Genomic DNA, 235,980 nt, shown 5'->3' with positions numbered 1-235,980 from the left:
GTACTTCCTTTTATGCAGTTCCTAAAAAGTGATGTTTGTCAGTGGTGGCAACATGTCGGAAGCAGGATATAAAGAGTTAACACCTGATGTATTATCCTGTAGAAACTGAGCACACATCTACCTTTCCATTACAATTAGCTCCCTTGATTTTAACAGGCTGATGCATGCTGTGGCAAGGTGCTTATACATTTGTATGATTGAGAACTTTGCTTCTATGCTTTTCAGGCCTGTTAATGTCTTCATTTCTACAGGGTGGGTTTGGGGTTTTTTGCATAAGAAATTAAACACTGTTAAGTGGAATGGCTCAGAATTTATTTTTCTGATAGAGTTAATTTTCTCCAGCTTTGCCTTTTCATTGTTTTCTGAAGCAGCTCACTGCAAATCCCTATTTAAATTGTCAAGTTTTATGAGTAGTATTCTCATACTTGGAAGTATTTTACCACACTGAGCCACTAGAATGCAATGTGTCTCTTTGTCCCATTTCAGTGATGTGATGCACTCACTGCATACACTTGTAAATCTGAGTCATGTAAATAAGAGCCTAGCTTATTTGCTTCTAGCAATAAACAGACAGAATGGCTGAATTCAGTCACACATGCAACTTTTCTGGGGATATCTTCGCATAAATGTGAATATAGATCAAAGCATTCCTTCATCAGGAAGAACAAAGAAAATACTTAATCAAAATGAAAATTTCTTTCAGAAGAGATACATTTTTGCATTATTTACTCCCAAGAAATTTAGAATTAAAAGATACTCCTGAACAATCTGGTCTGTCTTTGAGGTTAGTGCATCTCAGAGCAGGAACTGAACTTGGCTCTGCAGTTCAGCAGGCTACATAACTTCCCTTTCCAATTTTGAGTATTTTATGATCTTGTTATTACAAAGGCTGGTAACATCACTTTCTGCCCCTGATTATAGTTTAGAATTCTTCCATGGAAACTGCAGTTCCAGTTCCATTGTTAATCTCCTGCTTATTTCGTATGTTACATTGGTGAGAAGATCGAAGGTCCTAAGTAGTTTTTCCTCAAACTAGTTTTACAGTAGAAGTTTGGGGGTTTTAACTTAAGCCTGATTTGTGATGAAAACTTCTGCTGAACATGGGCCTTTTCCATTGGCTATCACTTCCAGTTTTAAAATTAAATCTGCTCAAAACTATGCTTAATGCACTGAAGACCCAGCCTCCAAATCACATACTCCTCAAACAGCCAAGTTCAGTAAGAAAGGAAACAGATATTTTGGTTGAGATTTTATAGTATTTGTTTTCTGAGAAGTTGTGCCTATATATGGTAAAACCCTAAAAAGTAAAAACTAGAACAGAGCCAAGAATGGTCATCACAAATTGAAACAGTTCTTTATCCTCTTGCTGTTGCACCTGCCTCATGAAAAGTAGGCATTTTGTATTTCCACTGATTATCAAGGTTGTCTGCTGCCTCCAAGGATGAAGGTGACAATAAGGAAAATTTGCATTGTGTTTCAAGAATATGCCTACAAAATAATTCACCTCTCACATTTAAAAGTGATTATTATGAAAAGAGCAAAATATAACAATAAAACCTGCCAGACTGCAAACTTACAGGCTGTTTTCTTTGATGATGACAAACTCCCCTGGAATTCTTTTCAGTAGATTTACAGCCATGAAAATGACAGCATTAGATATGTATCACCATGCATAGTCATACCTACGCTAGGAGAAAACAAAGTGGGCATGATTTTAACAAATGCAATAGTCCTACACAACAGCTGCTTGCACGCTCCTTTCTTGTCTCAGGAGCATATTTGAAGAGTGAGATAGATGCTTCTTGCTTGTTGAAATAGAGAGCACATGTGAATCTCTTCAGCTGGGAGTCACTTCATCAACAGGGAGGTGTAAGACAACAAGAAATTTTACTTATCTCTTTAAATGATGCAGGGGTGAGGGTCTAAAATCCATGATTTATATATGTCATGTGGGCTGGAAGCAGTCACTGGAAGTGGTCCATAAACTGAGAAATGGATTGCACCCTGTCATTTGTGCTGTTTTTAGCTAGTTGAAAAAGAACCTTAAAATAAAGGCTAAAATAAACCTTAAAATAAGTGCAAGGACATAAATTTGAAGAAAAAAGAAATTGAACACAAAGAAAGAGAACTGGCAAAGATGTTCCTCAGCCAGATCACAGAACTGGGATGCTAGTATTTTTTTAGCCCCTGTTAGTATCTCTTCCCACAGCAGTGGTGGGCACAGGGGTGCTTGCATGGATAACTGCTCTGAGAAGAGGTCTTCAAAAAGGACAGATGAATAACAGGGAGTATTGGTTTATTCACTGTTCATGCATTTTGGAAAAGACTGAGCTCTTTGTGGCTGCCTTCCAACCTACCTCAGAGAGCAAAACCATCCTGATTTCTCTTTTAGGGCAATCAGCAGAATCTTAAAGCTCGGGAAGCAGTAAAGGGTGAGATAAGGGGTAGAGGAGCATCCCCTTGTTCCCTTGAGTTTCCCTAGAGCAGCATCAAGCATTTGTGTGATGTCAACAATACTATCTTCAGTTAGTTTTTAATACCATCTTGGGACAAAAGTGAAAGAGATTGAAAGAAGATTTTGTTTTGTGGACAGAAGAGGCCAAAAGAAGAAATGTCAAGAATATAATAATTTTATAATTTTGAAACATTTCTCTCTCATCTTTTCCTACTGTAAGGGATGATTTTGGCATCCTTTATCTGAGTTAGCTTCTCATTTCTCAACCTTTCTGTTGTGTCCTCCTTTGTCTTGCTAAGTGTCTCCTTAAGTGACTTGTTCTTTGATTCACTCCTCCTTTCAACTACTACATTAATGCCTAATGTTTACTTCAGCTTCTGGACATTATCAAGGTTTTAATTTCAGCAAATCTGCAAAATGTGTTTCAGTGTTGTCTCTGTGTTAGAGCAATATGAGATGCCAGCCCACAGGAATTGCAGACAAGTCAAATTCCTTTTCACCCCAGTTTGAGAAAGGCAAAATATCACCTGCCTATAGTCAGATAGGGAACTGAGAAATCAGAAAATTTGTATAACAGGATAAAAACAACAATAATGAGTCTATAAGAAACAAAAGTATTATAAATATGGAGAAAACCACAACACTGTAGTAAATTAGGAACTCAGAGTGAAAAATGCTTTCTGGTTCTGATCCAGAATTGCCAGGGTGGCAGGTTTTTTGTTTACTTCAATGAGTTTTGGAACAGGATCTATATGACCCCAGTATCTAAATCATACATAAGTCAGGGTAGATTTGTACTTCTTCGTTTTGGGTAGGCAAAAGATCATATCTTTCTCTGGAGTAATAGGACAGGAAGGGCACTGATGGTTTTCTGTGAGATAAGAGAGAGTGCTTGTGTCATCCGTTCTCTTAAAATCATTCATCTTGGGAAGTCTGCATCCTGGAACTCTGTATTTGTCTTTGTAAAATATTCAACTTCCTTTTTGTCCCCTGTATTTTCCACCCACGCTTTCACCATCAGCAGTGGAAGTCTTCATTTCTCACGTCTAAGTGGGCTAAGAGGTCAGGGAGGTGACAGTGGAGGCCTTCTCAGGTAGACAGGGTATTTCTCAGATAGTGTTAATCTCGTGTACTCTGATTTCTGTGTCCAGCAGAGAAATATTTGGAAAGCTGATTATGTATTAAACATCTACAATGAGACACAAAGTCGACAAAATGTCTAAACTACAGAGAACATGACTATTGGTTAAATACTGACCTATTTGATACTTAGTATTTATATGCTTTACATTTTAAGTCACTGTGTGCATTTAACTAATTAATACCTTCAAATATCCCTGCAACATACGTAAGTCTTTTCCAAAATTTAAAGAAGAGGATATTCAGACATAGAGGTTTGAGGATTGAAATTTTAAATGCAGATTTGGGTCTTTGGCCTCCACAAGATCTGTGTCACTCCTACATACAAATTCATGCACTTAGAATTAGCTACACTTGTTGAGAAGATTTGCCCTAAATGACTTATCCAAGGTCACAGAAATCAGTGGCAGAACTGGGAAAGGATCTGAAGAGTGCATCTTTAAAAGTAAAAAGAAACTGAGGTATAAAACTATTTCTATTTTTTAGTGCATTATGCTTTGTGAATTTTATAATTACAACAATGATTTTTTTTTCACGCTATTCTTGAAAAATTCGATATAGAACATAAGAGATGCAAAACGCTGCAGCTGCACTGGATCAGCCCTGTAGTGTATACAGACTAGCACACTCTGTGACTGTGGCCAAGAGCTTATATTTGTACTATTGCAAACTACTTAGAGTGGACTTGTCACTGTGCGTTAATTATCTGTTGATCCATACACTTTGGTAAAAGCAAAAGGGTATTGGTACTTCATCAGTCATCTTTCACTGGGTATAAGAGCAAACTACAATACTCCAAGCATAAGAAATACTCTAGGAAGATTGAAAAGGGTGAGAATCAGCTCAGAGGCCCTGGATCTCCCTCATCTAACTTTGAGGCTTGCCGTGCTTTGAGCAGTTTGGACTATGACTTCTAAATGTCACTTCCAAGCTGAACCACACTGCAAAGTTTCCCTTTGATGAAATCATCATGTGGGAAGGGGAAGAGACTTTCTAATGGATACCACTGTAAGATACCTCTCTGGGTGAGTAGTGAAGATCTGGGAATTAGTTTTGGACAATGGCTAAAAAAGACCTTATCCAGTGAAATTATCTTAGCGGCCATTGCTTTCAGTGGGAGGGAGCAGCACACTATGTTTCCCAAACAGTTCTCAGATCCCTGAAAATGATATTCAGGTATGCCTTAAATTACTTGATGAAATGCTGAAGTACCACCAGATGCTTCTTAATTTTCTGTTTTCCACCCACTCATCTAGTCAGTGTTTTCTGGGCTTGATGCCTTTGTATGAATGCCTATAAGACAAAACCAGCCCCCTTGTGCTGCCCACTGCTGCCACAGTGTCCTTTCTTTTCTGGTGATGATATGAAAATTTCCCTCAGTAACTTTTTGAGATGTGAGTAATGCCACTCCATGCAACCACCAGATGGTAATGAAGAGCAGACTGGTTGTGTGTCTTCTGTAGACTAAGTGTATTATAATAATAGCAAATTTTTTTTTTTTGCAATCAGAGCTTACAGTTCTAAACACCAATTTGTTTGGCTGTTTACAGACCTCTGGGCCAGTCTGCTTGGAAGCTCTATTTGCATAAACCCCCCAATCATTCTGTTTGCTTTTATACTAAAATATGTTAAAGGGAATATTCTCTACCTCATGGACAAATGCTGTAATTCTTATTTAGAATAAAAATACGATCATTATAAGGAGGGTTTTGACTACATTTGGTGTACCACTAAACAAGCTATCTCTTGTAAGAAGGTAGATGCAGAACACCTTTAAGTGACTGTGCGCCTTGCTCCTTCTGCAGCCATAATATTTCTCCAAATGTCATAAAATATGTACCTCTTCCAACGTAGAAAGGAAGGTCTCTGTTACTGTGTGTACTTGACAACAGCAAAGAGAGCAGCGTTGAGAATTGAACCAAACCAAAGCCAACTGTCTCTTCTTGAACATCATTGTCAATGAAGAGGTGGTGTTGAACATGGCTCACCAACCCCCCCGCATAACAACATGAGGGAAGAGCAGCATAAACAGAGCTTATTAAGTACTGCTAGCCCCAGACTTTTGAGAATCAGAAGAAAGCCCCACAGGGCTCACGAGATTCAGAAGTCTCAGTTTTACTTACCTGCCTGCAGGATTTGGGGTTCTTTATGCAGTACCTTGTAAAACGCCTAAGTCAAATTTTCAGGGTTTTTTTCCCCCATTGTACAATCCAAAGACTTTGCAACTCTTTCCTCTCCCTCTTTTAAAGAAAACTAAGGTTCCTCCTGCCTTTGAGAGACCTGGGCAAGCCAAGCACCAGGAAGGCTGGGAGAAAATCACTAGAGCTGTTGCCAGTGGCTTCAGTGTGAGTCAGAGGCCAGACTTATGGCTTCCATGGCATATTTAACTTATTCCTCAGGCATCTGCCTCATATACTTCTGGGATTAATAGACATGTAATGACTGGGAACGTGAAGCTTTCCAGGGAGGCAGCTTGTTGGTTCTTCTGCTCTATTGTTCCCTCTGAGAGCAGTTGTTAGCAACAGGATGCAGTGGTCTTAAAAGCATGTGGCAGAGCAGGAGGCTCTACCTGAAAGCAGAAAACTGAAGGAGACTGCAAATGGGAGCACCCAGCCTTCCTCCTCTCTCCTTCTGAGTCATAGCAGCCCCCACAAGCTCGCCCTGCCTCAGCCCCCTGCCCCTCTCTGCCCTGCCTATCACTTCTGAATGCTGCAGAAGGTTTGCAACTGTTGCTCGGGGCAACCAAAAATTTTGACACATTTTGCAATACACGTGGCAGCCCTGACAGGGGAAGGCAGAGTACAGGGCAGTGGCTTCCCAGATTCCTCCTCATAACCTTGGCTGCCTTCGCCTCAATGAAACAAAGACAGCCTTGTACTGCTTTTAGAAAAATCTGTATTTCCTCCCTGCATGAAGAGGTCTTCTTATCTTATTTTTCTGGGGATGGCCATTTTAGAGACAGAAGTCAGGAGACCTCCTTGATTCCCCACTTTGTCACTGCGGATGTGACTGTGACTTGACCTGAGGGCTCCTGCATCTCTGGGCTCCTGCTGCAGATGGGCATGGGTCAGTGATATGAGTGTGTGTGCTGGGGAAGTGTTAGGGTCAGATGAGAAAGAAAAGATGGAGGCATACGAATCCTCCAGTGCTTTCTTGTTGACAACACCTTTTTGCCCCACATTGCAGTTCCTGCAGTGAGTGCTTCCACAAACACATTTCCATTGCAGTGTAAAGGTCTTAAATATGAAGCTCACAGTTTACCTCCTTAAAGATCAATGTGTCAATCACTAGAATCCACATAAATCCTCTTACAATCAGTAATAGCAATATATACATGTGTCTGTGTGTATATAAATATATATATATATTTGGTACTCAAAGGATTTTCTAGTCTTATTCCAAGCAATCAAGGACATGTGTGTTAAAATAACCATGGTTCTGTAGAACAGTCTTGTAAATACCATATGTCAGAGGAAAAAATACACAGCTAAATGCATGTCAGCATCAGTTTCTGCAGTTTCGTAGGAGTTCTGGCCATGGAAGTGAAGCAAAGCTGGGCCAGCTGAAGATTCAGTTTTACACAGAGCTTATGCTGTGCTTTGAAAAGACAGATCAGGTGGTGATTGGAGAACTGACCTGGGTCACAGCAGATTGGAATTAAGCTCCTGTTCTGCTGCAAATTTTTTATATGGGAAGCATTCCATTTCATACGTGGTGTTGCATTGCCACTTAAGTTTTTTACATCTCTGTTCCCAGCAAAACAGAAAAATAGTACTTTATTGTGTCCAGTTCCTACTTTGTCTTATCTATCGAGACTAAGTTCTTGAGAGAAGGAAGTACGTAGGTGAAAACTTTACAATCAGATACTGAAGTAAGAACCTGGAAACAAAACTACTATAACTACAGCAGAAAGCGAAACCTGGCCTGGAAGAAGAGCCAGAAAGAACTTAAGCATCTGTCTTACTGTTTCCAGAGCAGAACTTAAGTTGCAACTGATATGCCCAAAATCCACACTCCTTAAATATAAACGCATTATTAGAGGTGCAATCAAGGTCCACAGTGTCCTGGTATCCCCACTGATGGAAAACTCTTCCCTGAACAGGTAGTAGAGGCTACCCTGAACTCCAGATCAAAGTCTTGATAAACCCAAGGACAGGTGGTTTTTCTGTAGACTTCCATGATCTCTTTAATCAGTGGGGATGCAGGAGTGGAGGAGAGTGAAAGACCCTTTAGTTAGCTGTACAGAAAAGGTATCCACACCTTTTCTTGGTCATCTAGCAAACATGGGATTGGGGTATGCATTTTCCAAAGAATGGAAACTTAACCCCTGATTTTAAAAAAGGATGTATGGGAAGACAAGTTGTTTGATCAAGACCATAAGAAATTCTATTGATATGGGTAGAAACTGTAAAAAATCCAAGAAATCAATGACTTAGCTATTTAGGTAAAGAAACATTGAGACGCTTGGCAGTGATTCCAGTTTTATCTTCTCTTTTCTAAAAGTTAGAGGCTTTTAAATATGCAACATATAGCTGGGCATTAGAGATTTTCACAGTCTTTTTCATATAGGCTTTCAAATCTTTAGAGATTTGATGCCAGAACTAAATCATATCAAAATCAGCTGAATAATGAAATCTGCTGGGGAAAAGAATGTAACCTAAAATTTACCCATATAACCTGCAGTGTTGATAGAGCCTATAGTTTACAAAAGGGAAAAAAAATCCAAATGAAAAAAATCCAAACCTGGAAAGGTTAGATAATGTCTTCCACAAGAAAAGAACAAACTTCCTTTCTATTTCCACTTAATCTGATGGTAAAATAGAAATGGGAATAGTGAGTAAAAAATTTCTGCTTCTCAGTATGTTGTGACAAATAAGAAATGATTAAGCTATACTTGAAGATCCATAACTCTGGATAAAACTGCTTTTGAGGCTTGGCCAGATTGTCTGTTTCATCAAAAATCATTAGTAGGATACATCAGCATAGGGACAGTAACAAAAAAAATAAAAATCTATTTAAGAAATTCAAGTGCTTTCTGAGCATATGGAGCCTGGCAAAAATAGTCTCTTCTTACAATAGTCCCCGATGGGTGAGATTTCTTCAGAGAAATCTTGGAATAATTGTGGTAAAAGCTGGAGAAGCTGGGAAAATGCTGAATTCAGCAAACACTTTCAGAGACCATCAATCCAGCCTGTGACCACTATATCCTTCTTGGAGTCACCAAGTTCTTTTAGAGAGATGGTATAACCCAGATATTCTGTGAAGAGATCAAAGACCATTTGAAGCAGTATTTTTCAAATCAGCACACATCTGCTGGAGACAAGCACCTCAGGAGTTTGTGTGTCTATGCTACAAATACATTGCAAAAAAAAATCTAGAATAGCTCTTAAGTTATAATTCAAAAAATATTGAAATTAACCAGAGCAATGCATATATCAGAAATAACAAACAAATATTCAGAGGTGACATACCTGGCTTACAAGACTGTTTACTGTTCTTTTTAACTGGTTTATCTTTCCTTCAAGCCTAGTTTTGTAAAAGCTTCAGCAATCTACAAATGGCACAGTTTTTCAGATATCAAGGACAATGATCTCTGGTTTTAGTATTAGTCTTATGGAGTTCTTGATAGTTATTGCTGGATTTAAGGGAGATGTTAACCACTGATAAATTTGAGAAATGTTAGAATTAATTTTCTAGATTTAGAGAAAGTGATTTTTTATTTAGTTTTAGCACTTCTAGGGACTAATATGGCACCTGGATCCTACACCAATACAACCTGAGGCAGGCTGGGTGTGACAAAAGGGCGCTATGTTTACATTTTCTTAGAAAAAGCAACATGAACATCTTCTTGAAAGCCTTGAGTACTTCTTGCCCTGGCATGGCATGTCCACAAATCTTGTAACCTGATGTTACCTTTACTGTATGTTACTTTGGTTACTTTTCTGAAGTGTCTGTACTGAAGAGGCAAAAGGTATTAATAATATCATTCTTTGTTCTAAAGAATTTAGAAATCATTCAAAGACCAGCTCAGCTCCTAGATTTGATGAAAGGAGGTAATGGAGTGAGTTTCTTTGATTTCTGCCTGTAGCAGAGCTATTGACTCCAGGTATGGATTTGAGAGGGGGTTGTGTGATAGCATTTCTCGTGACATTCATGTGGTGAGATCATTACTAGTGAATACCGCTTGACTTTTCCATTTTAGTTTGCACAGGTGTCTATACATATGTGGAAGGTAATAAAACAGTCTAAACACAAGGGGGCCTGTGGCTCTGCCAGGGTCTTGTTTGCTTTCTTCCTCAGCAGCTGCTAGCAGTGACAGTGTTTTAGAGCCATGTTTTGCTCCGTGTCTGTGACTAGCCACCAGGATTCTGCCCAGTTCTCCATTACCATCTATTACTCTTGCTTTAATTTTTGAGTTTGGCTTCTGCCAGCAAAATTTTACTGAGATGTCTCTAGATGAGATAACCTCACTTAGAAATACTTCCAGTATTCTGGAACAAGGGATTACTTTTTGTTGCGAGGGAGAAAACTAGAGACTTTCTTTCCTGGAGGCCAGTTCTAAGTATCCTCTTGGCATAGGTCATGCTAGAGCGGAAGATTGGTCCAGGAAAACAAGTCACAACACTTTATAGAAAATCAAAAGTGGCTGATTAACCCAGACAAATTTATCTGACTCCAGTGAAATCAGACTCCTGAAGAGCTGTGCATCCATCCTTCTGTTGTTCCTGACCAGTTTGCTAATGAAGCCAGGGCAGTGGACTCTGGCTGTCATGCTGTTTTTCACCTGTATGTGGAGTTAAATGGGTTGCTCCCAGAGCCTCATTACAGGAGCTGAAGTGACCTTGGTGTAATCTCCTACCGTCTGCATTGTCCAGGCTTGTAAATACTGCACAGAATGTGCATGTTGTCCATAGCCAGGCTGCCCCACTCTGGGAGGTTTTAGCAGAGCATTTGCCATGCCAGTAAGGCAGTCAGAACAGGATCCTGTAAGGCAGTGAGGAGATGAAGATACTGTCAGAATCTCAGGAAGCAGACTAGTAATCTGCAGAGGCCTAAATAGGGCTTTTAAAATTGGAAGCAGAACCGACTGCCTAGACAGAGTTTTTTGAAAGATAAACAGCGTCAGCAAGCTAAATGGATTTCAAGCACAGCTTTAATTGTTTTTTTCAAACGAATCAGCAAAGGGCACCCTAGCTGGAACAAGCTCTGAAGTACAATCAGGAAGATTTCAAGTGTACAGTAGTTTTGAAGATAGTCAGGCATTTCAGTACTGGAAGATACTGTAGCAAGTAACGAATAAAACCTTTTTATGTCAGTACTGTAGTCTTTGAGTCAATTACAATACCTGCCCCAACATGCCCCTGCACGGTGAACTTCACCATCCTCATTAAAATTGACATGTACACTGATTTCCAAACCTAAATAATTGTCTCTGCAGCACACTTGATCAGAAAAACAAGCTTTTTATTGCCAATACCTATTGTGTGGAGAACATCCCCCATTTTCCTCCTTTCCCCCTTTCTTCCCCACTCCACCCAACCATCTCAATAGCCTGTGACAGGCTACCAACACTTCTGAGTGGATTTTACTATAATTCTTGCAGAATCCCTTAGACCTTGCATAATGGAAATTTTTTGGGTCACCAAATCTTGTTTCCTAATTATAGGAATGATAAGAAAAGAAAAAAGAAAAAACCCCAGATATAATATAAAAACACTCACTTATTCTGGCATTTTTTGCTTTTAGAAACCTGGGATAACCCACTCGCTCCCATTTGGTTTGCAAAGGTGTGCTCTGTTTTAACCTTGAAGTCAGAGCTCCTTTTCCCCTCCTGTTCTCCTTCCCCGGCTCCTCTCCCATCTGCTCCTACATCCCCCTCGCCGGGGAATTAATCACCCCCTCTCGCCCCCGCTCTCAGTTTTGTTCCCCCCTCCGGGAGCAGAGGCGATCGGGACGAACGAAGACTTCGCCACCGTGATCACCCCCGCGATCACCCCCGCGACGCCCCCATCCACCCTCCCCTCTCCGCCCCGCACGGCAGCGGGCGGGCTGCGGGCCCCGGCCGGGAGGGGAGCGCGGGGCGGAGCGCGGGGCCGCGGGCGGGGCGGGAGTGGGCGCGGCGGGAGCGGTGCCTGTTGCCCCGAGAGAGTTAACGGTGCGGGGAAAGTCGCTCCTCCGCCCGTGCCGGGCGCCTGGCAACCGGGGCGCCGCGCATGTGGGACCGCCGGGGGCCGCCGCCCCCCCGCCGGGCCCCGCGCCCCCATCCCCGCCCCGGACGAGGCGCTTAACGTGCCCAGGCGTGAAGTATGGCATGCAAAGATGGTTTCTGCCAAGGAGCCAGCCATCGCCATGTCCTCGGGTCTCTCCATCGCCCTCCTGCACTGCCTGTGCCTGGCGACGTGGTGAGTACCCCGGCGGCGGCGCCGGGGGGCCCCGGGCGGCCGGTCCCGGTGCCGCTGTCCCCCGCGGGCTCCCGGCGGCTCCGCTCACCCGCTCCCTCTTTGCCTCGCAGTCTCACCGGGCCGCCCGGGCAGAGCAAAAAAGAGGAGAAATTGTGGCCGGAGAATTTCACCAGTATCCTGAACAGCCTCCTGGATGGCTATGACAACCGGCTGCGACCGGGATTCGGGGGTACGGTGGCGGCGCGGTGACGGCGGCGGGCAGGGGGTCGCTGGGCAGGGGCGGGGGACGCAGCGGTCACCGCTCGTCCGACCCGTTACTGACCGAAAACGTGGGGGTGTGTCCCCACTCCCCGCCCCGGGGTTTGAGCTCTCCGGGAAGGGCCGGCAGCGAGGCAGCTCCTGGCCCCGAAAGCGCCGGGGGTGCTGCGCAGTCCCGGCTGTGGGGGCCCCGCTGGGGCGGTCCCGGGCTCATCCCCCGCTTCGCTGCTCTGCCCACATCCCGGGCTCGGGCTGCTGCGCTGGAGGAAAAATAAACCCTGAAGGCAGTGTGCGTTGGCTTCATGGGGATGGAGGGTCCTGTCTAACATCCAGATTCTTCTTCTTCTTGACAATTTTTGACCTGTAAATGCCGCGGTCGGGTCCTAGTAGAAACAAGTGTACTTTTAACCAGCTTAAGACGTTAGGTCTTTGATGGGTTCTGTTCCAGTAGTTAGGGAAAACCAGAGCTCAGGTGCCTGTGCACACCAGTTTTTTACCACGGTTGCTGAAATTCCAGCTTTGGTTTAGAAGTGGTAGACTTAATTGCTGTATAGGAATTAGATGTGGAGGAGTTTCAAATTTGCCTTCACCTATGCTCTGCATGTGGGGGTTTGGGGCCTCTGATACCCTAGGCTGTTAAGATGCAGTTTTGTGATGCTGAAGAGGCAGCCAGACTTGCTGTTCTTTATTGATTTTAATGTTTCTCTGTAGGGACTTGGAACCAAAAATCATTAAAATCCAGGCAAAATGAAAAAATATTTTGTAATCTGAAATGAAGATATTAAAAACGTAAATTTAAAAGTAGGAAAAAAAAAGATTTATAAAGAAATGCTACAGCCCTTCTTATAATGCACAAATCTATAACAAGGGTATTATAGGCTGCTTCCTATGCAAGATTGAATGAGATCCTTGCGTAGGTTTATGTTGCGAAATACTTTCTTCCTCCTCTGAAAGTACCTTCTTCATACACGTGATCCATCTACACTGACATGTATACCAACACGTTCCCCACATACAGTGCTCACATGCATGATCGTGGTTGTTAAAGGACAACACCTAGCACCGTTGATCACTCTTTTATTATTTTGAGTGTATTGAATAAGCGAGGCCTTCCGAAGTTAGCTTACACATTAAGTGAGAAGGAAGCTAAATTTGTTAACACCCAGAGAAATCATTGGGAACTGATAGCCTTTTGCAGTTTAGTCTTTGCGGAGAGGTTACAGACACTTCTGCACGTGTACAAGAGATGTGCTATGTTTGGCATCATTTTAGGTTGAATGCCAACTAATTAGTCATCTAGCAAAGATGCTTTATGGGCATTATCAGATTTCCAAAATTAAACAACTACTAAATATGTAATATATGTTGATTTTCATTTTAATACAGTTGTCCTTTGCAGAATATTTTGCAAGAGTAGAACTTCTTCCCCTGTAAGCGTTGGAGACTTTCAGCAAAATGCAATCAAGGAGAAAAAGTTCATTGTGTCTTCTTGAGCTTTCATATTGGTAGTATTAAAATAAATGTGAGAGGGACGAAAAAAACTCTCAGATTTCAGCTTGGGGAAAACACTTCTGGGTGAATATTTCAGAAAATGGATATCGTACTGCTTCTTTCTTCTTCCTTCTTTATAACCATTTGTATGATTTAAACAACTCATCTTTGAGTTTTGAACTTTTAAGTAAAACATGGGTGAAAAATATTTTGTTTTTGAAAATGATGCTTGCCTCCGTAGCTCCTTACAGTGCAAGTTATCTTCACCTGATTTGAGGAACAACTTTGGAAAAAACCCCCCAACAAAACCAAGGAAAGAAAGAAATTTCTGCAATTGATCAAATTCTACTTTTTGACATTACTCAGAGTAATAACTATGGCTTAGTTATTGAAATATAGAATATCAAAATCAACTTTTCCCTATATTTTGGGGGTTTTATGCTGATAAATCTTTATGACAAATGGGATTTACATCTTAAAAGTGGGTCACTCGCTAGTTTATAGCATAGGTAGCAAACAAAATGTCATAGGGGATGGGAATATTTAGAGATGGAAAGTATAGTAGAATACTTACTTTTGTTTTCTTCTTGAAGCTGATTTACTGTCTAGTTTTCACATGGCCTGAAACGAAACGGAGGTTTTATTTTAAGAACAAAAGGCGTCACAGAGGTCTGACTGATGCTGATTTTAAACTTCAAATTAATGAAAATATTTCTAATTCTGGTGCAAATTATCTTTAAAATCAGACTTGGGGAAGTAGCCATATTCTGAATTTTGCTGGTATATTCCAGAGTTATCACAAATAACAATGCATTAAGATTCTTCGCGTGCAGAGTGAAGTAGAATATGTTTGATTTTGGAGATTTCCAAAAACTGGATCAAAATTCTCCGTGGTAGTTATGGAGGAGAAGTTAAATTTCTTGAGCATGCTTACAAATGTGGAAGTTGTCTCCCAGAAGAGTGGGGAATCTCAGTGGAGTATATGGAAGCCTGTCTTGGTGGTGCTTATATGGGAGCATGGCATATGTTGAGGGTTAATATAAGAATGAAGTTCTCCATGTCATTGAATTAACACCTTTCATTAAAAATTCACTTTATGAATGTCATAAACCTAAAAAGTTGTTGTCACTTACTACCAAACCTCACAGTGCTTAGTGTAATAGACACTAAGGGTTTATGAGAAAGCTTATTAAAGATCATTTAAGTGAAAGTTCCCATTAAGTTGGGGAGGGAGGGAATCTAAAGATGCAAGACAGAAGCAAAGAAATGTCACCTAGAAATTTAATGAAACAAAGCAGAATAGGCAGTTTTGTGTAGGAAAGAAAAAAACCTCAGAGCTGCTGTCAGGAAGACTTTAAATGCATAAGAGTTTTGAATTTTAGTAGAGGGAAGGTATTTAGGGACTAATGAATAAAGTAATGCTGTTGGCTGTTTGAAAATAGTGTGATGGAAATGAAGTCAGTTCATTCCCTGACCTGCATGCTTGGTTATATCATTATCTGGAATTGCAGCGTTCAATTTGTAATCTAAGTGGGTCTCCTGGTCAAAACCACTCTATAAAAACAGGGATTTTACAGAAGCCGCTTGTAGTGTCCTCAATTAAAAGCATTATCTGCTGGAAAACTTCAAGAGTACTAGCACAGTACTATTTTGATTCAGCTGTAAAAGTTTGAAGTAAAAGCATTTCCAGTTAAACCCTGTCTCCAGTTTTCATCTGCTTTTAAAAATTTTGTGTATGACATGAAGGAAAACTATAGAAAGTTAAAAAGTTGGATTTGCTCTGAAAATCACCTTGCTACTTTTTTGGTGATTAGTTTCAAAGTGACAGTAGAATTCCAAAGTCTTTGAAAGGAGCGTTATTCACTTGAAGTAAAAGGCCTGAGTCTGATTTGCTATTTTAAACTCATGCCTGGTTTCAGACTGTACTTGAGCAACTCTTGACATAAGCAAGAGCCTGCAAGAGCCCATTCAAACCTGTATTGAATTGTAACTTTAAAAAATGTAATGGTGTCTTTGAAACTTTCATGATACAGTATCTCATCACACTTAAGCCAGGATTTAGGGAAGTAGGAAGGAAAAGAGAGACTGAAGCTGATGAGGGCAGCATCACTGCATGCTGCCATGTTTCTGCTCATTTTAATGAACTGTGCCTTTTAGAGAACATCTCATCTCTGATGTCTTGCCTTTAATGGCCAAGTGTGTGGCCAGACCAAAGAAGGATGGTGATGTGTGACTTGCCTCCTGCCCAAGAGTCTTAGACTGACTGTGAAACCTGCTAACCACAAGCTGCTGGTGTTGCCCACAGTGTGTTACTGGCTCATTGTGGTGTGATTACCCATCAGTCAATGAAAGCTGAAGCCCTTTCCCTTCCTGAGTTCTGTTTGGTTGTGTGAGGTAGAGTCTGGCATGAGCTTTGAGTCTCACTATGAGCTACTGAAATGGTGTTAGCTCTGGGGCTTTCTCTTTGAAAACTGCCACATAGACTGACTCATGAGTAGAAGGAACAGGACTGTGTGCATTCGTTTCCCTTTTTATTTTCTTTCTCTTTTCATATTCTTTCTCATGATCTCATACCTGTGAAAATGCACCTGAGTACTTGGTGGAATTAAATATATTGACTATTGTCTCCCATAGGAAGGGTAGGAGAGGGCTTCTCAGCCCTGTCTAGGCTGTGTGATGTTCAGCTGATGAACAGCATTTCTGAAGAGTTTCATTTCCTGTCAATGCAGGACTTTAATCAGAAAATAAACACAGAATACACTTGAAGAGCAAAGACAATTTTCTGGTTTTAGAGAAAATAAAAATATCTACATGATTATCTGCCCTTACTAGGAGCTCACGTGTTCCTTCAAGGTTCCATTGCTCAGCATAATAGATATTGTAATTTATTTTTATTTTTTAGATTGCAAATGGACTTGAAGTGAGCATTGTAAAGTGAAGCTGGTCATTTTTTTTTCCAGGCAGTTGTCCAGTCTTCCTCAGCTGGTGAGAGTAGATGACTCAAAGCTTAACAGGATATGGTGTTAGATACCTGTAGGTGATGGATTTGAATTTGGCCCAGGTTAGTAATCCTTGAAGTCATTACCATCTGTCTGTTGTTCAGTGATCTGTATAAAATTAGCTGATATTCATAGTCCAGTTCTTAGTAGACAGGTGTACACATCATGAAAACTGGCACCAGTATCAAGCTTATTGGCTGGCTCAGCAGAGATGATCTGCTGATAAACAGGCAAAAAATCAGTAATCTCCTAATTTCTGGAGGTATTTTTTCCCCTTTTCAGGTTCAGACATGCTGATGGATAAACATACATAGAGACAAGGGTTATTGTGTGCTCCCGTGTTTTTTGTGTTGTCTTTTGGTAGAGAATGTAGCCCAGGTTTTTGAATTCTACTTTAATTTTTTAAAAATGCCCTACCTACTTGTTCTGGCTTCTGAATAGAATTCTTACTTATAGGAGGTGTCCTCAACTGTTCTCTGATAAAATGAAACAAGAGAACATACTTCATATGATGGTTTTTTCTTTTCTTTTTTTTCTTTTTTTTTTTTTCACTTCATTTAAAAAATGTCAACCCTATTCAGGAAGCAAGAATTTGGAAAGAGAAAGCACCAAATCTTTCACATGTAGTTATATTTAAAAAAAATCTGTAGCAACTACTTTTTTTTTAATGTAGCTGTAGGAACTGATGTAATACAATTTTATGTGGTTTATGTATCCTGGGACTGATCTCATAATAGGAGCAATAACTGCACTTAGCATTTAAATTGTACTTTGCATGCTGAAACCTTTGTACAGACTTGTTTGTTAACGTTCCCATTTAGTTGTGTGATTTTTGATGGCAAAATTTGCAATACACAGAAAGCCTGTGCAGGATTTGACTGTTTACATACAGTGGAGATCTCTGCAGTGACAGTTGCCTATGGAGACGCGGCACTAATGGAGCCCAAAGTCTTTCCTTGGGAGCTGTGCTGCAGTTCAACCCATATGTTGACATAAAATGCATGGGAGAGCTGTCTTATGTTCATCTTCACAGGGCTAGGGCCCGGCATCGCTTCTTCAGCCCACATCTAACATCTATACCACTGAACTATTCTGGCTTTTTGCAGGGGTTGCTTTTAATCCTGCTTGAGCTTCTTTAAAGTGTATTATCTTGCAAGCAGTGATTCAGACTTAACTGTTCCCACTGCAGTGTGTAGGACTCTCCTCCTATTTCATTGACATAAAAATACACAACGGTATGTTATAAATAGTTCTTCAGCATTCCTAAAGATTTATGGTGGATAGATACTTAACATCCATTGAGGGATAAGCCCAAATGGTCACATTCAAAGTTAATTGGCCTTCTTACAACTCACTGCATTTTATTGCCAGTAATAGGGTGTTAGGGATTCTGATAGGATCTTCTGCTTGCAGAACCTGAGCTGATTTAGTGGTGCAACACATTTATTTTGGAGGACTGTTTAAATCACCAGTAAAAGTAGGTTAGGTGACTACAGATCACCTCCTCGTTGACAGGAATTCCCACTATTAATAATAGTTTGAAAAAGAAGCAGCAGCATGACTCACTATTTATACCCCCACTATTGTTACCAACTGGAGTTATGTTTTCTTCTAGAACAAGAAGAATAAGAGAGAGTTAGTGGTGTCGCCATAGATACTCCTGGGTTGGCATTAAGTACTGGGACATGCTAGAAAATCCAAGATTTGTCATTTTATTACTGTTAAGGCCAATGTAGGTGGAAGATGTGGAGCATGAAACGGCTGCAATTGGAGGGAAAGCATTAGGGAGATAATCAGCTTCACTGTCTCTTGCTGCTGTATTTGCTCCTACCAGACATTGAAATGTTTGGCAAAGGTTTTGGCTACAAAGCAAGGATTTGTATGTCAGTACTAGCTGGATAACTGTTAGGATGCCTAAAATATTTCTAGATACTCATTCATCTGCCATTTTCTAGTGGACTATAATGTGATTTTAACATTTGTTTTGTCACTCTTCTACCATCATGTTGGGCAAGCAACCAAAAGTAAACATTATTTTGTGGCCTTGTTATTGTCTGAGGGTTCCTGATTCCTTCTTTCTCATGGGTCATAATAATAAATGTTTGAGAACAGAATAACAGTTACTGAAGAGTGAACTCAAGCATAGTTTTAGTCCTGTGCTGCTGCTATAGTATTTCTAATAGCATTAAGTCATAGGCTTGAAGATTTGGAGGTTAGCTTCTTGGTCTTAACTTTCCCCTTCTTTCTGAGAAACTCCAAAAAACAAATCTGCAAAAAGGCTCCAAACACTTATTCCTGAGAAGCTGTAATCGTTTAATGAAACAGAAGAAATCAGTGTCTGAGGAGAAGCAGCTTGTGCCTCTGGGAAAAATCTGTCCCTTTGCTCAAGTTGGTATGGCTAGAAAATTACAGTGTTCTATGAGCTAAAGAAAAGAAGTTAAAGCAGTTAAAGCAGAAGAAAAGCAGTTAAAGATTGGGGTTTGTTTCAGGTCTATTCCCATTTAGTTTCTTAGAACTAACAAGTAAAGCAGTTCCTGAAAGGAATTCAGGGACTAGTCTCTGTTACTCAATAATAAAAGAATACTGAATATTGCACTCAGTTCCTGAAAGGGATTCTTGCAGGAACTGCACTCAATATTCATCAGTCTCTTATTACTGAGCAACAAAGAGTAATTCCTGCATTTTCTTATTAAAGCTGTGTGAGAAAATGACTTTTTTTTCATTTCTATAGAACTGATTTCTGAAATATTTCAAGTTCAAGTGAAATAAATATTTATATATTTAAAACAATCCTAGATAAATTACAGTGGTAGTGTGATTACGGGAGGTCAGTTGCAGTTAAATCTCTTCTATTTTCTCTCCTATTTTCTAACACTGTAGATGAATGTCTTCACTTCTAATCTCTTGGAGCTCTTCTGCTCTCCAGAAATAATTATATTCAGGAAATGTCATTGGACTGCGTTGTCAGTAAAATGAATGATCCAAACACTCCTGGATTTCCCTGACCTAATAAACACTTTTTTATTTGTAGAAAGGGGAGCAGCATCCATTTGACGTGTCCAGAGAGCAACCTACTGCAAAACAAATGGTGTGGTATGAAAGTGTGTTATCTGGAACCTGGGAGTTGCTTCTTAAAACCTCTTCGATACAGACATGCCAAACTATCCTACTTTCCAAGGACCACTGAGCTACCAACTCTTGTACAGTGGATTTTCCTTACATTATGTCTTGAAAAAATGTCTGTGAAACTTAGCTTCCAGCAGTCATTTTTTTGACATTTAGTTGAAAAATTCTTAGCTGTTCTTCTCTACATAATTTGCAAATTCTTTAGTAAAATTATTTTACATGGTTTTATTTTATTTTTTGTTCACCACTTGGGACTCATTCTAGGTGCAAGAAGTATAGTTTCCCTGTTTTCCCACTGCATATTTGTTTTTTTCCTTCTACCCTTTGATTTAAAGTGACATCTGTAAAGAGTGACTTTTTTTTTCTTTTCAAGAGGGACATATTATTCTGCTGCTAACCCTGTTGAGTCTTTCCTCCTTTCATTTTTAGATTGCAAATACTATGTTAAAGCCTGAATTAACAGACGTGAGCCACTTATCCTCTTTAGAAATTTGAGTTGTAGGGGTTTAGAAACTGGTTGTGAATTTGTAGATCATATCTGTTTTTTCAAACAGATACTGTTTGGTAAGACTGTCAGTAGATTTTTTTTTTTAATTTTTTAATTTATGCTGTGAGTTAATTACCTGAATTAAACTGTTAGCTAATGCTTTGATCACAGAATCATCTTAGCAGCTGGTAATGATTAGCAGCTTTCTAGCCTTTTACATTGGGAACAGACCTAAATCCCAGTGATATTAGTGTGTGTGTTCTTTGGTTTAAGGGGAACTGTAGAGTGAATGCCCCTCTGAAATTTCAAGGTAGTAAAGGAAATGATAATTAAAGTGAAACTGCTTTCTCTGATGGTTGATTTGCCGTATGCAGCTGTGAGAGTGCAAGACCTCTACTCAGTGCCCTCTATTTAACAATGTCCTAAATAACTCTAGCTCTTTCAAGATGGGCTTTGTAGCAGGATGTGGACATAGGTTCAGATTCTCAGAAATGCTTGGACATCCAACTTTTCTTTTGAATGTTAGTATTAAAGCACTTAAATACATCATGGGATATGGATGCAGTTCTTGATCCTGCAATACTAAATTGCCCAGTGCATGGCATGCTAATGTTTGTAGTCCAGTTATTACCAGTAGGACCAAATATTAGTAATGAATGCCATGAGGAAAGTGGATTTCCTGAATGCAGTGCTTTTTGTTAATTAGTGTGGTGTTTTCAGTGAGCCTTTTAATTTTTTGGCATCAGTTTTCTTAGTCACTGGGTCAAAGTTAGTTTACTGAATGGGGATTTGCATGGAAATGCTGCTTTTGATTTACTTATGTGGTAAAGGTAATTGAGCAGTGCTTCTTATTCTAGACTTATCTTGAATTGACCTTTGTTTGCATTTTGCTCTTGCTCGTCCACAGAACCCTGAAAGCGGTAACTGTTCACACGCCAGGATCATTTATGGGAATTGTTGACCTGCAAAATTCAAATTTTCTTGCTCACTTCCTTTTCATACATTAGGTCCTGTTACTGAAGTCAAAACAGATATATATGTCACCAGTTTTGGACCTGTTTCTGATGTAGAAATGGTATGTATTTCTGAGATTAAAATGCCATTTCCTGGCTCTGAGAAACCATTAACTGCAGTAGGAGTGGATGCTTCATCTGTACTGTTCTGTCAATCATGCAAATTAGGCAAGATTAGTAACAGCTTAATTTACAAGTTATAATTAGATCCATCAGGCCTGATTCTGGTCACACTTTCAGTGAGTTTTGGCTGGCTTAAGAAATTCACTTCATAGGATTTAAAACAGATTTTCATGGTGTAGAGGCAGAATCAGGCCTTCCAGGGAGTGTCTAAGTCAGTCTACTTGTGGGGAAAATGTGTAATATCTTTGAAATTGCTTTTCATTTCTGAAACTTGTGTTGTTCTCAGGTGAATAATAATGACATCACAAATACTTGTTGACATTTTCATTTCAGACGAATACCCTTTGCTGATCTTTATGCTCCTTTTTGCATCGCTTTCAGCAAATGTTTGACTGATAAGAGTTTTCATAGGTATCTGCAGAAATTGAACGTCCAAGTGACATGCATGAAATAGTAAGAGAGGAGAAATGTTACATTTACATGTTGTGTTATTTGGGCCTGAATGCCTTTTGCTTTCAAGGTCAAATCCAGCAGAACTCTCATCAACTTCTAAAATACAGTAGTATACCCTTAAATCATACAGTAGTTTCTCTTTTTTATAAATTATTCAATAAATCCTATGGAAGTAACACAGCCATATGTGTGCTGAACTGAACTTCTTTATGGAAAAGGTAGTTTCAGGGTAGTAATTTTCTTCCCATATAGTGTTGTCATTCACTTTGTGGTGTACCTGATTTGCTTCTATCATGTGGAAAGGTATGCGGTAGCAAAATATTTTTTCAAGGGCTACATCTGTGACAGCAGTCTGATGTTGAAATGCCTCTTACCCCTTCATTGGTTGTCATGTACAGTATGATGCTTATCAATGTGACAAGGGGTACAAGAATCTGGAAATACTAAGGAAATCTAGTAAAAAGTGCCTAAAAACTACAATGAGGGCTGCATGACATCTCTCAGGTTTCATTGAAGCATTTGACATGGTGGCATATGGGAAGTTACTAGTTATATTGGAGAAGACAGAAGTGATAACATGGACTGAAGGTAGGTAAGGAACTTGCAAAAGGAGACTTTACAGCAGATATTTGCCCTTTCACCATTAGGGATTAGTTAGGAGGCTATATTAGTCAGGAAGGATCCGGGGGTTGTTTTTGGAATACTTTTTAGTTAATGTGTCCATAAGTGACCCAATGTAATGTGGCTGCACTCAGAAAATTCACTGCAACGGTGAGGTGTGATACGGTCTCAGTACAGGGGATGATCAGAATATCTTTTTAGTTTCTTTGGTACCCAGTGTAATGAAAGCAGTTGAAATCTTACATTACAAAATCTGTCACGTAGAAGCTAATAACAGAAACTACTACTTGTGAGCTATGAAGTCACCAGCAAGACATGACACTAGAAAAGACACTTTTCATGGATTAACTATAAATCACAGTGAAGGATACAGTCATGGAAAAGAAGACAGATATAATCCTAAAATGCATTACACCAGTAGATGTGCCTCATTGCGAATGCAAATAGATATGGCCTGACAAGTAGTTTCAATGGTGACATTATACAGAAGAGTTTGAAACAAAGTCAGAAAACATTGTTTGCTTAACAAAATCACAACTGTGAGTTAAAAAGGACTCAAAGCTTTCCATGTTACCTTTTTGAATGCCACATGATGGGGTTTTTTTTATGTGAAATGCTTTAGCTTCCTGAGATGAGAAATGCATTCCTTCATCCATTCATTCACATATTATTTCTCATGATGTACCTGTGTTATTCTGCAGTTGTTTTCATGTTTTTGTTGGAGCATCTGTATGGCTTTTCTGAGGGTTAATGGGATAGTTACATTGTTTAAAAAAATGTGTATGTATGCAAGTCTACATATAATTTATTATCCATGTTTTGTGGGCATGGCAAAGAACTTATTTAGCTTTCCTCAGCTAAAAGCTTACTTTCCATGAGATGAAATTAAGTTTTCTTTCCTAACTTTAAAGTGGAAGTAATTGTTTGTCCTGCTATTTTTAATTTAGACAGCAGCAGCAAATTGATGGATATATTTTCTTTAAAAATCTGTTGACACTTCTTGTCAGAGATCATTTTGTTTCCAGTTATATACTTGATTACAAATTCAATTGCCTGCTTCCTGCAACCTAATTAGATTAATTATTCCTTAACGATTAAATGTGTAGTAATTTATTGATATGACTAATGTAAGAAATTAAGCTATTAAGAAGTACACAAGACACTTACTTTAATTGGTGGAAATATGTTTATATAGTAGACTTGGTATTTTCTTTACTAATGGTTTCTTTGCTCCTGAGGGATTTCTGCTTTTACAGGAAACACACATGCAAACGTGATCTTTGTTTTTCTGCAATTTAATACAGGAATATACAATGGATGTCTTCTTTCGTCAGACATGGGTAGATAAAAGATTAAAATACGATGGCCCTATTGAAATTTTAAGACTTAACAACCTGATGGTCTCGAAGGTGTGGACTCCTGACACTTTCTTCAGGAATGGAAAAAAGTCTGTTGCACATAATATGACAGCCCCAAATAAACTCTTCAGAATAATGAGAAATGGCACCATCCTGTACACAATGAGGTATCTAATATGTTTGTTTGACTTCTAACAATTACTGTATGCAAAAGTTATGCTGCCCAGACAAAATGGCAACCAGAGACTATTTAATTTGTTCCATTATAGGCTTACAATAAGTGCAGAGTGTCCCATGAGATTAGTGGATTTTCCCATGGATGGTCATGCTTGTCCTCTCAAATTTGGGAGTTGTAAGTTGCAATTATGAAATTTCTTGTAAATACAGCATTTAAATAGTAGAAGTAAATTTTGAGCAATTACTAGACTTTCTGAATATATACAGATATGTCTTGATACGCAATCCCTATGCAGACAAAACTCCTGTTAGGTTCCTTGGGAATTTTATTTAGGACCTTAAAAATTAAACCCAGAGAACTGAAAAGCAGTCAGTGATTCAGCTATTATGTTAAACCTGACTATTCTGATTACACATTTGCTTGAAATATATAGTTTTTCTTGGTTCTCAGTAAGGAATTGGATACCTAGTGAAGTGATTATCTGGAGAAGACAAATTCAATTTATAACATTCAGGTAAAAGGCATCTAAGGAAGCAGGTTATTTACCTTTCTGTACAGGTAGTGGAGGTACATTGGCATCCCAAGGTAGATGTGGAGGTTATGTGCAGAGATTTGATTCTTAGTTGTAATTGTCTGCATGACAAGTTTAGATGAGATAAATAGTTTTTAAACTAGTGAGAAGAATCTTAGTGCAGATGACTTTTCTGCTTTGAGATCAGATGTAGATTTTTGCAAAACATCTAAACTTTGACTAAAAGGAACATTTTGGAACATGCTGCAGAAGAACCAAGGGAGGTAGTTATGGTTCCCTGATATGAATCCAAAGCAGAGACTTCTGAGACCCCCTGGGGATGGTTGGTGCAGTCCATTAACTATCTTGTCACTCTTACAAGACTTCTTGGTTGCTAACTTCTCTGCTTTAGACTCTCTGATGTAGTCAGCAGCTGGACATTATTCTATTTTCCTTGACACCAGAGCTCTGAAGTCACAAATGGCTGTAGAACCCTAGTAGTTTTTCCTTAGCATAAATTATCTTATACAGCTGGGTAGTCAACCTAAAGGGGGGTATTAAAGACACTGCTCTGATACAATTTTTAATGCCTGTTACAGTGAGACTGGAGACCAGGTGCTGCAAGATTTGACTGTGGTATCAGCTGTATGATAGGGGTACTTCGATAGTGGGGGCTCCTCCACAGGCATCATATTTCTTCAGGCAGGATCACCAGCCGGCAGAAATTTTGCTGAACACTAATCTGATATTTCCTGCAGTGAAACTTGAAATAACATGTAGCCATTTCAAATGTGAGACTGATTTGATTTAATTTTAACAGGAGTTTGGACTGTGTAGGGATTGAATGCTAGCCCTAAGTTATGTCTTCTGCCTTATATGTAGAATGTTTCTTTGTGTTCTTGTGAATTTTTTACTGACCTATGATTTCCATCAAATATTTTAAACGGAAGTTTAAAATATTGTAGTTTTTAGTGTAATCATTCTTTTCTGTAAAGAAATGTACACCCAATCTTCAAAATGTATCCTCTTTGTACATGCTCTTTTTTATAGATTAGTGTATTTTAACAATAAAATTTTAGATAGCAATTGCTAAAATAAAGATAAACTTTGCATGCCCAGTAGGGGCTGTTCCAGAAAGACCTTGCATTTAGTCTTCACATTCATATGTGAAGTGAATTTATGTGTAACACTTGACATACAGTCTTAGTTGTTGTTTATTCTCCTCTGAGGGTGGCTTTCGGGAATAACTTAGCATGAAGGGTATCTTCTAAAGTTGTTTATGTGAGTTTTACTGTTTGGTTTCAGTAGATTTGGATTGGGCTCTTAGTAAGGTATGAGAAAAAGTTTCCTGTTTATGCAAACTGATGCTGTGTTGTAGATGCTTATCCAAAGAGTGAAATGATTTATACCTGGACAAAAGGACCTGAGAAGTCAGTGGAAGTTCCTGAGGAGTCTTCCAGTTTAGTTCAGTATGACCTGCTTGGGCATACGGTATCCTCTGAAACTATTAAATCTATTACAGGTAGGAATCTTGTCAGTAAAAATCAACTTGAGGTAAAACTAACCTGTAACATTGCCCAAAGCTTTTTTCCTTTTCTTTCTGTAAGTTATTCTACTGAATGTCATAGGGTATGTACTGAGGGCTGAGAGCGTAAATCTGAATTAGGTTTCTGTCCTTGAGATTTACATTTGCAGATTCATTACAGTAAATTGTGACAGTCTTTCAGAAAGCTAGAATGAGATCATTACTCCAAGGGACAAAATGAGCATTTAATCACTGCTTAAAATGCAGTTTGAAGAGTCAAGAGGATGCCTGGGTGAGGAAGTAATTTCTCAGCACTGTATCCACATTATGTGCAAAAGACTTCCTTTGTTTGGCGGTGCAAACAGCTTGGGATAGAAGTACAGCATACAGAATGGGTTATTAAAGCCATAAAAACCCTCTAGTTGGATAAGGATAGGCACAAATGCAATAGTCACAATAGATACTTCTGATTTTTGCTGTAAGAAATAAGGCAAATGGTAACTACAGGCATCCGAAATGAGTGAAGTATCGCTGATGAGCAGTGTGTTGATAAGCAAGCATATTCATTGCCAAAATATTTTTAAAATTTTGAATAATTTTCTAAGCATCAGCAGGTTTAGGTGGTGTGAGATGGTAAAAATAAAACAAATAATGCAAATATATTTGATGTATTGCTCTACAGGTATTGTACTCAAAGATAAAATGGCATTTTGCAATACACTAGAAATTTACTTCTCAGCATATTGATTATTATGAGTTAACAACAAGATTTCCTTGCTGTCCCCAAAAGACTCATTCTATAGTGCTTTATTTAGACAGTTTATTCAGTTCATGGTAAAACTGCTTTTTTGTCTCTTTGCTTAATATGATGATGACATTTTAGATAAATAGTGTTTTTAATTCTTCTCAATGATTTTTGTATTTGTTTCATTATCATAGTGATGCTGACTTATAAGTCTAGTAAAAAGCTGAGATGCTTGCATAACATTCAATGTGTATCATTGTTCTTATTGTTTTATTTGGCAGGTAGGTACTATGATGTTATAGATACTATGGTAGGTAGGTAACTTGTCTCTTGGGTCTCTCTTCTTCAATAGCTGCCAGAAGGATTTTTAAAATCATGCTTATACTGTAAAATTAAACCCAGTATTAGCTGTACATTACAGTATTTTTGACATCGGCTTTTGAATGGCACTGTAATGACCTATCATTTCTAGGATTTTTTGTTTAAAAGTTTCATTCATTCTTTTTCTAAAGAACATATCTTTCTGAGCATGTTAAGTAATATGAATAGCATCGTCTTAAACAATCCTAGTTGAGAGTCTGAAACAGTTATTCTGCAACACAAATTTTATACACATTCAGAAAAATATTTTTCTTTTTCTTTCTTTTAGGTGAATATATTGTTATGACAGTTTATTTCCACCTCAGACGGAAAATGGGTTATTTCATGATTCAGACCTATATCCCATGCATTATGACCGTGATCCTCTCTCAAGTTTCGTTTTGGATAAATAAGGAATCTGTTCCAGCTAGAACTGTTTTTGGTAAGTATTTCTTTTTTTTTTAACTTTTTCTCGTAATTGTTCTTTTAATGACTTCCACTAGAATAGGCCTTTTTGTTGCCTTGGGGTATATGACCTCCATACTAGCACAGAAACAAGGGAATAATGTAAATTCAGAAGAATTTTTGGTATCGTTGTATGAAGAATGTTGTTATGTGAATCCTTGGAACCTGAAGAGAAACTTGGAATATATAACCTGAAGGGTGTCATGATTGTCTGTGGCAAATGGCTGTACAACTCTAGGGATTTTTCCTGCTTAGGGGAAAAATCTGGCAAGACCTGACCCTGAGTAATAGTCTGGCCCTTAGTCTATATCCAGAGCAGGTTTATCCTCCAGTGGGCAATAGTGTAAGTCCTGAACTCACATTTTATAGAATACTTGTAAAATAAATTGGAGTGTGAAAGATGTACAGGTGTCTTGTTATGAGGTATCTGTGTCATCAGTGGAAGCTTGCTATGAGTAAGGCTTAGATCCTGTTACTGTAATTTCATGTTTAGTGCTCTTCTTTCCTTTCTGCCATTGCCATTATGAAAATGAATTACAAAAGCAAAATGATCACAAGATATTAAAATTGCCCTCATCAAAATACAGCTTGAATGAGATGCTATAGTGAACTATGAGAATAAAAAACAGAAAAGCTTCTGTGGAAGAGAAAGCATAAGAAATTAAATGGAAGTATGATTCCGAACAAAGAAATAGGATAAAAACATTTTAAAATCAGCCTTTATAGAGCAATGTCTTGGCTTCATAAAGTACTGTAGACTAAAGCAGGAAGAGAATGTTCTGCAAAAAGCCTTTCTATAGATAGATACATGCTGGAAAGAGCCATAGGAATTAATGTTTTTATGTGGTGACCCATTCAAACATGTACGTGGAGTTGGAACATTGTTTGTATTACAAATGAGAAAAGGTTAATGATTAGTTTTAGGAGAAACAACTTGTAAACTTAATAAGAATCCCACTAGCTTTCAACTCAAGCATTACTTTAGGCAAACTCATATATTGCTTCATATATCTTCACAGTGATGTTGAATTGGAAATATAGAATCTGTTTTTACAGACCAAATGAGATAATTAAAAATGTACAGACTATAGAGCAATATATGTAATGTGTGTAACTGTATCCATATATGAAACTGAAAAATACTAATAAAGTTTGGATGTCTACTAAGTTAGAGATAAGTCACTAAAATGCCTTTGAAAGCAAGTAACTTAGAGTATGGCAGCAAGTATCTTTCTACTTTTGAGACAAATTCCAACAGGGACCCTGTTTTCTAAAGCTTTTTTTTCAAAGAGATAAAGAGATAGGGAAAAGACAGGAATGAAGCCATGCTATGGTACCTGCTTTCTAGAGGAACTGTCAGAAGAGGCTAACCAAATGACCATTGCATTGGACACTGAATGATTAGGAAGAATTTATCAAAGATAACAGATGAAGGATATGCAAGGAACTAAGGTACACTGATTCATGATTCCTGCAGTCAGAGCTTCAGACACCTGAAATCTGGTGATTGGGGTAATTGGAAAAACAGCAGTAATTTTAGAACAGGTTTTAACCATGTAAAAATTTATTAATAGTATTTAATTTTAACATTAATTTTTATATTTATGTTAAAAATTAATACTTATGTGCATTTCTGAGCAGGAGCTTTTAAGTATTTAGCTTTGGATAATTACAGTTTATGTAATTACGTAAACAAAATATTTTTACCAGGACTTAGTTCCCTACCCTGTAAATCACTATGACACATATCTAGGAGCAATTGCAGTGGCAGCTACAAGTCTCCTGAAGAATGATTTAATAGGGAAAAATCCAATAAAGATATAATACTGTCATGGCCTCCCCTCTCCTCCTTGTTTTGGTGAATGTTTGGCCACTCAATTCACTTCAGCCTACTTTTACATCTATTAAACAAATGTCTTTAGAAACAATTTAGGCAAACTTTTTGCTCTAAGTGGACAAAGGTCCACTCGGGTCCTCAGGAAGGATAGGGCTAAGCAGGGATGGAAAAAAAAAACTGTGGTGGGGAAAAAAAACCCTTTCCATAATTTATTTTTTTCCTCAGACCTAAACGTTTTCAATGCTGTGTTTTTCAATACCTTCCAACTGAAGAAGGTTTTGTGAGCTTGCATCTGTGTTTTTTATCTTCCTGAGTTTGCTCTGATATATTCCTTGTACTTTCATGAACTGGCTATTACTCTTTTTTCTTTTTTGTCTTCTTTAGTATGAAGGACTGGTTTTATTGTACGGCAGTGTCTAGGTGAAGCTTTTTTGTGTCAGATTACCTCTATGGAATACCACTATTTAGCAAATGGGGGATGTGAGGGATCTGTTGAAAAACATGTTCTTAAATAGTTTGAATTCTTCTGAGTATACGAATTATATCTTGAATTAGAATGGTTACAGTGTTCTTTTCATAAGAGTAAAGATATCTCCATTTGTAGTTAGTCTTCCTTGAGATTATCGTGCTAGGACTTGTATAGTGTTCACTATATACTCAGTTTTTTACATTTGGATGATATGGGATATTTTGGATGAAAAAGGAAGAAAGGACCCCGTACCTGGTTTTGTGCCGCATGTATTTGAATTTGAAGTACTGCCATGAAGTGGTTGTGTTTTGAGTTCAGTGTTCATGCTTGTATATTTAATTAAAAAGTTGTTCTTTCAGAAGATGAAATTCTGAGTAAATGTTATTGGTTGACTAGTAGCAGAAGGCTTTAAAAAAAAGGGTTGATGGTTTCTTAACTAACAGAGTTGCTAATATAATATTCTTCCTTAGCACCAAAATAATTTGTCATGACTTAATGACACTTGCATTACAAGTGGGATCAGAGGAACAGATGCAGAATAATAGGTGGTATTCAAAACCCTTTACAGGAAAAATCATGTTTTTGTTGCAGTCTGAGGAGCACGCCTCAATTTAATAACCTAGATTATGTTCAAATATTTAGAAAATAACTTGTAAAAACTTCTACTGAACTTGACATGAAAAAAAAATGAAATAAAGGCTTCCATGTTTTCTTTATGTGAACTGTAGATGATCTGCTGAAGTGATGGTTTTCCATGCCTCCTTTAAAAACTAGTTAACCGTTTTGTGTGCATAGCTGCTTGTGGATATGGTGGTTGCCATATCCACAACTTAAATGTAATGGCAGTATTCACAAGCAGTAGAGAAAGGCTCACAAGTGATTTAAAATTCTTTGTTTTAAGCTACTTGCTTTGTTTTACTTTGATTCAACAGTGCTTTTGCTTTATTTCTTTGAAGGAATAACCACAGTGTTGACAATGACGACACTGAGCATCAGTGCAAGACATTCACTGCCAAAAGTATCCTATGCTACTGCCATGGACTGGTTCATAGCGGTTTGCTTTGCCTTTGTGTTCTCTGCTCTTATTGAGTTTGCTGCTGTCAATTATTTTACTAACATTCAAATGGAAAAAGCCAAAAGGAAGACAGTAAAGTCCCTTCTTGAATTTCCAGTTGCTCCAGTACAAAGAAAAAGAAGTACAGAAGAGACACTCACGGTATGTTTTCAACTTTAACAAACATTTTCTGTCTTTTTGGTAGTGTTTCCCAGAAAAAAAAAGGCCTTTAACTTCCTCTCAGGTTCCCTCTGAGCTTATGATGCTATGTAAGTCAGCCTAATGGAAGGCTAATGCTACATTATATTCAATTATAAAACCCTGTAAAACATGATTTAATTCTTCCTTGCTTTGTTGAATAAACTCAGGGGAGAGGAGGAGGTTATGTCCCTGCAGTCTCTTCTATGTTTGTCTTTAGGTAAAGGTCAGTTATGATGGGTATCTTGAGGAAACTGTTGCCTTTTGCACATTGATTCTGAATGGACTGATTATACAGACCAAGATATTACAGATTATAAGGGCAGTGTGTTATCCAATGTCTTTAATGAATTAAAATAAGCTACAGCATTGCAGTTGTACCTTGGAGCACTTTCTTAGACATCACAGTTCTCCTTGCATTGCATGTGTTGCTTACCTAGAATTTGCTTTCTTTATCAGTTACAATTTCAGGAATAATTGAGGAATGCTGGATGGAACTTTTGTGTCTACCATAGATATAATTTTTATGTAATTTGTATATATTTGCACAGGAGTTCACCTCAATCCCTGAAAAGTTTTTGAGGCTCTTATTAACAAAATGCTTTCCTGCTTTCATAGTGCTTTGGATTAAGTGTGATTTGTGTGGTATCTCTCTTAGTCTGTGGACCAGCTAATAAAAGCTCAATCTCATTTCCAGTTGAGCTCACCAGTGGTACCCTTTCCTTCCTTTTTGCATTCCCGTATGCTTACTCTCTGCTGCATCTATTCATTGCACACATAGCTAACAAAGTCATTATGGCACCTGTACCAGACATGTGGTATGACAGTAATTCCCAGCCATGACTGACTCTTGGTAACACCACTCAAGAAGTGAAGACGGTGACAGTTGTAATTTACTCTTCCTGTCAGGGTGACTTTGTAATTTCCTTTGGCTGAACCATGATTTAAGAAGTGCTGTTTTAGACTAACTCTTGTTAATTTTGTCTTCTGTCTCTTTTCACATCTCGTTTGTCTCCTTCCCTATTCATCTTCTCATTTCTGCCTTCCCACCCCTTCCGTTTTCTATCACTGCTCAATTGCTGTACAACCACTTCCATTTTTGTTCCTCTTCTTTGCTGTCCTACTGTAGATACTGTTTTCAGTCTCCTCGTTGTGTTTTGTTAGCTCTCATTTCTGCTTAAAAGGAGATGTGCTCCTGAAGAGTTTATTTATCTCTCCATTCGTTACTAGTAAGGAAGAGGAACAAAAATATGTTTATAGTAGTATGAGTTCACCTTGTATGTTGACGTATTAGTGCTATTAGCTTATACTAAGCTTCTTGATTGTGCAGCATGAGGGTTACCCTAGTATCTTGGCCGCTCCTGAGGAGTGTTAATAAACGCTGCTTTTGGTGATAGGTTTTATTTACGTTCATAGGAAAATAAATTACATAAGAGCAGTTTAATCCTAGGTTTATTTATAAGATTTGATTTAAAACAAAGGGAAAAATAGTAATTTTTGCAGGTAGCTTAATGAAACTTTGATTCATGGGCAGAATTGCTCCAAGTCAGTGGTGTATCATGCTTAACCATTTATACACATTTTGGCAAACCTGCTTTTTCTCTTTTTTTTTTTTTTTTCTCTGTTATGGTTTTTGTGGGTTTTTGTTTTATTATTAACAACAGCAGCAACAGAACACACAACTCGAAGGCTAGATTAAATGAGATTTGAACACTTCTGTTCCACTGCTTCATTAATACCAGTGTGATAAATATGGTAGTGTGCTTATAGGTTTGGGGACTTTGAAACCACTCAAGGGAGCACTCTTCTTTTTCAAAGGGTTTTACATTAACGTTATGAGTATGTGAGTGAGTAATGTTGATTGTACCTTGAGCTGTTAGTTTTTTCATTGCTTTTTCCCTAGTTGTGCCTATACTAGGACTTGAGGCTTTGCTCTTGTAGGACAAGGTGACTGTTATAAAGATTGTGCAGTTCTTTCTATGTCTAGAGGATGACTTCTGATCTCCTGTTGGGCAGAACAGAAGCTAATATTGCTGTTCTGATTCTCTAGAAGCTAACATGGCTGTTATACTTTGCTTTCCAACCTGACATGTAATACCGTTCTTGCTTTATTTTGCTTACTAATATAGAATTTTCCTTATCATTATTATATTTTTACTTCTTTATTCCTTATAATTTTTTTTCTGCATGTATACTGTCTAGTCAGTGCTCATGTACTAGAGATAATGGAATCTTGGCTTCCTTGTGAATTTGTGGTGCACAAAGAATGCCAGACAATTGCCTGACTGTAGTATGTAATCTGTAAGCATTGTTTCTTTACATAAAGACTACACATTTTTTTTCTCCATAGCTAAATGATAGGCTTTGATTTCTTAACCCAGTTAATGTTTAAAAAAAGTCTGTACTACGTTGCCACCATTGTACTAGAAATTCTGTTGATAGTAGTACAATTGCCAGAGCTCAAGGAAAAGTTATATTTTAAACTTCTTTTCAAACAGAGTTTGCCTGTACTAGGAAATTTGCCAGTCTCCCAAAATTAAAAATTTTCACTTAGCCCAGGGAGGAAGTGTCTGTTAATTGGAAAAGAAGATGCCTGAATACCTAAACCTCACAGTCTGACGCGTATCTCACCATTTGCAACCTTTGGTTGCTTTGGATCTTCTACTAGTTGAAGAGGGAGATCCCTCTCTTATGCCTGTTAGCCCTTTACTTTTGCCAGCCTTGAAGTGGCGTACAGGTGTCTGTGCTGGCTTTTTGCAGTTGAGGTCCCATCTGCATAGGTCCTCTGAAAACAAGAAAATTACAGAGCAGTTGAGGCTGTTAAGGAAAACAAGGCACTATTATACTTGTAAATAAGGGTTTCGTTTTATGGGCTGTTGTTTCTGCATTATTCACTGGGTGGTTTTATTCATTTAACTTTATTTTATTTTTTAATTTACTTTTTTTTTTCCTCAAATAACATGATGGGATTGTCCTAGAGGGGTTCTAGGAGGGAACAAGGCTATGAAACTGGATTAGCTATAGAACATGGAGATTCTTCTATCTGATGGTATTAGAAATTAGGCACGTTAATAGTAAAATTTGGTAAAATAAATTGCACATAATTAGAAGTCCTTTTTTTGAGAGGTACGTCTTTTAGCAGTTCCTGACCATAGAATTAAAATGGGGTTCCTATATTGAATCAGTTCATCTATTACTCATGCTAATTAGAATTCTTGGTGGTGGGTTGTTTTTTTTCTTTTCAATCAAAATCACTTTTCTAGTTGTCTTGAATCAAAGGCAACTCCTATCATTATGATCAAATGATTCAGATATGTTCATTCATATTATATATTTCTTCACCACGACCAATACATCTGTACTGTACCAAATGTGGACTATATGCTTTTCGAAGTTATTTTCTTATGTAATTATATTTACTGTTTTGGAGCCACATGATGGGTGTGACTGAATATACTGATTGCAGTAAGCATTAAATGCATTTCGAAGGCTAACTAAGTAATCTAAACTGTATTAATTCCAACCAAAAAATCCTGGCATAAAGCTAATTTACTGGGCTGGAGCAAACCTATAGTGCCTGCAGATGCAGTGTGTGTTCCTTTATCACTTAATTTGGTTTTAGCCATAGTATTCTTCAACCTTTTTTTACACTCCCTCCCTACTCCATTTCAACTCTTTCTTCTTGCTGATTTTTGACTTTTTTTTTGCGATCTGCCTTAAGTTCACAAGGAACTTGGACAGCTTCACTCATCCTTTGTCAGGTACAGCAAGATAGCATTGCAATCTGTCTAAGCCAAAAGAGATGACTTACACCATGGTCTTCTGCGATTCCTTGTTTTGGGAGGAAGTTAAAATGCTTTCAGGTTAGAGGAATGAACCTGTCCCTAAATGTTCTGAACCCTTTTAATATAAGCAGAAATGTTGCTGCAAGTAAATCTGTGATGGAAATGAATGATTTATAGTTTGTTATTGGAATCCTGAGTCTATTTCTGTGCTTCTGCACTATTTCCTCTTCACTATATTCTTATGAAGTTTATTTTTAAAGATCTACCCAATTTTGGAGATGAAGAATGCTACTGAAAAATAGTCTTCAAAAAACAAAGTCCTGAACACTGGTAACATGAGCTTCAACCTCAGCTGTTTGTTAAAAGAGTGTGAAACTTGGGGAAAAATCAGGTCAGACTCAAAAAAACCCTTTTGAATGGAATTATTTTATCAAACTCGGTCACAAGTAGGTTGCAACTCTCAAACTTTCTTCCTCTTTCCTGAAGATGATTAAATGCCATCTCGTCTTCAGTAAGCCCTGTAGCATGGAGGAGCTTAAGGGTCAAGCTCTTCACTGCCATGTAGGCACACACTCCTCTCCTTAATAGGAGCATCCATGCTTGGGTGGTATGTGACTTCACAAGTTTACAAGAAATGTTGTCATGTGGACAAGCTGCATATGTGATTTCATTTCAAGATGTATTTTCTGTGCTATGAAGTACTTGTCTTTAGTCACATATGGGCATATGGACAGCTCAAGTAATACCATTCACTTTCTTTGCTCCTGCTTTGGAGTAGTAAAATAATAGCTTCCTCTGTCCTTTCAAATAGGGAAATGGAGCTAAACCCACTTGCCTCACAAGTGAGGGGGATTATCTGAAGAGCAGCTAGGTCTTGATGGAAGTACTTGGACCACAGGTCTGGATATTGGACTCCTTATGGGGATGCATGGCCTACCTCCTCTGTGTTCCTTAAATAATCCTACAGTTGGAACACCGTTTCAGTTTTTAAATATAATAACCCCTTTTTTCTGCTTCACTGGTTATCCACTGCCTGGGGTGTTATAATTTGGGTTTTTTTGGGCAGTGGCATTTAAAACTTAGATTTTAATGAAGGACTTCAGGCTCAAGAAATGTGTAGAGTTTAACTATAAGGACAGGGCTATACGAGCGGAGGCTGCTGTGCCATGTGAATAATTTCTTTGACATGCCAACAGTTTTCTGCTGCTCTAGTTCCATTAGTCAACATTTTTGCTGTTAATGATTTACAGTTTTGGTATGCTAGCATCAGGTTTAAGTAGGATGAGAGTAGATGGAGATCATAAACAACTGGCACATTTTGTACTAAATTCTATTTGAAAGATAGGAGAGAATAATCACTTGGGGTAAGGCTGCAGTGACTTAGTGGGAAATTTGAATGTTTGAATACCTGAAGATAGAATAGATCCAAAATGGTTTGTAAAATATTTTGTTAGCTGTGATACTCAGGTACAATGTTTTGTGGTTTTTTGTTTTTTTTTCTTTTGCCTCCTTGATTTTATTTGTCTTTGTGTTGGTTTTTTTTTTTGGGGGGGTGTGGTTTGTTTGTTTGTTTTGGGTTTTTTGTTGTTGTTTTGTTTTTGTTTTTAACTTGGTTCACTAGACTTAGATAGTCCTACCCAGCAACTGGCACTATTCGTAATGTATAAAGCTAAATATGTGTTCAAACAATATTATTTGGGCATAAATGTGGAGTGTACAATTTAAAATAATTTTCTTAGTATTTCACAGAGTATGTCTTTTTAAATAGCACGAATTAAAGTGCTATATTAAAGAAATGTTTCTCTTTTCAACAATCTGATATTACTTTGCCTTTAACATGGTTGGGTGGAATGAATTTACAATGGAAGTAGAAAAATTTCTCTACTGCAAAGTGAGCAGTGATTGCTGAAGTCTGCAATATAGTATGAGGTTTGTGCTTAGATTCTGACCCAGCTTAACTGTGATGTGAACTCCACTGAATTCCAGAATTCAGTTATAATGAAGTTAAAAATGGCTGGGTGTTTGATCAAAAGTATTGGAATTCAAAGCTGGGCACTGAGTTTTTTTCTTCTTGATAGTGGAAATGTTTTTTGTGGGGCTTTTTTTTTTTTGTGGGTTTGGGTTTGTTGTTTTGTTTTGTTTGGGTTCCCCCCCCCCAACCTTTTTTTTTTTTATGTTCACCAAAAAAAGCAGGAGTTTAGTTGCAACACCTGATTGATAACTAAACAAAAAATCGTGCTGGAGTGCTATCTCCTCCAGTCCTTACTAGGAAATGAGGTAATAGATCATTCCTTGATTTTTCTATATGTATTAGAATGAACTGCCACGAAGTAGGCAAGGAAATATGAGGAATATACTCAGCTTAAATACCTGACAGTGTAGTTACTGGAATACTTAATTTAAATGGTATTAGGATAAGGCTTCTATTTTGGAAACCAAAGCATAACTCATCTGTTTTAGAAAATACTATACCTCATTGTTTTTAATTCAAAAAAATATACGTAAATGCCTTTCTCTGTAATTTTGCTGATCTACTGGAAAAAGAAAAAGACCACTATGCTTCAAAAAAATATATTCCTTATGTTTTTTTTTTATTAGAATAAACAATACGTGTTTCTGTTAATAATAAAAAGTTATTTTCCTACTAATACCAATTGTAGGCATTAAGATAGGTCTGATAGTGATATAATGGCAAGTTCTTTCCTTTTTTTTTTTTTTGTCTTTTTTTTGTAGAGGGAAACATTAAGTAGTCAAAAAATGTGGTAGCATTTCAGAAACACCAAGTGAGGACTAACCTTTATGGAGACAGGGGTAAGATTGTTCAGCAACCCTTATAAAGCCAATTGGCAGGGAGTTCGTAGTTTTCCCTATGATGATTAGTATGAAATGATGTCTTTGAACACAAGGTTCTTCATATTTTCTGCTTAAACCTTTTCACGTATTTGTATTTAAATTTTAGTTTTGTTTCCCCTCCACAAAGAGTTTTCAATACTGGTGAGCCCAATGACACCAAATTGCATTTGAGTCTCACAGCTGTGTGTGAAATTTCTAGCTGACTTCATTTTTACACTGCAAAAATTGGAGTCAGAAGAAATAAACATTGACAGGCTTGGGAAAATTTACAAGGCAATGAGTGTTCAAAGCATTTTCAGCAAACTACTGAAGCAAATTTAACTACAGCTTTAAGGTCAATGAAAATTGAAAGATACAGAAAATAATGAATGAAGGTCTTTGGTCCCTAATCAGCCATCCTTTTTCCTTTCATAGATGTTACACAAAGCATCTCCACAGTTCATTAGCACATGACTTAGTTTAATAGATTTATTCCCCACCATAGTTATGTTTTCAGTTCTTTTGGTTTTTTCACAATATAAATAAAATCTTCAAGAATTGTGCATACCAGTGCTTAAGAACCATATACAGGCTTACTTACGTATACATGCATACATATATGCGTGCATAAGGCTTTTAAAGCAGCATAAAGGTGGATGAGTTTATTTGGCATAAATTTGCCATCCAGTTTTTAAAAAAGGATTCTTCTAACTTATATTTCTTTAATAACCTTGAATTAACTTTTCTTCCACTTTGTGCACTTTTAGGCGTGTCCAATTGGCAGAACATAGGATGGAGTGCACTTCTTACCTTTTCTCCCATCACATGATTCAGATTGCAAAATGAGCAGAGTGGATAGTGGACTTGCTCTTATAGCTTATTTCCCCTCAATTTTTTCTCTCCGAATAGTTTGCACTGCTCTTTGCCCTGCTAGAGCTGTGGGCTAGAATTCATTGTGTTTTGTGGCAGGTGGAGCTTTTACTTGGTCATGTTCCAGGGCTCTGTAAGGCAAAACAAAATTTCTAGTATTATTCCAGTAAAATTCTGATTGACTGGCTCTACAACATAGTAGTAAAACAGGGTAGATTTCTCCTCCAAGTTGTGCATTTGCTCACAGCATGACAATATGGTAACTCAGTGGGATTTGGGACAAGCAGCATTATTTACACTGATGACAACATGCTGCTTCCCTGATAAATGTCAAATAGTGTGAATTTGGCAGGCTATACAATGTCCTTCCAGAAGAACAGACTGTTTTCTTAGGAAGGATGGGTAAGGATAAAACTGACTATGGTCGAGTTTAATAGGAAAATATTACTAAATTACCATACCAACAATTTTGATTTTGCAGCTAAATTGTAAGTAATGCCAGAATTTTGGTAGCTTTAAGCTTTCCAATTTTTGCAAGACTTTTTGCTTTGATTAATTGGGATCTCCCAGGTTGGGAAACGTGTGTTCTCATATAGCACATCACTGACTTTCCTATGTATTAATTAACGTGTGTCTCATTGAAGGTTTAGTAGTGCTGTCATGTAAGACTCTAATCGTATTCTTGCAAAATTAGCAGCAAAGCTATTGACTGTTCACTTTTAATTTAGTTCTACTAACACCTCTTTGTTACATGCTTGATTATTTTAATAAACAATTAAAATTCTTTACAATTGTAGGACTGCTTTGATTATGGTGCCCTTTTCAGGGCTTGAGATTTTTGGTCAGTTTTTGTTTGTTTTTGTTCCGGGTTTTGTATTTTGGGAGGAGGGTGTGTTTGTTTGGGTGTTGGGTTTTTTGGAGGGGCGTGGTTTGTTTTTTTTTTGTTTGTTTGTTTTGTTTTGTTTTGTTTTTGTTTTGTTTTTATTTTGTGGTTTTGTTTTTGATTGGTTGGTTTTGTGTTTGGGGGTTTGGTTTTTTTACTTCAGAAGATGAAATGTGTAAAATGGTGATTAGGCACCTGAAAGGCTTAAGTACTAAATCTCCCTGGGTAGGCGCGTACAGAACTGACTTGCTGCTTCTTGCATGTTTACCATGAATCTTAGGTGGAAAAATACCTACTCCATTTTATCTCGGTGGCTAGCATGCTTATTAGATACAGCGTCCCACAAATCCAACATGGGAGTCTGAGCAGACTTGAGTCGTGCCTTTTTGATTGTGCAGAATTGTATCAGTAACCAGACTGCTAAGTAGTCCTTGGTATGTTAAGTTCCTATTGAAGCTACTCTTGTTATGTTAAATAATTTATACAGGCCCAGGGAGAAGGAGAGGCATTGATTGTGGAGCCAACTTGTCTGTGCATGCACTGCAATGGGAGGACAAGATTGAAGTGTGAAGAATGCAACATCTATAACAAGGAAGGATGATCACTTTTCCTAGAATGCCCAGTGGCCTGGTAGGAAAACACTTGAGATGTTAAAAGCCTGGGTTGATATCCCTGTGACAGTCAGGACAGATTTGAGGTCTCCTGTCACCAAACCTATGTTCCTGTCCTGGTTACAATAGGGGAAGATGGAGTCTTTTTGTGTCTCTTTACAGTGTGACTTAGCTATCTAGCCTCAGGAAGGAACTCAGAGCTGAAAGCGCTGGGTACAGTTGGGTGGCTCCTTCTGCAAAGGCATGTAATTTAGGCTGTGATCCTACCCAGGGCATTTCTCTACAGCTTTGACATCTGCTTGCTGGATGTCGAAGTGTTAGCTCTCTCCCACTAGAAGTGGTACCAGATGGTGGTGGTGTGACTTGTAAATTCTGCTATGCATTTATCGCTGAGAAAATAGAAGCTACTGCTCTAAGTATTGTACTGCCTCTGTCCCAGACACTATCAGGATGTCACTGATAGTGATATCCTATATCAAAGATCTGCTAATGATCTAGAAAATGTACTGTCCTGCAGCAGTGATCTCTTCTTTAAGTAAACAAATGGTGCAAAAGCAGCCCTGGGATCTTGCACCATGTCACTGTGAAGGTCTGTCATAGGGTGAGGCTGCTGGATATATAGACAGAAATGTCTATATATCCAATCCCATGACTGCTGAGTGATTTTCCAAAGAGTGCCGAGGCAGATTAGAAGAATACATATGAATTACATTGCCACTACATGGCTCTAGTTTTAATGTGCACCTGTTTTTCAGCCGTTGATGATGGCTGTGCTTCCTAGTGATCCAAGGGCCTATGAAGGGGATTTTCCACGTGTAGTGCTATTGATTCTCTGTTAACTCAGACAGTAGGACCTGCTTATTTAAGATTTATGTCTCAACAGGATGTATCCATCATAAAAACTATGAAGAAATTTTAAATTGCAGAGACTGATTTTAAAGCTGTTATGTAGAGCGTTAACAGGCTATAGGAAGATGCTCTTGAGTTGCGTGAAAGAGCTGTACCAACATTTCTCACAGCTTGCAGTGTTCTCACTGCTTTTGTTAAGTATATCCTAAGGATGAAGTTCCCTGATGCCCTGGTAATCACTTTTATTGTTGCTGCTCTCTTCCCAGGACTTGGCATGTGACTTTTAAATAACGTTCTTGTTTGTTTTACAGATTCTAGGTTGGCCTTATCATAGGAAATATGCACTGTGGTTGTTACCAGCTCTCTGTTCTGCAACAAAATGACTAAGTTTGTCAGTTCAGTATTGCATATTGCTGTGCCGATGATCCTCTTCCCTTGAACCTCAGCTCAGCTGCTGCGTGCTACTTCAGTTCATGCTAAATTTGCAATCTTGACTTCATTGAAGTGCAAAATTGCCTTGCTTGTCAAAAACTGGTAATACATACAAAACAATCCAGTACTTTATTTTTTTTTTGTTCAAGTCGAGGCTTATGTAGGCTTAGGAAAAGTTTCAGAATTTCCAGAGTATGTGAGCAGCTGTTTAGGTTGTGCAAACCATGTTAAATATTGAAGACTTTAGATTGACTCATATTGGTGCATCATTTTAGTGCTGTAGTAAACAGCAGTATCCATCAAAGTTGAGCTTAAATGGAAAAGCAAATGATAGTTTAATTAATTCTTGGCAATAGATTTGTTACTGGGTTTTTTTTTGTTTTGTTTTATTCTGTACATTCTACCATAGAAGCTGACCATCAGATTTGCTCCACAAATCTGCCACAGTATTTAACAATAAATTGTATAGATTTATCATGAAGTATGCTAACAGCATCATTCATTGTATTATTCATGGCCAATTGTGTGTGAATCCACTGGTCAAAGGAAGGATACAGCACTAATTATCACACTTTACACATGCCTGTAAGAAGGTTGGTTTAGATATCCTATCTTCGTGCCAAATAAAATGGACATTGTTCTAGGAAAAGGGCATCTTATGTCAGGACTTCGTACATAGGAAGAATTTGTACTCAGTGTATCTTTCCTACTTCAGTTCTTGTAAAGATAAAACCCATGAGAAATAGCATGTGATGCTTAAAATTAAAACAAGATCTCTATGCTTTTTAATACAGTAAATACTTCAAAAGCTTTTTGCATGTTGCATGCTGCATAACAGAATTTGTTTGACTGAATTTGAACCTTCTATCCTATCCTACAGCCTCCTGCTTCCTCAATAAAGTAAGCTTATGCATAGGATAGGAGTTTTCTAAATCTCTCATACTGAGCATTTTTTGGTTTGTTGGTTTTGTTTTTTGTTGTGTGTCTTAATGAAATATTCATTTGGACAGAAGGGAGGAGTGATTATCAATCTCTTCTGAAAAGGACTCTGTGCTACGTTTCTCTGTTTATCAATTCCTTGACTTTGTTACTGCACTCACCTATTACCTCTATCATGATCAAACTTTTGGTGATAAATGTTTGAACTCCCATCAAGGCTGAAATTTAGCTTTCACCATTGCCAATCTTGGTTGGTAAAAATCAAATTGGCATTAATGTATTCCAGCCAACCACAGAGCTTTAACCAATGAAAATGTCTTACAATTACAAAAATATATATATTCTTAGATTGTTATCAGAGCTCTTAAGAACTTTATGTATATACAGGAATTGTGCACTCAGATCACCCAGAATTTTGAAACTCACCCACAGTGTTTCTGCCAGTAGAAGTTCAGAGATTGAATTCTCCTGACAGGACCAATAGCAAGAAGGTTTTCTCTTGAAGAAGAATAGAGCAGAGCAAAGTATTTACAACTTTTGTTTTGGTGGTGGTTTGTGATCATAGTTTCTGGTTTGTTGTGGAGTTGGTTGGACTAAGTCAGACTGATAGGCTCTTTCAAAGGAAGGGTGAGACACTTACATAAGCAGAATTTGTTGTATTTATTTACATTTATCAAATGTATTAAGCCCGGCACTGCATGGTGTAATATACTGGACGTTATGGTGGTTTCCAGGCTCCAATTTTGCATTCCTGAGCTACACCATTTTAAATGTTTCCCAAAAGTCTTACTTCAGTAATGCCTCCAGAAAATCAGATCCTTTCTCAGTCTAGAGTGAGAATGTAAAAAATGTGGACTCAGTATTTCCTGTGGAGCCCCATCTGGACTAGCACAGCAGCTCTCTGTTGGCTCAGGATAATTGAGTGGTTTCCTGATTTACCCTCATAAAGGAGTCTTCACTTGGATAATCCCTTCCTTTCCTGGCTTGCATTTTCATTTGGCTTCTATTTGTTTTTATATTGTATTTCTTGTTTCCATGCCTGTGATGGGTTGACCCTGGCTGGATGCCAGATGCCCACCAAAGCCACCTCAGCCGCACATGAAAGCGAAAATGTAACAAAAGGCTTATTGGTTGAGATGAGGGAGAGATCACTCACCAATTGCCGTCATGGGCAAAACAACCTCGACTTGGGGAAAATTAGTTTGATTTATTACTAGTCAAAGCAGTGTAGGGTAATGAGAAAATAAAAACTGAATCTTAAACATCTTCCCTGCACCGCTTCCTTCTTCCTGTGCTTAGCTTTTCTCCTGAATTCTCTATCTCCTCCCCAACAGTGCCTCAGTGGGGTGGGGAGTGGTGGTTACAGTCAGTTCATCAGGTGTTGTCTCTTTCCTCCTCAGGGAGAGGACTCCTCACACTCTTCTCCTACTCCCTTGTGAGGTCCCTCCTGGGGGAGACAACCCTCCGTGAACTTCTCCAAGGTGAATCCTTCCAGGGGCTGCAGTACTTCATGGACTGCTCCAATGTGGATCCCTTCCATGGGGTGCAGTCCTTCCAGGAAGGCATGGGGTCCTCCATGGGCTGCAGGTGGATCTCTGCTCCATTGTGGACCTCCATGGGCTGCAAGGGGATAACCATGCTTTTCACCACAGGCTGTGTAGGGGAATCTCTGCTCCGGTACCTGGAGCATCTTCTCTCCCTCCTTCTGCACTCACATGGGTGTCTGCAGAGTTGTTTCTCTTATATATTCTCACTCCTCTCTTCAACTGCAATCGAGCAGGTTTTTTTCCCCTTCTTAAATTTGTCATCACCATTACTGATGGGCTCAGCCTCTGTCAGTGGGAGGTCTGTCCTGGAGCTGTCTGGCATTGGCTCTATCAGACACAGGGCTTCCCCTTCTGACAGCTTCTCACAGAAGCCACCCCTGTAGCTCCTCTGCTACCCCAAACCTTGCTATGCAAACCCAGTCAGTGCCTCCAAACTAAAAGCTACTGATGGGCAATATCCCTGTCTTAGGGCTATGCACCATAGCTGTGTGTGGAATATTTTGCTAATACAAACTGAATGTCATATTTTACTGTGTTTTGCAACCTAATTTGATTTGTTAAGGTTTACTATAGAATCAGGCTTCTTCAATATTTTTTTAGTGACCTTGGCAGTAATCTTTAGATGCTGTGGAGTTTTGAAATAGCATCAGTAGAGGAGAAATAGACTAATGTAGGAAGAAATGAATTATCTTTGTAACACTGAATAGAGAAATATATAGGGGTCATATGTATACAACCAATAAAAAGAATTTTTTCTTGAAAATTTTCAACTGGACAACTCGACAAGGAGTGATACCTGAGTGCTTTGAATGAGAATAAGCTATTGTCATGATATAGTCTGAGTAAATAAGTGCAAGAAAAGGATATATGAGGGGAAGTGATGCACAATGTGCTGGTGAGGCCACCCTGGCAACAAGTGTGTATTCTGGTCAGCTTTGACAGGGCATGGAGCTGGTTGCTTCATGGAACATGCTTGTTTCAGTACATTTCAAGGACAAGGTTCAACTCAAGAACACAAATCCAAACTAATACAATGACATTGTGGAAGAACAACCAGTTTCAGTGATATGGTGTTTGTGGAGCACGTTAGAAATACTGTTTCTAATTTCTATGCTCTGAGTGCTTATGAGGTGCTTTCCAAAGAATTAACAAAAAATATACCCATATTTTTGGTGCTTGTTATGCAGTATTATGTTGTGACCTTACAGTGTTATCTGTTTGGACTTGATGTGTATATTCATGTGTATTTTATGAGAAAACTGAGTTTCTCTCTAAACTTAAGGTTTCTGAAGTATTGGAAGTTTTCTGTGTCACTAGTGAGAGTGAATACCCAGTAGGCTTTTACACAGATAGACATTTTGACCATTCAAAATAGTATAGATAATTTTATTCTAAAATAGAGACTGTAATGGGAAATGAGTAGTGAATCAAGTAGCAACAAGTCTGATTTGGTCACTTCGGTGGTAATGGAGATGATTGGAATATGAGGAGCCCAACTGTTACTGAGGTGGTCTTTGAAAACAGATGACAGTACAAGTGAGCAAGAACATTAAGTAGTGCCTCTGTAAATTAATTGCACTTAATTTTTTGTTCTACGCTTTGAACCATTTTATGGTTGCACATGGAGTGACTGAAGATGTGGTAATTCTGTTCTCTAGCAGCAGCACTGAGATATGTCTTACTCCAGTGCAGATCTACTTTGCAACCCCTATCCCAGCCCATGGACTTTTGCTCCCTAGGTGCTGCTTGAGAGCTTTATGATGGGTGAATCATACTTGAGCAAAGCCAGGTTGTCCAGGAATCTGCACAGAGAAGACAAAACTCACCTCCTATCATTGACTCTACTGCCAGCTTCTCCACAGCATAGAGCTGTTGTTTCGGGCAGTGAACACTGATGACTTGCATCTGCTCAGCTTTGCAAGCCTTCAAGTGACATGCAGTAGTCCATCAGGTCCAAGTCTCTGGTAAATGTACTACTGTCCTGACTGTGCTTTATCATTTCAGTTTAGCAGTCTTGAAAGCTTGGTCACTGACAACCCTAGTATGAAAGTATCGAAATTGCACACCTGTGTGTACTTCTGTACTTCCCAAAGAGTGACACGAGCTTCTCTATCAAAGAGTAAAATCAGTGTTTCTTTCAGGAAATACCAGTTTCTTCTGGTGTTTATTCCACTTCTCGGCTTCTTTGGATTGCAGATGCAGAAGAGTAAATAAAAGGGACACACTTGTATGCAGGAAGGAAAACTGAAACTTGAGGGATTCTTTTATATATCAACCATGAGCTGGCAAATACATCAACTGTGAACTGGCAAGTACATCAGCCGTGAATAGGCATATAGCTATGACAGTTTCAGATAAATTCAGGCCAACAGTATTTCCAGTAATAGATTTGTACTGCAATTAACAGGATTAGGGAGCAGCATTCATGACGGGAATACTAGAGATATCAGGTGAATTTTTTTTAATTATTATTATTATATTTTCAGATTTCTTTTCAGCTCCCATTTCTCTGTTTCCTTGAGCAGAACAGCAAAGCACAACTGATGTAGCAGACAGACACAGTTGTTGCTCGTCTCACTACTCAAGGTACTGCTAGCACCTTGAATAACACCTGAGTTGTTTTCTGTTACCGCTCTGTCACTTTTCTGGGGAGAATTGCTGTTGGATGAAGGAGGGAAGAGAGATTGCTGCCTGCTTTCTCTTCCTTTGATTTATGCTGTGAGCTTTGGCAGGGTTCTCTGGGAAGGTTGAAGGGAAGGGAAGCCAAAAGCACAGTAGGTATGGTGCAGGGCAGTGTTTGGGAATGGTATCATCAGAGAAGTGCAAAACATAGGATTTTTATATATATAACAAGTGATTGTTTTGCCTTGTCTGTATTTAGACCTGTATTAACAATGCTGAGTATGTGTACTGTATCTGCCCTTAAGTTGTGTCTTTTGGAAAGCAGTTAGTCTCTGAATAAAAAGTATTCACATATTATATCTGAAGTATAATATGTTTTGTATTATATTTTAGGTGCAGGGCTGAAGGTTCAAAATTCTGTTCTTCAGGTACCCTTCCAGAAGGAAGTTCAGGAGATATTAGTATTCTTCTTAAATGCAGAGAAGAAAGGCAGAGGCCAAGTCGCATTCCCAAAAGTCAGTAAAATATTAAACTGATGGATTTCCCATCTATACTTCCTTATCTGTATTTCAATTTCTCATCCAGCCTAATAAGTATTATTTGGTTGAAGTATATCTTTCAGAAAGACATCCAGACTTACCTGAAGACATAAAGTGATGGAGAATTCACCACTTCTCTTAGTTAATTAATGGAGATGATTAGCTGATGAAAGACGAATTTATGCCCTGGTTCAGTTGTGCCTGGGGAATTTATTGCCGATGGTTGATGTGAAAAAGCATTGGCTATATTTCTGAAAGAGCAGTAATGTGGTAACTGGGTTTGGTAAATACTTGCGTTTTAATAGCCTCAGGTCCAGATGACAGACTAGAATTCCTAGTATATGGTAGTTATATTTCTGGAGATACAAAGCAGAAACCATCATGGCTGGTAAGTTGCACCTAGAATATTTTTATATCATCAGAGAAATAGGTAGACATCAGAGAATCTTGTTTTGAGCATGAGCCTGTAAAAAGCTATGACTCTAACCCAAGAATGCTTAGCCTTATGGTATTAATAGGTACTACATCACATGGAGTGTGATGCATTAGGTGTCTTCTCTGATATTCCAGCCACAGGTAAAGGAACTCTTGTTTATCACTTTATATGCTATTAAATCTATTTTCATGATGACCTTTGTGCTTTAGGATCAAGCTACTGGTTATATGTATGAGTATTACTCTGATAGTTCTTGATTATAGTTTCCATTGCTTTTGTTTGAGTGCTTATTTTAAGAATGACTCTAGTATTTTTTTTAAACTTTGCAGAGTACAGATGCCAATTCAAATGTGAGGAAAAGAACGAATGCCACAGTACAGTCCGAAGCTGACGGTGGGAGTCGAATTGACACAAGGCACAGCTCCATCCAGCCTCCCTCTGTAGTTCAGGGGTCTTCTGACATTACACCCCGCTCCTTTTCTGCATCAAGTCCAAACCCCTTCACACGCATCAATGCATCAGAGACATTATCTTCTGCAAGAGCTACCCCTCCGGCTCCTCCTTCTACCCCAATTTTAACTGGATTTGTATCCCAGCATGCCACAGCTGGTTCCCCTTCCATTCAGCACTTGCTTGGATCTAGACTGGAGCAGATTCAGACCACAACACCTAATACATTAGGAGCATCTGCAAAGCCATCTGCTGTCACACCACCTGCTCCCCCCGCCTCTCACTCTGGCACGAGTAAGATAGACAAATATGCACGCATTTTATTTCCTGTTACCTTTGGAGCATTTAACATGGTCTACTGGGTGGTGTATCTATCCAAGGATACCATGGAAAAATCAGAAAGTCTAATGTAGTTTTGCTGCTATGTAGTAGTTCCTAAATTATACTCACATTTGATGCATAGTTTCTTCTTTTGAAACTATTTAAAAAGGTCAGTAATTCTTATTTATAAAAGCTGTGTGCTACTTTCCCATTGTAAAGGCTGGAACTGTTGGGGATAATTAGTTAACTCTTACCAGAGTAATGGGTAACAGTAATGGGTCTTCCTCCCTTCAGCTAGCAATGACCATCACTCCTTCAGACAAACTACTCTGGATGTACAGAACTTGTCTTTGGGAGGAACGTGCACTGAAAAAATCAGAGGCAGAGGTGCACAGCTGTGCAGTGGAACACATCTGACTGCTAGGTATATGCACGTTGGCTATTACAAATCCCTGAGGCACCCAGCACTGCTGTCTGAACACAGCATTGCATTCTCTGAGTGCGAGGTCCATGTCCTGAATATTTTGACAGTGCTTGCTAGAAAAGGACTGTCCCTGCTAGATTAAAATTGGCAGAACAAGGGGAAGAAAATGAGAAGTGGAAAAAGAAAAGAGAGTCCAGCCTGGGAAAGTGCAACTCTGGGAAAGTTATGCAAAGGAGTTGTAGAGCTCCGTATATTTTTACTAAGCGTTATTTTGCATTGTAACTCACTCCAAAATAATAATTGAACCTTGTAAAATCTGAAATCTGATGTAATTCTCAAAATTGGATTTTCTAGTTTGGTAAGGTGATCTTAACTGTTTGATTCTTCTTTGACCTTGCTGACCAGCCTGAGTGGATTTATTCCTAAATTACATCCATTGTAGTAGATGAGGACCAGATCCGCAATGTTCAACTTTTTATTTGAATTCTTTGTTTTTTCCTTGGATGTTTTGGGGTTTGGTTTTTTTCTTTCCTTCTTTCCCCACCCGCCCCAGATTTTTGAGTTACATTCTTGATTGCCTTTGAACACATGTTCCGCCCCTACTTTATGTAATGTTTGTGTCAAGTTAAATTTTCAACATAGTTTTAAAAGTGTTCAAAATGAAACAAAAAAAAAAAAAAGTCCTGTGCTTTGATGAGTGCAGCTATGGCATGTCACTGTGTGAATGAAAGACACTCTTTTTGTGAAGGACTGCTGTGACATAAATAAGAAAATAAAGTTTCTAGGTAGAGCCCAGGGAAAATTTATGATCCATTTGTTTATTTTAAACGATGGCATTGATCAGCACTTTTCTTAGCATCTCAATATGCAATATGCAAGCTGGTGACTTTATTAAAAAATCAAATAGTTAAATCTGATAGAAGTCTTGATCATAAATGTTGTTTTCACTGGAACGGGTGGAAGATACACTGTTAATACATATAAATATGTTTGTACAGATCCATCTGGCTAGGCAAATGGTTAGTGTTTCTGTGCAGATGACAGGTGAAAATCAGAGGCCAAATTCTCAGTTGTGATCTGGCTGTGTCTTTAAAGGGTCTGGACTAAACCTTAGCTTCGGTTGATTGGGATAGAAAGATTGGTAGCCTGTGGTCAAAATCATATGCTGCAGGGCAGATCAGGTGAGTGTTGAGTGGTTCTGTGCCCAGACAGTGATCAAAGGACTGGTGGAGACCACAAGCAGGTGGGCTAATTGAGAGCATTCTGAGACTGCCCTAAGACTATGCTGGGAGAAGAGTCAGAATAAAAAGAACCCATAGTGCTGAAACTATGGCTGTACCCCTGTCTGTGTATTAAACTGACTGTGATTCTGGCTCTCCAAGCCTTTTAGCCATCTCATGACTGAGAATCTGACCTTTAACTTGTGGGACCTGGGAGGTGGCAAGACTGCTCTTTCATGCATAACATTGGACTGTAGATGATAGAATGCAGAGGATGTGGGAGTGTCTTACATGACTTTAATGTAGTGATGATATAAACAATTGCCTTAGTCTTTTTTTACTTAAGGGATGCTCTCAAAAGGCCAGATATAGTCCTTTTTTTTTTTGTCTTTCACATCTAGAAGATGTCTGAGATTACAGCACTCCTTGAAAATCATTACATGCAACATACCACAGAATTGGAAATGAAGCACCCATGCAAGATGTCTAACTGCAGTAATTTGTATCTTTGGATGTATTGCTAGTTGCTGTAGATGCTTCCTCTCTGATAAGGTCACATTGTTACAGATTGTAAGAATAGATGATAATATGCAAGAGATTGATTATTTATTTTGTTAAATCAGAAGAAACAAAGCTAATCCTCTGGCAATTATTAATTATAATTACACAAATGATAAAATATTTCTAGCATGAAGAACGATGACTTTCTGTGTGGAGAACCCAGTGTGTGCAGCAGAAGTTACCGAAGTTACTCTTGGCTTTCCTCTGTGATGAAAACCAAGAATGTTTTTTCTCAGGCAGAGCTTTAAACAATTCATTAGAAACAGCTCTTTCTTCCTTTCACCCATCCTGATATACTGATTTATAATCAGCTTTTTCTAGTGCATTGTTCAGTGGGATCAGCACTGGTTGAGGCTAAGATTGATGTAAATGTGTTACTTGAATTCACTTGTAGTTTCATTTTAAAGACTAATAAGGAGAAAAAAGGATTGCAAAAATTAATAGATTACAAATATTTATTTCTCTGCTTCTATTTTGGAAGAAATTTTTAAGGATACCGCAAAAAAAATTATCTATTTTAAATCTGACAGTGTGTTTTTGAAGTACCCTACAACACTTCCATGCCTACATCGAAAATGAGACACATTAAAAAAAATCATCGTGAGTATAGGACTCATCTCTTCAACTGTACAACATTTTTATGTTGCAGCATATAAAGAAATTACCATAATTACGTTTCCAAAGTACACGTGGACAATGTAAATAGAAATTTATTGTTAACAGTGGTTCTTCCTTATATTTAATCTTCTTGTAGAGTGATCAGAAACAGTATAGAGCCTGTAGTATACTCACTGATGCTGTAACTCAGAAGCACAAAAAAAAAAAAAGTGGGAATATGCTAAATATAGCGGCCCAAATGTTCAAAACGGCTAACTAAAATCCTAAGGGAAAACATTGCAGGTGTCATTTCAGTGACCAAATGGCTTATTATAGCTGAGTTTGAGTGAGATGAACTCTACAGGAACTATTTTTTGTTGTTGTTATTTTTTTTCCTATTGGCTTTGTTGAACGATCTTTTTTTTGAGAGTACCATAGTGATTTAAACCTAACCAGACACTTGGGGTAAGTTATATCTGTCAACAGGAAAGAAAACTGGATAGAAAACCAAAACCCTTACCAGGGAGTGGGGATGCATTTCCACTGACTGCAGTTTCCTCGGAGACATTGTTACCAGCAGCAAAACTCTCACAGATTGCAGTAGTGCAGCCCTGACCACTAATGCAGTCGTTTGAGAAAAACAGTTAAAAACGTGGTTCATGAAGGTTACCTTCATAGAAACTGAAGTGTGTTTTGTAGTCAACTGTGAGCCCTCTATTAACAGGTTTCACTGCAGTTGTGACAATAATGAAGCTGAGCAAAGTGGTAAACCTAGACCCCTCCGTCTATGGTGACCTGAGCTCTTAGAGCTCACCAGCAGTACTGGAGTCTGTTTTTCCTCCTACAAAGTGGACTCATCTCCACCAAATAGATGTTGGTGATGCATTTCTTCTCCCAGGTGTCTTTTAAGAGGGGAAAAAGTAAACTGTAAACTTTGTAAACAGTTTAGTCATCCACTTTACATTACCCTGTGATCAGACAAGTAGACCATATAATAATTGAATGAAAGAAGTTAATAATAAGGAATGTGAATAGAGCTTTTCTGTTTACAGGGACTAAAAGTTTATTGATTATGGGGTGTTCAAGTATAGCCTTTGGCCTGTCATCATTCAGGATGGACCTTGCAAAAAAACAAGAAAAGCCAAGTAACTGTATTTAATAGGATTTAACCAGTATTTCTACAGAAAATTGAATGAACTCAGCTTTTTGATATGCACAGAATTCCATCTTCTTCCACTGTCTTGTGTACCTCCTATACGTCATTTGGCCACAGTGTACCTTAAGCTGTGGTATATTGTCTGTGTGCCATGTGACAATGTCAGGGGATGCAGTGTATTTATCCAGTTTATCCAAAGCCTAGTGCTCCCATATTCCTTGTGCTATTGGAAGTGGAGAGAAGGCCTGAATGGAAGAAATGACCACACTGCTTTGTAAGAGGCACGTGTTGGCCACCTGGGACATCTTCCCGTGGATACTACGGGAGATTTCCTAGGAGAATCTTTCTCAGCGTACTATAGCACACTGTCCCTCTGAATACCAAAAATTTCCAAGAGGTCTGTTTGGAAAGCAGAGTAGATCATGGACTTTGCACACTGGACTCCAGAACTTTTGCTTGACCCAAAAGATTAAGGAGGAAAGAAATTTGGGTGAGTTTTTTCTTGTCTTCCTGAAACCTGCCAATAGGGCTTGACCACACTGAAATAGAAAGGGGTTTTGTGACTGGAACTGTTATGAATTGCAATAGAGACAGCTGAAAAAAAATTACCCTTGGTTTTATTTAATCCTAATATTGAATAACAGGTTAGGAAAATGGCAGCTGTGTTGAGAAGCCCAGGTGTAATATAATAGCTACTGATGATATTAATAAAGCCAAGGATAATCAAAATTGTAGAAATCTTACAGAACTGCAGAGCTATGTGGCAGTAAGTTTATGGCAGTTCAGTGCTAAGTGGGGAGAATAGGAGGCGCTTCCCTTTGTAGTCTGGCAGGAGTAAAGCAATACAGCTTCTCCATTTATATTTGGAGGAAAAAAACTCTATAAACAAAATTGCATACTCAGTGAAAAGCCACAGGGTAAAAAATTATGGAGGTCAGTATTAACCACCAATCACAAACCCCAGAAAACTAGGAAAAAAAATTCAGGAAAAAATTGAAATTAATTTAAAGTTAAATGACAATAGCATCTTTTTTTTTCCTATTTTTTTTTTCCAAGAGCTTATATTTCTTTCACTGAGGGATTCCAAAGTATGTTTATATTGTTGTAAGGACCTATACTGGTATTCACTGACACCAATATGTGTTTTTCATTTACTTCAATCCACTTTAAACAGGAAGTTTAAAAAGGAAAAATGTACCATTTTGAAAGAGTCTGATATGCATTAATTTGTGCAGTTTTCATTTGTAGAATCAAGATATAGCTACTTTGGAGAATGCTAGTGTGGTTAATAGTTTCACCATGTTCTGAGTAAATCAGACTTCAAAAGTAGGTTTTTGCAACATCCAAGGAAGTGAGAGTAGTGGGAAGTATAGAACACCCTGTAGAGATCTCTCTTTGCTAATATTATGTATTGTTTTCTTGAGGGAATGAAAAATGCAGTTAATGTAAAATTGATAGAATTTGTAAACATACTTTGTTTTCACATGAATTAAATAATGCAGTAGGTTTTTATTTCAGAACTGAATAGCATTGTATTCTAGTCTCTAACTTATTGCATCTACAAGTATCTCTTACATTTTCTTATGCTTTTTGTATTATTCCACTATAAAGGATTTTAAAGCAAGCCATTGCAGCTCGCTACATTTTTTGGTTGTAATTCTATTTTCATTTTCATGGAGAGGAACTGAGAACATGATGGCTTCTTCAAAATAAAAATAACAGCAGCAAAAATAAAAAGCCTTGGAGATTCCCTTTTTTAGAAAACCATCCAAACTCCCATCAATTATTGAATGCTCTTCTTAAATAATAGCATAGTTTTGGCATTAAAAATACTAATGCTGTTGCAGCAGCCTTGATACATATATACATGTATCCATAGAAATAATTCCCTAAATTGTAAGGAGGCAAACTCAAATGCACTTACTAATAGTCTTGTTTTGAAAGAGTATCCTTCTGGATGGAAAACACTATGTCAGGTAGGTGTTTTTTTTTTTTTTTTGTTCATACATCTATTTTCAAGAAAAGTATCTGTAGGAAAAGTATAGTACTATTGAATTAATCTTCAACTAGCACAGAGATCTGGGTTATTTCATGCTGGTGGTCTTTCTGTTGTTGATCTCCTTCAACATTTGCTTAGTGTTTTTTGTGAATGCTGTATCCAAGTTCCTGTTAATTGACATAGTGATCTTTGGATGATCTAATGGCATGAAGATACACTTAAGGAAATAATCATTATTTGTGAATGCATTTTCGTCCTTGGAAGAATGTTAACTGGGTGTTGGTAGAAGAAGCAGGTGACAGTATGAAGCACTCAGCTGGACTTCTGAGCTTGATGCATTGCATAATTTAGTTGATTACTGCTTTGTCTTGCCTCATCATCCTGTGTTGGTGGCTCGTCTCCATGGTGAGTAAAACTGCTATGAGGACAGAAGACTCAGAAGTAAAGAACACGTTTCTTTAAAGTTATTTCAAAATACGAGATAGTTAACCTTTTTACTAACAGTAACTTCACAGTATGCTTTGTATTTGCAAGTTTTAAAATCTGCTTCTCTGTTAGAGTGTACTAGGTTGTCAAATGAATAAGAAGATACTTGTCATAAATACACGATTCTGTATGTATATGTATTTCATTTTTTATTTATTTCTGGCAACATTCTCTATCACCAGAGCAGTGGTGGAGGTTTGAGGCATTTCAGATAAACAGAGTTCTCAAGCAGTTACACAAAAATATTTGTTTCATAGATACATGCCTTTGCAAATCAATACCAGCGGTGCTTTCATGGTGGAAATTAATCCACTTGTGAAAAATCCTGGCCTTGAGTACTTAACCTGTATTTGAAAGGCTGATGAAGTATATTGGGCATGGCAGGACTCAGGGCATGTTTTATTCTAAGAGGCTTCTGGGTTGGAGCCAGATTATGTCCTGCTGTGCTCTGAAGCAGTCTGCACTAGAGAGACTATAAGCAGAATCCATGTTTTTTTGTGGCTCTTTTTTAAGACTCCACTGTAAAACTATATTACTGCTGAATGTACTGCTCTCATCTTCTTCCTTATTGTCTTGCTTGTGTGGGGAGAAGTATTTCAGTGCTTGTGGTGAGCAGGCTGAAATAACTTGTCTAGCTAAAACCCAAGTTTGTCTTGTTGACTTTTGGCTGGTTAATAGCAGTGGAATGTGTATGATCTGGCTCCCTGTCTTAGTGCTGATACAAAGGAGGGGTGAGAAGGCTGGATTGATGCTTTGAGCTGGATTAAAGCTGGTGTGAAACCACAGTCTGAGGATTCTCATCCTACCTCCACTGGCATTAAAACAAAGGCAGTCTCAGGCTTTTTCAAACCTCTGGTACCCCCTGTGGTCATTTTTCCTCCACAAAGGTGATTTTTTGAATTATATCTATGACAAAAAGTGGAGAAAAAAAGTAGAAGCAGGCCAGAGTTTACGAAAGAGCCAAAATCAGTGAAGTTATTTGAAGAGAGAGAAAAGAAAGAGAAGGGAAAACATGAGTATGGATGAAAAATGTTGTTTCTTGCTACCAAGCAGTTATTTTAAGATATGTCCTATTAGAGGTACTAGAACTGCATCTGGCAGGAAACAGGCTAGAAATAATTATTTTTTAATTATAAGTATAATGAGAAAGTAATAAAGAAAAGTGTCTAATGTCTTGTTATAAACATTTGTGTTTCATTGAAGCTGTTTTCAAAAAATGGTATTTTTATTATCAGCCAGGAAGAATTAGGAGACAGAATGGTAGGGGAAAAAGATTGAGTTTTATTAAGTATAACTGTTTCCCTTGTTTTAGAACATTTCTCAACCAAAAATGTAAACAGTAACATTTTTTTAATCTTTCTGGAACTGTATATATTTAATCTTCAGTAATGAAGCACTTTAGAATGTTTAGCATTTAACTTGCCTTATGTTTAAGAGACTAAATATCATTGCTGTCTCTGATTTAATTCAGTTATTAGAGGGGATGGTGGGAAGTAAAAGCTTTCATTACAGTAACAGCCATTTTTTTGAAGTGTCATGCCTTCCTCCTAAATCTGAAGACTTCATTCCTGTACCTGAATTCATGGGAGCTGTTTAGTGCTGAGCATTTCTGATAATCCAGTCAGTGCTACAGCTTGTGGAGTGCAGCTGCATTTAAATTTGGCATGTCTGAAAATGTATGTCCACAACCTTGGCACTTGCACAGTGTGGATCCCATGAAAGGCAAAGATGTGCTTGTAACCCACCATATGGGTCTGTGAGAGCTGTTACGCTGCTCATGTGGGAGAAGATAGAATCTGTGGTCATAAACAAAGGATAAGGACAGTGAGACTGCCTCTTTTAGAGACTGTGCAGATCTTATATTGAATTAAGGCTCTTATGAAAATGCCCCCTAAACTCTTTTCCAAGTAGGCAGCTTAGGAACAAGCTGAGTGCAATGTGGAATTCAACTCCAACTGCCAATCGTGCATAAGGATCAGCACAGTTAATCTGTCCTAAGGTTTCTGATGCTGTGGCTAGAAGACTGGAAAGATGTGAGGTAGCAACTGCTGCCAGCTGGAAGACATTCATGTTGCTGTGCATCCAAGCTGTACTGTATGGCATCAGGGTCTTTGGCATACTGGGGGTGGGATGGAAAATGCTTTTCTGGAGTACAGAATAGGGCAGAATGAAAACTCTTCCTTTGGCTCAGCACTGCTCATATTCACTGTAACAGCACTGAACATTTAAAAGGAGGACTAAGGTGTATTGCAGTCTTCTCTTCTCCTCACATGTCTGTTAAATGTTCTGATGTGGAATGTGGTGGGAGTGACAAGTACATGTCTGGTAATGAAACAGAACATCTTTAGTAGTGCTGCCTGGTAGTACCCACAACCTTATGCCAGCAGCCTGTGGCCCTTCCCAGAAGCAGAACTGCATCACTGATTTTATTTTTTTTTTTTTTTTTGGTGTGTGTGGGCCCCTACCACCTCTCCTGTAGCTTAAACGTTGGAAAAAGGTGTTTTCTCTTTTCTCTTTATTTTTTAAAGAGGCTTTCTCACCTGCACACATGGAAATCACAAGCTCCATTGCAAACTTTAGGAAGGTAGCAAACTCTTCTAAGCCAACTTCAGGAGTCTCTCTATGCTTATATTAAAAAGATAAATTTTGTTTTCAAATTAATTTGGAGAATATTTGGTTAAAACTTTATAAATTTTAAATATAAAAATATTTTCTCTCTACTGAAAGTGTGAATTTTATTTGTAGCCATTTCACTTAGGAAGATAAGGCACAATGAATGTGTGTGGGTTTTCTCTTAAGCTAGTTAATATATATCATGGTGGAAAAGATGCTTAGCTGTGTGATATTCAGTAGCCATTTCATAAGTACATGGGTGGTATTTTTTTTTATTTTGGAGAGTGTGAAGATGATACATAAACAGAAGGTGAGAAAACTCTGTAGAGAGATTTTAAAAGGCTACTTCTCACTTTCTCTCTGGATATCATATGCATAAGTATAGTGAAATCAGGTAAGAAAAAATATGTGAATAAAAGAAAAGACCTTTTTTGATCTTCACACTGTCGGCTAGTCTTACTAAGTATGGAAGTTTACAGCTTCTCTGTATGCTTCCAAGTTTTCTCTCTGCTGTGCCATGGGGGAAGTGCAGAAGGTCATGCCTTTTCAAATAAGATCTAGGAATTTTTAGGTTCAGTTAATCAGTCCAATCAGGAGGACACTCAGTGCTGGCCTTGCTGAGTTGGGAACGTGGTTTTGTAGATCTAAATTTTGTCTTGATGGAGCAATGTGTTCAGCAGGAGAAGGTATCCCAGTTCTGGGTCAGAACAGTTGAGGCATTTTGCTGAGGTAAAATGTGAGAGTTGAATTAGGCTTATGGGCTGCTCATTAGCTATTTAAGACCCCCCAAATTTATAATCTAAACCCACGGTTTGGCATGTTCTGGTACTTTTGCGCTGCTTTGATTTGTTCCAGATCTGTCTCTGACTTTGCTCCCTTGCCTTGTGGCTGAGGTGGGGAGCAGCAGTTTCAAGGATGGCATGGGGTTCACATGCCTTCCCTTCAGCCATGAGCTCTCTCTGCATCACATCTCCATCACCAGGGGGGACGGCAGAGTCTGAGCAGGGAGAGGATGTGCACCCACGCCACTGACAGATAAACTCTGGCAGTCAAGCAACAAGGCACAGAGTGGGTAGAGTTGGAGTCCTGAAGTAGTAGTGTTTAAGGATTGTTTTCTGGATTTCAAGATCCTGTGCTAGTGCAGTGGCATAAACCACTTTGGTTGCTTGAAATACAGATCAGTTGTAGAGCACACAAAGGATTTTCTGGTTTCTAAATTTTCTGACTGAGTGATAGGACTGCCAGCCTGCTCATGCTGTGTGCTGCTGTGGCAAGGACCATCAGACTTGAGTGTTTGTGAAGAGTGTTTCATCACTAGCAAACATACAGAACAGCGACAGTGTACTAAAAGGCTGTCTGCAGACAGTATTTAGTTGCTGGTAATAAGTAAATAAGCCCTGCTAGTGGTCACCTTGGGTTCCTTTTTTCTCCTCCTCACTTTACCTATCATCCTTGCACTCTGCCAGTTCTGATATTCCAAATTGCTGAGGCAACTTTGTGAGCTGTTAAAATTGGTCTATCTAATGAATGATGTGAAGTACCCTTTTGCTCTCAGCTCACAGTTGAGAGACAGGCTGGGAGATATCAACTAATTCAAAATTTTAAGACCTGTACCAACTGAGGAACGAAAAAAAAGAAAAAAGGGGAATTTCTGTGTGAGGTGTAGCAGCTGCTATATCTGTGTGTCATTTTTAAGATGGAAAGAAGTAAAAAAATCAAGAATACAGTATTCACAGATATTTTAATTTACTATAAGCTTTTCCTGAGAAGCCCTGTCCACCGTGACCAAAGCATTTGGGTTTAGGCTTAGACATTGTGAGGAAGACTCCCAGTGAAAAATATGAAGCTTTTGGAAGTATTTTTATTTTCCTGTAAAAGTAGTGGCATGCAGAAAATCTACACTAAAGCAAGCATAGTAGAAATACTTCTTTAACACCCTCTATAGAAAAGTCCTAAATCCCCTAACTTCTCTGTCAATAATGTAACTACTTCTGCAATATGTAACTGTCCTAGATGCATGTTGCAAGAGTTTCTGTGCCATGTCAGATTCTGTTTATCCCTTTGTATTGGCTCATACATGCAGAAAAAGGAAATCAAGGCAAGGGAAGTCTTGAGGTTGAATTCTTTTACACCATTCCTGGTGCACATTTTAGTTGCATGGAAAAAACATGGCTGGAAGGATTGGAAGAATCAGAGGTTAACTAAATTATTTGAATGCATATGTTCAATGCTGGTCACCTGACTATACTAACAAACTTAAAAGGTGGTTTGATAGCTGTCAACTTGTTTTGCTATTGTGCAGCTTAACTGTTACCTTCCTGTATTATGAACATCTATGTATTTGGAAAATAAATCCATCTTGCAAGAAAGATTGTGCAAAAAATTGTTCCTATTATACTCCAATGTATATTGCTAATGTCAAATAAAATACAATTGTGAGAGTTCTTAAACAGTTGTCTTTCTAATTGTGACCTGAAGCAGGAAGAGGAAGGAATATAGTAAACTTCTTTGGCATAGATTCTCCTGTAGTTATTGCTGGAACACTGATGTTCACTAAATGATTCAATCAACCTGATGCTTTATATTTGAACAGATAAAGGGATGGGTTTCATTAGCAATATGATGAATGTTAATCTGTAGTATTATTTATTAAGATGGCACATGAGTCTACTGATGTATCTTTGTCAAGATGTCTCACTATGTTAACAAGCTAAAAGCTAAATTAATTACCTTACGTCTTTCACGGCATCAGAAACAAATAATACACAGATTAGCAGTGCCCACTTTATTATCTAATTTATTTATTTCTAATTCCTTTGAGGTAATCTAAGAGCACTTACTCCTTGCCTTACCTGCCAACAGGCCAGTTGTCAGCTGCTCTAATTCTTTACATGACCTAAAGTGATTTTCTAATATTGTGTGCTTGGGCCTGGTAAAGTTTCTGTGCATTAGAAGACATAGACTTGTAAAAACTGTGTTTCAGCGAGGATGAAATATAACTTGCAACAAATATGCACAGAGAGACATGCGGAGAAATTATTTTAGTATGCACACTGGCCCATGCAAGGCAGGGAGTGGGGCATCCTAATTTTCTTTGCTAAGTGTGGCCAGGACCATCAAATCTTTTTTGCAGGCGAGCTGAAAGCTGTCAGAAATGCTGCAAAGTGCTGTAATTGCTGCTTGCTTCAGGGACAGATGTTGATGCCAAGAAATCTGCTGTGTTTGACAACCACAGCTAGATCTGGGAGACTACAGCCCTTTCTCCTGTCTTCTGTGGCTGTCATTTTTAAGCCAGATGCATGAATTAGTCATACATGCTGCTGCTGCCACTTAATGTTATATGGCATGATGTTAGCTACCCCACATCCTACATTTTACTCATGTCACTTGCATTGACTAGATGGGGAATTCTGCTGTTAGGTTATAACGGAGGCCTGTTGAACATCCAAGGAAAGTTGCTGGGGTCAGGTTTTATGATTTAGAACTATGGCTGCTGGTGGTGTAAGAGGAGGCTTAAAACAATTAGGAACTTTGCTCTGGGCTAGTGCAAAACACCTCCTAAATTCATTTTTCATTCCTCTTCGTATACTGGGTATGATTAGTGCTCCTTGAGAGCACTAAATCTCTTACTGGTAATTAGGACCATGAGACTTCTGTTGTATGTGTATCTTCAGTCTGAGTTTAAGAGAATCGAGCCTGTGTTTTCTGTCCGAATGGTCTCACTGTAGGCTTGTGAAAAATCTGTGATTGAGTTGGGAATAGGTGCCCTCAATTCACATTAAAATGTTCTATTTTTGTGTGTAATGTTTAGTACTTCTAAGAAAAAAACCAGCTGAGGAGGTCTTGTTGGGGAAATCAGGTTCTGGCTTTTTGTCTACCACTGCCTTCTCCCCTTTTCCTCCCTCCTTTCTGCAGGGCTCAGTCTCACATGCATAGAGCTGGGATGCTCTTTTGGAATGGTTCTGGAGAAGACAGAGTTAAGTATGCCTTTATTTGAACAAAAATCTTGGTCACAAATGCTGAATGTCGTTGTTCATCTACTGATCAGCCTTTGACCTGGTATGTATGAAAGTTAAAACCTGCTCAGCCTGTTAGATGGTCTGAGATGGTAAGACCAAAATTGTCTAGGAAACAAACTAGATGACAGCTCCAGGTATAAGTGAAGAAACACCTGGGAAAAGGCTGGATGTAGCCCGTGTGACTTCATAGCTTATGCAATTGTTAGGTCAGGATGGGCAGCCAGCGCAGGCATAGAGAGATGGGAAGTTGTATTGACTTCAGCACAGGTGAGTGAGGCTGGACGAGAAATTCAAAAGACAAGGTGAAGGGTAATCCCAGTGTAAGTGCAGGAAGGAACTGGTCACAACCTGATGCTATTAGGTCAGAGAAAATGAAGGCGTGAGTTGATGTGATTAAGCCAGCAGGACTTAAGAGAAATTATAGATCAAAGGCTTGTTTTTTCAGATTTGTTGGAAAGTGATGCTGGAGGGTAGTTGTTAAGAAGAGTAGAGGACTTACCTGTATTGCTGAACTGGCTTTAATGCTGATGAAAGCCTTTGGATGGGAATTATGTACCAACCTTGAGGGATAGTATTAAAGGAATCTTTCTGGAAACCTAGCAGGTTCTGGCTGTTGGGACAAGTTGCCAAAGACATTCTAGGGTGGATTATGTGTCCAGATGTACTTGCTGGCATTTATTGTAATTTTGGATATGTTTCCTATGTGAATTTTTTTTTGTTGTGTTCTTTGGAGATTTTTACTTCCTCAACTGAGAAAATTTCATTTCAAAGTAGAGGAAATTCATTAAAAATGCATTGAAGTGTTTTCTTTTTCAGATGACAAGAAGCTGAATAAAGAGCTACTCTGAAGTGGTGTTCACAGCATGGGAGAGCCTGCCAAAACAACACAAACAACTTGGGGCTCCCCAGTGTTGTATCTACTCTTTCTGTTTTTTAGATTTTTTTAACTGATCGCAGACTGAGGAATTCTTCTTATTTGCCCATAAAAGACCTTGAAAGACTTCTACCCATTTTACAACACGTTCCCAGTTGACATAACTGTATGTGCAACGTGAAGTCACCATAGCCAGTGGGCCGTTATAGCAAAGGAGAAGCCCTCTGGGGCCCCTCGAAGCATGCTGTAAGGTGTTTTGTTTCAGGAGTCTGTCCAGGATCTGGAGCTGGCAAAAGTGGCTGATTCAGTTGGTGGTTCAGGAGATAATTTCATACATGTTTTTCACAGTGTTTCTGGATCCCTTGTTTGAGGAACCTATACACCCAGGAAGCCTTAGCACCAGGTAATGTATAGACAGGTGTTAGAATGCCTACAAATTTGGCCCTGAAGGGAATAGGACTCAGCTGAAGAGGCCCAAGCATTATGTGGGTTTATGGACACAGATCTAGTGATAGGAGGACTATTTTTCCCCAGGGACACTACATCCTTTGAGCTCCATCCTAGCTTTGTGACTATATCAACACCACTATAACTAGGTGTTATAATGTGTTCATATGGGGCACAAAGAAAGACTTTACAAGGGTAGAGGTGTCCAGTCAGAAGTTAAATGGGCCTGATTATTTACACAAGTCTGAGACTGTCTGAATGATTTTTGCTAGTGGAATATAGCAGCCTCTTTTTTTGCCATGCAATTGACTTTGATTCCTTTATTTATTCTCCTTAATAACAGTCTTTGCTTTTATGGAAATGAATAACATCTGTCAGTTCAGGCTGAAAGCTGTGCTTGTGTTTTTTTTCTGAATTTTCAGCTCCTCCAAACAGCATTGCATCTGTGTTGTGTGATTGATAGTGAGCTATAAAGCACAGCAGTGCTTTGAAGGCAACATATGTAGGCTTGGCCTTGTATGTTGACAGCTGAAGGTCAAGAAGGTGGGATGCCTTAGGAATGCAGAAGCAGCCCCCTACCAGATTCCCTGGCTATCACAGGGAAAGAGATATTGGAGGTGTGTTTTCCATGCTGTCCATGTGGCTCCAAATCTCTCTCAGCAGCAATACTATCTGAGAGTTGGCACAACTGGCATTACCCTAAAGCCCCTTTTTAGTAGCCCCTTTTTACTTCAGCATATAAGATTGCAATAAATACCACTTCTGAAAAGCAAGTATGATAAATTTTATCCCTGAATATGTGAAAAGATTATAACTGTTTGTGATGTAGCAACATAAAGAGAGAAATTGTTAAGTCTACTCCAATTCTCTAAATGGAAGCCTCTCTTTCTATGATATTAAGAGCCTGGGATCTTGTCAGCATATTGGGTTTTGATAATTTTCACATCCACCTAGTTTAGCTAAGAAGTCAAAGTTGATGCTTCTGAATATATTTAGTTATCAAACTTGTGACCACTTATGTATCACAGTATCTGCCAGACCTTTCTCAATCAGTTCTTATATAATACATGTTTTATCTTGCCTTTATTTCTGTAAGTTGTTGTGAATGAGCTGCATTCTAAAATATGAGCAATTAGGCTTCTCTGGGACATAAATAAAATCACATGAACATAAATGGCCATCAGCTTGCTATTGCAAGTGGTGATGGGGAGAAAAGTTGGTTTGGTATATTCTGAAATTTGTTCAAAATACATGTGTTTGTATGCCAAGAAAGGTTTGGAAAGAGCTAGTTTCTAATGGATTGTTTGGTTCTCTGTCCAAGGCATCTGTGGGCAAAGCTTGATAAGTAGGTGCACCTGACAAATAGGTGCATCAAAATCTACATATGAAAACTTTTGTTCATGTGCTGTATGTGCCTTTCAAGTATTTAGCCACTGAACGATCTCTCTATTGGAATGCAAAAACAGTGGATATAAATGCTACCTGTAAGGGAGAAATATGCTGTTGTCAGGGGGAAAAATACAGAAGGTATGCTTGGAAATATGAGACCTGCAGAGTGTGCTGAAAAAAAAATGCATTTAGCAGCAACTTACCCAGAGTTTTTAGTCTGGAGGTAACAAATATCTCACTGTAAACCTGACTGAAGCCCAAAGAAGTGGTTGAGAAAAGATTAGGATATGCTGTCTTCTCAGTGTTTTCCTTTGAGACACCTCTGGATAGTTCCTCTCTAATTCTAATCTCTGAAATCCCTTTCTGAGACACTCTGACTCTCTGATAAAAATAGGATAAGGAGCCAGGAATCCCACAGGAGGAAAATCAAGAACCTCTGCTCTGAAGATCTGGATTGCAAATCCTCGGTGAAGTGCTGGTCATCACAACTTTTTAGGTGCTGGTTCCTCTCACTGAAATCCAACATCCAAATCTGTAGGAGAATGTGAACCTCAACCCAAGCAGATGCTTCATCATGCTGATACCATTGCAAAGGCCTTTTTTCCTACATTTTTTTTCTAGGAGTGGGGAAGAAGAGAGAAGGGCAGGTGACAGGGAAATTTGACAGTGTGGATGGAGGGAAAGACAACTGTATTCTCAGGTAATCTTGGCATATTTTGAACAATATAAACAAATTGTTTGTTTTCTAAGGTACTTTAAGATCTTGGGCTTACTGTTTTTATGTCTTTTTCTTGAACAAATATGCTGTGGAATGCAAGTCTTGCAAAAATGTCTAGATTTGGCCATGTAGAAACTTCTACTGAACTCCAAATTAGATCCTTGGTTAGGTATCCAGCCTCTATCCTCAGACATGCTGTGGTCTGGTTGTTCAATAATAAAAGAAGAAATGATCTGTGGCAGCAGTAGGTTACAGGTGCTTAAAACAAAAGCTGAGGGAATGAACCTGAGCATTCTCTTGTGTCCTGTAAGCTTGATTTATTGTTACTTTGTTCACATGAAAGTCAAATTTGTTGAGTAAATTATATAACGTAAGCATCTCTTACTTCTGTTATTATAGGAGCAGGGTGTGCTAAATTGAGCAAATCAACCAAATCATTACTTAATCATGTGCTTAATTCATTGTCATGGTTTTTCCTCATGAGTATTGGTTATGTCCTCGCAAATGCATTGCTATTGCATTTCCCTGTAACCATTATTTCTTTTTTTCACTATTCAGTTAATACGTACTACATTAATGTCTTTAAAGTTAGATGACCTCACAAGTAGTTAATTCAAGATACAAATAACTTTGTGTTGTGCTACTAACATGTTTATTTAAAGAGTTTTCTAGGGAAACTTATATAGAATAGAGCATTTTGCAAGAGTCATGAAGAGACTCACAAGAGTAGTATAGAAGATATTTTCGACTGTGTTTGTGCTGGAACTACTGAAGAGTGAGGTACAGATTCCTACAATAGCCAAAGTACAGCGGCACCATATTTAATCTCAAATCCTGTTTTATGCCCCTTTTGTTTGTTTGTTTTTGTTTTGATTTTGTTTAGGCTTTGTCCCATATACTGCTTCTGTCCTCAGCTATTCAGTTCCTGCTTTCCTTTGCCCAGTGTTCGTCCCTGATCTCTCTTTGTAACTGATTCCCTCAACTAAACTAATAATTGAATTCAGTGGAACTTGAGGACATTCTCAAGTGCTCTCCTGAAGAAGGATGCTCTAGTTAATCAGACTGGAATTGTTTCTGAAGTAAATAAAATTTATGAAGAGTTTTCTGAGTTATGAGTAAATGCAAGAACAATTTATGTTAATTTTGTCATAAAGTACTTTATTCATAAATTGCTCAGGCAAATAGATAAACCTCTCAGATACCTGCTGTAGAAGAGAAATAACCACACTTACATATCTATTTAGGAGCTTTTGTAGGTATCACCCAGTGCAGTAGCTATACTTTGCAGTCCAGTGCTTGGACAGTGAAACTCTTCACTGGGTGAAAAACTTGCTAGATGGCTGGGCCCAGAGAATAGTGGTGAATGGAGTTACATCCAGCTGGCAGCCGGTCTTTAGTGGTGTTCCCCAAGGCTCAGTACTGGGACAAGTCCTGTTTAATATCTTTACAGATGATTTGGATGACAGGATTGAGTGCAACCTCAGTAAATTTGCAGGCAACACCAAGTTGGATGGGAGTTTTGGTCTGCTGGAGGGCAGGAAGGCTCTGCAGAGGGATCTGGACAGGCTGGATTGAGGGGCTGAGGATAACTGTATGATGTTCAACAAGACCAAGTGCTGTGTCCTGCACTTGGGTCACAACAATCCCCTGCAGCGATATAGGCTGGAGAGCTGCTCAGCAGAAAGGGACTTCGGATGCTGTTTGACAACTGGCTGGATATGAGCCAGCAGTGTGCCCAGGTGGACAAGAAGGCCAATGGCATCCTGGCTTGTATCAGCAGTAGTGTATCCAACAAGACCAGGAAAGTGATTGTTCCCCTGTTCTCAGCATTGGTGAGGTCGCACCTCGAATGCTGTGTTCAGTTTTGGGCCCTTCCCTTCAAAATAGACATTGAGGTGTTGGAGTGAGTCCGAAGAAGGTCAGTAGAGCTGGTGAACAGTCTGTAACACAAGTTCTGTGAGGAGCAGCTGAGGGAGCTGGGGTTGTTTAGCCTGGAGAAGAGGAGGCTCAGGGGGGACCTCATTTATCTCTACAACTACCTGAAAGGACACTGTAGTGAGAAGAGCTCAGTCTTTTATCCCATGTCTCAAATGAAAGGATGAGAGGAAATGACCGTAAGTTGCACTAGGGGTGGTTCAGATTAGATATTAGAAAATTTTTCACTGAAAGAGTGGTTGAGCATTGGCGTAAGTTGCCAGGGATGTGGTGGAGTCACCATAACTGGAAGTGTTCAAGAGGCATCTGAATGTGGCACTTGGGGATATGGTTTAGTGGTGATTATGGTGGTGATAGGTTGATAGTTGGACTAGATGATCTTAAAGGTCTCTTCCAACCTTTATGGTTCTGTGAAATACATAATTTTATTTAATCTTTGTTTGTTTTTTTTTTTTTTTTTTCTTCTTGACTACATCTGTGCTAAGAGTTAAACACCTAAACTAGTCTTTGGGGTGGTTTTGGCTTGCACCAGCTAACCAAGTGGTTTCTGGGCCCAATTTGGGCCCTTGGAGGTCAAGAGAAGTAAATGGCACAACTCTGTTCAGTGCCAGCTGGCCTAAGCAGCAGGCACAGGTCCTAGCAGTTTTAACCTAATAGCATAGGTGCACAAGACTGCAACAGGGCAGAGAAGAGTCCCTGTGTCCCTTGAAGCAAAGTACTGTAGAGGGATGCTGCAAACTGTTTTGTTGGAAGTAGAATTTTTAAAAGTAATTGCAAAGGAATACCCCACAGGGTTATAATAATCCTAGGTGAAGGTCAAATTTGACTGCTGTTATTGGCATTGTATGCCATTAATCCCTGTATTTCAAAACGAAATCACGTGTATTATCACATTTTGGTCCTTTACAAATGTTTTTCATTATCTGGGAAATAACCCTAATGCTCCCTCAGTTTGGGATAAAGCCATTTAAAGTTTCAGATATCACAAGTAAATGATCTTGAACTTAACAGCCTGTGATCACATCCAAGCGGTGGTATATAGATGAGTCACCTGAGACATCACACAGCTTATTCCACCCAGACTAACATATGGTGATAGCTCCTTGAATCATTAACCAATTGCCTGATGTGCACATATTCTAGATAAACTCTGCACTCTTAACAGTCTTTCAGGTCTGCCAGTAAACAGTCCTTCTGGCTTTTGCATGCAGGTGGCTGATTTTGCTGCCTTTTATCAGATCTTCTTTCAGATCACTTGAGTCCATGTAGTCCATGTCAAATTAAACATAATGGAAGTACTGGAGTTCTTTGGAGCTGGAATATTTCATAGAGCTTACTTTGACCAAGAAAGATGTAATAAAAAATGACATTATCACAAATTTTTGTTTTCTTTGGTGTTAAAATTGAGCTTGAAAAACAATGATTGAAAAAGAAATCTTTAAAATGCCTAAGTTTGCAAGTCAGCAAAACCAATATTTTTAAATTTTAAGTGAAAAACCTGGAAATTTTGTCCAGTTCTGATGGAAAAAGATTAATGTAACAGCCAAGCAGAGATTTGAATGCCCCATTTTAATACACTTGTTTAATGAAAGAATTTCAAGTGAGGGGTTGCATCAGCTTGCAGAGTTGCAGGGGATAGAGAGATGACAGAGAAGGTAGCATGCTAAATGTTGGAAAAGGAAGATGATCAAATCAAGGGCAAATCTTATTTTACTCTGCTGACTATCTGCACAGGGCTGTGACCCTGTACTGCAGATGCAATAAGGTTGTGTATCCTGCTTGCCTTCAAGTGCGGAGAGGACAGGAGAGTTCAGGTAAATAAGAAAGATTCCTGACTGAGGTGAAGAGCTTGAGGGTGACTCCGAGTGTTTTCTTGTCCTCTGACAGGCAGCTCTGGGTCTGACTTGCAGTCTTAAGTCAAGCAACAGTACTGTTTCAACCAGTATGATCTCTTTGTTCTTTGCCTCTTGTAATGGACTGCCTAAACCAAAGTTTAGGCATGTAACCAGTGACTTTACAGAAGTATAAGACTCATAGGCCTTGCTGAGTCAAAAGCTCAGGTAAATGTGGGACTAAACCTTTACAAACAATACGTATTTATAGATCAATTGCAGGACTTTTGACCTGCACAAAACTGTTCAATATAATCACAATGATATTTCCAGCAACTCTATAAAAACTAGTTCCAGAGAAGTATCAGACATGAACCACGGGAGAAACTTGATGTTCTGAGGATCTGGCCATATTGCTCGGTCCATAGTAAAGGGTACTGCATGTATCAATACCTGCTATTAATAATAGAAGATAATCGAAGTTAGTAGGAGGCAAGGACTGATAAATGTAGAATGGCATTTTGGCTAAGTCATGGTATACTTAAATGAGACTGTGGAAGAGAATTAATCAGATTTAATAGCAAAGAAATTAGCAATGGAGAAATAGAGTGTCCTGGTAAATCAAACTTGCAGAGAATTTTTTGTATACAAGAAAATATTTAGAACTATGAAAGTAAAAAAATTATGGAATTATCAAGAAACGTGATACAAGATGAAAAAGTTTGACCAAAAGAGTTACCTCAGCTGGAGCAAATGTTTCCTAGTTTGAACTGAATAGCAAGCATATCTATAACATACTATTGCAGCAGACTGAAAAATATGTTAGATGCCATCTGGAAAGTTGCAGTGATTGCACTTTTTAAAAATTTCCTTCTAACAAGAAGCAATTTTGCAATCTCAGCTGTGGCAGAAATTATGAAGATGAAATGCTTCTTTACCTTTACTTAAATGATACATTATGCAAATTGAAAACAGCAATTTAAGGATACAATTACATAAAGAGAACAGCTTTTATGATGCTCAAACAGGAAATGTTAAGGGATAAAAAAAGCAAACCCTAAATGCTGTTGACTTCAAGCTATTACAGGAAAAAAGCTCTATACCTTTCTTCATTTCAGGAATTACAATTGCCAGTAAAGACAGTCTTTGTATAACATCCCTGTTGAAGGCCTTTAAAAAGCTGAGAACAAGTAAATAAAGTTGTACATCTTGTGAAAACTTGAAATGTGAAGGTAGTATTATTGGAAAGGTATGGGGATAGTAAACAATTTACTTCTGGAGCAGAACTGAGAGTAGACTCTTATTGAAAGTAGGTTTTTATACCCTGGCCTAAATTACTGCACCCCTTCACATTTATCAACTTTTATGGGATTCATGTCTCTTTGCTGATAGTGTCGAATAGCCCAGGGCATGATGACCCATGTCCATCAGTGAGTAGTTTTTACTGATAATTTATTTATGTCAGACTTTAAAACTGAGAAGATGGCCAGTGTCTCTATGACTGGGAAAATCAGGGACGTTCATGTGATGACAATACCATGTCCCAGTTCACTAATCCATCCCCAATGTGTATTTCAGTGGTTTTAATTATGTGTTTACATCTTGTTGACTTCATGTACTCTCTTGGTTATCTGTATGTGCAAGATTACCTTTTAGTCTTCTGTATTTTGCTTGGGAACTCAAACTCACAGGTTGACACTTAAGCAATGAGGGACACCTTTGACATGGGGAAAAACCTGCTAGCTGCTATAGTATTGCACCACAGGGCTGTCTAATGATTTTTTGAATCTTTGTCATTGTTTTTCTTCTTAAAAAACTGTATCAGAAATGTTTTAATGTTGTTGGTCCTGTCTTGATTATGTGTCTAGATTAGCTGATCTCTTAAGGTCCATACTTCAGGAAAAATAAGATGTGTTTCCTTTATTCAGGAAAAAATTAATCAAGTGTGCGGTTTGTTAATTATTTTGATCCGTATTTTTGTGAATATAGCTCCTTGTATTTCTTAGGGGTTTGCATCTTTGTTATGAGGACTCTTGCCACTGTCCTTACCACATATTGTGATTTGGCAACTGGCAGTTTATCTGTCTAGCTTTTTTCTAATCCCATTCAAAGTCGTGGTATATATATTCAGGTTTTTAAGGTAAAAACAAAGAGGTTGCATTTGTATGTAAACTGATCAAAATACTAATTTTTAAAAAATCAACGTATAGTTTTTACAAAAGCTTTTGTTAGACTGTGATGTTCTCAATATTGCTTTTAGTTTTTAACCATGTGGCAGCTCAGCTTTACCTTGTTGAATTAGTATGTGTAACATAGGGGCAAGTGGTGAGACAGAAACTGGGTGTCATCTGGGCAATTCCAGTCAAGTTCTCACTTCTCTTCTGATGGTGCTGCTAAAAGGTCCTGCTTTTCTCTTTTTGCCAGCCCTCCACCCGCACACCCTTCTGAATAAGTACTTCAGCCGTAGAGTGATGGAGTGGCTTGTGGTGTAAGGCAGATATGATATCAAAAAAGCAGAAGTTGCAGATGGATTAACTGTTAATTACCTGCTGTTTTTGCTGCTTATGTCAGTGTATATTAGGATAAGGGACAAGAAGAGGTTGGGTGCATTAGTATATTATGTTTAACCGCTGCACAAATGTTATATACTTCTGATTAGGATATATTTATTATTTTAGAATGTTATTCCTTAGGGTTATGTTTGTGTTTTCTTTCTTTAGGGTTAGGTGTAAGTTTTTGATTGTCAATGAAAGTAGAGCTCACTAGATAGATAGTTGTTTACCTGTAGTTACATGTTCTTCTGGCTACCCTCTTTTTCCTAATATTCACTGCATCCCTGGTTGAACATAAATTTATATAGAGATAGTGTAGTAAGCTCTGAAAATGTGAAAAAAGTTCTTGTAACAGAAAACATCTTTAGGTTGAATTGACATATGTCAGTTCTCTTTAAATTTTTTGAGAACAGAAGTAGGTCTATAATTAAGATGTTCAATTTGCTGACTAAACTATGAGATACAGTGAATGAGGCAAACTGAGCTGAAGATGAACAGAAAGAAGAAGCTTAGAAACTGATGTGAAGGTGATGGCTGGGATTTCCTTAAAGAAAGAAAGAAAAGATCAGGAAACTTGGGATTCAAATGCAGAAAAATCACTGTGTCTTTCTAAATTAATGAACCTCTCAAAAAGGATTTTGGGAATTATTTAGGGTGCCTTCGAGGAGTAAAAAGAAAGTGAAGATTTAAGTAAAATGCCTTAGGGGTCAGAAGATGAATGGGTAAAGAAAATTGCAAGCAGTCAACCTCAGACACTAAAAGGGAATTAAAACAAATAAAGGACTCTTTGCTTAGTAAATAAATAGGAGATAATGACACTTTACTTATTGTATAAAAATAGTATTAAGATGGAGAAATATTATATGGAAAAAATATAACAATAATAATAGAAGGTTGTACTGAAATAATATAAAAATACATGAGTAAAGTCAGGAGAATGAAGTATCTACCCATCAGCAGGGATTGAAATAACAGTCTGTTGAATAGAAGAACTTTAATTTCTGAGTCAAAACTTGTGGGTGATGATAATGGAGAAAGTGTGATTAAGGATGCTGTGACATCCTTGTGAAACAAGAAGCTTTGTGCAAAATTGGAGGCAGGTGAAAAATAAATGAGACTTTTGCAAGAATATTAGAGTCACTATTAAAATCATCATAGAAAAGATAAGAGTAATAATGAATTAGTTTGGCTGAAACTAATCAAGTGTTAAAAGGTTTAACTAAGTGGACAATAGTAAGAAGGAAATGAAATGAGGAAAGTAGGCCCATTAATTTTTAAGAAGCTAATAGGCCAGAAAAAAATAGCTGAGAATTCAGAATCTCTTAAAAAGAAAATAAGGATGTTGAACTCCCAACGCCAATGTGTGCTACACAGCTGTAACCCCAGGGACCCTGTATTGGTCATGCTTGGGAAGGTACACATGGAGAGATAGACTTTGGCCCAAAGACCTTACAGTTTTCACTGTTTGTTTTTATGTTGTTTAGTTTTTCTAGGTTCTTCTCTAATCCATTCCTCACCCTTAATTTTCACTACTGTGCAGCAATTTTCCCTTCTGCAGTGCCAGTCCTTCCCGTTTCAGTGTGTGTCTCTAGTGCTCTCATCATTCTGTTTGCTCTGCCTTCCCTGTGCCGTGTCCCCCCCATAGTCTAGTCAGATGTAAGGTGATCACAGAAATCTTTATGTTCCTTTGTTCAAAGCACCTCAGCACAGTTCTTCATTTCTACTTGCTGCCTGACAATTGTGTTCGTGGCTTTGTCATCCCAGTCAGTGGGAGTACAAGAACTAGCAGCATCCTGGTATCCTTTTTGAGCGCACGCACTGGATAGTTTTGTTGAATGCTGTTCTGTCACGATGTTCAAAGCAAACATCTACTGCAATGCAGCTGTTTGAGCTCTGCCTGCACTCGGTACTATTTTTGTTTGCTGTTCAACACATTTTCTTAAACCTCTTTTAGTAAACTCAGATACGTGCTGCAAGCTGATTGCTCTTCAGAGAAAAGCATAATCCCTAGGAGCTGCCTGCCTTGGCAAGCATGTACATGCTTTTTAATATGTCAGCAGTCAGTTATTTAAGCAGTGGTTTTTCTCCTCAGTTTGTGTTAGCCTGGCCCAACACTTAAATATTTTTTTCATTTACCTTCACTTAAGGAGATCAGATGAATGTCCAGAATTGTAAATTTGACAACTGTGGATCCTTGCAGTCCTAGCTCAGATGATTTAGTTATTCTACCTTTTACACTCTATTAGAGATATATTAGAATACTAGTATTTCAGAACCAGGATCATGCAATTGATATTACTCACAAGAGCAGTCCCATATTCTCTAAAACCACATGCTGACTTTCTGGAGAGAGTTTTCATTGGCTAATTTTTCCTTTTTCCCTGCCACAGTGCATTCCTGCCTGAGTAAAACAGTTTACCTCCACAACCTTAGGAGAAAAGTTACTGGTCTGCTGTTTTTCCCAATCAAGATAATTTCATATTAAAGGATATTGTTCTGTGCATACCCAGAGCCTCATCTGTAATCATCCTTCAAATCTGCAGTTTGTTCAATAATTAACTTGTTGCTATAAGGCTCATACAGAGTACAAGTAGTTCAGTTCTTTATGTAAAATCATCTGCTGTTTTGAGAATGGTTTAAAATATTTTTCTTTGGGAATATTATTTTATTTTTTCATTACAATAGTGAAAGAAATGGAAGCTGTTTTCATGTCTAAGCCAAGTTAGAAATATTGGAGATTAGAGTCCTCCACCTCTTTCAAAGAATGAGACCTGCTACAATGGATTTTTTCACGTCATGTCTGGAACTCTTTTTCTGAAGAAAAGTAGCTGTTACAGTGCTTAAAATACCTTGATAGCATGATCACGAATAGGTACTGCTGTCTGCTGCGGAATAATTACATTTTTGAGATCTGGATTTATTCCCTTCAGGTGTTTATTAGTGATAGGGGCTGTCATTTGAATCTTTGACAGCATCGGTAGTAACGTTTATATTGTAATTTAACCAAGTATTGGAATACTAGCATAACCTTCTTGATTTTTGGGGGGCTTTAGGACACTGTGGGTTTCCCCTTCCTCCCCCCTCCTTCCTATTACAGGAGTGTCTCATCTACAACTGGTGAGAAGTTGTGGGAGCTAAGACTTCACCTCAAGATGCAGTACCAAGACCCTGGCACGCTTCATCCTTTTTCTCCATGCTAAGTTATATTTCCTACTACTTATTACAGCTACTTCCTCCACTTAGTCCCCTTTGGGGTCAGCCCACAGTAAAGTAGTTATGGTAAATAGTGAGCTGACTGGAAGGAGTCATGGACAACACATCCCTACTGCCACATCCTCTCTGTCCTTGCTGTTACCAGAGGCAACACAAGTGGCATTCTCCCCTTGCTGGGAAGAAGTGTTTGAGGAAGGAAAGTGGAGGTAAGGACCTGGTCCAGGAGCCTTAGATAATCCAGGCCTGATCACATGGATAGTATCTTTTCCAGAAGTATTTCTGCCTGACAACTTTGAAGTAACAGTACTGTGACAGTAACATGCCACCTCTCTTGAACATGGCTATTTCGATAGATTTGATTGTATTGATAAAGCCCTTGTATCTCGTGTATAAGAGCACAAACATCTAGTTTGTCTCTTTGTTTTTCCCTTAGTATTCACAGTTTGCTCTGGGCACTTGCAGCATTTAGGAAGAATATCAGTCTGATTTGTTGCCTGCAAGAGAGTCTAATTAAAACAAGAGAGCAGGATGGGAATTGATGACACATAGTGCAGCTGAGCTGCTCCAAAAGCTGAACATGGCAGCTGTGGTTTTCGTCATTTGCAAAGCCTCAGCCAACACGTTGGCCCACAGAGTTAAAATAAATGTCTAATTATGTTGTTTAATTATTTTGGTTCCAAATTCCTGCTTGAAAAGTATTGCAAAAGATGTGAGAGAAGCACTGAGAGTGCCATTATCATGATGGTGGCTTGCCAATAAATCAGAAATCACGACGCTTTCTCTTAGTCAGGTTCCTTCCCTCCCTGTGCTGGGTGGTCAGGCTGCAGAGGAAGAGTGCATGTGCTTGAACCAGTCTCCAAGCCCTCTCCCCTCCCCTGTCACTTGGCACTGACTCACAGCACTGTTTTTCAACATGATGCTAATTAGCTGCTGAGCAGCGAGATACTGTGAACGCTAAGAGAAAAGACAGAAAAAGACTTCAAAGATGTTAACCTTTTTTTTTTTTTAATTATATTGTGAAAATAATAAAAGAAATATCTAATCACTGCTTCCTGGATCCAGCTATTTCTTGTATGCAGGGAGACATTGCTCCAGGTTATTCTGGGGCGAGGAGGTTATGACTTTCTTCTTTGCTTTCTATGGACTAGTTATTCAGTGGACCAAAGAGAGGGAGCAAATATGGATTGCTGGGTTAAGTCTGGTGGCTAAACTTGAACAAGATTCTACTAGTTTGCCAAGTTAGAGAAAAATTGATGCAGCAAGAGAAACTGAGATTCCTGCATCAGAGCAGCCTTTTGGGGGGTGAATTGCCTTAGGTCTAAGTCCAGTTTGGGACATGAAGACCTTTTCATACACAGCTTAAGCAAATGCTCTTGATTAAAGTTATGAGAACAATTAGGTGCTTCAGACTCTCTGTTGTTTTAGCCCATAGTCACAAAATTACTTGCCAGTAAAGTGATTAATCCTATCTAGATTAATGAGTTTCCTCTCTTTGTACAAAGGCTGTCTATCAGTTAAGATGTTTGTGAATCAACTGTTCATCTGAATTGTCTTTATCAAGAACCCTGGAAAAAAAGTGACTTTTCACACATAAATGGTTCCCACTGGTTGTGTGTATTTAATTAAGTAGGGGTGCACTACAGCTGTAATGTGTTATTCTTAATTTGCCATTCTTCGAATAGCTTGATAGCAGATGAATGTTGAATACATTGTCAAAAACTAGGGAAAAAACACTTTAAGAAAGACTTCTGTTTTTCATCTGATTCTATTTGTCTTTTCTTTTCCCAGTGTTAAAGTTCTTCCCTTCCCCCATCAGGAAAATTCTGCATGACATGAATGAAGATTACTCATATAGTCAGTGCCCCACTTACTATTAATTTATATGATCAAGGAGACCTCTGAAATGTTCAAGGAATACTTAGAGTCAAACATTTACAGTCATCAAACTCATGATTAATGCAAAAATAAATTGTGACTGTAGGTGATGAACCTGGTGAGCTATCTTGAGATCATTGTTTTGTTCTCCCATAAACTGAATTTCACATTTTTCATAACTATACTGAGACCTTTCTGTTTCTACATGGAATTAATAAGAGGGGAAAATGAGAGCTAGAGCACCAAGAAGCCAGGTCTATTCAGAATCCAATATTTTGACTTATTTTGAATGATGCACTCCAAAGGGATTTACAGTTGTTATTATTGTGAAGAAAAACTGGCTGAAGAGAAAAAAGATTTGTCTGCAGAGTTTATTGTCTGTTTGCTGCTGATCTCTCTGCAGCTAATGGAATATTGGTACTACAAACAATGACTGCACACCGCAGCTGATTGATTTCTTAATACTTCTTTTGGTGCATGTGGTCAGTCAGCTGTATTCTCCTTTTTTCAGTCAAGGCTTTCTGATTTCAATTCTCAGTTTCCTCCCCGAACAGATGCTTTTTGTAATTGAGCATTATGAAAAGACTTTCTGAAAAGTCTACATAGAAGGAAAACTAGGTTTAATTTCTTTTGTTCTAGTCTGATCCTGTGGGGAGTTTTAATGTGATGACTGTAGAGAAATCTTGGTGCCCATCTGAGAGTGGTAAGAATTTAAATGAGATATTTTTATTTCTCTTATCCTGGAGATAGCATAAATTAGAATTTGATAAAATGCACAAATTAGAGTAAAATTAAATTTTTTCTGCTGCCTTTGGGTCTCTTAATCTTGCCAGTCCCTCTCCTTATTTCTCTTTTTGCATGTGCACATCTGTGAGTAGTATTTTATTCTCAAATATATTTCAGGATTTATTCATGTTTATCCACATACCAGCCACAGTGCCTTATCTTTAACATTATTTTCAAATAATCCAAAGTAAATCTAAAATAGTATTTTATTTTCGGCACCTTTTAGCATTACTTTTCTACGAAAGAAGTGAAAACAACTCTTAGATTTGTGGTAAGAGCAGAGTCCATGCAAGGGGACATTAAAATATACCATGATAGTTCCTGCTCACTAAAATCCCTGATCTGATACCAGTTCATAAGCAGTTGAAGGAGACCAAAACTAATGTTAACTTCACCTTTCCAAACGTGAATTTTCTCCCATATATGACTACTTCACGTCTTGGTTGGTGAGAATGCACTTTCTTACTTTCAAAGGCTTACACTTACTCCTGCCCACTGTAAAGTAGGACTTTACATACAACATGAGGCTGGTGTGGTAGGATGTGTTGCTGTGATGCATAACTACTGTTAGAAAGACAAAGTGTGTACCAGGTTGCAGCTCATCTCTCTGCTCTATGAAGATGTCTGGCTTACCAGATGCAACAAGTATGAAGCCACTAGACCTGAGATTTCATTCTACTACAGGGCACAGAAAGGCAACCATGCTTCCTAACAACAGCAATCTGCTTTCACCCTTGACTGTTTATGCGAGAAAAGACCACAACTAATCTCACACAGTGTATGCTTTGAAAAAATACTTAATCAAAACTGTGTCAGCTTTAAATTTTTAAGTTGAATATTACCCTGGATTTTCAAACACCTTGTTAAGCAATGGATATATTCAAGTTCTTGCAATTCTAGAGGAGTGAAAGTTTGACAGCAGGGCAGTGGGGCACCCTGTGAGCATGAAAAGAGTAACAGGTGAGATTTTCGAGGCAAGTATATAATTAAGCTAGCAAAAGGGACATTGAAAGCTCTTATAATAAGGATTGCTTTTCACATCACAATCGATGCTTGAAAACGTTGTGGATAATTTTTTATTTTGAAAAGGCTACAGTAAAATGGAAATGGAGAAAGAAAGAAAAAAAATGAAAATGCAGTATATTCAGACATTTTCTGTCAGACTGTTAATGCCTGGTGTCCTTAATGCAACTTTTCTGCTGTTAAAGTAAAATAAAAAAAATTCCCTCTCTTATTTTTCAGTGAAGAATTTAAAAGACTGATATGGATACATTCTTGCAAGATCTTCTTATCCAGAGCATCTCTGGAAATGTCTGGTACTTCAGTGAAACATTAAGGCATCCCACATTGTTTCCTTCCCAGTTTTCAAAATTCTTCCACATGGGGATACTCACTGGTTACCCTGGCTCATCATACCATCCATTTGCTGTATCTCTTTCAACTTTAAGTGTATGTTTACATAGTTAAGTCATGTGCTCTGCAAATGAAATGCTCAGCTAAAATCCAGGCAGGAGGCTGCCATTGGTGGATGCAGAGTTTTTCCTTGAAATCAGTTGCCCTCTTCAATGAGGAATTGCCAGGATCTCCCCTCTTCTAGGCTCCTTATTCATCCACAGAGGTGGTTGGGCCAGTCTCAACTTTAACTTTCAACTCAAACTCACATGAGAGCAGCTTTGGCTGTTTCTATCTTAGGTTTCTAAACTAGAGGACAAATGAGTGCTAGCATGGCAGCTGCAAGATGTGTGGTGTGTGACTGTGAAGGCTGGGTAACTTCACTGTAGGGACACTCGTACTTGCTTGGGTCTAGATACATAGGGACTTGCCTGGAAATCTGGCTTTGCAGCACTTAACTTGACTCTAGGAATGAGGGAGAACTCTTTAAGAGATCAACCCACTCAGATAAAGAATAATTTGCATATAGCAGCAAGCTTTAGAAATGTCACTACCGTGATTTTTACCTTATTTTAATGGTAGCCAGAATTAGATCCATGAAATTTGATTTGGCTGAAATGCATGACTGAGTGAAATTCTAGCTGATTATTTTATTTTTTTCCCACATAATTAGATGCCTTTTGATATTTTTACTTGGAAATAGTTTTCATTCTTTAATAGGAAGTAAAACCACGACCAAGGTGCACAGTGTATCTTTGAACACTCTATTTAACAAGTTTTCTCTTTCAAGGTTCAAAGAATTAAAATTATGATCTGTGTGAAATTATACATAAGCCTTCTTCAGAATGCTTTCTTTATGATCTCTTAGTTTACATTTCTTTAACATTATTTGTTATTTAAAATATAACTTGTCTTATTTACATAGATGTTTGAATTTCATGTTACAGTAGCAATACCACACTCCAGGTAATTCATTTCCAGTTGAGCTTCCTTCTGCTTGAATGTTTAAAAAAACATTGGGCTTTCTGTATTTTATCTTTTAATGCCTCCCTCAGTCTGCAATAACCATTCAAGAAATACATTGTGTGTCATGGCCTATTGGTTTAATTTAAAAATCTAAATTTGGAGACTCCACATGCTATGCTTTCAGTTTTTCTAGTGTAAAGCTGTCCTATAATGGGAAATTGGAAATACACTTCACCATCACTGAAAAAAAATCAGCATTGATATAGTAGAAACAGAGTAGAAAAATACTTTGTCTGTGTCATACTTGGTGAAAAGTAGTATAGATATAACTGTGAAACCTGCTAAGGCTTCTAAAAAATCCCAGCTGTTTTAAGGCAATTTCTACCTTGGGGGATTGAATGCCCTGAGGTGGCATGTGACATGGCAGCACCAGGCAGAGATACTCACACGAGTCAGGAGGTACTATTGGAGTATCAGCAAATCAGCATGCCTGTGCCAGTGTGGTTACTGCCTGCATTTCTCCCTGTTTGGAGTGTCCAGCTTGTGCTGCATGATAATAATGGCTCTTGGGGACAGCTTTTGTGAAGACATGTCCAATGGCTGTGAGTGTAAACACAGCAATTCAAGAGCATCTCAAGTCACCATTTACCTTCAGGACAGAATTTTAGCTTCAGGACAATTCCCAAATACCTTTTTTGCTTGACTAGACTTGCTCATGTGGTACTTAAAATCCTAGGGATAATGACAGTCAGCAAAGCAAGTTTGCACCCTCAGCAAGTTTTCCAGTGACACCAAGCTGTGTGCTGCCATCACCAAGCTGGAGGGAAGGGATGCCATCCAGAGGAACCTTGACAGGATATGTGAACCTCATGAAGTTCAATAAGGTCAAGTGCAAGGTCCTGCACCTGGGCAGTCCCAAGCACAAGTGTGGGCTAGATGGAGGATGGATTAAGAGCAACTCTATGGAGAAAGACCAGGGGATGTTGGACAAGGAACTTAACATGAGCCAGCAATGTGTGCTTGGATCCCAGAAAGCCAGCCATGTCCCGGGCTGCACCAAAAGAAGCATGGCCAGCAGGTTGAGGGAGGTGATTCTGCTTTTCTACTCCAGTCTCATGAGATCCCCACCTGAAATATTGTATCCATCTCTGGAGCCCCCAGTGTAAGAAGGTCGTGGACCTGCTGGAGCAAGTTCACGCGAGGGCCATGAAGATGATCAGAGGGCTGGAGTACCTCTCCTATGAAGACAGACTGAGAGAGTTGGGGTTGTTCAGCCTGGAGGAGACTCAAGGGAGACTCTATAGCAGCCTTCCAGTACCTGAAGTGACTACAAGAGAGTTGGAGAGGGACCTTTTTGCAAGGCCATATGGTGATGAGACAAGAGGGAATGGCTTCAAACTGAAGGAGGGAAGATTTAGATTAGTGTTAGGAAGAAATTCTTTACCCAGAGAGTAGTGAGTAAGTGGAACAGGTTTCCCAGAGTTGTGAATGAACCACACCAGGAAACATTCAAGGCCAGGCTGGGTGAGGTTTTGAGCAACCTGGTCTTGTGGAAGGTGTCTCTATGGCAGGGGGATTGAAACTAAATTATCTCTAAGATCCCTTCCAAACCAAACTATTCTATTATTCTATGGCAGTGTCCCATCCAGGTGGGTGTTAAAGGTCTCCTTTCTCCTGTATGTCTAAGCCTTTACCTTATCTGGCATTGGAAAGGAATATACTGAAGTCAAGAACCTTGGAATCGCAGAATATTCTGAGTTGGAAGGGACCCCCAAGGATCATCAAGTCCAACTCCTGGTCCTGCACAGGACTATCTCCAAGAGTCAAACCATGTGCCTGAAAGCATTGTTCAAGTGCTTCTTGACCTGACCAAGGTCAGGCTTGGTGCTGTGATCACTTCCCTGGGGAGCCTATTCCAACACTCAACCGCCCTGGGGCTGAAGAACCTTTTCCTAACATCCAACCTAAACCTCCCCTGACACAACTTGAGGCCATCCCCTCAGGTCCTGTCGCTGGTCACCATAGAGGAGAAGACAGTGTCTGTCCCTCCTCTTCCCCTCATGAAGAAGTTGTAACTGCAATGAGGTCTTCCCTCAGGCTCCTCTTCTCCAGGTTGAACAGACCAAGTGACATCAGCCACTCCTCATATAGCTTCCCCTCAAGGCCCTTTACCGTCTTCATTGGCTTCCTTTGGACACTCTCTAACAGCTTAATATCTTTCTTATATGGAGGTGCCCAAAGCTGCACACAATATTCAAGGTGAGGCCATACCAGTTCAGAGCAGAGTAGGACAATCCCCTCCCTGGCCCATCTGGCAATGCTTTGCCTGATGCCCCCCAGGACACAGTTTGGCCCTCCTGGCTGCCAGGGCACTGCTGACTTAATTTCCCATCAACCACGACCCCCAGGTCCCTTTCTGCAGCACTGCTTTCCAGCATTTCATTCACCAGTCTGTGCATCCAGGGTTGCCCCATCCTAGGTGCAGAATCCGGCACTTTCCTGATCTGTACAACAGAGGAAAGCTGATTGGTAAGCAAAGCACACAAAAACCAAAGGTAGACACAGTTGATATCTAAAGTGTGGCAAGCAAGTCTGTAAGAGCTCCTGCCACAACCCCAGCACTGTAAACTGACTCTAGATAGCCCAGATCAGTAAGGTGCTCAGTCTAGATTATTACATGCCTGTAACTGTGTGGTATATCACTGATTAATCTTGGCAGATCAGCTTCTGATCCATTTGAAGGGCAATTTCCCTCACAGCAGCCTGCCAGATACCGCCTAGGCATAAGTTTATGTACAAAACTGAAAATCTGGGCATTTTTAGGGGTCACCTAATGGATAGGATGGGGTTCCTTGTCATAATGTGGTAGGAACCTGTTCTGGGAAAAGAAGTTGGTTTGCATGTAGAGGTTCAGTGACACTATTGGGATGAGGAAAATTCAGGTTAAATGCTTCCAGTAGGTGTGCCCTGCCACAGGGGAATGCCCTCCAATGACACAGAGCATTGGATAAGTTGTCACCTGTGTCATAGCTTTGCCATTGTTCAGGCACAAGTTAAAGTTTTATGGGTACAAAAGAGGAAAGAAGAGTATAGTTTGACTCTTGGTATATCTACTTAATGTTCTGCAAACAGAAGCAAGCTTCAGATGTTAAACTGGCTGAACCTGAGCCAGCTCTCAGCCAAAGCTATGTAGCTCTAGGTATTGCATTGCTGACTCTACACTAATCAGTAATCTGAAAGGCAGAATTTCTTTAGGCTGTGTCCACTACCACTCCAACGCAACTAGAGAATATTGAACCTGCTGATAGAGCAGGCAGGTGCACTGCTTGAAGAACAAGGGCACCTGGCTTTGACGGGCTTGGAGAAGGCCTTGGACTCCAGTCAGCAACCTCCAACTGTTTCTGGGCTTGTAGCTGTTCTCCTTCATCTATGTCACAGAAATCATACCAGGTTTGGATGGATCACAGCATGATCAAAGCCATGCTGTGACAATAAGCAATTTGAGCTTCCTTTTTTACTGTTCCTGGCTAGACCACTACTGAGCTTTTAAGTGTTTATAGCTTTATAACTTAGTTACTTATCTCCAGGTCACATCACATGCTGTGTATTGATTACAAATTGATTTTTTCTAATTTGTAACCTAACTTTTAAAAATAAAGCTATTGCAGAATCATATTCAAAGGCCTTGTTTCTTCAGTTAGTGTTGGCTCAAATGCTATATCACTTTTTTCTCTTTTGTGATCAGTTTAGTACATAGAACTGTTACATATTTAGTAGGCATTTTCATTTGCAGATTTTTTTTTCTTTTTAGACAACACATTTTTGTAAAACAGTGGAAATCTTAATATGTAAAAGATTAATCTGTGCTTTTCTTTGCAGATGATCTGAGTATTAACATTCCATAAATAGCCCAATTTTCCCTCTGAGTTGGTAAGTAGTCAAATACTTCTGCTAAGGACATTTTTACTTTATCATCCAGAATGTGAACAAATTATATTTACTGGTGTAAATGGAAGTAAAATATGTGAGTGTTTTTCTAATTTAGTTTGGTTAATCTCATCTTCAGTGCTACTAAGTAATTGCTTGAGCAACTATCAAGACAAAAACTCTTAACAAGCTCATAGACTCATATATTGCTGTGGTATACCAATTTATGTTGCATCAGCATCATCCACCAAGAAGAGATTCCAGCCTCTGATCTCAGGAACCTTAAAAAGCTTTTTATTTGCATTAAGGAAACACTAAGAAATACAAAAATTCGAATTCAATCTCATTGTGGAATTTCTGTGTTCAGCACAACAAATGCTTGGCTATTCTAGTTCTATTACATTCTAAAATGCATTTAGATATAAGAACATGATCAGACTTCATCCTGGGGAATAATCATCTGATTCTGATCACCTGCATTGAGGAAAGATGAATTTGAAACATAGCTGATTCAGAGTAAGACTACTAGTGCAGTTGGGTGACTAGGAGGCTTCTTACGTGACAGAAGCTATGCTGGTGTGTCCCTGTCAGATTAAAGCTGAAGGATGACAGCTATCTGATAATTTAATTAATATCTAATACATTGCAGATTCAATATCAGGTGAAGAAGAAGGTAACTGACAGATGATTATTTTGGTTCACTTTATCCTGATTTTGATAACTTTTCATTCTTTTTTTATAGTTCCAATTCAATGACTGTTCTTAAGATCACTGTTTTCAAACATCTGTCTTAGAGGGACCATACTTATGCAATTCTGGTACAAACAACCTACAGCATACTGATCCTCGCAGGGTTACTCCAGACAAGAATATGAAAGAACCAAATGCTTTGTGACCAGTGATTTTCCTCTACCTACAAGGAAGCTTATGGACTCCTTTTTTTATATATTCTTAATTTTCCTGGTGTTTAAACACTCATTTAATTCATTTGTCTCCACAAAGCCAAGATCATCATGGGGAAACTTATGATTGAGAATTAATGTCTAATTATTGAATTGTCATAAATAGAAATGAATTAATGTTAGAACTTGAACACCCTAAATTTTATGCCATTTTTTATGTTTTCTAAAAGCATCAAAAAATGCTTCAATCTATATAACTGTTCTTATATAGAGCACGTAATGCTCTATATATATGCTCTCTATATATGATGCTGGCAAGCCCTCAAAAGGGCTTCTGCATATGGTAAACATAAATTCACTTTAAATTCAGGAGTAGAACCAACAGAGGCTAAAAACCACTGTGCAAACAAAGACAAAACTCAAGGGAAGTATTCATTTGATTCAAGTAAAATCAGTGTGTATATTCCCATGCTTACAAACATTGGAGTTCTACTGAAAAGTCTGTTTAATATTATTTGCCAGCAGGACAGCATGGACATTGGAGTTTTAGATCCCATCCAATTTTAAATTTAACTTTGCAGCTCACCTTTAAGGACTATGGGCAGAAACCATTATATCGCTGAGCTTTCTGGTCTTCAGATCCTTTTAAATGAACTACTGAAATCATTATGAAATCTTCATGATCAGCAGGAATCAGCAATGATGTGGGGTGGTATAGAGCGACTTCCATATCCTAGTCATGCCCTCTTCTGGCTACTGCAAAAATTAACCCTGTCCTGGCTGGAACCAAGACATTTGGTTAAAATATTCAGTCATCCTATGTTGCTCAGAAGGATACAGGACTAATCCCGATGGGTAGATGAATATCTACATTCCCAGTTACACTTTTCTCTAAGTTTTGCTCATACACCTCCATTCTGAGCACTTGGCTTTTTTTCTGAGGTTATACCATTCATGGCTTACTGAGAATCTGGATGAAATGAATCAGGATTTTGTCAGGAGGATTAAGATGAGATCTAGTAAGGCATCCACATTAAAAAACAGCAAGGAAGGATATCTCTGCTCGGGCAACCACCTAAGCCAGGAGTGCTTCAAAACTCATGTGTCTGTAATTAGGGCAGAAATTTTTCATTAGTTTGCCTTTACAGGGAAATTAGAGGCTTCTTTGTTTAAACAAAAGCTATCCCACTGATTTGAACTTCACTGTGATCTGCATATGAGGTGGAGCAGAGTTTAATCTCTGCCAGTCACCAGGGGTGACTACGAATTTAATTTAAATCCTTCTACAGATGAAACAATGATTTTCTTACCTAAAGTAATTTCTTGTCTAGAACCACCAAATTTTAAGAAAGACACACAATTGAAAAGTGATGGAATTTCAATCTCAGATACACCCCTTAAGGCACTGAAGGTCATCTCTAAATCCTTTAACCAAGTCTCCTGGTATGTGTAGGTGCAAATGTTATTTGTCTTAACATAAACCACCAGAAAACTCACTTTCAACATTGTGTTTGAATAGTAACAAGGTAAATAAACAGTGTATTGGTCTAAACAGACACTCCAGCTGTGGTCTGACATAAGAAATGATCTGAGGAGGGAGTATCTATGGTTACTTGGACTGACAGTCTGGTAGTGTCCAAGCAATTTCCTTACAGCAGAAGCTACCTTTCCAAAGACTGCTAAGGGTAAAGGAAAATGTCTTTTTATTTACTATGAAGGTGTTAGAACTCTTTAAATTAATAATTAAATTCAAAAGACCGTTTGCAGAGTTGATAGACCTTTGTGCAGAAGATAAGGTTGTTTACTGTTATTTGAAACAGAACTCTAATTGCTATTGAACCCTGATGAAAGTAAAAGGATATTTCACAAAAAGGACCAATGTAGGAAAAAGTGAGCTTTGAAGATGCTATAAAATTTTTCTGCTATAAAAATAAAGCCATTTAGAAAAATACTGCATATGTATGAAGCCAGCTACATATTTACAAGCTGAGGCTACACTAAGAGCATCGTGTGAAGGTGTTGAGTCAATGTAGGAATGACAGTAGTTAATTTCAAGTCCAGCCCAGCATGAAAGAGCTCCATTTTTTTTGTTGGTCTTTTTTCTCTTTTTAGAGCTGTTGAAAAGGTAAATTTACAAAGCCATCTTTATTATACTAGCAGCTCCATACTACACTTGCCTAAGTTTTATAATATTGTGCGTAGCCTCTTGCTACATTCAAAATTGTCAAAAATAAAGGGGATAAGTAGCTACAATATAGCTTAATAGCTGCCCAATTTATCACTGTTTTGCACTATATTGACATCACAGAAACATGACCTTGCAGAACACACAGATGGCTCAAACCCAATAAAATATAGAGTTCTGATAAACTCTATGTTACCATTTCTACTGGCTTTGTATAAAGATGTATATGTCTATGCAAAAAAAATCCAAAACAAACTCAAAACCAAACCCCAAGGCAAACAAAAAACCCCAAACCCAAACAACCTCACAGCAAGTTTTAAATCCAAATTTCTTCTCATGGATTTTTCCTTTTTTTTCCTCCCCCCTCAAGGAAGGGGAAGTTAACCTATATACAATGGAATTTAATGAAATTTTGCTAATATTGATATAGCCTTTTCTAGCAAAAATAGATACTCCAGCAAATATTAGGCAGTGCTGGTGAGGATTTCAGTTATGAATAGAAAACTAAATTCTTTATCTCAGACTTCTCGTTTATCAAATAATGCCTATATTCTATTGTATATTCAGTACCATTCCCATTTTTATAATGTTACCTAGCACACTACAGGAGTGAAGATTTTACTTCTCTCTCACCTTTCCTTTACTGTTATCATCTGTCTAGTTTTGTAAATGGTACTTACACTGGGAGATTAAGAACTCCCACCCCATGCTGCACTTACTCATGCTCATCCCTGTTTGACTTCGGGGTAGGGATTCTGTTACCTTCACGTAAGTGCTTACAACCATTTCAGATGTTTTAAACACCTCCTTGGCTCCTGGTTACCGCTTCTTCAAAATGGTGGTGCTGTATGGTAAATCCTGGACTGCACCTGCCAGTCCTGTGCAGATGTTTACCTGGATTTTAGTAAAGCTTTTGACACCATTTTCCACAGCTTAGATGAATGTAGTCTTCACTGGGTAAAAAACTGGCTAGATGGACAGTCCCAGAGAGTGGTGGTGAACAGAGTTACAACCAGCTGGTGAACAGTCACAAGTGGTCTGCCCCAGGTCTTAGTATTGTGGTCAGTCTTGTTTAATGTCTTTATTGACAATTTGGGACAGTGGATTAAGTGCAGCCTAACCATGATCTCAGACAATGCCAAGTGACTTTAGCGCTTTTCTGTTTCTATCCTTCTGCACCTCAAATGATAAATATCAGTGTCAGGGTCTCAGTTTTTGGTTGCTCTCCATGTTTAAAACCTCTAGTGAAGAACTGATAAATTGAGAAGGGTCATTAGATGTTTGTTTCTGTGCTGGGGTCCACTTGCAATGCAGCTGCTGCTCTGTAGTGCAGTTGCCTTGGTAGGTGCTGACTGGGTTTGCTTACCTCACAGCTCCTGAGACCCGACTCTTCACTGTTTGCAAAGGAAGTGAAGATATCCAGGGGGCATGTTCTAGTTCTAGTCAAATCCACTTTCACTCTGCTTTATTGTTGCATTTTATTACTTACATATTTTAACAATTGAAATTGTTATTTCAATTTCAATAGAAATTTTTTCATTTCAAGAAGTTGATCTCTGTGGATTTTGGCTGAGAAAACTTTCTCCTCTTTTTTGGCATTGCTGAGATTACAGATTTACAAATAGATTGGGTTTATCTGTGCCATATGATTTCCTAATAAACTGTCCTACCTTGAAGCAGGATGTCCCTTCCTCCTAGCCCCTGGGTATGGGAATGAGAAGATTCACTTGATTTTAATGAGGATGGCCCTAACAGGAGCAAAGACCATTCCTGCTAATTTCTGCAGTATGACATGTTTTAGGGTATCTCTTCCCATTTTTCCTAACAAGATGTTTGCAGATGAAAAAGTGTGTCAGGAGAAAGGGGACCTGCAACTTGGTTCACCATTACTTCAAAGCTCACTAATGCCCAGGCTGAGAATTCGCAGATGTGGAAGTTACCTGATTTTTCAAAGGTTGCTAGTCTTATTGTGAGCTAACTGTGATGCTACCAGCCTTTGTTAACTGCCTCACTGTGAAAGTCACCAGCTCAGTGTGTAGGAGACAAGGAGGTCAGCCCATCCCTCAGCATTTCAAACTCTCAACCCACTGGCAGAGGAGTGTGAAGATTGTTGTTTGAGAGGGGTGACCTTAGCTGCGGCAATTAGCTGTGCTCACAGTCCTTTCACCAGGGCACCAGGCAGGAATGAAAAGGATCTGCATGTGCTTCTGATTTGTGTTAATCTGCTAGCCTGTCAGAGGGGCCATTTGAGGTGTGAGCAGTTTTTGCTGTTCCCAGCAGCCTTCAGTGCAGTGCAATTGTCTGTTTGCTATCCCCTGTCATTAAATAGCATAGTTTGATTTAGTAGCATCTAATGCTCATCTTGATAACAAGGCATACAGGACAATAGAGAATTAATTTAAATTATCTGCAAACCCAGTGACCCACTTTCTATTTTAAGTAGAGTAGAAGTGTTTGAAATATACAATTTGTTCATTTGCCTTGCAGAAGGATTGTTGAGAGCAAATGCTTATGCTTTGCATAATACTCTTACAAGGAAAAGTTAATGTGATATGACAAATTATATGTAAACTGCAATGATAAAATAATTGATCTTCTGAAGATTATTTTAATTGTTTCTTTTTGTCTTTCATATGCAAATAGACAATTTCTGGTTTTATAAACTATTTTACAGCGAAGAGTGGAACTTATCAGCTGCCTTGTTAGTAGCATTCAGCAAACTGTCATGTGCCCCATGAAGGGATTATGTATAAGCAGGGTCTAGCAAAGATAACTCTGTTATTGTAGTTTAGACTTCATATCTTACATAATTGAAATTCAGAGAAACAGCTATAATAGCAGGTGCAGTTTCGATCTTGCTGTAGAAACAAAAGTATTTCTAATTTACTAGGTAGAGAATACTTAACCTTACAACAGAATGATACCACCTACTTTATCAACATGTTCACTATCCATGTCAATTTGTACAGCATGTAATTATTATTGTTTTAAGTAGTTGCAGCATCAGTGAGGGCCTTTGCACAAGGGGGAGCCTATTCAAAGACAATAACCTTTTCAGGAGTTAATGGTGCTATAATTTTCTTAAAATTTCTTTTTCTGCTTCTGCAACTGCCTATCACTTTGACTAATATGCATGTATCACATACTGGTCTGAATAACTCTTTTTTTCCTATTTTCTGGATTTACTAAAATAAAAGATCTTAGCTAACAAGGCACAATGATATTTTTAGAAAATATTTCTACAAAGAGCCTTAGTTCTCTCCTGTTTGTACAGTATTTCTTTTTCATCAGCTACTTTCTTGTTTCTTACTCTTGTGTAAGTAAACCATTTACAAATGAAAAAATACTAGGAAAAGAACCTGAATGGTCTAGCAGTAGTGTCTCCTCAACTCAGATCCTATCAGCATTTATGATATCTTTAATGTATGTATCTTGCCAGGTGGACTCCTCAGCAGTTAGACTGCAAGCCTTCAAATTGAACTGAATAAGTTTACCCTCAACAATGTTAATATATATATATATTAATTATGCATGGTGCTGAGATGGTGGGTTTTTTAACAAAGAATGGGGAGATCAAAGGCAGAAAGAAAAGAGAAACTATTTTATCTGTGTCCTGTCCTGGAACTGTTCTGTGATGCTGTTCCCAAAGGATGTAAAAATCCCCTTAGACTGCAGTGACTTTCTGCAATGACAGCTGAGCCATACTTTTGTCAGGTTTTATGGTGGCATTTCTTATATCTAAGAACTAGCATGCTAAATTTAAATTTATTCCTCCAAATAATAAAGCAATTATTGAGAACAGTCAGAAACCTTTGCTAAACTGATAACCATACTTTTCCTGTCTCAAATATAAAATAATAAACCTATTTTATTTTTGTTTGATTTTTAGAATAAAAATGTCAATTAAATGTTGCTCATTGTTGAAACCAATGAAACCCACGTTTTGTGTATTGTATCTAGATTCCCTGGTGCAGATGGATTGAAATCAGAACACAGCCTTTACCTTGGCACTTGCACATCTTTTCTTCTCTCTCTGGTCACCTATATTTACAAAACTTAGTATCTTCATAGAACTATTAAAAATACTAAGGTGTAATTAAGGATATAAAGTTAGGGTATGAAGTAAGGATATAAACTGTTAAAGTGTTAAAGACGTGTCTTAACATCTTTATGGTACAACAGCATGTTCAACTCTGTCATATTTGTCTGATAAATGGTGATGACTTCAAAAGAGAAAGAGCACACAGGGATACAGACAAACATGTAGATATTCACACAGAGATGTGAATCCTCAGTGAATTTAAACCTCATTTCCTCAAGGCAAAGACTAAGTATGAGCAATTTCAGCTTGTCAGTTAAATTGAGAAAAATCTATGCTGAAGCCTAATATAGACCTTTTTCTTCAACATTAAGCCTGTATATAAATTAACCTGAAAAGGCTGAAAGTTGTAATTTACAGTGGTAATAGATGTACATGGTGTTTAGGGGCATTAACCTGCATTTATCTTTACTAGTTATTTTTTAGCTTGATCTTATACTCACTAAAACATGCTGTCAAATCTGACTAATGTCACTGGTGTTTATCATTCATTTGTAGTGCAGAAGGATAGAAATAGAAAAGATAAGATACTGCCTTTACTTAGTGATGTTAAATGGTCAGTAGCTGATTATTCTAATACAGTTTTCAGTCTTCAGGTAACTCTTACCCATGAGTTCAGGTATGTGATAACAGACTCCTCCACCTCTCAGGGGAGTGTCCCGTACATTAGGGAGATATAATGTACTGTGAAACTTGATAACTCTAAATTTCTTTTGTTGGTCCTTGTGTAAAAGAGCACTTGCTCAGGGTTCTGAGGTATAGGTTCCTACCAGCTCAACAGATGAGATTTTGACACAATGAGACTTGGTTTCAGAAACCCAGCTGTGCCTAAAAAGGGAATTTGGCACCTATATTCACGCCCCTGAGTCTTGTCCTTTTTGCCTGAAGGAAAAAGCTAAATACATCTTGGAAAGGGAGGTACCAAAGGCAGCTGGCAGATATTTTGAGAAGCACAGCATCCTTACTGTTGGATGTGAGCCCTTCAATCCCTTCCTGGATTTGGGTCACAATTCATGTCCTACTGCTGTAAGACACAATTTCAGACAGAGAGAAGAGCTACTATGTGTGCATATAGAGCTGGTGGGTGTCTTTAATCTTAGGAACTACTAAGTTTTAGGGCCTTGTAGCAAGCTGTTCATTAAATACTTGCAAATTTGAGTTCTTTTTTTCCCCACCTCTGATATTTAGTTCAATAACAGGTGGAAATAGAAATCCAAGGTATGTAACTTCTTAGCAAACCTTTAGGGTATCTGCTAGCTGTGGGAAGGTGGGTAGTGTTATCCACTGCCACGGCATGGCAGATTCCTGCCCACTATAAAAACCAAATAATTCTGTAAAAATCCCATTTCTTTTCCTTAAGGGTTTGGGATTAGGTAGTCAAGGAGTCTTTTGCTTCAAAAGATTAATATTGCTATATTTCTGCCTCCCTTTGGGGAAGAAATGCTGTCTCATATGGATGAAGAGGCAAATGAGCAAAATATGGATGTCTTGGTCAGAGAACAGTGATTAGCTCCTCATTAAAGGGACAGAAAGAGACACTGTAACTATAGTAACCACTGCATATATGATGCTCTACCCACCTCAGTGTAACCCACTCGGTTACAACAAAGATTTAAAGCTATTGTTACTTGTACAGCTCTTCCTCTAGTTGAAGAGTCACATCATAAATGCTTGTCAAATATGCATAACTACACATATATATGTATTTGAACATTCACACACATACACAGACTCAGAGAAATTGATTTTCCTTATGATTAGCTAGACAGATGGATAAATCCACCCATATAAATATCCATCAGTGGTATTTTTAATATTTTTTCTTGATGACTAATGGAAAAGAAATGCCATAATGACTCAGAAACCATGTTACCATTTAAGAATAGTTGTATCTGTGTGTATATTTTCATTCTCTGAAGCCTAATGTGCTTAATTTCAGCTGCTTCTTTCTAATAAAATACCATTTATGTTTAAAATTCAAGTTAATGGAGTATGTCTCAGAAATCCTGCTCCCTATATCAAAGCCTGTTTCCAATCTCTTTCAGGTCAACAGTGCCATTAACCTGTTCCACTGGACGTGCTTCACACCTGGCTAACTGCATTAATGCACGGTGCTCCTCACCTACTTGGAACTAAATGACTAACATTTAGCCTACTGATATGATCAAGCATAAATCAGAAAGAAAAATCCTTAGCAAATGTTCTCCTTTCTAAGAAGGTCGTGGAAAGGTTTACAATATTCATCCTTCTCAATCTGGCCAAAATCTTCTGATTCTACCAGTCCTGTACTGAAATTCAAGGGCCACTGTGAGTTAAAACTAATGTCTTAGCAGCTGTTTCCAAGTCCTATATTTTATGGACTTTTAGGTACAATTCCTGAGAACTTCTGGTCAGCATAACTGAAAACATCTTTCTTTGGTTTGAAACTGATATTGCCAAATAACAAATCCTTTCATTTAATGGAGATAAGGAAACTATTTAGGTGCTATAAATGCATCAGCATTAAGGAGACCAAATTTTAATTGAAGTTTATCAAGAGAGATCCCTTTGCTAATATCAGAGAGGGGATATTATAGTAACTGAAATGCCGGAGAGGATCAAGTACATTTCTACACAATTTCTTTTTACAACAGAGGAGTGTAAGCCCAGCTGCCTAGTCTTACATTCATGCCTGTATTTCCAGTCACTGAAATGTGGGGGGTTTGTAAGTCACGAGACCTATTCTGATGCCTTTTTTTTAACCTTTAGACTGGTGCAGTAGAAAGTGTAGTTTTTATTTTTCTCCAACAACTCCTGCATGTTTTCTGCCTGCCTTTAATTTTTAGAGTAAAAAAAAAAAAGTTGTCTTTCAGTGAAGTATCTCCATTAGTCTGAATACCAATGCAAAATTTCACTGAAACGTGAGCTCCACTGACATTTCTTCTGGTTGCAAAAAGGTGCAGGTTTTCTTATTTCCTGAGGTGAAATCAGGCTTTTCAGGATCAGGACCTTCCTGACAGTCCCTGGGCATGGGCTGCTGCTTGCCCTTTGCAGCTATAGGGCCATGCAATGAGTTATCCTGGCCCTCACAGTGAATAATGGCCACACCAGCTCCTGGGATTTTCAGTTTGCTTTTCTTGCATGTCTTCTCATCAGGGAGTGTGTGGAGGCTTCAGTTGCTGAGGTATCCAGAGAGTTCAGCATACACAGTCATTTGCGCACCATAATAGATAACTGATACAGTTAACAGAGAGAAAAACCTGCATGCATGAATTCTGCCTCAGGTTTCTCATCACACTGGGGCTCTGTTAGGTTCAGGTTGAGGTGCCCTTGGTTTCCTAGAGTGTCCTCTTGGGGACATTGCATAATTTTTTCCCCAGAATACTTCTTGCCTAGGTGTGCAGGAAATGGCAGCAACTCTGAACAGGAGGGTGCTGAGAGGTGACAAATGAGGAGTCCTGTATTATCTGTCTTTGAAAGTCACTTCACAAAGTGTTGTGAAAAAATGTCTGTGGCCTGCAATTATTTCTTGTCAGGGTACATCAGAAACAATCAGAGAAACTCTTAAGATGTATTGCCTTAGGCTCTCACCGCCAGTGACATAGAAAAAAGGAATTTGTTACAGAGTTCTAATTTGTTGTTCAGAATACAGTTGATTTGTAACCTGTCAAAATTAAAAAAAACGACTTTGTGTTTCTATTATATTTGCATCACAGGATGTCAGTGTAAGCATCTGGGGAGAGCTTTGTTTTTTTGTCACTCTATAGATGTAGTGGTATTTTTAAGCGTCTCAAGACATACAACAGGTATGCCTTTTTTCTCTTTTACCTTTGAAATGAAACAATACTTTCTGGGGTGTTTCTGAACGCACAACAGAAATTCCTTATTTTCTACAGTGCTTTAATAAAAAAATTGAAGGGTATTTTCTTTTTCATACTACGTGAATTTACTGATTCACTTCTTCCCCTTTCAGACCAGTCAATGGACAAGTAAACACTTTGTTATCCAACTGAGATCATGGCTGATGTCTTTTTCTTAGTACATATGAAGCGGTAGGGTGAAATGCCTTTTCTGTACCATGTTCTGGGATAGCTTTAAGTTTTGCATATCCCACCTGACAACAAAAACTTATATATTTGTGCAACTTAGTCTCTGGAAACTGGGAATCAGAGTAGCATTTATTATGATTGTGTGCAAAATGAACATTTGGAGCAGAGTTACAAAATCAGATAGTCAAGACTGGCATTTATAATTACATCTCTACAGCTGAAAGGAGGTATACTCCTTTTTTCCATTAAAAAATAACATCTGCTAAATTTCAAACCTAGTTTTACTGTCTGTATTCTACAATGTAATTAGACTTAAAGATTGCAATATAACTATTCCTGCCAGTTGCAGGGAATGATGGGGAAAGAAAAACAGGAAAATCATGCAGATGATGAGGTGCTTCTAGACAGGTGTTACTAGCAGAATTTTGGTTTTTTGGATGATGGATTGGTTTATGTGACACTGAACCTTCTGCCAGAAAATGGGGTCCACCTGTCTCAAAGGGGGAAAAGGCTTTTAGTTCAGGAGTTAGCAGGACTCATTGAGAGTGGTTTAAACTAGATTTGAATTATCCTGGAGAAAAGGAGGCTCAGGAGGAAACCTTATCACTCTCTACAATTACCTGAGAGGAGGTGGTAGCGAGGTGGGAGTTGGGCTCATCTTACAGTGAACAAGTGACAGGATGAGAGGAAATATTGCAACCAGGGGAAGTTTGGATTAGATGTTAGAAATTTTTTTCATAGAAAGGTTTATAAAGGATTGGAACAGGCAGCCCAGGGAAGTGTTGCAGTCACCATCCTTTTAAGTATTAAAAATATATGTGGATATTGCATTTGAGGACGTGAGCTAATGGTGAACATGGTGGTGTTATTAGGTTGATGTTAGACTTAATTATCTTAAAGGCCTATGATTCTAACTTGCTATTTGCATCACCAAATAATCTTCAGAAATGAAGTCCTTAAGTTTTGTTTCCCAGTCTCATTTTGTGTGAATTTCTTTTCTATTGTTTCAGGTTGTGATTTTTTGTTAGTTATTTTGCTCATCTGTTTGTTTTGCTTTGTTTTGTTTCTGCTAGCCATGGTCCCCAGTTATATGCTTGCATTGGGCACTCTTTGTTCATTATCAGACAAATAGATGTGAGGTTTTCCTCTGGTCCTGGTACAGTCAACCTCTGAAGCTGAAACCACTCAATATAAGCTTAATTCCAAGATTTACAGAATGACAGACCAGTGATATGATTCACACTGCTACATATGCACACAGGTGATTGCATCTCGAGCCTTGTAAATGTCTGGCTGGAGGAGTATTCAGAAAATGGATGGATGGATGGATGGATGGATGGATGGAACGATGGATTAATTGGGGAGGAAATGAGCGTAGAAAGCATCCATAAACTGAGAGAATGAGAGCTAATGCTGTGCTGGCTGAACTGATTCTGCCTGGCACCTGAACACCACTGGGAAGTGGGCGTTTTGACATTGCTCCTCCACAAATGTAAATGCTGGAGGTTCCACCTCTGGCCTCTCCTAAAGAAGAGTAAATTTGGGAAAGCAATCACGATTTTATAATTTAAGAGTATTTAAAACCATCTGTGTAGTGTCACTAGTGAGAGGTACACCATCTCTGTGTAATGTAAAACGTGGACCACTGACTGACATTTTTGTAGAGACTGACATAATGTGCAGAGACAATGTTACCTTTTGGACAGTGTATTGTATTTGGTTCTGGTTAATAGTAATTACAAGTAATTAGTCTTGGTAGTCCGTGTAAAACAAACTGGTTGTCTCAATTTCCAAAGGATATGTGGCACAGTAAAAGAGAAAATAGGAAACTAATACTTTTCAGAGTAGTATCTTAAAACTTTGATCCAGGTTTCCTTAGCTTACATGCTTCATTCATCAGGATGTATAAAGGAGACAACTTGTCCTTGGTTTAACTTGGACCAAGCACAATTCAGTCTCTAGTCCTTTACTTCTCTTTACCTCCAACCTCTTTTCAATATTCTTTCAAAAAGCAATCAGTCAATCCTTACTCTTGAGTAACCATGACATGCAGATGGGAACAAGAACCTAATGGAGTCTAGTGTTTAAAATACCATTCAGAAGTCCCATTTTTTACACTGCAGTATATAACTGTCTAGATCTTGAGGTGAATCTTAGCAGTAACTCTTTACCAGAGTTATTTCTACAGACCTGTTTTCAAGTATATTTAATGCTAGTTTTGGATTCTTGGTGACTATTCCTCAAATCAGAACATCTTTTCTTTACTTTCCTTATACTTTGCTGTGGTCAGAGGGCTTGAGCAGCTATGAAATGCTCCAGTTTTGGTCAGAATTCTGGAAGCTATTTTGAGTCTCAGATGATATTTGTGGCCCATTTACCCCACCAGGGTGCTGCTCTGTTTGCCGTCACTGCAGTTCAGCTTCATTCCCTAACTGCAAGTGACCTCTACCACCTTCACCACTTCTTTACCAAGTGGGAGGTAGCACCATTCACAACCCAGAACTGCAAATGCTGAGCTGTGCATTTCCACAGTACTTTTAGTATTAACTCTTTCCTCTCCCTTCCCAGAAGGCAGTATAGCTTTTCAGCCCACCCAACATTTTCAACTGAACATGACAAAGGAGTAGAGATCCCAAGATATGAAACTGGTCCTAGTTTTGTAGGTGGCTGGTGAGAAGGGAGAGATTTAGTTCTCTCTCTGATAGAAAGTCTGCTGTTTCTGAGTTCCAGACTTCTATCTTCTCTTTGGCTTACTGATCACCCAGTACAATGTGTGATAGCACAGAAATTGTATAAGCATGGGCTGCTGCTTTCTCTGTATACAGGAAAACAGGTTTCATGGGTTTTCTTGCTCCATAATGATTTGTTCTCCATGTGTGGCTTTTCATATTAAATAGTAACTTCTTGGCAAGGTGTAACCCAAAGTGAATTTTCTAATACATTTTTTCTGAATTCATGGAAATGTTCAGCTCAGATCGGCATAGCAGTGAACAAGTATTAACACCAATAGGAGCCATGTCAGGAGGAGTCGAAAACCATGGATTTCACAGTGTGTAATCAGAATATACTAGGGGAATAAAATACATTCACATCTGAAAAGAGGCTATAATGGAACAAAAGCAAATTTAAATAGAAATTTTGAAGTTTCATGTGAGGCACTTAAAGGTGGTAGAGGTTTATTAAAGAACAGTTTTTAAATCCAAGGTGCTCTTGGATTTTAGTAGTGTAACTACTGAGGCTGCAGGCTATGAAGCTGCAAGAATAATAGAAAACTTTAAAATATACACAAATGCACTGTTGCTAACTGGGTAGCAGTAAATACTGCACTACCCAAAGTAGTAGCCTATGCACTGTTTACTAGCATATACATTGGAAAATAAAGTATTTGATGTATTTTTAAACATTTTTTCCCAAAAAAACACTTTTTGGGCCAAGTCACTAAAGTGCATAGGTGCCCCAGGCATCCAAGCTAAGGGAAAAAAAGAGGAGTTTAAATCCAATGGGAGCAGTACAAAAAGGAAAACCAGGATCTGCCATATCATTTTTTGCCCCAGCTCATTTGAACCACACCATGTAAGGTCCCCATTTGGTAGGCAACATGCTAGGAGTGTACCCACAAACCCCAGCTGAATATGAGTGTGCCATGAAGCTTAACTGTCCATCTTCATCAAAGGCTTTGACTGGGAATTAAATCAGTAAATTGAAACATAATGTTCTTATGCAGCAAGAGAGAGAAACATCATTCTCCAAGTGCATGAAGATTTTATCATTTTGGTTCTACTTTAATGATCTATTTGTCTGTAATCTCACTTGGCTTCAGTCACATATTTCTGTGATACTATCTATATAAAAAGATTTGCATCATTTTGCACATTAAAAAATTGGAGAATAATTTTAGGCCACAGGTCCTTCTGTGGCTTTATTTTTTTATTTAAACTTTACTTGTTTATTTTTAAAGTTTATTTGGTATGATATTATCAAAAGTGTACCTTGTTTTCCTCCATGATATAAAATGTTTCATTAGTTCTGTAATTGTCTATTGAGATTTGAAATAAGAAGGAAAGACTTTTAAAAGACTTCTCCTTTGCAGAAATAAAATGAAAAAAGATTTGTAGAAAAACATCCAAATTATCATGTCTGTAGAAAACACATCTTATGGAGGTTCAGATAAGTTAAAATACAAGGAACCAGATAAAGCTGAAGAATAATAAAATATAATGTAACAGGGTAAACTACAAATAGAATACTGATGACAAGACAAAAATATAAGTATGAAAGGCAGCATTCCTGTAAGTCCAACATTTGATTTATTAGTATTCAACTTTCATGCCATAAGAGATGTACTAACAGAAAATAATAATGGTGCAAAGAAGAATACCTACAAGGTTTTTTTTTGTTTTTAAGCCAATGTAATAATATTAACATTTTAGAAATATAAATGAACAAACTATGCACCAGTTCAACATGAATCATTGTAGCCTTTCTGGCAGTAATGTATTAACAATAATGCACGGGAACATTATGTCTTAACATTAGCGTTTACATATTATGTGTAAGGTGTTTATAAATTAGGTAACAAAGACATTTGAGCATCAAGTGTTCTAGGGTTTAGCAAAGTCAAACCCTGCTTTCCAAGATACTTCCAAACACCTGTTTTTCTGCTGTTGTTCCTGATAATACAAGTAACACAAAGTAACACAAAATCTTTGTAAGCTTTAAGGTAAGTAACAAGGTGAATTTTTTAAACGAGTAATACAATAAGTATAGCTTACAGAAATAGAATGTGTGTATGAAAATCAAATAATTTAACAGATTAAATTATTAAATAATAAGAATAAACCCATCTTGTTTAAGAATTTATATTGATGGATCATTGAATTTACTCAGATGAACCTTAAACTTGTTTAAATGTACTTTTATAAAACTATTTTGTATAAATAATAATATTTATATAAATTTTAAATAATACATTGAATTATCTGAGGCACATGATATATATATAAATATCAAATAATACTTTAAATTATCTGATGTATATAATGTGCAAACACATGTCTTGAAGAAAACCAGGAGGCCCCTGGGCACCTGAGTGCTATAGTCTCCTACATTTGTGTACGCTGTCATGACACATTATAAGAAGTATGAAACACATGCACACTTTTATTTTATTGCCTTGTTTACAAGTGGCTCAGGAACCTCTTTTTCTATGGTTAGAAATACAGGTGTGCCAATCCTATTTTCTTCTCCTGAACTGTGCTAAAATGGTCATGATTTCACTTTACATAATTGCACCATGGTATCATGTTAAACTTGTTTAACTAAATCAGTTACATTCTTAGTAATACCCATTTAAAGTGATAATAAAGGGTGGTAATAATACCCTCTATTTTAACTTCATAATCACAGTCATAACCTTTAGACTTTTAAAGTAAGCATGGTCAGTAATGCAACGATGAAGAACAATATTGTTTCTCTCACCATATATAGCTGCAAATTCTACCTACGACTGGCTACAACTGTAACCTATGACTAGTCTACAACTGCTGCATCCACATCTTCTCACAATAGATCTGTGCTTCCATAGCCCTTAAACAGTCCCTATACCCTGTGCTCCTGTGTCTTTCATTTGCATTCATCAGCGTAGCAATTCATTAGTGTAAGCATTAGTGTAAGTGCTTACTGTCTGTTCCAGTCTGATTTAAAGCATGGCATATACAGCGAGCCATGGCAGGAGTGAAGATTATTTCCAGTAGAGGAGAAATTAATATATTAGTGGCTCAGAGCTTTACTGTTATTTGCTTGTGGAAAGTAAAAGCCCAACCAAAATTCTAAATAACCAACAGCAGAAAAAAACAGTGCTTAAATGGTGCTTGCACTTTTTGTTTTGACATGTTCTGTATCACGCTCCCTTCTACAAGCAACAGGGCTTAGATCGCCTTAAAAAGATTATCTAGAAAGCATCAATAATTTTCTCTTTTTCTCATGGACATTGTCTAGTACTGCAACAATCACAGGGCCTGAGTGATATGTGTTTGTTAATAACAGCTGCATGAGCTACTCTCTCAGAAAGTTAATTAGGTCAGTCTTCTGGGTTTCAGACATTATTTTTAAAACAAACAAAACCCACTGATAAATCTTTCTCTTGGGTTTCTTGGGGTAGATGTTATATGATGATACCAGGCTCAGTGCTGCACTCTTTTGCTAATGGTAGCATTGGATCAAGGAGGACACTAACAATTACAAACTTATCAGAGGCAAGAAATTAGCTGACCCAATGCTTGCAACTGTAATTAAACTGAGCCCTGTGGCTGACAAGGAAGTTGTGAGAAATGAAGCAAGAAATTGTTCGTTGTCTGTTGTGTCCTCTACTCTTTGACATTAATATTTTTAGAAGAAAACAGTTACAAAAATCTTCTGTTATATTCACAGTTGTAAAATTTGACAACCATTATAATAATGAACAGGCCTGAGCCTTGGGATGGGCAAATTGGCTAGAGAAAAAAAAGGACAGTTGGTAATTATTCTTATCTGTCTCTGATTAAAATAAAATTATCTTTCACTGCTATCTTGTTAATGACTTCGGCCTTTACCTATTGCCCAGTAGTTGTGATTCTTCTGCTGCAATCTGACCAACAAGTGATTATGCAGGTTAGTATTTTGCATTGTTTTAAATCTTTACTTAAAAAAAACACTGGGATGATTTTTAGGCTTGCTGTTTCAGCAGCTTATTTGTGGTGCCACGTCCCTCGTCCTTAACTAACAACAACAACTTCTTAATGGCAGTCCCTGTGCCTCCTGCTCTGCCCCTGCAAGACCCTGAGCCCCAAGACCTGTACCTGAGCCCGCAGACCACCGCAGGCACGGCTCCCCTCTCCCATTCACCTGAGGTGAGCAATGATATCTGGCTGCTCATACTGGGCACTCAGAAAGTGTGCTCCTGTCTCTCCAGTCTTCTTTTGGTATTTCTGGTTTGGTGTGCTGAGCTATTCCTCTTATCTTAGAGCTTCCCTAAAGTGAATCACATCCCTGCAGAAGGTAGCTCCAAAATCTCTGCAAATCTTTCATGTGTATGTGTGTCTGTTCAGTATGTTGAAACTCTGAATGCAGTATTTTACCTTATTAAGAGTGAGCCTTGATCTGTTTCTGTTATCAGAGGCTGAAAATCTGTATGGTCTTGATGCTACAGTTTTCTGACAAAAACAACATAAAAGTATTTTCATCTCCTTTGTTCTTTGCTGAAAACATTTAAGTACATTCTATCTGAAAATATTCTTGTGTATAGCTACCAAGGCAATCAATTGCCACAAGAAAGCTCTTAAATATGAGTGATTAATGACTAGAGGCACTGATGTGTTTTAATTACTTATTTGGTAAGGAATAGGATTTACTTGTAAAAGGGGTAAGAGTAACAGCATTTATCATAAACATCAAGGCTCTATTAATTAGGCAAATTTCCTTATTGGCTTTAGAGATAAATGTGTTCTTTTTATCTTTTGTTTTATACATGTGACAAAAATAAATGATGATAAATGCAACGGAATCTTTATGTTTAGCTTAGATTGCTTGTATCATCATATTAACAGAGATTTCTAGTGATAGATGATGCATATAGTATAATGTTTTCCCTAACCATGATCTCTCTAGCACGGCTGTCTGCAATGATCTTGCTGAGATAGGACATAAAAAATAAAATATTAAAACTATTTAAGTAGGTGGTCACTGCCACCGTCAACTGGCCTGGCAAGATATCTTCATCTCCAAACTGACCATTAAAAAAGTTAAAGCTGTTATTTCTTGCCAGACCCTGATCCTTTGGAATTCTTCTGGAAATTTTCAGGAGAAATTCCTGAGAAGCTGCAGTGATAATATTCTTCAGCCACAGGATAATTCTTATTTCCCTTTAATACACTTCAGAGTTTTGCTAAAGTCAATGGCATATGCTGTTACTGATTTAATACACCCCTTCTACCCTGGCTGAAGGTTTTCTATTTTCCCCCTCCCAACCTTAGAGAATCTACAGTGTCCCAGAAAACAAACAAACAAACAAACAAACAAAAAACATCTGCTGGGTGAAATATATTAGAGGATGTGGAAAAAAAATCTGCCTAGCAATGAAAAGTAAGAGGTTGTGATTTTTAGTGTAGTTGAATGATCATTTGATCATAGCTGATATATACCTATGTTGGGAAGAGATATCAGTGAGCAGAAAAACTTGTAAGAAAAGGCAGTAGGTTAAATCTGAAACTGAGCAAAACTTAAATTTGAAATGAAGTCAATGAGACCATTTGAGGCCCAATGATCATAGTTCAAAGAGATATGATAGGCTCCACAGCAATTACTAGGTGACATACAGTGGCCTATTTATGCTACTATATGTCACTACAGAGGCTTATAACATCCTGAGTGTGAAATTCTATTGAAATTAAGAAATAACACCATAAGTTCCTGAATAGAACACGTACTGTTATTTTATGTTGAGATTGTGCTCTTCCATAGATAAACAAATGCTGAAATTATGCTATATTTTGCCATATAACAATTGCTGAACTCTTTAAAAATAGAGCAGTCTGTAAAATAAAACCATTTCTGTCATAATTGTGCTTTGTTTTCCTTAAACATTTTGACAGTGTATTTATCTACTAAGTGTCCATGTCCAGGAAAAAAAAAATCTATTTGCTAATCTCTTTAGTTCTAGGGTTTAATGTGGTGTTAATAATCATGCCCACAACTTGCATAGATTTAGCAAAGGCATGAATCACAGCACAATTATATCTTAGTGAATTGAGGAATTTGTAAGTGAGCCAAAGTACTTAGCAGTTCCTGCTGTAAAAGTAGTGTAAGAATATGGTACAGTGTTTCCAGATGCAGTTCTATTACAAGCTGCACCAAGAGAAGTCAAGGGGAAATTGTCATGTTTTTGTGAAAGCATAGAAGCAGCTGTTAATGTGAGGGTGGCCTTAGTAGCCACAAAGTAGATTGAGGCAAGAACAATAGAAGTATGATTGTTAATTACCAAAATCCAGGAAATTTTAATTTAAAAATCGCATGTAGTGATGCACACTCATAATTTTTGAAGCATAATAAAAATCTTTTAAAATTAGCATTTGAAGAGTCCTTTATCCAGATTGCGCAGTAATTAATGGTTGCCCCATCTCACTACTGCCTGTTTTTTTTTTTTTTCTGAAGGAGGATTTACTGCCTTCAAGGACTGTCAGTGTCCTGGGAATATGTGCAGGCTCCTGTCTCATTGGAGGGGAAGGGGAAGACCCTGGCAGAGGAGGGCTGGGAGGTTCTGTTTTATACTTAATTTCCCTATGAAAAGTTTACTTGGAAGTAAACATCCAGATGATGGGGTTTTTTTTAAACTTTCTAACTGCTAAGCCAGATTGGATGCTTAAATGTTCCCTAAATTATCTTAATCAAAACCAATTTTCACCAGATTTCTGAGTCATGTTTTCATATTAGAATTTAGGTTTGTCATATGCAAAAAGTTGAAATGCTCTGTTTTTACAACTCTGTTTTTACAACTGTTTTTACAACTTCAACTTCCTAATATCAGAATATTGTAGGAAACAAGGTCTAAGAACCTGTGGAGGCTGTCTAGTCTGAAATAGCTGAAGTAAGTTGGCTGGTGTTTTACATCTAAGTAACGAGTTCCCCTCTGGCTTTCCAAATTAAAAGGGGAATGGAGTTGCCCTGTGCCTTGCTTGCCATTCCAAGGGCCTGTGGCTCTGGCCCTGAGTGAAGCAGGAAAACTCTGATGCAGCCAATCCCTATGCTCCAAACAGGGCCTATTACGTATAAATAGTTACTGACATATGCTTGTGTGATATGCTTTCAAAGACTGCTAGTGATGGAGATTTCTCTGCTTCACTAGGAAAATTACCAGAAGCTTAAGGCTAGAAATACATCTCTCACCCAAATACCCCAGGTGCAATATAAGTCTGTTATTCCTTGATCTTTCTGCAATGGACACAGGAAACAGATTCTTCTATTCTCCTTACAAGAAACTTGTGCATATCAGAAGATTGCTCAGTCTCCCCCTTGCTTTCTCCTCTTCAAACTCAGTAGCTGGAATTAATTCAGCTCTTCCTTATAGGACATTTTGTAGCCCTCTGATTATTTTTCTTGTCTTTTTCTAAATTCTCTCCAGTTGATCCACGAGTTTCTTGAAACAGATACTCTGTGGGAAGCAGTGCTGCTGGTGCAAGAGCAATGCTGAACAGAACAGGTTGGATGCCTTTGCTACAACTCTTTTTTTATGTATACACATCAGGGCACAATGCTCTTCAAGATTGACACTGTTGGGTATTATTAAGTTAATCATCTTCCTTCTTGCATTTGGGCAGCTGACCCCATCTAGGCACAAATAGAAAATACTTTTTTTTTTCCCCACTCACAATCATTTCAAAAATTTTTTGAGATTCATTTTGAATTCTCAAGCATTGGTCAAAAAATCTCATTCCAACTTCGGTAGAATCAAACTGGAAAATTCCAGTCTGTTACACCTGTTGACTTGAAATAATATACACCCTGACTTCCCATATGTTTACAGATCAAGTGGTCTAAAGAACTGATGTATGCATGTCATAACTGCAATGAAAGCAACACCTATACCATTGTTAACCACCTTTATCATAGAATCATTTAGGTTAGGAAAAACCTTTAAGATCATTGAGTAAATCTAACACTACCAAGTCCTGTAGAATTGCTCCTCCACAACTCTACTTTATTGTGTTCCGATATTAGAGGAGTTTTAATACAAAGAGCATCTTCCAACTAATGTTCCAGATCCTAAATGTTGAAAAGCACAGAGAAGCCAGATAGGGTCAAAATATTTAGAATACTTCTTCAACAGATTTGAATAATCTAGACCAAACTCTGTCATCCTTTTTTATACAAATCTCCACCTGTATGTTAGCAAAGTAACTTCTAATTGAGTCAGATGTGACCTTTTTCTTGCTCTTGTCTCTGGACTATTATTTTACTTTGACTGTTTGATAAAACCTTCCGCAGAACCATATTTTACCTGTCACTTTCTCTTTATGAAGGTTCTTTCTTTACTTCCTTGAGTTTCCTGCTCTGTTTACTTCTGTCTCTATAATTCATTGCAATCTTTCTGATGTTCTTTCGAATTTCAGAAAGCATCAGCATATTTTCCGTCTTTTGTTCAGTGGCAGTTTGTCTGCAGCTGAAATCAGATGATGTCTCTTCATTGCTGGCAATATTTTCGTTACATTAATCTCTGTTGTCACTATTTCTTTGCAGGAGCACTGTAATAAACTGTCACCATGAGGCATTAGCTAAGACACAATGCAATAATGTTGATGTTGGAAATAATATTCATTCCATGACGAATCAGAGAAATCTAGAGGCTTTTCTAAGACTGTAAGTCATATCCCATATGCATTTTAGTTTGTTTTCTGTACACAATAATAAACAGAATAATTCTTTAATAGTGTTCTGGTGGCTGTGGATTCTTTTTTTTTTTTTTTCTATTTAAGCTAAGATGGCATCAGTATTTTCCCTTCCTTTGTTGCTTAAGAGCTTCTTGGGAATGAAGCTTCTGTGTGTATTTAGCAGAAAAATTTATCTTCTCCTCACCTATGCTATGTGTACAAGCTGTAAAAGAAGCAAATAAAAATTTATGGGAGTAGAATGGCTGCAGCAGTAACTTGGAACTGTCTAAGGACAAATGAAATACGGTTTAGTACCTCAGACCACTTTGTAACTAGATTTTTTAGTTTTCAGTGCTGAATTTGCAGTTCAGCAGAGTATCTCCACTACGTAGACACATCTTACCAGTGTAGGTGGTACCTATAGTGTGCATACAGTACCTACATACTACTAAATGTAATTGTAAAGGTGGAGTCTTTCAAAGCCTTCTCTTTCTGCTGATGCCCCGAGCAGCCTTACTGCTCATGTGGCTGAGCAGCAGTGGCTGAGCAGCAGTGTACCAACCATACTCTGAAGCCTCTGTAGGATCCAGAGGTCACTTCTCCCTTTGACAGAAGTGCCCCTACAGGCATGTGTTCTAAGTGCCCAAAGGCTTCCATGGGATCAATAAAAGCCTTGAGTCCTATGGAATTGCCTTTCATATTAGTTCTCATGTCTGTAGCCTTTTTTCCCCAATCATCCAGTGCTTATTTTAATTGTAAGGAACATTTAAAGGTAAGGGGGTGGGAAACAGGCAGAAGTACTTTCCTGGCTCTGCGAGGTTCCTGAAAGAATAGCTCTGAAGGGTGTGACTTTCACGTGTTGAATGTTTTCTTAACTCTCAGTTTTAATTGTTATGATACATTCAGCATCTCCTTTCAATCTTCCAGGCAAAGCCTGTAAAAAAAGGTATATATAATTTACAGCAAATAATATCTAAATTAAATACTAGAAGGAAGGGAGCCTGGTTTGTTGGCAAGATATAACCTTTTTTCACAAATCTGATGTTTTGTTTGATAAGACAACTCTGAAAGAAAGCCTGTGATTGTAATGAAATAAAATAGACATGGACAGTGTAAAATAGAAATGTAATATGAATATGTGAAGCAGAAACACTTGACATTGTTTTTGTTCTTTTAATTCTTCCCAAAGATGTCATAACCTGTCAGACTGTGGCCATTTGTCTGATTTGAAAATCTTTCCTTTCAACAAAAAGTGAAATGTTTCCATGGAGATCAGCCAGAGATAGCCAAATGACGAACTTCTTGGCTGTACTTTCAGTTTGGTTTCTATGGTTTCCAGACAAGAAGGGGGGGAAGTGAAACACTGAAGTTCTTCTTTCTCTCTTTCTCTCTCTCTTTCTCTCTTTCTTTCTCTCTTTCTCTCTCTTTCTCTCTTTCCTTCCTCCCCTCCTTTCCCTTTCTTTCTTTTCCTTGTTTTTCTGCTTGCAAAAAGCTATTGTAAATCAAGTGTTGGCATTTAAGCAGTGTAGGCCCACAACAAACTAAGGTAATTGTTGTCATCTTGGTCCTTGAAAAATTTTACATAAGTCAATTGTGCAGTTGTACATCTTCCCTTATTCTAGGAGAAAGAAACAAAGACAAAGTGATAAGACTTTCTTAGCAGTATGAGCAAAGATACAGGGAAAATAAGTTTATAATTACTAGAATTAGCTTGACTGTGCACTACACAATGAGAAAATTAGAATTCACAGTGAACACTTCTTTTTAAAGTATACAAAAGCTAACAATGAAATACTGCATCTTGGAAATATTTAAAGGCCTTTACAATAAGCAATGCTGCAGGTCTCACTAGTAATACTAAACTGAATGGAAAAATCTAGGTATTACAGTAATAAGAAGGGCAGCTCATGGATTTCCATACAGTGTCAATAGAACCCCATAATATAAAATAAAACTGTGATCTTGATATTCTAAATTCTTAAATTTCCTCTTGCCCAGCACCTAAAGTTGTTTTTTCCAAAAAGTATTACGTGGTTGTTTGGGACTAGTAAATACATCCTTTTCATGCTACTTCACTGAATGTAACAATGAATATATTCCTTCCTCAAAGATTTGAAATGTGTTTTCCTCTCTATTCTGCTTCACTGTTTCTTTCTTTTCCCTTTCCCAAGTACAGTAGGGTGTTAATAATTTCTTTCTTTTTTTTTTTTTTTTTGGTGAATACATCAGATGCAAACTTAATTCCACTTATTCTCAATTTTTTTCAGGACTAATATTATATTCAGATATAAAATCTCTTCTTTCTAAAAGCTTTGAAAAGTATTTGAAATCTCTGCAGGAAACAGATGGTTAGTGCTAGCAGAATAAGAGAAAGAGACATCACCAGCCTGACCCACAGAAACTTTGTGAGGGAGAACTACAATATATTAAACATGGATGGGGTAATGGAAGGTGACAAGTATTGCTACTTACCCACCAGCTGATTCCTGGGCACAGTGCTCACTCGTCTACTGGTGAAATAAGATGAAGAGATGGGAATAAGCCATAAAAATGGCACAGGGAGGGGTCACCCCTTTCACTTATGGAAGTCTTTCCTTAAATTGTCCTATGTATGACTACAAGACCGCAAACAGCATCAAGAAGATAAAAAAAGTAGTGAGAATCTGGTATAACATTTATCTCAAATACCCTGGGGTGAGATGAAGCTTGTAGAAGTGTTACCAGGGGAATCATGCTGAAATTGGTTTGTGTGGATGAGATCTGATTAATACAAACATCTAAAACATTAATTCATCCTTTACTTCAAGATCACTCTATGAATGGAATTTTTTAGGTAATTAAATTTAATATTTACCTTGAATAAGTAATAACAGAAATAGTTCACTGATGCCCACTTGTAAAGCATAGAAAACAGCATTTTGTCCTGTGTAATTATTTTTAATTGTATGCAATACACTAGAGCAGAACTTGTTATTGGCTTGCAGAGTTGTGTCTTAACCTATGTATAAAAGCATGTCCATGACGGAAAATATTTTCCTGGAGGGTGTAGACTGCATGTTGTTTAGTGGATTAGCTTTCAGTGAAGACTTTGTGCATTGTGTTAATTGTTGCCATTACTCTGTTTTCCTTTAGTTATATTGCCTGTTAAGAATGATAGACCATTTTCCTAGTTTTTGCTCATCAAACCAGTATTAGATATGGCCCATGTGCCAGATGCACTTCATAGCAAAATTATTCCCTTCTAGAATGTGCTACTGTTTCCATTGTCTGGATGCATCTCAGGACTGTCTCCCATCTTTGAGTCTGTGAAGAGGTCATGGAACCAAAATGCTGTGGTGTTAGTCAGAAGCCACTTTCATTTCATAGAATTACAGAATTTTAAGGAAGAGATCTTTAAGATCATCTAGTCCAACTGTAAAGCTAACACTGTCAAGTCCACCACTAAACTATGTCCCTGAGTGCCACATCTATCCATCTTTTAAATACCTCTAGGGATGGTGACTCAATCTCTTCCCTGGGCAGCCTGTTCCAATCCTTGACAACCCTTTTGTGAAGTAATTTTCCCTCATATTCCATCCAAGCCTCCCCTGGAACAACTTGAGGCTGTTTCCTGTCCTCCTGTCACTTGTTACTTGGGATAAGAGATCGACATCCACCTCACCACAATCTCCTTTCAGTAGTTGTAGAGAGTGATAAGGTCACCTCTGAGCCTCTTCTTCTCCAGGCTAAACACTCCCAGCTCCCTCAGCTGCTCTTCATAAGACTTGTGCTCCAGACCCTTCACCAGCTTCATTGCTCTTCTCTGGACATGCTCCAGCATGTCAGTGTCCTTCATGTAGAGAGGAGCCCAAAGCCGAGCACAAGATTCAAGGTGTAGCCACACCAGTGCCGAGGATAGTGGAATAGTCACCACCGTATTCCCACTGTCCACACCATTTCTGACACAGACCAGGATGCCATTGGACTTCTTGGCCATCTGGGCACACTGCTGGCTCCAGCAGCCCCAGGCCCTTTTCTGCTGGGCGGCTTTCCAGGGTCTCTGCAGCAGTTTCTCTCTGTGACCACTCCCATATCTGTCACGTGAAAAACAATGTTTCCTTTTAACATGTGCCAGATGTGCTTTCTGTGACATCCACGACCTGCAAGGATAAGTACAGCATCTAGCTGTTCTGCCTGCTCCCCCACGCCACAGTCCCATGACTGATGCTGCCACACAGCAAGGATGTGACTGTACTTTGACTGGGTAGTGGATGTGCAAATAATCGTGACAGGAGAGGGGGATGCAGCTTCCAGTGCAGCAGAAATAGATCTATGGCCACCCTCTGGCTGCAAGTGTAGGTGTCACTTCCCTCCTCTGCACATTTTTGATAAGTTGAAATAGAATTGCATACCATAAATTATCTTTAACAATCCATATTTCCTCAGCCATACCTTTCTGCAGTGATTTCTGTTGCTTAAAAAAGGAGAATAAATTAACAAGCATGAGAGTTTTTACCTCTGATTGGAGCCCTTGGCTATCTGGCTATTATCAAAACTTCACAGGAAAACTGTTGATTTTCACCCTTCTGAGGAAATCTTTTCCACTTAAGCTCATGACTCTGTTTTGCCTCTTTTTATCTTGGCAGAAAGTGCTCCCCAACCTGAAGCTTTGCTGAACGTGCTAGGAGATGCTTGCAAAAATACTTGTTGAGTGTAATTCTGCCAGTAGTAAAAACAAGGAAAGTCTTCTGTGGGAAGTTTGGATCTTTGACTTTTGCGTAAAAGACTGGAAACAAAAAAGCTGCAAGGAAACAAGCCTGATACCATCTAGATAAAATTTAAAGACAAGGTGATGTTAACTACATGATTTTGCTTTAAGTACCCAAAGGAATTCAGAGGTAGAGATTGTGGTCAGCAAAGTCAGAAGAACCCGTAGATCTGGTGGATGAAAAAGTCTTCAGTCTGTGATGAAGGTAGGTTTTCCCTGAAGACAGTTTATTTTTCTGAATTCCCAGCAACAAAATTTTCTGACTGAAGACAGAAAAAGGTTAAAGAAAAAAAAAAGGGAGAGAACAGATTTCTTAAACCTACTGGGAGAGCTGGGTAATGTGCTGAGGCACTCCTAGCATGTCTAGTGCCTGTATTCCCCAACCTTGATGATGAAATATCATATCCCTTCACAAATCTAGCCATCATCTCCAGCTAAACCTATCATACCTCCTAATAAGCATAGTATGATGCTGTTGATAAGAAACCAGAATTTAATGTAGTTTAAACTGCCACTGGCACTCACAGCACTTTCTGCTGTAGACATGCAGGAAACTGAGAACTGTATTGGGTACACAGATGATAATGGCACTATCCCTGTTGCTGACATTAGGATTGATTTTAAACATCCAGAAGTGATGCTGTAGACTTTGCATTTGAATTCAGTCAGTATCTGCATAAGAAACTGCTAATCACTCCAGAACTTGTCAGACCTTAAGTAGAAGTAATATTGCTAATAAAAAGAATAGCAAAGTGGTCTTTTTTTTTTCAAAATTACTTTTTAAAACAATATAGCATGATGCAGGAAATTAAAGGTCTTAAGGTCAATGTTCTGAATCCTTTTAATGTTGAAATTGAACAGTGAAATTCAAGATTCTTAGAGGTTTTCTCTGAATGCTTTGAAGAATTAATATTTTCCTTTTTTACTGGATATTATCTGTTCAGGATATTATATTGAAAGATCTTTCGTGGGAAAAATATTAATGGTCTGCTTAATCAGTTTTGTAGCTTGAATATTTATATTTATGAGCGGTATATATAATATTTATATAGATAAATATAAATATAATAGTAAACAGTGTGTCCTAAGCAATCCCAACATAGCACCTCTTTTATATGGCAGTAGCAAGGCTTGTTTATATTCATTCCCATTTTGCACATCCTTCAAAGGTCGCCAAATCACTTGCCCATTTTTGATAACTGTCCAACTCAGTGAATTTGCAACATGTGGGACTGCAAAGAGATACTTTTTTACTCTAAGGGCATGAGAAACAAAGAAAGGGAAAAACAGAAAGGAAAAAGAGAGGGTAAGGAATGGTACATGGGTGAAAGTGATGTGCCTGGAGTGTGAGGGAAGGTTATTTGGGATTAAAGAGACATTGTGTGAACAGAAGTATTATTATTCTGAATAGAAGAACTAGAAAACAGGGAGTTGGAAATTTGATCTAGAAAAAAAAGAATTACATTGAGTTCAAAGAGAAAGGATGCAGTAGTTTTGAGAGACTCCTGAAAGACTCATATTTGCTAGGGAAAATAAAAAGTAATTTTTAATACACATTCAAATTTTCATGTAATGCAAGTTGCATCTTGCTTCTAAACACACAAACTGGTCAAATTGTGTAGTGGGTGATGTCGTGGTTTGAATTTTGTGTTCCCCCAGGGGCTAAGAAAAGTGGTAGACCCCAATGGGTGGAAACCCCTGGAAGTTTTGGAGTTCTGTCCAATGGGCGCTTCTGCAAAAATGTCAACATTCCACAAGCTCACCGGAAGAGATGAGCTGTAGTTTTGGTTGTTGGAGGAGAGGTGGCCATGTTGTAGAGCCACGAGGAAGGGACTCTGAGCCCCTCGGGCCCTCTGGGGCCTCCCAGCCCCTGGCTGGGGGCTACAGGGACCTGGAACAGCATAAAGCTGGGCTAGGTGCCTGTAGTTATGCCGGGAGATGTTTTCTCCATGGGCACAGAGCAGCAGCCGGCACTGACCAGAGAAACGGTGGCAGAGAGCCAGAGCAGATAACACCTGAACTGGAGGAGCAGCAGAAGCAACATGCAACACCGCAGAGAAGACTCCTGGAAAGAGAGCCGAGGAGAAAGAGAGCCAGCAGCCTGAGAGACAGAGTTTGGGGTAAGACTGTACCAGATCCCCTAAAACTCCTTTGAGACCCCTCTTGGAGAAGAGTGACATGGACTCCTATTGAGGAGAAGAGTTTTAGACATGCAGCACTGGAGAGAGAGAGGAGCTAAGAAGCTCAGAGCGTCCCGTAGCTGGACCGAGACGGCCAGAGGAATGCGGGGGGAGTTGACCTTGGTTCTTCCCCCCCTTGCACTGCTGCCACGGTGGCAGCCTGAGAGACAGGGCACAGAGGCCCTGCTAGGAGCTGAGTCTCCTGGAGATACCAGACCGTCACGAAGACCCCCCTGTGTCTTCGTGATATGACGTGGTGATACGACCTTGTCTGGGGTTACGAAGCCCACGGAAGACCCCTCGGTTGGAGGCGATGGGGCCGAGAGAGGCTTGAATACCTCCCTCGTGGATGCTGGCAGAAATCCAGCTATCAGCTGCTGCATGTGGAGAAGACAGACAGACTGCTGCCTCAGAAGATGCTGCTGTTCAGGACTGGAAGGGATCTGTCCTTCTTTCCCTCCTGGACTTTTATTTGGAGGGGAGAAGAGATCTGACCCATTGTAAATACTATATGTCATGGTAGAGATAGTTTGTGATCATGTGTATAATGTGATATGGTATTTATTTGTACAGTCATTGTAATGTATTCCCTTTCCCCCACTTTGAGTCTGGTGTGTTTTGTCTGGAAAAACCCATCTCACATTAGGTTGAGATGTGGGAGGGGGGAAAGGAGCTAGGGAATTGGATTTTGGGGCTATCTCAAACCATGACAGTGATATCAAAGTCTCGCTCCCTGCAAGTTACAACTTCTGCAGCCTTTCTTTTGGTCCAGATGGCATCCTGATCTGGTTTAACTATTGCTTTCACTGATTATTATACACCATTTTAGGATTTTAACCCACACCAGTTAAGATCCAAGTAAACTCAAGTGGAAACTGTGTTTTAATTCCTGTTATTGGCACGTTCCCAATGTACTGCAGACGTCAGGACACTTTAATGAAGGGTCATCTCCACACCTCTGCATTACTGCAGAGTGTACACCGAGCCGTTCCCCAGTGAGCCACAAGGCATGGCAATTATCACCAGGTATCTAAACTCTACCGGAAAGCTTGTCCTATTTTCCTGCCGGGATGTATCTTCTTTCTGTGGCGTTCGGGAGAGAAGGAGCTTCTTGCTGCCATCTATCGATAGCGCGGCGGAAGGGCCGGCAGCCGCTGCTCCGGGGCGAGCGCCTTGGCCGGCCCGGTTCATACCGCTGTTTAATCTCTGCCTACAGGGGTAATGAGGTGTTGCTATCCTCACTGATTGAATAAGGAGAAAATGGTTTGAATTGGATGCAGTGTGAGCATTACCAAATCTCAGCCCCGGATCACCGGGTGTGAGAATTCAGGTGTCCCAGAGCTGTGGAGAGAAGGGAGAAAGGGCTCTGGGGCTTCTGCCAGAATAAATTTCTCAGCAAATTGCAATAGAAGTTAAAAGAACTGATGCAGAGATCATAATGCCTGTAAAGTAGTGATTGTTAGACTGTTCGTGAGCATGAAAATCCCTTGCCAGGGCTGTACAAAAGGCTGAGGACCACAAAGGCTCAATCAGAGCAAGTGAGAAGGACAGTGCATAGGAGCAGTGACAAAACCAGTCACAGGACAACGTAACAGGAACCTTTTTATGACAGCACATCTCCCTAGGAGTTAAGCAGGGTTGTGTAAGGTTGTGCTGGGCTTTGGAGCTTCACCGACCAGGGACAGTCTGTGAAAAGGGGGAGGGAAACATGGGACCAGAGGTCTTTAATATCGGATATTCACATCAATAGATGGGGAAACTGAGTCAAAAGACTCAGAATGCCTGAACTGTGGAAGTGTGTGCTTTGTTGTTTGTGCAAACATATCTGTGATTTACTGGTGTTGAATTCCCTGAGTTGATGTCAATTTTTTTCCCATATAGCCTTTGTTTCACACAATGACTTGCAAACACAGGAAAATTCTTCCTGAAGGAGGTTTCTGTCATTTTTCCTTACATTTTGGGGAATGGCTACAAGCTGTTGCTGCCTATGAATAGAAGATATAAATAGATATTTGTTCCTTACTATCTTTGCTTACCCATTAAGGGTGAAGTGCCACCAAAATAAGTTCAAAGATGTTATAAAAACAGTATATGGGAATTTCTTGCTATTAACCTAATATTCAAAGGAAAATGTTAAAATTAGAAAGATAATATGAAGTAGTTGAAAGGAAAAATTCTACCTTAAAAAAACCCCAAACCCAACTTAAAAGCAGCATTGTACTGAGAAGTACTTGAGCCAAGTGTCATTTTCTGTCTTACAGACCTTTTTAATATTTTTTGTTATTGTTAATGTAATTGAAAGTAATTAAAAGATTCTCAGCAACCACAGTCTCCATATGGTGAGGTAGAATATTAAGACTATTTTCATTTCTTCACAGGTCATTGGAGTAGAGCAATATTGGATATTGCACAGATTGTCTTTATACTGTGTTTATTATCAATAGAGAATGCATGTAGGAAAAAAACTCTCAGAAATAACCCAGCCTTTATTTCTAGTAAGATATAATTAATAGTAAAGAGTATTAGTGTCTGCTTATTAGGATCATATGATTCCTCAAAGTCTGTGATTTCCCCCTCAGGAGACCCGTAACTGTTCCACTGTACCAAGCCAGCTGCTGAAGTGACACTTGGCCGATACACAGTTACTGCTGTTCACCATCTGTAGTCTAGCCTGTATGTCTGTCTGACCTCACAGAGCCCCAGCATCAGAAATGCTGGCCACCAGAACAAGCACAGCTGTTGAATCAATGTTTCTGCTCTCATCAAAATGTACGAGTGTTCTTTGGTAAACATGGAAGGGTGCAGTTTTGATCAGGTGATGGGTGGCCAGGCCTTATAGCAGCTTCAGCAAATGCCTCTGTCCTCATTTGTGGGCTGTCCTCACAAACAAACAAACTGCAAACTCCTTCCCCTGCAAACTCATACTGCTAGTGACTTGGCCCACTCTCCTGTACCAAATATCTTGTGTAGGCATGATGTGTCCTCCTTACCACAAAACACCAAGACTGCATCTTACAAGGTAAAATGAGCAAACTGCTGCTGAGGTGTCTTCTTTCTTGCTGGCATTCTGAGCCCAGCATTAGTAAATTACTGTTGGTGGTCTGCCTCTCACTGTCCACTCACAGTGTCACCTCTACCATCTGCCTCCCCAATTTTCATAGCTCCTTGTTCATGTGAGTCAACCCACAATACATTTCACTTGGGTCCACTGGATTCAAATCAGGGAGAGCAAGCAGCTGCTATACAATAATTAAGAGAAACAAAATTTTTAAGACTGCTTTTTCATTACTATTTTCACTTAAACTCTGCTAAGCTCCTTCCTGAAAATGAACTTTTTCTGGAAAGCAGGGAGCAAGAATGAAAGAGGGAAAAGAGAGCATGTATTTTTTAAAAAATATGCACTAGGGGATATCAGTGACAACCTGAAGCGTTGGAAACCACATTGGGGAGCACAACAGAATGGGAAGGTTGTGATGAGAGAACTGAGACCTAGGGAGAGGTTTCAAAAAATAAATATCATAGGAAGAATGTCAAATGGTTTTTTTCAAAGTGCATTTTTCCACTAACAAGCTATACATGAGCTTTAGAAACCATGTCAAGATGATGATGTTTAATGCTGGCATTATATGTTCTTGCTAGTATCTAAATTTCCTTTGTATTTGGTGTTGTGAAGATTACAATGCTACAATCAGTCCTGAAGTCTATAATTTAAAAAAAAAAAGTATTGGAGAAGGTTCAGAAAAGAAAAAAAGAGAGACAGAGCGACTAGAAAACAGGCCTTTAATAAATTTCTAAAGAATCTCAGTCTGTTTAACTTATCAAGGAGAAATTTAAGTGCTGAAAAGTCTGTTTATAACAGTGAGAAAAAATTTTGATAAGAGGTGTTCAGTATCTGACTTGTGAAAGAAGAAGTATTCGAACTTGAAATAAGTGAAACTTCTTATTAAAAAGTGACCATTCATTGTAATGGCTTGTCAAAGTGGAGTCGGTTCCTCAGCTCTGCAAAGTTTCTAGTGGTGTTTGGACAATTTTCTAAATAATTAGAATAATCAGTGTGTTTGTGGTTTGTGTTTCTTTAATTTGGCTTTTTTGTTAGTATGTTTTTGTTTTTACTATTAATATTGCCTATCAGCATTTTAATGCCGGTTCTAAATGTTGAGTAAATCTTATCAAGATATCAGTGCTATTTCAAGATATCAGAACGTGACACATGCACTATTGCTGTGTGTTCTCTGCTGGATTTGCAGAAACGTTTGATAGCTTTTGGTGGACTTAATTTAATTTTTTTTAGAGTAGACACTATATTGCCTGACCATACAAGCATCATAGGTTCACAACACTGGAATTTCTTAGAACTACAGGACTAGAATTTTTACTTATAAGATAATTGGAGGTGCCTTAGATCTATTACTACTACTAGAGAAGTAGTATTTGACATTCTCTGTGTGTATTCATGTTTTTCATTTGATCCTCATTTACCATTACCGTTTCCAAGTAGCTCACATTTACGCACTGGTTATTTCATCTTCCATAGATCCCTGAGATATGAAGGAGGTGATCAGTGTTGTGTAACAGGCTATTCCAAATAAGAACTACTTCATGCCAGGTGAATTTTATCTGAAGTCAGTGCAGAGAGCAGAGGGCAGGTCATAAAAATGTATATTCAGTAGTGCTAGTGCAATGGAGGTGTAATTGCTTTCAGCTCTGGAGTAGGAAAGCCCTTGGGACATCTTTTGAATGTTAACTTAATTCCTATACTATCTTTTTCTTAGGGACCTATTTTATCACAGTGAAGAGTTATCTCTATTTTCCTCTCTGCAGTAGCCATGACATGGAGCAGGCAAATACAATTCAAATTTTCTTGGAACAGATCTTTTCACAAAATGAGAGGAAAAACATTCACTGTGAGACAAATTCTTGAAACCTAACCAGAAATATTCCACTTCGGTTATTTACAATTTCTAATTATTCTTTATCTTTCTCAATTACATGATCTTAAAGAAAAATATTTTCAAGTGTGAGTTTATCCCAAATTTGCAGATGATCTTCATTGACTGTACAAAATTCCATTTTTGCTTCTGTTTTGCCTTTAAAAATTATTTATTTGTCAGGTTATCTATTTTTCAAAATATAGATGATTCTTAAGTAGTATCTAACTACAATTAAGAACAGCTTCTCAATAAGGTAATGACTTTTTACACTAGTATATACAGCATATTACCATTATATAGCCAAGGTTTTGTGCAATTATATGTAAACTTGAAGTCTTGCTTTTTAGAGTAAACATATCTGCAGGTAAACTTCTAAAGTGAGATCATTTGATGTTTCAGCAACAAAAAAAATTTCCTGTTTCAGTAGAACACGTTACACTGTTTTTTATGTGCATCACAAGTGCATTTGTACAGTTAATACTTGAATTTTTTGCCTTTTTTTCAGCCAAAAAGATGGATATGCTGCTACTTTTACTGGAGAGTAATGTGTCCTGTACAGCAAGAAGACAATCTTTTATTCTTTGGGGTTTGACCGAATAATTTTTAGATGTATGACCTTTTCCAGAATAGTTATAATGAAACTCCTACAAAATGTTCCATACTTGGTATGATTCATAGTAGCACATTGTGTACATCCCTGTGTTTATTTTAAAAACTTGTTTAAAAAAGTACAAGATGAGTAGCAATGTGAAATTTACAAAACTTCCTTCTAGAGTAATTTGCATTCCTTCAGGGTGAGTACACTTTTGCTCAGAGCTAAGAGGGTGGGTTCCCTTTTGCTTCTGTTAGTAAAAAGCAGTTTATGTATTGATTTCCTTGATTCATTTAAGTATTTCATGTCACTAAAAAAGCAATCAAAATATAAATACATGAGAAACTGCTCCTAGAGTGTTAAGGGCATGAAATTCACATGAAAGTTTCTCACAGCAGAACGTAAAGGCAAAATCAGGATCAAAATAGTGGGAATTAAATGAACAAAGTAATCACTTTTGGTATCAATATTGAAGTCTGTTGATTGATTGTATACTTTCAGAAAATAACACATTTTGTAGTTACTATTGACTCCTTGATTACTAATTGTCACCTGTACAGAATATGAAAGACAGAGTGAATATTGCCACCTCTGACAAACTAAAGGCAAAAATTTAGCTCAGGAAAACACAATGTATTTATTTAAGCAGGAAAGTCTGATTTATTTATCCTATTCCTGACAATTTTATCTTCCTGTGTGTATCTGTGTGGGCACATGACTCCTGCAGCAAAACAAAATGCACAACAATAAGAGGATGGTGTGTCTCAGAGAGGCTATTTGAATTATTTTAAGGTTATTAAGCAGATGTTCACAGTCCACAGAAACTGGAGAAGCTATTAATGTCAGGGTTGTACAATTATGTTCATCACCATAAAAATGGATATATTTATAGTTTTCTGATTTCATTTTTTTGTGATGTAAAGGCTCTGAAATATTTCCTGAATTGTCATTATGTCACATTAACATAATTTAACAGAACTATTAAATGTGACTTAGGAACTGAGTGACTTTTCCACTGGATTTCATTGTTCATAAAATGCACAATTTTTACAGGGCTCTCTAAGTTGCTTTCTATTCAGCTTAAAGTTTGAAAGTTTTTTACCTTCTCCACACACCAACTCTTAGTGATAAGATTGATAGCGTTACATGCCAGGTAAGCACCTCTTCAAAAAGAGATGCCTGTCATGGAAAGGCAATGCTAGAAAGATACAAAAGTACTGGGGCTCTAAGGGAGTTATAACCATTAGCCCCAGGCACATTTGATACATGCCCTTGCAGTTCCTGGTGCTATTTTAGCCATGCAGCAGCTCCAAACAACTCACTTCCTTTTCACATGCTTTGCAGCACGCAGGTCACAAAATGAAGTACTTCCTTACACACCTTAAACTGAGATGTTTTTCTACATGGTAATACTTCTTTTCATTGCTGATGTTAGAATACTGATGCCTTAAGCCCCTAATGGTTTTTTTATTTTTCTAATATTTGTAAGACTTGTAAATTTTATAGGTAGGTTTTAAAAGCAGAAACCCCTTTGTGCCTTGTTCCTTTCCCTTGTTTATACATTCCCTAACCCTCTTACCCCATTCTATGCCTTCTATATCAACCTACCCCTGAATTCAGTAGCAGTGTTTAGTCTTTTGTCAAGGCAAAGGCCTAGACTGTTTGGAGAACAGCGTATCAGGGCCTAAACCACAGAGTACGGTCAAAAACTAGGTAACAATATACCCTTTGTACTCTGATGAAGCTGAAGATGATGAAGTAGGTGGTCCCAAAAAGACCCCAGACCCAATTCTCAGGGGGAGGGCCCGGGGCGGACCAGAGGAAGGGCCAAAGGGTGGACACATCTGGGATTGGATGGATAATGTTATAAAATGTAACCTCTCGGGCACGGCCTGGGCGTGCGTCTATATCACCTATTGCCTTGGCAAATAAACCCTTTCTTATCTCACCCCTAATTAACTGCTCCGGAGATTTTTTCAGAACCAAAATACACCGGCAACAATACATAAGTAAGGTAACATACTAAGATTGAATATGGCAATTTTCAATAGCCAAATAATCCACTAGTAAAGTTAATGTGAAGGCTTTTTCGTCCGTTACGGCTATTTGTGCTGACAGAGTTGCCTTGGTAGAATATCATCCTGTTATACATAAGTGTCAGATATCTGCCAGTAATTTCTAAGTTAGTGCCTGTCAGACAGGAGCCATTAACTGCTTCAGAAGTCTGAGAGCAAGTTAAGAGAAATGTTCTTTATATCCTTTCTGATTATATATGAATCCTTTCCTTTGCCTCCTACTGCCATATTGTCTTCATGTGTGTTTTACTAATCCATATAACAGCAGAGTCTAGAACAAGCAGAGGTCACAAGTATTGAGGCCATATTGCTGAGAACACAGCTGCTATGGGCAGGGCACGTCTCAAGGATGAAGGACCACTACCTCCCAAAGATTGTGCTCTATGGTGAACTTACCACTGGCTGCCGCATGAGAGGAGCCCTGAAGAAAAGATACAAGGACTCCCTGAAACAACATCTCAGCCTTGGCCATATTGATCAACATAACTGGTCTACTCTGGCCTCCAATCGGGAGGTTTGAAGACACACCATTTATAACGCTGCTGATGCTTTTGAGAAAGAACACAGGATCACCCTTGAGGAGAAAAGACAACGCAGAAAGAATCGTGTCTTGCAGAATATACCATCTAAGGAGTCTTTCTGCTGTGCCTTTTGCAACTGGATGTGCCTGTCTTGTATTGGCCTTTTTAGCCACCATTGTGCTTGTGACAAATGTGGGTAGCGCCCTTCCCAAATCTTCATTCGCAAAGCCCAGCCATGGTGATGATGATGATGATGATGATGATAACAGCAGAGTCTCAGAGGAACTGTGCTTTATTCATGAGTTTTAGATGAAACACGCATTGTGATCTTTGCTGTTCATGACCTGCCTCTTATTGGTGTTGAAGTGAAATGAAACACCCAAGAGGTCTCTGACTGCCTAATGCTGGAAGAGGCCACTTCTGCTTCATGCCAGGTGACATCAGTACTTTTGGGGTGTGTGGGGGTTTGTTTTTTTTTTTTTGGTTTCTCTGGGAAAAGTGGGAAAAACCTCACTTAGGAAACTGCATGCAGCTTCCTTGTAAAGACTAGTCCAAAGCAGTCCAAAGAGCTGTGAGCACATCTGTGATGAAACACCACACTGAGACACTTTTAAACTCTTAGAAAGAGCTGGGGAATGGGAAGTTGCACTGGGCAACAATCTATTCTACTTAAAGGAGAGCTAATTCCAATATTGCACTAATAATGGAAATCAAATGATAAACAGAATAGAACATATAGTAAGTATTAGTCATAGAGATGGCTGATGAAGTTGTTTAAGGGAATAATCAAATATCCTTGGTTACTTTGGTTAAAAATCATGAAAAGATCCTCTTATCTGAGGAATAAAAGAGCTTCATTTAGACACATAGCTATTATTAAATGTTGATTATAAATAATAATGCAGAGGCAAGTGGTTCAAGATCCAGCCCTGTTCCAAAGCAGGGTAATAGTTCCATCATATATGATGTGGTAGGTAGGTTGCCAATTTTAGCAAAGGGAGCTGTGAAACATTTATCAACTAAAATTAAACATTTTCAAATTTGCACATTTTGACAGCATACACTCAGACTTTAAAAGGAACTCAGTAAGGATATAGTTTTTTACTCCAAACTACATTTCTTCACCCACAAACCCATGAGAATGTTCCAATAATACATCTGGGTAATAATAAAAAACTTAGTCAAAAAAACAAACACCTCCCTCCCTCCCAAACCCAACACTCAGTAATACCTGTGATCTAACCTAGAAGAAAGTAAAACATGCAACTGCTGAGAATGTTATCCCAATCTCCTCTAAGGGGTAACCAAGCCAGAAAATATTCCGTTCTTCTCCACTCCTACCTCCATCAAAATCCAGGAGATGTAAGCTGAAGTTAGAAATCTCCAGTTTCAAAGAGGCAGGCTCCTTCATATAAGAATAATTTGGTGTTTCAAAAGAGTAGCACTGGAGCCATGACACTGCACCAGTTTCTGAAAACCTTAAAATAGAGGCAAAACATTTCCTACGATGGCTTTATATATTCTATTTCTTTCTTTTTTTTAAGGACGCCCAGACAAAATATGTATTTCACCTAGCATGTTTTTAACATTTGCAGCTACATAACAAAAGAGAGGCTGGACATGACCCAACAACGTGCGCTTGCAGCCTGAAAGACAACCATGTTCTGGGCTGTGTCAAATGCAGCGTGGCCAGCAGGTCGAGGATATCATTCTGCTCCTCTTCTCCACTCTCGTGAGACTCTCCCTTGAATCCAGCTCTGGGGTGCCCAGAACAGGAAGTACATTGATCTGTTGGAGCGATTCCAGAGGTGGGCCACCAAGATGATTAGAGGTATAGAGCATCTCCCCTATTAGGAAAGGCTGAGAGAATTGGGATTGTTCACCCTGGAGAAGAGAAGGCTTCGGGGTTACCTAATTGTGGCCTTCCAGTTCCTGAAAGGAGCCTACAAGAAAGATGGAGAGGGATTTTTACAAGGGTGTGTAGTGACAGGACAAGAGGGAATGGCTTCAAACTGAAGGAGGGAAGATTTAGGTTAGCTATTAGGAAAAAATGTTTTTACCCAGGGGGCAGTGAAGCACTGGAACAGCTTTCCAGAGAATTTATGAATGCCCCATTCCTGGAAATGTTCGAGGCCAGGTTGGATGGGTCTTTGAGCAGCCTGGTCTAGTGAAAGGTGTCCTTGCCCATGGCAGGGGGAGTTGGAATGAGATGATCTTTAAGGTCCCTTCCAACCTAAACCATTCTGTGAAAACAGTCAGTAGAATTGAATCACCTGTTTTAGCTGAATCTCCAGTCAGCTCATTCCCTAGGAGGGTCTGGAAGAATTTACACTTATTTTAAAAATTTCGTTATTCATTTGAACATTCAGAATTTGGTCAGATGATAGGGTAAGTTAGGAAGGCTGTGTTCATGATGTTAAATAATTCTGAGAGACCCCTGCTCGGTGCCCTTATACACTTAGGGCCACAGCAACCATGACAAGCATCTGGGAAGATGCCTTCCCTAGGTTTGGCTGGCAGGAGCTTTGTCTTGAACCTGAAGGTAGTGGGGATTCTCTAGATAACTTTTGGATGTTTCATTATTTCTTTGCCTTGGGCATTGGTCTCTTTTTTGTTGTCTGTAAAAAGTCAGTTTATGTATTCATATAAGAAGTGTAAAACTTCTGCATAACAGGTGACAGGGCTCTGCGTAGGTGTGTCTGCAGGAAATTACAATGATCCATGACTGTGGTTACCGAAGTTTTAGACACTTATGGATCACTGTGAAGCTTTAGATTTACTTGTATCCTACCATGAAAGTCATAAAGAAATGAAGAATGTGTACATTTTGCTGTTTAGTAAGCTGTAGATCAGCAGGGATATGAAGGCCAAACTCTAAATATAGATAATGTAGTTTGTTTAAGATCTGTAAATATAGTATGAAATTGGAGTTTTTTTTCTGTCTTTTGTTTATTCACTTACCTTTTTATTAGTTGACTGCTTTCTACCCCCATTTCATTCTTCTTCATTACCCTCCTCAACAGTGCAAGAGATTGCTGCATAGATAAATAGACCAAAATTGTTGTTGGTAAGAAAGGACACTCTTTCAAATACTCCTGTTAATATTCTCAGAGAGCAAAGAAAAGTGACTTTCTGGAACAAATTTCTTTGCTTTTTTTGACATTTTGTAGAAAAAACCAGTGTTGTATCATCTTTAATCCTATGGGCTCAGTCTTTAACTTAGCTTTTTTGCTTTTTTTGACATTTTGTAGAAAAAACCAGTATTGAATCATCTTTAATCCTAAGGGCTCAGTCTTTAACTTAGCTGTAGTGTGTGGGGAGAAAGACATTTGAAAGTATTTATTGCCTGAGAGACAAGAAAAAATAGGAAAAGTGGTGATCTAGTGCAAGAGTAGAAAACATGAATCATGGTGGTTTGATTTTTATTTTCCTCAATCTAGTATGAAATAAGAGTGACCAGGCAATCTTATTGTTAGTCTTTGAATTAAATTCTTCTGAGTGCCAGGATTCTAGGTAGTTCTATAAAAATTACTAGGGCTTGAAGCATGTGTAGAAACACTCCATGAGAATTTATGTATCTCATTTGACACAGGACAGAAAGCTATCCCAGAATGACTTCACATCAATTACTGCTATTGAGACATTGTTCCAGTTAAGAAAGGTGCATTCAAAAAATAGTCTTGTCATTGTAACAAAATATTGTCAATAAAGAATGTTAAAATTATGATTTTTTTTTCTGTTGAAGGTGGCATTTGACAAACTGTAACTGATCTTTACATGGTGTGATTAAGTGTTTTGTAAAAATAAGTCTGCCAATTGTATACAAGCTACTTTACCTTGCATGCCTGCTTCAGATATATTTTAATTTAGGTATAGCTAGGGATAAAAGCTTGACTACATAAACTCTAATTGATTGATGCATGAATTTATATTCCTGGATCACAGAGCAGTTAATTACTAAACCCAGAAGTCCTACCTAATTTGAATCTGAGAGTCTAAAACATGTGACAGCAAGCCCTCCCCTCTGCTGTGTCTCAGTGTGTGGCTGGAGCTGTCAGGTGTACAGACACCATCCAGGGGGTTGGAGACCCTCCATAAAGATGTATACTCTAACCAGAAGAGAAAAAAATAATTTTTTCAGTCATTCTGGAAGAAACCTAAGAAAGGAGGGAAGTCAGGACTTGTCTGAAACCACTTTTTTTCTGTGAAATATACAGCATACTTGGTGCTTCAATGGCTTGGGTAATAAATACTCTTTCATTTTAATTCTTTATTTATGTATTTATTTTTAAATACTACATAAAATCATCTTTTATGCCACCAATACTACTGCCTATGAGCTTGATGGAAGGGTTACTGTTGTGGTATCATAGTACAGGAACTACCTTAGTAATGGTTAATACAGAAGCCTGTATGATTAAATTCCTGATAAAATGATGTTAGTTGTATGAACCTGGTTTTGGGGCTCCAAGATGAGTGGAGCCCATTCTGCAAAGTGATTGTTTTTATGAGGACACCTCACATTTGTCAAAATGGATACTTCTCTGAAACTCTGCTGCACCTGGGGGAAAATTGTAGCTTTGCTGCACTGAGCTCCATCAAAAGACTACCTGGTAGTTTTCACCAGCAGATTTAATTTTAAATAAAATCTCTGTTATAAATATTTATTAATCTTCTTTACTTTTAAACACCAAAAAAGGAATCCAGAAGAAAAATATACCAAACTAACATTAAGAGTCTGATTAAATTTTGGAGATGCAGAGGTAGGACTCAACCAAACAATTCTAATTTTCGTGCTGTGGTATTGCACCTTGTTTAGTTTGCAAGGTTCCTTTCCTGATAGACCGTAACAGCTGCCAAAGCACAGCTTTAATGAATAAGGACTGGTTTATCCTTGACTGTAAATGATTTTTACTTTATTCTCCCCTGCATCAGCTATATCCTTGAGATGCATCCTTTCATGTAAAAGAGGTTTAGACAGTAGAGTGAAAAACATCAGACTATAAAATGTACATGCTAAGAAGAATTTAAATTTCAGGCTCAACTGTTGTGCTAGTATTATGGTTGATGGAAAATTACACTTGAGCATGCTCACTGCAGAAGTGGTTTTTGACTAAACAGAACTTTTGTATGAAAATAGGTGCTTTCCCCAGGAGGAGAGACTGACCTACAAAGGACAGCTACAGAACAAAGCACACAGATTTTCCTAGGAAAGCTACAGCAGTGTTTCCAAACTTTGACCAAAATACTTGGATTTTTATATTCTTTTCATCCTCATAAATAATCCAACATTTTGTTTATGGCTATCACCTACAAACTAAATTCGTAGATTCGCTGGGAAATTTAAGAATGAAATATAAGCATGCATATACATCATCAGAAACTAGGTAGCAATGAATTTAGTTAGAAGGTACTGCTGTGCACAATATTTCCTGCATTGCTCAGAGAGGCTGTTGGAGGGCATATCAGATTTGATAGTGAAAGTCTGGAAATGCTCTGAGTGATGAAGCTATCCATCATGAGGATTAACTCCTGGGTATCAGTCTGACTTAGTAAATGGTTCCAGACTATGAAACTTCCTCCTGCACTAGCTTGCTTCTGTACAAATATATAGGGAAGTCAGCTCAACCTTTCCTGGTATCTGAGGGCTTGTTCATCTTGTTAGATGAGCAAGAAAACTTAGCACCTCTCTGATGCTGCATGGACTTTGACCCTGTAAATCATCTTGGAAGCAAGGGCCATTTGAATATGGAAATGGGGCTATGTTTAAGCTCAAAGTCTTTTTGCCTTATCTGCTTTCCCATTAGAGATTTTTCTGGGAAGTTTTTTTACTTTTCTTGAAGTCAACCCTGTCCTTCTTGCATTCTTTTGTAGAAAAGGCAGCAAAAAATTTCCATATGTCTCTACAAATAGCAGGAATTTGTCACCTTGGGAAGAATTGTAGTAATGACTTTAGAGATATCAAAATTGGAAGCTGACATTATACTTAATGTTACTCAGGAATCATGGAATGGCACTGTTGATGTTGTAAAGATAAGTGAAACTGGCTGTTTTCTGTAATGGCCCCCTTTTGCAATTTAAATTTAATAGGGGATATTTAATCCTTACTGAATTAAATGCTTCAATTTTTTTCAGAAAAAAAAATCAGGTGTTGTTTGTCCGTTGTGTAAAACTTAAAACTGAAAAGTCACAGACCAGAGAATCATTCTACTTGGCAGTAAGTGGCATTTATCTGCCTCTGAGAGGCAGATTAATCTAGATGATTTTGTGGGCTCTCTTTTAGTTCTTCATGTTCACAGTTCCTAGATGCTGACAGCAAGAGAAAATTCAATCAGTTGAACTCAAAGCCGAATAAAAAATATACGTAATTTTTTTGCAATATATAATTAACCTGTGTCAGGCATTTCCCCAAGATATTATTGCAGACAGATTGTAAACAGGAGCCTGCAGTCTTAAACTTTTATATGTCTTTTCATAATATTTACAGTTGCATTAGAAGTTGGAATTATAGAAGGAATATAAACATTCATACTTCCACTTTTTTATAAAATGGAAAGATGAAATTGGTTAGTTTCAAATTTTCATATTTTAGAAAACCATACATCATTCTATATTAGACAAATGCTCAAGGTCTGTGTGCCAAATTCTGTGCTCTTTAATTGAGCGATGGCTTTTGCCTGACAAAGGCATATGGAATTCAGCCCAGTTATGTTATGCCTTCTTTTATGTGAGTCTTTTTTCACGCACTGCTGTGTGCTGCAAATTAGGATGCCTTAGTATGACAATGAAAGTCCTAAAAAAATTCATCTGTTTTCATGGGTAGGAAATTATATCTCTCCCCCATCATTAACCAACAAACAGTGTCTCCCATTCAGTATTCTGTTTACCACTGAAGAGTTTGACACATCTTTAAACGTTTTATTGTTTCGGGTTTAAAAGATTCTGTGTTGCTGACAGAGCAGTTGCACAGCTGGCTGGCCGTCTGTACTTAAAGCGCTAATGTAGTTGGAGCACAGCTGTGGTGAAGAAAATAGTGAAAAAATCCCAACTTTTAAGATTAGTCTTGTTTGTGATAGAATAAAGAACATGTTCCCATAAGTTTAGGAAGACAGATTTGTATAGCTGCGATAGTAAAACAGTACTAGAGTTCATGGAAGATGAACTAAAAATTTTTTTCTGTGATGACTGCTTTGAAAAATCTGTTGAGAATGTTGCTGATTTGTGCTATTGGAATGAGCAAATTTAGAGATGACTTGATATTCATAGCACATCTGAGTGCTGCATATGCTGAGCACCAAATTCCACCAAAGACATCAGTGCATTGCTTCTTGGTGAGTCTCTTTGCATTAAGGAAAATACATGCTGCTGAGAGATGGATTATTGTTATTGAGGGGGAAAAGTGTAGACAAACTGTGTAGGCAAAGAATAGATTTCAGCCCAGAGCTTATTGTAAGAAAAAAAGGAGTCAGCTGTTTCTTAATATACTATAACAGAATATACAATCTGTTTTAGACTTAAATAACTTTATGATTTCTGAAATGCATAACAACTTTGATGATTTTGATGTGTTGCCAGTGTTTAAACTAACTTAATTGGTATAATCCTTTTAAATCTCTTAGGACTATTCCATCAGTTTACTGACTATTCCATGAATCAGTCAAGGAATATGTGAAAATACATCTAGATTTTGAAATGGAGAAAAGTTTCCTCTGCAATTTCAGAAATGCTCCTCAAGTCTTAGGAACTGTTCTTGAGTATAAACAAAGTCCTTTTGTTTTTTTTTCCAATATCATATCTTACTTGTATTTCTTTTTTTAATTATTGTATGACTTAAAAGGAATAGAAGGGCAGGGAAGTCTGTTGCAAGGGTGACATATGCCTCATTGTGCAGACGATGATATACCACCAAAATCTGGTTAGAAAGCACAGAAGTGCCCTGTGGGGGCACTAAAGGGCTCTAAACAGAGGGCTCTAAACAGGTAATAGTATAAGTATTTTTAAAGTGGAGAAAAAGAAGAAGTTTGTGTCTCTCTTTTAAGCTTCTCTAGGAGTACTTCACCAGTAGAAAAAAATGGCTCAGTTTCAGTGGTTATTAGCCGAGGGAGAGCTGTCGATCACCTTGACTCTCTTGAACTACTCACTGCAGAGCCTATTACAATTGTTGCCAGTGTTGTTGCCTATACTTTGGGGACCCAAACAGCTTTGGCTTGAAATTAATTTATGGAGTTTCATAGTATTTTTTTTTCAAAAATATTTTCTTCTTCTGATTTGGGGTTGGTTGAGTTGAAAGAGGAAAACACTGTGTGCATACAAATACTGAGGTGCAAAGGTCTCCGCAAAACCATGCCCAGCAAAGGCTTCTGTAGCTTTCTGTCTGGGGCATTGCCTCGCCTTGCTCTACCAATATAAAATGAAATTATCTTTCACAAGTAGAGCAACTGGTGTGAGTTGAGAAGTGTGGTGAGAGCAGAGTGAGCCAAACAGCAGAAGAGAAAGGGAAGTTTCAGGAGGGTCAGGAAAATTGTTCGACGAAAGAAGAAATCAAAGAGTACCTTCAGGGCTGGAATACACTTTACCTATTCTATTAAATACTTGGCTTCCAGCTGCCTGATTTCTCACAAAATCCCACCCTGTCATTTAAGACTGAAGACTCAGCAAGAGCCTCTTTTCCTCAGCCTGTTCAGGCACCTCTCCTTTTGCCCATGGCTCCTGAGCACGACAGGCTTGGACATGCGTCTCTTCCCATCCGGATGCTGAACACGTGGGTCTGGATCCCACTTTCGAAACCTGCTCAAAGAGAAATGCGACGAAAGAGAGACTAGTTTTAGCAGCTGATATTGCAGAAGAAATAAGGGAGTTGTCATTTGTTATTAGCTATTGTAATTAAAAAAATTACGTGTAGCAGTCACCAGAACTCTGGTCTTCTGGCTAGGATAGAAGAAAGACCTTTTTTGCCTTTCATAAGGGAACCCCTGTGTGATGGATTTGGTTTATTTGTCTATACCTGTGCTATGTTCAGTAGTGTTTATAAAGCACTGGGATTCTGGGATGAACGTAGCCAGACAAAAACTATAGGTATTTCTGAAAGAGCCACGCATTTCCTTTTGAAATGGATGGTGATCAGTGCTTTGAAGTCCCTTAGAGTATATCAGCATCATTAGGGTGTGAGGTTTGACAAGTGCAGCAAGGAACCACCCTGAACTTAAACTGAGATTTTCTAAACTCACATTGTGAACCTATCAGAAGGTAGGATGAGTTTAACAGTACAGCACTTCTCTGCCTGACTTTGCAGGAGAGGTGGTAACCAAACTGTAGCTAGTGCCTGTATGTACTTTCAAATACAGATATGTGGTCTTCATATGTCTTACTTGCTAGTACTTAGTAAACAATATGCATATCTTTAAAGGACTTCGTTCATCACTTGTTTCTATTGATCATCTGTAGGCAAATAAGGGTTTTCTTGTAGACATATGCTGTTAAAAATAATAAAATTCACAGCATTGAGCAGTACCTGATTCCATATAGTTTCACTGTTGGAGAACATTAGTACTGATAATTCAGTGTTATTACTTCCACTTGTACAAAGAGTCATTAGTACTAAGAAGTAATAATTAAAGTACTCAACACCTGGATTATTTTTATTAGGAAAGAAGAAGGAAAATGTATTGTTACTGTAGATGCTAAGAGGTTAACATTTGTAGTAGGACAGCTCTGCACATCTTTCTGAAAAGAAAGGGAAAATTTGTCCCTAGAGGGATCAGGAAAACTCTCTAATAAATCTATTCTTTAAATTTGCCAATGGCTTTGCATAGTAAATTAAGTTAAATCAGTAAGAATTTTCCTGCTATTCAGATGAAATAAAGATCATAACATAACCAGTGTTTGACATATTGCTGGCTGAAAAATGTCCAAGAGATTTAGACCCACCTTCCCACATGTAGTAGGATTTAATAGCTTGTTCCTAAGTATCTTTTTCTAGTTCATTGTGTAAAAAATGTGCTCTTTTCAACAACAACAACAACAAAATTATTTGAGCTTAAAATTATAAGGAGCATTTGTTTTGCATAAAGACATAGAGTTAGAAGAGCCATTTTTCATATAGAATTTAATAATTATTCCAGGAATGCAAGAATCTCTTTACAAATAAATGCTTAAAATTCTTAGTTAATTATATACCCTTGTATTTTATCATATTAGGTTAACATCTTAATTTTCAAGAAGGGCAAGAAGGAGGACCTCAGGAACTACAGCCCTATCAGGCTCGCTTCAGTGGAATGTAAAATCATGGAAGTATTGAAAAACACCTGGAGGGCAACACAGTCACTGGTCACAGCCAGCACAGCTTCATGAGGGGGAAGTCCTGCTTATCCAACCTGATGACAAGGTAACCCACCTAGTTGATCAAGGAAAGCCAGTTGATGTAATCTTTTTGGACTTCAGCAAAGCTTTTGATACTGTCTCTCACAGGATTCTTCTGGACAAACTGTCCAGCACAGCTGGATAAACACATCATACAGTGGGTGAGCAATTGGCTCATGGCTCAAGCACAGAAGTCAATAGTGAATGGGGTAACATCAGACTGGTGACCTGTCACAAGTGGGGTTCCACAGGGCTCCATCAGTGGCCCAGTTCTCTTCAACACCTTCATTAACAACTTGGACATAGTGCTTGAAGGAATATTTCGTAAGTTTGCCAATAACATTAAATTGTGAGGAGCTGTCAACTCCCTCAAGGGCAGAGAGGCCCTGCAGAGAGACCTTGACAAGTCAGAGAGGTGGGCAATCACCAGCTGTGTGAAGTTTAACAAGGGCAACCAGATCGGACACCTGGGATGGGGCAACCTTGGTTGTGTATATAGAGTAGGAAACAAGAGGCTAGAGAGCAGCACTGTGGAAAGGGACCTGTGGATTCTGGTTGAAGGCAAGTTGAATATGAGTCAGCAGTGCCCTGACAGCCAGGAGGGCCAACCATGTCTGGGTGGCATCAGGCAAAGCATTGCCAGCTGGTCAAGGGAGGGGATTGTCCTGTTCTGCTCTGCAACTGGTGCGGTCTCACCTTGAGTATTGTGTGCAGTTTTGGTCACCACAATATAAAAAGAACATTAAACTATTAGAAAGCATCCAAAGGAGGGCCATGAGGATGGTGAAGAGTCTGGAGTGGAAGCCATATGAGGAGCAGTTGAAATCACTTGGTTTGTTCAGCCTGGAGAAGAGGAAACTGAGGGGAGACCTTGCTGTGGTCTTCAACATTGTCACAAGGGGAAGAGGAAGGGCAGGCACTGATCTCTTCACTTGTCACCAGAGAGAGGATTCAAGTAAATGCCATGAGCTGAGTCAGGGGAGGTTTAAGTTAGATATCAGGAAAAGGTTTTTCACACAAAGGGTGGTTGAGCACTGCAAGAGACTTCCCAGGGAAGTGGTCACAGCCCCAAGCCTGACAGAGTTCAAGTAGTATTTGGATGACACTCTCAGGCACATGGTGTGACTTTTGGGGTGTCCTGTGCAGTGCTAAGCATTGGACTCGATGATCCCAATGGCTCACTACCAACTCAGTATACTCTATGATTCTATATATCTATAAATCATATATATTGATGCAACAATATCATGTACTTTTTTCTAGTTTGGAATTCAACAATGTATCTAAGTGGGCATCTATTTTAAACTAAGACAAACTGTTCTTTATACTTTCAAAAACGTTGTTAGTTAATATGTCAAACTGTTGAATGAATTGGCAGAATAAGTGGATGTAATGATCCCTGTAGGTGACCTTGAACTGTGAAGCCATAAATAGGTCATAAATGCCATTTTCAAAATATGACATGGTGTTTTATTCTCAATATACAGCATGCATGGAACTCCAGAAGTGGTTCAAGCAGAGACGATACATTCCCAAACTATACCAGCATTACCATAAAAATAGAATGGGAAATGAATGATAGTTTCTTTAGCTATAATGTCTTAATTAGATATATGTGATGAACTGATTTATATATGGAAAACTTAAAATGCAGACTTGTTCCTCTTATCATTTGAACTGCCACAACTTCATGTTTTCACATTTAATATTTTCATATAAACTGATAACGTTTTCAGTAATCCCAAATGAATCTCTTTAATTGATATGTGGAAGAAAAACAAAAATGTTACTTCAGAAAGAACTGACAAAGCACTACACTTTGATTCAGGTTCAGATCTTTCCATCTAGGAACAATAAAATTTGCTTAGTGTAATCCATGTAATTGTTCTGGTAACAAACAGTACTTGGTAGGAAAATGGTGCCACTACCCTAGTGATGTGTGGTACACAAAGGCTGTCTTGGCTTTTTGAAGCCCTCAGAAGAGCCATAAGTAGTTAACTTTTTCTTTCAGTTTTGCTGCTAGGTCTGTACAACCTTTATCTGGTAGATATTTCCAGGCCCTTATCTTGGCTTGTCCTAAAATATAAGGTGGAATAGAGGTACTGCATTAGTTGCAACAATGGCATAAAACTTGAGGGACCTCAATAGAGGGGTACAAGGAAGGCTGCATGTGAGTATGACTTGAACAACAGAAGGGAAGGGAATTACGGTTGTTTTCTTTCTGGACAGCAAATATGGGAAGGCAGATAGTTCATGTGCAGTCTATAGGAGAATGTCATGGAAACCAATAAAAACCACTGGGATTAATGTCTTGGTTCCTCAACAGTTACTGAAAGTTGTGGGAAACAAGTTACTGCTTAATTTTGTACAGGAATGGTCACACATTCTTCAGCAATTTGTTTCTTATATCCTTCCTTGAGTTCAACACTAATGGTATAAGTAAGCTTCCCTCACATATATTAGCATAATTAATGATTTCCTGCTCTAAGTATATACAAATAAAAACTCATTTACAATAAGAAGTATGAATTGCCTCAAACCATAATATAATTTTAATTTAAAATGTGGTTTTCAGCACTCAGTAACTTGTTTCTTTTCCAACAGTAACTGTGATCTCTCTCTTACAGCTTGTGTATCTCTGTATATAGAAATACAATATAAGCCTTCAGTAACAAAGGAATGAAGAAATCAAAATGTGGATAGATGGCTCAAATCATACCCCACCGAATATAGCTGCAGCAGTCTGCTCTTATGCAGCAGGCTTTGATTATATCTCTAATTCCTTCTTCACATAGTCTGCCTCCTATATTAATGTGTCAATTCAAGTACTCTTTACTCTTGTCCTACATTTGATTGAAAAAGAAAAAAAAATCACATCTGGGCTATATAATTTTAGAATAGGCTCCATTAGTAATTGGTGACCTTGGTTGACCTTATTTTTTGTTTTAGAAATATGCATATTGCATAGCTGAATGAGCTAAGGACCTATTTTCTAAAAGAACATAGAAACGAGGAGAAAGGAGAGCAAGCCTAATCTGAAACCAGTGTGTAACATGCAATCACACAAGAGGGTAGGGAGAACAAGAGGCAGGCATAATACACCAGATGTGGCTAGTGGCAACATTCAAAAACTTCTCTGCAAGTAATATGGATGAATTATCTTCACTTACCCTCATTTCCCTTCACCTTGCAATATATTGCCTATAGAAAGTGGTATGTAGCTCAGTGTAATGATGAGACTGTATACAGGGGAAAATTCATATATGTAAACTGTGGGCCAAACCTGCACGACTGTGTTGCACCACCACGGGGAAAGTTGCGCTGGGACATACAGTCTGTTTTGCCTTTATAATTCCTGATTTAGACCCCTGAAATCCTGAGCTTCCCATTCCAGGATCATAAAAGGTATTTTGTATACAGATGCAAATGACTGCTTTCATGATCCTCAGAAAATAAGTACTATCTACAGATGTACAGGTGGGGAGGCATACCTTCAGAAGCTGTGAAGATTTTCTCTGAGGGTGATTATAGAGGAATGGTTAAGATGTTTGCTTTTGTTTTCCTTCTCCAAAGAGTCTAATCAGACTCACATGGCTTAGGAATAAGAAGTGCAAACAAATCCAAAACAGATGTCAAGTCCCAGCTTTCCTAAATATTCAATTTCTGTTATTCATTGCTGTGGTGTGTGGACTCCTCTGGGAAGTAGTCCACCAAAACATGTTTCTTTACTGATGTCTGGGAGATTTTCACACTCTGAAAAAGTTCTACATTTTTCATTTTTGAGTAACTTGAACCTCAGCAAGAAATTAGTTAATCAATAAATGAAGAGGAGTGAATTAATTATGAATTGAAATGGCAAAGACTGAGATTCTCTGCAAAATTTCTTTGTCATATGTGCACACACAAACTAGGAAGAAAATAAGGTCATACAAAAATGATTTCAGGGAAGGACAAGGGAGCAGGTGAAGAAACACTCGAAGTAGCAGAGCCTGGGGGAGTTGTTGCTCTGGAGAATTTATGGCATTTGGTTTTGGGGCGAACACTTAACCTGTCACTTGCTTTAAAATGGGAGAAAACACACATGCTTGTACTGATTAGTGAGTTGGAAGTAGAGAGGAAAGGGATAGAGGGGGTGAGATGGTTGCGAGGCTTCCATACATTGAAATTCTGCTTCTAGAAACATAATGGAATTTAAGGGAAAAACATCTCTCTAAGTATATAAAAACTTTTTGAGTAAGAAATATTATGATTCTTATAACATAATGTTCTGAAGGCATGCTTTGAGTTGTTCTTTTTTTGTTGAAAGCACGGTAGAAAATCAGTGGCTGTACAGACTGCAGTACTGGATTTCATTTCAGAGTTTTATATCATTCTATGAAATCAGTTGGCAAAAATGAATTCACATTTACTTGAAAAGGTAGTAGCTCATATTCCAAAAAAAGGGCTGAAAGGCTACCAGATGTATTAAAAATAACAATATGTCAAACAATGTAGATATTTAATGACCTGTTTTAGAGACTAATAATTTAGCAGCCTAAGTATCATATTTCTTATGGAAACTTGTATCCATGAGTTCCAAACATTCTAAGTATAGGGTGGAGAAAACATTGATTTAGAGTCAAAAGACTGGATATACAAACAAAAAAGTATGAGAGTGACGATGCGGAAAGATGTCTGTTAAAATGGGTGAAATAATTTTGTAATTACTGTAAACATGGCAAAATATAACTTACCCCTCTCAAGAGTGTCCTTAAAAAGGAATATAGTGCACAGGGGAATACTAAATGAAAGAAAACCTGTCCAGAAATAGCTTTTCTTTTTTGCGATTTTGGCCTTACGGATTGTATTATTCATTATGTTAATTTAACAGAATTTAGAGAGCTTTTTTCCTAGTGGTAGAACGCCTTGGAAAAATATCTTTAGGGGAAACTGAAATTTACCTCCTCCAAACCATTTCTCTTAAGGATTTCATCATGGAATCTGTCCTTATGTGGTTACAGATGAATCAGGCTTTACTGGAGAGTGAACTACCAGCTATATAATCAGCTTACAGGTGAAGAAGAGCAACAGAAATAGATGGAGTGACATATGGGAAAAGATAAAATGGTGTTAAAAAATGCATAGTTTGCCTTTAGAAATGACTTCGTCTGTGATGGGCTTTGATGATAGTTTGCAGCTATTGGGAAAAGTGTGAAATAAAAAGAAGGAAATGAAGTTGTGTGAAACTTAGAGTATTTTTGTTTACACCAAGATTGAATTCAGCCATATGTTTTCTGTAGAGGTAGCTGTACATTCCTTTCAGCCTATATCCACTAGATTTTTAACAAGTTTATGCTCTGTGAATAAAGAGAGTTTACAGATCTAATATTTCACTAGCTCCTTGCCACCCATATCTCTCTACAGATCACATCTTCGTAGGATTTGGAAGTTTGTTATCTTCATTCAACAAATAAGAAGGCTTCCAATGTGACCGCAGGAGCATGTAGGTATCCCAACACAGGCTTGTGCATCACCTGTAGAGCCCGGAGGAAAGCCGTGTGGGGGCTCTATGAACCATGGTATACTGATACTGACTTGTTTAAAGTGGCTTATCAAAGTTTACTCCAGATATGACAGGGCAGGGTATTGAACCGGCTTGACTTCTCATGTCCCATGTTGATGTTACTGTGTCATACTTCCTCTCTTTAGTTAGACATGTGGTTGTGTTTGGGGCTTGGCTTGATGGGAAATACTACTGAGGTGTGAAAGGAATCCTGTCCCATATAGAAATATTACTCAATTAAGCACTTGTACAGGCAGAAATTGGTAAGCAGTTAGTCAGAGGTGATGAGTTGTCCTGTTCCTATGATGATACCTCATTTTCTCCAGAAGGAACACAGACTCTTTAGCAGCTGGAAATCAATTCATTTCATTGTGAATGCTGCATTACAACAACATGAGGTTGTAGTCGAAACTGAATTAGTTTCAAATAATAGCTGCAGTGTGAACATGACCTTCCTTCAGCTTTACCTTCAGGCTTCCCTTCTTCCTGCTTTTTCCACTCAATTCTTGTAATTTTGTTGGTATGTGAAGCAGGCTGTTGTTCTCTTCTCAGTGGTGCCAGGTGGTCATCTTTCCTTTGTGGTAGTTTTACTCAAGCAGTTGGCTTCCTGGTATCTGGATCTTTTTTCTCATTAGTTGATTGTTGCTTCATAAATGATTGAGCTGCTGCTTCAGTTGACAGGTCAGTAGACTCCCGGACAACATCAAGTATCTCCTTGAGTTACCTCTCTTCCTCTTGCTGCTTCTGCTTTTTGCTGTGCCTGACATTCTGGGTCTTCTTCACTGAGATTATTGTTTGGAATAAAAATCTGCATATCCTTGTTGCTTTTATTTCTGAGTTTTTGCTGATCTATTACTTTGTGTCCCATTGTATTGTTGGCCTCAAGCTCTAGGATTTTATATAGACAGTTGGGCTATTTTGAATTTTTTTATTACATATTTATTGTAAATAGTAAGAAAATTGATAATTTTAGGTAGGCCACAGTGGTTAAATTCTGTGTGTTTTCTTTGTGCAAATGTTTTGGACACTTTTATAGTTTCTGTTCCTGATCAGTTACCTGTGAATCTTTTTGGTTAATGATGTTAACAAAGACTTGAGACTAGATTTTATCATCTATTTCAGAAATGCAATATAGGTAACATAATTAAGCTTCTTGATAAGGAACCAAGATCTGTTTTCAATTGAAAGATATAGGTTAATTAGTACGGAATGTAGATCAGAGACACTGCACTGCAAGACTTTTGTTTTTCAAACTCTGATCTTCAGAAGTCAATGTGTGTTTTTCTATCGACTGTGCCAATGAATGGATGGATAGTGTGTTTTTCAAAATCAGACTTTAAAGTAGACTGCCAGCACTGCTGAATCTTTTAGAAAAAAATTGAAGCCAGAGCATTTTCCTCAGTGTAGAGCATTAGTCATGCATTAATGGGCTTCTCTAAAATTTTCTATCTTTGTCACATGGTTCCATTTTTGTCAAAAAGGACTCAGACTGAGCACTCTGCCTGCTCTCTGTTTGCAAGAAATGTGTCATAAAACTATGATGGCTTCATGTTTGCTTTTAATTATTTCTGTTTAAAGAGGCACACAAGGAATATTCTTAGGCCACTAAACAGCTTTTGTCTTTATATGCATTGTCTATGTTTGTGAGGTGAAGTGAGGCTGAGATAAAATGCTCTGGGATATAGCAGTATTTTATTTTATTTTATATTTATGTATTTAAATTTCATTAATCTTGCATGTGTACTTCATTGTATTGCCACTATATTAATAATATGACAGCAATAGCTTATACCAAATTATTAAAACCCCCAGGTTTACCAGGTGATCTGCAGTAGCAGGTTGATATGAAAGTAATGTCTCCATTACTTTCCTGATCACTGTCATGTGACTAAAAGGTTTAAGAGCATAAATCATGTGACATGTGACATCTGAAACCAGTGCATAGCTGTTACACAGGAGGACTAGAAGCCCTCCCCCAAGCCTGCTCCTGCTGAGCTTATTTTTTCTTACACTTTTGTTATAGTACATGAGTGGAGGATCATAACTGCAGCTAAAACCAGGTGGGACCTGGGTGACAAAGTCATCTTTGATTATCTGAGCCTCAGTTTTGTAGTAGGCACTAAGCCAGAAGGAGCCTTGTAACATGCTAGAAGCCAGGGTGTTTTTTGTCTTGAGTCAGTGGGTACCAGCCCATGACTTGGGCATTGGATGGTTGTGTTCCTCTCACCTTTTTGTGTCCCTTCTCATGCTTCTTACTGAATGGCTCTTCCCTTCCTATGCTGAGTGAAATGTCAGCTATTCTTTTGTGCTCTTCCAGAGCTTTACCAGGACTCAGGAGTTGTCAGAGCTGTCTGCAGTCATTTGTGTGGGAGGTGTGTGAGGGGACTTACGCATTAACTGTGCTGAAATAATTACTGTATTTGACCTGAATAATAATCAAGTGGTATTTTTTGCAAAAAAAAAAAAAATTCTGGACAAGGGATAGAAGAATATTTTACTCATTAAACTCTGTACTCAATAATTCCACAAATTATAAAATGCCTTGATGAAAAGAAGCAATTACTTTCAAAAGACGTAGGAAGCACTATTCATGAAATAGGTACCATTTGTTATGATTTTTTGTTCAAAATTTAAAATCAGAATACCGAAGTCTTTGGAGAATAAAATGTTAAGTAATTCTGCAGTCTTATTTTTTTTTTAGATGCTGCAGTTTCCCTGTGTTGCCATGGTAACATACTTTCTGTATAATTGCCAGGCTGCCTTACAGTGATGCAAATAAGTAAAGAAGTTGTCACATGGTATGACCTAGGCTTATATTTGAGTAGAGATTTATTGCCCACAGAGCAGTAATAACACCAAAGATATCTGTCACCTGGAGAAGAAGGAATTACATGTTGCTGAAGTGCTGCAGAAACAAATAGCAGTGAATGTGAAGTGCTGGGCCTAGCTGTTACACAGAAGGACTAGAAGCCCTCCCCCAAGCCTGCTCCTGCTGAGTTTGTTTTTTTTTATGCTTTTCTTATGGTACATGAGTAGAGAATCAGAACTGCAGCTAACACTAGCCCTAAGCATGTTATTTAGGAATTTATTTTGTCTTGGAGATACAAGAAGTCTGGAGCAAAGAAATTTGCAAAGAAAGAGTCATAGCTTTGACAATTACCAGCAAAATTTTACCCCTTCTCCAAGAGTAATTAGTGTTGGCATCCAAAGAACTCCTCTCAAAAAAAGAGTAAAAAAAGGGGGAAAGGAAGGGGGGGAGGGAGAAAAGAGAAAACCAAAAGGAAACCAAGACAATAAAAAGTTTTCCTTAGTTTCTGTTTGAAAGTCAGTGCTTACGTCTTGAACACCCCTTCAGAAATTTTTTATGTGAAACACAAATCCCAGTGGTTCCTGGAAATATCCCCTTCCAAGAATACTTCTCTTGGCCAAGCTTTCAGCCCTCAGTCCTCAATGTACTGTGATGTGCTACTCCATAAGGAAGAAAGCACTGCAGGGATGTCTTAGTGATGAGACCTGGGCATTTCTGACTAGCAACCTGAGAGTGCTCATCACCATATTCGGTTCAGGCAGAAAATAAGTTTCTTTAAATACAGATTTTAAAACATAAAAGTCAGAAAAGGAAAAAAAAAAGGCAAAACCAACAGCCCACCAAAAAAATGCTGTTCTACATCAGTCTTAACACTAGTTGCTCCAAATCAGCCATTTTGGGGACACTGGAACTAGCTCAGATGTCCTGTATAACACTTGCTCAGAGGTTTTTGTCTCTTATGAGCCCTCTTTGTTCCTTAGTTAAGGATGGATTCTGCTAAAGCTCTGTCTTTCACTGCCTCAGCACCTCTGCTACGATAGGTGCTGGAGGATTACCCTATTCTTCTACATAAGACTGTTTATATTGTTTGTTGTTGGGGTTTTTTTCAGCAGTTCTTTCTGGAAGACCTTCTGTTGGTCTTTGTTAAAACCATATTGTCCGTAGAGTGAGTTTCTCCTCCTTTGTTTTCTTAAGTATGGCTGTGAAGTTATGTCCTCTCTTGTGAGGCTGCTTGGACACTAGTAGTAAGCAGGATGGTTTCTCACCCCTCGTTACCAAGGGTTAGGTTTATCTTCTCCTTCCCTTCAAATCTGCTTTTAATTTATTAGAATTGTAGCAATCTCACACAGATATCCACTATGTTCCTTAATTAGACTTCCTGGCTTCTGGCTCTTTCTGCAAGTTATTTTAAGGCTGTAAGAGAACTTCATCTTCCTAGATTAGGAGGAGGATTCATTGTTCATGCATAACAGAGGGTTTGTAACTTCCTACTTACCATTTGCTTCTTTCTCAGAGAAAATAGTATAAATAGAAAATCTGACCTCTTCTACTTTCTCTTTGTCTAGGAAAGGTCTTGTCATTGCAATATGTATCATTGTAAATTGTGAGTTAGTATGGCCACGTAATGGTGGTTTTCTCCATACAAAAGTGATGTGGAATAAAATAGTAAAAGTACAAAGTAGGAGAGCTGCTATCCATAAAACTACAGAATACATTCAAATTACACATAGCCCATAGCATCACAGGAACCATAATAATATTTTTTCCTCTTTTTTTTTTTTTTTTCTTTTTTAGGAGAAAATATGGTAATTGAGTATTTCAAATCATAATTGGATTTCAAGAGTCAGTTTTTACCTTCACAGTATGGTTGGTCTTTGCACTATCCTTCTTGCAGGAATGGATTATCAGCTGGAATGGCAGAATGCAAAAAGCAATGTCTGAGCATATCTGATAGATATTACCTAAGAACAACTGTTATCCATCCCTTCTGTGCAGAAACTGTGAAAACATCACTGCAAATACTCTGAGCATACAAACTGAAGTCCATATACTTATGCCACTGAGACTCATGGTAGGATAATTCAATTTTTATTATTCAGGACACTCAGTTGTATCAAAATCAGATTCTTCCTTCTTACTGGTCCTAGAACTGTGATGTTTAAAAAAATTATACTAATTGTCACTGAATAAAAATGACTATGTCCATATTAATTCTCTATTAAGCTTGCTTTAAAACTCTAGTTATTTTAGATGTAAGAGTTACAAGAAAAAAGTCTTTGAAGGTTCTGTATGTGCCACCATTTAATCAAGAAAATCACTGCAATTCAGAATGGTTCTCATTATAACATTTTACATATCACATTAAAAAGAATATGTAAGTTGTTTGAAGGAATAATGCTTTTGTTGTTGTCTTTATAATGCCGTGTAGGTCTACTACTCCTACCCAATGCTAGTAATAAAGATAATAGTCTATAATTGGTATGTCCAATAAAATGCTTTGAAATGGGAACACATAAAATTATTGTGTGAAGGCAATAACCTCAGTAAGGTAGATGAAGACTTGCTTATATGAGTCTGTTGGGGAAAAAAAGTATTTCAAATATAATAAAGGACTTTTCAATTACAAGCTAAGTTTCTTTCCTTCCCTTTCTGATTACGTTTGGTTTTGCCCTTTTTCACATTCTCTCTACTTTGTATTTTTACAACCTCTATTGTTCAAATGAGCCACTGATACTTAAAAGCCCGAGGGAAAATATGAGACATTCTCAGCTTATGCCAACTCTTGTTTCATCCTCAACACACAAGCAAAGAAATACTCTTCTCTCCCTACTATTTCTAAAATAAATAAAAAAACACCCTCCCTGTTATTTATTTTTTTTATTTTGTGAAATCAACTTAAATTTCCACTAGTCATCCCATTGAAAATGATGAAAAGCTATGGATTTCCAACCTGAAAATTATATCAATACTTTTTTAGATATCTTTCATGGGACTTCAGTATATGAGATGCACTCTTAGGAACAGAGCACCCGACACACACACAAAATAAGTGTGTGTGCTTATCTCCCACATCACTTTGGTTCTGCCACTTTTGAGGACGTGAATGCAGAAAAGAAATCCAGTAACTCAGGAGTTCTTTCCCTGCTGTTCCTATCAAAGTGCTACTAGTCTTGGGCATATTACAATGACAGCTTGTTTCCATGCTTGTAACCCCTTCTGCAAACTGAGCAGGAAACTATTTCTTACAAAGTCGTCTCCCTGGGGTGTCCTAAAGATTAATTGCTGTAAGTGCAGTTCCTGGAACACATAAAGTTCCTATAAGCATCCATCATTAAATGTTATATCCCCTCAAGTACTTAACCATATTAGCTTTTCTTACTTAAGTAGCCCCAGTGAAATCTGTTTCTATTAATTATTTTCACTATTTGCCACTATTCTTAAACACAAGTTAAATGACTTTGGCTGTGGGAAAGCAAATTCATGAGACAGCTGCTTTCTTCTGTATTTAAAGTAAACATAGCACTGTCTTTTTGCATTACTTTATTCAATTACGTTTATCTTTGTCAATGAATTTTTTACTCCAGTGATTTTCTGACTTATTTTCCTTAACAGGGGAGGTACTTAAAAATATTGGAAGTACCAAAACTGTACAAAACCAAGAGCAGAGAAATAAAGAAGAAGAAAATCAAAAAGCATCAAGCATCCTTGCAACTTGCAGGAGTCTCACAATTTCTGTACCAATTTGAAGAATAAGAAAGGTGGATGTGGCAATGAGGATTTCAGGAAGCTATGACTTGAGCTGACACGCAAAAAATAGGTATGTTTTTTAAACCAATTCCATAAATTTCTAATCAGTTTAGTATTCAATTAAAATATTGCTCAGAAGGCTGTTCTTAAAACTCACATTCCTTATCTACCATTTTTCTACTCTTTCTATTCACTGGAGCTGCCTCCTCTCTCCAAGTGTAGTCTTACATATGCAGACCTAGAAATTCTCTGTCCTGGAGTCCTGTAGGCAGAAGGTTCAATTCCCTGAATTTTTCTGATTTCCTATTAGTATTCCTAGTGTATATACAAAGGTGTCTAAACATAATGAATACATTTTACAAAAACAAGTCAACCCATCCTCTTGTCCCCACTATCTTTTCACTGAACAAGTTGCAGTGACTCTCTCCATTAAGTAAATAGAATTTAAACAACTTATTTGGTTTAATCTGCAAGAACAGATAGGTAGAGAACTAATGTGATGATCTAAATGAATTTCTCACCAACAGGGAAGGTACTTCATATCAGCTGCTGATGTGGTTGCATTCCTATTTCAGGGGCTTTTCTTTATTTCATTTTCCTTAACAATTTATTTTGTAGTATTAGCAATGTGAGGGTAACTCCAAATTTAGGAGTGTCGTCTCTCCTTATTTAAAGTAAATAAATACATAGATAAGTGTCATCAAGAAGCCAGTTAATTACTTAAGACATTCACAGCTAGACCAAGACAACCCTGATTCCTGCTGTATTTGAAACATTCCAACCAAGATATACTTGATATCTTCCTTGTCTTAAGAAACACTTACCAGTATTAGAAGCTAATTAAGGCTGAATTCGTCATTATATCTAAGCATGTTCCTTAGCTGGGGGACACACAGTTCTACTAATTCCACATTCTCATTCAGAATCACAGAGTATTCTGAACTGGAAGGGACCCACAAGGATCACTGAGTCCAGCTTTCAAGTTCAGGGATCAAACCCACAACCTTGGCATTATTAGTACCAGGCTCTAACCAACTGAGCTAATATCAGGGTACCTGTAGCCTTAAATTTGAGTACCTTGCTGAATCAGAACAAATTATGAAGATTCTAGAAGGGAAAAAATTCATTTGCTCTAAATGAAAGAATTCACAACATTGATTTTGATTTCAGGAAAAACATGCATTCCTTTTCCACCCCAATGAAAAAAACCAACATATTACACTTGCCAAGTACCAGAGAGTTATTAAGGACTTATTATTTTCAAATTTAAAATCTACCTTTGATTTATCTTTGTTCAAAGCCTTGGAGCTGTAATAAATTGTTGAATGATCTTATCTGGCTTCTGATATGTCCTTGGCAAGGGCATATGTAGCAGGCAAATTAAAATCTTGGACTTTTTGTGGGAGAACTCTTATCCTGGGATTCTGTAAATAAATATCTTGTCTGGGAATTTAAGCTAGCTAAATTCATGTATCAAACTGTTCATGTACCAGAATATGACAAAATGTTGAGCATATGAAGCTGCCCAGAAATGATGGGTGTTTGGTACACCAGGGATCACAACCCACATTTTTCTGTACAAGCAGTGATAGATTACTATGCAGCCCATGCACAAGGTTCAAGAATATAAAACAGAAGGAGAACTTTCCCACCTCCCAAAGAATCATACAAAATAATCAGATGCTTTAAGCATTGTTCCCCACTGTCCATCTGCTGCATAACACTGTTTTTTTCATGCATTCCCTCCTTTTTTTTTTCCATTCCACAGTACCTAGCATTGTAACAAGGGCAGTCATCATCTGTCTCCCAGCAGCAAAAACTGCAAAGCAGATGAAAGCTAGCAAGTTACTGAGGCTGCCAAGAATTGGCCTGGGTGAAAATAGCCACAGTATCTCATTTACTACACGCTAAAATGACTGCACCAAGAATGTACTAACTACAGATGTGGAAGACGGAAAGATCTATGTCTTTCATGCCTCTTGGAAATCTTGTGCTTTGCCTGGATCTGACCATTTTCCTCTCAGACCAAGAGCCTTAATGAGTCAGAAGACCCTAAAATTAATCTTTCCAATTTATCTTTAATTCTTCCATGGCAGTTTTAAAATTGTACTGTATGTACAATTTTACTGCTCTCAGGTCACCTTGTTTGAGTGTGGATGTGGTTCTCTTGTGGCAAGCTAGAATTTGATCAAAAGAGCATGCAATTCACAGTTCTTCAACAAAATGTTAAGCTACAGGTTTAGTGGCAATTCTGAGATCTCTGGCTAAATTAGGTTTCCCAGTAGGAACCTCTATGAATTCCAAATATATCCATATATATTAGCAGAAGTGAAAGATGTAGGATAAGGATTTCAGCACCATTAATTAGAATTGATACATTATTTTTGATTTTAGAGTTTAAGTTTGTGCCCTTATACAAATTTATTAAAGAATATTCCGTTGTTTTTGAAGGGTACTCTAGTAGGGTGATCTGTTCTCTGTACACATAATGGCATCTGGGACCAGCAAAACCTAATCAACTCCTGCCATTTTTAAGAAATCAAATTCTGGGAAACATCACCGGACTTGTCTGGGATGGTGAAAGAAAGAGAATACATGTCTCTTAATGTGATTATCTGCCCATTAAAAGGCATGTTTTTACAACAGAAGGTAGTTTAAGGTCAGGAGAAACTTGTGATGACTTTCTCTTTGAAGTACTTTATGCATAAGTTGGGGTTATAGATGGATTTAGTCTAATGTAGCTCTTTTTTTAAGCATTATAAGTTTTGGTGTTAGAAACTTCTTTTCCTCTCCTGACTTACTCATCCCAGTGGTTCACTAGCTGATGACAATGATCATATGTAACCCTTCAGGCACTGAGTCACTCTGGAAATGTGGATTTCCTGTCTTCTTGAGAGAATAACATGTTGAAAAGGCCAAATAAAGAAGATGGGGGGATAGTTTTTAACAGTACGTTTTTTAGGATATCAGTAGGAGAGAAATTATGATTCTGAAACTTAGGGTTGGCATCCCAAATAGCTTTGGCCTTACAAAATATTAACTTAATCTCTGAATATCTCCCTCTAGGACAGCAATGACTTGCGTTAGGGGTGTTAGATACTTCCACCAATAGACTGAGAGCCTTAACAAGTCCTGTGAATTCAACCATTTACATTAACAAGGAAGTGCAGATAGATTACATGTGATTACCCATTAGGCTAAATATTCCTATAAGCAAGCAAAAAATCCCAGGTGGCTGATATTTTTAAATAAATAATATAGAAAGATTGTGAACCACAGTGGTTAGACTATGGTCCAACTATTTACTAAGTCTACAAAAAAATGTCATGGCACGTTTTTGGGCACAAAATCCATTCTGGAAAATTAATATTTTTGCTCTTGGGTGCACTAGAAGGCATCCTATCCTGTGGCTTTTCTTGTCATAATAGATGAAATAAGCTCTTACTATTCATGGATTTTTTTTCCTGTCTGTTGTGTAAAAATAGGTTTATTGCTTGTATCTTGATATACAGCTTTCCTCAGCCTTCGACTCTATTCACAAATGCGGGTGAAATAAAGCAAACAGAGGATAAACAAAGCCAGAAATGCACACATTTAGATTATGAATCCCATTTCTGCAAGGTATGGAGCCTGTTCCTCAAGCTGCCAGAATTAATTGGGTCAATGGAAACATAGAATCATGGAATCAGAGATAATGCTGAGTTGGAAGGGACCCATAAGGATCATCAAGTCCAACTCCTGGCCCTGCACAGGACACACCAAGAGTCAAATCGTGTACCTGAGAGCATTGTCCAAACGCTTCTTGAACTCTGTCAGGCTTGGTGCTGTGACCGCTTCCCTGGGGAGCCTGTTCCAGTGCCCAACCACCCTCTGAGTGAAGAACCTTTTTCTAATATCCAACCTAAACCTCCCCTGACACAGCCTCATCCTGTTTCATTGAGTCCTCTGGTCACAAGAGTGAGGAGATCCATACTTGTCCCTCCGTTTCCCTCACGAGGAAGTTGTAACTACGATGAAGTCTCCCCTCAGTCTCCTCTTCTGCAGGCTGAACAAACCAAGTGACCTCAGCCACTCCTCATAAGGCTTCCCCTTAGGATCTTCGTAGATGAGATTCTGTCCTGATACTGGGCTGAAAAGAAAGGTCACTGTGGCTAGACTTCAGTTAATGAGAAACAAATTCTCCAGAAAAGAAATAAAAAATATGACTTGGTAGGTAAGTTCTTTTATACACAACAGTTTGTGAACACATAATTAAACACTTACTCGACTGTGGGTTTGATTTATGGCAGACCAACTCAGGGATATATAATCAAGTTCCACTCTTGCCTATTTAATTGATTGATGAGAAAGTAACTTGCTGTAATTTAATAAAATTGAAAGCAACAAACGTTTTCAAAGTGTTGTTATTTGTCTTGGGATATTGATCATAAAATATGCAAGACGACCCTCAGTACTTGCTGGATTCAAAGACCCAAGCTGCCTTTTATGCATGGCTTCTTCTTTTTTTTCCCCATAGTACATCTAAAAAACTTGTTGTTCTCTTGTTTTCAACAGGGACTTAACATTTTCAGGCCTTGAGTCTTATACATTGTGAGCACTCAAACTGCTTTATTGGTTTTATCCCCCTAGATTCCCATAATTTTCTCCCTTTTGCCAGAAAAAATTATGGCTGTTAATGTAATCTCTCTCCTCTGTGTCTGTGAATCTAGTGCTACTACTCTTTCTTGGAATCCCCATATCCACTGCTCTCAATATCAACATCCAGAGCAATTTTTAAATGGATTAAGCATCAAGGAGAAAAATCATTACCATTCTTAATTTCTTAAGACATTTGTAAATGTAACTCAAATTCTTTGTGCAAGCATTTTATTGTATGTGATGTAAGGCTGTGATTAATGAAGAAATTGTTGAGTCAAAAGAATCATAGAATCATAGAATCAGCTGGGTTGGAAGTGACCTCTGAGATCATCAAGTCCAACCCTTGATCCAATACCACCGTGGTTACTAGACCATGGCACTAAGTGCCACATCCAGTCTCAAAAACCTCCAGGGATGGAGAATCCACCCCTTCCCTGGGCAGCCCATTCCAATGCCTGATTACCGTCTCTGGAAAGAATTTCTTCCTAATATCTAACCTAAACCTCCCCTGGCTCAGCTTAAGACCATGCCCTCTTGTCTTACTGAGAGCTGCCTGGGAGAAGAGACCAACCCCCACCTGGCTACAGCCTCCTTTCAGGTAGTTGTAGAGAGTGATGAGGTCTCCCTTGAGCCTCCTCTTCTCCAGGCTGAACAACATCCTCAGAGCAGAAACCTTATATCCTCTGGTGACACAAAACTTGCTGTGTTTTTTAGGTGAACACTGCACAGTATCATTAGGGCTTCATTGCAAAATGTTTCTGTATATTGTTCGGTTATAGAGAAGAAATATAATTATGGTATCTGGAAAGAAGTAGCTGAAGGACATACTCAATTTATTCTTGATCTTAGAGAAAGATACAGAGAAATGTTTGACACTGTCTTTACCTTTTGAAAGGGATTTGGTGTATTTTTGTATTATTTTTACTTTGCAAACTTCCTTCTTAGAACAAATTTCATTGTTATAAAGCCATGTTGGTAGAGGACAGCCCTTGTGCTAGCAGCTTTGTTAAATTAGAATGGCTGAGTGTGCCTCTTATGTCTTGGCAGTGAGGATACCTTGCACTACTACCAGAGATGTTGTGGATGCCCCATGCCTGGAGTGTTCAAGGCCAGGTTGGACGGAGCTCTGAGCAACGTGGTGTAGTGGAAGGTGTTCCTGCCCATGGTGGGGGGTTTGGAACCAGATGATCTTTAAGGTTCCTTCCAAGCCAAGACATTTTTGGGTTCTATGATTCTATGATATGCTAGTGCTCAGTGTAAAATTATCAGCAGTAGCATCTATAGTGTAAGGTGGCAGAAGTGGGAAGGCATGAGTAGGGAAATGCAACAAAGCGATTTCAAGATGAAGTTAAAAATCCTTTTTAGAGAAAGATCCAAACAAGGTGAGTGGGGGCAATAAAATCTGCAGCATAAGGGTAGCAAGGATTAGCATTGCCTAGCAGCTATTCATTTTGGTATTATAGAGATACAGAAATTACAGCTGTGTTGCAAACCATGCACAGGGAGCAATTAGTGCTAAAGGATAAAAATAACATAAATCAAAGAAAGGTGGTTGGAATACAATCTAACTTCAGAAACTGTTCTTCCTCTAACTAGCTAAATTGAATCAGCTATTAATAATGCAGTGACCTTCTGAGAGATTCAGCCCATAGAAGTGATTTACTCTCAATGTGCCCAGAAAGCAGCATTCTAAAAGGATGAGCAAAAATTTCAGACTACAGAGGTTTTTTGCTGGTTATGTAGTTATGGCTCCCTCACTGGATAGGAAGCAGCAGGTATATGCTGGAATCTTACTTTGACAGGAGATTCAAAGTAAGACTGGATAGACAGAAGATCCTGAGAAATAGAAAGTACTCCAGTTTCAAATTGATTCATGTATCTGAGTCTATTTATCGATAGTATTTTCAGGTCTCGAGGAATAAATTATTCTCCACACTGCAGGAAAAAAAAACCCAAACCAAGCAGAACCAAACAACAAAAACAGTGAAATAAAACCACCAAAAAAAAAAAAAGCACCCCCCCAAAAAAAACCCCCCAAAACACCAAAACCAAAAAAAAACCCCAAAAAACCTGTTTCTACTTGTGTCATGTTGTATGTAACTAGTAGATATTGCTATGTCCAACATATATCTGTTGAATAAAAATCCTCTTGGCTGGGAGTACGTTTGGTAGTACAGCTGAGCCTGTCAAATGGCTGCTGACTGACACAAAGGTCAGTCCTGCTCCTCCTTCTGCCTCCCGGTTAAGTACCTTCCTTTTTGGGTTCCAGCATATGCTCACCATGATGGGGTCCTATTCAATGGTGAATTTATTCAGGGAGCTGAGTTGACAGAAGTTAGGGTACAGTTGTGCTAGTTTGGTGTTTGGAACTGGTTCACTGCAAGTGAGACAAATGCTAAGAAAAGAGTATGAGGAGAGTGGTGGGAGCACTTGACTGCAGCTAGGGGTTAGTTTTCTTTAGTTGCAGTATGAGACTATCTCTTACTTGCATATAAAAACGTAAGCATGTACATAGTTACAAATATAACAGACTATTAAGAAATAGTAAAGAAACAGCTGTAATAGTAGAACTGCACATGAAATGGACATACTTCCTCTGCCTTTACATTTACTGACATCTGTTTTCACCTCCCTTTTGCTGTTTTCTTCCTCCTCTCCCCTAGGACCAGCACATTTCCAACTTGTGTGGCCTATACATTAGGACAATGTCCTAAGACAACCCTTCTCTGAACAGTCTGTGGAAAGAGGGGGCCCCTTGCCTTTGACATGAGAGGTGGCTGCTGCATGAAGGCAGATGTTTGAAGACTTACTTTAGCCAACCTCTTGTGCAGTGGGCATACTACAGCAGTCCTATCAAGGCTCTGTTTTGCTTAACAAGAAGCCCAGAAACTGAGGTCAAATACTGCAAAGGGACCTGGACAGGCTGGAGAGTTGGGCTGATTCCAATGGGATGAGGTTCAACAAGGCCAGGTGCCGGGTCCTGCACTTTGGCCACAACAACCCCCTGCAGCGCTACAGGCTGGGGACAGAGTGGCTGGAGAGGGGCCAGACAGAAAGGGACCTGGGAGTTTGGATTGACAGGAAGCTGAACATGAGCCAGCAGTGTGCCCAGGTGGCCAAGAAGGCCAATGGCATCCTGGCCTGTATCAGGAACAGTGTGGCCAGCAGGACCAGGGAAGTGATTCTTCCCCTGTACTCAGTGCTGGTGAGGCCACACCTTGAGTACTGTGTCCAGTTCTGGGCCCCTCAGTTCAGGAAGGATATTGAGGTGCTGGAGCAGGTCCAGAGAAGAGCAACGAGGCTGGTGAAGGGACTCGAGCACAAGTCCCATGAGGAGAGGCTGAGGGAGCTGGGGTTGTTCAGCCTGGAGAAGAGGAGGCTCAGGGGAGATCTCATCACTCTCTACAACTCCCTGAAAGGAGGTTGTAGCCAGATGGGGGTTGGTCTCTTCTCCCAGGCAGCTCTCAGTAAGACAAGAGGGCATGGTCTTAAGCTGAGCCAGGGGAGGTTTAGGTTAGATATTAGGAAGAAATTCTTTACAGAGGGGGTAATCAGGCATTGGAATGGGCTGCCCAGGGAAGTGGTGGATTCTCCGTCCCTGGAGGTTTTTAAGATGAGACTGGATGTGGCACTTAGTGCCATGGTCTAGTAACCATGGTGGTGTTGGATCAAGGGTTGGACTTGATGATCTCAGAGGTCACTTCCAACCCAGCTGATTCTATGATTCTATGACTGCTTTCCCAACTGACTGCATTGCTCAACAGCTAACTTGCTACCTGGTCCTGTTTGGGACTGTTCCTTCTCACTTGCTAAGGCTATGTCAAAATGTCCATAGTCATGTGGACAGATGCCTGCCTGGCTTTTATTTAGCAATATAGATATAACTTGTGGGGGCCCCCTGGTGGTCTAGTGGTTAGGATGCAGCGCTCTCACTGCCGCGGCCCGGGTTCGATTCCCGGTCAGGGAACCCCTCCGGGCAGATGGAGCTCGCCAGCCCTGTAAGGCCATCCATCTAAGAGAAGGTCACTCTAAACAAACCTACGTCCTGAGGACCTCACTGCCACTGTCCAAGCTTCGCTCGGCCCCGGCAGTTGAACCTCAGGATTAAAGGGTGGGCTCAGTTCAGCGCACACTGTGTCTCACCTAAAAAACCCACTGCACAGGCTCAAAGGGTAAAGACCTTTCCCAAATCTTCGTTTGCAAAGACGGGCCATACTTATACATACTAGATATACCTTGTGTGGATAAAAGTCTCCAGGGGAAAATGCTCCATATATCCCACAGCAGTAATTTCATCCCCATCCTTTTAAGCGATAATCACCCTTCATACTCCTTCGTATGGGTCACGTACTTGGTTCAGTATGCAGGACTAGGGTGAGGACTCCCTTCTCCACTTCTTGTGGCTATTGTGAGTAGGTCCTGCCTCTGCAGGCACGAGGTCTCAGCTGTCCATCCATGAAGAGGCTATGTTCTTGGCTCAGGACCCAAGTCACAGCCAAGCCCAATTTATGTATACAGACAATGTTGCTCAGCAACTAGTTGATACTCGTGATCCTGGCATTCAAATTACATTTACTATCACATCTGTTAATCTGCCTAAAGTTTGGGATCAGATTATAGAGTGTGTTCCCATGCTTATTTTTCTTCAGTCAAATTGGCTACTGAAAGAAAAGGGAATTTTATCTGAGTCATTGCAGAATAAACCCTCAGGTCATGAGCGGCCACCTTACATACTAGATACTTCTAATATCTAGGATAATCCAGAAATCCTACTGCAGTTAAATTAATAATGAGGATGTGACCTCGGGAAAAAACCAAAACCATCTAGACTCTCATGATATTTGGAAGCGCAATTCTCTGAGATAAAGGCACCACTAAATAGTGAAAGTGCTAAAACCTGTGAAACATTATTAAAGTTAGTATATTGTATCTTGTTCCACTTGTAACCCTCTTGGATAGGATTGTGTGAAGCAGCTGACTTGGTTTAATTGAGACACTGCAGAAGGCAGTGTTCTTCTGGTGTTACTTTAATTACAACAGAAGGAAAAATAGCAATAGTAGAAAGTACTTGAGTAGTAATTTCAGCAGATACATTGGCAATAATAAGAAATCTCATTCTTGCTTATCATTGTCAACAGGGGGGATATTGTTCCTTCAGCCCTTTCCAGTGAATCACCAGGTTATCACAAATCAGTCCCTGAGTGCTATTTCAATAGCATGAATTAGAGAGATGAGCAATTTTCTGATATAGTCTCTATCTGTTCGTTTTAAAATCTGTTCATTTAAAATGGCTTTTTCCAGTTGATAATATAGGAAATTAGCTTCCTATGTCCTCCTGTTGCCTCCACAGACACATTATTTCTAGGGAGCAGTATCTCCTGGACATACACAGTACAGCAATTTCCACCACTACATGTCACCATGAAGATTATAATGCTAGTCATAATGATTCCTCTGCAATAGTGCATGAGAAACAAGAAACTTGAGATGGATCTAGAGGCCAGAAATGTTTATTACTTGCCCACTTTAAAAGGTTGTCAATTTGGAATGGGTAGTAATTTGAGCTGAGTGATAGACATAGGATAGGACAGGATGACCTGTCATCCTCAGACCCCTGATGAGAGAGAGTTCAGACTAGGGTTGAACATTAAGCAATGAGGACATGTTCCAGTTTAGTACATGTTTTAAAAGCAACTAAACATAAAGGCTCAAAATATTTTAGGTGTCTCTTTGCATTCTTTTAAGAGCTGAAATTAAAATTTCAAAGGAATGAAGCAATCTTGTTTTTCAAGCTCTAAAAAAAAGATATATTCTTGCATAAAGAAAGCAAAAGCCTTGCTCCTTAAAAATATCCTTACAAAACATATAGGGTGGAAACTACTTCACCCGTAGACTTACACCTCTGTATGGCAATCCCCTATGCCAGAGCTGTCTCAAATATGTTTGAAGAAACAGTGTTATCAGTTAAAAAGCCTTTTTTATTTTTCTACAACTACAGTGTCTAGTAGGATGTCTAAGAACTGGGATCCACTACACTGAAGTGTTTTATCAGAAGTTTCTTTCTTTCTTTTTGAGATAAAGCAGTTTCAAGGAAAAAAATAATGAGAATGTCAATAATTCAACATTCTTATATTTCCATCTCTTTTCTGATGTTGAAGCTCAAACCATATTTCACAGTAAAGCTAGTGTCTCTTGAGTAGGACAAGGACAGTGAGCAAGCTATTGATGTATTTCATAGAACAGCCAATATTGCTGAAAAAGGCAATCAATTCAAACGAATTCCCTTTCTTCCTGCATCCTGGTACCCAAACATTCAATTGACTCTGTTGTAGCTATTGTGAAGTGTCAATCTAAAATGTTAAAATGAGATTATTGGAAATGTTCTTTTAAGTCTCTTGAGTAACAGTAGGCAAAAGTAATCCAGGCTATACTTTCATAGCACAGTGTTAAAATTTGATTACTTATAACTCAGATTTCTTTAACCTGTATAACTAATGTCATCTCTGCACAAAAAGCAGTGATTTATTTGTTCAGCAGTGCCTCTGGGATGGAAGCAAGTATTGCATACCAGGGCTGAAATATGCAGTCTATATCACAAGAGTTCATTGGCAGATACTCATGAGATGGAGTTGCAGTCATGTCTCTTGAAATTAAAGAGAGAAAAGATTCCTGTTGGTCATTGTGACTGAATTTATTAAATGGCTTTTCAGTTTGTTTAAAGACAGTTCCTAAATTAACACAATTTTCTTAGATAGATGGTTTCAAATAAATCTGAGATATTTGTGTCCCTGGCTTGATGAAATTTAAGCATTATTTTGACTCTAGTTGTCTGTTTAAACCTTTATTTGGACAGGAATACTTATCAAAGATGCAAATGCACCATAAAAAAACTTAGAGGCTAATAGCAGAACTATAACTATAAATCCAGAGTAAGAGAAACAGAGTTATTGTCTAGTTTGTCTCTTCTCAGACCAGTTTTAGGGGCTGATTAAATAATGCACTAATTCAACCTTATTGTGCATATGAAAACTCATATGCTCAGCATTTTACTATATTGAAATAACAAGGGATAAAATCTCTTTGAAATGGCTGGGGAGACATTCGCTAGACATTCTAAAATGAGTTTTTATGAAACTCCTACATGTAAGTGAGAAGTTGGTTAACAGGTCTTTTAAGTACTCCAGTGAGCTAGCTTTAAAATTAGTGCTTGCTTTGCAATCACCTTTACACAGCACAGCTTGCATTTTCATGCAACACTTTCCTGTGTCAAGTTGCATAAGCCACTGAATTTTAAACCTTTTCTCCAAAAAATGTTTTGTGTGACTTCTGTATTAGACAATAACAATAGGAAGAGAATAGTATTTCTCTGCAGCACAAGAAATTCAAACACAAAAGCCTTTATTTTACGGTGTACATAATTTGAATTAATTAATTGATTAAAAGAATTTGCATCAGTGGGGAATGGAGTCTGTCACCTATAGGCAGAAGCTTGGAGGTTAAATTCAAGTAAGAACTTACAGATTTTGCTGTTTCTACTTTGCTAGTTACTTAGACATTTTCTGCTCTGTCAGAAATAGAAGGGATGCTGAGCTTTTCTGTACAATTGGAGTAACTGTCCTTGAAAATCCAAAAAACCCACCCACCACTCTGCATCCAAATTAGACAATTCTGAAGCATATGGGGAAAAGAAAGAGTAACTTAACTTTTCTCTCTGTTTTTAATTTTTTTAAGCAATTTCTTCAGGAATGTCAGTGAGAATTACAGAGAATAAAAACTTCTCTGTGTGTGCGTAATTTTTTTTCTCTATTTGCTTGTTTGTTTGTTTGCTTTTGGGTTTTGTTTTTGTTTGTCTCTAGAACACAATGTTTCTGGAAATAACTTGTATAAAGTGTATCCATCTGACTTCTGAACCTGTTTTGATAGCAATACCCAGGAAACTTGTCATGATCTCCATCCTGTTTGGTCATTCCTTTTGTTTCCACCTAACAGCATGTAGTCCCATAGCTGTAAAGCACATGTATACAGTTAAATTGATTTCTTGAGTTTGTTGATATGTTTGCACTTTTCTGATACAAATAAAAATACTCTAGCTGAATAAAGGAAGAATTTCTAATAGTTATATCTCTTTAAAATGTATCACCATTGGCAAAGTGAAACACACAATTCTGTTCAATATATGTAAGGCAATTCTCACCAATTTAATACTGTTTACATGGGAATTATACCCTTCTGCCTTCAGGCAGACCTGTAAAATCAAATGGTACAATTAGAGCTACAGGACACGTTCACTGGTTGGTTGCAATCAAGATAAGGCTTGGACACTATGGTGGATTTTAATTTGTAAAGTGTATAGATTCCTTCCCTAAGGGTCTGAGAAATGAAACCATGAGAAACATTTTGTTAGTAGGCTTAAATTCACTATATATCTCCGCTGAGAAGTTTTTAGAGGTCTGCAAATTGAAAATGTTTGAAACTAAACTGCACTAGGTCATCATATAAAAGGAGATACAGAAGGATGATAACAATATGTATTTCCAAGCTTTATTCGGAAATCTGGGCCCTTTATTGTAAACATAAAAGTGTACAAGTTAGACCAATGATCACTGTGTTCTCATAGTATCGGGAGAACTAGTGGTTCAGTCTGTGCTTGTTAAATGTAAAATGTTCAGAGAGGGCCAAAGGCTTGCTTGGCAGGTGAGGGATGTAGATGAATGGAAAGGAATGCTGGCCACCAGCTGACTGCTGGTGTCAGCCTATCCGCAAGCAGCCTGGATATTGCTGAGATTTAGTTGTATTGTAGTCATCTAAGCCTGGAGAAGTGCTTTTGTCATTTTAAGTCTAAATAAACCCCTTCATCCATTAGGGGAAGATGCTGGATTTTGAGGTGTGGGTTCATTTTTTGAAAGCTTGGGCACTTCACTGAATCTCCAGGTGGACAGCCTTCATGCTGCAGATTAGTTCCAAAAGCAAAATTCTTTACCTGGGAGCTGCACTGCCCTGGAAATGCTTTTCCTGCATAACTAAGGCAGCTTCTTCTGGGAAGAGCATGACTCGGACTTCAGCAGTCCCTCTCCTGGCCAAGTGTGTGAACAACAATTCCTTGAGCTCCAGGAGACATCTCCTTATTTTCAACTGATACTTAATTGCTTTTTTTGCTGCAGAAAGGCACAACTTCAAGTTATGCTTTTAACTTCAAGTTTTATGAATGTCCTACTACATTTATCCCTGTATTTTCTTCTTTAAAATATGGGTACTGTCTTTTATAAAATCAGAAAATAACATGTTGCACAAACTTGTCTGTATTTCTGGTACTTAATTCTGAATAAGGACCTGGAAGTGAGTTGATAGTGGTTGTAAGCTACTCTCTTAACTGTATCCCATATTAATAGCAGCCCAAAGTAATTGAAAAGTGTTCTTTGTATTTATTCTTACTCATTTACCTTCTTTAATTAATCAAGGTTAAAAACAAGGCTGTAGAATAGAATTCACTAGGGAATACATCCCCATGTGAGACAGGAAGAGAGGGGGAATTCCTGACCACTGAGAATGGCTTTGACAGACGATGACACTGTAGGAAATATCAAAATACTCAATCCAGCTTGCATGTAATGAAACAACAATATCCAATCCAGCCAGTAAAGAAGCTTTTTCAACAGAGTAAATACTTCTGTCCCTCTTTCACCTTTGTAAAACTGACTTCTTTCTACTAAAAATCATTTTTGTTCTACATTTTCTTGTTTCAATTACACACAATTCTATGTCCAGGTATCTCTGAACCTCTGGTTTCTACTTTTAGCCTTAGATATCAAAGTTCTTAATTGAATTTTGTGAGATAATTTACTTTCCTTATTATGGTCTTCCATTAACCTTCCTCATTTCTCTGAGATTTATTATCTATTCTTTGCTTGCCAGTGGCTGGAATACATTTGCCATTTGCTCTTGAGAGTTCTGGGTATGGTAAGGGGGATATGGATTCTAATCACATTCATTCTTAAATGACTTCGCTAACATTTTTCATTCATTTTTTACTTACTTGATCCCTTTTGGGATGGAAATGAACAATGCATATCTGCTTAATCAAAATCAGGCATAATCAATCACAGTTTTTTAGTGTGTGTGCACATATATATATATTTAAAAATATAAACCATGGCTCATTCTTTCAGATCAAGAAATTTGAGGGAGTAGGATTTCAAAGAAATTGTGGTGATGCTGTAGGGCCAGTAATTTTTGCTACACAATAAAATGACAATAAGATGCTATATTGTTAAAAATATTATTTTAGACATGCTTTGGCAGTTTTGTAAAAATACTCTCCTGTTCAGCAGAAAATCTACACACTTGATCTTCACCCATGCATGCATTTTCATGAAACTTGAGAAACCTCACTTATTTCTGACTTGTGAAAGCACTTATTTTACTCTGCTGAGGCATTCAGAATATATGTTTTTAGAAAATATACAACTGTGATGTCACCGCATCCACACTGAGCCTTAAGGGGAATATCCTAAACTTATTAAACAAGGAAAAGAGCTGAAGTTTGTTCTCTATGTCTTTTGGAATAAGGTAGAGTTTGTTTCAGCCAGCTAAATCTCAAAAAAAAAGAGGTAATTTTGTGTTTAAAAGCTCTAGAGCAGACATGGTAAACATTTAGCATAATAAAATTGCTTACCCAACATATTTTAATATTATCTCTTTTCCTTAACCGTAATGAGCTGACATAGTGAGGTTTCATATGTATGTTTGAAATGGAATCAACATACATTATTTATTCTAATAAAACACAATTTTCTGTGAAGACGGCTGTTTCCAAAAACCTGACAGTGGTGGTATTTAAATACCTGTGCAATAGGTACTGTTGTTGCCAGACTAACATTCATCAAAAGTGTTTGTAGGTTCTTATGTTAAGGCATACTTCTCAGTTTTGTACCATATTTATTATAACATTATTGCTATCACTAATTAGGTTTTATTTTTCTTCTACCACCAAGACATAGTGCTGAAATCTTCAAGATGTATAGAAATAAAACACCTCACTCTGCTCCTGCCTATAGCTTTCCAAGTCAACACTCTCTTTCAGTAGACAATACAGTTGAAGATGATAAAAGACGGGTTTCCAATATTTTCAAAGTTTAATCAAAGAATGAGAAATATAGCCCAAACCAGCAAACACTGAGGAAAGGGATGTTCAAACTGCTGTTTTACTCCCTTTTTCTTAACAACTATTCTGTTTGTCCCTCTTACAGTCTTCCATTGCAGCTGTTCCACTTTGCTAGAGAACCTCTACTTTCATGGGTACATCTACTAAAAACCTGTGGATACCCACCCCTTTTGTCCTTCAGCAGCAACATCTCTTTTTTGCTTTGGTGTTTTCTAGTGACACCTTATCAGAGTTTCCTGTCTCTCTTTGAAAACTCTGGACTTTCTTCTGCAATACAAGTAACCCTGTCATTTCAATGGCCCTTTTGGACAGATGTTCCAAGTTTCCATTTGTCCTTCTGAAACACCCATTTAAAAGCTGATCATTATTATTTCTGACAGGGTCACGTAAGCATCTTATACTGAGGTACTAAAGCTTTATTTATCCAGCAAAAATCTTCCTGGTGTGTTCTAGGATCACATTTCCTTTACAGTGCCACTTTACATCAGTGATTCAGAACCTTCTTCTCTGTTTCTGAGTAGTGAACACTGAATTTAGCAACACTATAAAGAAGCTACTTACAAACATGGGACATGAAGACCCTGCCACAGGTGCAGCATCCACCAGACACACCACCTAAGGGGGAATCCAGCATGCCTGAATCCCCTGCACATGTCCCTTCGACAACCTCCCTGCATCCATGCCCCTGTTCATAGCGCAGTTGTAGTGGTCACTATCTCCTGAGTAGACTTCGAGGATCTTGAGGAATCTTCCGTGAGAGCTCTTCCTTTCTCCTTCCCATCACTTTGTACATACAGACTTATTTCTATTCCTCTCACCTTTAATGTTTCATGCCTTCTGAATAGAATACAGTAATTCACAAGGTCTTAACTATTCAAGGCCATAAATGCTTCATTTTAAACTATTATCCTTGAAGTCTTTGAACTACCCCGAATTCAGCATTCATTTTCCTGGGTTACTTGCCTTAAGTTAATTAGTCTTCTGTGCTCAGTGTCCACATCTTTGATTTGTTTTAGAGGTTTCCTTACTTGCTCAGAAAAAGACTTCTTTCTGCATGTGAGTGAAGTATAAAAATGGTCTTCAGTATTCTGCAAGAATATTAATTCAGGAAGATGAAAATCATTTTGTCATTCTCTATGAGAAACCTATTATTATATCACCATTAAGTACTGATTAAATATACATTGTCCTTGTATAAATATATTATGCTAATAGTCCTTCCATGATCTTATAATACTTCAGGATTATTCCAAACTCAATACATGTAAAAAATTCCAATTTTTCAGTTAATAATATATTAATTTTCCTCTACATAGTCCATCAGATCACAGGTACAGGAAGGACATTTTGGAGTATAGGCAGAACTTTGGATTTTAAATATGTTTCATAAAAACTGTATGAAAATCATAAAGGTTTTAGGGGGACTCATCCTGATACATCTAGTATAGAGCAACCTGCAGACAAACCTGATTTAAAAACACTAGAGCCATGGAGTTACTGATCATCAAGTGTTCACCCTGCCATCTCAAAAGCACCAATGTTATCAGGTGATTTTTGTCACTCATATTGCCAAATTCTACACTGTTAACAGAATCTGAGCTACTTCAAAGCTTCTTCACATTTCTCTGCCAAATAACTGCAGTACAGGGATGCTCTCACTCAAGCACAGGTATTTGAGTGGAATAATGTGCTAGTCCCTGCCATTATTCTGTGAAATATATCCAAAGGACTCACCTTCAAACGAGTCTCTGAAGTGAAAAGCCTTGGAAAGAATTATGGGCCCTGTGGGAGTCAAGAGCGTTGGTTGGGGGTTTTACACAACTTGGGTAACCAGTTGACTGGAATGCAGAGATACATAAAAACTTGAGGAAAGATACAACAACATTCAGTTGGTTGCATACAATTAAGATTAATGTTTTACAAAGTGCATTTATGACAGAACTGAACTAAAAAAACACATAAAGTAATGAAAATTGCAAACAAGCAGAGTTTGTTTAAATATGGTGTTGGAATAGTATTCAGGATCAACCTCATACATACTCTTTCATTTTCAGTCACATAAAATGCTGTTGTGTCATTTGAGGAGAGTTACACAGCTTTACAAGTACTTTTCACACTTTTTGAGACATGTTCTCAACACTGCTGGTGTATTAGTGAAGTAAAAAATTCTTCATTGCTAAAATATTTTTTCAGTTTAAGTGATGGAACAGCAAAGACTCATTTTACATTTAAAATAATGTACACAAAATTAAAAGAAATAACTTTGAAATAGTAATTTTTCCAAAGTTTTTATGGTGTAACAGAGGAGAAGCTTGAAGCCTGTAATTTCTTTCTTAAAATGTAACAGGGTGGTAGAAAATGCAGGAAGCTGAGAAGAAAATCACTCTAAAGAAGAAAGACACTTAGGTAAGAGACATGTATTTAAATAAAATTTTTTTATGGTCTCTTTGTATAGCTTGATCCATCTGATTTTTTTTTTTTTTTTTTTTTTTTTTTTTTAATGCAGGATAAGAATGATTTTGAGGAAATGTTGTGTTTATACCTGAATTAAAGATAGACCTGCCACTGTGCAGAAAGAAATTATTTAATATCTATAATTTCCTAAATGTACTCATGAGAGACTGGATTGAGTGACATAAAACCAGGGAAGAAATATGTTCACTGCAATCCAGACTACTCCAGTGAAAATATGTAAAAGTTACAAGTCTGCCAAAGACTATTTCACCTGTTTTCTTTAGTTTCTTGAAAATAACTTGTTGGTGGGTTTTGGTAGACTGATGTCCTAGTTAGCTACTTATTTTAATAATAACCTAGGCTTTAGGTTCACACCAGTAGAAAGGTCGTTATGCAGAGGCCTCTGTAGTCTTTTAAAATTTCAAAATTTAAATAAGACTCCATTCAGCTACAATTTTTTTCCTTGAAGACAAACTGTGGTTGGGAATTGTAACAGCCATCTACAATTTTTTGTGGAAGTAATCCTGCTGGCTAAATACATAATTCAAAAAAACACACAGTCAAAAATATCATGATATGAGGTTCCTGGTGAACTGTTACCTGTGGTAAATGGGAAGCAAAAGAGAGGAGTGGGAATTCTGTGAGATGTGTGGAGTTGAAAGCTGGAGATTTGTGACTTGGCAAATTAGATTAAAAATAGACTTTCTTCCTTCGTGTCTCTCCAGTGTCTTGCATCTCAGATCACTGTCCCCCTTCCTCTGGTGTTTATGTCAACAAATTCAGGCTTTTAGGGAGAGTCAGCACTGGGGAGAATCTTGCCCCAGCTCCCAAGTGTGTTTGTGACTTCTGGCCATGCTCATGCCAGCTTTTTGATACACTGGCAATTTTAGGTTAGCTAAAAGCTTCCTTCATCAGATGCACTCCCCTGGGAAGAATCTGTCCTCATGCACCCACAGCATTTCTCAGGGCTTCCAGGAAAAAAGGGACTTGCAGTGCACCAGATCAAGCCTCTGAAGTCAGATGGCAAAGTGAGAAAATTGTGTGGAGGAAAGAGGGAAATTTAATCAGGGAAGAGAGGTCTATCGCTGTGTTCCCAAAATTTGGCATGTATTTTTGTCCACCCATGCCAGGGACTGGCCAGGCCAAGGTGAGGACCTGTCCAGGTTCTTAGACAGTAGAGACCATCAGAAAAGCTCACAGCATAAAGCCAGGTACCACAATTAGAACATAACAAGTTCTCTCTTCTCAAATAATCTTGGCGATGTTTAATAAACTCTTACCCTGGGCAACCCTTTCTGTGTGGTAGATTTGAACAGCACCTTGCAGAGGTTTTGGGTAACACAGCACTTTGTAGGCAATAGCATAATATTTTGCTAGCAAATGCTCTCTTGTGTCCAGCAGTTGCTACCTAGATGCTCACAAATGTAATACCGTGTTGACACAAACTATCTGCCATGTGCAACTATTTATACATTCTCACTACACTAGTGAGATGTGAGGGCAGTTCTGTTTTTCCTTAAAAATCCCTTTGCGCTTACAGGCAGTTCTGACTCAGCTTTGTGAAAATGAATATTAAAATGCAGCCCAGTTTTCTCCCCTTTTGGAGCATGGATGGCTACTGCAGACTCACATATGAAAGAGAAAGCATGTTTTGGATTCTCTTTGGATTCCCTCCCTCACTCTTTCACTAGTGATTCATTACTTGAAAGGAGAGGAAAGCAAACCAGGACTGTTAATACCAGCTGTCATCCATTTATCTGGTTATTTATTTATTTTAGCCTAGGGCATTCTCAAAGCAATAGAATGGGGCTGGACTGAGAGTGACCAAAGTCTGAAGCTTTTTCTATGGCCCAGGGCTGTATTTGGCATTTGCACATATGGAAGTGAGTAGAGATGAGATGGAGAACTTTCACATAAAGATCTCTTGCACTAAAGCATGGAAGAGTGAAGGAAGGGTTCATAATGCCAACTTAGGTTTGTGCCAGGAGCAATCATTGGGTACTTCAACCTCCTCCAGCAGAGCTGGCTGAGAATGTGTCTAACCAGCTGCTCAGGAGCTGGGGTGGTTCTCATTCTCCCAGCTTGGGAGTTCCCTGATCTCTCTATCTCTTGGAGCAGCAAGGGGCAATTTAGGAAACAGCAATACATGGAGCAGGCACTAAAATCCAGCAGCTTATGCCATTTTTTATGCCATTGACTTTACTATGATTTGTCATCCTGAATAATATGTCATTTGCAGTGTGCCAAAAAGCTACTTCTCCTTTTAAATGCATAAAAATACTATAATGGCAGTTAATTAACCCAGATATATTTATAATAACTCCCAGCTTTTGCAAAATATGTGTGAACTGCTATAGACTACCGTTACGCTTCTAAGCAATTATATGGTTTATGTATTTTTCTAAAAACCATAGGACATAGAACAACAGTCTTCCTCCTAAATTTTGCTACCTAGACTTTATAGAAGTAGCTATATTTGTAGCTGTAGTTGACTCAAGTATGGAGCGATGTGATTTTTTTCTTGTTCTTGTTGAAACTAGGCAAGACATTTCATATTAGAACTGTCTTCTGATTATTTGTTGTTAGTGATAGAAGAATACCTTTGTGTGTTGTTTTAGCTAACATTAGTCACAGACAGGAGGAAACTCTTTGAAGTCCTGGGAGGCAGAATAATTTTTAAAATACAGACTTTTTGCCACCCAAGATAAGGTAATCTTGGATCAGCAACGAAAGCTTTCCTGACTAGGAGAAGTTATTGAACAGACTGCTAACTGAATTCTGGTCATTCTTTTAAGTAGCACTGAAACGAGGCCAAAGGCTGGAATTTTTTTATCAGGAATTTAGAAAAGCATCCATTTTTTAAAGTAAAAATTTAAATGCCCTCCTAGTAGGAATAAAAACCCCACAATTTTTTTCTGCTCAAAACCTGTCACTGCCAGACCTGCAAATTTCAGCACTTTTCAGGCAGTCTGAAAGTCTACATTGTGCTTTTTGTTCTAAAGTGACTTGTGCTTGTTCACGAAAACCAGTATATTTTGAACAAGTTTATCTGAAAAGTTCATCCATCATTAATTCCTTTGTTTGTCATACTATACTCCATTTAACTTTCTGCTCGTTTTTACTGATCTTTCATGTTGCTGAATCCCCAAAAGCCGAATTTAACTAATTAATTAAATATTTTAAACATAGAAATACCACTGTTCAATTGTGTCATCTGCCTATAGGCTGCATTATGGTGGGAGAAAAAGATATGCAGAAGCACATCCTCTTGGAATTCGAGGTTTAGGCAAATCCATTGGTCATTGATAAATTTGTGCGCATCGAACATTATTAAGGATGGCTGGTATTAGCTAGTGACAAGGGGAGATGAGACTTTTGCAGAAGGAAAGACAACCATTGACAAATGATTCCTCATATTTGCCGACTTCAAGTGGCACTTGGCAATTTTGTGGGCAACACAAAATGGTAGAAGCCTAGTGTCTCACCTTTCTTTGTATTCCTGGAAAAAGGGTTGACCATAAATGGCCCTATGTTTGTAAAACTTTCTCTAAATATCAATCTCATTGTAGTAATAGAAGGGGATTTTGTTTTGAACTTCAAAATATATTCAAACAAAATAAATCTCAATGTAGTTCCATGTTGTAATGCTGCTTTTTAGAAATTAAGTATATTTCTATCCCTGTAAGAAACAAGCTCTACTTCCCCCAAACTGGACACTTGAAACATGAAACATCACGAATCTGTGTTGCTTTACATCAAAAATGTCTTCAGAGTCCAAGGAATATTTAAGTGAACAGCTGAAAGATAAAATACATTGTTTTTGTACAAGTAACACAAATGTGATTATATTTATGAAACATTTTAATATATATTTGCATTTTCTGCATTCTGTCTTATCTACCCAAGCAAAGGTTTCATTTTGCTGTAAAGTCACTTTTAGCCTATTGTGATATGTGGTCTCCTCAGAGATATAAAACAGAAAACAGGAATTTACAGTTGAAGGAAACTGTTGTTTTTACGAAAGCAGATCTCCTCTTCCTCTCACCCAGAACAAGAGCTATTAGCCAGTTCTATTCATCTGAGCTCTCCTGTCACAGCCAGTGCACGTGTTGGATTGTCCTCTGCTGCTTGCCTTACATTTGTCCCATGAAGGAAGATCTACTCTAAAAGGATGATGTAATTCTCACTACTACTAACAGCAAAGAGTCTCTGCTCACTTTTTCTTTAGATCTCAGTGCATTTGGAGAAAACTAAAAATCCTCACGTGGTATTTAAGGTTCAAATCTGGGAGAAGTATAGTCCTGGGAAAGAAAAAACATTCATCAGTATTTAAGGTGGGAAAGCTCTTTTCAATTTCCTGTTCTGCTGAACTTCCCAGTGCACATTGGAAAGTAACTTCAAGCTGATTACACGCAGTTGAAATAAAGCTGGCACTGGCCCCTTACTTTTGTTCTTCAGTCAGGAAGTCTGTATGATAGCTAGAGCTTTTGAACAAACACAGCAGCTCTTCCCAATCCATGAGTGTCACAGTCAGATGGAAAACTCTGAAGATTAAAAGTTGCTCAGGCACTTACAACAGAGATTACTGCATAAAGCTGTAAGATTTTTCTTGCATTCTTGTTTATTATACTAGCATCTACTGTTGAATGGCACATTTCAAAATAATTTCACCTGAGGAATTTGGGGTGCAGTCTTGCATAAAGTCAGTGACTGGAAGAGTTTTGGAGACCTGAGTCTTTTCTTACAGAAATCTGATTTCCATCATCATTCTTTGGGACATAATTTGGAGCTGCTCCTGAAAAGAGCCAGCTTTTCCCTTCTTTTTGCTCAGATTAACGTTCATGTACCTGCATGATGAATCAGTCTAGGGACTGACTTGGTCAAAACTAATTCCCCCCTTCAATGTTTTGTTTTGTCATTATTTACAGAAACAAAATAAAATAATATACATGTTTAAAATTGCACAGAAATTATATCTTGGATACATATCTCAAACACTTGCATTTATGCACGGATGTTTAACTAATTAACATAAATAGAAATTTTAAAAGGATAAATAAAACAGTCTATTAAAAATAATATCATATCAAGATATGTTTTATGTGTTATTAGTGATAAGAAATATAAAAAGCATAATTTTTACTAAAAAAATCCACTGCTATATCACATACAAAAATTTCTGATCTATCAATTCGATTTTGATGCTGAAATTAGCTCAGTTGTTTAGAGCATGATGCTAATAACACCAAAGTCAAACAGGGGTTTGATCCCTGTGTGGGCCATTCACTAAAGAGTTGGACTCAATGATCCTTGTGGGTCCATTACAACTCAGAGTATCCAGTGATTCTGTAATTTTCACACATATACATCACTTCATTGAACTCCAGTGACTATTGTTTATATCCTTACAGCTCAGAGTGCTGCTGGCCTAGATATAAGGGTGGGGATTATTCTCAGGCAGTACAAAGTAAATGATGATTACCTCAATCTGACAAAAATTTTGTCTGTAACTGTTATACTGCAGAATGTACCCCAGATCAGCATTGTGTGTTAAGTTCTGTTTTGCATTGCTTGATTATGTCCATGACAGAAAATGATTACTGTCACCTCCCTAGTGGCTACAAATTGAAGGTATTTGGTTTTGAGTAATTTATTTTGCCTGAAAAATGGTATAACTTTTTCATACAAAGGATTCCTTTAAGCACTATTTCAAAGGAAGCATTCAATCTGGTGTTCTGCAGTCTGGATAATGACTAGTCTGGGCTTAACCTCTCTTGTGTTTCTATTACCTCTAAACGGTAAGAAGTGCTTATAAAATGTCACATACCTACCCTGCTATTCAATTTGTGCTCACATCTGAAGTCTTTCAAATCTCACAAAAGAATTGGTAACATCATTTATCAGCCTGTGCACAGTTTTGAGATCCTTGGCAAGGAGGAATAATAGGATTGTAAAATCCTTTGTTTGTTTTTAAGATTTTTTAAATATTAAAATAAGAATTGAATTCTATTTCTATATTTCAGCAAATATACTGCCTCCAGTGGACTATTTCAAGTCCTATTCAAACCAAGGGCATGATTCTCTACCTTCCAGGGCACTTGCATCAGGACTCAGAAGCGTCTCACAAACCCTAGTGATGTGTTGGATGCCGCAAATCACTTAGAGCTAATTGAAATTCAGTAGTGAATGACAGCATTCAATATCACACCACGAATATTAATGCAGAAGGGAAGGTTCCCTGTTGACTGTGCACCTGAGAGGACCAAAGCACACTGTTTCTAACTGACGAGAGCTAACACATCTAGTATTTGTGAGCCATGCTTGCATGTAACCCCAAAAAACAATAAAACCTCACCACTACCACACTTTTCTCCCCAAATGCTTTCCAGTTCTTCAGCAGCACAAGTTATAAGCATGTAGGACTAGCATAAAAACCTTCTCTCTGTTAGTAATTACATTGCCTCTGATTTCTCACACTGCCACAGTAGTCTCTGTGTGTCTCTGTACTCAGTTTTCCTGTGATTTGGGATGCCCCATAGGGCTGTCCAACTTGTCTAAAATGGGAATGAGAAGTTATTTTCAAGTTTCAAATCTGAAGTATGACTTCAGTGCATGAAGCTATGGTAAATCTCAAAGAACATCACAGGTAATAATTGTGATTAGAGCCTAAAACCCAGTACATTTTTCTTGGGGAAGGCTGTGAACATAAGCTCATTATAAATACATACCTACCCCATGTGGCCTTTGAAGAATGACAATATGCTATCACAGCAACATGGAGCCACTGTAACTGCTTTCCTTAATGACAGTGTTTTTCTACTTTTTGATGCAACTCACATATGAAAATTAGATTATAGTTTCAGTATTACAATTACTGGAAGTGTGTTTTTGGAAAGGAATGCAATAAATAACCAAGGAAAAAATATTCTTCTTTGATTAAATAGTGTATTTCCAATAAGAGTAAATCATGAAGATTCTTCACTTTTAGTGTTTTTTTTTCCTGCATTTTAATATTTGTGAAGCCACCCTTACTTAGGACAAGTAATTTAAACTAGTTTTCTTTACTGTGAGGGTTGATTCTGCATTTAATATCAGTTGTTAATTCCTAATACACGGAACTTACAGAAAGATCCAAAGAAGACTTTAGATTGACCATTGATGCTCAACTGACAACGAACAGAGCACATTTCACATCTGGACAGGGAAAGAGGAGGGCCTTGTACTTTAGACACAACCAGGGTTAGTTAGCTGCTGAATGAGTGTTCTTCAGATTTCAGTTTCTGCACTTGTGTCTTTATCTGTGTCACTTCCCACAGTTTGGGCTGTCGTTTTACTGGTTATTTTAAAACAAAGCCATTCAGTTCATTCCCTTTCTCTTCCCAGTCTTACTGCTAGTTATGAAATACCTCAAAGTTGGAAGTAACAAATTGTCTTGACAGCCCAAGAGCTTTTCTTCCTTCTTTTGTTTCTCATGCTCTGTTGTAGAGTCATTAAGCCACTAAAGGAGAAGGAAAACAAGGACACCTCCAGTTGCAAGCTTCAATAATTGGGAAGCAGAAAACAAATGTAAAACAGCACAGAGAGGAGCAGGAAAAAGAATCCTCCAATTTTTAGTAGTTGATTCTATAGGTAACTGAAGAAATTTTTATTTCTTCTTTTCCTATCTCCCCCCCAGTGTCTGTGCATCCAATTTCACATGTTCATTTTGGAACTGTTGTTGATTCAGAAGCAAATCTCATCAAAACAACTTCAGTCAAAATGCAATAAGTAGGTAGGCCAGTGACATAAAGAGAGGATAACTGAGACTGGCGCTTTGGGCAGTTAAGACAGTGAAAGAAGAGGAGATAGATGGGGAATGGTTTAAAAAGAAATAAAAAGCTGAAACACTACTGCCAGCATTATTTAATTATTTCCGAGTTAACAATGCAAAATGAGGATACACTAAATATAAACCCTTATCTTTAATTATCAAGCCTGTCCTGTTCTACTTGCTCAGGAAAACCTGAAATCAATGGGAATGAACCCTAGCAGCAGCCCAGTTACTAGCAGACTGCATATACGAAAGGAGGGCAACGTACTTTAAAAGAGAATACAACAGAAAGTAATGCAATCTGAGGAGGGGAAAAAAAACGAGGTTTGTTTCCTTGTCTGTCTGCATCCTGAGCTCACTTTAAATGACAGACTTTTCTTCTCTCTGCATTTCAATTAGACTGTGCCAATGGGCAAGTGGGGAAGGGAATGTTAATGAGGCAGCCGGGGAGCGGGGTGGGAGCCGAGGCTGGCGGCTCCCCGCTCCCGCCGCGCACCGGGGAGCGCCGGGCGGCTGCCGGGGTTGTGCCCTGTCACACACGCACTTGACAAGGGGCTATTAAAAGGCTGAGGAGAGAGGGCCACGGAAAATGTCTTGTATCGTTCTGGGGAGAGCTTTCCGCCCCGTTCCTCGTTCGCGCACCGGCGACGTTGTCGCGCCCGCCCGCTCCGCGCGGGCTGAGAGGCCGCGGGAGCCCCCGGGGCCGGAGCCGCGGCTCGTCAGGGTGACTTGCATCTTCTCTGCCCCCCGCCCTGCCGCGGGGGCGGTGGGCTCTGCCGTGGGCTCGCTGTGCTCCGCCGTGGGCTCGCTGTGCTCCGCCGTGGGCGCGGCCCGCGCCGCCCCCGCCGCGCCCCGCGGGGCAGCCCCGCTCCCGCCGCCCCCCCCCGCCTCCGCGCACAGCCGCGCGCAGGCACGCGGGCGCGCGCCCGCCGCTCGGAAGGTGCTCGGTCCCGGCCGCGCTCGGTCCCGGCCGCGCTCGCCGCCGCCGCCCCGCGCTCCCCGCCTCCCGCGCCGTCTGCCCCGCTCGCCGGCGGCGCTTTCCTGCCCTCCCTCCCTCTGCCCCCTCCCTCCCCGTCCCGGCCGCCCGCAGCTCCCAGGTAGGGTCCCCGGGCGTTCCCGCCCGCCGCCGGCAGCGCCTGCCCGCGGCGGGGCTCCGCTGCTGTCCGCAACTTGTCGGTCTGCGGGGGCTGCCCCCCGCCGCCGCCCCGCGCCCCCCTCCACTGCCGCCCGCGGCGCCGGCGGCCGCCGGTGCTTTGCCGAGCAGCTGTCAAACGTTCCGGGCGCTCGGCGGCGGCGAGGGCGGCTCGCCCGCGGTCCCCGCACCGAGCCCCGGCGAATGGCATGACTCTGCCTCCCGCCCGCCCCCCCGGCTGCGGTGTGCCGTAGTGAGGCGAGGGGTGGTTAAACCCCCGTCCTCCCATACATACGTTTTTTATTTTTTGTTCCTCTTCGTCTTGGGGCTTTCACATCACGGAACAGGAAAGCATCTGATGCGCCGGCTCACATGCCACTTCTGATCATACGTTGCCTCTTTGCACAGAGCAGGATCGTTGGGAAAGATGGAGATACAATAAGTTGCTAGTAGTGAAAAGTGCTGCGGAATTTCAGTGGTTTCTCCAGTGAAGTGACATATTTTTCCTCCAGTTAAGTTGAAAGCACTGCTTGGCGGAGACTGTCGTTGAGAGTGGGTTTGTGTTTTTCTTGCACCGTTAGGTTTTGCAAAGAGCGGCGATGAAGAGGAAACTGACACTCTCCGAGATGCAGTTGGTTCTTCTCGTTTTATTGGTGTGGCTACCAACAAGGTGAGAGGATATTTAGTTTTGTTGTTCAGTGCAAACACGTATGTTCCAATCTGTTAAGAATAAGCTTGTGTGAGAGCTTATAAAAGTATAGTATGTCGTAACGTAATGAAAAAATCTTTCTTAGCTGTTTGAATGCAGTATTACACAGTTTTCTGAGCAAATGCAGTAGAATGTAGTTTAGGGACCATAAAAGCCTAGTCTTTTGTCCTTAAACAGTTTGTGAATTCATGCTTTATTTCACCATTAAAACAGCAGTTTCTTTAAATGCCTTATTGGATCTTAAAGATTTATTGGAGTTACTGTATCACTGTTATTCTGTACCATACAGAACAGTCAAGATGGAGAAAGAGATTATCATGAAGTCACACGGCAAATCACGGTCTCTAAAATAATGCTTAAATATTTTGTAATATGGGCATGTCTTTTTTTTCTTGATTTTTTTTTTTTTAGTCAAACATGACAGAATTCAAAATGATATTAAAGCTTTAGACCTCTAGGTGGAGATAGCATACAACTTCACAATCACATAAAATAAAACAATAACATAATTTATTAATCAACTTTTCTTATGTTAAAGTTCTCCATTTCTAAAGTGAGAGCATAAGAGGAAGTAATTTTAATCGCATAGTACTTTTGTGTTGCTTGCAGTCCCTAAACTTGTAATTAATTCTAGTTTGTAACTTCAGTTTACTTGCTTTGGTTCTTTGGCTGCAGTAGGTCTTGCCCTAATATGGTAAGGGTTGTATGCCAAATAATGCAAGTTTTATATGATTTTAAAAGTCTGCAATTATTTTTGTTTGTTTCCCAGTGAACAAAATATTTCTTGAAACTACATTTTCTATCTCACTTTATACCTAACTATGGTGCAGTATTAGTTGAGTCACAGTGGGCCAGATCCTGCAAACCCTACTCAAGTGAGTAATCTTATTGACGTCAAAGAGACTACATGCGTAATTAAGGAGTTTATGCCTGAGTAAAGTTTGCAGGATTTGACCCTAATTTGATATAATTTTAAGATCTAATTTCTTAGTGGAGTCTTGGGTTCAAAAAACTCTTGTATCTTAAAGAGAGGCTTAAAAATGGCAGAGACTTATGGTACAGAAATACATTTCACAAACAAAAAAATGATCCATCCAATAATTAAAATTAAGAAAAAACTGACACATCAGTAAAATCACACATGACGTTTTGATGTGTTCTTTCAAAGTTATCTGATTTGGGTCGATTATGTGTTTTATGTGGTGGAAAGCACCGACTGCAATGATTTACATTTAAATACTTCCTCTATGCTGTTGAACTGGAGACCAAGATAAAGCCCTATCTTTAGTCATTTTATAGCTTGCTTTAGAGAAAGCATCACCCAAACCTACTTTTGGTTTGGAGGAGGAAGAAAATATGCTTGCTTTTATGGCATTCAGAATGCCTTGATCAGTAGTTCATTCAGAGATGATAAATACTCAAACATTTCAGGTTAAAAATTTAGGTGGCTGGAAAAGGTATAAATGGTAATGCATGTAGCATATGATGCTTTACTCTCTTGATACCAATATACTGGTATTAAGTAGGTAAGACTAATGAGCTCATGCATTTCACATGCATGGTGCTTAAAATTGTTGGCACAGTAATAGTTGCATATGTGAGGCTTTCTGCATGTGAGGGTTTCCCTGACACCAAACCCCTTTGTTCTGGGTGCCCAGGTCCCAGAGGACTGTTAAGCACCATAGCTGCCTGGGCAGCAGGTTCATGTTCCAGTCCCTAGTGTGTTCCACAGAGATTTGACCCATAAAGGCTGTAATGTCTCTTTCTTGATCGGGGAAGTTTGAAACAATCAATGATCTATAGATTCTTCTTTATTCTTTCTTTATTATTTCTTTCTCTATCCAACTTTTATAAGGTTTGTCTGCATCTAGTGGAATATGAGATAATGCTTTTTACGACAAAATAACATTTTAAAAATATGAAGGCTATTCACAGCTATCCTGCAGCTTGCTAGTCAGCATTGTTGTTTCCACCCACCAACTGCTGGCGTCAGAGGACTCCCTGAGCATGATCACTGGAGTTTTCCCTCATGTTAGTTCTTCTGGTCATGTACATTACATGACCATTGGGTGGAAGCATATCCACAGAATTTACCCACAGATAGAGTATACCTAAGTGAGGACAGATAAGACAGAGCTGGAAGGAGATGGTCCTTAAGTGATGTGCCACTGAGGCCTGGGAAGCTCTTTTAGGCTTTTTCACCTACACAGCCAAATGTGTTATTGGAGCTTTGAAACAGCATTCACAGTGAGGCAACGATGACTAGAAGTAGAGACTACTGGAAAATGACTTCCTTGAAATTTTAAATAGTATGTCATTGACTCTTATATTTCTGAACTTGTATATATACATGTAAATTGTATGCTCATATACTGTTAACTACACCCTTCCTGTTAGAGTGCAGCAAGTTAAAGGCCAGCCTGAAAAAACCGCATGTTGAGTGTATCTTAAAACATACCTAGCATTTTCTAAAATGTAAAATGTCCATTTAGATCAGTGCTGGCTGACTCCCTGGAAGATGAAGCTAAGAATAACATCACCATCTTTACAAGAATTCTAGACAGACTTCTGGATGGTTATGATAATCGCCTCAGACCTGGATTAGGAGGTAATAAAACCAATTAAAGATTGATTTCTTAAAAATCAATTTTAATGTTCAGATTTTATGCAATGATATTCCTCTTTCAGGGTTTTTTTTTTTCCTAACAACTGGTACGTATTTTGATAAATTATTTATAACTACATTCACCCAGATGAATCATTTGAAGTTTGAGGAAGATAACATCTATGAATGGAAAGGAGGCACTTTCACACATTTATCTTAAGTAAAAAGAAAAAAAAAACTGGTGATTTAACAAAGTAAAACAGAATGAGAACAAAAATAACATCTAAAGCTGTTATTCCAGCCAGGGAATTTTGGTTGAACAAGGAATGCAGGCTTCATTTCCTGCAATGCGATGAATGTATGTTTTTAGAAATCTGCACAAATGTTTTGTGTGGTGTGTGTGAATTCTACACTGTAGATTCATTTATTGGCCCAGTAAATTCATTGGAAATGTATTTTAAGTCCCTTGGAACTAGGGTTTCATTGGTAATATAAATTTTGTTTCTGGGCACCTTGCACTTATTTAGGCATATGGAAAAAGAAATAAAGAAAAAAAGAGAATACTGGAAGACAGAGGTCACTGCACTTTAGTGCCATGATTGTCCACTATTTTTCAAAATGTCAGTTCATATTTTCATTTTAAAGCTCTATGCCAGCTTATGTCAGTATGTAGGCAAAAAATTTAAATAATTTGTGTGGTGTTGAAAACATTACTGTGCAAAAAGATCTCTGGCATGGGGAAGGGCTGAATATCTTAGTTTTGATAATATTTTATCTACTATTATTGTATATCTGCTGTTTATGCTAACATTAACATGTATGTATCAAATATAACACTGTTACTATTACTGTTATTATTTGTAAGAGTTTTGATAATTATAATTTTCAAGTGGAAACTGTTTCAGCTTGCTAAAACTAATTCTAGTGCAAAATCCCTGGGAGTCATTCCTATTCCTGTTGATTTCAGTAAGATCGGGCCCAAAGCTAGAGACGTGCTCTACCTTCCATGGAAATTACAGTAACAACTCCGTTTGATCAAATTAGGAATTAGTTAAAGCTCACAGTTTTTATCCAACACTATTCCATCCTAACCTGTGGCTCTGCTGCTCTTCTGGTCCTGGAGAATCATAGCTTGCATCTGACACAGCAGAAAGTGGGAGCTGGCGCTGGCTGGAAACAGCTTTCTCATTACACATTATTTTTAACCTAGGATATCTTTTCATGTCCATTTCTGGCCTCTCTATAATGGAGGCTTGTGAAATATTTTACATTTAAAGACTTTTTAATTTAGATCATACATAAAATGGGACTTATAGCATGGTTGATGTGAGAATTTATATAGTGATATTTTACATGGAATTTTGATTTCTTTGCAAAATACCCAAATTTAAGAATTTAGGCATTGTATACACATACCATGACTTGCAGAAACATTTCATATCACCAAGCTTGTGTTCAGTTGGCAGGTTCTTTATTAGAAAAATAATGAAAGTTTATTTTCTTGTTTACAACAAGCAATGTGCCCTTTAATCAGAGCAGTCTGCAGTTCCTTTGCATATCAAATATTCTTTTTAATATTAAAATTTAAATTGTTAAGAGCATGATATTAAAAAAAATCAAATGGATTTTTCTTTTAGATTTTTCATTAAATCTACTTCAAAATACTTTCCTCTTTTCCTGCATGAAGCCTCCTAGGTAATTAAAACATACTTTGGGAGCACAAAAATTAAAGAATTTACATCTGTTTGATATTAGTATACACGACAATCAACCCATGCAGAACATGTGTGAAATGGAACTGTGTCATGCATATTAAACCGTGATGATTCATGACACATTAATCTTAATCTTCAAGAATACTTCAGTTGTGGATGGATGGATTCCTACAGTTTAAAAGAACACTTGTAAATGCCAGTTGTGATAGTCCGTGATATGAAGTATACCAGACAATGCTTTTGTACATAATGCATAGTAATTATGGACTTCTATATTTCAGAAATTTTGTAGCACTTTATCCCTTTTTCTCTATTGACTTATACTCTGAAAAGAGGTGTGGAAATAATTAATTTTTTTTTCTACGCTATGTGCCTTGTAAGCCCTGGCAGTTTCTAAAAGTGTTTTTGCATAGATTACTGCATTCTGACCATGATACACATCATTAATTTAATATACTTAGTCTAAGTTCTGTTCTTGCATTTTTACAAATCTGAAATAGCTCAGCTGAAACTAGTAGAATGTTTACTTTGGCATAGCTGTTTGCATAATCATGCTACTCTACTATGACTGAGATCACAATCTGGCCTGACATGTGCTACAACAGAAATAGTCCAGGGTCTGAGATGGATTCTTTTAAAGTCTTTTGAAAGCAAGAAATGTCCATCAACCCACTTTCACTTGCTGTGAAAGACATTTTCAGAGATGTCTTAGAGCAAAAATTCAGCTCATTCTTTTAGTAATGAAAAGTTTTAGCTTAACACTGTCAATTTAGCTAACCATTGACCCACCAAATGGAAACATATGGACTCCTTGAAAGACTGTATATAAATTCAGCTGAATGTATGTTTGGGAATTAGTTCTTGAATTGAAGGATAGATTTGTAATTAATTTTACTGGGAGACTTGGTGTAAGTACTTACAGTATGTAACTCGATGCTTTACTGATACATCGCTACACTTCAAAACTGAGTACTATTTTCCATAGTACTCAGCTTTAAGTTTTACTGGTGATATAAACAGGTCGTTTATATCTGTCGTATGAACAGGTTTTGGCTGTTGGCTATTGGCTGTCCTAGCAACTGGGATCCTTGAATGATGTATGAACACTACAGCGATGAAATAACCTGCAAAATGGGTGCAGGCAGGGAGAAGAAGACATTGCACAATCCTCTGAAGCCAGAGACATCTCATATGACTTAGATAATACCCCAACCTACTGTGTTTGTATGGATATGCATATGTATTCGAGGGGAGATAATTCTTTCTCTGTACTCATTTTATGCTAAGCACAGGATTGCAGGTAGAACACTCTTGACTACACTTTTAGTTCTGACATGAACTGTTTTACCCAAACATTCCATGCCATTTCTGCTTAGGCATCAAAATAAATTACAAGTTTCGCTTCAAAACAAATTCCCTATGTCATTAGCACTAATTTGTATGAAGTTCAGCCTTGCAAATGACAAGTGAGAAAGAGTTTGATTGTTTACGATTTTCTACAAAATCATGAAAATATTTTTTTCTCTTTATTTGCTGTAATATTTGCAAGACATCTAGGGTAACACTTTTTCATAAATCCTTTGATTTTTATTGGGATGTAGAGAAGAAAATCCACATAACAAAATAATAAGCAAAAGATCAAAAAAGAATCTAGATCTTGAAATAATGAGAACAGAATTTTGAAGCTAAGATATAGCTTCATTCAAATCTGGAAGTGATGAATTATCTGCTGTGTCTGCTCTCCTCTGCCCCATCAAGAGACATGATCATATTGGATATTTCAGTATTCTGACCATTCCTCCATAAGCTAAGCCTCCATTACTTTCTCACATTTGAAATTGGTAATTTCCAACAGCTATAGAACTTCTGTCTATTCTACTCTTCCAAATTTATAAAACATAATTGAATAAAAGGCTCAGAAAATGAAAAAAATAAATATTGGAGGGGAAAAAAACAAGGGAGGTTACAAGGACAGAGGACTGGACTTCATAGCTTGAAATTTCAACAGCCATGTTCACATTGAGAAGAGCTATAGAAATTTATACAATTTGAGGATCCTTCCACAAACTGTGATCAGTCTCACCAGCTTCAGGAGTGGCATTCTCATTGTAAACAAAGAGGTGAATGCTGCTTGTTAAAAAAAAGAGGAAGATGAGACAGTAGGTGGGTGAAAACTAAGGGCCACTGTGGTTCCATTTTGAGTGATCCATCTCTACTTTCAGATGTTCTGATTGCTTTAAACAGTAATCTCTGTTGCATTTCACTTGCAAACAGACCAAACCCCTTTTTCCCCCAAAATTTTGTAAATAAATTTTACTGAATAAAACTGAGAGGAATTGTAGCTGACTATTGTTGTCAAAGAGATGGTGAGGCCTGAGCACTTGTGGGTATGGTCTTTCGTCTTTGGAGCACTGGATATATCGTTGCATGGAATCAGTGTAGTAGTGTAGAATATCAGACTCAGTGATTGAAAGTTTTATGGAGTGCTCACCAACATGAGCAAAAGGGAAAACCCATTTTTTCATGGAATACCCATCCTCCCCTGATCAGGAGAGCTATATACATATATATATCTATCTATATCTATCTGTGTTTATCAAATAGTTGTATGTTGTCAGTTGCCAGGACACAGGGCCATGATCATTTGCTGATAATCTGGAATATGTTAAATTTAGGGCAGTATATTTACACATTTCTGTGATTCAGAGTTTTTAATCAACTTCAAAAAAGTTTGTACTTGCACCAGTCCCCTAGCTGGGCATTCCAAACTTAGCTGTTTTTGTCAGCCCCCAACATGCTTAATACAAGTTCAGTGTACCGTAAAAGAAGATTCTTTGACTATTTCTGTTGCAGAACACTACTGGAAAGTTTTTACTAGTGTTTTTAAAGAAAAAAATTGCAGTTTCCCCCCTCAGTTCTGGTTGCTTCCTTAGCCTTTCTTGGCTCCAGTTTCATCTTTTGGAAATGGTAATGTCTCTCTGCCAGAGCAATTCAGAACAGCAGTTGCATTTTCTAAAATCCCACTATCTTTGCAGTTATGCTGGGACACAAAGAAGTAAGCTATTGTATGCTCTTTTTGTACCTGGAAGAGCCACATAGAATCTTCCCAAAATAGTGCTTTCAGAGGAGTCAGAGAGAAACTCAAGTTAATTTATATTAGTGTTGTGGATAATGTGTATTGGCAAAAAGCATTCCTTATAAAAAATGGAAAAGAAATAGAGAGGAGGATATGAAAATCTCATTAATTACTTATCCAGGGCATGCAGATGGTGCTAAAATCCAAGAACAGAACTAAGTCGTAGCTATAAGCATTCCAGGGAATGAATCATTAGGAAAGTGGAAGGGTAAAAAACCCTCAGAAATCTCTTTGATACAGAAGAACAAATCAGCAAAAATTATGTAGAATAGGATAGTGACTGAGTGGCTAGACAAAGGTTGTCTGTTTATCTATCTATCTATCGATCGATCTATCTATCTATCATCTATCTATCTATCTATCTATCTATCTATCTGTTTAAAGTCTGTGAATAAATGAAGAGTGAGGGTAGCAAAATAAAAAGAATGCTATCACTGTGCAGAATATTGCAGCTGGGGAAAGTGTTGCCTGATGCAAAGTGACAAAATGTTACACCTCAGAAGAGTTAACAGAAATTTAGTTACTTTACAGTAAAGTTATCTATGCCTATAAAGGAGCTTGTCTGGGAGGATCTCCCAGTTCACTGAAAATGTATATTCAGTACTGTTTGTTTTTTTTCTCCTGGCAAGGCATCAGCCTTTGCTTCTAATGCTAGAATTACTGCTGACGACACCAAGGCTGAATTAAAGCTTTGCTTACTTTTGTCTCATCTACAAGGCAGACGTGAAAGCAAATACTGCAGATTTCTGTGTAGCTCATTGGTGCTCTTTGTAAATAAGACTGACGGGATGGTTGAATTTTTCAGAGAGATTTGATGGGCCAAGACAAATATCACCTTTTCTCTGTAATGCAGTTATTCTGGGTTATTTAGAAAGTAGTTGAAAAGCAGTAGTTTTGCTGATATCCACGGTATTCTACTGTTGACTGTTTTGTACTAAGGCCTTCTATCATGTTACATAAATCTTGCAAAGATTTTTTCTGTCTGAAATATAGAACTGCTTCTCATTCAGGCTGACTAGTTTAAATAGCTAAGTACCAAAGGATTGCAACATCATAGTCCCAAAGTTTTTATTACCCTTGTGAAATGATACAATTTGCATAATGCCATCTGAATTGGAAATATAATTATTATTTAAATAATCTAACTCTGAAACATTTTCAGAAATATTTAAGTGCATTAGAAATTCATCCAGGATAACTTTGGGGGATTTTAATGGATTTCATGGATTTTTAGTAGTGGATTTTAGCCAAGTAAAAATGAATTTAAACTGTAGTAATCAATGTATATGTTGCTTGCAATGACAAAATTGTTAGTAATTCTCTAGAAACAAAGAGATTTTGTAATAAAAAATTAATAATGTTCTGGGTTACACTAAAAGATGTACTTATAAACAGTATCAGGGAAATCCTTTGATGTTTACTGCCATGGAGTACTCCATTTTGTGTTTTCTTTGTATAGGAGACACACAGAAAATTACATTTCAAATATTTTCTTTAGTAAGATATACCAAAAAAAGACTGCTAATTAAGAATGTAAGAAGGAAGCTATAGAGATCTCTTATTCAGTTATATAATCACCTAAAAATATTATGAAAGTTTTGGTGAAGAACTATTAAAAGAGCAGTTAATAAAACATTGATGGCCTTTGACTTTTTGGGTTTAGATATATAGGATGCAGGCAATATTTGTAATACCCTGCTCTTCACAGAGCTGGAAAAATGGACCTTAAAAGTGTGTTTGATTTAAGAAAAAATGGCAGTTACAACATGCTGTGATAGGAATAGGCATGACTATTTTAGAGCTGTTGATTTCTGCTTGTGTGGTAACAACCAATATTTAAGCAAAAAGTCATGCATAATTTTCAAGACAATTCGTTGGCAAGTTTTGACATTTTATTTTCAGTGAAAACTAAAAACTTGGGATTAAGTGAACATGGAGAACTCCTTCAGCATGGAGAACTCCTTCAGCTTCTTTGTGCAGAAAAGGCTGGGGGCTTTTTAACCTTTGTTCTTGAAGCCTATGATGGTAAATATATATTTAAGTATATTTCCTGTGTTTTAGCACCCCGAAAAGAAAAAAACTTCCACAACACATACATTTGGCATAGCACAACAGGCTTCTACTACATTCAAGGCATGACTGTGGTGAAATTAATGTAATAATACTATCTTTATTTATGATACATAATTGAAAATGACAAAAAAATGAACAAGAATTATTTTTTTTCCTCCTTAGCTTTACTAGGCAAGCTCATAACTGTTAGGCCAATGATGGTGATTTTCAACAGTTGCAGAGATAATGGCTGCTCAGAGATGTGGTGGAGTTTCCATCTTTGTGGAGACACTCAAAATTTGACAGAATATGACCTGGGCAACCTGATCTGTCTTCAGATCTGGCTCTGCTTTGGACCTTCCAAAGGTTCTTTTTAAACTAAATTATTCTAAGATTCTGTGACTGACAGCCAGCAAGATATTGAAATAATGGCTGCAGTTTTCCATCTTAATTGACAAAGATGAAAAAAATTAAATTTAGTATGTCAGTTCTTGAAGATATAGTTGAATAAAAATATCCATGTAGATGAAAAATTTAGACTGCTTATGAACAGAAGAATGCAAAATGTTGTACAACTGTCAAGCTTATTATTCATGAAAAATCCACTGATAAATAGAAGATTTGGGATAGACAAAAAAGATCTGCAGAAATGCAAAGGATATATCCTTTTTTTCATGGTCTTTGCCTTGTATTTTTTGACATTCAGCAGTCTCTTGACTTGACTAATAGACTAAAAGTGACTCTAGCCACATTTCTCCTACCATCACCATAAGCTGGGGTCCTGAAAAGGGTTAAATATTGGAAAAGACAGTATTTTAAAGGCGAGGCACTGTATTTAATTTCTATTTCATTTCTGTTTCATTGAATCATTCTCAATTTACTTTGACAGAGTACAGGGAACTGAAAAGCTGCACAACACTATATCCTAGAAATCAACACCTCTTCAGGAAGCACCCAGGAACCTCTAAACACTGCCCTTCTGAAGTGCCCCAAGACACTTTCCAGAATTCCTCCTGTTTTATTCTTCTGTTTTTATATTGCCATTCCCTTTTCTAAATATCTATTTTATACATTCTTATAGTAAATGTCCACCTGTCTTCTTTGACCAAAATGTCATTAATTTATTTCATTCCATGTAAATATAGCTTTAACCAAATCCAGGTGAGACATGCCATGTAGGTGCAGCTGTCTACTTTTTTTTTGTGGCGTGAAACCCAGACTTGCCTTACCCACCTCCCAGGCACAGTCACTAATATCCAGCTACCTGAAAGATTTCTTATCTAATGAACCTGGATGGAGGAGGCAGACTCCTGGGTAGGTAGAAAGCAAAAATCCTTTTCTATCCACAGATTGTATGGCCTTCCTTTGGTACCAATACAATTTTGCTGGTGTTGTTGAGTGGTCTGAGATGGATCTGTTGATTCTGACAGTATTCCTGAGTACATATTCATGTGTCTGTCTTCTTGCAATGCCACCATTTCGTGACCATTTTTAAGAATAACCTTTTCAATGCACAATCTAGTGCATCCAATTTTTAGAATTAATAATGAGGAGAGAAGAGAGGGGGGGTATTTCATCAGCAAGGATCATATAGAAGGCCATTGTAATTGCCTGTGTATTAAAACTGCGCCAGCTTTGTTTTTTACAGTATTTTGGTCTGTATTAATTGTCGGTGTTAGTGGCTACTATTAATATTTAACAGTGGCTTCTAAAGGTGCCACTGGTGATGATGTAGAACAAAATGCTGTTTTCCAGCAACCTAGTGTTAGGGTAATACAAGCCAAGGTGAAAAACCACTCTGAGCGAGAAACAGGGGAAAGGGCAGGAGGGCGGGACAAAAGAGGTGGGGAGTGAAGGAGGGAGATAAAGTTGTAGTACTATACAGCGACCACTTTTAAACAACAGGCAGATTAAGACAGCGGTATGATAATTTTTTCAAATATCCTTTGGAAACTTGAAAGTAGAATGGCATAAGCAGTTTTATTGTTATGGTATATGCATACATTTGAATTTCTGACATTAATGTTGTTCAACAATGAATCATCTGTCTCAAGAAGCAGCTATAGTGGATGTGTTGCTGTCCAATTCACCAATCTGCTAAATTAAAGCATCATTGGAAGACTTTGAATTAATACTGTCAAAAGTCTAATAAATTTTAATTATAAGAACCAAAGCACTTTAATATGTCAAGATTAATCTTTAAACATATTTTATGTCTGTTTTTTCCATGTTAATGCTTGAATGAAATTAATCACAAGCTAAAGGAAATTGTGTTTACTGCTGTCACCTTAATAATAGTTTGCTTTATAGTGCAGAGTATGTCAGCACTAGTTTTCTGAATTTGTGCATCAGAAAGGTATGATTCTGCTAACCTTCTAGAAGTGGTGTTGCTATTTGGGAACCATTTGTGTGGTTACTTTGTAACACGCAGTTCTTGCTTCACATTCCATAATTCCTTGCCATATGTTGAGGGCTATTTAATAATTAGAGCGGTTAACTTTGTGAAGGCAATGTAAATCAATTTCCCTCTTACCTGAGATTATTGTGCACTCTTTAGTAAAGTTGTGCAGCTGCAGAGATTGGGTATGGTTACATCTAACCAAATTACATTCATTTTTTAATATATGTACTTACATATTTGGTTCTGCATACCCATTTTTTACTTGAACCAGTAGAGATCGTGCATCCTTATCTGCAATTTGTTTGGAAAAACATGGATGCCTCATGTTCCATTTGCTTAATCTGTGTTTTTTACAAACTGTAAGTTAAGTATTTTATAATCTTTTAGTATTATGACTAATAGACTTGATTGCAGTTCAAATTCAGTGCCATGGACTACTGACCATCACTATGTTCTGAAACATATGGTTCAATAAAAATCAGTTAAAGACTGTTGTGCATTGTAAAGCGACATCCATAGCTTGTAGACTGCTTGCATTTGTGATCTTTGATGGGAAAGTAGTTTCCTGGAGTTACCTGTCTGTGTTTAACACCTTCTTCTTTTTTAATTTAAAAAATTACATTCTCTTGATTCCTTGAATACCTAGATGTCATGAAAGCAGTGTATCTTCTGACTGAATGATTGACCTGTTGTTAGTTCTTCTTTTTGTTGATCTCCGTTGCTTGGTGCTGATTCTCTCATTCATGAGAGGTGATTGTGTTCCAACACATTCCCTGCTTTTTCTTTCTAGTATCCATTCTCAGTTGTCCTAAGACAAGGACTAGCTGTCCTACTTCCTCAGACCACTTCTATCAGGAAACTTGGAGTTAATAGAGCTTAGTAGAGTTATTATTTGCATCCTCTCAAGTGTGTGAACCTCTCAGCACAACACCAGAGAGCAGGAATGGAATGGAGCAGGGAAGAGAGTCTGTGTTTATCTTTAAGAATTTAGAGGTGAGTTGAAGGGACAATTCCTGCCCTTAATACACCAGCGTAATGTTCTAGATATTCATTCTGAGTGACAATCTAAAGGCTACCGGAGAAACCTTTTTATGCTCATTTTTTGAAGTAATTTATGTTTTTCAAAATTTAAAGGTTAACTGAATGAGAAGAAGCTGAGGAGCAGTTGGAGTGTGGTGTATATAAATGAGGAAAACCAAAAGTTCTAGCCTTAGATTCAGTGCTGTGTTTATAATGCCCTCAGGATGCCCTGCCATCCTGAGGGCATTCCATAGTGTTTCATGGACAGTACTTTTCTGTGTCAATAGCATTAGCTGAGCACCAAATAGCAAACTTCTTTATACTAGATCTTTAAATGCGAACTTGCTACTGCCTTGCCTCATACAATTTCTGAACAAAAGGGAGGAGACTTTCACCTGGAAAAATAAATAAATAAGTAAAAATGATAAGGGAGAAATATGAATGCCTGTTGTTTGAGATAAGGAAATGGTCACATCTTTAATAATCCCTTTCCATCTGCTGGGTGCTAAAGCTATCAGAGAATTCTTTATGTTTCTACTAGACATTTTTTCTTTAGTGACCATAAAAAAAAGTGAACAGATAATCTTGTTTGCTACTGCATGATATGCTATTTTTAAAATAACCAATTATTTTAAAATTATATTCTGTGATACATGCTATCTGCATTTTCACAAAGTCATAGTATCTACTTAGAAGAATATGCACTTTAAAAAGGTGGATTCTAAATAAACTCATATTAGGCATTGTTTTGAATAAAAAAAATACTACTTTTTAATTTATGTCTGCAAAAAGTCCAACCTGTTAATTAAAATCAGATTCTTGCCCCAAATATATAGTCTTTGTGCATATAGAAGCGTGATGGATTCTGAAAATCCCATGGCCAGCCAGAGGCGAATTCTCTTGTCACAGGCAAAAATAAAAGACAAATTTGAGGCTGCTTAATCCAAGCTCTGGGAGTATCCTGGGAGTATGTTTTAGAGGAGATTCTTGGAAACACTGTTATCTGCAAACTAGCTTGGAGACATTCAAGTGACTCATCCGTGGGACTTTTGAGTGCTACGGTACACTTCTTGTAGACACATTGCACAGCCTTAGTCTAGACCTTTTTTATTATTAACTAGATAACAGAAGAGTAACTGACAACTCTGTAACATGTTAAAATAGGATTTAAAACAATTGCTCCATTGCTGACCATGTTGGTATTTCTTGCTTTTTTTGGGGGGGTACTTATTTGATTTAAGTGTTAAAATGATTCTCTGTTGGATCAAGCCATGAACTCGTTGTTTGTCAGGACTCTTGTTTAGCAAGAAGCTTGTTATCCATGACCATTCCAAGAGCTGTCCTGCCAAGCAAAAAAATTTTGAGAATAAAAAGAAAGACAGCTTGGCAGCCAGTCTGATTTGTGCTATGTCTTGAAATCCATACCTCTGTTCCTCCTTTTGCTGCATTTTAGCAACCATGAGGAACAGGGTCATGGAAAGAAAACATATGTCTACATGTTCTTATGCACACCAGATATTTAGGGTGTTAACATACACACAACCTCCAGCTGATTTTAGTAATTCATGCTAGTTTTTTTGAGAATATTAGAGTAGTCTGGATCAACATTAATTTCCTGTACTTCATAGTTATTTCACCTGGCTTAAAATAGGAACTGCTGACTGGTTGATAGAAGGATTATAATGCTGTCTAGGTTTGTTTGGTTTGTTTGTTTGTTTGTTTTGTTTTGTTTTTGGCAGTGTGTCACAATCTTCTGAAATACTATTACAATGTTTTAATACAGCATTACATATTAAAAATATATTTGAGGATATGGATGCAAAAAAATGCATTAAAAGTGCCCACTAATACATAGCTCTATTAAATAAAAGTACTACCTCTTTCTACCATTGGTTCCTGTCATGCTTGAATGCAAAGTACAAGGCTACCAAAAGATAAAAGAACTGTAGCTCCATTTTTAATGACTGTATAATCCAGGACTACAGTATCCAGGCACTAAGCACAAGACAGTAAAATTAATCTGTCTGAAAGAATCACCATTTTCAAAGCTTTCTTATGTCTGTTGATCTCTAGAGGAGCTCCCTCAGCCTTTTGGACTTTGGAACATGTGAATTTCATACTTTGCTCTAATAGCAGCAAGCTTTGGGAGGATGCTTACTTCTGGTGGCAGAAGGAGTGTTTGCCACAGAACAAGCAAGACTGTCCTTCCCAGAGCTATGTCACAGTTTCTGTCAGCTCCAGGGTGACAACTTATTTTGCCATGGCTGACCACAGAGGCATTCTCCAAAGGCTTCTGCTGAAGCTGGGCATCGCCAGGGAAAGACTGTTTCAGTGACTTCAGCAGGCTCTGGCATGCTACCCAAATCTTCGTTAAATAGTTAGCAAGCAAGCTAATAAACACTGTGACGGTGTTCATTTAGAAAAAGTAGCATGTAGTTAAAGAGTGAAATCCTTTATATGTTATCTGTTTAATATCGCAGTTTCTTGGCCATTCTAGTGTGAGTTTTGTGGCCATTTCACAGGTCCTTGGGTTTTTTTGGGGGTGTGTTTTTGTTTGTTTGTTTGTTTTGTTCTTGTGGGTTTTTTGTTTTGTTTTTTTTAATGTTTAGAATGCAGGAAGGTCCTGAAGGAGAGCCTCCTTTCATAAATTGTACTTTCGCTGGCAAGTTGAAATGTTGCCAGCATAAGCCAAAGTACCTCCTAAAATCCAACTTGAATAACATCTAGGGTGAGTGCTCTTGGTTAGAAAAGCAGCTGGGCCTGTGTAACAGGAGATAATCAAGAAATAAGCAAGCAACTAAAATCAAGTGAGTCTGGAGCCACCATGCAATAAAAGCATATCTTAAGAAGCCCAGACTTGGCTGCTTGATGACTGTGAAGGGAAACTAGAAGCTGCTGCTTTTTAAAAATGATGCTGTTAGGGGTAGATGTGGTCTGGTATACAGGAGGGGGCTGTCAGAATGAGTATGTCAAATAAGATGGTTTATAAATGCTGTGGCTTGGAATAAAGCACATACATTAAACCTGAAAGTAGCCTAGAAAGATAATGCAGCAGAATTTGCCAAGATGTTCCATGTTCCATATTTGGGAAAAAAAAAAAAAAAGAGAGGAAGACTTCTAAGTTCTGACAATCAGAAATAAATTTGAGAAATTTTCTGCCTTACCTTCATGTTATGGTTTCCTTTCTAATAGCACAAGTCTCTAAGCAGAGTAGGCAGAAATATGGTTGCACGAGAACAATAACTTTGCCCTCCCTACTTGTGTGATGACACTGATTCAGGTCAGTTTAAATATTTACTGCTCTACTTTATCAAAGTCTGCTCCCTTCCATTTCCAGACTTGTTTGAGTGCTCTTGTTCTCTTTGTCTTCCTCTGTCTCATTATTTAGAGAGTGTTGGGACAGTCTGGTTCATTTTAGCTTTATCATGCTCATCCAGTTGATCTAAACAATGGAGTAGTCCTATTTGTTACTCAGCCTGGTTATTATAAACAGTCTCTTTCCATCTTGCTGGAAGCTGTAGTGTCTAAAGGGACAAGGTTTAGTGCTGATGTTTTATTTTTCATTTGAATGATGTTTAATTTTGATTTGCTGACAAATGTGTCCTGTGTTAGCTAAGTTTCTTTTAGTTCAACCTTTTAAGTAACTCATTTCAGTAAGATCACGTTTCATTCAGCAAAAATCAACTATATTTTCAATTTCATGTTCCCATTGAATGTTTTATGCAATGTTAACTAAAACTGACTCACATCGGTAGTTTATTTTAGAGCTGACTGCTTTTTAGTTTTTTTTTTCCCATGGTGTGTGAGGATGTAATGAAAAGGGAACAAAGGGAGATTTGGTGGATTTCATGGTAGTCTGGCATTATGGGAACAAATTTCACATTGCCTGTGTGTTTAGATTGCCCTTCCCAATGATTTAGTTCACTTATTTTCAACGTTTTGTTTTTCCCTTTGTTAATTGTACCATAGTCAAGATTACTGTTTATAATTACCCAGCTGTTGCAAGCGTTTATACAAGCAAAGCATCGATGTTCTATTAATATCTTTACAATGAACCTGTAAATTGGAGAAATACTCTGCTTAAAAGATAGGGAAAAAAATCCAAAAAGCTGTCTATATAGTTAATTACTTCCTTAATCACTTGGCAGTGGCTACCTCTGAGATTGTCAAAATGTTGCCGGAGGTGTCAAAAGCCTATGAAGTCCAGCGGTAACAAGTGAGAGTATCTAAATATCTTCTTTTCCCCTCGCAAAGAACCAATTAAATTAGACACTTCTGGGTTGCTTTGAAATCTCTCTCATGTTGAAGTACTGGCAGGATTCAAGCTAGACACTGGTTGATTGATTGGCCCAATGTGATATGGGCTGCATCAGTCAGTACAGTAGCCTTCTCATCAGGGCTGAATTACATTCTAGCTTAAACTTCTTACTTATTCCTTACCTGATTTGGAAAACGGATCTGAATCAATGTCTCCCACTTTCCAACCCTGCTATGGAGACACAGGACTTTTGATTGTTCTGCAAAAGTGGCTTCTTCCACTGGAGATGTTTTCCTTTGTATAAAGTATCTACATATGTGTCAGAGCATGGACTGAGATCTCTGTTTTTACTGTTGGACTCTAGAGCCATTCAGCCCCATTACAGACTGAAGGCTTAGATTTGTCAGTGCCCACAACTCCTGGACCTCGTGTATAGTGGAATTCCTTGCTTCAGACAGCTGGGCATCCTGTGTGGAACATGGGTAAAGCTAGGCATATTGGCACACCTCAGAAATGGTGTGGGCATAGCCTTAACTGTCTACAAAGGTGGTACATAAAGTCAATAAACTGAGTAGGGATCTGTCAAGCTGAGTGATTAAAAATGCTGAAGAAGGCATGCAGCTGAAGCCTTTTCTTACTGACACATGAAACATCCAAGTCTGGGGATGAAAACATTACCAGTTTCCTCCTCATCTGTTCACAGAGGTGTTCCTCCTCTAGAGCTCATGCCATTCCTCCTTTCTTGAAAAGAGCCATGAGAGTAGTAGCTGATAGTCAGGTGTAATGGAAACCTCTTAGACAGAGAGCAGCTCTAGTCAAGTGCATGCTCTAATTTAAAGCAGAGACATGAACTCAGTTACTGTGTGTTGGGTTCTGTCTTGACCACAAAGGTGAGTTTTCTAAGACAGAGCATGCTTCCTCAGTCTTTGGAAGGAATTGTTCTGCTTTGTGTAAATAATTAGATATTGAGCAGAGGCTTCAATTTATGTCTGCTATATCCCATGAGAACTACTAAGCTGTGGAATCAGTCTTTTGCTTATTTTCTTGCTTTCTCTCTCAAAGTCTTTCTGGCCCAGTAAGTTTGTGATTATTTATAGTTTGAGGAACTTGTTGGGACTTGGTTGAGAGCCAGTTCTTTAAGCTGCTTGGCAGCATCGGGATATTTTTGCCTTAAGGTGAAAATATAAGCAGCCAGGGAATTTTAGGTACTGACAATATTAGACAGCAATTTAGGACTAAAGGGGATTCAGACAAATATAAGTGCAAAATTTAGTCATTATGATCTGAACCACAGAGACATTCAGATTAATTTTATTGATTTAAATGGAAACCTGGAACTTAAATAACTTTGTGGAGTTTGTCCAATATACTTAAAGAGATAATTGGGCACCAAAATCAGTCTTTAGCCCTACCCTTGAGTGACTTTCTTAAATTTGTGGAGTAAGTCTATAATAAAGTTAAAACTGAATCTCAAATGTCATTTGTATCCAAGGCTCTTCATTCATAGGACCCTTTGGAAATGTGTTTAGTTTTGTCACCTGAAGCAGTAAGGTTTGGAAAGGTCTTGGGAGAGAGAGAAGAAAAAGTAGTAAAGATAATGTTTGTGTGTGATCTGCACTCTTCTTTTTGAGTGAGTTAAACCCCAAGTCTGTCATGTGCATGTGAATATTATCTTAGTAACTTGTACATGTTCTCTCAGCACAGTGAGAACGTTGTATTTTTTCATTTGCTATCTAGAAACAGTACTCTTATGGTTTGCACCAATGTCTTTTACATATAGGACAAATAAGAGTAAATACTGACTGTGGCAATATACCAGATTATTTGAGTTGCAGATGTGCCTACATATCACTCTGTGCACATTTTGTGGGTAATCTACACCTAAAAAAAGCTGTTATCTTTCCCAAGTCATATTTTCTGCTACAGAAGAAAAGGGTGTTGACAGTTTATCTAATTTTTTTTCAAGGTCAATGTGTGTTTTTTTAATGGTCAAAAAGCCTTATTCATCTCTAGAGATACACCCACATTTAACTGAATTTTTGTATCATAGTAAATTCCTGCTATTTTGTACCAGTTTTATTCATTTCAGAATAACAAATACTACTTTGCTGAAATAAAAGGGCGAGCTTATACACAAGCCAAGTATTCTTTCAGTCTAAATGACATAATGGTGTTTATGGTATTGCTTTACAGGACTGCCCAACTTCCTGAGTTCTGTGTAGGCCTTCGGAGGGTCTCTGATAGATTTTATATGAGGCTATTTAGTAAATGATATAGTGTCTGTTAATAGATATAAGCTCTTCAGAGGGAAATCAGTTAGGTTCTGTTAGCCTGCTGGCTTTCAGATCCTGTATCTTTCTCCAGATATTTTCTCCAGAATATATTCCTGTTCTAGTCAACACCATGAGCAACTGAGTACACTGCATGATTCTGGTTTTATTTACACCAAAGTGAACAAGAGAGCAACTGTTGATAGTTACATTTACAGATATTACTAGGTCTTACTGATAAGCTTACTCTACACACAGTTGGTTAAAGATGGAGTTTTGAAAGAGAATTATGGCTCATATTATGAAATTGTCTTGCCGATAGAGTGAGACCATTGGAAGTGAAGTGCTGATGTCAAGGAGGGAAGTGAATTTGTTTCTTTTCACAGCTGGCTTCAATTTACAAATTGAAAATGTATTTATGTAAGGCATATGTGGGGAAACTGTTGTAATTTAACAGTGGATAATGAATGAAGATGATGCATAGTTGGATAAATAAAACTGTCACATAAACCACCAAAACCAAGCATATAGAAATGGCAGAACACTATTTTGAAATATCTATGTTCCTGTGGATTTTGCTTCTCTTACGGCTTCAGGTTGCATGACCTCCTCTGACTCCCATTCCCTGCCAGCCAGTCAGCCAGCGTCTTCAGCTGTCAACAGACACACTAAGGAGCTTGTCAGATAAGGGCAACATGTTGAATTGGACCAGTGTTTGATGGATTAAGACCCTGGCTGTTTCACCTGTGCAATTTCTGACTTATATTACGAATGACATTTTCAAAGCCTTTGGGCAACATTGCCAAGCGTGCCCCTGGAGACTATATTACAATGTCAGAATAATGTCAATTCTAGTAAAATAATTTTTATAGAAAAATGATTAAAGTAACATCAAGCTTTTGACAGCATTTCCACAAAAACTCAGAAATCCTCAGATAAGGCTCCCATAGCACTGCAACTTGACCTCCTTTTTTTTAATGTAATTAAAGAACAGTATTTTATTTTCACTTCTCTTTTTCTTTTTTTTTTTTTTTTTTTTACTTGCTGTAGCAGCTCTTTATTTAAAGCCTTACAGTGTTCTCATGGGTACTATTAATTCTACATCTAAAATAGTGTTTGTCAGAAATTTTTTTGTACTATGCGTTGGAACTGCACATGTATGTTTTAAAAGCTCTGTCCCACCAAGAATACTTTTGATGGCTTTAGATTGCATCAAAAAGATTACCTTCTTTTTTAGCTGCCCAAACAATGTATTTACAGTTATATTGACTGAAAATTCAAATTAGAAAAAAAAATTCAACCCAATCTACTAGCCTGTTTTCTTGTGAAAACAGCCTTTATACATTAATCAATAACATAGCCAGCTTCATGCAAACAAACATCTGGAACCTTGCTGATGGTTCATTCTGAAGACTTTACAATGATCAGACTCCTTTCTTCTCTTCTTTTAAACATGCATAGAATGAGCCTGTTTTTTCTCTACTCTCTATGAAGAAAGCACTGTAGATTATTTTGGTGAGAGGATGAATGAGCAATACACAGATCATTCTCAAATATGAAAAATAGTCAGAAAATTAAAATGATCCTGCCTCAGAGTTCTCCAGGAAAGGGAGAGCTCTCAGTTATGCCCAATCCTGCATGTCTAGCTATCTCACATAGCAGATCTCTCTGCAGCACGTCAGAGATTCAGGCAGCTGAGAAGGGACATTCGAATGAAATTGATAAGTTTTAAAAACTGCCTGACAGGCAGCAGGCCAAAGGAACTCATTCAAAATTGTAATACTGCTGTGGAATTTTCCAGTTTTGACATATTGGTACATGCTGAGGAGGGACCTTTTCATCTGACTTTTCTGATCATCTCCATTACTCAACCTGTGTTGATCTAGACTTCAGCCACTGCAAATTCTCTGCCAAACAGCCTGCTTCAGCTGAGCCAGCTCTTCTACCGAGGAACAAGTCAGCAGGACTTCAGATCATCATAAAGGGTATCCCCACAGCAGGAGAGCTGGCATAAAGGAATAGACAGTGGCACTGATATCAACTCTAGCTGAGCTCTGAACCACTTTTCTAATTTTTGACAAGTAAATGATGTTGACATTTTCCAGTGTGGATACTTAGTGATGGACAGCTGTAGCTAGATTTGGTAAATACCTGTACTTCACATTACTTACACTTAATTTAATCCTTCTGCCTCAGCTTTCCAAGTATGGAAAATTAAAGATAATAAAATTATTATCTTCAGAGAGGAGTTATTATAATTAATGTTTTTAAAATCCTAAATGTAATTAAAGTACCCAGTAAACCTTCCAGCTAAGGATAGATAAGGATGTATAAATCTTCTGCAATTTGGTATATTTTTTGCCTTTCCTTACTTTCTGATTTATTTTTTTTTGTCAGTAATGATATCATGTCAGTTCAAGAAAGGAAAGGGAATCAGAAGAAACCAGTGCTTGAGAAGCATGTGAAATATGATCTTAATAGTTACTGCTTTTATTACTTCCAAAGGATATGCTTTTCTTCCTCTCTTTATATTAACTTCTGTAGTCTGAGAAGTTGACCTGATCTAAGTCAGGTAAGGCTTCTCTTTTAACATTTCCTTCTTTTGTGTACTTTCCTCTTTTCTTTTTTTCCTACCTTCCATTGTTGTGTTTTCTTATTTTTCCTTTTCCCTCAATCTTCTCATATGTAGTAACTTTTCAGCTTCTCTTGCCCCTTTCTTGCTCTGTTTCAAGACCCTCTACCTACTCCATTTTCTTCCATGGTGTGAGGAGAAGCGTCCTGGTGGGGTGCCTGCTGTCAGGGTTAGCCCTCACCTCAGGAGAGAGAAACTGAGTTGAAACTCACTGCTGTCACCATTGCCTGCATTTATGGTGATTAAGACAGTTTTGGCAAAAAAGAGAAGTAGAGGTACACAACTGATATTCATCCATTCCCATTCTTGAGGCTATCAGGGATGACTTTGCGCCAGGAGTTTTTACACACATTGAAGTCCTTATCTTAATCATGATTACCTGAAATGAAGATATTGCAGCTGAGGGTCTATAGATAGCAAGCTCCTGCTTCTCCCATTCACCTCCTCTCTGCTCCTCAAGTCTTGATTTTTCATTTCAAGGATCTGAAATGATTTGAAGTGAGTAACACACTCCAACAGGGGGAAACTGTTGTAATAGCGTTAAATGATAAGTTGTAGTCAATATGTTTGTTCTCTTCTCTGTCTTCTCTGCTCATTTCTGGTGGAAGTCTAGATCCAGAAGTGTGTGAGAAATAATATTATAGAATTTGTTTGTTTTTTTTTTTTTTTTTCAATTTAAAACTTGGAATGCAAGGCAAGCTTGAAGATATCATGTCCTGTAGTTTATTATATGCAAATTTTAAACTCATTCCCATATGTCAAATAATAAATAGATGCAAACAAAGGATAGCAGTAGAATAAGGTTACAAGAGGACCATGCTTCCAATTATGTGGGGGGTCGGGGGTGTGCAGTAACTTTGTTGCCTATAGTAGGGTTCCTTCAAATTTTACCAATATAATTGGAATTAGCCTTGGTGCTCTGCTGTTGGGATACTTGATTGTCAGCTGTATTTTTCTAACACCAGTTTTTTCATGGAATTGTAATTACGATTTTGTATTGTCATCACAGTACAGTCCAAATTTCACAGTTGGTCCCTGCAGCACCATTTTACCTCCTGAAGAGTAGCTCTCTTGTCACTCTTCCATTTCATTCCTGCCTGTGCCAGGTAACCATTTGGAGATAATAATCTTTTTTTCTGGATGGTCTCCCACTGACAACATGAAGTCACTAGTCCTCTGAACTGTACCTGTGGTTTCTGTTTCTTTGGCCAGACCCCTACTTTATCCTTGTGGAATATCAAGAACAGTGCGGACTCAGCACTTTTGTTGTCCACTGACATAAAATTTGTTTGTAAGGTGTTTGGAATAGAAATCAACTCAGCTTGTGTAAGGATGCTTCATAAGGTATTACTGAAGTCTCTATCACACAAATAATCATATCTCAGGACATGCGGAGAACTGTGCTTTTGAACTTTCAGAGTGACACATAGTAAGAGTCAGCCTTTATTTGTTTCCTTAAAAAGCAGAGATGATACTGGAAAAAAGATTCTTTTTTGTAGGAACGTCTTTACAAAGTCCTGAATTCTAGTGTTTGGTTGAAGAAGGAAGTTTCCTTATAGATGACAATGCAGGAATGTTCCTTGCTCATGCTCCAGAAGTTTTCTGAAAGCACTATATCTTTGCTTCTCCCTTTGAATATGCACTGCTCCCCATGCAGCTGCTCATGGAACAGTCTTGGCTTTTTCCCTGGTGGCTGGTAAAGCATCTGCTGTCATGGATGAGCACCACTGGTTTCTCCCAGTAAAGGGCAGGGATTATACTGTTGACCTCAATGTAATTTTAAAAGTAAAATTTGTCTATGCCGTTTATTTGTCAAAAGGTAGCTTCTAGGAAAACAGAAAATATTAACTATTCATATTAAATGATGATTAAATGTGGAATCATAATCTAACAGCAGGATCACTTGTATAACAGGCAGTTGTATTGTTTTTAGGAACAGGAAATTCCGTGATGAGTCAAATTGCACTTTGTTGTATTCAAATTTTTCCTTTCCAGTCAGTAGCTGGCTTTAAGGCAGAGAATTCCTTGTGTTGACTGTCTTGAATGCAGACAGTAGTTGGCAACTGCTGTAAGAAATTTTCTGCAAGTGTGTGCTAACCCTCTTAGTGAATATCATTCTATTTTGAGCCTAATTGAAGACTCAAGATAGAAAACTCAGCAATTATTTTTCCCTGCTGTACAATATCTAATAGTCTGATTTCACGGCTGTCTGACTACAATGATTAGGAAGAACATTTTCTTATAGTATTTACAGTACCATAACAGTGTTTCAGGAGCATCATGTATCAAGGGAAGGAACTATTATGTCAGAATATGTGCCACTTAAAAACACACCCAATGAAAAAGTAGGATGCTGCTATGTGTTATATTTGGTGTTGTCAATAATTGCTTTGTAAGCTTTTTCTTGTCTTTGGCTTTGAAAAAGCTATTAAGGATGAAGAAAGCAGCCTTCAACTAGAAAAGCTTTAATAGGAGTGATCTGCAACAACAGAGATAACACCTCTGCAACAAAGGCATTTTGTGTTTAGAACTGTACTTCCATGTTAAGTCCAAGATGGTGTGGTTGTTTTTGCTGGTAGAGAAATGGGAAATATGTGTGTAGTTGCTGATCACTGTATAGTTTTTTACCTGCAACAAACTACTACCTAGGACAAACTCTTGTCTGATAACCTCTGTGTTAAGTGGGACAGACTCCCAGTTTTTACACCAGAATATTGATTAGGAGTAGTAAACAAGAACAGAAATCTCTTCAAAATGTCCCATAATCTTGCATAGAAAGTTAGAAGAAATACTATCAACTTAAAATGTTTGCTTGTTTTTTTTTTTTTTCTTTTTATATCAGATAGTATTACTGAAGTCTTCACTAACATCTATGTGACCAGTTTTGGACCTGTTTCAGATACTGATATGGTAAGTTGCTGAATCTTTTGCATATACGGGTAAATGGTGTAAGATATATACTGCTAAGTGCCTTTAAGCTTGTATTCTGCTTTGACTTACTGTGAAAAAATTTGGAACTATTTAATTGAAATCAGAAAACACCAAATCCCATTTAGTTCTGAAGCTGGCAATTGGTTTATAGATGTTACATGACAAGTATGCTTGTATTAGCAGTTTAATTTGGACCAGTGAATCTTCTGATTGCCCCCACTGACTGTACTTTGGTTTCTGTTCTGAAGCAGTCTTGAGATGAGTGAACTGAATTCCTCTTGGATGAAAAACTGGAGTGAAAGGTGCACTGTAGGAGCACCCCTAATATTGGCAACAGACTGAGGGACCTGATGGAAATCTAAACTAAACTTCTTGAAAGATATAGATTAGAAGTTGGGTTATCTGCATGATTGTGGTATTCTACAGATCTATCCACTGTTTAGTAACCATTTAAGGAAATCAGTGACATTAAAAAAAAAAAAAAAAAGAGAAACTGTCAGAATATTGCTCTGGATTACAGTTTTTCATGAAAACATTAATGGTGAAAACCTCTGAGGCAAAGAATTCTTTGTAGGCTTATGGCAAATCATAGAGAGATTAGGGAGAACATCTCACACTGAGAAGAAGGATCTGTTTTCTCTAAAAGGGAAGGGAAGGACAAACTGAAACTTACTTTAACTGCCTATTATGCCCCGATCTGCTCAGCAGGTTATAGGAGAAGGTTGGTTCACTCTAGGCAGTGTGTGGGTGAAATAACAAAATTCTCAGAAGGTTCAGTAACAAAGTTTTACTTGCAAACTTAAGAACATTAAGGTAGAATAACACAAATACTTGAATACTTGGCAAATTCTAAAACAACATCCAGACAAAGTAAGGCACTTCACAAACTTTAGCTTAGCAAACTTAAACTTAGCCAACTTTAACTTATCCAGATGCAACAAGGCACTTACTAAGGCATTGACTGGAATATTTTAGTCTGGCTTAGAATATATTTTGAGAAGAAGAAATTAGGAGAAGAAAGAGAGAAAGATAGGAGAAGAAAGAGAGAAAGAAAGAGAAATAAAGGATAAGCGTAGAAAGATATTACCACCCATGGATCCAGTGACGAGACTTCATAGCTGCAATTTTGATGTCTGGTGGTTGAAGTGATGGTCGCAATCTTGATCCATCGGGGGCAGAGGAAGCCCCAGAAACATGAAATCCAATGGGTTAATATACGCTCAGGTTTAGGTGGAGTGCTCTGGTACCTCCCCCCGGGGTGGGGAGTTTTAGGCTGTCTGTTGCAACTTTGTGGATCTTTTGCAACAATGCGGATCTGTTGCAACACTGTGGGTCATGCACAGTCCTCTGGTGGAAGGCCACAGAAATGAGTCTGGGGGCACTTTGGTTATTTATGACACCTTCTAAGACATCACAGTTGTCTCTCACATCAGTGTAGTTGAGCCAATCATGCCCCATCAGAAGGGATCAATACCTTCAGGCCTACATGTGAATGTCCCAATAACTCACCTGGGGGATATTTTTACAAGTGATCCAGTTATACCCCATCAGAAGGGATGAATAATGTGAACATCCGGATACCTTCCCAGGGGATGGGCAGTCGTAGAACTGAGACAGTTGTGTAAGGGAGGAAATTGGCGTGATAAAAAGCTGTCCCACTTCTCAGGATGAGCTTCTTATCAGCCTCTTCCCTTACCTGACTCAAAACCTAGCTTCCTGCTAAACACAGCTTTATTTGTCATGGGCATCTTCCGGTGCTTACACCCTCTGCACCTGATCTATTACCTTGCTCATCATCAGCAAGGCACCCATTGCTTTTGCAAGTGGCTGATTAGGCCTTTACCATTAACATTTCAGTCTCTCGCACTATCCTTCCCATTCCTGCAAGAAATTATTTTTGAAGTGTTTTGAACATTCATTATTGTATATGACATATAAAATACTACCTAGGTGTATCTGTAGGAATTAAAAATGAATTTTTTTTTTAAATCAGGCAATATTTCTTTTTTTGTGGAAAACTTTTAGATTATGCATCATGCAAAATAGGGAACATCTTGATGTTATGAACTAGTTTCCAGTGAAACTAAATTATTTATAGTACACTGTACATTTAAAAAGTTATTTACTCACTGACTAACAGGTAATCATAGCTCTAGAGTATATACTTTGTGGGTTTTTGTGTTTTTTTTTTTTTGTATGATAGTTTCAGTTTTCAACCTCTGTTTTGATAGTGATGAATACATTACTGAAGCTTCACAATAAAGACCATTTAATAGGAGGAATAGACATTTATTTTCTTTTTGTTACTGTATAAGTTGCTGATTCTCTCATGGTGTTTTTTCCTAATGATTTTAAATTTCTGAAATTGCTCTTATTTTATTACTAATTAAAAAAAACCAACCAAAACAACAGCTATATACAAAGATGATATGAACATCTTGACCTCATTTGTCTAATATCTCAGGCCTTCACAGTGTTTACACTTACAGTAGTCCTGTATAATGGGGAGATGATATTAACCCACTTTTAAAGATTTGGTACTGAGGCACAAGGATACTTACCCAAGGCTGTGCAAGTCATCTGTGCTCAAATGGAAATTTAAGGAAAACCTTCCAGAGCTTATTCCCTAACTCTCCAAACATTTTTGACGTCAGTGGGTAAATGTGTGGAGAACTCTGGGTGTCCATTTGCATAGTCATATATAACAGTGCAATAAGGGATCAGGTTGTTTGATGCTACAGATCTATTCAGAGATGTTAATCAAAGCAGAGTGCAGTGCATCAGAACAGCAGCTGTTACTGTAATGGGTAGGTTTATTTGCAGATAAAAGTAAGAGCAGTTTAATTCTTATTACTACAAGCTTCAGGGTTAATTTAGCTTGTTCTGCTGATAATTATAAAATCATTTTGAAACATGTGAGCAGTCAATCAGAAAATTTCAACATGTGAGTTTTGAAATAATAGCTTCCAAACTATCACATATTCTGTCGAACATGAAGGTGACATTAGAGTTTTAACCATGAATACTCTTTCATTTAGGAACTGTATGACAGAACTGATAATGTAAACTGTTATGCAGAGTATTCATTGATATTTTCTTCTGTAAATATGGGAAACTAATTTTAAAATTTCCTCTTTAAAAGGCTTCATTTGAAAAATAGGTTTGACTATTGCCTGTGTCCTGAATTTTCAGAGGATCCCAAAATTAACCTCAGATCTTTTCAGGAAGGTTGGGTCACAGCCCCTGAACTCCTCTGCTGTCACAATGTGCATGGTGAGACCTTCAGTCATATCAGATTTTTAGGCTGAACACTGCTGCTGCCCAAAACTCTCATGGATATCACTGCCCCTAGGATTCCTTTCCCTGGGATTTCTCATAGCAATGAAAGGCATCAGATGTGTGACTGTACCCCTTTGCACGATCTATTTTCCAGTTTGGGTTTTTTTCCCCTTGGTTAGCACCTTGTGAAGAATAATGGTGCTTAGAAGAAAAGCCTTTTGAAAACAGGAAGGGGACTCTGCTGTGAGAGGTGGCTAATACGTGCTTTACAGTTTGGAAGAAGGAGGTGGCACAAAGACAATGATGGGTGGATTGGAGCTAAGGACAGTTCTCACATAGTAGTGTTGATTCATGGAGTTCATAAAATGTCATTCCAACCTTTGTTGGTTTTGAATTGGTAGTAGTTTGTGAGGTTTCTGTTTTTCTCACTAAGTCTATCAGTTCCCATTAATGATAATATAGTATTGTGTACAATCTGTGACTCCATATGATTTCTAGAATGTAGGTTCTTATTCATATTCTCTGTATTTTTCCAGTATCACAATTTTGCAAAAAAATAATTAAGTCCAGGGGAATTTGATCTTTGATTTTAAGTCAGCTGAAGTTGCCATTGATAAATCCAGGAGGTAGAAGCTGAGGCTGAGATTTTTCTCCAAATGTGTTGTCAAAAACATTTGGTCCTTACCGTGGATTAACATCTTCACTAAGTTAAAAAGATGCTACTCTCTCTTCTGACCAAAATAGTCAACTACCAAATTTGTTCACTCTTGGCCAGGAGTCTGTTGCAAACTGTACTTTAAATGAATGGCTGTGACTAAAAATTTGAGTATCTATATCAGTTGTGTCAAAGAAAAGCTATTGCATGTCAAACACTGTTTAATGCCAAATATACAATGCCAATACACAAGAAATTTCAACTTTGTTTTGTAAGCTAGTGAGAATCAAGGAAAGTAAAGCAAAACATGGGATTAAACAGACTTTACTTCCACTCTTCTGTCTTTTTGAGCTGTTATTTCTTACAAATATTTAAGTTCAGTATTATGATGCTATGCCTTATAGACTTTCAACCTTATCAGTGATACAAATTTATTTTGACATTAGCCTGAGAGAAGAAAAGCTGCATTATTTAGAAAAACAAACAAATGAAAAATTGGACAGAACCACTGAAAAACAAAGCATCTCTGAATTTTCTAGAATTACAAGGCTAAATTATGATTAAAGAAGCTAATTAAAACATTTATAATAAAATTAAAATATTTAATATTTGAAAATTCAGAGGTAAAGGATAATTTTCATTTGATTATAATTTGTAGGATAAAAAAGGATATAGTTTAATTTAAACATTAAACCTGATTATTTATTTGTTTAAAAAAAATTCATTATAAATCTATCTGCTGCTTACTCAGATTTCAGCACTGAAAGCAAGGTACTTTTACTTCTTTTTTTCACACTTGCTTTCTTTCCAGGCTCTCTCAACACTTTGGCTTCTAAAATTTCCCACATAGCCATAGACATAGTAAGTACTGATGTCAATAATAGAAAAAAAAATGTATATAATAAATGAGAAACTGATTTGCTCCTCAAGCAGTAGTTATTGCATGTAAGATTATATAAGTACTGAAGTCCACTATGAGAAAAGCTTTGCCAAGATTTAGCCAGATTTTGCCTCAGAGCAGTCTTTCTGATTGATACTGGGAACAGTCTTTCCTGCTTTCATACAACACACAGTTAGTAGGTGGCAGGACTAGAATCCATTTAGCTTGAATATTAATACTAACAAGCTTTCTGAAACTTTTGCATTTCAACTTTCAACCTTACACTTTCACCGTCGTTGGGGAGTTTTGTTCATTGTGATTACATTTTTTGTCTCTATTTGCTTGTGAACAACAATATTTCCTAGTTTCTTGATGAGAGCCCTCCAGTTTTTTACTTTAGAGTCAAGGAACAGGAATGTTTCTCTGTAGAGATGATCATGCACAGCACACACACTCCTGTCTTGTCAGTTTTCAGTTGAAATGTCAATAAACATTTCTGATTCTTCAAATACAGCCAAACCAGAAATTTTCAATGAAGGCTGAAAGTCAAATCCAGAAGTGACCAGAAGGATTGTTACATTATTTCTCACTACAGCTGAGGATGGTTCTTTAGAGAGAGTGACTGAACTGGGAACCCTGTTTTGGTTTTTTTCTGTCTATTTTTCAGATTTCCTCATTCCAGTTTGTATTTCAGATTTTGGGGTTTTTCTATGAAACTTATTTTTAGCTGTTTCAGAGTCTATTAGCTAGAATTCCTTAACTGGAGAGAAGCTTTACAGGGGTGGTATGATATGTAAGTCTGGGCAGAATAAGGGAATGCACCAAGATGATTTTTTTTTTACAAAGATTTCTTTGTAATTACTTTAATGTAGCTATTATTTTAACTCAGTAACAGAGGACTAAAAGTAAAAGAAATTATAGATACACTTGGCTTTTTTGGATATTGAGGAGCATCTAGGTTGTGGTTTTATAACTGATATGTTTCTGAAAAGTCAATAAATTTGTTGCTTTATTACCTTTTTTATTGGCTCAGATCATTGCCTTTGCAAGTTAAATCCATGGGCTGAAATTTTGATGAGAATATCTCATAAACTCTTGCAGAGTTTCTGTCCTTTTATTCTGTTGGGAAGGCTTGTTCCTCTGTGCAACATCCTGCCAAGTGGATTGATATTGGAGATTGATTTGTCAGAGGCTGTGTCCAAGCCCTTCACTGGCATTAGCTCTCTGTGTACCCCTTGTTTGAATTCCTGTTCCCGGCACCAGCAATCAACTGTGTTTCAGGATTGCTCTTTCTCCATGTCTGAATAAAAAAGGATAATGAGAAGTGTTTGTGTTTTCAGTCACAGCAGTGTGCATAATGTCCTGTAGTCTCTTTTCTAAGTAATCCCTACTCATATCTTTCACATGCCTCTCTTGCCCTCTTCTGTACTTCTTTTAGGCTCAGAGTTCATTTTACGTCAGGTCTATAGAAAGAAAGAGAGACAAAATTATTCAGAGAAGGCCCTTTTCATAAATGAATATGAATAGAAAGACATTCTCTTCCCTAGACACTATCATTCAAACTGGTTAAACACATTTTTTCCAGACTTTTTTTTTAATACTCCATGTTTAGATTCAACGCTTAGACAAAAATGACTGAAGTTGGCAAATGAAGCAGAAATAAAAGGCTTGAAATGAGTTCTTCAAATACAGGAAAATCATACTACAATTCCCTAGAAATATTCCACATATTCTTGGTAGTATTAAAGGTCATGTATATCTGGAAGACATTACTTACGTATTTAAAAATGAATATATGTTCCTTTGAAATGCAGTGTTGGGATAGTGTTTCAGTTTTTTACAGGGCTGTTAAGGGTTTTGATAAAAAATAACCAACATTGCAGTTTTAAACCACAGCCCTCCTTCATCAGAATATTTTCAAGGATTCTATTCACCAATGTGAATTCACCCCGGAAAGACCCGAAAGGAATTTTTGGCCATTTGCTATTTCCTTCTATTTTCTGTGTTGTGCACACATCAGAAGGTAAGTTTTGAAGAAGAGCAAAAGGACTCAGCTCATTTATCTGTGCAGTGAGATTTGATGTTCAGTATACCAATAGAGAAGTATTTGTACAGAGCCTGAGTAATCAGTGCTCATGATTGGAGCGTTGAGGCGGTTTGGAGGAGAACTAGTTCAGTCCTGATGTTGTTAGACAATTATTTGTTTTTAGAGAAGAGATAAGTAGAAAGTAAGATGGATTGTTTGTCCAGTCTGGTAGACAGGCCCAAGTAAAGCCAAACCATACAATGATGAACTAGGTTATGCAGATTGTTGTAGTGAGTTAGCCCTTTTGTATGTCATCTGCACCATGCATAGATCTGTCCTACAGAGAATGAAATGACCAAAATGACAAACTAATGATTTGATCCTCCCACTGTAAAGCTAATTTCAGCATTCATTCAAAATGTTTAGTATGGAAGTTTAATAAATTGATTTGCATCACAAACTTGCACTCATCAAACCCACAAATATCAGGTTATAACAAGAGTGCATATACTGTGTAGATTAGTTTTCTTTGCATAATTGCATTTTTTTGAGTCTAAAACTCCTTGATTTCTGGAAAGTTGTTTTTTTGCCTAGATGCATACCAGTCATGTTAGTATTCAACAGTAGCAGACACATAGTAATATTGTTAATGTTTTTAAGCTAAACTGAAAGAAAAATTACACATTTCCTTAAAATAGATATGATAACAAGAATTTACTTTTTAAGAATTAAAATTATGAAATTATACTAATGACCAACTAAATATCAATATGAAGACCCTATATTAGCTAGGTGAGATTTAGACCCATGTATCTGGAGTGTTTATCTCATCAGTGTATCAACCACAGTATTTCTGACTGTCTTTAAGGAATCAATGAAAAGATATATGTACCATTTTCTGTTTACTTGTTTTTAGTTTTTTTGCATTTGCCTTTTAGAAGTTTTATATTTTACGGTATTTAAAATTTGCTTTTGTGGTTATAAATGTGTGTCAGTTAGTGGCTTTAAGAGTGGTAAAGAGAAACATACTTTAGAGAACTGAATAAGAGAAATCTTTACAAGTAGGGAATAAGGACCTCTGGCCTAAACTATTCATTAAACAAAATGCTGTGTTCTAGAAGGTGATTAATAAAATGTTCAGTCTGTTTCAGGAAAATACTGATTGCTAATGGACACTTACAATTTTTGAGATGTTTGGAACACGTCCATCTTTACTCCATATGCAAAAACTGCCAAAATCTGCCAACCATTAGCTCAGAGGATTAGAATACATTTTTTATTGTCTGAACTTTTCCTATACAAATCTGTCCTTAGCAAAAAAAAGAAGACTGACATGTAGTGAGGAGGGATTGCTTATACTCAGGTCAGTTAAAGCTTCTGCCAGAGATACTAATGTCTTTTTTTATGGTGCATACTGTTATGCACAACAACTGCACATTAAAAGAAGAATGAAATTTCTTCACCATTTTATTCTTCTAACCATTGAACTGGCAGTGCTTCTTCATACTGTAGTAAGAACTCATTGTCTGTACCAAAAATTTCACATAAGCTGATTTAATATACATTTGAAAGATTAATTGTACTGTGTTAGAATCTAGCTGTGAAAGCACATTTTAAACAGAAATCAGTAGGAAGCATTTTATTGTTCAGCAATGATCACAAGAGTCCTTTGAAGACCTGGAAGTGTTCTCCTGTGATTTTGTGGAGATACTGCACTCTATACTGGAGCGTAATTTGGTTGTGTCCAAAGACAGCACAGGGTTTTTCACATAAGAGAATATCTGCAGTTTGAATGAAACTAGTATTGGGTATTAATTTGAGTATCCTTTCTAGAGTCCAGATTTGCATTTCTCACAGAATGTTAGTCTTCACAGAAAAGTAAGCATTACACAGCATTTACCACAAAGTAGCATGTATATAGAATAGGAATTAGTTGCAAAATTTTTATGTAGCATATTTTGATAAATGCTGGCTTTTTATCACATTGAATATACTCAAAATACTTCAATAATTTCATATTTTTTCATTTATTTTATATAGTAAACATCAACAGGGTATTCACGATCATAAGTATAATAAATTTGGCACAGGAGGGAACATGGGATCGGTGGATATAGCACTGGGATGCAAAGGCATGGATTGTATTTTGCTTTTCACAATCACTCTAAATGGACCATGACAAATTAATTTCACCTCACTGCCTTAGTTTCCTTTCATACAAAGCTGAGATCCCAATATTTCCTTTGAAAAAAATGCACAGAGGTCTTTAGAAAGATAAGTTAGTTAAGAACTATGTGAGATTTTATTACTATTGTTGTAAATGGAAGAAGAAGGTGTTTGTCGTCATTCACACCAAACCTTGGTTTATTCCCTATTTCCATCTTCTAAATGGGATGTTCTGAAATAAAGATCACCAGTGTGGATTGGATGGAGAGATTAGAATTACCTGTGGATCAATCAGAGATTTATCAGTAGAATCTTTCAAGGCTGCAGCTCAGATTCTTTCCTACTCCTTACTACTTCCTACTTCCTTACTTCCTAAGCTGTTGCCATGCAGCAAGTGTGGGATTTTTTTGAAATATTGCTGTTTTGATTTAGGGGCATTTCATGCCTGCTTTTTTTTTTCCAGTTTTATCTCTCTGTGATTCTTTTTATGTATGTTGGAAGACAGTGAAGAAGCAGGACCTTTGAAGTTCTTTTTTGATGGAAACATTGCAGAAAGTTCAGATTTATATTCTAATGATTTATGTGCAGAAATATTTGTCAAAAGAATCTGTAGGATGTATCACTCTTTTTGAGTGGGATTTCAAAGTCTTACTCCCTCAGGCTCTTCTTCCTACTTCTTTATACCTAAAACATCAATCTTATCATACATCGCAATGACTTACTGGTAAAGCCCCTCAGACAAAAACCACAATGAAACTCTTAGGGCAATTGTTTTCCTTTAATTACACTGTGTTTCTATCCAAGTTTCATATATTCCCCTTCTTCGAACACACTGTTTCTGCTGCTCCTGATCCTCCATGATACTAAGCATTTTGTCACTTTTCCTGGTCTACAATTGAACTGATAGGTAAACTGTTGTTTTTAAATGGGATTTTAAGTTGTATGATATTTAACAAATAAAACAACATATAAGTCAGCAAATAAAGAGTACAACTGACCGTGATCTATCACAGAGAAATAAGCAAACTATTTGTCATGAGACTGTCTCTGGTAGTGATGAGAGACTGAACAAAATCGAGTATAATAGCAAAGAAATACATGTTTTAGAGGTTCATAATTTTGTATTTCAGAGATATATTTACTAAAATATTATCAAAGATAATAGCAACTGGCTTTAAAGAAAGCCAAGCAAATTAATTTTCAGTATACTGTAAATTTGATTTAATATAATTTTGAATATTTATGATTATAATTAGAAAAATGACAAAATTTTATTGTATTTTATTGTAAGACCTCTTGGTATAGCTGAAAATTGAGCTGGTGATTTTTGCCAGATTAGGTTGTAAGTATTCATAATTTCCAAAATATGCACTTGTCACAGTCCCTAATGAGAACTGTTTTCTCTCCTGCCCCTACCATGTTCCTTCAGGTGACAAAATTCTCTTTCTTTTATTCCACATGCTCTCCTTAGCCTCTGGCCCTGACCTGGAAAAGGTCCTCACAGCTCCTTGGCTCACAGACCAAAGGAGCTGAAGAGGCTGTCACTTGTCGCTGTCTAGTCAGCACTCCTTTTGTACCACTGTATGATTGATGGAGAAGAACCTTAAACCTTGTTAATCAGCACACAAGGGAGCCAGCAGAAAGTGATGGAGGCTGATAAGTTCCTTGAAGTCACTTCTATATTGAAATCACTTGAATATTTTATATTGGTTGAATTTTATCAGGACTTGTCAATTCAAAGATAATTTACTTGAAAATGGTTTATGTAAAATGGTTTATGAAGAGCAATTGCAATAGTACAAACTGTCGCAACATACAAATATTTTGAAGTCATGAGACCATTTTGTACCTGTCCAACAAAACAAAAAGGTAGCATTTGCTAATACACAGAATGCAGTTTCATTCCAACGAAGTTTTTATGCTCTTCCATTTCCAATTTATATGCTGTGCTGACAGTAGCAAAACACTAAATCAATTTCCAGATTCAATTTGAAGTTAGTGGATGAATTTACATTATCAATGTTTAATCAGTATCTTTTTTGTTTGTTTGTTGCTTAGAACAACAGCAAAACCCAGCAGATGGGATGCCCAGCACTGGGTGACACAGGCATCTGGTCTAGGTTATCAGTCTGTTTTTGCCTGCGTTCTTTTCCCGGATTATACTGCCTTCCCAAGTTTAGGCATCAGAGTAAAGTTCCATAGACAGTGTGTGCCACCTGTCAGTCATCACCTATTGTTTCCTACCTGTGTATTTTTCTTCATAAAATCCATACCACTACAGAGCCTTACATTCCTCTTTAGAAAATCTTCCTTATATCGTCCTGCTGCAATATATTGTACCCTTTACAGGTTGCCTTGTTTCCTTACTTCTAGTCTCAACCTTTCTCTTGTGCTGTTGAATGCTGGATTACTCTACAGCAGTAGATGCCACAAGAACTATTTAATGTCTTTCTGTATATTTTTTCCTTACTTCTTAATGTAAAATAGCTATGTTTACTGAAATTAGCCTTGTCACACACCCGCTGTTTATCAGGCACAGAAATCTAAATATTGGAAGTGTTCAATATACAAACAACAGCTAGCAATCATGGAGAAAGTCATACCCTTAATACATTGAATTCCTGTTTATTATTCTCAATATTATACAATTTTGTGTGGTGATCATTCTCCCTTGACAATTTTACCAAGGGAATTCTGCAAAAGAGCTTTTCTGTTTTGGTTCTCAGAAAGCAGATTAGTGTTTCATTGTGTCAAAAAAGGCATATATTTATTCCATTACAGGAATACACAATAGATGTTTTCTTCCGTCAGAAATGGAAGGATGAGAGATTAAAGTTTAAGGGCCCAATGAACATTCTTCGATTGAACAACCTAATGGCCAGCAAAATCTGGACCCCAGATACATTTTTTCACAATGGGAAGAAGTCAGTGGCTCATAACATGACAATGCCAAACAAACTCCTACGAATCCAAGATGATGGAACTCTGTTGTACACCATGAGGTAAGTCTGTTCATCGGTTCTCTACTCAAGCTATTTCTTGATGTGATTTTTTTTGAAGTAACAAATAAGGTTCCAGGAGGACTCTCCTTTGTTGTATTTCTGTCCTAGCAGAAAGAAAGCTAAAAAAATGTGTTTGGTTTCCAGTTCTGTTAAAAGTCTATTGGCTGATAATGAGTTAGATCAGTTTTCCTACATGTGCCTCAGTTTTCATATCTCTGTAATGCATTAAAGATACTGACCACCTGCATAAAGTGCTTTGAGACCTTCAGATAGAGTTTACCCACTCTTAAAATTATTAAAATAGTATATGAGTTTTGCCTGTTACTGCACCCATGGTACTGACTGTGTGAGCCCTTAAGCAAATTTATTAAGATCAGCGGCAATAAAAAAAATCAAAGAATAAAGAGTTAATAAGGTCTCAAATTCTTTCCAGCAAGAACTATAGGGAAAATATGTCTTGTTATAATAATTGTTTCTTTATATATAATTACAATATTTTACTTAGAGTTTTAATTTTTGCATCCTGTGCATCACTAGCAGCTACCATAAATATTTACCTGGTAAAAAGTATTAAATTTACTTAGAAAATAATTTATGAAAAAATTATGAATATTATGTATACATAGATATAAACAGCGTTTCTATAAGACTGATTTCTTCTTTGATTACTATTTTAACAATAATGTTACCTATATGGATTTTTTTGAAATTTCCGGACGACCCTGCCTGCCTTAGTTTCTTTCTTTTTCTTGGAGAATATTTAATAAATTGAAGTTGTTGTTCCTGTAGACTTAAAATCCCCAGCCTAAGTAAGATACAAAATGTGAGCTGCAAAGCAAACATGTACTGTGTGATTTTTTCCATGCAGCCGTACTAGCACCCCTTAAGCCTGATTTTACTCTGCAGCTCTGAATCCCTTACAATATTGAACGTTGATGGCTGGACTCCTAATGATGTTAGATGATGTAGTGGTTGGAGAGGTTCAGAAAAGTTTGCTGGAAGTCAATTGAGACACCATTTATAGTATTTTTTTCTTGGGCTCAAATCAATATTTGAACTAGTATCTGTATAACCTGACTGAAATTCTCTTCCTCCAGAAGGTATTATAATCACATACTATAAATAATAAGAAATACTATTTGAAACCATTATGAAACATAAGCTGAGTCATGTTAAGTAAAATTAACTAAACATTTTCATGACTTGTAAGTATGTTGCTTCTCAGAATATAAGGTTAATGTGTAAACTGGTTTCATTGCCTAGATTTTAAACAGCCTTTTATTCTGTGTCTAAATAAAATGATTGTGTGATTTTTATCAGAGGCTCAGGCAGTTCTTTTCTTTGCCTTCAGGTGTTTCCTGATTCTTGTCTCTCTCTGCCCCTTGAATTCAGAAAAACATTCCTGGGGAGTGGGGGAATAGAAATATGGAGTATTTTTGAGTGGAAGGTTGGGAGAAAGTAGCCAAGAATAAAAAGACTAGAAACCACTGGCAATACAGAGGGATGTAGCTGATGTTTGAGGCTGGATGAAGAAGAGCAAAGGCATCCAGAAAAAACCTCTACCAAGAGGAGGCTTCCAGGATAGGAAGGAGAAAGAGACATTTTTTTCTTGGCTTTTTTTAATTTTTTTTTTAAACAAAAATAATGAGAAAGTCTGTAAAAAAATTTCTTCAAATTGTTTTAAATTATTTTTTATTGCACTAATTCCCATATATGATACTGGGATATTGCTGGGGTTTTTTTCACGAAATCAGCAAAAGTGGATGTACTGTTCACATACTTTTGCATTTATACATAAATCAAAAGAATAATCACAAGTAACATGGAGAATGAGTAGCAACAATCTTTTGAAAGAAAGCAAATATTTTTCCTCTACATATTCCATTCAAACTAAAAAACTCAAATTCAGAAGACTCTGGAGCATAGTCCTTTGGCAAATTAACTGTATTTTATATGCTTTTATAATGAGCCTTTGAGAGCCATATAAGCACACATGTATCTCAGAATATTATGAGAAGAAAATTACTGTACTTAATAACCTGCAATTACGTAATTTATATTTGTCTTTAAATGGTCTTTGCTCATAGTTTTGAGGTCAGCTTTTTCAGATTTTTGATGTGATAAATTAATGCCTTCCAAAGGAACACATAAAAGGGGAGAAGGAAGAGCTGATCTAAATTTTTGTTAGTTTAATATAAAATTGCAATTTAGTCTCCTAAATCAGCATGCACTCTCTTCAGTTCTCTGGAACTGAATTTCTTGCCCTGCTAAATGACTTAAATGCATCATAGTCTTTTGCCTTTTAGGCTTACAGTCCAAGCTGAATGTCCAATGCACTTGGAGGACTTCCCTATGGATGCACACTCTTGCCCACTGAAATTTGGCAGCTGTAAGTATATAATGTGAAGTATAGCCTTTGGTTAGTGGATATCTAACATTGCTCAGCATAATTTTGTTTCAGTAAATTCTTACATGGAGGAAAAAAAGACCGAAATGTAGCCTTAAAACAACTTTAAAAAATCCTGTAATAATGAAACATATGCCAAGAGGCTACTTTCTTCATTTGCATTCCTAAATTGATAACCCTTCTGACTAAGTATATTAGACTTTGTGTGAACAGGAGGGATTTCTGTTAGTTTCATTTTTTTCTTACCAGTTTGTTCTTTGTTCTCTGCCTATGATTTCTGATTTTCTAATAATCCAGAGAATTCTAAATGTGAGCAATGTGATTTAAAAACCCCCCTCTCTTTCATTTCTCTCGTAGTCATCTGTGCTCCAACCTGTTGGCATATCCAGGGGACTCTTATTTCTGTTCATTTTGAATGGCTTCACACACATTTTATTTCCTTACCTTTCATTTTCAGACAACTGTGCATTTTTCAGCTTTTATTCTGGGACAGAATCTGAATGATGAATAGCGGTGAAAATAAGCAGGAATCCTGAGGATTTGGGTTTAACTGAGGCAAGTTTGCCGGTGGTATATATTTGTCACAGCTCTTCATATGCTGCTATTCTTACACTGCTGGGAGGATCATCAGCATGTATGAATGTCTTTTTTTATAAGTAAGAGAAAAGCCAAACTGAATGTATGGAAGAAGCTGTAGTTTAATAGTTCATCTTTCTTTATTATTTTCAAAAAGTCTAGTCAACAGTGGGGAGGATGTGGACAAATCAACAATTGGCCATATTGATTTGCATTTAGTGCTGATTTGCATTAAAGCAGAGATATTCTTGTGGAAAGATGGAAAGATAGATGGGAAATGTTAAGAATCTCTACGTGCTACCCACCTGCTAGATTTTGTTAGTTATGCAATTTATGTCTAGTTGCATGAAGAAGCTTCTTTCTGATCCTCTAGAGATTTCTCAAGTATTTGCAGACCAACAGAAATTATGCTTTTCTCTTTCACTGCACTACAGTTATGGTGTAAGGTTTAAAATGTACTTTTCTCAGTCATTCAAAATGAACACACAACTTTTTCCATCAGTGATTTACCCTTTTCCTTTCATGCACCATTTGCTAATAGAATATTTGGCTGGAAAATCTTCCAGGACATACTCGATTTTTTTTGTTTCTTACTACAGTGACATTGTTACTGTTTAAAATACAGCATTGATTTGCTTTCATTCTAGTTTATTTTGACAGACCCCAGGCTAAATGTATGTTTGATCATGAATGTACTGAGAGAGCAGCTGCTTAATGTCAGTGTGCACCCCAAAATGATGGCAGGGAGTGCGATTTAAGAGGGTGGGCAGGGCAAGGCACAGAGCCACTACGAGGGCACTGTCATTGACCCTGGCTTCCCATATTTAAGTCTGAATTTCAGCTAATAACAAAATGCTTGTAATACATCCCCAAAGTTGATAGTGGGGACAATGAAAGGTCAGAACAACATAGCAATGAATTTTCAAAAATGTTGTGCGTTCTAAATCTTGCAAATTGTTGTTCTCATCTGCCTTACCAAAGTTATAGGATGCATATAATACCTAATCTCCAACAATTTTTTTAACAGTGTAGAAAAGATGTTGTTTGTAATTTCAAAGCAATAAATTGTGGTTAATAAGATCACAAATGAGTGCCCTGTTCCCATGCTGCAACAGGTATTTACTCTACGGTAAAGCTGTTTAAACAGCCAAACATATTTTTTACTACATCATTTTAAACTGTTTTCAGTGAATTTTAATTTGAAAATTAACTGGGTATTGTAATTCTATGAGTTTTGATGGAAGCTGTTTAATTTAAATTGCTGACAAAATATTTTACCTTGTTTCTCACAGATGCATACACAACGTCAGAAGTGACATACATTTGGACTTATAACGCTTCAGATTCGGTACAGGTGGCACCAGATGGCTCAAGATTGAATCAGTATGACCTTTTAGGTCAAACAATTGGAAAAGAGACAGTTAAATCAAGTACAGGTTAGTAAAAGATATTTTGAAGAAAAAGGCAGTTGCTTGCTCTGAAGAATATATTTCTGGTGCTGTTAAAGGCTACTGAAAAAATTGTTGCAAAAGGTGATCTATTAGGCATAGTCAATGTACTGTACAAGTAACACAAAACAACACTTTACCGATTCTTTCATATTAATAAGTAACTGGTGATAGCAAAATTGAGCTTGTCTGCAGTGACTGTTTTTTAAATGCTGGCTGGAACTCTATGTTGAATCCTTATATTTGTAACCCAAGTTTGGAATATTTGTTTAATTTCATATGGGGACACTTTTTGTCTATTAAATGATAAAATATATAGGTTTCCCTTCCATCATGTTTTTGGCATTAAACACTGTCTTATTCTACCACACTCTAGACTGTTTTCCTACATGTGCCATTCTGTGATGGGCCCCCACGACTGCTTTCTAACCATGGTTAAGTTCTGAAGGAGCTGTTGTGTGAATGCAGAGTTGCTTATGTGCAGAAGCCTTCAGGGCTGAAGTTCTTCTCAGGGCATACAAAAGTTCCTGAAAGTTCCTTAACACTCATCTGTCATGGAACTCAGTGGGAATAAGATGTAGCTGTACTCAAAATCTTTCTTGTATTCTGTAGGATGCTTTCTATTACAGAATACTTTCAGTATAATATAACCCTGGCACATTTGGTTCACATAAATGTAGCCAACTTTCTTTTACCAAAGAAATGGACTTTCTTAAGGTTTTGTTTCATTGTATTTTGTTTGTTTGTGGTACCTAGGTGAATATACAGTTATGACGGCTCATTTTCACCTGAAGAGAAAAATTGGTTATTTTGTCATTCAGACTTACCTCCCCTGTATCATGACTGTCATTCTCTCTCAAGTGTCATTCTGGCTGAACAGAGAATCTGTACCTGCCAGGACAGTCTTTGGTGAGTATACTGAGTAGCATTAGCTCTGTTTGCAACAGCTGAAGATGCTAGGAAGTATTCTGGAAGTAAAGGCCTTTTTCATTCAAGTTAAAGTGTTTGTACAATGTGCTATTATTTCTAGTCCAGACAGCTTTCAACTGCAGCTTACACATCTCCCGAGAATCCCAAAGATTTTGGAAATTAGTACATACAAGAGAACTGTCCATATATATCCTTGACTCTTTTAAGAGGAAAAAAATTTCACAGAATAGAAAAGGTATTAATGTTTTTATTTTAAAAGTAAATTTAGTAAATTTAGATGATTTTCTGAAATAACTTACCTTGATATTATCCAAGGATTTTGGTACTTGATAAATAAGCAGATTTCTAAATATATTTGTAAAGTAAGCAAATTAAATTTGAATTTGTTGAATTATTTGTGTTAAATCTTTCAAGCTGCGGTTCTTTTAAAGAAACCCTTTTCTGAGAGTCTGGGCAACACATTTTCACTAATTCAAGTTGGAGTGTACTGTGAGGCAGTGAACAGCTTCAGCAAAGCAATATAATGGTGCTTCTCTTACAATAAGGTTTTGCTCTCTATTTAAGCCAAATAAAAAAACTCTTTCTTATTTGTGTAACTTAAAGTTCTTTTAGTTTATTTGCTTTTAGAGAAAAAAGAGATTAGCACAACAAAAATAATGTCTATGTGGAATCAGCCACATATGATTAGTCATCAGTAAACACCATGCACTCTTAAAAAAAATAGTCCAAACTCAAATGCATATTAAGTATGATGTACAACAAAGCACTTACTATCGCTCCTGGTAGAGAAAATACCACACAAAACATCATGAAAATTTCGGGTTTGAATATGAGCCTTGTTGAAGTCAAATGAAATGGGTCAGTGGTTTCAGTGGGACCAGAATTCTACCATGGTTTCCTTCTTCAAAATCTTCTATGAATTTAGACATTTCTGCTTATGAAAATGCACATTCCTGTTTCTAGCCTTGCAAGTACACTGTCAAATCCTTCTATATCTCTGTCTTTGCCCTTTTCTGTACCTGTTTCTATACATTTAGGACAGTGTAACTAGTTTCTCCAAAAAGAGTCTCACATCTACTCTTTCTAAAATGCTCTTTCTGTTATTGTGTCACTGTAAAAAGGCACTCCATCAGTAACAAGGCACTAGGATAATTTTCCTGAAATTTGTGTCTCTTCTTGTACACTTCTTTCTTGTTCTTGATTTATTTTTTGTTTAATTTATGGGGTTTTTTTAGAAATAAGCAACATCTGCATGGCAGCCTGTTGCTTTACTCTCCTGAGGATTAGTATAATATGGATAATGAACAGTGGCCTGCTTCAGGATGTTTCGAGGGAACTGTGTAGGATGGCTGCAAGAACAGAGCCACAGCACTCAGTGCCATAAAACTTGAAATCTGTTTATTAAGCACGAGGGGTATACGGAGAAGATACCATTTTCTATGGCAGTATTTTATTCCTGCCACACAGACATGGACCTCGCTTGCCACTCAGGTCTCTGGCCCCTCCAGACCAGCTTAGACTGGCACCCTGAACCCAGGGAAACAAGACACAAGACTTGGTTTTAGGTTTTAGGCTCTACCTGATGGAGCAGCCTAACCCTGGCATGCAGCATTTCACCTCAGGCTTAACCTTTTGCATTGGGTTGTGTTGGGTTAGATTTTCCCTGAGGAGCTATTTCTTAACATTCTTTTACACTCTAGATGAGGTTGTCAGCTTAAGTTGCCAATGGCCTTTCTAAATACATAACCCTGGGTGAATCTCCCAGTCTTTCTCCGTACCTACTGGCAGCAGTTGTCACTGGGATTTCTGATACCCTCTGTTCTCCTGCCTAAATGTATTACAAAAGTGTGAAGTTAGCCACAGTTTCATAACAAAGTTCAAATATTGCTTTTTACTGTTTTATGGCTGTACTGAATGATTCTTGACAGAGCTGGGGAGATGCACTCAAGGTTTTGTTTGGATAGTACTTTCAGGTGGGCTCCATCCAGTGACATCAGTAGCCCACACTACAGTTAAGTTAATAAAACAAGCTACTTTCAGCAAGGAATATAAAAATCTTAGGAGATTTTTCCTTTACACTTTTATTGATTGTACTTAATTTTTAGTTTTTATATGGAGTAGTCACTTGTTAGATACTCATCTTTGCATTGTATATTAAATATATCAATATTAAAATATAATTAAACAGAAGTTATTGGTTTTGGGAATGTGTTTTTAAAATCAATGAGAATCAATGAGACATTTATTTCAAGTACCTTCTTGAGAGCTAAGCAGTAACTATTGGAATACTGTTCCTCTCCAAGAAACATAACTTCTAGTTATTCAAAGCACCACTTAACATTTATTATTCCATGCGTGAAAGAAGTTACTTTTCCCTTTCTATTCTCTTGCAATGTAGTTTCAAGTTCTAGGTTAACATTAAGGGCCTGGTATAATGAACCATATTTTATAGTAGAGCTCTTTAATCCCTTTTCTTTGTGGTATCTATTTAATGTTGTTGACCTACCCTATCCCAAGTGAATTGTGGCCTAATGTTATGTTGCTTCAACTTTGCTTTAAATTATTGGAAGAGGAAAGTTTTGTCATCGTTGATTAAATAAGTCTTGAATATGTTTTCTGTAGCAGATAAATCTGAAAAGCTTTTGATTGCATTCTTAATGAAAGAGAATGAGCCTAGTTCATAATGCCTTCACTTAGTACAAGATTACAATCTGTTTCATTTAGTAATGTGTTTATTGTTATGTGTTTAGTGTCAACAGTATTAGCAAAACTAATCTTGTGCATCTTATTGAATTTTCACTTCATTTTTAATGGGTCATAGCATTTAGAAGCATTACGTGTTTGAATAGCAGCATTACATGCAGGTGACAGAAAATCAGAAATTAGTTTTCTTAGTGCTACAGTTATCTGTGTTTTAACTCACACAGAGTATCATTAAGGATGTTAAAATAATGTAGTTAGATATATAGCCTTTGTTAACTGAAGCAAACAAGAACAAAAATTAGTAGTCGTATTACTATGTAGTATATTGTCCAAAATGCAGAATTTTAAATTTGCAGAGCTATGTTCTTTTGTCAGCTCACTGTGATAATTTATTGTTATACTTTGTTCCTGTGTCTGTGTTTTTGTTTCTTCTTGATGTGGGTCCTTTCCATGGGGTGCAGTCCTTCTGGAACAGACTGTTCCAATGTAGGTCCCCTGTGGAGCCACAGGTCCTGCCAGCAACCTGCTCCAGTGAAGGTTTTCCATCGTCTCACAGCCTTCTTCAGGCATCCACCTGTTCTCTTGTGGGGTCCTCCATGGGCTGCAGGTGGATCTCTGCACCCCGTGGTTCTCCATGGGCTGCAGGTGGACAGCCCCTTCTCCATGGGTTGCAAGGGAATTTCTGCTCTGGTGCACCAGAGCACCTCCTCCCACTCCTTTTACACTGACCTGGGAGTCTGCAGAGTTGTTTCTCTTACATATTCTCAATCCTTTTCTCTGGCTGCTATTGCTTTTGTGCAGTAATGTTTTTTCTCTGTCTTAAATATGCCATCCCAGAGGCACTGCCACTATCACTGTTGGGCTTGGCCTTGGCCAGCAGTGGCAGGTCCGTTTTGGATTGGCTGACATTGGACCTCTCAGCCATAGGGGCAACTTATGGCAGCTTCTCACAAAAGCCACCCCTGTAGCCCCCCACTACCAAAATCTTGCCATGCAAGTGTAACTTTTTAATTGTGCCTCTACAGAAAGAGGAACCTAAAGTTTAGATTTTTTTCTCTGGTTATTTTTACATGAGAATTGAATAATAGACCTGTCTTTTTGAGCAATTCTGTATATGCAAAGTACCTTTTTCCATTTTATTGAAAGAAATCTCAACTGTCTTTATTTATTTCTCCTTTCACATGCTGCAGATTATCTTTTGTGACTGTGGAGATAGCCCACCACTCACACTTTCAGTATATAATTTTTTAATTGGGAATTTCTGCTAACTGTAGGCATAACACTCAAGTAGTAGGCACTGGACACTGGAAAACTCTAACCCTGAGTGAGAGACTGAGCTGGCTGAAAACAAACTAATATGTCTTCTCAGCTCAGTGGTGTGTGAAGGCAGTAGCTCATATTCTGTAGTGACATAATTACATACAATTTTACTGAAGTTGGGGTAAATAGCACTTGCCATTCAACTTTGGGAATAAGCTTGGCTGTTGATCGATGGGGAACTTTGTTCCATTGCTCAGTATTGATACAGTGAAGCAACATGAACACCAGCTTCACCATGTGTATATCTAGCTTAACTGACTGACTGAATACAACTTTTCTGGAAATAGATTATGTTCCTTGCCTCCCATGCCATTTAAAGAGACTGTTTTGTGTTGTTCTTTTAGTAAAAAGGGTAGACAGAACACTTGAGCTATTTTCTGTAATCTTTCTCTCAATGGTTGTTCAGACTTCTCTCCTGCTGCTTAAGCAAAATCATCGTACAGTCCTTTTGCATTGCATTTTCTAGTAATAAATATACATTGTGTAAATAAAAAACAAACAGGATGGTGTATAGCCAAATATTATGGTGCAAAATTTACTTTAAAATTACTCTATCTCCAGAATTTTTAAGCTTTTGTTTACACCTCTAACCATTTGCTCCTGGAGTGATGAAATGAAATAGTAATCTGTATCTCTAAAACAGACAACAGTCTTTCTGCAGTTATTTGTATTTATGAATCTGTTTGAGTTTTGGACCAGGTTGAGATATCTAGTTACCAAAAAACACTTGCAATTACTATTTAAAAAAAAAAAAGAGAGGAAGAGTGAAACAATAGAGCAATGACATTAACTTCCTAATTTAAAAAAAAGGCAATTTATCAATCCTTCTGTGATACGTTCTTCAACCGTTCTGTATATCTTTGCAAACTGCTGTGATGAAAGGATAAAATAGGGGGAAGACATTAGATAGCCTGATGTTATAAGAAGTAGAGGTCATTTTAAACATTTTGTATAAGTTGTTTGCAAAGCTGAAGTACCTCTTTTGTTACAGAAATCTCCTTTGGTAACTCATTAATTAGGCCTTTCAAAGGAGGTTTCAACATTCTAGCACAAGAAGGCTAAGACAAGATTAGTGTACTAAAATCTCTTCAAATTAGAAAAATCAGTTGATACACAAAAGGTGAAATTAGGTTCCAAAAAACCTTGTCCCTGCTGAGAAGTAGCCTGACTTTTACACAGAAATGTGGACATGAACTAGTCTTCATGACATATGTCATATGTGCTAGCTCCTCCAATATCCACTGTATGTTTTTAATTATGCATTTCTACTTTTTCAGATTATCTATTTTATTAACATAACAGAGCTAGTATTTTCCACAGATATAAGTTTAGTTCCAGTGAAAAGTGTTAAACTTGCAGCCCTGGAGATGGATTTTCTCTCTCCAGTAAGCAGATGCTGCTTCAAAAGCAACACCCTAAAAAAAATCCCAGGCAATCAAGTAACTCCAGTCTTGCTCTGAATGGATAAATCTGTGGTGATAGAAGATATTTAGCTTTTGTAGACATGGACTGCTGAGAACAAAACTTGTAAGGATGTTGGGAGATATTTACTCTCTACTATAAAAATGCTTGGTCCTCTTAAGAGAAAGGAAATGCCAATGGTTTATTTTTTGGACTTTTTTAAAGACTAACTGATGATTACTCTTGGTCTCTTATAAAATCTTACCTATCTATTTCCTTCTGGCATCCATTCAGTGCCACATCTGATGGGTGTTGGGCTATAGGAGATAGTTCTTGACTTATATATAAACTGTGATCTTTCTACATTTTTGGAAAATATCATGCAATCTTTCCATGGCATTTTAAATATACTTTTTTCCTCTAATATTTTGAGTACTTCGTTGTAGGGGTAAAATCTACTTACTGTTTCTTATAGCAATTTTAGTTCACTAGTGTTATGAATTAGATAAGCAATGAAGGATTGTTTTCATCTGGTCAGTGTATGATTTTGTGGGGTTTTAAGTCTTTGTGAAATAAATGAATTTGTTGACAAGATAACCATATTCCTCCACATTAATAATTTTTCAGTCCTCTCAGGTTTAGCAGTGACAAGGAGGCAGATTATTTCAATTCAGTTTTTTTCATAAAGAAGACTTGATAATACTGATTTTTGAAATTAATTATAATGTGCAAAATCATCTGTCTTTTGTCTGAAGAATAACAGCAATGTAAAAAGACTAGAGAATCCTAACTGTCAGGTATCACAGATTAAATTTTCTGTCCAATTTCTTCACACTCAATTCAGGTTAAAAGATTGTGGAAGCTTGAACATAACTGGATTTACAGAATGAAGGAATAAATGAAAGTATGTTGGCAATGGTCTGACAGCGTACTGCTTGATTGGCATTTGGGTCACAAAGTGGTGTGACTTGCTGAATTGTTTAGAGAAATTGTCAAGTGGTAGCAAGATACAAGATGCAAATTTGTGATGTTTTAATTGAGACTAGGAAAGATCAGCAGTAAATCTTAAATCAGATTTCTGAAGAAGTCAACGGGGCTTCCAGAAGATTGGTTTATTCTGAAAGGTAGGACTTAAACAGAGCAGTACCTTAGCAACTGTATATATTTACATGTAAATGAGGTCACCTTATATGTGAGAAACATACATTCATATAATTGTAATGATTTATCTGCAGCTCAGGAATGGTGTTAAACTTTGCATGTGATAACTTTAAATGTAAGATAGGCTGTCTTTTCTTTAGGTGCTGAAAATAATTAAGCTATATGTTGTGTAAGTGTTAGGAGAGAACAAGTTCTTTACAAAATATATTGTCTGCACTTTTTTGTACCATATAGTATGACAGCTGCTTCCTTTTCATTATATAGACTAGTAGATTCCAACAGTGTCATGGCTGATTCCAGGCCAAATCCACTTAAATTTATGGAGGCTGAAAAACGGCAATTAGGGATTTATGTTTGCTAAGGTGTCTGGATACTGTGTGACTCAGCAGGATGCTTCCATGCCTTGTTTTCTCTGCTGCACAGACCTTTGGAAGCTCATCAAGAGACAGTAGCACTGAGACTGAGTCCACTTAGCTTTGCTCTGCCACCCTTTGTAGCACCCTCAGAGATGGAGATTCCTTACTGGAGGGATGGAAATTGCAAAGCCTGAGGAGGTCTCAGTAGGTGTAATTGCTGCCTCTCTTCCCTTTCACACAGTGGTTAAAATTGGTTCTCTTGTAGCAGAAAGAAAGTCTGAGCTATGTCAGTCCTTCAGAACCCAGGTGACAGATTGCTGACAGCAGAAGATCTGACTTAGGAAGAATGACTTTACTTTCTCTTGGGAAACCTCTTACAACAATTTTATGAGTGTGTATTTGTTGAAGCTGTGATGTGCATGTATTTCTGCCATGGAATTCTCCTTTGCCTGTCATAATGGAGTGTGGGCTTACTGATCTGTGCTAAGTATGTCACTTTGTGTTGCTTTTAATTCTGGAGATATATTTAATGGTGACAAAGGGAATAGTTTAGTTTGTCTAAGTGGTATTCAACCTGAGGTGGGAGAACTGATTTACTTAAGGAATGGAGACTGCATTTGTGGTTATGGGTTTCTGCTTGCTATATTTGATTCAGAAAAATGTTCTTCTCTTCCTTTCCTCCCTTGTATCTTTTTTTCTGATTTTTTTTTTTTTTAGTATAATTCCTGATTTCCTACTGGGTCCTCATTATGTAAAAAGTACTGCAAAATGCTTCTAGTAACTACCACAGTGAATGAACAGTCTTCCTGGATCATCAAGTCTTGTTTTCTGACACATAATATAGTTATAATAATCTGGCATTTCAAATCAATGCTGTTCTAGAAAATAATCCATGTTACCTGAACGAAAACTTATCTTGTTTATTTATTCAACTATGTCACTGGATGGTTTGAGAGACAGTTACTGGCAAAAAAACCCAAAAAATAAAACCCCCAAACCCCTCCAACCCCCCGATATTCATCAGGGAAGTTTAGACAACAAAATTGAACTAGAATACTTCAGAGAAATATCCAGATGTAACCTTTAATATAGTTCTGACAGTTTATCACCAACTTAGATAAGCAGATTTTCCTTTGCGTTTCAAAAACATACCATAATAGTTTTTGGCTTGTATTTTTCTTAACATTCAAAATCCAAGAAAAAATGTTGATCTTATGTTTTTTGTCCCCTTGCAGGAGTAACAACTGTGTTGACAATGACAACACTAAGCATCAGTGCTCGAAATTCACTCCCCAAAGTAGCATACGCAACAGCTATGGATTGGTTTATTGCTGTTTGTTATGCATTTGTATTCTCTGCATTAATTGAATTTGCAACTGTAAATTATTTCACAAAACGAGGATGGGCCTGGGATGGAAAAAGTGTAGTGAATGATAAGGTAAGTCCTAAGGAAATAGTCCTATTTTCAGTCAATTGCACTAAACCAGCTGTAATACGTTGTTTTGATAAAATAGGCTATGTAAAAAAAATAATACATGGTTCTTTAAATCAAAAGAATGTGGGTGTATTTTCTGCCCTGAACAAAAACATATCTCCCTTGATGTAGCAAATCCCATTTGGTCTCACTAATCCAGATTTAGTTATCAAGCACTTTTTTTTTTTTAAATATTGGGAGCTGTCTGCCTTGTTTTTTAACTCCTCAGTTACAACTTTATCTGGTCATTCATAAAATTTAATACAGATTATATTGGTTGATAACCTTTTTTTTTAATCTTTTAATTCAATTGAGTTGGAAATAAGAAAAAGAATACAGAAAGATGTAATGTATATTGATTTTCCTGGTAAGTAAGGGTCAGAAAACAAATTAATGTCCATATATGTAACAACTATGAATAACAAAATCTAGAACCTTTGAATATTTCCAGTATTCTAAAACTTATCCCTAATGATAGGTAGATATTAATTTAAAAGCTAATTTAAATAGCAGCTGTACAAAATTCTTCTTCACCTATGAGGTATTGATGCTCTGAGCGTGCAGAAATACAGTCATGCCTTAATTTTTTGGTTTTGATAGTGGTGTAGGTGTGATAGCATGAAGTTTTAACTTGATAGAATTTCTTATTTCACGAACAGAATGAACTGGTGATACACCTAACTTTGTATATTTATGGATTAGAATTGTAATAACCCAGAACAAATATTAAAACCCACCTGTTTTGACTGACTTAATATATAATTTTGTTCTATCCTAGTCCCTGATTCTACCAATGAAAACAGATTTCTTCTGACAAGGAATACACTGATTTCTGTAATTCTTCTTAAAATAGGATAGAATATTGTTTGCTTCCTAAATGATTATAGTAGATGTGAAGCAAAGTTTCATCAACTGATGATTTCTCAGCACTTTGAATGCATAAAGAAGAAAAATGTTCAGATAATAGTAAAGGAGAATTAGAAGAAATGTACATTCTTTGTAAGTCCCTGTGACTTCCGTAAGGGCGTGAACTATCCATAACTTCAGGATCTGTTCCCTCCTGCTAGAGGTAGATACTGAATCACTACAAGTTTACCAGCATCTCATGAGTGAAGCTTTTCAGACTGGCACATTGCTCTTGCATTGTAATTATGTAGGGAGCCCTTATAAACTCTCTGATCATCCTTTGGTTGTTCCTTTAAAGTAGTACAGCAGTGTTGTCTCATAATCTTGGGAGCAGCAACTGTTTAACAGCTAGGTAGTATTCCTTCCTTAGGAATGACAAAATTAGTCATTACGTTCTAAGATTTATATACCATTCACATGTCCAGTTCTCTACTTTCTTCAAAATGACTTAACAAAAAGCTAAACTTTTAACATAGTCATTGTTTCTCATACGAAAATATGGTTCATCTTTATTATGCAGATTTCATTAATGGTAGTACAGATACCTTTTAAAAACACATTAATTTTGTCTGAAAGGAAGGAATTATAGATGAATTAGAGTGTTTCTCTCATAATTTGATTTGGTAATTTGTTCTTATTTTTGCTGGATGCATCTGTACACCTAAAGCCAGGCTTACTCTTCACCAATTAAAGCTAAATATGTTTCCTCAGTGACAGTCATCTGTGTTCACCTTATATGGAAATTCTTGTCTGAGTGCTGTTGACATGGAATTTGTCTCACAGGAAAGCAGGTGCAGGAACAAGCTACATATTTGGTCAACACTATTTCACATTCCAATCAACAAGGAACAATGCTAAACTCCCAACTGATTCTCAGATTCTCTTTTTATGTGACACCATCTCCTAAGACAAGGTATTTTGGGCACAGCATCTAACCATGAGGATCTTACCAAGACTTTCAGATGGCATGTATAATATAAAATTGGACATAATTTAAAACCAAAATTTGGAAATTGTGTAGATACCTCCCAGTGGAAGCAAAAAATTTAAATGCACCTGAGAAATGCACCTGTATGAGAAATGTCACAAGAATTGCCTCACTTGTGCCACTTCCATTAGATTAAAAATCAAAACAAACCAAATATTTCTTATATGATCCAAAAGTTAACTGTTTCTTCATCTGTTTAATTCTGTATTTTGTGGAAGGGATAGAATGAATCTAATATTTATTGACCTGTATCTAAATAATATATGTATATATTTCGTATTACATTATATTATTATATTTTAAGTATAAATTATATGTTATATTTTTATATATATATGTAAATAATATCTGTTGCTTCCTGAGAAACTGCCTTCTATTCTTTTCTGTAGGTTATTAGAAATTCCTTAGTTTGACATTGCTGCAAAACAGTGAATCAATCTATAACATTACAGTCTTGTTGCAGAGCTCGCCTGTGTACCTATATATATGTCTAAAACCTGAAGCCTGTATTCATTATCTACACATCCCTGTACCTATGTGTACACATAGACTCTCTACTGAACTGCTATAGGCTGAATTTTAGCCCTTTGAAAGCATACACAATCCCATAACAACACAGAATTGTTGAGGTTAGAATTGACCTCTGGGGATCATCAATTTAACTCCCCTACTCCAAGCAGGATAAGCTAGGGGTGGTTGTTCAGGGTCATGTCCAGACATTTTTTAATATCTCCAAGAATGGAGATTCCACAACCTCTCTGGACAATCTGTGCCAGTGCTTGGCCATGCTTACAGTAAAAGACTTTTTTTTTTGGTATGTCAAAGTGGTATATTCTGTATTTCAGTTTGTGCTCATTGCATCTTGTCCTTCCACTGGATATCACTGGGAAGAGTTTGGTCTTCTTTACTCTCTCCCATCAGATATTTATACACATTGTTAAGATTCCTCCCAGAGCCTTCTCTTTTCCAGGCCTAACAGCCCCAGCTCTCTCAGCCTTTCATATTTCTGATGCTTCAGGCTTTATATCATCTTTGTCGTCTTTCACTGGACTTGCTTTATTATGTCCATGTCTGTCTTGAGCCAGGAAGCACAAAACTGTACGCAGGGCTCCAGATGTGCCTCACCAGGGCTGAGTTGAGGGGAATGATCACTTCCCACGGTCTGGTGGCAACGCTCTCTGTAACGCAGCCCGGGAGGCTGTTGGCCTTTGTGTCTGTAAGGGCTCATTGCTGGCTCATGTTTGACTTACTGTCTACCAGGACCTCCTGGGCTTTCTCTGCAAAGCTGCTTTCCAGCCCATTAGCCCCAACCTGTGCTAGTGCATAGGGTTATTTCTCCCCAGGTACAGGATTTAAATTTCTCTTTGCAGAGCTTCATTAAATTATTTAAATTCCACCCCATTTTTCTTATCTTCTGCTATTTTTTAGGTTCTTATTTCTGTTCTCATCACTGCAATTCTATTGTAAGGAGAGTGATACAAAGCAACTAGAGAAAGTCCAACTCTTTTCCAGTTATCCTTAAAATCACAGTGACAGACCCTTCCTCATATAACTTCAATAGGGAATTTGATGGTGCAAAAGCAATTTTATGTCACCTCTACTTTATTTTTGGATAGACTGGAATATTTGAATTTATCAGTACGTTATTCCTGGTATTTATTTTAATATAGTCATTAGTATACTCAGAACACATACTCATTTGTTTCTTTTATTTTTGAAATTATGTTTTCTTAAGTCTATTCTGGCAAATACACATTAAATATTTAACTTCATGCTGTCTCCCAATAGAAAAAAGAAAAAGCGTCTGTCATTAAGAAAAACAATGCCTATGCAGTAGCTGTTGCCAACTATGCTCCAAATATTACCAAGGACTCAGTGCTACCAACCATCTCCAAGAGTGCTACAACTGCAGAACCCAACAAGGCAAAACCAGAAGCGAAGCCACAAGAAGCAAAGAAGACATTCAACAGTGTTAGCAAAATTGACAGAATGTCTAGAATAGTGTTTCCAGTATTATTTGGTACTTTTAATTTAGTGTATTGGGCTACATATTTAAACAGGGAGCCTGTCTTACTTGGCTTTGCGCCATCAACCTAAAAGCTGAATTGCACTGAGGACTTAACGCATCATTCTAATCAGATAGGTTGTTTGCTATGTACAGTCTGACTAATAACTGCTAATCTGTGAACCATTATGTACAGTGTGTATATAAATGTCTTGTCTGTGTATCTCCAAAGGAGGCACACAGTGTTAATTCATGGGTCTGTAAACAGATAGCACCCATGGCAAATACAGCCAGCTCTTTAAAAGTTAAACCCAGGGGACTTCGGTTAAACTAGCATTCAAATATACAGAGTTATATTCTCTCCATACAATGAAATGAAGATATGATCCTACATAATTATTTAGGAACAGTATTTTTTTAATTTAAAGTTAAAATATTTTTCTATAAAGTAACTAATTCTACTTTAATGAAAGAAAATGTCATTTAAAAAAGTGATTTTTTTTAAAAAGGTGTAATTGTTTGATACAATAGCAGTACCCATGTACATAACAGAGTACAGAGGTCATACAGTTCTACTCTTCACAAATATTCTGGATACTAGTTAGACTGAAGAGGTAGGAAAGACTACTATATGGCAAAAGCCACAAGTTTCTTACTTCTGTCCTCTTTGAAGTTGTTAATAAATTCATCTAATTGAGTTCAGGGAAAAGTGCTAATCAAATTTCCAATATCAACCAACTTCTGCTAGTGAGACTTATTCTTTTCACTGCTTTATTTATTTGATATTGCTAAACTGGGTTGTCTGGTTCAGCAAGGAATTTTTTTTGCTTATTGATTTTGTTCTTAATTGGATATTATCAGATTCATAAACGCACTCAGAAATTTTTCAGGGTTAAGTATATCAGTAATATAATATACTTTATTTCCTTGCCTAATATTTTCTTAAAGCCTGCTATTAAAATATTTACCTGTGTTTGTCCCAGGAAGCACTGTTTTCAAGGGAAATGAGAACCATGATTTAAGTTCAGGAAATTGTCCATATAATAAAATTTACTGCTGCTTTTGTAAATTGCAACTTTACATTTCGCTGACATAACTTTACAACAACTTTGTATACTAGAAATGATTTTGCTAAGATTTGAATGTTATTTTTTTAATAAAAGGTCATGCATCATCAGTAGGTATCAACTGTATTTCATATACACAGATATAACAAAATTGGAGCTGCCACTGGCAATTTTATAAGAACATTTAATACTATCAGTAAAATTGTTTTTCATCTGAGTCTTTGCAAAGATTCTTTATGCCCCTAAAGGCCTGGTAAATCATAGCATAAGAAATAATTGTGTACTGTATTTAGATTTTAGTATACTTGGCCAATCAAAAATATTTTGATTCACACATACATTAGCAGTTATTAGTTGACCTTTAAAAAAAGATACACCTTTATGATGATGTCTTCTAGTAGAGACATTTGTAGTCGTATAGTGTCATTTATTGCAGTTTTGTACAGTACTTGAGTATAGTGCATAACATAGATATGTTCAGAGTTTAAAAAAAAGTTGTACAAATATTTCTAAAATCAAATAAAAGAGTATCTTAAGTCATGGAAATGTGCTAAAAACAACAAAGAGAAACAATGCTTTCTTTTGCTGTTTTATTTTCTTGCTTTTTCTTTGCTTTTGATGTGATTCTGTTTTGTATTTTGTGTGACAGTATACACGCCAAGGTCACAAATGCATATTATGAATAGAATTAATAGTTAAGACAGAGATGGCATCAGTAAAATAAAGACATTTCATAGGTTATAAATGAAAGGGAAAAGCATGGACAAGGTGTGTATCCCTTGAATTCCCTCTAAGTAAACTGTCAGTCTAAACCTTTCTCATCAACAGTAGCTAAAAAATGAGCACTTTACTCAGAACATTAGAATAAAAATATCCTTATTTTCATATATATTTATATGTAAATGTAGATCTTCCATGTAACAGGGAGATGTGTGCAATAGTGTGATTATAAGCATAAGGCTGGAAGGCAAGCAATAAAAAAAGGTTTTTTCATGGTATAACTATACATTTTTAAAATGTTTCATTTGTAAATTATAAATTATCCCTTCAACATCACATTGTCCAGGTATGAATAAGTATATAAATATGTACATATGTACAAATAATTGTAAATATTAGGAGTATAGAAAAATCCCTTCACTTTTAACTCTGTTTTTGGCAAAGGGCTCTGACTGTATAGTTCAATGGAGGCCCATGCTAAACTGCTCTTGCTCGATTATGTTTTCTGTGACTGAGGTCTCCCTCCTGTGACCTACTGGGAGTTCATACCTTCTGTTCACATCAAGATCTAGGAATTCTCCAAACCTCACTGGACAGGGGTATGAGAAACAGAGATTTGTGTTTCACCCTTGGCTACGTCCCAAGTACTCAAAGCCTTCACAATGTTGACATGATGTTGTGTATTTCTCCATGCACGACACTGTATAGTCAGAACTCTCCCCACACCAAATATGTGTGCTCAGAGTCATGCTGAATTACCTGATAAGGAAGGATTTTGCATCCCTATCCAAAAACGGGACCCCTCAAAGGTTTTTGACAGTACAAGTCTTCTCCAGCAAGATTTCTTCTCTGGAAAATAACATCTGGATAATTCAGAGCTGCATGCAAAAAGTGTATCTTCAGTTTACACAAGAAGCTGATGATGTCTAAAGTTAGTCAGCTCTCCTACTACTGCTTTTATTGGGTACAACTATTTTTTCATTGACTGACCCTTTTCTCTGTGCTTGTGTTATGCTTAGAGTCAGTCAGTCAAAAAAACAGGTGTTTATCAGATGCTAAAGATACATTTATTGCACATTTATATAGAAAAGTAGGCAAACTATATAAATTCACTCAGTGAAAAAGAATAAATTTTAAATATTTACATGCAGTTATTGTGGGCATCAGCAAGGCTTTTAAGTGGGTATGCTCCAGAAAAGCTTCACTTTTACATTCAGTTCAGTTGGTCTACATTAAAGCAAACTCCTTCTGTGGGAAGAAGCAGTCTGCTTTATTGTTTCACTACAGAAATATTTACAGTGGGCAAACTGAGTACACGTAATTTGCAAATCTATAACACTATCAACTGGATTAGTGAATTTAAATGTGAATTTAAGTGAATGGAAGCACTGTGCAAGGAATGTCACAGTTAGACCTTCTTTTCATTTAGCAGTATAGAATCTGTGTCTAGGATTTTACAGCTGATGTCACAAAGTTAAATGCAAATACCCAGAAGTTTCATTTCATTTGAGTAGGGAGAGAGAATAAGTGAGAAAACGCAGGTCACTTCTCTCTCTCAGACTTGCACATGGAATCTACCAGTGAATTTTTTGGTTGACATATAAATCTAATTTATTTTTCCCATTACTTTTGGGTCAGGGTGTCATATTTTATACGACTTAAGAAATTAATACAATAAATACAAAGATTTTCTTACACTGTGGTAAACTTATATTGGAATTACACTAGTTCTGAATGAGGTTTATGAAATTGGTTTTCAATGTTGTACTAGGGCACAGACTTTTGAATGCATGTGGTCAGTTAATTTAACAGTAATTCACAAATCAGCATGAAAACTGTGGAAATCAGCAGTGTTTATCAGCCAGAGTTGTCTGCTGGACACTTCATGACAGATTGCTTTTAAAAGAGTGGCTTCCAAACTTCTCAATTGTACTGTAGCCAATGAAATTACCTTCACCTTCCATATCTGGGCTAATTCAACTTGTAACTGCTGCAGTGTTGAACATCTTTTTAAAAAAATTATTATGGTAGGTGTTCTGAGATATAAGCTTTAGTTTGGTAGACTACTCATACCACTGAATATTATTCTAAATTAAGGAGCTAATTTGCCTCTATAGTCACAGGAAAGAGCATTTAGACACCAAACAGGAGCCTTATGGAATCACCTTCCCTTCCCTGTTGTTATAGGTGGTGAGACTTTTCAAAAGTGGGGTGACCATAAAGTGTCTGTATGAAATCAACCAGAAGCAGCTGGAAGGGGGTAGGGATGTACGAGGGAGGAAAGGAGTATGGAGAAAAAGCTTTGTTACCATGTCAGTGGATTGTGAGGTAACTGAGGAAGAAGCTGTTGAGGAATTAATGGTGTTTTTGTTTCAGTTCTGAGCCTTCACTGCCATATGTGACTTGTGGGAAAGTAACTCTTAGAGCATATGAAATTGAAATACTTCTTGTATGACTCTGCTGAACTTACTGGACATGACTTGTGCCTTTGAAAGTGAGAGGTTTCTACTGGCTGCTTTATGAAAACAGTCCATGCAGTGTTGTGTACCTCCTGCCATTTGGGATATCTAGGATAGAGGGAGAAAAGAAGCTTCAGAAATTAAACAAAAGTTTGTTAATTCTACATTTTGTTTTCTTAAAAGGTGTGACTTTCACTTAAACTCAGACAGTCAGCATCCATCCTCCATATCTCTCATTCCTATTCTGAAAGTTTAGTAGTGCAGAAGTTTTGCCTTGGCCTTTCACAAAATAGATGGTCTATGCTGCTGAACATTTCCATTCCTAACAAATATGCACAGAAGATTATTTCGCTGTGGATATGAAGCTATCATCAGTCTGTGCCCAATTATGTGTAGACACACAATGCTAAAATTTATAAAGCAATGCAATGAGTTTTAAAGTAGAGGAAGAAAACATTTTAAAATAAACCCAGTAAGTCAAATACCTTCATTTAAAAAACACATAAGATAAATGTACAAATGTCCAAACACATTGAAATATAATCTCTGAGTGTGGTAAAATTTGATGTCACATATAAAGGTTTTGTCTTCCAGACATTGAAACACTAAAGTAATTATGTGAATTTATATGAAATTCAGCTAATGCTTCAGCCTCGAGTAAAGAGAATGGTTCTTTATAAAGGAGTGTTAGGATTCCTTCCACCTCCTCCCAGTCACAGTGTACCACCTTCTAGAATGCTCATAGTGTGCAATATAACTTTGTTATATCCCTTTAATGTCTTGATATTTTTTTCTTTTTAGTCAAGGAGACCTTCTCCACCTCATTTCTGCAGATAACCCAAACTCCCTAGCAACCAGAACTTTTAATTATCCATCTGAGAATTAGCCATCTGAGAATCCGTGAGGAACTTCATCACTTTAGGCCTTTAGTAGTAGAAGTTAAAGGATCAAACTTTGTTGCAATGAATGGCAGATCTTCATCACATAAAATGTTTGTTTTCCTCTACTTTAAACCACTTAATTTTTGAGATTCACATCTCTAGGTGAATTGTTTAACTTGTATTTTGGAGTCTGTGATTACATCTCACTGGAAGAGGCTAAACTTTGAGGGCTTGTCATCTCTGACAGAGATCAGGGCAAAATTTGCGCTGAATTTAAAACAAAACTGGTTCAAATCCTCAGGACATTCATCTACATCAATGAAGTCAGTAAGAATTTTTGCAGAAGAGGAGTACACCTAACAGTACACCTGGATGCTCCTTTGGATAGAGGTTGGCAGTTCTTTAATCCATGAAAATAAACCATTAAAAGAAGAGTCAACCATACTGAAACACAGGACTTGATGTCTTTTCTATTTCTGGTATATATTAATGCCCTTTAAGAATGTTTACAAAGAGCTATGAGTTAGGATTAGGTGATAACACTAACAAAAAGGAATTTGGAGGATGTTTTGAAATATGCAAGATACTCTTCCTCTAGTGTTGAAGTCTACATAAATACATATGATTATATTTTTATTAAAAATTCTATTTTGCTTTTAAATTTTAATTCTTTTCATAATGTTGTGATTACTTCACTCAGTCAGGGGTTCTGGTATATGTCTTTATGCATTCAAGGTTTTTAATGGTTGCAATGAGTGGTTTTCATTCATCTGATATTAAAAGAGGCAAGCTCAAGTTTCAACAGGTTGAAGTGTTACATTTGTTTTCCAGTACTTTATCCATCTAACTATGCTGTTGAGGATGAATGGAAATAGAGAATGAAACAAGATATTACTTTGATAAACTGATTTTGATATTCTTTATTAGGTGTTCATTTTGGCTGAATTTATCAGTTTGTAGGCTACTGTAGCTTAGCATTAGCACGGAATGCAATGTAGTACTTTACATCTATTAGAATACATATGCACCGTATCTATAAACTGTTAAAAAATCAGTTCCTAAACAGCACCCCTACACCCTCTCCCCTCCAAATAGTCACTTTATTAGGAAACATTTGAAGGCACTTTAATTTTAATGGACCTGATTACACTAAATCTTTTTATACTTTATTAAAAAAATAGTAAAAATACAGTGGAGTCTGATTCAGACATGGTTAGCAACTTCTCAGCTGGGCTGGAGTCAGAAAGCATTTATTCATTGTATGACAAATCTACTTTAGTGAGTCACTTAGGCATGAAAATGTATAGGACTTGGAAAATAAATGCTTCCAGTATACTAACAAGAAATAAGGAAACAGGAAGAATGAAACCAATAATTTTAAAGAAAATTAAACACCAATCAAATATGCACAGTAAGAAACTGCATGATAAATGTAAGTATACTTAACTTTGAACATGAACATCATACAAAATCTTCTGGGTGACAGTTCACTTATTTAGTAGGTTTCATAGTTATAAATAATTAAAGAGGATAATAATATTCTGTAATTTGTGACCTTGTTTTAACTGGGAAAATTGTTACTTTTCTAAAATGTAAAAGAAATAACTGGATTTATGTTTGAATGTGTCACTGCTTGCTGTTGAAGAATATTTATTAACCACATGCAAAATATTGCTTAACATTATCTTTTTGTACTTCTTATTAAAGTTAATTTAAATATAGCACATTTTGTATTTTTGTTTTTAATGCTTTGACAGCAAAAATTCCCTTCATGGCTTTTCTCATAGGACTACTGTGTGGGTTTTTCATTTGCTTGCTTTTAAGCAACCCATTACAGCCTCTATGAAGGTGCTTTTTTATTAAAGACAGAATTTCCAAAAGGAAGCTAACAATATATTGGAAAAAAATATTCCTTGTCTTGATGAGAGTTTAACAGGTTTCCTATTTATATAATGAGATTGCCCTCATGTATTCATATTCACATGCCATTGTTTCATGTTTTCGGAAGGCTATAAAACATATTATTGCTGCTGGGTATACACTAACCACCAGTCTATGTGAAACACAAGAAACCTCCTACTGGACACCTTGATTCATCAGTGGGAGTAGATGAAGTAACAAAGCTTACTTGGAAACAACCAAATGACTACACTGTTAGTAGGGTGTGGGTTTAGTTTTGGTATTTGTTTTGAAATGAATGTTCTGAGTTCCGAGTCTTTCAGTGCAAAAACTATAAATATTTCAGGGGTGGCCCTTTCTTTTCCTGGAAAGTTCTGTCTTCTCATGAGAAATACATAAATGTTCTTCATGGAAGATGAAGAACATTACATCTTTATCTCTAAATTTGAGAGACATGAGTTTGAAGGGTGGACTATATGTGGTGGGTAAGGAATTGGCTGGATGGGCACAACCAGAGAGTTGTGGTCAATGGCTCAATGTTCAGGCAGAGACCAGTAACAAGTGATGTCCCTCAGGGCTCTGTCTTGGGATTGGTGCTCTTCAATATCCTTAGCAATGACACAGACAGTGAGATCCAGTGCAACCTCAGCAAGTTTGCAGGTGACATGAAACTGAGCATTGCAAGTGACACAACAGAAGGAAGGGATGCCATCCAGGGGAACCTGGACAAACTTGAGAAGTGGGCCCGTGGGAACCTCATGAGGTTCATCAGGTCCAAGTGCAAGGTGCTGTACCTGGATTGGGGCAATGCCAGACATGAGTACAGACTGGGAGAAGAAGTTGTTGAGAGCAGCCCTGCAGAGAAGCACTTAGGGATTCTAGTGGATGAAAACTGGACATGACCCATCAAGGTGCGCTCATAGTCCCATAAGGGACCATATCCTGGGCTTCATCAAAAAAGGAGTGGTCAGCAGGTTGAGGGAAGTGATTATCTCCCTCCGCTCTGCCCTCATGAAACTACATCCAGGTTTGTGGTCCTCAGCATAAGAAAGAGATGGAGCAGCTAGAGTGGGTCCAGAGGAGGGCCCCAAAGATGATCACAGGGCTGGAGCACCTCTCCAAAAAAGACAGGCTGTGAGAACTGGGTTGTTCAGCCTGGAGAAGAGAAGGCTTCAGGGAGACCTCATTGTAGCCTTCTGGTACTTAAAAGGGGCTTATTAAAGAGAGGGAGAGGGACTTTTTACATGGGCAGGTAGTGATAGGACAAAGGGTATTGGTTTTACACTAAAAGACAAGAGATTCAAATTAGGTATTAGGAAGAAATTCTTTACTCTGGGGGTGGTGAGGAACAGGCACAAGTTGCCCAGAGAAGTTGTGGGTGCCCCATTCCTGGAAGTACTCAAGGCCAGGTTGGATGGGGCTTTGAGTAACCCGATCTAGTGGAAGGTGTCCCATGGCAATTTATGGAATGCTGAGGGATTAAGAGCAATGCAGAAAATGGTCTATAACGTAGTAAATATTTTTCAGGAAACTTTTAATCCAAAAATCAGACTATGATGAATAAGGATTTATTTTTAACAGTATGCTTATGTACAGATATGAAGGAATCAGGTGGCCTGAGTAATATTTGCAGAGCTGACAAATCACATGGGAGAAGAGAAGCATTTAACTAGATCCAGCATGGAAAACATTTTGAACAGTTGTCCTTTGCATTTGTGGTGAATAGGAGTCACAGTAAAAGTGAAAAATAAATATTCATAACATTTTAAATATTGAAAAGCAACTCTACTTTCAAGTTCTTTGCAGATCTTTTAAGACCCTGGTATAAATTATTAAAGAGGAAGGAACTCGATGTCGCTTCCATTTTCCAAATACTAGCATCATTTTTTGCTAATGTTGGACATGAGTGGCAAATGCCAAGAATGTGACAAAGGTTTGTGAAGATTACTGTTTTGTGAAGAGCAACATATTTAACTGTTGCACTCCTCTCCCTTCCCCCCAGGTGAGTTGTTAATATTGGAGTTAGTAAGAATTGGCAGTGAAAATGCTTTCAGGTTCTGGCTTGGCTTTTTGTCTTAAACCTTTCTGATGAAACACATTTTCCTCCAAAAGCCCTTTCTATTACTCCTTTTTATCACAGCTACCTGACACTAAACAGATTAGTGTTTGCAGAAATGACAGTGATGGGAGTTTAGAGTCAAACCATGCTTCACCTTGCCTTATAGGTTGAGTTCAACTGTTTTTACTGTAGGCTGTGTACAATGGTCAATGTTTATATTTTTAAAAAAAGAATTCCGACAACATTAATATGCTAGAACAAGTGTCTAGTAATAGTAATGATCAGGTAGTAGTGGTAATATCGAAGACTAGATCCATATGGTAACCCTGCCATTTACCAGTGGTGGGAGTACCTTCACACCTCAGACTAAGAGACAGCACTAAAAAAACCCAAACAAAATATTGGGGAAAACCCTGGGCAAATATAGGAGGCTTCTGAAGTGCATTGATGACAACTTCCTGGCACAGGTCATGAAGTCAAGAAGGGGTGGCACAGTGCTGCAGCTCATACTTACAGACAAGGATTGACTGGTTGGGAATGTGCAAACCTTGGGTGCACTGACCATGAGATAATGTTTAGGATCCTTAGAGGAGGAAACAAGGCAAAACCCAGGATTCCACCTGATATTAATGAACCATGCATTAGAGAAATGTTCTGCATAAGCTATGGGTCTAAGCCACAGCTTTATGGCAACTATATTTGTGTTATAATTTGTGAATCACTAAAAACTATTGCTTGGATCATATTTTAAAGTAGCTAGAGCAGAATAGCTAATGTCTCTTGAGCCAAACTGTTGGCTCGAGTGAA

General features: G+C 37.8%; 2 protein-coding genes and 1 long non-coding RNA gene across 17 annotated transcripts; 2 read left to right on the top strand and 1 right to left on the bottom strand.

Annotated features, from left to right (window-relative positions):
* The first annotated feature begins 11,789 nt into the window (after positions 1-11,789).
* GABRA4 (gamma-aminobutyric acid type A receptor subunit alpha4) lies at positions 11,790-131,273 on the top strand. Of its 15 annotated transcripts, none has more exons than XM_051790014.1 (13): positions 11,801-11,997; positions 12,108-12,226; positions 21,366-21,433; positions 23,873-24,093; positions 24,196-24,278; positions 25,994-26,137; positions 27,535-27,687; positions 30,973-31,232; positions 47,067-47,153; positions 47,943-48,357; positions 64,791-64,869; positions 83,318-83,368; positions 84,162-84,259. In XM_051790014.1, the coding sequence occupies exons 1-12, from the start codon at positions 11,915-11,917 to the stop codon at positions 83,319-83,321; spliced, it is 1,716 nt and encodes a 571-aa protein (XP_051645974.1). In that variant the 5' UTR covers positions 11,801-11,914; the 3' UTR covers positions 83,322-83,368; positions 84,162-84,259. The 15 variants fall into 15 exon arrangements, with proteins under 15 accessions (XP_051645979.1, XP_051645974.1, XP_051645973.1 ...); XM_051790013.1 differs by having other exon boundaries at positions 84,133-84,259; XM_051790011.1 differs by lacking the exons at positions 83,318-83,368; positions 84,162-84,259 and adding an exon at positions 131,222-131,273.
* On the bottom strand, positions 121,692-171,275 carry LOC127472228 (uncharacterized). The gene is made up of 4 exons (XR_007904917.1): positions 170,972-171,275; positions 129,601-129,811; positions 123,986-124,059; positions 121,692-122,967 (listed from the first exon to the last, which is right to left on the bottom strand). It is a non-coding gene; the product is annotated as an uncharacterized LOC127472228 (long non-coding RNA).
* Positions 170,557-232,936, top strand: GABRA2 (gamma-aminobutyric acid type A receptor subunit alpha2). The gene is made up of 10 exons (XM_051790054.1): positions 170,557-170,641; positions 171,258-171,346; positions 173,878-173,993; positions 196,317-196,384; positions 208,193-208,413; positions 210,720-210,802; positions 212,689-212,832; positions 213,601-213,753; positions 221,951-222,153; positions 225,872-232,936. Exons 2-10 carry the CDS (start codon positions 171,276-171,278, stop codon positions 226,178-226,180), a joined length of 1,368 nt encoding a protein of 455 aa, XP_051646014.1. The 5' UTR covers positions 170,557-170,641; positions 171,258-171,275; the 3' UTR covers positions 226,181-232,936.
* Positions 232,937-235,980: the final 3,044 nt, after the last annotated feature.

The sequence above is a fragment of the Manacus candei genome, unplaced genomic scaffold, assembly GCF_025592945.1.
Source record: "Manacus candei isolate 608988 ecotype Guabito, Panama unplaced genomic scaffold, ASM2559294v1 h1tg000028l, whole genome shotgun sequence".
Classification (NCBI taxonomy): domain Eukaryota; kingdom Metazoa; phylum Chordata; class Aves; order Passeriformes; family Pipridae; genus Manacus; species Manacus candei.
Note: the sequence above shows the minus strand (reverse complement) of the source record. Positions and strands in the feature narration are given on the sequence as shown.

Coding starts and splice junctions, on each gene's coding strand:
- GABRA4 (XM_051790010.1), top strand. CDS start 11,915: ATGGTTTCTGCCAAGGAGCCAGCCATCGCCATGTCCTCGGGTCTCTCC. Junction 26,138..27,534: donor AACTATTAAATCTATTACAG/GTAGGAATCTTG, acceptor TCTTTCTTTTAG/GTGAATATATTGTTATGACA. Junction 47,154..47,942: donor GCCAAGTCGCATTCCCAAAA/GTCAGTAAAATA, acceptor TAAACTTTGCAG/AGTACAGATGCCAATTCAAA.
- GABRA2 (XM_051790054.1), top strand. CDS start 171,276: ATGAAGAGGAAACTGACACTCTCCGAGATGCAGTTGGTTCTTCTCGTT. Junction 212,833..213,600: donor GACAGTTAAATCAAGTACAG/GTTAGTAAAAGA, acceptor TGTGGTACCTAG/GTGAATATACAGTTATGACG. Junction 213,754..221,950: donor ACCTGCCAGGACAGTCTTTG/GTGAGTATACTG, acceptor GTCCCCTTGCAG/GAGTAACAACTGTGTTGACA.